This window comes from Dendropsophus ebraccatus, chromosome 5 (genome assembly GCF_027789765.1).
Source record: "Dendropsophus ebraccatus isolate aDenEbr1 chromosome 5, aDenEbr1.pat, whole genome shotgun sequence".
Classification (NCBI taxonomy): Eukaryota; Metazoa; Chordata; class Amphibia; order Anura; family Hylidae; genus Dendropsophus; species Dendropsophus ebraccatus.
In genome coordinates this window covers 162,273,996-162,533,898 of record NC_091458.1, presented here as the reverse complement: position 1 = coordinate 162,533,898, position 259,903 = coordinate 162,273,996, and the positions used below count along the sequence as shown (strand labels likewise).

The window sequence follows — 259,903 nt, the reverse complement described above, 5'->3', positions numbered from 1 at the left end:
ATACACACATACTGTACATACGCTATAGATTATATACACACATACTGTACATACACTATATATCATACACACTGTACATACACTATATATTATATACACACTGTACATACACACTGTACATACGCTATAGATTATATACACACACACTGTACATACACTATATATCATACACACTGTACATACACTATTATATACACATACTGTACATACACTATATATCATACACACATACTGTACATACACTATATATCATACACACACTACATACACTATATATTATATACACATACTGTACATACACTATATATTATATACACATACTGTACATACACTATATATTATATACACACTGTACATACACTATATATTATATACACACATACTGTACATACACTATATTATATACACACATACTGTACATACACTATATATTATATACACACACTGTACATACACTATATATTATACACACATACTGTACATACACTATATATTATATACACATACTGTACATACATTATATATTATATACACACATACTGTACATACACTATATATCATACACACTGTACATACACTATATATTATATACACACTGTACATACACTATATATTATATACACATACTGTACATACACTATATATTATATACACATACTGTACATACACTATATCATACACACATACTGTACATACACTATATATATATTATATACACACTGTACATACGCTATAGATTATATACACACTGTACATACGCTATAGATCATATACACACTGTACATACGCTATAGATTATATACACACACACTGTACATACGCTATAGATTATATACACACATACTGTACATACACTATATATTATACACACTGTACATACACTATATATTATATACACACTGTACATACACACTGTACATACGCTATAGATTATATACACACACACTGTACATACACTATATATCATACACACTGTACATACACTATTATATACACATACTGTACATACACTATATATCATACACACATACTGTACATACACTATATATCATACACACACTGTACATACACTATATATCATATACACATACTGTACATACAGTATATACTACACACATACTGTACATACACTATATATCATATACACATACTGTACATACACTATATATTATATACACATACTGTACATACATTATATATTATATACACACATACTGTACATACACTATATATTACACACTGTACATACACTATATATTATATACACACTGTGCATACACTATATATCATACACACATACTGTACATACACTATATATTTACACACTGTACATACACTATATTTACACACTGTACATACACTATATATTATATACACACTGTACATACACTATATATCATACACACATACTGTACATACACTATATATTATATACACACACTGTACATATACTATATATTATATACACACACTGTACATACACTATATATTATATACACACACTGTACATACATTATATATTATATACACACATACTGTACATACACTATATATCATACACACTGTACATACACTATATATTATATACACACATACTGTACATACACTATATATTATATACACACATACTTTACATACACTTTATATCATATACACACTACATACACTACAGTATTATATACATACTGTACATACACTTTATATATTATATACATACTGTACATACACTATATATTGTATACACACACTGTACATACACTATATGGGGTGCTGATTCTGAATATGCTATCAGTTTTGCCAGATTGGCTCAAGTTTTTTTTCATGTCTTGTTCATTTTTGAAGATTACTTTCTAAAACTAGTTAAAATAAACTAAAATCAACATTTACTTTGTAAAATTTATTGTATTTCATGACAATAGCAATAAAGTTAATGTAGCAAATTACGTCTTTTTTTTTTTTTTACACATTTCACAAAAATCCTCAAAAACTTGAGCCAATCTGGCAAAACTGATGACATATTCAGAATCAGCACCCCAAAGTTACCCTAAATTCGTTGAAATATCTTTGGCCCCAAAAATGCTGTTGACCTGTGTTATCGAAGCCAAAGCCAGGAAGAGACAATGAACAGAGAGCAGGTCATAAAGGAAAGACTGAGATTTCTCCTCTTCTCCAGTCTGTCAGATAATCTCGGTGTATTTGCCGCCTTACATCTCTTAAGTAAAACAAACATCCTATAGAATTCTACAGACAGAGCGGGATTATAGTGTGATCCTGTGGGTTCCCTACCTTCTTACGGTTGTCACCAGTCACAGTCACCTGTTTCATCTGCTTCAGACTTTAATTCTTCACAAGATGAAAATATGTTTTTAAAATATTTCACCAATCAGTATTTGTGACCACACCTGGGAGAGCGCACATTGTACACATACTGCCCTACATACTGGCTGCGGCCCGGGGCCATGGGGCGTCCCACCAACCTTTCATCTCACAGGGGCCTAGAGCCAAAATATTACAGTAACTGATGTCACAACACGTCAGCCCTGCGTCCGACAGCAGAAGACTTGTACCAAATAACATACGGAACATATAGAGATGTATACAAATATCTACAGAACATATAGAGAGATGTATACAAATATCACACGGAACATATAAAGATATATACACCAAATATCTACAGAACATATAGAGAGATGTATACAAATATCTACAGAACATATAGAGAGATGTATACAAATATCTACAGAACATATAGAGATATATACAAATATCTACAGAACATATAGAGAGATGTATACAAATATCATACGGAACATATAGAGATGTATACAAATATCTACAGAACATATAGAGAGATGTATACAAATATACAGAACATATAGAGAGATGTATACAAATAACATACGGAACATATAAAGATGTATACAAATATACAGAACATATAGAGAGATGTATACAAATAACATACGGAACATATAAAGATATATATACCAAATATCTACAGAACATATAAAGATATATACACCAAATATCTACAGAACATATAGAGATATATACAAATATCTACAGAACATATAGAGAGATGTATACAAATATCTACAGAACATATAGAGATATATACAAATAATGTACAGAACATATAGATATATACAAATAATGAACAGAACATATAGATATATACATATTATGTACAGAACATATGGAGAGATATATACCAAATATCTACAGAATGTACATAATATATACAGTGGTACAGGTGGCATAGACTACAGACCACCACTTACACACAGACTCTATAGACAGCCTCCAAATACTAGTGTGACACTGACCACCAGTAAATTTTCTGATTTCTGTATTTCTTACTCAAGGATATCCAAGCTCAGTAGTGATTGCACAGTGTAAGGGGGTGTCACAGAGTGTATAGCTGCAGCCTTCACCAGATTGTATACCACAGCCCCCCAAAACTAGTGTGACCACCAGTATAGTTTATGATTTCTGTATTTCTTACTCTGGGCATATCCAAGCTCACTGCTAATTGCCCTGTGTAAGAGGTGGCATACACCATATGGCTAGGTTCAGACTATGTAATTGTGCGGCGGTATTTTTGGTGGTTCATACGTACGCTGGAAAGTATACGATATACGGCTGCACAGTGCACACTATGTATGAATCTACGGCCCTATCGTAAACGGACCCGTAAAAAATGAACAAGACCATTGTTTGCGGCTGGAAATGCGGCCGTGGATTGACAGGCGGTCCGTACGGAGTACTTCAAAATAGCCGGCAATGATGCCGAATGCCGATGCCTCTAATAGTTAATATATTAAATTACTAAAACACATTTTCGTTGTAATAAAGTGTTATACCGGCTAACACTAGGCCCCAACTTAGTAATGGATTCCGTCTATTAGACAGCTTCCACTACTAAGTCTAAAAAGTAAAGAAATAAAGACAAGACACAAGTTAAAAAAAATTTTTATTCAAATAAAAACACCCCCACACCCCTCATTGACCATTTTATTAAAAAAAACATTAAAAAAACGCTGGTCATCGACGTAGTCCACGGAATCCGACGTAATCCCCAGGATACCGATATCTGAAAAACAAAAAGGGAGAAACACACAAAAAACACACAAACAGGAGCACAACACCCATCATTGTGAGCGGTGTTGTGCTCCTTACAGTATGCAGCATCTTTACAGATCGCTGCTTACAGTCTGGCCCCCAAGGGGTTAAGGGAGGATGTATTGCATCCCCCTTAACCCCCTGGGGGCCAGACTGATGTCAGACTGCACCCATCCCAGCAAGGAAGGGGTTAACTGACCACCCCTTCCATGCTGGGAGGGGTGCAGTGCTGGGGAGGGGGTGGGGAGAGCTCTATACTCACCCCGATGTTGTCTCTTCGCTGGTCCGCAGCACAATGAAGTCACTGTGCTGCGGACCCGCTAATTATATGAGCGCTGAGCCGATCAGCCAATCAACTGAGCTCACATATAATTCTAAATGTTTCTTCTAATAATGCTATTGTCATAACATAATTAGAAGAAACATTTCATGTTTTCATTAAAGTAAAGTGATGATTAGTACAGAAAGCTCTATTACCGGCAATATGAATTACCGGCTTATGGAGCTTCCTGTACTAATTAATATTTAATGAATAAAACACATTTTCGATTAAATAAATTCAGTTTCATTGGTCAATAATTTAATTCTAACGAATCCATCATTGTGCAATTAAATATACTGTCAAAAAATAAATATATAGATAAATATACATTTATTTATATATATATTTATTTTAACAGTATATTTAATGGCACAATGATGGATTCGTTAGAATTAAATTATTGAACAACGAAAGGGACTTTATTACTAAGAAAATGTGTTTTATTAATTCAATATATTAACCATGAGAGACATCGGCATTAGTGCAGAGGATCGCAAACCCCGGTAATAGCGATTCCTGTAAACTGTTTCCCTGCTTTCCCAGGTGCATCCAGAGGTGTTTCCATCACTTTCTAAAGATTTTATTTGTTATTTTTAGTTGAACCAGATTTCCAAGTAAATGACCGTATGTTTTCAGCCGCATGTCTATTTTTTCCCACGGCCGTAGTTTCATCCGCACATTTACAGCCGCATAAAAAATACAGCCGCACAGTTACATAGTCTGAACCTAGCCTATAGCTGCACTTACACACAGATTCTATACAGCTACCTCCAAAGTAGTCTGAGTAATATATTTTCTTGGCTTGCTGTGATCTGTAGTGCAGCTATCTCAGTCTTGACTTTACAGTGTCCATAAAATGGTGAACCGCCAGGGGTAAGGGTCGAGGGCGTGGGGTTCCAAGCGATGCCGTTGGCAGAGGTCGCGGTTCTGGGCAGGGTGACACAGCAGCACCTGTTGAGGAGGTAGCGGTGGCACAGTGGTCTCAAGGTAGACCACTATTGAAACTGCAGCAGTGTGAACAGGTGCTGGCGTGGATAGCGGATAATGTGTCCAGTAACTTATCCACCACCCAGTCTTCCACGCAGTCCACCCGCGCTACCCAAGGGAGTGGAACCCTTGCTCCAGCAGCTCAGCCTCCTCCCCCACAGCCTGGCCCCTCCAGGGAAAGAAGGGATTCATGACTAGGGGTACGGCAGATTACGGGGGTTTTCCTAAGATGATAACCTACCCCCCCCCTTTTCCCTCCTCCCAAGAATTCACCTCCTCCTTTACCTGAAATGATGACACGACACCTGCTAACATTGGAATAATGGCCACAGCAGCCTCTTTATTAAACAATAAATAACATGTCAAATATATATAAACAATACTATTTAACCCCGATAACTCCCACCCAACCTAACCAACATACCCATCAGGGAGGTCATGGATGGCCCAGCAGCAGTCCCCAGTCGCATCGTGCCAACTCAGGGCTTGCACATATGCCCAATACTGCTTCTCAGAGAATGATGAATCCCTCCGCCCAAGCACTAAGCACCACTAACCGTGCCCCACCTCCCTGCAATCTAAAGGAGAGGGGATTGTCACCTTCATCATATCACCTCCAACATCTCACACAGTGCCATCCATGACCACCCCTCCGCCACCACGAGCGAGCGCGACCCCTTGACCTCACGAGTCTCGCCACACACCAACCGCTCTTTCCAGCCCGTCCTGGATATCCGAAGACCACAGGTCCATTCCCACCCCATTAAGGTGCACCCCATCACTATCCATAAACCCCCAATCAGGGACTTACAACTCCCGGTGACAACCCCCGTTGCAAGCCACGAAACGAGACACCTCACGATTAACCTGCCCTTTCGCCCTATTCAACCTTTCCACCGAACGAGCGTATCTCCACACGAAACGGGCCACCATTTCAGACCACACCAAAATCACGCCGGGGAACAACGACCAAAGGCGCAACAGATCGCACTTGATATCCCTAATCAGATCCCTAGAAGATCTTATGCCCAAGTTGTTGCCCCTGACGTAAAGTACTAGAATATCAGGGGGCCTATCCAACCTCGAGTAGGAATGGACTTCAGGCAGCACTCCGCTCCACAGCATTCCACCTATCCCCATCCAACGGGCGTGAACTTCGGCCCGCGCGAAACCCAGCTGCCTTACCTCCGCCTGGATATCCGCACGGCACGCTCCTCTCCGAATAAACAAATGGCCGAGCATCCATACTAAGCATGTCGGGTCTAAAACAAAACACATAAGGCAATGACATTATGAAAACAACACCCCTAAAAAGCAAGCATGCCCCCCCTTAAAGCAACTCCAAACTTACATAAGACCGGAACCTGGCGGATTCCCACCTACCAATCTGACGCACCACTGATTCCTCCAACCCCCAGCGAATCGCCTCCATCACCGCCCCAATCCGAAACGATTAGGAGGCAAACTCCCGCGCCGGCAGGCCCAGTCTCGCCAGGCCCTTCCGGAACACCGGTACAAACTGAAAGTGCAAGAGCGCTCTCCCATCCCTATGAATCAAAAAGGACCCCCAGCACCCAGAGGCCGAACCACAGTAAACAACCGCACGCTCTCCACTAGACACACCACCGAACCTGGAACCACATACAACAGCACCCTCCTACCTTTGCCCGCCTGATCAGTCTTAGAGCGCAGCAACCAACAGGACACCTGGCCCTGCCCCAGCACCACAACCTCAAACTGCATCCCCTCATGCGCCTCACAAGACTGACTGACCAATTCCCCGATCCTGAACGCCCCAAAGAATGCAAACGAAAAGGCCACACTAAACAACGGGCGTTCATACACATCAAAGTCCAGTTCCCCCACCAAAACACCAAAGGACACCGGCCTTCTCCCATCCCTAGACACCCGCGACCACCGATATCCCCTCACCGCCTGTCGCACTACGAATTCCTTAGTCACATCACGCACACCCATCAACTTAAACCAATATGCTAAGCTGACAGTTTCCGAATCATCCCCGCGGCCGACACCCCAGGCCCGAACAAATCACCAATAAAACACAGTAACAACGGAAATAGCTGACCATGCACACCGTCCACACCCCACTGTCCACAAAAACTCAGCCACTCCTGCCACGCAGCCACATGGCTCCTCCACATGTTTCCAGATACGGTCTGCTGCATCAAACCAAACACTGTACGGATACCACCTCCCACAAGCACCTCGGAATGGGCTTTCCCTGTTGCTCCGCCTCCGGGACCAAAAAACGGAACTGATCACACTGCAAACGAGAGTGCATCGGCTATAGAATTAGCAGTCCCTGGCAGATGACGCGCCAACACCCAAGCATTCAGTTCCAGACCTCGTAACACCAAGCGAACTACCAGCAGGGAAGAAGCCGTCAGGTTATTGACAGCCTGCACCACTGCCATGTTGTCGCAACAAAGCGGACTCGCTTCTTACGAAACCTTTCACCCCACACTTCAAGCGTAGCCACAATTGGAAACAGTTCTAACAGAGCCAGGTTGCGAACCCACCCATTCTCTCGCCAACTAGCCGGTTACTCCCCCGAAAACCATTCACCACCCAGATACGTCCCGAAACCAACCGAACCAGACACATCAGTGAACAGCTCCATATCCACATTCTCAATCCACTCCTCCATCCACATAGACCGGCCATTAAAACTAACTAAGAACTGCGCCCATACCTGCAATTTCGCCCTATGATTCGCCATCAACCATATTGTGTGTATTGGCAAACGTACCCTGGCCGTGGCCTGTGCTAATCTGCGACAAAATATGCGCCCCATTGCCATGATACGGTAAGCGAAACTTAGCTTTCCCAGCAGTGATTGCAACTGCTGCAAACGTACCTTGCGCAATTCCAAGAAACAACCCACCAATCCCCGCAGTTCCACCAATTTGTCACATGGAAGTCGGCACTCCATTGCCACCAAATCAATCTCGATGCCCAAAAAATGGATGACCGTAGCTGGGCCTTCCGTTTTTTCCGGTGCCAATGGGATGCCGAACCTGCGAGCAACCTGCTCAACCGTATGCAAGAGAAGGGAGCAACAAGTGGACTGCGCCGGACCAATGCACAGTAAGTCCTCCAGGTAAAGCAACACCGACTGCACACCCGACTCACTGCGCACGACCCATTCCACAAAGGTGCTAAATGTCTTGAAATATGAACAAGAGATAAAGTACCCCATAGGAAGGCAGCAATCCACATAGTACGCCCCTTCCCACACACACCCCAGCAAATGTAAACAGTCTGGGTGCACCGGCAAGAGCCGAAAGGCAGCCTCAATGTCTGTTTTGGCCATGAGAGCCCCCGGCCCGCACCGCCGCACCCAGTCTACCGCCCGGTCAAGCGACACAAATGGTGAATTAACCGGAATTTATTGGGCTCCTTGGGAACCAAATCCAAAGGAGAAACCCGCAGGTGGGGCCACGGCGGGTCCACAAACAGACCCGCCATCCGCCCCAGGGCCACCTCCTTACTCAATTTTTCACCCACCACGTCGAAATTGGAGCCTCCCACGAGAACAGGTTACAAAAGCCAAACTGAAAACCGGCTAACAATAATTCCGCCGCCGCACGATCTGGATACTCATTTAGATACAGATGCATCGCCCTTAGGCTCCGGCATCCGCCCCTTACCGCTAGTCTCTCCGGTACGCCCCTTCTGCTTCTTGAAGCATCGAGATTGTGGGTGGTTCCCCGGGCAAGTTCCGCACTCGTGCTTGAACTTGCACGAGGAACCAAAACGACAGTACCCCTCGTTGTATTGCCTTCAACAACCCGGTCGCTGGCTGGGCAAGGATCCGGCGGTTGACGCCGAACCCCCGGCCCGAAACGGCTGCAATGGAGTGTGCGCTGCCATTATGAGCCGCATCCACAAGGCTATGTCCTTGTGATCCCACCTCAGGGATGGCCAAACCGCCTTGCGCTGTCTAAATTGCTAGTCATACCGGAGCCATGCTGTGCCACCATAAACCTGATACGCTTCGCCTATCGAGTCAAGGTAGCAAAACAGGGCTGAGCAGTGCTGAGGAGCCTTTTCACCTACTACGCTGGCCAGAATAGTGAAAGCCTGAAGCCAGTTAGAAAAAGTGCACGGTATCAGCCGATACCGCCGCTTCTCTTCCTCCTCTTTCTTGCTGCCATTAGGCTTTCCTTTATGGAAATTAAACTTCTCTAGGGGCAGCAGGGAGAATATTTCACATATTCATCCCGCCAAATCTTCTCCCGTACCTCCTGCTTGAGATGGGCCCCCAGGGGCCCCTCAAAGCAGACGTACACCTCCCCGCACGCAGCGTCGTCGGGCCTCACCGAAACCTCAGAAGCCGCGGACCCTCCAGCGGCCGCCACACCAGCACCCTGCGTACCCCCAGACACTCCAACCGTCACCGGCACCAATGCACCCCCCGCTGATCCAACAGATGAAGACGACCCAGGCGCAGCGCTACCGCCCAACCACACAGACACAGGGGACCCTATACCCCCCGGGCAGACGCACCCTGGGACAACATCTCACGCATACCTGCCAAGAACTGTGCCTCTACTTCACCCATACCAGCAAACGGACCCCTGACCCCCCAGCTACGCTCACAACCCCACCACTCACACCAAACGACACAGGCGACAAAGACGCAGGCAAAACAGACATGGACCGCAACTCACCAGGCTGACTCGGGACAGGTGCCGGAACAGCCGTGACAGAGGATGCCGGACGCATGGGTGGATCACTGGTGACTTCACCTTCTTCCAAGGCCTCACGGTCGTCCTCAGACGAAGAAGCCCTCCAGTCCAGGATGACGCTCTCACCCTGCCCCTGCGCCCGCACTGCATTAGGGCTGCCGCTGCTCAGGGTGTCGGCCGCTGGAGACACACCGCGGTAGGCCCCACAACGCCTGGACCGCCTGGCCTCCACCCGCACCTCAGCTGACGTTGTTGGCAGCGGCGTCCCCCCGGGATTCCCCCTCAGGCCGGCGCCGGGCCCAGTCGCTCGATTTCGCCCAACTCTTCTTGTGGGGCTTGTAGGTGGACTCACTCCGTCCCCTGGCTGCCCCCTGCATGCGACGGTGGGAGGGGCTAGCCGCGACAGCTCCTGAGGGAGAAGGTGGCACCGAGGAGGAAGAGGCTGCTGCACGTGCCTCACTCCTGGCACCGGAACCCCTCTGGCTCCGGGATTCCTCCCAGCAGCCCTGTCGGACTGGCATGGCGAGGATCGGTCAGCAGGGGCTGGAGGGTCCTGGATAGGGCTCCCTACAAGCAAGTCGGGGCTCAGCCGCTCTGGCGGGTGCAGGCGGCGTATGGGAAGGTGCGCACCCTGGGAACTTCCGCCCCCCCCCCCCCCACTCCCTCAAGTACCTGAAGCTGCACCTGCAGCCAGGCAGCCCCATGGCGAGCCGCGGCCTTCCTCAGGGAGGCAGAGAATGCTTCCTGGTCCATCTAAGCAGCAGGACAGCACGTTGCGCTTCCAGGTCCGGGACACGAGGAGCTGGTGAGTGGTGAGTTATACCCTCCTATCTGCAGCCCACCCCGACGCTGTCTCCTGCTCTTCTATTGGTCCCTTTAAGCGTCCCCACTCTTCCTGCTCTATCCCCCCTCCCTCAGCCTAACCATGCGCATATGAGTGCTAAACACCCCACTCAGGGGAACCAAGGCCGTTCAGTGACTGCAAGTCGCACCCCTGCTCCTTCCCCTGTGTCAGGTGCTGGCTCTGTCAGTCCCCCCCCCCCCCCAGGCCCCAGGCACGAGCGCCTCCCGCCCTACACGCACCCCTTCACCTCCACTATGCTCAAAGTCAGATTCCAGGCTGCTGCCTGGGACATTAAATACACATACAAATTTCAAAAGAACCCCTAAATTACTAATATTTTCCTGCGAGTGAAAATCACTGTTGAGAACTAATAACACCTATATTTTCCACCCTCAAAACCAAATAATGAAAAGCAACATACACAAGATAAATACTAAGTAGGTACCGGAATATACAGGGCAAATGGGGCAAAGTAATCAATGTAATAATATAATCAAATGTAGTATTAATTAATATTTTGCATAGATGGGGTCTACGGGAAAATAATTAAAATTGTAATATAAAAAATCTGTGCCACATAACCTGTAAAAGAGATTTATAGATAAACCCCAACTCAAATATCACCATATATCCACATTAATTTCTGTATCAATAAAGTGCAAATGCATGAGGTAGAACAATTGAATATATGGCAGTGATAGCTCATTGAAACATATAGAAAGTGCCAATACAATGAGGTAGATAGTGGTTTAAAGGACAAGTGCCATGAAAAACTTTTTCCCAGTAATTGAAGCACATTACAAATCTATATAACTGTGTAATATGCTTCAATCACCTATCTGCCTCCCTTCCCTGTCTTTTCCCCCCTCCTCCCCCCACCAGGAAGTGTCCTGACTCACACAGACCTGATTACTGTCGTCACCGTCACCAAGCTCTTCTCTCAGCTCCTTCTCCTGTTACACTAGCCTCCCCCCTCCCCTGCCTTGTCAGGTGACAGGCTTGCTCAGCTCCCATTGGCTGAACAACTGCAAGCCATCACTTGTCACATCTCACTTGTTTATCTTCCCTCAGACTGACTCCGGCACATAGGCAGCTCCCCCCTCCCCTCATACCCTCTCTCCCCCCTCCCCTCATACCCTCTCTCCCCCCTCCTCATACCCTCTCTCCCCCTCCCCTCATACCCTCTTTCCCCCTCCCCTCATACCCTCTCTCCCCCTCCCCTCATACCCTCTCCCCCCCTCCCCTCATACCCTCTCTCCCCCCTCCCCTCATACCCTCTCCCCCCCTCCCCTCATACCCTCTCTCCCCCCTCCTCATACCCTCTCTCCCCCTCCCCTCATACCCTCTCTCCCCCTCCCCTCATACCCTCTCTCCCCCTCCCCTCATACCCTCTCTCCCCCTCCCCTCATACTCTCTCTCCTGCTGCCGTGTACTCAGTGAAGGAGTCATGTCACTAGAGAAGATAAGCTGAGCAAGCAGAGTCACCTGACAAGGAGGGGGAGGGGGAGGCTGGTGTAACAGGAGCTAGAGCAGCCCTCCTGCTGATGACTCATCCTCACAAGAAGGAGCTGCCTGGTGACGGTGACGACAGTAATCAGGTCTGAGTCAGGACACTTCCTGGTGGGGGGTGGAGGGGGGAAAAGACAGGGAAGGGAGGCAGATAGGTGATTGAAGCACATTACAGAGTTATATAACTTTGTAATGTGCTTCAATTACTGGGAAAAAGTTTTTCATGGCACTTGTCCTTTAAATAGCAGTATACAGGTTAGGTAAAGCAAAGTCAGGCTCGCAGATATAAATCCCATATCAGCCCACATCATATGCCCTGTGCCAGACCAATGCCGCAAACCCCCATTACCATGTGCGCCTCGACGCACGTTTTGCTATTTGCTTTGTCAAGAGGCTAATGATTTTTACAACACTCCATAGCTTTATATTCCATCATATCCAATCAAAAAGTAGGCACATCCTAGCCACATCCCACCTGTGATGTAGGAGACATGTTCTCCTTCAGGTCCGCACATTAGAGATGAGCGAACCCGTTTGCCTGGTATGGGATCCGGTTTGGAGTCCGATCGGATTTTTTTTTCTTGCTTTCTAAAATGGCAGCCGCCATTCTAGAAAGCAGGAAGTGTTCCGGGTGGGAAAAGTGCTTTCCCATGATGCCCGGAACACATCCAATCAGCAGGGACCTTGTACTCGCCCACCCCCTGTGTGACGTCGGTATTGCTTTAAAAGGAGCGGTCACATGAGGGAGAGAGAGAGAGAAGAAGCAAGCTGCTGTTGTGTACTACATATATTGTGGGAAAGGAAAGATTTGGAAAGCGGAGAGGAGAAACATCTAGTGATTGAGAGAGAAATATAGAGAGGGCGAAAGATAGATAGATTAGGCATAGGACAGCAAAGGGTGCACGGAACAAAAATGTGCAGTACAGATATACAAGTCCTATATAGGGATGAGCGAACCGAACCGTTACGATCCAGATTCGTTACAAACTTTGCCAAAAGTTCGTTACAAATCTGTTAAAAATAACAACGATATTGTACTTTTTTCATAGAATACACCAGGATACAAGGGATTATTACTGCTATAATGCCTTGTAACCTGGTTTTCTGTGAAAATCAAGATGTGTGACGTCATTCCCCAGCACCAGGAAGTGCCTGAACGTGCCAGCAGCTTCTCATTGTGTTGCAGGACTTCAGAGAGAGAGGATCTCCACAGTAGATAGAGAGAAACGAGATACATAGATAGATAGCCAAACAACTAGATAGATACAGGGAGAGATAGAGAAGGAATCCAAAGTGTTGGGGAGAGAAGCAGGAGAGAGGAAGAGGAAAAAAATATAAAGATCCAGGGAAAGCTGAATATAGAAGATAAGCTGATACATAGGGAGAGAGACATTGAACCAGCTCCTGTCCCGTGACTGAAAGTGTAACCAGATGGCTTCATTTCAGAATATTAAAGTGTCTTATTGATGTAATGAGAAGGAATGTATTATATTAATGTCTTGTGTGTGTATATATATATATATATATATATTTGTATGGCTATGTGTGTAGAAGTCATTGTAGTTGTGTGTGTGTGTGTATATGTATATATAAATATAGATAGATAGATAGATAGATAGATAGATAGATAGATAGATACATATTAGTATGGCTGTGTGTAGAAGTCATTGTAGTTGTGGGGGTGTGTATGTATACTGTCACACCTATGTCACCTGTCCGGCCATATACCTGCACAATAGTGTGGACATTGGAGGATACAGTTGTTTGTTGCTATTGTTGTATGGCTGACAGAACCTTGTAGTTGTAGTTGTGAGACTGGGTCCCCATTGTGCTTGGTAAATATGTACAGGGCCGGGGAGACATCAGATAACTTCCATCCATGGTGATCAGTGGTCTACACAGACATAGAAGCCCATCACCCCCCACCCAAACTTACTATACAGGTCGGGGGTATGTAGCTTCTAGTCAGCCCCAGCTGGGACCATGGATGGAAGGTGCCCAGCACCCTGGAGGTCATCGAGGGAAATGGGTGTATATTAGACCATAATATACAATGGGGCTCCCCATCTCATTGTGGATGAAACATCTCTGCATCTGTCCCATCTGTAACTACAGCTAAGTATTGTTTTCTGTATTAAAATTAAATCTCTTATTTTTCTATAAATCTGTGTGGTTATAGCCTTCTCCGACTATTATCAAAAGCAACCGGTTACAGAAAGTACACGCTACACGTTGCTGCTCTGCTGGGTGCCGTCAACTTTGTTTAGCCGCACCAAAAAAAGTTTGTCTATCATAAGCTGTGAAGTAACGTATAGCAGCAAAAGTAATTGAAGCCCTCCATAAAGTGTGAGGCGAAGTCAGCAGACCACAAAACTTGTCCGTTTCTGCTTTGCTGGGTGCCGTCAAGCCACAAAGCATCAATGATTGAAACTTTGTGCCTTCCGGCCAATAACTCACTCTTAATTATTTTTTTTTAATTCTCATTTCATTTTTCACCAACCAAATCATTATGTCCAAGCGTCCAGCACTTCACAGGCAAGGACTGCCACAGCAGGCGGTGAGGGTAGGAGAAGTGGCAGCACCAGGCCCGGTGGCAGCCGTGGTAACAGTCGCGGCAGGAGGGTGCAGCTACCCCAGACGCCCACTGGTCATGTAAGAACCACACAGTCAGCGGTTCTAGATTGGCTTACCCAATCCTCAACTTCCACCGCCCGAAGCTCCCAAACGTGGAGTCAACCATTGGCTGGATCATCCGACACCACCCTTACATGGGACGGTCAGCGACAGTCCTCTGCCCCGTCTCCTGTTATTAATATGCCACTCACCTTTGAGGCACCTTGTGCCAGGGAACTCTTGGCAAACCTTGAGCTGCCCTTGGACCCTCTACCACTTTTTAGTGATGAGGAGGAGGAAGTCCCCAAAAGTCAGCAGGTGGATCATGCAGAGACTGCAGAGGAGGTGTTGGCTGTAAGCAGTCAACAAAGCCAGGGAGGGGCATCCAGTGCCACACCTGAGATCCTGTCCCAGCCCCTGGAGGAAATTAGCAGTGTTGAGGATGATGATGTAGCTGATCGGACATGGCGCCCTCAATCAGCATTATCATCGTCATCATCAGGGGAGGAAATAGAGGTGCAACCGACGCAGCAACATCCCACTGGTGCAAGGAAGCGAGACACAAGAGGGAGGGGTAGGAGACAACCTACCAGGCAGAGTCCATTACCTCCAAGCCTTGGTCCTGAGAGGGCACCCTCAGGCAGCAGTGGCAGTAAACAATCAGCAAGACCCCCCGTGGCTGTCAGCAAACCATGGTCCTCTGTTGTCTGGCAGTTCTTCCGCCTGAGGACAGATAAGCACATCGCTCTGTGGCTGCTGTGCAATGAGAGGGTCAGTCGTGGCAGGGGTGACAATCTTGGCACAACATCCATGAGGAAGCACATGGAAAGGCTACACCAACAGGCCTGGAAAAACCGTGACCCCAATACCCCCTCCTGTCAGGATGCACCATACACTGCAGATCCCATCATGCAGCATCCTGTCACTGCACGTCAGGCCTCGTCAGCCTCAGTTGCCAGCAGCAGCACAGTCTCACTGCCATGTACACCCCTAATGAGGCAGCAATCCCTGACCGAGTCCATGGGCAAACGTCAGGTGTACTGCAGCAGCCATCCCATGGCACAGAAACTGGCCGGACACCTGGTTAAGCTGCTGGTGCTTCAGTCCCTGCCATTTAATCTTGTGGACTCCCAGCCTTTCAGGGATTTCGTGGCGTGTGCGCACCCCAGATGGCAAGTCCCCAGCCGCCACTACATCTCTGGCAAAGCTGTCCTATCACTGCACAGTTATGTGAAGAGAAAGGTTGGCGACTCATTGGGACTCTCGGTGTCCAAGACCGTGCACCTAAGTGCTGATGTCTGGTCCTCTAATTATGGGCAAGGGCCGTACATGGCAGTTACTGCCCATTGGGTCAATATCCTCCCAGGAGACCATCAGAAAGTCGGCCCATTCTTGCCACTGTCACCTCCATGGTGCTTTAAGGGTCCAGAAGCGGGAAGCACAAGTTCTGCCTCCACCACCACTGCAGTCCAACCTGACCCAGTGTCTTACCACCGATGTCAGGCCCGCCGCTCTCAGGCTGTCCTCCATTTGGTGAGCCTGGGTCAACGGAGCCACAGTGGACAGGAGCTCCTCCGGACCATCAGGGAGGAGATAGCTGAATGGCTGACCCCATGTCGACTAACGGTGGGAAGTGTCGTAGCGGACAACGGGAGGAACATTGTCTCTGCAGTTCAGCGGGGAGGGCTGACTCATACACCTTGTATGGCACATGTGATCAACCTCATAGTGCAGAGGTTTCTCCGATTATTTCATGCACTACATGACCTTCTGAGGATGTCACGTAGTGTGTGCAAACATTTCAGCCACTCCTACGCTGCAAGGAACACCCTGCTTAGAATCCAGAGACAGCGCGGTATGCCCCAACATCGGCTAATCTGCGACATGCCAACCCGCTGCAATTCTGCCCTCCATATGCTCGACCGCCTGTACGAGCAAAGATTAGCCGTAACAGACTACCTCATGGGGCAATCAGGCAGCTTCACGCCACACTGTGACTTCCAAGTAACACACTGGCAGTTAATGCGGGAAGTCTGCCAATTGTTGATCCCTTTTGAAGACGCAACTCTCTTTGTGAGCAGGGAGGACCATGGGATCAACAACATCATCCCACTCCTCCATGTTCTGAAAAGTGCGCTGAGCAACATCATCAGCGAGGATTCCCAGGCCACAACTCCAAGGCTGAACATCGCCTTGAGCCCAGAGCTGGATGAAGTGCAGATGGAAGTTGAGGAGGAGGAAGATGTCTACGCCCAGTCATTCCGCACACCGCCACCTGGCTTCTCTGCCTCTCCATCACAGGAGGAGATAGAGAAAGAGGTGGTAGAGGAAGACCCCAGCAGACCCTGGAACTATACCGAGGACAGTGGAGAGGAGAGGCGCTCATTGTCCTTGGTGCAGATGGCAAGGTGTCTGCGGGAGTGCCTGCGGAATGATAGCCGCATTGTGGACATCCGCCAGAGGGAACAATACTGGCTGGCCACCCTGTTGGACCCTCGCTTCAGCAAAATAGCAGAATTCTTCCCGCCATCACAGAGGGAGGCGAAACTGGTGTACTACAGGGACATGCTCACCAGTCAGTTGGTCTCAACTTACCTGCGAGACCAGCCAGGTTCCCAGACAACATCCTCTGGGGGGGAACCAGCGCGCTCCACTCCCACCACCACTAGTGGAGGCATCAGAAGTCGCTACAGCCTCATGAGCGATTTCATGCAGCCAGCTGGTGAAGAATGGACACAGCACCGGACTCATGGTGTGGACCAGCATGAGCTCAGCCACCAGGTCACTGCCTACCTTGAATTTAGCCTGCCCCAAAGTGTCACCAACCCCTTGCAGTACTGGGCACAGAAAGTTGACATTTGGCCTCAACTGGCAGAGTTTGCCTTGGCTCTGCTGTCCTGCCCAGCCAGTAGTGTGGCGTCGGAAAGGGTATTTAGTGCGGCAGGTAACATCGTAACACCGCAAAGAACGGGGCTCTCTTGCCACAGTGTGGAGATGCTGACGTTTGTGAAGATGAATCGTGCCTGGATTACATCGGATTATACCACCCCCCTACCTGATGTGAATGACTTAGTCATCAGTCACCCGTCTTGCATGACAATCCGAGTGTCCAAGAAATTGACCTTAATATCCTAAATATGTGCCCAACGTAAAAATCCGTAATTTAACTTATTAAGTAATGTTCCCCCCCCTTAGATCCTAAATTTACAAAAAATCACCTTAAAAATTACCAACTTAATTCGGATGCATTTGAAAAAACAGATCCCCATTTCCAAATTTGATGCCCATGGTGTGTTGGCCATTTAACATCTCAACATTAGATTAATGCCTCACACCAGTGCACCGTCCAACCCATACCCCAAGAACAGTAGCAACCCTAAAATAATCCCCACGACTATGCTTCAAAAAGTGTGGATTTGGGGGGCGTGGCTTGCTGATGGAGGAGTGAGGACGCGTCTTGGCTCTGCTCCGCTCCAGCCCTCACCCTAACACCCCGCTAAGGCTGAACCACTTACCTTTTCTTATCCCATGAACCGCCCAAGGAAGAAGAGGAACTCTTCGGCTACCTCTGAGACTGATTCGGGCTCGATCCGGCATTTCTTTGACAAGAAAACGGGCAGAAGCTCTAAGACCCCCAGCACTTAGATGGCTGCCGCCACGCGCGCCACTGCCTCTGCCCGCCTACAAGAACATGGCGGGGTCTCCCCGACACCCTCGGGCCGCTCCCGAGGTACAGATATGGAGGAATCTGATGATGACCGGGACCTCAAGACATACATAAAAGCGCTACCCACGAAAGAGGACTTTGAACGCTGCGTCACACGGTTGGAGACCAGCTACAAGAAAGAGGTAGATGCCATTAGGGGGGAAATTAAGGACTTAGGCCACAGAGTGCTTGAGTTAACCAACAGGAGGCTATACAAGACAGGCTGCACTCTCACTCTGCCATTCTGCATGATCACTCGGCTAAAATACAGGATCTCCTCACTATGCAGGAGGACATTGAAAATCGCCATAGGCGTAATAATATCCGCCTGCGCGGCATCCCTGAGACTGCTGCCTCCTGACCTAGAGACTGCAGCCCAGCGTCTGTTTGCTACTCTCCTTGGCCCCAATCATACTGTTCCAATTGAACTGGACCGTATACATCAGTCCCTAGGCGCTAAACCTCCTGAAAATGCCCCACCGAGGGATGTGATCTGTTGGGTGCACTTTTATAAGGAAAAGGACAGGATCATGGCGGCGGCCAGAGGCAACGGCCCCTTCGATTTGGATGGCACACCTATAACTTTATTGCCTGACTTATCACGCCGCACCCTGCAGCTTCGCAGAGCCCTCAAACCCATCTTAGAGGAGCTGAGAGAGAAAGGTATACAGTACAAATGGGGGTGCGGGGCCTCTTTATGGGTCCTTTTGGTTTCCTGGGCTATCATTACCCCCAGTAGGGCTTGTAGCCAGCTGGCTGACTACGTTCATACTTGTATTCTGCATCTTTCTTTTTCGTTGGAGCACAGATTCATATTTAGTTATGTTTCGCACTTGTTTTTCTTATGGAAGACTTCTTCTTTCTTCTGTTTGTCTTCTATGTGGTTCTTTTGCATTCTGTCTCTTTTCTTTCTTTTTCTACCCTTTCCTGCTACCAAACCCCCTCCCTCCCTTCCCTCCCTTCTTCCCTCCCTTCCTCCCTTCGCTCCCTTTCTTGCCACCACCCTCCCTACCCCCTGACCCTTTCCCGCTTTCCCTTTAGGTGACCTCTTATGGATACTATTAAGGTATGTTCCTTTAAAGGGAACCATTCACCCCGTGGCCCCCATTAGAAACAGACATACAGTGACATAAAGGTCAATATACTTACCATATCGCTCCCGGTCCCGTCCCGGATCTCGTTGTTGACACGGAGAAATCGCTGATTCTTCTTCTCCCGCCCATTATGGTAATGAGCTGAGATGAGTCCAACGTCCATAGGAAACGACGGACGAGTCCAACTTATTCATGAGGTCCTCTTCTCGTCGCCGCCCATCCACGCCTCCTGGAACTTGATTGACGTCTTCAGTCTTCAGTCTTCTGCCGAATTCCCGCGCAGGCGCCGCTGCGATGGTCTCGTCACCTCTTCTGCGCCTGCGCGGTAAACAGGATGCGTGTTCGAGCCAATCGGCGCACGCGCAGTAAACAGTGGAGCTGCAGAGCGGCTTCAATTGTGAACTGCGCATGCGCCGAAAACGACCGTCACGGCGCCTGCGCGGGATCCGGCGAGAAGAAAGAAGACGAGGAGGAAGAAGACCCGGCGTCAATCAAGTGTCGGAGGCGGGGAGAAGGCTGGACTTCGGGCCGGCGGCGCTCATTACCATAATGGGCGCGAGAAGAAGAATCGGCGATTTCTCCGTGTCAACAACGAGATCCGGGACGGGACCGGGAGCGATGTGGTAAGTATATTGACCTTTATGTCACTGTATGTCTGTTTCTAACGGGGGCCACGGGGTGAATGGTTCCCTTTAATGTGAAAGGCATGAATGTGCCCCAAAAGCAAAGCCAAATTCTATATTACCTCCATAAGCGTAAGGTCTCTATAGCACTGTTTCAGGAAACGCACTTTCAGACGGCGTCTTGCTTTAAGCTCTCGTATAGAGATTATCCAACTTGGTATCATGCCACGAATGACGAGGCAAAATGTAAGGGAGTCCATATTGCCTTCCATCGTTCCTTTCAGCCGGACATTACCAATGTATTGAGAGACCCTTTGGGTCGTTACCTTTGCTAACAATTTTCATACGCCTCACAATTGTTCACTGTTGTCTCTGTTTATTTCCCAAACCAGGGCCAGGTCCAATTTGGACTAGATTTTCTTCATCATTTGGATGAGTTTGCAGGTTCCTCTAAGATCATCATGGGCGGGGACTTTAACTGGGTCTGGAACCCAGAACTAGACTCCTCAAGCGGTAAGTCTTCCCTTTTCTTTTGCAGCGCTGTGTAGACTGAGGAAAGAATTCCACTCCCGCCACCTTATAGACGCCTGGCGTGTATTGCACCCGACCACCAAAGATTATACTTTCTTCTCCTCTCCCCACTCTTCATATAGCCGCCTGGACATATTTGTCAGCCACCCGCTCTTATCATGCACACCTACGGCCTCTATTGATGCCATAGTCTGGTCTGATCATGCTCCAGTTCATTTGGGCCTGGAGTTCAATAAGCATAGCTATCGGCCTTTCTTATGGAGGCTCAATGATCATTTGTTACGGGACTCTGTGCCATTCTGAGGTACAAAATGTCATCACTACCTTCCTAGAAACTTATAGAACTGATCCTACAGACGCACCTATTAAATGGGAAGCCTTGAAGTGCACGGTTCGCGGTATCTTCATGGCCCATGGCGCACGGCTCTAAAAGGCGAACTCCCTAAAACTTCAGCAACTATTTGCCACTCTGGCTCAGGCTGAGACACAGAATAAGAGGGCCTTTTCTGTTGAACTCCAGGCCCAGATCTCCACAACCTGCCAACTGATTCTTTCAGCTCTGGATAAAAAATATCTCTGTATGCGTGAGAAATTGCACCGGGGCTACTATAAACATGCTGATAAGAGCGGCTCGTGGCTGGCAAGATCTCTGCATGCGAGAAAATCCTCCTCATAAGTCCTTTCCCTTAACTCTGCTTCCAAGGGGAAATTGCACACCACTTCTCAAATTTTGGAGGAATTTCGAACCAATTATGAATCCTTGTATCAACTGAAACCTAAATTCTCTCAACTTTCTCCCTCTTTACTTAAAGAGAAGATTCTCTTATATCTGCGTAAAAACAAACTTCCTACCATTCCGGAGGAGAGGTGGTTGGAATTGGAGGAACCCATGAGCCCTGAGGAACTGAGCGTGGCAATTAAGAATCTAAAAATTGGTAAGAGCCCGGGGCCCGATGGCTTCACTGCGCGTTTTTATAATGCGTTCAGTGGATCGGAATCAGTGCTGGAATCCTACAACTCCATCTTACAGGGTGCTTGTTTCCCGCCTCAGGCCCTCACCGCTCATATATCGGTTATCCCGAAGCCGGGGAGGGATAGGGAAGCTTGCTCTAATTATCGCCCTATATCTCTGATAAATTTAGATATTAAAATGTATTCTAAAATCCTTGCCGTGCGGCTGGGTCCCTTGCTTCCCTCCCTGGTTCACTATGACCAAGTTGGATTCGTGCCCGGGAGGGAGGCTAGGGACAACACCCTCATGACATCCTCTCTCATGGCTGCCGCCAGACAATATAAGATTCCCACTTGTTTACTTTCTATTGACGCCGAAAAGGCATTCGACAGAATAGGATGGGATTTCATGAAACTAGCCCTTGAGGAGATGGGCATGGGCCCTCACATGTTACAATTCATTCTCTCCCTTTACGAGGGTGCTCTTGCTTGTGTGAGGGTAAATGGGTCCCTGTCTTCTCCCTTTGCTATACGTAATGGGACAAGACAGGGATGTCCTCTGTCGCCCCTATTATATGCTCTCGTAGCTCTGGCTCTGAGACAGAACCCTTCTATCCCTGGCCTATCACATGCGGACAGACGCATAAATTCTCTCTTTATGCAGATGATCTGCTGCTATATCTTACCTCCCCATGAACATCCTTACCTGCTATTCTGGCGGAGTTTGAGGAATTTGGCTCCTTGAGTAATTACAAAGTCAATGCTCACAAATCTGAACTTCTGAACGTCTCTCTACCTTCAGGAGAGTTCGACTGGATAGCTACACAGTTCCCTTTTAAGGTTCTATCCAGACAATTAAAGTATCTTGGCGTAAATATTACAAGTGACTTGAATGACTTATTTGGAGCCGACTTCCCCCCACTTCTAAAGTCTATCGAGACAGACCTGAGAGTTTGGTCCTCGCTCACCTTGTCGTGGTTTGGTAAGATGGCAGCCCTAAAAATGGACATATTGCCTAAAATTATTTATCTGATGCAGGCCTTGCCATGTTCCATTCCAGGGACATACTTATCTAAACTTAGAACTCTGACGTCCTGTTTTTTATGGCACCCTGGTAATCCACGCATCTCTCATAAAATTCTCATTAGGTGGAGGGAGGGAGGAGGTGTGGGCCAACCAGACTTTAAATTTTATTACCGGGCGGCTGTCTGCACCCGGATTTTGGACTTATGCCATCATGGAACCACCAAGAGATGGGTGGCCTTTGAGACGGCACTTTCCCGGCCCACCCCTCTGCCCTCCCGTGGCTTCCACCTTCTGACCGCCCGGTGGGTACCTCTGTTCCTTATGTGACGAGGGTGATCCTCCCAATCTGGGATGGCTTCTTTCAAAACACAGGCCTTTCCTCTAGACCGGGGCCGTGGGATGTGCGGATGAAACTCCGGCCGTGGGAAAAAATAGACATGCGGCTCAAAACATACGGTCATTTACTTTGAAATCTGGTTCATTGTAATACAGGAGGCTGCATCGTAATACAAGAGGCTGCATCGTAATACAGGAGGCTGCATCGTAATACAGGAGGCTGCATTGTAACACAGGAGGCTGCATCGTAATACAGGAGGCTGCATTGTAACACAGGAGGCTGCATCGTAATACAGGAGGCTGCATCGTAATACAGGAGGCTGCATTGTAACACAGGAGGCTGCATCATAATACAGGAGGCTGCATCGTAATACAGGAGGCTGCATCGTAATACAGGAGGCTGCATCGTTACGCAGGAGGCTGCATCGTAATACAGGAGGCTGCATCGTAATACAGGAGGCTGCATCGTTACGCAGGAGGCTGCATCGTAATACAGGAGGCTGCATCGTAATACAGGAGGCTGCATTGTAACACAGGAGGCTGCATCATAATACAGGAGGCTGCATCGTAATACAGGAGGCTGCATCGTAATACAGGAGGCTGCATCGTAACACAGGAGGCTGCATCGTAATACAGGAGGCTGCATCGTAATACAGGAGGCTGCATCGTAATACAGGAGGCTGCATCGTAATACAGGAGGCTGCATTGTAACACAGGAGGCTGCATCGTAATACAGGAGGCTGCATCATAATACAGGAGGCTGCATCGTAATACAGGAGGCTGCATCGTAATACAGGAGGCTGCATCGTAACACAGGAGGCTGCATCGTAATACAGGAGGCTGCATCGTAATACAGGAGGCTGCATCGTAATACAGGAGGCTGCATTGTAAAACAGGAGGCTGCATTGTAACACAGGAGGCTGCATTGTAATACAGGAGGCTGCATCGTAATACAGGAGGCTGCATCGTAATACAGGAGGCTGCATTGTAATACAGGAGGCTGCATTGTAATACAGGAGGCTGCATCGTTACGCAGGAGGCTGCATCGTAATACAGGAGGCTGCATTGTAATACAGGAGGCTGCATTGTAATACAGGAGGCTGCATCGTAATACAGGAGGCTGCATCGTAATACAGGAGGCTGCATTGTAATACAGGAGGCTGCATCGTAATACAGGAGGCTGCATGGTAATACAGGAGGCTGCATGGTAATACAGGAGGCTGCATCGTAATACAGGAGGCTGCATCGTAATACAGAAGGCTGCATCGTAATACAGGAGGCTGCATCGTAATACAGAAGGCTGCATCGTTACGCAGGAGGCTGCATCGTAATACAGGAGGCTGCATCGTAATACAGGAGGCTGCATCGTAATACAGGAGGCTGCATCGTAATACAGGAGGCTGCATCGTTACGCAGGAGGCTGCATCGTAATACAGGAGGCTGCATCGTAATACAGGAGGCTGCATCGTAATACAGGAGGCTGCATCGTAATACAGGAGGCTGCATGGTAATACAGGAGGCTGCATCGTAATACAGGAGGCTGCATCGTAATACAGAAGGCTGCATCGTTACGCAGGAGGCTGCATCGTAATACAGGAGGCTGCATCGTAATACAGGAGGCTGCATCGTAATACAGGAGGCTGCATCGTAATACAGGAGGCTGCATCGTAATACAGGAGGCTGCATCGTTACGCAGGAGGCTGCATCGTAATACAGGAGGCTGCATCGTAATACAGGAGGCTGCATCGTAATACAGGAGGCTGCATCGTTACGCAGGAGGCTGCATCGTAATACAGGAGGCTGCATCGTAATACAGGAGGCTGCATCGTTACGCAGGAGGCTGCATCGTAATACAGGAGGCTGCATCGTAATACAGGAGGCTGCATCGTTACGCAGGAGGCTGCATCGTTACGCAGGAGGCTGCATCGTAATACAGGAGGCTGCATCGTTACGCAGGAGGCTGCATCGTAATACAGGAGGCTGCATCGTTACGCAGGAGGCTGCATCGTTATGCAGGAGGCTGCATCGTAATACAGGAGGCTGCATCGTAATACAGGAGGCTGCATCGTAATACAGGAGGCTGCATCGTTACGCAGGAGGCTGCATCGTAATACAGGAGGCTGCATCGTTACGCAGGAGGCTGCATCGTTATGCAGGAGGCTGCATCGTAATACAGGAGGCTGCATCGTAATACAGGAGGCTGCATCGTAATACAGGAGGCTGCATCGTTACGCAGGAGGCTGCATCGTAATACAGGAGGCTGCATCGTAATACAGGAGGCTGCATCGTTACGCAGGAGGCTGCATCGTAATACAGGAGGCTGCATCGTAATACAGGAGGCTGCATCGTAATACAGGAGGCTGCATCGTAATACAGGAGGCTGCATTGTAATACAGGAGGCTGCATTGTAATACAGGAGGCTGCATCGTAATACAGGAGGCTGCATCGTTACGCAGGAGGCTGCATCGTAATACAGGAGGCTGCATCGTAATACAGGAGGCTGCATCGTTACGTAGGAGGCTGCATCGTAATACAGGAGGCTGCATCGTTACGCAGGAGGCTGCATGGTAATACAGGAGGCTGCATGGTAATACAGGAGGCTGCATCGTAATACAGGAGGCTGCATCGTTACGTAGGAGGCTGCATCGTAATACAGGAGGCTGCATCGTTACGCAGGAGGCTATATTGTAATACAGGAGGCTGCATCGTAATACAGGAGGCTGCATCGTTACGTAGGAGGCTGCATCGTAATACAGGAGGCTGCATCGTAATACAGGAGGCTGCATCGTTACGCAGGAGGCTGCATCGTAATACAGGAGGCTGCATCGTAATACAGGAGGCTGCATCGTTACGTAGGAGGCTGCATCGTAATACAGGAGGCTGCATCGTTACGCAGGAGGCTATATTGTAAAGTCACCAACAGAACCTAAAAAAAGGATTATGGGTAAAAAATAATGACAATGAAAACTTCTGATCATCCTGCAGAAACATCATAAACTCCCAATCCGCCTCCTGATCCCTGAAGAAGAAGGAGGAATACCCAGTAATACACGCTGTAACCCGTGGCCTCTTACACCACAGTCACCAAGGGGTTAAGACCCTTAAGGCTCCTGAGGATTAAAGGTCACAGCAGACGTATGAGGCGAGAGCGACACAAGTCACCTAACCGGCCCGTCCTGACAGCGAAAGGCGTAAGAGAGCGGCAGCGGCAGCGGCACAGACGGAAGCAAAGAGAACCTGAAATGTAACATAATATCCGATACCGAAGCTTCAAATACTGACACTATATATATATATATACTCATCTATGTATATACTCTTCTATATATATACTCATCTATGTATATACTCTTCTATATATGTACCCATCTATGTATATACACATCTATATATATACTCATCTATGTATATACTCATCTATATGTACCCATCTATGTATATACACATCTATATATGTACCCATCTATGTATATACTCATCTATATATGTACCCATCTATGTATATACTCATCTATATATATACTCATCTATGTATATACTCATCTATATATATACTCATCTATGTATATACTCATCTATATATATACTCATCTATGTATATACTCTTCTATATATGTACCCATCTATGTATATACTCTTCTATATATGTACCCATCTATGTATATACACATCTATATATGTACCCATCTATGTATATACTCATCTATATATGTACCCATCTATGTATATACACATCTATATATGTACCCATCTATGTATATACTCATCTATATATGTACCCATCTATGTATATACTCATCTATATATATACTCATCTATGTATATACACATCTATATATATACTCATCTATGTATATACTCTTCTATATATGTACTCATCTATGTATATACACATCTATATGTACCCATCTATGTATATACCCATCTATATATGTACCCATCTATGTATATACACATCTATATATGTACCCATCTATGTATATACACATCTATATATGTACCCATCTATGTATATACTCATCTATATATGTACCCATCTATGTATATACTCATCTATATATATACTCATCTATGTATATACACATCTATATATGTACCCATCTATGTATATACTCATCTATATATATACTCATCTATGTATATACTCTTCTATATATGTACCCATCTATGTATATACACATCTATATATATACTCATCTATGTATATACTCTTCTATATATGTACCCATCTATGTATATACACATCTATATATGTACCCATCTATGTATATACTCATCTATATATGTACCCATCTATGTATATACTCATCTATATATGTACCCATCTATGTATATACACATCTATATATATACTCATCTATATATATACTCATCTATATATATATATACTCATCTATGTATATACTCATCTATATGTACCCATCTATGTATATACTCTTCTATATATATACTCATCTATGTATATACTCATCTATGTATATACTCATCTATATATGTACCCATCTATGTATATACTCATCTATATATATACTCATCTATGTATATACACATCTATATATGTACCCATCTATGTATATACTCATCTATATATATACTCATCTATGTATATACTCTTCTATATATGTACCCATCTATGTATATACACATCTATATATGTACCCATCTATGTATATACTCATCTATATATGTACCCATCTATGTATATACTCATCTATATATGTACCCATCTATGTATATACACATCTATATATATACTCATCTATATATATACTCATCTATATATATATATACTCATCTATGTATATACTCATCTATATGTACCCATCTATGTATATACTCTTCTATATATATACTCATCTATGTATATACTCATCTATGTATATACACATCTATATATGTACCCATCTATGTATATACCCATCTATATATGTACCCATCTATGTATATACACATCTATATGTCTGCCAGGTATTACATAGGGAGAGAGGAGCCTGCCCGCCAGGTATTACATAGGGAGAGAGGAGCCTGCCCCCCAGGTATTACATAGGGAGAGAGGAGCCTGCCCGCCAGGTATTACATAGGGAGAGAGGAGCCTGCCCGCCAGGTATTACATAGGGAGAGAGGAGCCTGCCCGCCAGGTATTACATAGGGAGAGAGGAGCCTGTCCGCCAGGTATTACATAGGGAGAGAGGAGCCTGCCCGCCAGGTATTACATAGGGAGAGAGGAGCCTGCCCTCCAGGTATTACATAGGGAGAGAGGAGCCTGCCCGCCAGGTATTACATAGGGAGAGAGGAGCCTGCCCGCCAGGTATTACATAGGGAGAGAGGAGCCTGCCCGCCAGGTATTACATAGGGAGAGAGGAGCCTGCCCCCCAGGTATTACATAGAGAGAGGAGCCTGCCCGCCAGGTATTACATAGGGAGAGAGGAGCCTGCCCGCCAGGTATTACATAGGGAGAGAGGAGCCTGCCCGCCAGGGATTACATAGGGAGAGAGGAGCCTGCCCGCCAGGTATTACATAGGGAGAGAGGAGCCTGCCCGCCAGGTATTACATAGAGAGAGGAGCCTGCCCGCCAGGTATTACATAGAGAGAGGAGCCTGCCCGCCAGGTATTACATAGGGAGAGAGGAGCCTGCCCGCCAGGTATTACATAGAGAGAGGAGCCTGCCCGCCAGGTATTACATAGGGAGAGAGGAGCCTGCCCCCCAGGTATTACATAGGGAGAGAGGAGCCTGCCCCCCAGGTATTACATAGGGAGAGAGGAGCCTGCCCACCAGGTATTACATAGGGAGAGAGGAGCCTGCCCGCCAGGGATTACATAGGGAGAGAGGAGCCTGCCCGCCAGGTATTACATAGGGAGAGAGGAGCCTGCCCGCCAGGTATTACATAGGGAGAGAGGAGCCTGCCCGCCAGATATTACATAGGGAGAGAGGAGCCTGCCCGCCAGGTATTACATAGGGAGAGAGGAGCCTGCCCGCCGGGTATTACATAGGGAGAGAGGAGCCTGCCCCCCAGGTATTACATAGGGAGAGAGGAGCCTGCCCACCAGGTATTACATAGGGAGAGAGGAGCCTGTCCGCCAGGTATTACATAGGGAGAGAGGAGCCTGCCCACCAGGTATTACATAGGGAGAGAGGAGCCTGCCCACCAGGCATTACATAGGGAGAGAGGAGCCTGCCCCCCAGGTATTACATAGGGAGAGAGGAGCCTGCCCGCCAGGTATTACATAGGGAGAGAGGAGCCTGCCCGCCAGGTATTACATAGAGAGAGGAGCCTGCCCGCCAGGTATTACATAGGGAGAGAGGAGCCTGCCCGCGAGGTATTACATAGGGAGAGAGGAGCCTGCCCGCCAGATATTACATAGGGAGAGAGGAGCCTGCCCGCCAGGTATTACATAGGGAGAGAGGAGCCTGCCCGCCAGGGATTACATAGGGAGAGAGGAGCCTGCCCGCCAGGTATTACATAGGGAGAGAGGAGCCTGCCCGCCAGGGATTACATAGGGAGAGAGGAGCCTGCCCGCCAGGTATTACATAGGGAGAGAGGAGCCTGCCCGCCAGGTATTACATAGGGAGAGAGGAGCCTGCCCGCCAGGTATTACATAGGGAGAGAGGAGCCTGCCCGCCAGGTATTACATAGGGAGAGAGGAGCCTGCCCGCCAGGTATTACATAGGGAGAGAGGAGCCTGCCCGCCAGGCATTACATAGGGAGAGAGGAGCCTGCCCGCCAGGTATTACATAGGGAGAGAGGAGCCTGCCTGCCAGGTATTACATAGGGAGAGAGGAGCCTGCCCGCCGGGTATTACATAGGGAGAGAGGAGCCTGTCCGCCAGGTATTACATAGGGAGAGAGGAGCCTGCCCGCCAGGTATTACATAGGGAGAGAGGAGCCTGCCCGCCAGGTATTACATAGGGAGAGAGGAGCCTGTCCGCCAGGCATTACATAGGGAGAGAGGAGCCTGCCCGCCAGGTATTACATAGGGAGAGAGGAGCCTGCCCGCCAGGTATTACATAGGGAGAGAGGAGCCTGCCCGCCAGGTATTACATAGGGAGAGAGGAGCCTGCCCGCCAGGTATTACATAGGGAGAGAGGAGCCTGCCCGCCGGGTATTACATAGGGAGAGAGGAGCCTGCCCGCCGGGTATTACATAGGGAGAGAGGAGCCTGCCCGCCGGGTATTACATAGGGAGAGAGGAGCCTGCCCGCCTGGTATTACATAGGGAGAGAGGAGCCTGCCCGCCAGGTATTACATAGGGAGAGAGGAGCCTGCCCGCCGGGTATTACATAGGGAGAGAGGAGCCTGCCCGCCGGGTATTACATAGGGAGAGAGGAGCCTGTCCGCCAGGTATTACATAGGGAGAGAGGAGCCTGCCCGCCAGGTATTACATAGGGAGAGAGGAGCCTGCCCGCCAGGTATTACATAGGGAGAGAGGAGCCTGTCCGCCAGGTATTACATAGGGAGAGAGGAGCCTGCCCGCCAGGTATTACATAGGGAGAGAGGAGCCTGCCCGCCAGGCATTACATAGGGAGAGAGGAGCCTGCCTGCCAGATATTACATAGGGAGAGAGGAGCCTGCCCGCCAGGTATTACATAGGGAGAGAGGAGCCTGCCCGCCAGGTATTACATAGGGAGAGAGGAGCCTGCCCGCCGGGTATTACATAGGGAGAGAGGAGCCTGCCCCCCAGGTATTACATAGGGAGAGAGGAGCCTGCCCACCAGGTATTACATAGGGAGAGAGGAGCCTGCCCGCCAGGTATTACATAGGGAGAGAGGAGCCTGCCCGCCAGGTATTACATAGGGAGAGAGGAGCCTGCCCACCAGGTATTACATAGGGAGAGAGGTATGAACAAGAGGGGAGCACTAAAGGAGGACATTAGAGGATGGAAGGTTGCTTGAGGGACGTTAGTGGGATATCAGCTCAGAGATATATGGAGGCGACAGGTTGTGGATGGCCTTATACGTCATGGTTAACTATTTAAAATATAAAAATTTTGTGATGTGTCCGAGGCCAAAAGTAAAGCTGGATAAGAGAATAGGATCTAGGATGAAGCCTTGGAGGACACCAAAAGTGAGGGGACGATGAGAGGAGGTGGTGTGGGAGGGGGAGCGAGGAGAGGAGGTGGTGTGGGAGGGGGAGCGAGGAGAGGAGGTGGTGTGGGAGGGGGAGCGAGGAGAGGAGGTGGTGTGGGAGGGGGAGCGAGGAGAGGAGGTGGTGTGGGAGGGGGAGCGAGTAGAGGAGGTGGTGTGGGAGGGGGAGCGAGGAGAGCAAGTGGTGTCGGAGGGGGAGCGAGGAGAGGAAGTGGTGTGGGAGGGGGAGCGAGTAGAGGAGGTGGTGTGGGAGGGGGAGCGAGGAGAGGAGGTGGTGTGGGAGGGGGAGTCACTAAAAGTGCAGTTGGAGAGGTTAGAGGAGATCCAGGAGAGGGATAAGCAAGTGACACCAAGAGATGAAAGAGGTTGCAGGAGGAGAGAATGGTCAACTGTGTGAAAGGCAGACGATAGGTCAAGGAGAAGGAGCACAGAGTATTGGCGTGAGGCTTTGGCGGTCAGGTTATTGGTCACTTGGGTGAGGGCAGTTTCTCTGGAGTGGTGGGGGGGACGGAAGCCGGATTGTAGGGGGCGAAGAGAGAGTTGGATGAAAAGTGGGAGGAAAGTTCATGGCAGACATGTTGCTCAAGGAGTTTTGAAGTAAAGCGGAGGAGCGAGATGGGGCGGTAGCTGGATAAGGAGGCAGGGCGGAGGGATGGCTGGGGTGGTGGCCCTCCAACTCGTTTCACACTTGAGAGAATTCCCAAGCTATTTAACCCCTTCATGACCCCCTGCCCATAATGGCCTGAATGACCCAGCGAACAATTAGAGTTTTTGCATTTTGGTATTTTCCTCTATAGAGCTATATCGCTGTTATTTCTCCATCTACACGGCCATGTGAGGGGACAAGTGTACTTAGTGATGGCGCCTTTTAATCCACCCCAAAATGTAGGATGGAACCCCAAAATATTAATTGTGGGGTGAAATTGGAAAAAAGCTGACCTAATATCTTTATTCTATACATCAGTCTGAACCCCACCATATGCAGCTTTATAGATTTTCTAATGTTTTACTATTTCTTTACAATAAAACTTTTTGCAAAAAAAATTCTGATTAAAATGGCCATATTGTGACTCTTATAACTGTATTAGTTTTTCACCTACTGGGGCAGCACACAGGGGTCTATATACTATTGGGGGCAGCACACATGGTCTATATACTACTGGGGGCAGCACACAGGGTCTATATACTACTGGGGGCAGCACACAGGGGTCTATATACTACTGGGGGCAGCACACAGGGTCTATATACTACTGGGGACAGCACACAGGGGTCTATATACTACTGGGGGCAGCACACAGGGGTCTATATACTACTGGGGGCAGCACACAGGGGTCTATATACTACTGGGGGCAGCACACAGGGGTCTATATACTACTGGGGGCAGCACACAGGGTCTATATACTATTGGGGGCAGCACACATGGTCTATATACTACTGGGGGCAGCACACAGGGTCTATATACTACTGGGGGCAGCACACATGGTCTATATACTACTGGGGGCAGCACACAGGGTCTATATACTACTGGGGACAGCACACAGGGGTCTATATACTACTGGGGGCAGCACACAGGGGTCTATATACTACTGGGGGCAGCACACAGGGGTCTATATACTACTGGGGGCAGCACACAGGGGTCTATATACTACTGGGGGCAGCACACAGGGGTCTATATACTACTGGGGGCAGCACACAGGGTCTATATACTACTGGGGGCAGCACACATGGTCTATATACTACTGGGGGCAGCACACATGGTCTATATACTACTGGGGGCAGCACACATGGTCTATATACTACTGGGGGCAGCACACAGGGGTCTATATACTACTGGGGGCAGCACACAGGGGTCTATATACTACTGGGGGCAGCACACATGGTCTATATACTACTGGGGGCAGCACACAGGGTCTATATACTACTGGGGGCAGCACACACGGTCTATATACTACTGGGGGCAGCACACATGGTCTATTTACTACTGGGGCAGCACACAGGGGTCTATATACTACTGGGGGCAGCACACACGGGTCTATATACTATTGGGGGAAGCACACAGGGGCCTATATACTACTGGGGCAGCACACAGGGGTCTATATACTACTGGGGGTAGCACACAGGGGCCTATATACTACTGGGGGCAGAACACAGGTCTATTTACTACTGGGGCAGCACACGGGTCTATATACTATTGGGGGAAGCACAGAGGGGTCTAAATACTACTGGGGCAGCACGTAGCAGTCTATACTATTGGGGGCAGTACACAGGGGGTCTATATACTACTGGGGCAGTGTACAAGGTGTATATACTATTGGGGACAGCACACAAGTCTATATACTACTGGGGGCAGGGCACAAGGGGTATATACTACTAGGGGCAGCGCACAAGGGGTATATACTACTGGGGGCAACACACAAGGGGTATATACTCAGGGTCGGACTGGGCCACCGGGGAAACCCTCGGTGGGCCCCTCCCCCTTTCTCCCCCCTGGTGGGCCCCTGAACAGGAGGCTCCCTGTTCAGCAGATCCAGGCCCAACATAAGCTTCTGCAGACTATGGCCCCTAGGACACTCCTGTCACCTCCTACCTATCCTGGCAGGGGCCCCACGTGTCCCCCTCTGAGAGGAGAAGCCCCCGCACTTCCTGCATACAGAGTGTCTATGGGCTTCCTCTGTGCAGGGGGCGTGTCTTAGGGCAGCAGGAGCTCTGGGTGCTGCATCTGTATGGACCAAGAAACAGAGAGCAGGAAGGCTCTGGGTGCTGCATCTGTATGGACCAAGAAACAGAGAGCAGGAAGGCTCTGGGTGCTGCATCTGTATGGACCAAGAAACAGTGCAAGGAGTGCCGACACAGGAGGTGAGAGGATGGGTAATGTCATCTAATGGCCTCCAGCCCTGTATATATCCTCCCTCCCTCCAGCCCTGTATACAGTATATCCTCCCTCCCTCCAGCCCTGTATATATCCTCCCTCCCCCCAGCCCTGTATATATCCTCCCTCCCTCCAGCCCTGTATATATCCTCCCTCCCTCCAGCCCTGTATATATCCCCCTCCCCCCCAGCCCTGTATATATCCCCCCCACCTCCAGCCCTGTATATATCCCCCCAGCCCTGTATATATCCTCCCTCCCCCCAGCCCTGTATATATCCTCCCTCCCTCCAGCCCTGTATACAGTATATCCTCCCTCCCTCCAGCCCTGTATATATCCTCCCTCCCCCCAGCCCTGTATATATCCTCCCTCCCCCCAGCCCTGTATATATCCTCCCCCCCCCAGCCCTGTATATATCCTCCCTCCCTCCAGCCCTGTATACAGTATATCCTCCCTCCCTCCAGCCCTGTATATATCCTCCCTCCCCCCAGCCCTGTATACAGTATATCCTCCCTCCCTCCAGCCCTGTATATATCCTCCCTCCCCCCAGCCCTGTATACAGTATATCCTCCCTCCCTCCAGCCCTGTATATATCCCCCTTCCTCCAGCCCTGTATATATCCCCCCTACCTCCAGCCCTGTATATATCCCTCCTCCCTCCAGCCCTGTATATATCCTCCCTCCCCCCAGCCCTGTATATATCCTCCCTCCCTCCAGCCCTGTATACAGTATATCCTCCCTCCCCCCAGCCCTGTATATATCCCCCCCTCCCCCAGCCCTGTATATATCCCCCCCTCCCCCAGCCCTGTATATATCCCCCCCTCCCCCAGCCCTGTATATATCCCCCCCCTCCCTCCAGCCCTGTATATATCCCCCCTACCTCCAGCCCTGTATATATCCCTCCTCCCTCCAGCCCTGTATATATCCTCCCTCCCCCCAGCCCTGTATATATCCTCCCTCCCTCCAGCCCTGTATACAGTATATCCTCCCTCCCCCCAGCCCTGTATATATCCCCCCTCCCTCCAGCCCTGTATATATCCCCCCCAGCCCTGTATATATCCCCCTCCCTCCAGCCCTGTATATATCCTCCCTCCCTCCAGCCCTGTATATATCCCCCCTACCTCCAGCCCTGTATATATCCCCCCTCCCCCAGCCCTGTATATATCCCCCCCCCCAGCCCTGTATATATCCCCCCTCCCTCCAGCCCTGTATATATCCTCCCTCCCTCCAGCCCTGTATATATCCTCCCTCCCTCCAGCCCTGTATATATCCCTCCTCCCCCCAGCCCTGTATATATCCCCCTCCCTCCAGCCCTGTATATATCCCCCCTCCCTCCAGCCCTGTATATATCCTCCCTCCCTCCAGCCCTGTATATATATCCCCCCCTCCCTCCAGCCCTGTATATATCCCCCCTCCCTCCAGCCCTGTATATATCCCCCCCTACCTCCAGCCCTGTATATATCCCCCCCTCCCTCCAGCCCTGTATATATCCCTCCTCCCTCCAGCCCTGTATATATCCCCTCCCTCCAGCCCTGTATATATCCCCTCTCCCTCCAGCCCTGTATATATCCTCCCTCCCTCCAGCCCTGTATATATCCCTCCTCCCTCCAGCCCTGTATATATCCCTCCTCCCTCCAGCCCTGTATATATCCCCCTTCCTCCAGCCTTGTATATATCCCCCCCCTCCCTCCAGCCCTGTATATATCCCTCCTCCCTCCAGCCCTGTATATATCCCCTCCCTCCAGCCCTGTATATATCCCCTCTCCCTCCAGCCCTGTATATATCCCCCTCCCTCCAGCCCTGTATATATCCCCCTCCCTCCAGCCCTGTATATATCCCTCCTCCCTCCAGCCCTGTATATATCCCCTCCCTCCAGCCCTGTATATATCCCCCCTCCCTCCAGCCCTGTATATATCCCCCCTCCCTCCAGCCCTGTATATATCCCCCTCCCCAGCCCTGTATATATCCCCCCCCTACACCCAGCCCTGTATATATCCCTCCTCCCTCCAGCCCTGTATATATCCCCCCTCCCTCCAGCCCTGTATATATCCCCCCTCCCTCCAGCCCTGTATATATCCCCCCTCCCTCCAGCCCTGTATATATCCCCCCCCCTCCCCCCAGCCCTGTATATATCCCCCCTCCCCCCCAGCCCTGTATATATCCCCCTCCCTCCAGCCCTGTATATATCCCCCCTCCCTCCAGCCCTGTATATATCCTTCCTCCCTCCAGCCCTGTATATATCCCCCCTCCCTCCAGCCCTGTATATATCCCCCTCCCTCCAGCCCTGTATATATCCCCCCTCCCTCCAGCCCTGTATATATCCCCCCTCCCTCCAGCCCTGTATATATCCCCCCTCCCTCCAGCCCTGTATATATCCCCTCCCTCCCCCCAGCCCTGTATATATCCTCCCTCCCCCCAGCCCTGTATATATCCCTCCTCCCTCCAGCCCTGTATATATCCCTCCTCCCTCCAGCCCTGTATATATCCCCCCCTCCCTCCAGCCCTGTATATATCCCTCCTCCCTCCAGCCCTGTATATATCCTCCCTCCCTCCAGCCCTGTATATATCCCCCCTCCCTCCAGCCCTGTATATATCCCCCCCTCCAGCCCTGTATATATCCCCCCCCTCCAGCCCTGTATATATCCTCCCTCCAGCCCTGTATATATCCTCCCTACCTCCAGCCCTGTATATATCCCCCCTACCCCCAGCCCTGTATATATCCCCCCTACCCCCAGCCCTGTATATATCCCTCCTCCCCCCAGCCCTGTATATATCCCCCCTCCTCCCTCCAGCCCTGTATATATCCCCCCCTCCAGCCCTGTATATATCCTCCCTCCAGCCCTGTATATATCCTCCCTACCTCCAGCCCTGTATATATCCCTCCTCCCTCCAGCCCTGTATATATCCCCCCTACCCCCAGCCCTGTATATATCCCCTCTCCCCCAGCCCTGTATATATCCCCCCCTCCAGCCCTGTATATATCCTCCCTACCTCCAGCCCTGTATATATCCCCCCTACCTCCAGCCCTGTATATATCCCCCTCCCCCCAGCCCTGTATATATCCCCCCCCTACACCCAGCCCTGTATATATCCCTCCTCCCTCCAGCCCTGTATATATCCCCCCTCCTCCCTCCAGTCCTGTATATATCCCCCCCTCCAGCCCTGTATATATCCCCCCTCCTCCCTCCAGTCCTGTATATATCCCCCCTACCCCCAGCCCTGTATATATCCCCCCTACCCCCAGCCCTGTATATATCCCTCTCCCCAGCCCTGTATATATCCCTCCTCCCTCCAGCCCTGTATATATCCCCCCTCCCCCCAGCCCTGTATATATCCTCCCTCCAGCCCTGTATATATCCTCCCTACCTCCAGCCCTGTATATATCCCCCCTACCCCCAGCCCTGTATATATCCCCCCTCCCTCCAGCCCTGTATATATCCCCCCTCCCTCCAGCCCTGTATATATCCCCCCCTCCCTCCAGCCCTGTATATATCCCCCCCTCCCTCCAGCCCTGTATATATCCCCCCTCCCTCCAGCCCTGTATATATCCCCCCTCCCTCCAGCCCTGTATATATCCCCCCTCCCTCCAGCCCTGTATATATCCCCCCCTCCCCCCAGCCCTGTATATATCCCCCCCCCCAGCCCTGTATATATCCCCCCTCCCTCCAGCCCTGTATATATCCCCCTCCCTCCAGCCCTGTATATATCCCCCTCCCTCCAGCCCTGTATATATCCTCCCTCCCTCCAGCCCTGTATATATCCCCCCCCCACCTCCAGCCCTGTATATATCCCCCTCCCCCCCAGCCCTGTATATATCCCCCCTCCCTCCAGCCCTGTATATATCCCCCCCTCCCTCCAGCCCTGTATATATCCCCCTCCCTCCAGCCCTGTATATATCCCCCTCCCTCCAGCCTTGTATATATCCCCCCTCCCTCCAGCCCTGTATATATCCCCCCCCCTCCAGCCCTGTATATATCCCCCTCCCCCCCAGCCCTGTATATATCCCCCCTCCCTCCAGCCCTGTATATATCCCCCCCTCCCTCCAGCCCTGTATATATCCCTCCTCCCCCCAGCCCTGTATATATCCCCCTCCCCCCCAGCCCTGTATATATCCCCCCTCCCTCCAGCCCTGTATATATCCCCCCCTCCCTCCAGCCCTGTATATATCCCCCCCTCCCCCAGCCCTGTATATATCCCCCCCCCCAGCCCTGTATATATCCCCCCTCCAGCCCTGTATATATCCCCCTCCCTCCAGCCCTGTATATATCCCCCCTCCCTCCAGCCCTGTATATATCCCCCCCCACCTCCAGCCCTGTATATATCCCCCCTCCCTCCAGCCCTGTATATATCCCCCCTCCCTCCAGCCCTGTATATATCCCCCTCCCTCCAGCCCTGTATATATCCCCCCTCCCTCCAGCCCTGTATATATCCCCCCTCCCTCCAGCCCTGTATATATCCCTCCTCCCTCCAGCCCTGTATATATCCCCCCCCTCCAGCCCTGTATATATCCTCCCTCCAGCCCTGTATATATCCCCCCCTCCCCCCAGCCCTGTATATATCCCCCTCCCTCCAGCCCTGTATATATCCCCTCTCCCCCAGCCCTGTATATATCCCCCCCCCTCCAGCCCTGTATATATCCCCTCTCCCCCAGCCCTGTATATATCCCCTCCCTCCAGCCCTGTATATATCCCCCCTCCCTCCAGCCCTGTATATATCCCTCCCTCCAGCCCTGTATATATCCTCCCTCCCTCCAGCCCTGTATATATCCTCCCTCCCTCCAGCCCTGTATATATCCCCCCTACCCCCAGCCCTGTATATATCCCCCCCTCCCTCCAGCCCTGTATATATCCCCTCCCTCCCTCCAGCCCTGTATATATCCCCTCCCTCCAGCCCTGTATATATCCCCCCTCCCTCCAGCCCTGTATATATCCCTCCCTCCAGCCCTGTATATATCCTCCCTCCCTCCAGCCCTGTATATATCCTCCCTCCCTCCAGCCCTGTATATATCCCCCCTACCCCCAGCCCTGTATATATCCCCCTCCCCCCAGCCCTGTATATATCCCTCCTCCCCCCAGCCCTGTATATATCCCCCTCCCCCCAGCCCTGTATATATCCTTCCCCCCCCCCCAGCCCTGTATACAGGGCCGGCCTTTGGGGTGTGCGAGCTGTGCGCTTGCATAGGGCGCCTCACTCCCGGCCAGCAGGGGGCGCTCCGGCATAGAGCTGCACTGCACAGCTCCCAGCCTCGGGTCTCTGTGTCAGGAGCTGCAGTGAGTGTCCTCCACCACAGGGGGGCAGTGTGTGGCAGCAGGCCGGGGGCGGCACCATGTCTCTCTCATCCTCCTGTGAGGAGGCAGGAGGAGGGGATCAGCGCTCCATACACACAGCCTGGGCTCTTAACAACGGACTACTGTGCCCAGCACTGCACAGCTCAGCACCAGGTACACCGTCCGCAGTGGGGGAGGAGCCTCGGGCCGGCAGGGGGCGCTACAGTCATGTTCTGGAGGGAGGAGATGGAGCTCACCCTGGTAGGGCTGCAGCATGAGGAAGCTGAGATACAGGCTGCTGCAGGCATGAGGAAGCTGAGATACAGGCTGCTGCAGGCATGAGGAAGCTGAGATACAGGCTGCTGCAGGCATGAGGAGGCTGAGATACAGGCTGCTGCAGCATGAGGAAGCTGAGATACAGGCTGCTGCAGGCATGAGGAAGCTGAGATACAGGCTGCTGCAGGAATGCTGAGATACAGGTTGCTGCAGGCATGAGGAAGCTGAGATACAGGCTGCTGCAGGTATGAGGAAGCTGAGATACAGGCTGCTGCATGAGGAAGCTGAGATACAGGCTGCTGCAGCATGAGGAAGCTGAGATACAGGCTGCTGCAGGCCTGAGGAGGCTGAGATACAGGCTGCTGCATGAGGAAGCTGAGATACAGGCTGCTGCAGGCCTGAGGAAGCTGAGATACAGGCTGCTGCATGAGGAAGCTGAGATACAGGCTGCTGCAGGTATGAGGAAGCTGAGATACAGGCTGCTGCATGAGGAAGCTGAGATACAGGCTGCTGCAGCATGAGGAAGCTGAGATACAGGCTGCTGCAGGCCTGAGGAGGCTGAGATACAGGCTGCTGCATGAGGAAGCTGAGATACAGGCTGCTGCAGGCCTGAGGAAGCTGAGATACAGGCTGCTGCACGAGGAAGCTGAGATACAGGCTGCTGCAGGCATGAGGAAGCTGAGATACAGGCTGCTGCAGGCATGAGGAGGCTGAGATACAGGCTGCTGCATGAGGAAGCTGAGATACAGGCTGCTGCAGGTATGAGGAAGCTGAGATACAGGCTGCTGCAGGTATGAGGAAGCTGAGATACAGGCTGCTGCATGAGGAAGCTGAGATACAGGCTGCTGCAGGCCTGAGGAAGCTGAGATACAGGCTGCTGCATGAGGAAGCTGAGATACAGGCTGCTGCAGGCATGAGGAAGCTGAGATACAGGCTGCTGCAGCATGAGGAAGCTGAGATACAGGCTGCTGCAGGCCTGAGGAAGCTGAGATACAGGCTGCTGCATGAGGAAGCTGAGATACAGGCTGCTGCAGGTATGAGGAAGCTGAGATACAGGCTGCTGCAGGCATGAGGAGGCTGAGATACAGGCTGCTGCAGGCCTGAGGAAGCTGAGATACAGGCTGCTGCAGGCATAAGGAAGCTGAGATGCAGGCCTGAGGAAGCTGAGATACAGGCTGCTGCAGGAATAAGGAAGCTGAGATACAGGCTGCTGCAGGAATAAGGAAGCTGAGATACAGGCTGCTGCAGGCATGAGGAAGCTGAGATACAGGCTGCTGCAGGCATGAGGAAGCTGAGATACAGGCTGCTGCAGGTATGAGGAGGCTGAGATACAGGCTGCAGGCCTGAGGAAGCTGAGATACAGGCTGCTGCAGGTATGAGGAAGCTGAGATACAGGCTGCTGCAGGCATGAGGAGGCTGAGATACAGGCTGCTGCAGGCATGAGGAAGCTGAGATACAGGCTGCTGCAGGAATGCTGAGATACAGGTTGCTGCAGGCATGAGGAAGCTGAGATACAGGCTGCTGCAGCATGAGGAAGCTGAGATACAGGCTGCTGCATGAGGAAGCTGAGATACAGGCTGCTGCAGGTATGAGGAAGCTGAGATACAGGCTGCTGCATGAGGAAGCTGAGATACAGGCTGCTGCAGGCCTGAGGAAGCTGAGATACAGGCTGCTGCATGAGGAAGCTGAGATACAGGCTGCTGCAGCATGAGGAAGCTGAGATACAGGCTGCTGCAGGCCTGAGGAGGCTGAGATACAGGCTGCTGCATGAGGAAGCTGAGATACAGGCTGCTGCAGGCCTGAGGAAGCTGAGATACAGGCTGCTGCATGAGGAAGCTGAGATACAGGCTGCTGCAGGCATGAGGAAGCTGAGATACAGGCTGCTGCAGCATGAGGAAGCTGAGATACAGGCTGCTGCAGGCCTGAGGAAGCTGAGATACAGGCTGCTGCATGAGGAAGCTGAGATACAGGCTGCTGCAGGCATGAGGAAGCTGAGATACAGGCTGCTGCAGGCCTGAGGAAGCTGAGATACAGGCTGCTGCAGGCATAAGGAAGCTGAGATGCAGGCCTGAGGAAGCTGAGATACAGGCTGCTGCAGGAATAAGGAAGCTGAGATACAGGCTGCTGCAGGCATGAGGAAGCTGAGATACAGGCTGCTGCAGGTATGAGGAGGCTGAGATACAGGCTGCTGCATGAGGAAGCTGAGATACAGGCTGCTGCAGGCCTGAGGAAGCTGAGATACAGGCTGCTGCAGGCATGAGGAGGCTGAGATACAGGCTGCTGCAGGCATGAGGAAGCTGAGATACAGGCTGCTGCAGGCATGAGGAGGCTGAGATACAGGCTGCTGCAGGCATGAGGAAGCTGAGATACAGGCTGCTGCAGGAATGCTGAGATATGAGAAGGAAATATGAAATCCATTGCTAGTAATTACTATACTATGTTTTCTCTTGGGTCTGCTGACCACTCCTGCCGGTCACCCAGCTTTCCTAGTGTTCTGTATGGCCATTCTGTTGTTCCTTTCTTACTAAACAACCAGGCAGAGTGTATATAGGAGGATATTGGCTGATCATTACCTGTCACCCAGCTTTCCCAGCCTCCTGAATGTGATGCAGCACTGCTCCCCTTACCCCCTGAGGAGGATGCTGGGGACAGTGTTATGTATGATGTGTGTGTGGACATCACTGGGATGGAGGGCGGCCATGATGTGTGTGATGTGACGTCCTCTCATAGAGGAGCAGAGCTGTGCCTGGCTGGATGGAGGGGGAGAGGCCCAGCAACAGGGTATGGGGAGGCCTGGGGCCTTATATACAAGCCTGGCCTCTACACACATCATGTATATACTGTATGGATGTGTATATACTGCGCGCGTGTGTGTATATATATATATATATATATATATATATATATATATACTGTGTGTATGTGTATACACCGTATGTATGTGTATATACACTGTGCGTATGTGTATATGCTGTATGTATGTGTATATACTGTGTGTATATATTTATTAGAGATGAGCGAATCGCTGGCGCAGCGCTCTGTTCATCAAGCCAATTGCCTACCAGCGCTGCTCCACTCCCCGATGCTTCATCCTGGGTGCCAGGGAAAAGCTGGATCCAATCCTAAAAAACTAAGAGAATTTTCCCAGGATTGGATCCAGCTTTTCCTGGGAGGGGTGGCCGGGAGCAGAGCAGGAGTGGCCGGGAGCAGAGCAGCGCTGACAGGCAAACGGCTTGATGAGCAGAGTGCTGAGCAAGAGAAGCACTTAGCTTTGTTGAGATGAGCGTCTCTCTCTGATATATTAAATGAAACCGCTGTACCAGCTGCACTGCACTGCTCTTACAGGGGTAGTCACCCAGCTTTCCTAGTCTGCACTGCTCTTACAGGGGTAGTCACCCAGCTTTCCTAGTCTGCACTGCTCCTACAGAGGTAGTCACCCAGCTTTCCTAGTCTGCACTGCTCCTACAGAGGTAGTCACCCAGCTTTCCTAGTCTGCACTGCTCCTACAGAGGTAGTCACCCAGCTTTCCTAGTCTGCACTGCTCCTACAGAGGTAGTCACCCAGCTTTCCTAGTCTGCACTGCTCCTACAGAGGTAGTCACTCAGCTTTCCTAGTCTGCACTGCTCTTACAGAGGTAGTCACTCAGCTTTCCTAGTCTGCACCGCTCCTACAGAGGTAGTCACCCAGCTTTCCTAGTCTGCACTGCTCCTACAGAGGTAGTCACCCAGCTTTCCTAGTCTGCACTGCTCTTACAGAGGTAGTCACTCAGCTTTCCTAGTCTGTACTGCTCCTACAGAGGTAGTCACCCAGCTTTCCTAGTCTGCACTGCTCCTACAGAGGTAGTCACCCAGCTTTCCTAGTCTGCACTGCTCCTACAGAGGTTGTCACTCAGCTTTTCTAGTCTGCACTGCTCCTACAGGGGTTGTCACCCAGCTTTCTTAGTCTGCACTGCTCTTACAGGGGTAGTCACCCAGCTTTCCTAGTCTGCACTGCTCTTACAGGGGTAGTCACCCAGCTTTCCTAGTCTGCACTGCTCCTACAGAGGTAGTCACCCAGCTTTCCTAGTCTGCACTGCTCCTACAGAGGTAGTCACCCAGCTTTCCTACTATATACTGCTCCTACAGAGGTAGTCACCCAGCTTTCCTAGTCTGCACCGCTCCTACAGAGGTAGTCACCCAGCTTTCCTAGTCTGCACTGCTCCTACAGAGGTAGTCACTCAGCTTTCCTAGTCTGCACTGCTCTTACAGAGGTAGTCACTCAGCTTTCCTAGTCTGCACCGCTCCTACAGAGGTAGTCACCCAGCTTTCCTAGTCTGCACTGCTCCTACAGAGGTAGTCACCCATCTTTCCTAGTCTGCACTGCTCTTACAGAGGTAGTCACTCAGCTTTCCTAGTCTGCACTGCTCCTACAGAGGTAGTCACCCAGCTTTCCTACTATATACTGCTCCTACAGAGGTAGTCACCCAGCTTTCCTAGTCTGCACTGCTCCTACAGAGGTAGTCACCCAGCTTTCCTAGTCTGCACTGCTCCTACAGAGGTAGTCACTCAGCTTTCCTAGTCTGCACTGCTCCTACAGAGGTTGTCACCCAGCTTTCCTAGTCTGCACTGCTCCTACAGGGGTTGTCACCCAGCTTTCCTAGTCTGCACTGCTCCTACAGAGGTAGTCACCCAGCTTTCCTAGTCTGCACTGCTCTTACAGAGGTAGTCACTCAGCTTTCCTAGTCTGCACTGCTCCTACAGGGGTAGTCACCCAGCTTTCCTAGTCTGCACTGCTCTTACAGAGGTAGTCACCCAGCTTTCCTAGTCTGCACTGCTCCTACAGAGGTAGTCACCCAGCTTTCCTAGTCTGCACTGCTCCTACAGAGGTAGTCACCCAGCTTTCCTAGTCTGCACTGCTCCTACAGGGGATGTCACCCAGCTTTCCTAGTCTGCACTGCTCCTACAGAGGTAGTCACCCAGCTTTCCTAGTCTGCACTGCTCCTACAGCTGTAGGGTGTACATGGGTGTATACATGTAAATACTCGTCTTGTAGTGTGTACAATACAGGATGTGTACATATACGTATACAGCTATGTACACACTACAGGACTTGTATGTAGAGGTATACAGCTATGTACTGCATAACTGTATCACGTCCTGTAGTGGCTGTATACCTGTATATACATGTCCTGTAGTGGCTGTATACCTGTATAACATGTCCTGTAGTGGCTGTATACCTGTATATACATGTCCTGTAGTGGCTGTATACCTGTATATACATGTCCTGTAGTGGCTGTATACCTGTATATACATGTCCTGTAGTGGCTGTATACCTGTATATACACTCCTGTAGTGGCTGTATACCTGTATATACACGTCCTGTAGTGGCTGTATACCTGTATATACATGTCCTGTAGTGGCTGTATACCTGTATATACATGTCCTGTAGTGGCTGTATACCTGTATATACACGTCCTGTAGTGGATGTATACCTGTATATACATGTCCTGTAGTGGCTGTATACCTGTATATACACGTCCTGTAGTGGCTGTATACCTGTATATACATGTCCTGTAGTGGCTGTATACCTGTATATACACGTCCTGTAGTGGATGTATACCTGTATATACACTCCTGTAGTGGCTGTATACCTGTATATACATGTCCTGTAGTGGCTGTATACCTGTATATACATGTACTGTAGTGGCTGTATACCTGTATATACATGTACTGTAGTGGCTGTATACCTGTATATACATGTCCTGTAGTGGCTGTATACCTGTATATACATGTCCTGTAGTGGCTGTATACCTGTATATACACGTCCTGTAGTGGCTGTATACCTGTATATACATGTCCTGTAGTGGCTGTATACCTGTATATACACTCCTGTAGTGACTGTATACCTGTATATACATGTCCTGTAGTGGCTGTATACCTGTATATACATGTCCTGTAGTGGCTGTATTCCTGTATATACATGTCCTGTAGTGGCTGTATACCTGTATATACATGTCCTGTAGTGGCTGTATACCTGTATATACATGTCCTGTAGTGGCTGTATACCTGTATATACATGTCCTGTAGTGGATGTATACCTGTATATACATGTCCTGTAGTGGCTGTATACCTGTATATACATGTCCTGTAGTGGATGTATACCTGTATATACATGTCCTGTAGTGGCTGTATACCTGTATCTACACGTCCTGTAGTGGCTGTATACCTGTATATACACTCCTGTAGTGGCTGTATTCCTGTATCTACACGTCCTGTAGTGGCTGTATACCTGTATATACACTCCTGTAGTGGCTGTATACCTGTATATACACTCCTGTAGTGGCTGTATACCTGTATATACACTCCTGTAGTGGCTGTATACCTGTATATACACGTCCTGTAGTGGCTGTATACCTGTATATACACTCCTGTAGTGGCTGTATTCCTGTATATACACGTCCTGTAGTGGCTGTATACCTGTATATACACGTCCTGTAGTGGCTGTATACCTGTATATATAGTACATGTCCTGTAGTGGCTGTATACCTGTATATACACTCCTGTAGTGGCTGTATACCTGTATATACACGTCCTGTAGTGGCTGTATACCTGTATATACATGTCCTGTAGTGGCTGTATACCTGTATATACATGTCCTGTAGTGGCTGTATACCTGTATATACATGTCCTGTAGTGGCTGTATACCTGTATATACATGTCCTGTAGTGGCTGTATACCTGTATATACAATGTCCTGTAGTGGCTGTATACCTGTATATACATGTCCTGTAGTGGCTGTATACCTGTATATACATGTCCTGTAGTGGCTGTATACCTGTATATACATGTCCTGTAGTGGCTGTAATACCTGTATATACACTCCTGTAGTGCTGTATACCTGTATATACTCCTGTAGTGGCTGTATACCTGTATATACTCCTGTAGTGGCTGTATACCTGTATATACACGTCCTGTAGTGTGAGCATAGCTGTATACCTGTATATACATGTCCTGTAGTGGCTGTATACCTGTATATACATGTCCTGTAGTGGCTGTATACCTGTATATACATGTCCTGTAGTGGCTGTATACCTGTATATACACTCCTGTAGTGGCTGTATACCTGTATATACTCCTGTAGTGGCTGTATACCTGTATATACATGTCCTGTAGTGGCTGTATACCTGTATATACATGTCCTGTAGTGGCTGTATACCTGTATATACATGTCCTGTAGTGGCTGTATACCTGTATATACATGTCCTGTAGTGGCTGTATACCTGTATACATGTCCTGTAGTGGCTGTATACCTGTATATACACTCCTGTAGTGGCTGTATACCTGTATATACTCCTGTAGTGGCTGTATACCTGTATATACTCCTGTAGTGGCTGTATACCTGTATATACACGTCCTGTAGTGTGAGCATAGCTGTATACCTGTATATACATGTCCTGTAGTGGCTGTATACCTGTATATACATGTCCTGTAGTGGCTGTATACCTGTATATACATGTCCTGTAGTGGCTGTATACCTGTATATACACTCCTGTAGTGGCTGTATACCTGTATATACTCCTGTAGTGGCTGTATACCTGTATATACATGTCCTGTAGTGGCTGTATACCTGTATATACATGTCCTGTAGTGGCTGTATACCTGTATATACACTCCTGTAGTGTGAGCATAGCTGTATACCTGTGTATATATTCCTCCAGGTCTCTGCTGAGACCCCCTAATAATAACCAATAATAATAATAATGACTATAGACTGAATGGCGCGGCCTTGTTGTGTTGATGCTCAGTGAGTTCCTTTTTGGCCAAGTGGATGTGGCTTGCAAAAAAGGGTGTGGCTTGTAAAAGGGGCGTGTCATAATTATCGTTACCGTTATGTTAGTTGTTTGGGGGGGCTGGGGGTGGTAGATGTGTGAATTGGCGGGGGGGGGGGGGGGGGGGGGGGGGGGGGAGGAGGCTGAAGGAGCTTTATGTTACATTAAGGGGGGGGGGGGGGGGCGCCGAAAAAAGGTTTTGCACAGGGCGTCATTTACCCTAAGGCCGGCCCTGGCTGTATATATCCCTCCTCCCTCCAGCCCTGTATATATCCCTCCTCCCTCCAGCCCTGCCTGTATATATCCCTCCTCCCTCCAGCCCTGTATATATCCCCCCCCTACCTCCAGCCCTGTATATATCCTCCCCCCCCCCAGCCCTGTATATATCCCCCCCTCCCTCCAGCCCTGTATATATCCCTCCTCCCTCCAGCCCTGTATATATCCCCCCCCTACCTCCAGCCCTGTATATATCCTCCCCCCCCCCCAGCCCTGTATATATCCTCCCCCCCCCCAGCCCTGTATATATCCCCCTCCCTCCAGCCCTGTATATATCCCCCCTCCCTCCAGCCCTGTATATATCCCCCCTCCCCCCAGCCCTGTATATATCCCCCTCCCTCCAGCCCTGTATATATCCCCCCCCCTACCTCCAGCCCAGTATATATCCCCCTCCCTCCAGCCCTGTATATATCCCCCCCTCCCTCCAGCCCTGTATATATCCTCCCCCCCCCCCCAGCCCTGTATATATCCCCCCCCCCCCCCCCCTGTATATCCCCCCCCTCCCTCCAGCCCTGTATATATCCCCCTCCCTCCAGCCCTGTATATATCCCCCTCCCTCCAGCCCTGTATATATCCCCCCCTACCTCCAGCCCTGTATATATCCCCCCTCCCTCCAGCCCTGTATATATCCCCCTCCCTCCAGCCCTGTATATATCCCCCCCTCCCTCCAGCCCTGTATATATCCCCCCTCCCTCCAGCCCTGTATATATCCCCCCCTCCCTCCAGCCCTGTATATATCCCCCCTCCCTCCAGCCCTGTATATCCCCCCTCCCTCCAGCCCTGTATATATCCCCCTCCCTCCAGCCCTGTATATATCCCCCTCCCTCCAGCCCTGTATATATCCCTCCTCCCTCCAGCCCTGTATATATCCCCCCTCCCTCCAGCCCTGTATATATCCCCCCTCCCTCCAGCCCTGTATATATCCTTCCCCCCCAGCCCTGTATATATCCTCCCTCCCTCCAGCCCTGTATATATCCTCCCTCCCCCCAGCCCTGTATATATCCCCCTCCCTCCAGCCCTGTATATATCCCCCCTCCCTCCAGCCCTGTATATATCCCCCTCCCCCCAGCCCTGTATATATCCCCCCCTACACCCAGCCCTGTATATATCCCTCCCTCCAGCCCTGTATATATCCTCCTCCCTCCAGCCCTGTATATATCCCCCTCCCTCCAGCCCTGTATATCCCCCCTCCCTCCAGCCCTGTATATATCCCCCCTCCCTCCAGCCCTGTATATATCCCCCCTCCCTCCAGCCCTGTATATATCCCCCTCCCTCCAGCCCTGTATATATCCCCTCTCCCTCCAGCCCTGTATATATCCCCCCTACCTCCAGCCCTGTATATCCCCCCCCCTCCAGCCCTGTATATATCCCTCTCCCCAGCCCTGTATATATCCCCCCTCCCTCCAGCCCTGTATATATCCCTCCTCTCCTCCAGCCCTGTATATATCCCCCCTCCCTCCAGCCCTGTATATATCCCCCCCTCCCTCTAGCCCTGTATATATCCCTCCCTCCAGCCCTGTATATATCCCCCCTCCCCCAGCCCTGTATATATCCCCCTCCCTCCAGCCCTGTATATATCCCTCCTCCCTCCAGCCCTGTATATATCCCCTCTCCTCCCTCCAGCCCTGTATATATCCCCCTCCCCAGCCCTGTATATATCCCCCCTCCCTCCAGCCCTGTATATATCCCCCCCTACCTCCAGCCCTGTATATATCCCCTCTCCTCCCTCCAGCCCTGTATATATCCCCCCCCCTCCAGCCCTGTATATATCCCCTCTCCCCCAGCCCTGTATATATCCCCTCTCCCTCCAGCCCTGTATATATCCCCTCTCCCTCCAGCCCTGTATATATCCCCCCCAGCCCTGTATATATCCCCCTCCCCCCAGCCCTGTATATATCCCTCCTCCCTCCAGCCCTGTATATATCCCCCCTCCCTCCAGCCCTGTATATATCCCTCCTCCCTCCAGCCCTGTATATATATCCCCCCCCCCACCTCCAGCCCTGTATATATCCCCCTCCAGCCCTGTATATATCCCCCCCTCCCTCCAGCCCTGTATATATCCCCCCCCTCCCTCCAGCCCTGTATATATCCCCCTCCCTCCTGCCCTGTATATATCCCCCTCCCCCCAGCCCTGTATATATCCCCCTCCCTCCAGCCCTGTATATATCCCCTCTCCCTCCAGCCCTGTATATATCCCCTCTCCCTCCAGCCCTGTATATATCCCCCTCCCTCCAACCCTGTATATATATCCCCCCCTCCCTCCAGCCCTGTATATATCCTTCCTCCCTCCAGCCCTGTATATATCCCTCCTCCCTCCAGCCCTGTATATATCCCCCCTCCCTCCAGCCCTGTATATATCCCCTCTCCCTCCAGCCCTGTATATATCCCCCCTCCCTCCAGCCCTGTATATATCCCCCCTCCCTCCAGCCCTGTATATATCCCCTCTCCCTCCAGCCCTGTATATATCCCTCCTCCCTCCAGCCCTGTATATATCCCCCCCCCTCCCTCCAGCCCTGTATATATCCCCCCTCCCTCCTGCCCTGTATATATCCCCCCCCAGCCCTGTATATATCCCCCTCCCTCCAGCCCTGTATATATCCCCCTCCCTCCAGCCCTGTATATATCCCCCCCTCCCTCCAGCCCTGTATATATCCTCCCTCCCCCCAGCCCTGTATATATCCCTCCTCCCTCCAGCCCTGTATATATCCCCCTCCCTCCAGCCCTGTATATATCCCCCCTCCCTCCAGCCCTGTATATATCCCCCTCCCTCCAGCCCTGTATATATCCCCCTCCCTCCAGCCCTGTATATATCCCCCTCCCTCCAGCCCTGTATATATCCCCCTCCCTCCAGCCCTGTATATATCCCCCCCAGCCCTGTATATATCCCCCCTCCCCCCAGCCCTGTATATATCCCCCCTCCCCCCCAGCCCTGTATATATATCCCCCCTACCTCCAGCCCTGTATATATCCCCCCCTCCCTCCAGCCCTGTATATATCCCCCTCCCTCCAGCCCTGTATATATCCCCCCCCTACCTCCAGCCCTGTATATATCCCCCCCCTCCAGCCCTGTATATATCCCCCCTCCCTCCAGCCCTGTATATATCCCCCCTCCCTCCAGCCCTGTATATATCCCCCCCCCTCCCTCCAGCCCTGTATATATCCCCCCTCCCCCCAGCCCTGTATATATCCCCCCTCCCCCCAGCCCTGTATATATCCCCCCCCCTCCCTCCAGCCCTGTATATATCCCTCCTCCCTCCAGCCCTGTATATATCCCCCTCCTCCAGCCCTGTATATATCCCCCCCCCTCCCTCCAGCCCTGTATATATCCCCCTCCCCCCAGCCCTGTATATATCCCCCCTCCCCCCAGCCCTGTATATATCCCCCCCCTCCCTCCAGCCCTGTATATATCCCCCCCTCCCTCCAGCCCTGTATATATCCTCCCTCCCTCCAGCCCTGTATATATCCCTCCTCCCTCCAGCCCTGTATATATCCCCCTCCCTCCAGCCCTGTATATATCCCTCCTCCCTCCAGCCCTGTATATATCCCTCCTCCCTCCAGCCCTGTATATATCCCCCTCACCCCCAGCCCTGTATATATATCCCCCCTACCTCCAGCCCTGTATATATCCCCCCCTCCCTCCAGCCCTGTATATATCCCCCTCCCTCCAGCCCTGTATATATCCCCCCCCTCCCCCCAGCCCTGTATATATCCCCCCCCCCCCCCCCAGCCCTGTATATATCCCCCCTCCCTCCAGCCCTGTATATATCCCCCCTCCCTCCAGCCCTGTATATATCCCCCCCCTCCCTCCAGCCCTGTATATATCCCCCCCCTCCCTCCAGCCCTGTATATATCCCTCCTCCCTCCAGCCCTGTATATATATCCCTCCTCCCTCCAGCCCTGTATATATCCTCCCTCCCCCCAGCCCTGTATATATCCCTCCTCCCTCCAGCCCTGTATATATCCCCCCTCCCTCCAGCCCTGTATATATCCCCCCTCCCTCCAGCCCTGTATATATCCCCCCCCTCCCTCCAGCCCTGTATATATCCCCCCTCCCTCCAGCCCTGTATATATCCTCCCTCCAGCCCTGTATATATCCTCCCTCCCTCCAGCCCTGTATATATCCCCCCCTCTCCCCCAGCCCTGTATATATCCCCCCTCCCTCCAGCCCTGTATATATCCCCCTCCCTCCAGCCCTGTATATATCCCCCCTCCCTCCAGCCCTGTATATATCCCCCCTCCCCCCAGCCCTGTATATATCCCCCCTCCCTCCAGCCCTGTATATATCCCCCTCCCTCCAGCCCTGTATATATCCCCCTCCCTCCAGCCCTGTATATATCCCCCCCCCCAGCCCTGTATATATCCCCCTCCCTCCAGCCCTGTATATATTCCCCTCCCTCCAGCCCTGTATATATCCTCCCTCCCTCCAGCCCTGTATATATCCCCCCTCTCCTCCAGCCCTGTATATATCCCTCCTCCCTCCAGCCCTGTATATATCCTCCTCCCCCCCAGCCTTGTATATATCCCCCCCCTCCCTCCAGCCCTGTATATATTCCCCTCCCTCCAGCCCTGTATATATCCCCCTCCCTCCAGCCCTGTATATATCCCCCCCCTCCCTCCAGCCCTGTATATATCCCCCCTCCCCCCAGCCCTGTATATATCCCCCCTCCCTCCAGCCCTGTATATATCCCCCCTCCCTCCAGCCCTGTATATATCCCCCCCCTCCCTCCAGCCCTGTATATATCCCCCCTCCCCCAGCCCTGTATATATCCCCCCTCCCCCCAGCCCTGTATATATCCCCCCCCCTCCCTCCAGCCCTGTATATATCCCTCCTCCCTCCAGCCCTGTATATATCCCCCTCCCTCCAGCCCTGTATATATCCCCCCCCCTCCCTCCAGCCCTGTATATATCCCCCTCCCTCCAGCCCTGTATATATCCCCCCTCCCTCCAGCCCTGTATATATCCCCCCCTCCCTCCAGCCCTGTATATATCCTCCCTCCCTCCAGCCCTGTATATATCCCTCCTCCCTCCAGCCCTGTATATATCCCCCTCCCTCCAGCCCTGTATATATCCCTCCTCCCTCCAGCCCTGTATATATCCCTCCTCCCTCCAGCCCTGTATATATCCCCCCCCCTCCCTCCAGCCCTGTATATATCCCTCCTCCCTCCAGCCCTGTATATATATCCCTCCTCCCTCCAGCCCTGTATATATCCTCCCCCCCCCCAGCCCTGTATATATCCCTCCTCCCTCCAGCCCTGTATATATCCCCCTCCCTCCAGCCCTGTATATATCCCCCCTCCCTCCAGCCCTGTATATATCCCCCCCCTCCCTCCAGCCCTGTATATATCCCCCCTCCCTCCAGCCCTGTATATATCCTCCCTCCAGCCCTGTATATATCCTCCCTCCCTCCAGCCCTGTATATATCCCCCCCTACCCCCAGCCCTGTATATATCCCCCCCCTCCCTCCAGCCCTGTATATATCCCCCCCCTCCAGCCCTGTATATATCCTCCCTCCAGCCCTGTATATATCCTCCCTCCCTCCAGCCCTGTATATATCCCCCCCTCTCCCCCAGCCCTGTATATATCCCCCCTCCCTCCAGCCCTGTATATATCCCCCTCCCTCCAGCCCTGTATATATCCCCCTCCCTCCAGCCCTGTATATATCCCCCCCCCAGCCCTGTATATATCCCCCTCCCTCCAGCCCTGTATATATTCCCCTCCCTCCAGCCCTGTATATATCCTCCCTCCCTCCAGCCCTGTATATATCCCCCCTCTCCTCCAGCCCTGTATATATCCCTCCTCCCTCCAGCCCTGTATATATCCTCCTCCCCCCCAGCCTTGTATATATCCCCCCCCCTCCCTCCAGCCCTGTATATATTCCCCTCCCTCCAGCCCTGTATATATCCCCCCTCCCTCCAGCCCTGTATATATCCCCCCCCTCCCTCCAGCCCTGTATATATCCCCCCTCCCCCCAGCCCTGTATATATCCCCCCTCCCTCCAGCCCTGTATATATCCCCCCTCCCTCCAGCCCTGTATATATCCCCCCCCTCCCTCCAGCCCTGTATATATCCCCCCTCCCCCCAGCCCTGTATATATCCCCCCTCCCCCCAGCCCTGTATATATCCCCCCCCCTCCCTCCAGCCCTGTATATATCCCTCCTCCCTCCAGCCCTGTATATATCCCCCTCCCTCCAGCCCTGTATATATCCCCCCCCCTCCCTCCAGCCCTGTATATATCCCCTCTCCCTCCAGCCCTGTATATATCCCCCTCCCTCCAGCCCTGTATATATCCCTCCTCCCTCCAGCCCTGTATATATCCCCCTCCCTCCAGCCCTGTATATATCCCTCCTCCCTCCAGCCCTGTATATATCCCTCCTCCCTCCAGCCCTGTATATATCCCCCTCACCCCCAGCCCTGTATATATATCCCCCCTACCTCCAGCCCTGTATATATCCCCCCCTCCCTCCAGCCCTGTATATATCCCCCTCCCTCCAGCCCTGTATATATCCCCCCCCTCCCCCCAGCCCTGTATATATCCCCCCCCTCCCCCCCAGCCCTGTATATATCCCCCCTCCCTCCAGCCCTGTATATATCCCCCCTCCCTCCAGCCCTGTATATATCCCCCCCCTCCCTCCAGCCCTGTATATATCCCCCCCCTCCCTCCAGCCCTGTATATATATCCCTCCTCCCTCCAGCCCTGTATATATCCTCCCTCCCCCCAGCCCTGTATATATCCCTCCTCCCTCCAGCCCTGTATATATCCCCCTCCCTCCAGCCCTGTATATATCCCCCCTCCCTCCAGCCCTGTATATATCCCCCCCCTCCCTCCAGCCCTGTATATATCCCCCCTCCCTCCAGCCCTGTATATATCCTCCCTCCAGCCCTGTATATATCCTCCCTCCCTCCAGCCCTGTATATATCCCCCCCTACCCCCAGCCCTGTATATATCCCCCCCCTCCCTCCAGCCCTGTATATATCCCCCCCCTCCAGCCCTGTATATATCCTCCCTCCAGCCCTGTATATATCCTCCCTCCCTCCAGCCCTGTATATATCCCCCCCCCTCCCTCCAGCCCTGTATATATCCCCCCCCTCCAGCCCTGTATATATCCTCCCTCCAGCCCTGTATATATCCCCCCCCCCCCCCAGCCCTGTATATATCCCCCCCCCTCCCTCCAGCCCTGTATATATCCCTCCTCCCTCCAGCCCTGTATATATCCCCCTCCCTCCAGCCCTGTATATATCCCCCCTCCCTCCAGCCCTGTATATATCCCCCCTCCCTCCAGCCCTGTATATATCCCTCCTCCCTCCAGCCCTGTATATATCCCCCTCCCTCCAGCCCTGTATATATCCCCCTCCCTCCAGCCCTGTATATATCCCCCCCCAGCCCTGTATATATCCCCCTCCCTCCAGCCCTGTATATATCCCCCTCCCTCCAGCCCTGTATATATCCCCCCCCCCCAGCCCTGTATATATCCCCCTCCCTCCAGCCCTGTATATATTCCCCTCCCTCCAGCCTTGTATATATCCCCCCTACCTCCAGCCCTGTATATATCCCCCTCCCCAGCCCTGTATATATCCCCTCTCCCCCAGCCCTGTATATATCCCCCTCCCCCAGCCCTGTATATATCCCTCCTCCCTCCAGCCCTGTATATATCCCCCCTCCCTCCAGCCCTGTATATATCCCCTCCCTCCAGCCCTGTATATATCCCTCCTCCCTCCAGCCCTGTATATATCCCCCCCTCCCTCCAGCCCTGTATATATCCCCTCCCTCCAGCCCTGTATATATCCCCCCTCCCCCAGCCCTGTATATATCCCCCCTCCCTCCAGCCCTGTATATATCCCCCCCTCCCTCCAGCCCTGTATATATCCCTCCTCCCTCCAGCCCTGTATATATCCCCCCCTCCCTCCAGCCCTGTATATATATCCCCCTCCCTCCAGCCCTGTATATATCCCCCCTACCTCCAGCCCTGTATATATCCCCCCTACCTCCAGCCCTGTATATATCCCCCCTCCCTCCAGCCCTGTATATATCCCCCCCCCTACCTCCAGCCCTGTATATATCCCCCTCCCCCCAGCCCTGTATATATCCCCCTACCCCCAGCCCTGTATATATCCCCCTCCCTCCAGCCCTGTATATATCCCTCCCTCCAGCCCTGTATATATCCCCCCCCCTCCAGCCCTGTATATATCCCCCCCCCCAGCCCTGTATATATCCCTCCCTCCAGCCCTGTATATATCCCCCCCCCCCAGCCCTGTATATATCCCTCCCTCCAGCCCTGTATATATCCCCCCTCCCTCCAGCCCTGTATATATCCCCCTCCCTCCAGCCCTGTATATATCCCCCTCCCTCCAGCCCTGTATATATCCTTCCTCCCTCCAGCCCTGTATATATCCCCCCTCCCTCCAGCCCTGTATATATCCCCCCTCCCTCCAGCCCTGTATATATCCCCCCTCCCTCCAGCCCTGTATATATCCCCCCTACCTCCAGCCCTGTATATATCCCCCTCCCCAGCCCTGTATATATCCCCTCTCCCCCAGCCCTGTATATATCCCCCTCCCCCCAGCCCTGTATATATCCCTCCTCCCTCCAGCCCTGTATATATCCCTCCTCCCTCCAGCCCTGTATATATCCCCCCCTCCCTCCAGCCCTGTATATATCCCTCCTACCTCCAGCCCTGTATATATCCCCTCCCTCCAGCCCTGTATATATCCCCCCTCCCTCCAGCCCTGTATATATCCCCCCTACCTCCAGCCCTGTATATATCCCCCCCACCTCCAGCCCTGTATATATCCCCCCCCTCCCTCCAGCCCTGTATATATCCCCCTCCCTCCAGCCCTGTATATATCCCCTCTCCCTCCAGCCCTGTATATATCCCCCCCCCTCCAGCCCTGTATATATCCCCCCTCCCTCCAGCCCTGTATATATCCCCCCTCCCTCCAGCCCTGTATATATCCCCCCTCCCTCCAGCCCTGTATATATCCCCCCTCCCTCCAGCCCTGTATATATCCCCCCCCCTCCAGCCCTGTATATATCCCCTCTCCCCCCCCAGCACTGTATATAACCTCTCCCCCAGCCCTGCATATATATCCTCCTGTTATCGCTTAACTCATGGTGTATACTGTATATAGTGTTACCGCTTATCACTGGTCTCATGGTGTATACTGTACATATTGTTACTGGTTATCACTAATCCCATGCTGTATATAGTGTTACCAGTTATCACTGATCTCATAGTATATACTGTGCTGATGGCTGGATCATTAGTCCGTCTGTTATGTTGTAAGTAATGGGCTCAATACATTATAATGGAACCTATCAACTTCAATGGGTGCTGAGCCCGTCACTTACAATATGACAGGTGAGCAATGATCCAGCCATTGTTGGGGGTCTCAGCACTGAAACCCTGGCTGATCAAACTTTTTACATGTCAGTCTGACAATGTTTTAATGACCACTCTATGCCTTTCATGGTGGACATTAGGCCTCACTCTCGCTTAAAGCCGCTGTACTAATGTAAAAGGTTTGGCGCTGGTTAAATCCGTCTATGTAGGGTGGGCCCCTAGAGTCAGTTTCCTTGGTGGGCCCAAGGTACCCCAGTCCGACACTGTATATACTACTGGGGGCAGCACATAGCGGTTTATACTACAGGGGGCAGTGCACAAGGTATATATACTACTGGGGGCAGCACACAAGGGGTATATACTACTGGGACAGCACATAGCGGTTTATACTACAGGGGGCAGTGCACAAGGTATATATACTACTGGGGGCAGCACACAAGGGGTATATACTACTGGGGGCAGCACATAGCGGTTTATACTACAGGGGGCAGTGCACAAGGTATATATACTACTGGGGGCAGCACACAAGGGGTATATACTACTGGGGCAGCACATAGCGGTCTATACTGCTGGAGGCAGCATACAGGGCTCTATACTAAATTCAGGCTGCACAGAGGGGCCTGATACTACATGGGGACTGCACAGAGGGGCCTATATTTTAAAGGGACCTTACTACTATACTGGGGCACAGAGCATACCTAATTATTATCTTGCTGTTGCGGTGAGCTGTTGCATTTTTTTGTGTTTTTGTGTGTTTGCAATTGCAGCCATGCTCCTGCCTAGTGTGAACAATGTTCTAGGAGAGCTGACCAATTTTTTCTTTTTTTTCTAATTATTATGTGGGGGCACAGAGGGGTGTAACTACTACATAGGGTAGAGGGGACCTAACTACTGTATGTGTTAGGAGCCTAAAATATTTCTCTGGCAGATTCTGGAGCCCCCTGTGAGTCACTGGATGTAACTGCACTGTGCTATAGGGTTGTAGTGATAGTGGTCATGGTGTGGCGGTATTATGTAATAGTATCATTGGTGAGAGCTTTCTGCTTTGTTCAGAGCAGTTATGTAATCACTGTATGGTGGTAGGAGTGTACTAAGATAGCTACTGTATGTATTGGGGCTCTTAATACCGTGTGGGGGGCACTTTCAGGGCATTATACTGTGTGTGGAGCTCCGATTCGGATAACACTGGGGGGGTACTCTTGTGGGCTTTGCACCGGGCCCACCAGTGTATAAAAACGACTCTAGTTTTATTAGTACCGTATTTGTGGAGATCAGATGTATTGATCACTTTTTATTTTTTTTATATATATAAAATGTAATAAAAAATCACCTTGCGGGAACAATATTGTTTCATTTTAATAGATTGGACAATTACGCACGCTATGGGATATAATGTTTATTTATTTTATTATTTTTATGTGTTTTATTTATAAAATGAGAAAGGGGGTGCTTATATAGACGAGGGACAACTATGAGGAACCCTCGATAGGGATTGGCTCTCAGCTGGTGGCAAAAACAAGGACAGTTCATGACTTTAACATATACATTTAACTCTTTAACTCTTTTCTCTCAGCTGTGCCAGGCAATAGTGAGAGATACTGAGACATCTAGTGGTGGGGGTACAATACTACACCTTCAGCCCAGAATACGTATTTGTTAGGACCAACCGACTTAAAGCAAATCTACCACTAGGTACATCGCTTTGTGTTTTTTAAATGAAAAGACAGGCACCAGCATGGAGAGGCCGGTTGTGCAGTTCTTTGTTTTTTTTTTAGCCTGGTGGTACATTCATTTTAAGAATACAGGACATCAATGGCATATCTGTTCTGAGACATTGCAGACTCACTGCGCTATAGAACTGGATTGGCTTAGGGCCCCATCACGGAGCACAGGCTAAGTGCCCACTAGGTCTTCATCCCCTACCCTGTTCAAGGAAGATTTCAGCAACTGGAGGACACCTTCACAAGTGTGGTCTTTCAGGCACAGGATCAGGGCAGGTGGCTTCAGGTGCTGGTCAGACAGTCCGAGCTGGCCCACGGGAGAGGCAAATGGTACAGAAGCTGTCCGGAAGGAAAGCGAAACAGGTGCAGGTCAGGATACTGACAACACTCAGGCAAGGAGGGACAAGCAGAGCAACTCTAATTAGGTGCAGGTGGAACAGGATTGGTGGAGGCAAAAATAGGCTCTTTCCGGCAAATTTATAGAGAATGGATGGTGCTGCAGGTCACACGCTGACCCACTGGTTCCATTCAAAACAAAGGAGCTGGGGCATCTCTATGGGGAGCACAAAGGTTGGACCCCTCACAATCTCATGCTTGTCCTCTATAAAAATAAATTGTTCTTTCCACTGTTCATTCTTTGGGCAGCTAAAGGAATCCGCCTGTGCATAGAATGGAGTCTATGACACAGGCGGAGACACATGCGCCCGCCGCAGTCCGCAAGCGGACGGAAGATTTTCCATCACATGTCCTCAGTGTGCACATACCCTTACTTGGGAATTCTGTTGAGGACAAACAACTTGAGGAAAGATATGAATATTATCAGGAATCCAAAGAGAAGGTGGTAGTTGGAGTTTGTAAGACCTGGGGTTCCTCTTCAGGATGACAAAGGAGCGAAGAAACCGAGAAGCGAACTTGCAACTCTCATATTCCACATGGAGGGTCAGACCTGGGCAGAACCTTCACTTGAGATCTGCATTCTTTTTTATATGGGCCATTGCTTGCTGGAGGGATGTTGTAGAAAGTTCCTGAATCAGGAATTGGTGGCTGGAACCTCAGTAGACACCAAGACTGGATGTAGAAAGGTGAAGCTTTCTCTGTATGGTTATTGTAACGTAACTCTGCCCAGGAAAAAAGTTGCACCCAGTTATCATGATAATTGCAGACAAAATGCTGCCAGAGATTCCCTAGAGTCTGGTTCACTTGGTTTACTTAGCCTTCGGTCTGCTAATTGTAGCCAGAGGAGTAGCTTAAGTTTGGCTATTCACTACACAACTTTATCTTCCTCTACTACAGCCGGTTGTGTCTGTGCTGTCTATTTCTAAATAGCTTTTTCCGATGCTACACCCGCTGCTCGCTCTTGCTGGCATGTGGTATAGCAGATGTATAGGCCATTTAGAAAAAGTAACCAGGGCCCAGGGAGCACTCTGCTGTTGTGTATGGACAGAACAGGCACTTTAGAATTGGGAACCAGGCAAATGGAACCAGATTCTCTGATAAAGTATATTTTAAAAAGTGTTAAAATTTTAAAATTGTTTGATTTTTTTTTTTTTTTAAATAGACCTAAATATTTATACTCTGGGAAAAAAGAAGGGTAGTCCTGAATATTACCACACACAATACTGGGAGATGTAGTCCTGTATATTACCACACAAACCATGCTGGGTTGCTTTATTTCTTAGTGCAGCCATATACAAGCTCGCTACTAATTGCCCTGTGTAAGAGGGTGGCATACACCATATAGCAGCACTTACCCACAGACTTTACGACAACCTCCAAAAACTAGTGTGACCAGTATTTTTCCTCATCTGCAGCCAATCAGCAGAGTTGCTTTATTTCTTAGTGCAGCCATATCCAAGCTCACTGCTTATTGTCCTGTGTAACAGGTGGCATACACCATATAGCACCACTTACACACAGACTCTATACGACTACCTCCAAAAGTAGTCTGAGTAATATATTTTCTTGGCTTGCTGTGATCTGTAGTGCAGCTGTTTTAGTCTTGACTGTGCAGTGTCCATAAAATGGTGAACCCCAGGGGTAAGGGCCGAGGGTGTGGGGTTCCAAGCGATGCAGTGGGCCGAGTCTGTGGTTCTGGGCAGGGTGACACAGCAGCACCTGTTGAGGAGGTAGCGGGGGCACACCGCAGACATCCACTCCCTAGCTGCTTCTCGCAACTTACGGGGTCTCAGGGTACACCGCTATTGAAACCGCAGCAGTGTGAACAGGAGATCACGTGGATAGCGGATAATGTGTCCAGTAACCTATCCACCACCCAGTCTTCCACGCAGTTCACCCACGCTACCCAAGGGAGTGGAACGAAGGGATTCAGATCCACCATGCTCCAAGGAACTCTTTTCTGGACCCTTCCCTGAGTCTGAGCAACTGGAGCAGTTGATCTGTCCCAAGGTGACTGACCCGAACTGGGTGGATAAGCCTAGTGTAGACAGTGCTTCTGAGGGGGAGGCAAGTACAGCCACAGAACTGGTTAAAGGGGAAGAGGGGTGGGCAGAGGTAGAAGCAGGGCCAGGGCAAGTAAATCAGCAACTGTTTCATGGAGTCAAACTCCCGTGGCCAGGCCTAGATGTTCGCAAGTCTGGAGGTTCTTTAAAGAAACTGTGAATTACTGACGGACTTCTGAGCCTGGAGTTGCTGCCCTATCGGCTGGTAGAGACAGAGGCTTTTAGGAACCTCATGGCAGTGGCTGTCCTTCGGTACACTGTCCCCAGCCTCCACTATTTTCCACAGTGTGCTGTCCCAGCCCTACACCAGCACGTGTCAGATCACGTGTCAGAACATCATCCGTGCCCTGACCAACTCGGTCAGTGACAAGGTTCACCTAACCACAGACACGTGACCAAGTGCTGGCAGGAAGGGACACTATATCTCCCTGACGGCACATTGGGTCAACTTGGTGGAGGCTGGGACAGAGTCTGACCCTGGTTCCGCTCATGTGCTGCCCACAACGAGGTTTGCGGGGCCTACCTTAGTTGCGGTCTTATCTTTTCCTCCAAAACCTCTTTCTCCCCCTTCTCTTCTTCCTACTCCTCTCTATTACCCTCCATGAGCACGTTGCCTCCATTTGGTAGCGCTAGGTGCATCAGCACTGCGGTGGGTAAGCGCCAACAGGCGGTGTTGAAACTGCTGAGCTTAGGCGACGAGAGGCACACCACCCAGGAGCTGTTGCAGGGCATCACGGCGCAGACCAATCTTTGGCTGGCTCCACTGAGCCTCAAACCAGGCATGGTGGTGTGTAACAACAGAACCTGGTGGTGGCTCTGCAACTCGGAAGCCTAAAAACCTACCCCAATTTGGCTGACTTGCGCATTTCCGCAAGTCAACAACAGATGCTGGCCCTGTTAGGGCAGTGCAAAGGGGGTACCCATGCTCAATCCTTAGCTGTTGAGCATGTATGGCCTAAAGAGGAGGAATTGGTGGAGGAGGAAATTGAGAGTCAGTCTATTGAGGAGAGGGAATTCTTGCATGTTGGGACCCTGGTGCACATGGCTGACTTTATGTTAGGATGTCTTTCCCGTGACCCTCAGGTTAAAATAATTTTGACAACGACTTCTGGCTGTTCACCCTCCTGTACCCTCGGTACAAACAGAACTTTTCCACTCTCATTCCTGCCGTGGAACGCAGTATGAGAGTGAATCAATATCAAAAGGTGCTGGTGCAGCTGCTAAAAATTTACTTCCCATCTGATACCACTAGCGCCAGAGGACGTAGTTCTGTGGGCCAAAAAGCGGGGGAGAGGAGAGGTGGAGCAGTCAGCTTGTCAAGGGGCAGGGGAACACTCTCCAAGGCCTTTGACAGTTTCATGGCACCCCAGCAAGACTATGTCACCCGTACCCAGTCTAGACAGTAGTAGGGGAGTAGGGGGAGGCCTTCAGGAAGATGGTGAGGGAGTACCTTGCTTACCATACCAACATCCTTTACTCTGCTATATACAACTACTGGGTTGCAAAGCTGGATACGTGGCCCGAACTGGCGTTTTACGCCTTGGAGGTGCTGGCCTGCCCTGCCGCTAGCGTGTTGTCAGAGCGGGTCTTCAGTGCACCTGGTGGGATCATCACTGATAAGCGTACCCGCCTGTCAACTGACAGCGCTGACAGGCTGGCATTTATAAAAATGAACAAAGCCTGAATTTCACCTGAATTCAACTGTCCACCCGGGGAAAGCAGCTCAACATTTTTTGTATATTCTCTCCTCCTCCTCTTCCTCCTCCTCCTTTAATTCTCAGTGAACAGCCAATTCTTCTTCCACCATGCTGTTTCTTGCATAACATTTGGGAGGCTCACCTGCTCCCGTTTCTACCTTGGTCACTCTGTCTTCACTGCTATGCTGTGTCAGGCATAGTTTTTGGAAGGCTCACTTGCTACCGCTTCTACCTTGGTCACTCTGTCATCTCCGCCATGTTGTGTCTGGCATAACTTTTGGGAGGCTCATCTGCTACCCCTTCTACCTTGGTCACTCTGTCCTCACTGCCATGCTGTGTCTGGCATAATTCTTGGGACGCTCACCTGCTACCGCTTCTACCTTGATCACTCTGTCCTCACTGCCATGCTGTGTCAGGCATAATTTTTGAAAGGCTCACTTGCTACCTCACTTTTAATGGTTCCCTGTGTGCTCACTGCCATGCTGTGTTGGGCATAATTTTTGAGAGACTCACTTGCTGACTCACTTTCAATGGCTCCCTGTGTCCTCACTGCCATGCTGTGTCTGGCATAATTTTTGGGAGGCTCACCTGCTACCGCTTCTACCTTGGTCACCCTGTCCTCACTGCCATAATTTTTGAAAGGCTCACTTGCTACCTCACTTTTAATGGTTCCCTGTGTCCTCATTGCCATGCTGTGTCAGGCATAATTTTTGGAAGGCTTACTTGCTACCTCACTTTTAATGGTTCCCTGTGTCCTCACTGCCATGCTGTGTTGGGCATAATTTTTGGGAGGCTCACTTGCTACTGCTTCTACCTTGGTCACTTTGTCCTCACTGCCATGATTTTGGAAGGCTCACTTGCTACCTCACTTTTAATGGTTCCCTGTGTCCTTACTGCCATGCTGTGTCGGGCATAATTTTTGGGAGGCTCACCTGCTACCGCTTCTACCTTGGTCACCCTGTCCTCACTGCCATAATTTTTGAAAGGCTCACTTGCTACCTCACTTTTAATGGTTCCCTGTGTCCTTACTGCCATGCTGTGTCTGGCATAATTTTTGGGAGGCTCACTTGCTACCTCACTTTTAATGGTTCCCTGTGTCCTCATTGCCATGCTGTGTCAGGCATAATTTTTGGAAGGCTTACTTGCTACCTCACTTTTAATGGTTCCCTGTGTCCTCACTGCCATGCTGTGTTGGGCATAATTTTTGGGAGGCTCACTTGCTACTGCTTCTACCTTGGTCACTTTGTCCTCACTGCCATGATTTTGTAAGGCTCACTTGCTACCTCACTTTTAATGGTTCCCTGTGTCCTTACTGCCATGCTGTGTCGGGCATAATTTTTGGGAGGCTCACCTGCTACCGCTTCTACCTTGGTCACCCTGTCCTCACTGCCATAATTTTTGAAAGGCTCACTTGCTACCTCACTTTTAATGGTTCCCTGTGTCCTTACTGCCATGCTGTGTCTGGCATAATTTTTGGGAGGCTCACTTGCTACCTCACTTTTAATGGTTCCCTGTGTCCTCATTGCCATGCTGTGTCAGGCATAATTTTTGGAAGGCTTACTTGCTACCTCACGTTTAATGGTTCCCTGTGTCCTCACTGCCATGCTGTGTTGGGCATAATTTTTGGGAGGCTCACTTGCTACTGCTTCTACCTTGGTCACTTTGTCCTCACTGCCATGATTTTGGAAGGCTCACTTGCTACCTCACTTTTAATGGTTCCCTGTGTCCTTATTGCCATGCTGTGTCTGGCATAATTTTTGGGAGGCTCACTTGCTACCTCACTTTTAATGGTTCCCTGTGTCCTCATTGCCATGCTGTGTCAGGCATAATTTTTGGAAGGCTTACTTGCTACCTCACGTTTAATGGTTCCCTGTGTCCTCACTGCCATGCTGTGTTGGGCATAATTTTTGGGAGGCTCACTTGCTACTGCTTCTACCTTGGTCACTTTGTCCTCACTGCCATGATTTTGGAAGGCTCACTTGCTACCTCACTTTTAATGGTTCCCTGTGTCCTCACTGCCATGCTGTTTCGGGCATAATTTTTGAGAGGCTCTCCTGCTACCGCTTCTACCTTGGTCATTCTGTCCTCACTGCCATAATTTTTGGAAGGCTCACTTGCTACCTCAGTTTAAATGGTTCCCTGTGTTGTCACTGCCATGCTGTGTCAGGCTAAATTTTGGGGTGGTTCATATGCTACATCTGTTTTAATGGTTCCCTGTGTTCTCATTGCGATGCTGTGTCAGGCTTAAATTTTGGGTGGTTCATATGCTACCCTTCTTTTAATGGTTCACTGTGTTCTCACTGCCATGCTGTGTGAGGCTAAATTTTGGGGTAGTTCATATGCTACCTCTGTTTTAATGGTTCACGGTTTTCTCACTGCCATGCTGTTTCAGGCTAAATTTTGGGGTAGTTCATGTGCTACCTCTGTTTTAATGGTTCCCTGTGTTCTTAATGCCATGCTGTGTCAGGCTAAATTTTGGGGTTGTTCATATGCTACCTCTGTTTTATTGGTTCACGGTATTCTCACTGCCATGCTGTTGCCCAGAATTTGGTTTAATGGTGCCAGCCTCAGAGGCATCCAGGCATGCTGCCCCGGCTGTTTCCTGTCCATTTCTGTGCTGTTTCCATCATTTTCTGAAGTTGACAGGTTTTCACAAACTTCCCTGTACAGAGCTTGGGTCCCCTGCAAAAATGCTTGAGTTTCCCATTGACTTCAATGGGGTTCGTTACTCGAAACGAGCACCAGAGTATCTGGAAATATTTGTCTCGAGTAACGAGCACCCGATCATTTTTAGTACCGGCTTATCACTACTAGTAACACCTTAAGTATGCCACCAGTCAAGTACCACAGATATGCCGTCATGAACAGGATTTGAGCCTTGTTGCTGCCTATTTTTGCATAATTGTGTAAGTTGCATTTTTTGGGTGCATTTTTAAGAACTGTGTAATTTCTCCCGCCAAAGTGAATTACAACTGTGAACACCCAAACCAGTATTCCCAGAAAATAAGTTCCCCAAATATAACTATCTTAACTCAGGAGCCATCTTTATTAAACTGGGATTGTATCCTGTGTTTTCTAACTACACCATCACTTTCAAATAGACCACCCCCACAAGCACGGGAAAGCCAAGTAAAAGACAGCCAATTTTGCAGCACTGCCCCAAGGCGGAACCCAAAGTGCACACCAGTGTTCCCAGGCGGAACAAAAGAAAGCACGGACCACAACCAGAAGTTTCAGAACCACCATCTTGCTACTCCTTTAGTACTCCTGTTGCCCAGTGACGCACCACAAGTTGCAGAAGAACCCAAAGTTTTCTGACATCATAGCGGAGCTCCTATTTCATCTTCTCCATCACTCTTCTGGTGTTTAGGGGACGATGTATTCACTAGATTCCAATACCCAGCCTAATGTCAGCGCTCCCACTGCAGCCTCTGTCTCTCCGGATCTACCAGCGTTCTCTGGTGCAGTCGCTCCATCCCAACCGGCCATGGCTGTTCACCCAGCTTCCATCTTCCTACACCCGTCTAAGGTTCGTACCTGGGCACCTGCTCACAAGACCAGCCTTGATGCCATCCTGAACAAGCTGTAGAAAGAATTTGAGATCCAGTCAACCTCTGAAGTAAGGCTCATATTCTATGACGTCAGAAGCCAGGTGAGACCCTCAGAGACTATGCACTCGAACTACACGCTGCCTTCAGAGCTGTACTCCAGCGGGACACCATCACACCTGCAGATGCAGAGCACATCATCATGGACAGATTCATAGAGGGGGTAGATTCCAGATCCACACAAGATCGACTCCGGGACTTAGCCAAGCAGAACCCTGGCATGCCACTCACTGAATTTAAAAGTCTGGTGCTCAAGTCTCTCAGTCTTCCAGTTGCTAGTGATACACGCAAAGAGACAGTCTACTTCTAGCCCATTTCTGACTAGTGCACCTGTCCCTCCAGTGCTCCCAGATATTCCACCCAGTCAGACACTACAAGCTGCCGCCACTCCTGTTAACCCCTTACAGGAACAAGAAGAGACAATGGCAGAGACTCTCAAAACTGAATGTCAGGCACTAAAAGACTTAAAAATTCAACTTGCATCTAATTCCGAAGAGTCTTCCCGCAGTAGACCACGCTCCCCTGATTCACACATCCACCTTGCTAGTCCTGATCGACACCCACCAAGGAGAGGGCCCCCTTCCGAAAGACCCTATTGTACCTTCTGTAAGAGAAATGGCCATTACAGGAGGGAGTGCTTCCAGTCAAATGGGATGCCCCCCAGGGGAAGAGACAAACCCTCGGGTGGAAAACCCTCAAGGTTTAAGAAGGCGTCCAAATGGGAATCAAGGTTTCTATCGTCCTGCCGACATGTAACTGTCAGTGGTGTTCCCCTAGATGCTCTAATAGACACTGGCTCTCAAGTCACTATCATTGATCATCAGGTGTTCAAAAAACACTTTGACCGCTCTCAACTGTTTTGCAAATTTCCAGGAGGTCTGTCACTTGTTGCAAGTAATGGTACACCCAGATTGGCTACTGGGAAGCTACTATTCAGTTAGGTAGAGATAGGATACCAGGTTAAGGTATTATTGTGACTGAAACATCTGGTGGTACTAGTTCTGATACGGTACTAGGCATGAATGCAATCCGGCACTGTTTTGATGATGTTTTTGAAGCCTTGCATGCCTCTCTTTCCTCTGTTTCTTCCTCTAACAGACACTCAGTCCCGAAAGCCATCAGCAGGCTCAACACCCAATAGAAGTTTTCCAGTTCACAGGGAGAGATTTGCAGAGTCAGAATTGAAGACCCACGTCCAATATACCTCTCGGGCAATAGTGAGACGGTGATCTGGTGCAGGGCATGACCTGGTATAAGGAATGAGGACTACCAAGCCAGCTTGGACTCCATCAATGTGGATAGCCATCCATTGATCAAAGCAGCACGAAGCCTTGTCACAGTTTCCAACGGGCAAGTACCAGTCCACCTTGTCAACCTCAGTGATGTTACTACTCGGCTACCCAAGTACCATGCAGTGGCTCAGCTACACCAACTTCATCCAGAAGTTGTTCTTGCGAAGAACCCCGAAGCCAAACAGAGGTAAGTCAATTGGCATCCTGCGTCCACACTTGCCGCCCCTTGGTGGTCTGAAGGATGCCAAACTCATCCAAGACAGCCAAAGTCCTTGGGCAGCACCCATTGTCCTGGTAAAAAACAAAGATGGCGTTAACAGAAGTGTTGACTACAGAAAACTCTACACCATCACCCACAAAGATGCCTATCCTCTCCCCTGGATAGAGGAATCACTGGCAGCATTGTGGTCAGCATCCTACTTCTTTGTAGCTCCAGAAGACTGGGAGAAAACTGCCTTCACTACTCCCATGGGACTTCATGAATTCGCTGGGATGCCATTCACCCTATGCAATGCTCCTGCAACCTTCTAGTGACTAATGGAAAGATGTCTTGGCCATGTCAATTTCCAAAGTGTTCTGCTGTACCTGGGTGACGTCATTGTATACTCCAGTTCTTACCAAGACCACCTGCAGCACATAACCGAAGTCTTCCAAGTTCTCATCCGTCACGGCTTACAAATCAAGTGTCATTTGTTGAAACCCGTGTCAAATACCTGGGCCATGTTGTCAGTTCCACAGGCATCCAGCCTGACCCAGAAAAGACAGCTGCAGTAAAGAATTGGGCGACCCCCAAGACTTAAAGACGTGAGAAGCTTCCTGGGATTTGCAGGATATTACAGGCGCTTCATTCCACACTTTGCACAAATTGCTGCTCCCCTCACAGAGCTGTTGTGTGGCTGCTCAAAAGATGTTCCTGGCAAAAGACTTTCCATCAACTGGCAACAAGAACAAGAAAAAGCCTTCCAGGCGCTAAAGCCTCTTATCTCATCATCCAATTCTGGCCACTCAGATTACAGCCAGCCATTCCAGCTATACACAGACGCCAGCTATCAAGGCCTAGGAGCTGTCCTCTCACAAGTCCAAACAAAGAGCGCGTTATCGCCTGTGCGTGTAGAAGCCTCCCAGAAAGTGAGAATGACCAGAACTATAGCTCCTTCAAGTTAAAACTCCTAGCCTTAGTCTGGGCTGTAACTGAAAAATTCTAAGACTATCTGGCGGCCCCTGGTTTCACTGTGTACCCAGAAAACAAACCTCTGGCGCACCTCAACACTGCTAAACCTGGTGAGATGGGCCTCACGTCCGGCAAACATCAACTTCACCATCAAGTACCGCAGCGGCAAGGCCAATGTGAACGCTGATGCCTTATCCCCAGGGCTGAGGGGTCGGTAAGCTGCAGCTCTGACTCCGATTCCTGAATTTTATCAGGACCGACTCGGACTCGGACTCCTGCTCCTTGATAAATGGCCGGTCATATACCAGGGGAGATATCTATCACACCGGCTCAGCAGCTTCTCCCTAATGTCCTACATGATCTGAGGGAATATATACTGTATATACAGCAGCTTCTCCTGTGTGTGCAGTGGGTGCAGCCAGTCTCCAGCCTCCATGTCCTGAACTACTCACAACTAGACTAGAGGGAGCAGGTGGTCGTTTCCTGCTGACATCTTCTATGTTTCTAACTAAATATTCACCACAGAAACACTAACACTGCCCGATCCCTGTAATATAGAGGTCACACATAGTGATATACAGGGGGTCACACATAGTGATATACAGGGGTCACACATAGTGATATAGGGAGAGGGGTCACACATAGTGATATAGAGAGAGGTCACACATAGTGATATAGAGGGGGGGGTCACACATAGTGATATAGAGGGGGGGGGTCACACATAGTGATATAGAGAGGGGTCACACATAGTGATATAGAGAAGGGTCACACATAGTGATATAGAGAGGGGTCACACATAGTGATATAGAGGGGTCACACATAGTGATATAGAGGGGTCACACATAGTGATATAGAGAGGTCACACATAGTGATATAGAGAGGGGTCACACATAGTGATATAGAGAGGGGTCACACATAGTGATATAGAGAGGGGTCACACATAGTGATATAGAGAGGTCACACATAGTGATATAGAGAGGGGTCACACATAGTGATATAGAGAGAGAGGTCACACATAGTGATATAGAGAGGGGTCACACATAGTGATATAGAGAGGGTCACACATAGTGATATAGAGAGGGGTCACACATAGTGATATAGAGAGGGGTCACACATAGTGATATAGAGAGGGGTCACACATAGTGATATAGAGAGAGGTCACACATAGTGATATAGAGGGGTCACACACAGTGATATAGAGGGGTCACACATAGTGATATAGAGAGGGGTCACACATAGTGATATAGAGGGGTCACACATAGTGATATAGAGGGGTCACACATAGTGATATAGAGAGGTCACACATAGTGATATAGAGAGGGGTCACACATAGTGATATAGAGAGGGGGGGTCACATAGTGATATAGAGGGGTCTCTGTGGGTGCGGGGGCACGCCATAACACACACACACACACACACAGCTGCAGCCATAGAAGACTGAAGAAAACCCAGCCCTGAGGACAGAGGTTACAGCTACACTCCTTATGTCTCCTCCTCCTCCTCTATATTACACAGGATATCTCCATATTACACTGCTGCTCATATACAGTCATCCAGCATCCAGGGAGAGACCAGCACAGATCTCCCCCCGCACAATGGACTCTTCCAGCTCAGAAACAACCTGCCAAATAGTCACCGACAACCTCTCCCCGACCACCCAGTGTCCTATTACTGATATATCCCCGACCACCCTTATGTAATAGGGCCAGTGTCCTATTACTGATATATTCCCCGACCACCCTTATGTAATAGGGCCAGTGTCCTATTACTGATATATTCCCCGACCACCCTTATGTAATAGGGCCAGTGTCCTATTACTGATATATCCCCCGACCACCCTTATGTAATAGGGACAGTGTCCTATTACTGATATATTCCCCGACCACCCTTATGTAATAGGGCCAGTGTCCTATTACTGATATATTCCCCGACCACCCTTATGTAATAGGGCTAGTGTCCTATTGCTGATATATATCCCCGACCACTCTTATGTAATAGGGCCAGTGTCCTATTACTGATATATTCCCCGACCACCCTTATATAATAGGGCCAGTGTCCTATCACTGATATATTCCCCGACCCCCTTATGTAATAGCCAGTGACCTATTACTGATATATTCCCCGACCACCCTTATGTAATAGGATCGGTGCTGTATTACTGATATATTCCCCGACCACCCTTATGTAATAGGGCCAGTGCTGTATTACTGATATATTCCCCGACCACCCTTATGTAATAGGGCCAGTGCTGTATTACTGATATATTCCCCGACCACCCTTATGTAATAGGGCCAGTGTCCTATTACTGATATATATCCCCGACCACCCTTATATAATAGGGCCAGTGTCCTATTACTGATATATTCCCCGACCACCCTTATGTAATAGGGCCAGTGTCCTATTACTGATATATTCACCGACCACCCTTATGTAATGGGGCCAGTGTCCTATTAGAATGTTGCTCATAATATATATTGATGAGCAAAACTTATAAAATTCATATCAAAACTTAATTTTAAATTGTTCTAAGTTTTTTTTTAAAGCAGAACTCGGAGTTGGTACATTTTTTTCCGACTCCAGACAAAACTAGTTCCGACTCCACTTGTGAAGATAAGTGGGGAGATGTTGAGATGCCACCCTTCTATAACCAGTTTGCCCATCAGAAAGTGATGATGGTGGCCAAACAAGATGAAGACAGTCCCAAGACTGACCCTTGCCAAGACCTGTTTAAATGGAAGTTACTCCAGTCGAAAAGTGGTGTCCTTGGGGAGCTCCAAAAAAACCTGCTTATCGTCAAGGTACCCCTCAGGCTACGCAAAGCTCCCCTAGATATAGACCTAGACTCTGGCTCCAACAAAAACGTCTCTTTCTGCAGAGAGGCCTAGTCCTCAGAAATTCCCTAGACCCTTTCACAGGTGAAAGAGTCCGGCAGATCCTAATCCCCAGGCGAGATGCCAAAATGATCCTGGATGCTTACCATGATCAATCCGGCCACTTCGGAGTGCTTAAAACAGAAGTAACAATCCGAAGAAGATTCTAATGGGTCGGTATGAAAACTGACATTGAAGGATGGTGCCAAAATTGCTCAGATTGCAACCTTGCCAAAAGAGGGAAATCAGAAGCCCGTGCACCCTTGCACCTTATCAGCACCTCCAGATCAGGAGAACTTGTGACCTTAGATCATGTAAAACTGGCCCCTACAAGATCCGGCTACAGTTATGTCCTCACCACAATTGACCACTACAGCAAGTGGGCAGTACTAGTTCCAGTGAAAGCCTTGATCGCCAAAACCACAGCCATCATGCTGGATCACCACTATGTCAAACACTATGGCTGCCCAGAAGCCATCCTCTCAGACCAAGGTCTAGCATTTGAATCCCAACTCTTTCAAAATGTATGTCAGCACCATGAGTGCAGGAAGCTAAGAGGCATAGCGGGTCACCCACCAGGAAATGTGTGAGCGCATCACCAAGTAGTCATCAACATGCTGAGATTAGCTGCTGTTTCCAAACCAAGCGAATGGCCTGAACTCCTTGGAGAACTGGTAGAAATCTACATCAACACTGCTACACTCCATTTTACCTCATGTTCGGGCAACAAGGCCAACAACCTAAGGACATGGCCTTAGGTATCCAAGTCTCAGATTCTGATAACTCGCTACCAAAAACAGACTGGGTACAAGAGCACCAGCGGAGAATCCAAGAAGCGCAACAGATAGTAAACAGCAGGATGAAAGAAGCCCATCATCGCAAAGAGGAAGATTATACCCAGCGTGCCAAGGCCCAACTTTTTAAAATTGGTGGCATAGTCTGGCTCAGTCGGGCATCATTCAGAGAAACTTGATCCACTGTGGGAAGAGGAGCCTCTCATTGTAATTTCCATCCCGCATGAAGCTGCTGGCGTTTAACAGGTTCAGAAGACTGGAAAAGTACCTGTAAAAGTCCACTGTAACTGGCTGAAACTCTGTATCAACAGAGACCTAACTCCACGTCTATCAGCCACTAAAAGCCACAAGATCCATTTTTCTCCTTAATGCAGAACCTCTCTACCTACCCTACGGCTCAACTACTAACCCAGTTCCAGTAGAGGTTCCCTATAACCCACCAAGAAGCTCAGATCACTTATCTCCCTACCAACCGGCGGACAACCGCTCCCCTGACTTTGCTGTCCTCCCAGAAGAATTTGCCCTCAGAAGATCAACCAGGCCCAACAAAGGTCAACCACAAGCTCGCTACCATGAGATTTGTTTTTTGCCCCTCGATTGTTTAGTTTGCCCCTCGATTTATTATTCCCTCAATTGTTTGTATATATGTTAGAGTACTTGGATTAGTTAGGAACTTTATGCCAAAAGCCAGGGACTAATAGACTTCAACAAATGTATATACAGTATGTTGCTCTCAAAGACTTTTGATGAAAAGTTTACCAATTTATTTGCACTATGGATGATTTAATTATTGCCTCCTGAACAGTTATAATGTTTTTTATACTGTTGCAACTGTTATTTATTATGTTGCCAAGTTATAACCCTTGCGGTGCCTTAACGAAGCATTTTCTAGTTTCACCACTAGGTGTCAGTGGTATTTATAAACTTTGTGTGTTGCACAGCTGAAGTAAGCCAAGGGTTACCGTTATTACTGTACCATGTGGTCTGTGCTGACTTATAGAGGATACTCTCTCTTCTTCTACCTATCCCTGCTCTCCACACACACACACACACACACACACACACACACACACAGTCCCTGGGGAAGTAACCTGTGTGGACAGGAAGTTTAGTTTAGCCTAGTGTAGACAGTGTGAAGTGAGGTAGTGAGACACACGAGTCAAAGCAGCCAGAGACAGTTTCTCCAGTCTATCCATTATAGTTACTATGCAGTGCTAGACACCACAAAGGGAGAAAGTCAGGGATAAACCCAGTCCAGGACGAGAACCACCCTACAAAGTGAGGGACAGTATCCTGAAACAAGAGGAAGTAGCCTGGATAGAACAAAGATACCAGAAGGTCTACGTATTCTATCTTGCAGTGCAAGTGACACGGGGACACCCTTGGACACTTAGCTTTACCCAGGTAACCACAGCTGGGTCTTGTATCACCCTGGTAGGACAAGTAGCTCAAAACTGTAGGGCAGAAGGTGGTCAGACATTAGTCTAAACACGTGTACAAGTATCTCTCACTCTCAAGTATCTCTCCAAAGTTCTGGCAGAGCACAGTAATACTTTGGGTTGGGACTCCCTTGGCAAACTTCTCTCCTCTATGCTGCTCCACTCTACTCTAAACTCTCAACTATACAAGCACAGCTACAACTACCTTTCTGCCAAAGTGTTTAGGTTGTTCAGAGACTGTACAGTAAAGCTGTTCCTTTTATTTCACTGGGACTCAGTCTTCCTTACAACAGCACTTATACACCTCCTCCACACACCGTTGGTCATTTCCCCTCCCTTTCTGTGGGTGGTGGTACCGATAGTCCGGGTGCGTCAATTGCCACTCAGGACTATCGTGACAAGAGCCCAAGGGACCCATCATAGCCCTGCAGGCAAAGGCGGAACTACCGCCGTACGGGGGAATTTACATGGGATTGCCTACATGGGGCGGTTAACTATCAGGATTACCTACACGGGAGAGAGGGGGTTAACTTACATGGGATTGCTTGCATGGGGGGGTTAACTAACGGGATTGCCTACACGGGAGAGAGGGGGTTAACTTACATGGGATTGCTTACATGGGTGGTTAACTAACAGGCTTGCCTACATGGAAGAGAGGGGGTTAACTTACATGGGATTGCTTGCATGGGGGGGTTGACTAACAGGATTACCTACATGGGAGAGCAGAGGTTACTTTACATGGGATTGCCTACATTGGAAGGGGGGGGGGGCAATTAGCATGCATGGGTTTGCCCACATGGGGGGAGGGGGGTTACTTACACAGGATTGCTTACATTTGGGGGGGGGGGGGTTACTTACATGAAATTACCCACATGGGGGGGGGGGGGTAACTTGCAGGTGGAAGCCTGTATGAGGGAAATGGTTAACCAAGTGACATGACTACATGGGAAGGATGGAGCATAACTACCAGGGGAGATGCCTACAGGAGGGGGCTAACTATCCAAGATCCAAGGAAATGGCTACATAGGGGGAGATTAACTTCCAGGGGGGTTAAATTACAGGGGGATGCCTACCTACCAGGGACACTAACTATGGGAGAAATAGCTACATGGGGATACTACCTACTAAGGGGGCTACCTGCACAGAGAGGCCTAACTACTATACAGATGCACAGCGGGGTACGACTACTATATAGGGGCACAGACGGCCCTAACTACTATATGGGGGGTAGAGAAGGGTCTAACTACTTAATAAGGGACACCGTGGTCTAACTACTTTATGGATACAGAGGGGACTACTATATGAGGGAACCGATGGAGCAAATAAATGTGTAGGATGATGAGTGAGGAACCTAAACTGTTTGTCTGGCAGATCCTAAAGATCCATGGTGGCCCAGGCTGGACGGAGAAGAAGGGAAAAAGTGAGCAACTCCAATTGGAGAAGACGACTCCTGTGATGCACTCAAAGAACACGTCCCCTGTGAGTTATTGGCTGTAACTGCACTGTAATCACTTATGGTGTGTAGAGCTTATACAGGCCACTATATGGCCACTGGTGATATTGGACTGTGGTTTTTATTCCGTAGCAGTGGTAGCATTATTCAGTATGTAGTGATAATAGTGAGAGGTGGTAATATTTGTCCCATGTAAACTGGTACTGTTTGTATTATTCATCTTAAAGTGACAGTACCACCAGGCCCAGGCTGACCCACCCCCAGTGGGAGGAAACCCCCGCCCCTCTATGATAGGGTTCCATTGATTCTAATGGAGTCACGTCATGGAGGGGCTGGGGTTTCTTCCCACTAGGGGTGGGTCGGCCGCCTCCAGTGCTTCAGCCTGGGCCTGGTGGTACTGTCACTTTAACATACTTGATTTGGTTGGTAACAGTATAGTGGTAATGGCAGTGGTCATGGTGCTGTAATGCTTTTCCTAATACTATATATACATATTGCTCTCTCTTCACTGCTTAGTGGTCAGTTGTTGGGGGGGGGGGGGGCAATCAAAAGTTTGCTATGGGGCTAGTTCTAGTTACGCCCCTGCCTGCAGGTCTTTGACCATTTGGGGAACGCAGCCAGCCACAACAAAAAGCAGGTACCAACATCCCACCTGAGTGCTGGACTAGCACTGGCGTCGTGACGATACTATCCCTGGCTGAGCTGTACAACACAACCGGTCAACCACCACAGAGGTGGCATCACTAATAACACCTTAAGTACGTCACCGGTCGAGTACCACAGAGGGTAAGGGTAAGATAGGGTATGGGTAATATAGGGTTAGGGTAAGGTAAAGATAGGGTTAGGGTAAGATAAACATAGGGTATAGGTAAGGTAAAGATAGAGTAGAGGAAAGGGCATGTAAGGAAACACTCGGTAAATGCTTTTTGCCTTCACTGTCTTTATTTACATTGTATAAAGTTACATGTTGAGAAATATATATATATATATGTTATTTATTACATTCAATTACATAGTTTTTCTAGATTCCCAGGGTTCTAGTTGGTCCACACTGACCAGCTACAGAGCATTGTGGGTATCTCACACCATGCCACCAACTGATTAATAAATTAAGTGACTGTAATAGGATAAGTAGATTTACTGGGATAATAAGCAAAGGTCAGCTTTCTGTCATCCTTGCCGATTATAATGTGAGGTTGGAAATCGTATCGGGTCTAATCCATATTTTACTTCTGAGAAGGTTTTAAGGCAAGTAGGTGACAACCACCTCCTCCGTGGTTATGGTTGTTTTTGTAGTAGTGCTTGTTACATTTGCCGTATCGACTGTGAAGGTCTCCGATAAGGTTTTGGTTTGAACTGGCTGATTGATATACAATGTAGGCTGGAAAGGTTGCTGGTTTAGGGCAACAGTCACATTGCCAGAATTTTGAGGTGCCGGTCTGTCACTGAATGGCACAAGAAGACCAGAGCCGACAGTTATCCTGGAGTAAAATGGAGTGACTGAGCTGTTGGTGCTGGTTGTAACGGTGGTGGGAGTGATGGTCTTCACTTCATAATAGACAGTTGTGATCTCATTCAGCTCTAAAGTTGTCATCTCTGTGCCGTTCACCAGTTGCCATAAGGAGGTGACAGTAAGTACGCTGCTGCTCCTCAGCGTGGTCACAGTTATGTTTTTTTGTGGCTGAGGGGAAGTTTGCTGCATTGTTGTTGGCATTGCTGGAGGTGCTGTAGCATTTAGGGGGGGATTTTGGACAGTGATGTTAGGATTTGTTGTATTTGGAGAGTTGAAAAGGGTTATGGCAGCTGGAGGAGTAGGAATAGGGATGGTAGTGTTTGGGGCTGCTGTAGTGGGGACGGGAGTGTTTGGGGCTGCTGTAGTGGGGACGGGAGTGTTTGGGGCTGCTGTAGTGGGGACGGGAGTGTTTGGGGCTGCTGTAGTGGGGACGGGAGTGTTTGGGGCTGCTGTAGTGGGGACGGGAGTGTTTGGGGCTGCAGTAGTGGGGACGGGAGAGTTTGGGGCTGCTGTAGTGGGGACGGGAGTGTTTGGGGCTGCTGTAGTGGGGACGGGAGTGTTTGGGGCTGCAGTAGTGGGGACGGGAGTGTTTGGGGCTGCAGTAGTGGGGACGGGAGTGTTTGGGGCTGCAGTAGTGGGGGCGGGAGTGTTTGGGGCTGCAGTAGTGGGGACGGGAGTGTTTGGGGCTGCCGTCGTGGGGACGGGAGTGTTTGGGGCTGCAGTAGTGGGGACGGGAGTGTTTGGGGCTGCAGTAGTGGGGACGGGAGTGTTTGGGGCTGCAGTAGTGGGGACGGGAGTGTTTGGGGCTGCAGTAGTGGGGGCGGGAGTGTTTGGGGCTGCAGTAGTGGGGACGGGAGTGTTTGGGGCTGCAGTAGTGGGGGCAGGAGTGTTTGATGAAGTAAGTTGAGTTGGATCAAAAAAGAAAACAAATCATTAAATCGTCAATAATAACAGTAAACAACATTATAATATATACCATAAAAATCTGTCAGCTTTTAGTAAAATTTGTCACACCTTTACAAATGGAAATTCGCATGATAAGGGTAAGGATAAGGAACCATGGGACAGACATACTGCATACATACAGAGATTAGGATCCTTAACATCATTACATGTGATAGTGACACATGGCTACGTGTAATAGTGATACATGGAGATGTGTAATAGTGATACATGGCTACGAGTAATAGTGATACATGGCTCCGTGTAATAGTGACACATGGCTCCGTGTAATAGTGATACATGGCTACGTGTAATAGTGATACATGGCTCCGTGTAATAGTGATACATGGCTACGTGTAATAGTGACACATGGCTACGTGTAATAGTGACACATGGCTCCGTGTAATAGTGATACATGGCTCCGTGTAATAGTGATACATGGCTCCGTGTAATAGTGATACATGGCTATGTGTAATAGTGACACATGGCTACGTGTAATAGTGATACATGGCTACGTGTAATAGTGACACATGGCTACGTGTAATAGTGACACATGGCTCTGTGTAATAGTGATACATGGCTCCGTGTAATAGTGACACATGGCTCCGTGTAATAGTGATACATGGCTCCGTGTAATAGTTATACATGGCTACGTGTAATAGTGATACATGGCTACGTGTAATAGTGACACATGGCTCCGTGTAATAGTGACACATGGCTCCGTGTAATAGTGATACATGGCTCCGTGTAATAGTGATACATGGAGATGTGTAATAGTGATACATGGCTACGTGTAATAGTGATACATGGAGATGTGTAATAGTGATACATGGCTACGAGTAATAGTGATACATGGCTACGTGTAATAGTGACACATGGCTACGTGTAATAGTGATACATGGCTAGGTGTAATAGTGATACATGGCTACGTGCAATAGTGATACATGGCTCCGTGTAATAGTGATACATGGCTACGTGTAATAGTGATACATGGCTACGTGTAATAGTGATACATCTATGTGTAAAAGTGATACATGGCTCTGTGTAATAGTGACACATGGCTTCTTGTAATAGGGACACATGGCTACGTGTAATAGTGATACATGGCTACGTGTAATAGTGATACATGGTTATGTGTAATAGTGATACATGGCTCCGTGTAATAGTGATACATGGCTCCGTGTAATAGTGATACATGGCTACGCGTAATAGTGATACATGGCTACGTGTAATAGTGATACATGGCTACGTGTAATAGTGATACATGGCTACGTGTAATAGTGATACATGGCTACGTGTAATAGTGATACATGGCTACGTGTAATAGTGATACATGGTTATGTGTAATAGTGATACATGGCTACGTGTAATAGTGATACATGGCTACGTGTAATAGTGATACTACGTGTAATAGTGATACATGGCTACGTGTAATAGTGATACATGGCTACGTGTAATAGTGACACATGGCTCCGTGTAATAGTGATACATGGCTACGTGTAATAGTGACACATGGCTACGTGTAATAGTGATACATGGCTAGGTGTAATAGTGACACATGGCTACGTGTAATAGTGACACATGGCTACGTGTAATAGTGACACATGGCTACGTGTAATAGTGATACATGGCTACGTGTAATAGTGATACATGGCTACGTGTAATAGTGATACATGGCTCCGTGTAATAGTGATACATGGCTAGGTGTAATAGTGATACATGGCTACGTGTAATAGTGACACATGGCTACGTGTAATAGTGACACATGGCTACGTGTAATAGTGACACATGGCTACGTGTAATAGTGATACATGGCTACGTGTAATAGTGACACATGGCTACGTGTAATAGTGACACATGGCTACGTGTAATAGTGATACATGGCTACGTGTAATAGTGATACATGGCTACGTGTAATAGTGATACATGGCTCCGTGTAATAGTGATACATGGCTACGTGTAATAGTGATACATGGCTACGTGTAATAGTGATACATGGCTCCGTGTAATAGTGATACTACGTGTAATAGTGATACATGGCTACGTGTAATAGTGACACATGGCTACGTGTAATAGTGATACATGGCTACGTGTAATAGTGATACATGGCTACGTGTAATAGTGATACATGGCTACGTGTAATAGTGATACATGGCTCCGTGTAATAGTGATACTACGTGTAATAGTGATACATGGCTACGTGTAATAGTGACACATGGCTACGTGTAATAGTGACACATGGCTACGTGTAATAGTGACACATGGCTACGTGTAATAGTGACACATGGCTACGTGTAATAGTGACACATGGCTACGTGTAATAGTGATACATGGCTACGTGTAATAGTGATACATGGCTACGTGTAATAGTGATACATGGCTACGTGTAATAGTGACACATGGCTACGTGTAATAGTGACACATGGCTACGTGTAATAGTGATACATGGCTACGTGTAATAGTGATACATGGCTACGTGTAATAGTGACACATGGCTCCGTGTAATAGTCACACATGGCTACGTGTAAGTGATACATGGCTACGTGTAATAGTGATACTACGTGTAATAGTGATACATGGCTACGTGTAATAGTGATACATGGCTCCGTGTAATAGTGATACATGGCTGCGTGTAATAGTGACACATGGCTACGTGTAATAGTGACACATGGTTACGTGTAATAGTGATACATGGCTACGTGTAAGTGATACATGGCTACGTGTAATAGTGATACATGGCTACGTGTAATAGTGACACATGGCTCCGTGTAATAGTGATACATGGAGATGTGTAATAGCGATACATGGCTACGTGTAATAGTGATACATGGCTACGTGTAATAGTGATACATAGCTACGTGTAATAGTGATACATGGCTGCGTGTAATAGTGATACTATGTGTAATAGTGATACATGGCTACGTGTAATAGTGATACATGGAGATGTGTAATAGCGATACATGGCTACGTGTAATAGTGATACATGGCTACGTGTAATAGTGACACATGGCTACGTGTAATAGTGATACATGGCTACGTGTAATAGTGATACATGGCTACGTGTAATAGTGATACATGGCTATGTGTAATAGTGATACTACGTGTAATAGTGATACATGGCTACTTGTAATAGTGACACATGGCTACGTGTAATAGTGACACATGGCTGCGTGTAATAGTGATACATAGCTACGTGTAATAGTGATACATGGCTCCGTGTAATAGTGATACTACGTGTAATAGTGATACATGGCTACTTGTAATAGTGACACGTCTATGAAATAGTGATACATGGTTACGTGTAATAGTGACACATGACTACGTGTAATAGTGATACATGGCTACGTGTAATAGTGATACATGGCTACGTGTAATAGTGATACATGGCTACGTGTAATAGTGATACATGGCTACGTGTAATAGTGACACATGGCTACGTGTAATAGTGATACATGGCTCCGTGTAATAGTGATACATGGCTACGTGTAATAGTGATACATGGCTACGTGTAATAGTGACACATGGCTACGTGTAATAGTGATACATGGCTACGTGTAATAGTGACATGGCTACGTGTAATAGTGATACATGGCTACGTGTAATAGTGACACATGGCTACGTGTAATAGTGACACATGGCTACGTGTAATAGTGATACATGGCTACGTGTAATAGTGATACATGGCTCTGTGTAATAGTGACATATGGCTACGTGTAATAGTGACACATGGCTACGTGTAATAGTGATACATGGCTATGTGTAATAGTGATACTACGTGTAATAGTGACACATGGCTACGTGTAATAGTGATACATGGCTCCGTGTAATAGTGATACATGGCTACGTGTAATAGTGATACATGGCTACGTGTAATAGTGACATGGCTACGTGTAATAGTGATACATGGCTGCGTGTAATAGTGATACTACGTGTAATAGTGATACATGGCTACGTGTAATAGTGACACATGGCTACTTGTATTAGTGATACATGGCTACGTGTAATAGTGATACATGGCTACGTGTAATAGTGATACATGGCTGCGTGTAATAGTGATACATGGCTATGTGTAATAGTGACACGTCTATATGAAATAGTGATACATGGCTCCGTCACGGCTGGTCACTCACCTGTGCAGTACACCTCAGACTTCAGACTTCCAGAGAATTTATAGACATAGAACCCCCCGGGGCAGGCTTTCACAGGGATGGTCCCTGCAGCCGTGCAGCCGCCCACAGTGTTGGCGATCAGATTCAGTAGGACGATGCCCTGGCCGTCGGTCGGGTGACTGCTGTTCAGGCTAAAGGGTTCAGCTGATCCACATTTCACAGGACCAATACAACCTTCTTGCATCTTCAGCCCTGACCCGCTATAGCGGAACCAACCAAACAAGTATCGGTCAGTGGTGAAGACGTCAGTGGAGTTGATGGTGGATAATCTGGCGGTTCCGTTCAGCAGCTGGTAGTTGGAGCAGGGGTCGGCACACTGGACACCACTGGCCGTTTTCAGACAGTCCTGGTCAAATGCACAAGTTGCTGTAGTGCATGCAACGTTCCTGTTGTTGCCACAGAGATAGATGCCATTCCTGTTGACACATGTGGATGAGGGGTAGCAGCCGTTGAGGGTGGCGTCGGTACATTCATTGATATCGGTGCAGATTTTATAGCCTGCCCTGTTATCCCAGTAATAACCTTGAGAGCAGCAGGTCTGTGTGGTGCAGGATGCAATAGGGGTGCAAGTAATTCCATCCCCCACAAAGCCAGAGGTGCAGCTGCATGTCACATAGCCGGTTTTCTGGGTGCAGACCCCCGCAATGGCATTGCAAGAGGCGCAAGTCTTTGCATCTGTGTTACATAAAAGCACATATATATCTAGTTACTAAAAAATACAATGTAACCGAGTACAGATACCAGGGCCTGGCACATAGTGTTACACCGGGGACATATGGTGATGTATGATGGGGTGTAGTGGGGTACGGTGATGTATGGTGAAGTGTAGTGGGGTACGGTGATGTGTGGTGGGGTGTGGTGATGTATGGTGATGTATGGTGGGGTGTAGTGGGGTACGTTGATGTGTGGTGGGGTGTGGTGATGTATGGTGGGGTGTAGTGGGGTACGGTGATGTGTGGTGGGGTGTGGTGATGTATGGTGGGGTGTAGTGGGGTACGGTGATGTATGGTGGGGTGTATTGGGGTACGGTGATGTATGGTGGGGTGTAGTTGGGTACGGTGATGTGTGGTGGGGTGTGGTGATGTGTAGTGGGGTACGGTGATGTGTGGTGGGGTGTGGTGATGTATGGTGGGGTGTAGTGGGGTACGGTGATGGATGGTGGGGTACGGTGATGTATGGTGGGGTGTAGTGGGGTGTGGTGATGTATGGTGCGGTGTGGTTGGGTAAGGTGATGTATGTGTATGGTGGGGTACAGTGGGGTGTGGTTGGGTATGGTGGGGTGTGATAATGTATGGTTGGGTACAGTGGGGTGTGGGGATGTATAGTGGGGTATGGTTGGGTACAGTTGGGCGTAGTTGGGTACAGTGATGTATGGTGGGATACAGTGATGTATGATGGGGTACAGTGGGGTGTGGTTGGGTATGGTGGGGTGTGGTGATGTATGATGTATGGTGGGGTACAGTGGGGTATGGTGATGTGTGGTGGGGTGTGGTGATGTAAGATGGGGTATGGTTGGGTACAGTGGGGTATGGTGGGGTGTGGTTATGTGTTGTGGGGTATGGTTGGGTACGGTGATGTATGGTGGGGTACAGTGGGGTATGGTTGGGTACAGTGGGTGTGGTGATGTGTGGTGGGGTGTGGTGATGTAAGGTGGGGTATGGTTGGGTACAGTAGGGTATGGTGGGGTGTGGTTATGTGTTGTGGGGTATGGTTGGGTACGGTGATGTATGGTGGGGTACAGTGGGGTATGGTTTTGTACAGTGGGTGTGGTGATGTATGATGATGTATGGTTGGGTACAGTGGGGTGTGGTTGGGTCTCCATACTACAGACTTCTACATAAGCTGTTACATCCCGGTGTCTCTGTTATCAGTAACAACCTTGTTATAGTAAATTATTTAGTGTATGAGAGATGTTCTATAACCTGATATATCACACAGCTTATGGCCCCTGTCTATAACCTATCATCTAGTTTCTGCTATTTATCATCCTGGCGACTTCTTACAGTCTGTGACGGGGGGTTGGGTTCCGGGAGGCTGCATTCACACGTTCTGTACCTGTACCGAGATAAACCAACAACCATAACGTGTGACCGCTGCAACTGTACCGAGATAAACCAACAACCATAACGTGGGACCGCTGCAACTGTACCGAGATAAACCAACAACCATAATGTGTGACTGCTGCAACTGTACCGAGATAAACCAACAACCATAACGTGGGACCGCTGCAACTGTACCGAGATAAACCAACAACCATAACGTGGGACCGCTGCAACTGTACCGAGATAAACCAACAACCATAATGTGTGACCGCTGCAACTGTACCGAGATAAACCAACAACCATAATGTGTGACTGCTGCAACTGTATCGGGATAAACGAACAACCATAATGTGTGACTGCTGCAACTGTACCGAGATAAACGAACAACCATAATGTGTGACTGCTGCAACTGTACCGAGATAAACCAACAACCACAACGTGTGACTGCTGCAACTGTATTGGGATAAACCAAAAGTCGCAATGTGTGTCCGCTGCAACTGTATGGGAGTAAGGGGGCTGGAGAAACATGGTCTGACATTATGGTATGCCACTGACAGCACCATGTGGGGTCCGGAGAGGGAGAAGGGTCCATCTCCGTAATGTGCTGGACATCACTATAGTGCAGGGTAACAGCTGATCATCATAAGAAACAGAACAGAGGAGCAGGACCTGCCAGAATCCTGCACACAGAGAAAAGGGATGAAGGACCTGAATCACATGACCTGCAGGTCCTCAATATTACCATGTGGAGAGATCACATGACCTGCAGGTCCTCAATACAATCTGTGGAGATCACATGACCTGCAAGTCCTCAATACTACCTGAGATCACATGACCTGCAGGTCCTCAATACTACCTGAGGAGATCACATGACCTTAAGTTCCTAAATACTACCTGTGGAGATCAGCAGACTGCAAGAGGAAGAGGGGAAGGACTGATAGTTGTAAGTGCTGTGTGTGTGTGTGTGTGTGTGTGTGTGTGTGTGTGTATGTATGTATCATATCTGCTTATATATGTATGTACTCTATCTGTGTATATATGTATACATATCATCTATCATGTCTATGTCAATGTAAATGTATGTATGTACTGTATCTGTGTGTATATATATATGTATACATGTATGTCTGTGTATGTACTCTTATCTGTGTATATATGTAATTGTATGTATGCACTCTCTGTGTATTTATGTATATGTCAGTGTATGTACTCTTATGTGTTTATATATTTGTATACGTCAGTGTAAGTATGCACGATATCCGTGTATATATGTATATGTCAGTGTATGTATGCACTCTGTGTATATATGTATATGTCAGTGTATGTATGCACTCTATGTATATATGTATATGTCAGTGTATGTATGCACTCTATCTCTGTATATATGTATATGTCGGTGTATGTATTCACTATATCTGTGTATATATGTATATGTCAGTGTATGTATTCACTATATCTGTGTATATATGTATATGTCAGTGTATGTATGCACTCTATCTGTGTATATATGTATATGTCAGTGTATGTATGCACTATATCTGTGTATATATGTATATGTCAGTGTATGTATGCACTCTATCTCTGTATATATGTATATGTCAGTGTATGTATTCACTATATCTGTGTATATATGTATATGTCAGTGTATGTATGCACTCTATCTCTGTATATATGTATATGTCAGTGTATGTATGCACTCTATCTCTGTATATATGTATATGTCAGTGTATGTATTCACTATATCTGTGTATATATGTATATGTCAGTGTATGTATGCACTCTATCTGTGTATATATGTATATGTCAGTGTATGTATGCACTCTATCTATGTATATATGTATGTCAGTGTAAGTATGCACGATATCTGTGTATATATGTATATGTCAGTGTATGTATGCACTCTATGTATATATGTATATGTCAGTGTATGTATGCACTCTATCTGTGTATATATGTATATGTCAGTGTATGTATGCACTCTATCTATGTATATATGTATATGTCAGTGTATGTATGCACTATATCTGTGTATATATGTATATGTCGGTGTATGTATTCACTATATCTGTGTATATATGTATATGTCAGTGTATGTATGCACTCTATCTCTGTATATATGTATATGTCAGTGTATGTATGCACTCTATCTCTGTATATATGTATATGTCAGTGTATGTATTCACTATATCTGTGTATATATGTATATGTCAGTGTATGTATTCACTATATCTGTGTATATATGTATATGTCAGTGTATGTATTCACTATATCTGTGTATATATGTATATGTCAGTGTATGTATGCACTCTATCTATGTATTTATGTATATGCCAGCGTGCGTATCTTTGCATGTATCTTTGTGTGCATGTGTATGTCAGTAATGTCTGTGACAGTGGTGGGTGTATGTATGTGTGTTTGTATGTCAGGGGTGTTTCAAGGGATTGATAGGTTTGTTCCCAAAGATGTTCTGCAGCAGCTTCTATTAATGCTCTAATAGGAGAAGCCACCGCTAAAAGAACATGCATATACTGTCTCTCATTCTAACAATCTGGTGATTGACATATCATGTAAGCCCCCTGTGTGATACTAGTGTATGTAAGCTCCCCCCCCCCCCCCCAGTGTCAATAGGTACATGGACCTATTGACTTCTATGTCTATGCCTCAGGTATAAGCACCTGTCCTTGTGTGGCTATGGTGGCGTGCCCCATGGGAATCTACAGTTTCTATACCGTCTGCATACGGATAGACATCTGGGCTCGCCTGTAGGAATCCTTAGGGCACAATTTTTTAAGCAGTTTTTTTGAAGACAAAACCAGGACTGGATTCCATCATGTCCTCCAGCTCACAATACATGGTAAAGATCTGGGCTTCCCGTTTCTGGTACGGAAATCATTTGTAAACTTTTGATTTCTGGACAAATAATTGTTACTCACTTTGGGAATTAGCGGCTCCAAAACAGAGAGAGAAGAGAGCGATCCAGAGCATCATCTTCATGGTCCGTCCTATGGGAGATGGAGGATCAGCTGGAAAGAACAGAAAACATTTACAGCATTGCAGCCGGAAGCATCGGTCACATTGTAGCCGGAAGCATCGGTCACATTGTAGCCGGAAGCATCGGTCACGTTGTAGCCGGAAGCATCGGTCACGTTGTAGCCGGAAGCATCGGTCACGTTGTAGCCGGAAGCATCGGTCACATTGTAGCCGGAAGCATCGGTCACGTTGTAGCCGGAAGCATCGGTCACATTGTAGCCGGAAGCATCGGTCACATTGTAGCCGGAAGCATCGGTCACATTGTAGCCGGAAGCATCGGTCACATTGTAGCCAGAAGCATCGGTCACATTGTAGCCAGAAGCATCAGTCACATTGTAGCCGGAAGCATCGGTCACATTGTAGCCAGAAGCATCAGTCACATTGTAGCTGGAAGCATCGGTCACATTGTAGCCGGAAGCATCGGTCACATTGTAGCCGGAAGCATCGGTCACATTGTAGCTAGAAGCATCAGTCACATTGTAGCCGGAAGCATCAGTCATATTGTAGCCGGAAGCATCAGTCACATTGTAGCCGGAAGCATCAGTCACATTGTAGCCGGAAGCATCAGTCATATTGTAGCCGGAAGCATCAGTCACATTGTAGCCGGACGCATCGGTCACATTGTAGCCGGACGCATCGGTCACATTGTAGTCGGAAGCATCGGTCACATTGTAGTCGGACGCATCGGTCACATTGTAGCCGGAAGCATCGGTCACATTGTAGCCGGAAGCATCGGTAACGTTGTAGCCGGAAGCATCGGTAACGTTGTAGCCGGAAGCATCGGTAACGTTTTAGCCGGAAGCATCGGTAACATTGTAGCCGGACGCATCGGTCACATTGTAGCCGGAAGCATCGGTAACGTAGCCGGAAGCATCGGTAACGTTGTAGCCGGAAGCATCGGTCACATTGTAGCCGGAAGCATCGGTAACTTTGTAGCCGGAAGCGTGGGTAACGTTGTAGCCGGAAGCATCGGTCATATTGTAGCCGGAAGCATCGGTAACGTAGCCGGAAGCATCGGTCACATTGTAGTCGGACGCATCGGTCACATTGTAGCCGGACGCATCGGTCACATTGTAGCCGGAAGCATCGGTCACATTGTAGCCGGAAGCATCGGTAACGTTGTAGCCGGAAGCATCGGTAACGTTGTAGCCGGAAGCATCGGTAACTTTGTAGCCGGAAGCATCGGTCATATTGTATCCCGCAGCTGTGATCAGAATCCATGAGTAACCTTATGTATCAGTATAATATATAATCCGTAACGTTGAGGTCTAACGTTACATATGGATTCCGATCCAGTAAATGTGCTGACAGTCCGGAAGGTTCCGCATCTCTAGTAAATATATTTGTATAAAACATGCGATTTGTCCGGAGATGGGATGTGTGGCGTCTCTTACCTTCTCGCTCTAATTCTGATCCTTCTTCCTCTGATCTCATTCGCTCCCAGACTTTGGAATTAAACCTTTCTGGTTACAACAGATCCTCTGAATCGGCCAATCAGAACGCAGGGGCCGGCTTACACACAAAAGCCGTATTCTGAGAAGCGATGGCAGATTGGTGGAAAGGTTAGATACCATCTGTATTCAGCCGGGACAATGGATAAGAACACATAAACCCATCGTGTTTTCTTTTCCACATAGTTTTGTCTTTTATCTTTTATGACCGTGAAATATAACTTCACACCCACAGCCTGGAATCTGATCTCCACTCCTCACCGTCATCATCATCCTCCTCATCACTCAATGGACTGAGGTCACCAATGGCCTTTACATCTGTCAGCAATCATTTATAGAGGAATGACAGGAGCTTTCCTACGTTATAGAACGTCCCTACCCGGGAGACGCAAGTCAGGGGATTGCTTCATATTGAGGGGAGGAGGCCAGTAATAGGGAGAGCGCCCTCTGCAGGGTCAGGATGGTGACATATCAACCAGGAAAATGGCGGCATGGGGCCGCTGAAATGTTGCATCTTAACCTCTTGTTTGCTGTGCTGTACAGGTTTGTACTTTCTATGAAATAAACGTCACCATAAAAGTGCCGAGAAACAGTCATTGATCTGTAATCTATTATATAATTGGTCTGGACATTATCTACTTGCACCTGTTCACTTTAGTAGTGCTGCTCATAGATAGATAGATAGATAGATAGGAGATAGATAGATAGATAGATAGATAGATAGATAGATAGATAGATAGGAGATAGATAGATAGGAGATAGATAGATAGATAGGAGATAGATAGGAGATAGATAGATAGGAGATAGATAGATAGGAGATAGATAGATAGATAGATAGGAGATAGATAGATAGATAGATAGATAGATAGATAGATAGATAGGAGATAGATAGGAGATAGATAGGAGATAGATAGGAGATAGATAGGAGATAGATAGGAGATAGATAGGAGATAGATAGGAGATAGATAGGAGATAGATAGGAGATAGATAGGAGATAGATAGGAGATAGATAGGAGATAGATAGGAGATAGATAGGAGATAGATAGATAGATAGATAGATAGATAGATAGATAGATAGGAGATAGATAGATAGATAGATAGATAGATAGATAGATAGATAGATAGATAGATAGATAGATAGATAGGAGATAGATAGGAGATAGGATATAGATGATAGATAGATAGGAGATAGATAGATAGATAGGAGATAGATAGATAGATAGATAGGAGATAGATAGATAGGAGATAGATAGATAGATAGATAGGAGATAGATAGATAGGAGATAGATAGATAGATAGATAGATAGATAGATAGGAGATAGATAGATAGGAGATAGATAGATAGATAGATAGATAGGAGATAGATGATAGGAGATAGGAGATAGATAGATAGATAGGAGATAGATAGGAGATAGATAGATAGATAGGAGATAGATAGATAGATAGATAGATAGGAGATAGATAGATAGATAGATAGATAGGAGATAGATAGATAGGAGATAGATAGATAGGAGATAGATAGATAGGAGATAGATAGATAGGAGATAGATAGATAGGAGATAGATAGATAGGAGATAGATAGGAGATAGATAGGTAGATAGATAGATAGGAGATAGATAGATAGATATATAGATAGATAGGAGATAGATAGATAGGAGATAGATAGATAGATAGATAGGAGATAGATAGATAGATAGGAGACAGATAGGAGATAGATAGATAGATAGATAGATAGATAGATAGATAGATAGATAGATAGGAGATAGATAGATAGATAGGAGATAGATAGATAGATAGATAGGAGATAGATAGATAGGAGATAGATAGATAGATAGATAGATAGATAGGAGATAGATAGATAGGAGATAGATAGATAGATAGATAGATAGGAGATAGATGATAGGAGATAGGAGATAGATAGATAGATAGGAGATAGATAGGAGATAGATAGATAGATAGGAGATAGATAGATAGATAGATAGATAGATAGATAGGAGATAGATAGATAGATAGATAGGAGATAGATAGATAGGAGATAGATAGATAGGAGATAGATAGATAGGAGATAGATAGATAGGAGATAGATAGATAGGAGATAGATAGATAGGAGATAGATAGGAGATAGATAGGTAGATAGATAGATAGGAGATAGATAGATAGATATATAGATAGATAGGAGATAGATAGATAGGAGATAGATAGATAGATAGATAGGAGATAGATAGATAGATAGGAGACAGATAGGAGATAGATAGATAGATAGATAGATAGATAGATAGATAGATAGATAGATAGGAGATAGATAGATAGATAGGAGATAGATAGATAGGAGATAGATAGATCAGGGCTCCAGACTAAAAAATTTACCTAGGAGCCATTGGCTCCTAACCTGAAAAATTTAGGCGCCAAATAGAATATTTGGTCGCCAACATTTTAAACCATGTAAAATTAATGTTATGTTAAATGGGACTTACTGTGTGCAGAGGCCACGGCAGCCTCCTCCTCCTCCTCCTTTAGATCCTTTCTTTTCTTAGTTTGAAAACGTTCAACATGGAAACTTGCAACTTGACAACCATATACAGTCTGACAACCATATACAGTCTGACAACCATATACAGTCTGACTCAGTACTTCAGCTTTTAATGAGGCTTACTCTTCTGAACTTGAACTTAAAGGGAACCTGTTGACCCCCGTGCCAGGGTGACAGGCTCCCAACCCCCCGTTAGAGCCCCCTATACTCACCTCATCGCGCCGGGTCCCGCTTCTGAAGATGGTCGGGTCACGGAGATCTCAGCCGCTGCAGCCCGGCGTGCGCTGAGAGATGAGTCCAACGCTCATAGAGAATGACGGGAGAGTCCAGCGCTCCGTCATTCTCTATGAGAGTTGGACTCATCTCTCAGTGTGCGCGCCGGGCTGCAGCGGCTGAGATCTCCGTGACCCGACCATCTTCAGAAGCGGGACCCGGCGCGATGAGGTGAGTATAGGGGGCTCTAACGGGGGGTTGGGAGCCTGTCACCCCGTCACCGGGGGTGACAGGTTCCCTTTAAAAGCTTGCAACAGTCTATACATACTGAGCTAGACTTATGACTGCAGCCATAGTGACCCCCCACAAGATGTGTATATAGATAGATATATCTCTCACCTAGTGACTAATGCAAGTGACCCCCTACAATACAGACACCTGAGGGGCCCTGATAATAATAATTGTGCATCTATCTATCTCCCAGTGTCTGCAGCCAGTTTGCCCTACACTTATAGATGGCCCCCTCCCCTTATAGATGACCCCCTCCTTTTATAGATGGCCCCCTCCTTTTATAGATGCCCCCTCTTCTCCCCCCATTATAGATGCCCCCTCCTCCCCCCATTATAGATGCCCCCTCTCCCCCCCATTATAGATGCCCCCTCTTCTCCCCCCATTATAGATGCCCCCTCCTCCCCCCATTATAGATGCCCCCTCTACCCCCATTATAGATGCCCCCTCCTCCCCCCCATTATAGATGCCCCCTCTTCTCCCCCCATTATAGATGACCCCTCCTCCCCCCATTATAGATGCCCCCTTCTCCCCCCCATTATAGATGCCCCCTTCTCCCCCCCATTATAGATGCCCCCTTCTCCCCCCCATTATAGATGCCCCCTCTTCTTCCCCCATTATAGATGCCCCCTCCTCCCCCATTATAGATGCCCCCTCCTCCCCCCATTATAGATGCCCCCTCCCCCCCCCCCCATTATAGATGCCCCCTCTTCTCCCCCCCCTTATAGATACCCCCTCCCCTTATAGATGGCCCCCTCTCCCCCCATTATAGATGCCCCCCCTTCTCTTCCCCCCATTATAGATGCCCCCTCCCCCCCCCCCATTATAGATGCCCCCTCTTCTCCCCCCCCTTATAGATACCCCCTCCCCTTATAGATGGCCCCCTCTCCCCCCATTATAGATGCCCCCCCTTCTCTTCCCCCCATTATAGATGCCCCCTCCCCCCCCCCCCCATTATAGATGCCCCCTCTTCTCCCCCCCCTTATAGATACCCCCTCCCCTTATAGATGGCCCCCTCTCCCCCCATTATAGATGCCCCCCCTTCTCTTCCCCCCATTATAGATGCCCCCCCCTTTCCTCTATGCTAAGCAGTATTTAAAAAAAACAAACACACAAACTCACCTGACAACCCGCTCCCCCCGGCGATCCTCTTCTTCTTCGGACGCTGTCCCCGGCTGATGCGCGGCTGCCGGGGGTGTCCCGTCCTATCCCCGGCAGCGCGGCGCATCAGTGAGCTCCCTGTACGCCGGGGCTGTGACTTCTGACACAGGAAGCGTCTCTGACGTGCGCTTCCTGTGCCGGAAGTCAGGGCCCCAGGCAGCTCACTGATGCGCCGCGCTGCCGGGGATAGGATGGGACACCCCTGGCAGCCGCGCATCAGCCGCGCATCAGCCAGGGATACTTAAAGAGACAGCGCGCCGCCGCCGGGGCCAGTCGCAAATGGCGCCCAGATTAATACATCTGGGCGCCATTTGCAAAATGTCAGTCGCATTGGCGACCATTTTGGTCGCCATCTGGAGCCTTGTAGATAGATAGATAGGAGATAGATAGATAGCAGATAGATAGATAGATAGGAGATAGATAGGAGATAGATAGATAGGAGATAGATAGATAGGAGATAGATAGATAGGAGATAGATAGGAGATAGACAGATAGATAGATAGATAGATAGATAGATAGGAGATAGATAGATAGATAGATAGATAGATAGATAGATAGATAGATACATAGATAGATAGATAGATACATAGATAGATAGATAAATAGATAGGAGATAGATAGGAGATAGATAGATAGGAGATAGATAGGAGATAGATAGATAGATAGGAGATAGATAGGAGATAGATAGATAGGAGATAGATAGATAGGAGATAGATAGATAGGAGATAGATAGATAGGAGATAGATAGATAGGAGATAGATAGATAGATAGATAGATAGATAGGAGATAGATGATAGATAGATAGATAGGAGATAGATAGATAGATAGGAGATAGATAGGAGATAGATAGATAGGAGATAGATAGGAGATAGATAGATAGATAGGAGATAGATAGATAGGAGATAGATAGATAGGAGATAGATAGATAGGAGATAGATAGATAGGAGATAGATAGATAGATAGATAGGAGATAGATAGATAGGAGATAGATGATAGATAGATAGATAGGAGATAGATAGGAGATAGATAGATAGATAGATAGATAGATAGATAGATAGATAGATAGATAAATAGATAGATAAGGAGATAGATAAGGAGATAGATAGGAGATAGATAGGAGATAGATAGGAGATAGATAGGAGATAGATAGGAGATAGATAGGAGATAGATAGGAGATAGATAGGAGATAGATAGGAGATAGATAGATAGGAGATAGATAGATAGATAGATAGATAGGAGATAGATAGATAGATAGGAGATAGATAGGAGATAGATAGATAGGAGATAGATAGATAGGAGATAGATAGATATATAGATAGATAGGAGATAGATAGATAGGAGATAGATAGATAGGAGATAGATAGGAGATAGGAGATAGATAGGAGATAGGAGATAGATAGGAGATAGGAGATAGATAGGAGATAGGAGATAGATAGGAGATAGGAGATAGATAGGAGATAGATAGGAGATAGGAGATAGATAGGAGATAGGAGATAGATAGGAGATAGGAGATAGATAGGAGATAGGAGATAGATAGGAGATAGGAGATAGATAGGAGATAGGAGATAGATAGGAGATAGGAGATAGATAGGAGATAGGAGATAGATAGGAGATAGATAGATAGATAGATAGATAGATAGATAGGAGATGGATAGATAGATAGGAGATAGATAGGAGATAGATAGATAGGAGATAGATAGGAGATAGATAGGAGATAGATAGATAGATAGATAGATAGATAGGAGATAGATAGATAGATAGATAGATAGATAGGAGATAGATAGATAGATAGATAGGAGATAGATAGATAGATAGGAGATAGATACTGTAGATATGAGAGAAATAGATAGATAGATAGATAGATAGATAGGAGATAGATAGGAGATAGGAGATAGATAGATAGATAGGAGATAGATAGATAGATAGGAGATAGATAGATAGATAGATAGATAGATAGATAGATAGATAGATAGGAGATAGATAGGAGATAGATAGATAGATAGATAGATAGGAGATAGATACTGTAGATATGAGAGAAATAGATAGATAGATAGATAGATAGATAGATAGATAGATAGATAGATAGATAGGGAAATGTCACCAACAACCCAAACACCTCAAGCATCATGTGCTACACCACAAACTGGAAACATGGCCCCATACCCCAAATCAGACCACCAAAGGCAACAACCGTGGAGGAAACCACCTGCCTCACACCGAGAAATAAAGAGCAGAGACCTAGACGAGATAAAGACCCTGCTCAGAACCCTTAGTAGGATACTCATGTGACTGGACAACACAAGCCTTGTCTACCATGCCAGAACCAGTCAGACCCAGAATAAATCAAAAAATAGTAGGAACAAACTGGAGAGAATTCCCCATGTGCTATAAAGGGTATCCAAAGACGCATTCCCCCACCAGAGACGCATTCCCCCACCAGAGACGCATTCCGCCACCAGAGACGCATTCCCCCCCCCCCCCCCCCCCCCCCCCCCCCCCCCCCCCCGGCTTCCTCAGGGATGTGAGTGGTGGTAGTAGTATAGCATATTTATAGCATACTTATGTGGACGTGTATATATATATATATATATATATATACAGTATATGTGTGTGTGGTCGAGATATATGTCTAATGTGTTAAGTATCAGTACATACTATATTTATGTATGAGAGGCAGGACATTAGCATTTGGCAAATACCATCTAAAGATTGGGCATATCAGGTATATGGCACTATTCATACTGTTCATGGATATTAAGTGGTTAATGTGCAATTCGGCGTGTTGGGCGTAATGTTTTTGTAATCTGAGACTCTGGGGTCCACAGATTACGTACGTACGTATTATACTAATAGAATACACTGGCATGTAATTGGATCCGTTGTGTTACACTATAATTGGAAGGAGAGTGATGATATATCCTCATTACAATTTATGCCATTCTAAATATCTAGTACCTAGTATGCGCCATACTTCTGAAGTTCGCACAATTGCCTCTAGTATTTGGAGACTGTTGCGTACGCATTATACCAATAGGACACATTGGGAAGCAACTGAGATACTGTGTTACACGACTATTGTTGTAACTTTGCAGGTATATGTGCGCCATCTTTGTGTAGACCACATGACATCCCCTAGTGCTTGGATATGTGTGCGCATGCGCTGTATTAGCAAGATGGGGCCGATGTGTTGTTTGGAGACGCCGCTTTCCTCTGCACATGGTATGTTGTTTAGTTTTTATTAATATCCCACTTTGTCCAAATAATTATGCTATACTACTAGCACCACTCACATCCCTGAGGCACCGAGGACGGCCAATTGCATGGGCTGCTCCCACCTGACCTTTCCTATACTCTGGGCAGCACTTTTCTTTCTGATTTGTTCTTACTATTTTTTAATTTATCCTCTTACTGTATTACTCCTTTTCTTGCATGGGTTATGGGTAGTGATGAGCGAGCATGCTGGTCCGAGCTTGGTACTCGATGGAGTGTTAGGGTACGATGGTATTCGTGCCTCGGACGAGCATCTCGCGATACTCGAGAAAATCTCATCATCCGTTTCCTGTAAGTTTGGGCGCTATTTCTCAGCCAATAAACATGCAGGAGACTCTTTGGTACATCCTGCGAGGACGTGGGACCCATCCATGTTGATAGCAGCGATTGGTTGGCCAGATCAGATGACCCTGCCATATAAAACACGGCGCCGGCAGTGCTGGCTTCAGACGCATGCTGTGAGAGATCAGGGACAGAGCTGCTGCTTGTTAGGGAGAGCATTAGGGAGGGAATTAGCCTTCGTGTAGGCAGGGATACTATAGAAAGAACCCAACAGCCCTTGTAAGGGCTTAAAATCTTAATTTTTTTGTATTACTCCAGACTGCTGGCTTGGACTTGCAGTGCAGCTACCACGATTTTAGCAGCACACTGTGGTGACCGGCTGCTGGCAGAAAGGGGGCATTAGGTGTTGTATACAGACCCCATAGAAGTCCTCAGTACTATTATATTTTTTTGTGGCTGGTGTTGCTGCTGTTGTTCATTATATTGCTGTAATTTGTAGTACACCTGCATAGAACTTCACTGCTCATTGTCCTGTGTAACAGGTGGCATACACCATATACCACCACTTACACAGAGACTATACAACAACCTCCAAAAACTAGTGTGACCAGTATATTTTGTTATTTCTTTATTTCTTCGTGCAGTCACATCCAAGCTCACTGCTAATTGCCCTGTATAAGAGGGTGTCATACAGTATAAGGCTATGTTCACACTACGTAAGTTTCCGTCCGTAGCGCGCTCTGTAAATAAGCTGCCGGAGATTTACGTAGTTTGCGTACAATGGAAAGTATACGATCTACGGCTGCACAGTTCACACTACGTAAGAACTTACGCCCGGATCGTATGTGGCGCCGTAAAAAATGAACCAGACCATTGTTTCGGGACGGAAATGCTGTAACTTACGCCCGTAGCGTAACATGCGGTACGTAGTGGTGATATCTTCATTTTTACACTTTAATTTTAAGGTTAATTTAAGGTTCTGTGGGGTGTAGGGGCTAGCCGAAGATATCCAAGTAAAAGACCGCTGTCAGATCGCTACGTACGCCGCTCGGGAAGGGTACGTAGCTTACGGGCTTAAGTTTGTGGACTGTACGTAGCTGGCCGCAACTTGCGTAAATCCCGGCCGGAGTTTTACACGTATATGTCCGGCCGCAAAAAATATGCGGCCGGACATATACAGTACGTAGTGTGAACATAGCCCAAAGCTGCAGTTACCCACAGATTTTATAATACAACCTCCAAAAACTAGTGTGACCACCAGTAATTTTTTTTTTTTTAAATAATATATAATTTTTATTTTTCCAGTCAGTTAAAAATACAATGCATATTAGATCAATCAGAGAGGAAGAACAGTATGAGAGTATGTGAGAGCAATAGCAGGAATTATAATAGTTACTACCATAACATTATCGCAACCCTAAAACCACCCCAAACAGGGGCGTAGCTAGGATTTGTGGGGCCCCATAGCAAAAACAGTATGGGCCCCCCCTCCCCTACACACTATACCATATATATATATATATATATATATATATATATATATATACTCGGTAATGTGGCCAAAAAAAAATCTCTTGTGGCCAGAGGCAGAATCCTGTGTGCAGCCACAACAGTGACTGGCAGAGCAGAGAGCCCATATCTACTTGTTCTGTCCATCCACTGTATTTAACTATAACAGCCTATTGGGAGCCTCATGGTTATATACATAGGTGCAGGAGCAGACTACCTTCTGCTTAACCCCTCATGTACTGCAGTGTGTAAGCGACCCAGTGTTCTCTTACATGCTGCAACACAAAAAAAGGGTTAATAAGCTAAAGACAATAAGCTCTCTCCTTCACTACTCCTGCACTGATATCCCTGACTTCTGCAGGAGCTCAGAGGTCAGAGGTTATCAGGGCAGAGAGGCAGAGAGCTAATTGTCTATAGCTTATTAACCCTTTTTTGTGTTGCAGCATGTAAGAGAACACTGGGTCACTTACACAATGCAGCACATAAGGGGTTAAGCATAAGGACACAGGAGGCTCTTATCCTCCCTGTGCATCCCCGGGCCCCCCTCCTCCCAAGGGCCCCATAGCAACTGCCTTCCCTGCCTCTATAGCTACGCCATTGACCCCAACCCTTCCCATCATCTCTCCCATCCCCAAGAGTGAGAGGAAAAAATAAAAAATAAATAAAAAAATTTTTCAATAGTTAACAGTCCCTAGATAGATCTTATTCAGTTAGTCCCAATGTCCAATATACATCACTAAAGCTCTATTACCTTGTTATTAGAGTCCTGCAGTTTCCATTTCACACCGCCACGTAGTTATGAACCTTTTCCCCCGTTTATGGTTATTACCACCGTGTATCTTTTCCATAGTTTGGATCCTGGCTATAGAGTTCTCTTTAGTGGGTGGCGCTTTCCTCAGCCAGCCCTTCAGAATTAATAATCTAGCCAAAAACAGTCATTTAGCAACTATCTCCATTTGAAGTGTTAAGTTTGTTTATACCTCTTCCTATCCAAACCGTGTGATTTTCAATTTTTTGAAATTCAGGTAGTTTGTGATTACACCATATAGGTGTAACAATAGTGCTACCCTTAACATTAAGAATTGGCTTAGTGTAGCCCCAAACTCTTTCCCATAATCTCACTTTAGCTATTCCTGAGTGTTTCCCTAACATCCTATCCTAAAGGATCTAGTGACTTACATCCATCACCCTCCATCACAAACCTTCCAAGGGGAGAGTTTTTATTCTTCAAATTCGATGAAGAATTATAGAGAAAAAATAGATTTTAAAATTGGGTAAAGCAAACCCGCCCTTATCCTTCGAAGAACGTACTAAACTTAGCGCTAGGTTTTTTCCCTGCCCATAGAAGTTTATTCAGGAGTCTCTCTAACTGACTGATGAAACCGCTTGGTATCCAATTAGGTGTAGCACGTAGAAAATTTGAGGCTCCACAGGCTCTTCTTTTGCATATTCATGTTTCCCAGGGGGCAATGCACCTAGGACTTCACTGCATTGAGATCTTTCACTAGCAGCCGGCAGTGTTGTCGTTTGGCTGTTCTCCCTGAGATCAGTGATCTGTTTCTCTTATGGCTCTACTAGGCATTGCTCCCACCTAGCCAGAATCCTGCTCCACACTGATGAGGAGCAACACCCCGAAACAGCTGTATGTGGATGGTTACCTAGCCTTGGTTTATCCCTTGTCATTACATTGACTTATAGGGCCACTTAATATTATTAATCCAATTAATAATATGCTGACCAAAATTCAAAAGAGCGTAAGGTTTTGCATAGGGATCCCCACTCCACCCTGTTGAAGGCCTTTACAGCATCAATCGACAGGATGGAGCGGGGAACCCCCCATCCAGCTGAATATTCCCCATTGCCCACTCAAGGTTAAAGAAAATCGACTTCCCAGGGACGAACCCATTTTGGTCTTTACTTATAACTACCGGGGCTACCTCCTTCAATCTGTGTGCAATGTGCAATTAATTTAGCAAAGAGCTTGGCATCGGCATTTAATAAGAATATTGGGCGGTAAGAGCCAATATCCAGGGGGTCCTTATTTTTTTGGGGTATCAGTATTATGTTGGCTTCTCCTATAGAAGGGGGTAGAAACCATTCTCACAGCATTCATTAATTAGCTCGTGGAATATTGGAATGAGCACATTTCTGATATTTCTCGTAAAACTTAAAAGGAAGGCCGTCATGCCCTGAGCCATTAGGTAAGGAACACAGGATCTAGTTCTTCTCTAGTAAAGGGCAGGTCGAGATCAACTTTCTGTTCTTCCGAGATCCCCCTCCAATCTATATACAAAAGCATTTTCTATATTTGGTATCTTCCCTTCTTTATTGGTAATGGCCTTAATCTCTTTCTCTCAGTCTGTGCTTTGACCACTGCCGCCAACACCCCCCTGGAAATGTTTCTTCTGGGCCTGAAATAAGGTCTTATTATGCGTTTTTTGTATCAAGAACTGTGAGTGTTGCTCCTGTGCTTGTTTGAGTTACAGAAATTCTCTTCCAGACCCTTTTCTCCAAACCTTCCCTCCCAATATCTCCCGTTATGCTCCAAACCCCCCTCTTCCTGCCGCAATTTCTTCTTACAGTTTGAGCACTCCTCTTACAAGTGCCTTGAGGGAATCCCCAACTATTTGTGTGGTAGCCGTACCTTTATTGCGTTGCCAAAACTCTTTCATTTCACCCCCTATTTTGTTTTGCTTATCTATAAGTGTCAACTAATGAGCGTTTAATCTAAAGACATTGCCATTCCTTGTATAGTTCCGATGTCCATTACATATCACCTCCAAAAGCACAGGCGTATGGTCTGATATAGTCTAAGCCTAACCTTTGCAAGTCTGAGAGTGTCACAGAACGTTATATCTATACGCGAGGCAGAGGTGTAAGTGGCACTAAAACACCAAAAGGTTTGCGTCTGTGGTTGGAGTCGACGCCACACATCCTCCCATCCGACCTCCCAGGGGGGAAGGGTAGGAGGAGGCCCAGTGCCTCGCCAGTCTATCTTGGGGTCCATTACTGTATTAAAGTCTCCCATAAGGAATAATGGTATACCAGGCTTATTTTTAACAAAATCTAGTAATTTTACCAAGACCTCTTGGGTAAATAGGGGGGATATAGACGGCCGCCATTATCATCTCCTCCCCCATCAGCTTACCGTAAAGAAAAACGTGTCTCCCTCTATCGTCCAGTTGTTTCTCCAGCTCTAAAAAATCGAGTTTATGATGGATTAATAAGGACACACCAGCAGCATAGTTAGAAAAATTGGCATGATATTCCCATCCAACCCATTGGTTTTTAAGTCTGTAGATTGTTTCATTAGTTGTATGTGTCTCTAGGAGACCGCTGGGAGATGCCTCCTTATTAAGTCGAACATAGCCAACCTTTTGATTCTATCGGCATTCCCCCTCACATTCCAGGTCAAAAACCTAAGAACCTCAGTCATTTACAAAAAAAAGAAAAAAGGAAAAAAAACTAAACGAAAACACCCTCTCTCGCTCCCCCCTCCCTCTCCTCCCCCCCAACCATCCCATCCCATCCCCCCACCCTTTCATCCTCCCACCCAACTTGGCTCGGTGCTCCGTCAAGTCTCTCCACACGCCACTAACGTAGGGTACAATGATATTTTTTCCCCATTGAATCTCATGTCCTGTTTAGTCCTTGCAAACTGCAGGATGGTGTCCCTATCTTTAGATAGCGAGGTCTTGAATAGTAAAGTCCTTCAGCTCGCCCCTGGCAGTGGTTTCTTAACCCCTTAGCGACCCATGACATATCTGATACGTCATGGTGCAGCAGGGGGTGTTCAGAGAGGGGTCCCGCCAGGACCGGCTCTGATCCCGGCTGATATATACAGCCGGGGAGCGCCTCTATTATCCGGCGCGGGTCCCGTTGCCGCAACGGCTAATTAAGCATCTAAATGCAGCTGTCAAACCTGACAGCTGCACTTAGATGCTTAGATCCACATTTCCCTGGTGTCTAGTGGGACGGATCTTCCCCCCTGTGATGCGATCGTGGGGGGGAGATCCGTTCTTCTTCTCATGCTGATCCTGGCTCGGCAATAGATTGCTATGGCCTGCAGCAGGCCATAGCAATCTATCACTGATCTGATGGATCTTTGCTGTGTATATACACAGCATTGATCTCTATGAGAGATCAGTGCTATGTATATAGGAGACCCCAGGGGGATCAGTGCTGTGTATATAGGAGACCCAAGGGAGACAGTTACAGGAAAAATAAAAGTAAAAAATTTTTTATTAATAAAAACCCTCCCCTAATAAAAGTCCAAATCACCCCCCTTTTCCCATTTAATAAATATAAATAAATGAATAAACAAATAAATAAATAAACATGTTTGCTATCGCCGCGTTCGTAATCGCCTGAACTATTAATATCACATTCCTGATCTCGCACGGTAAACGGCGTCAGCGCAAAAAAATCCCAAAGTGCAAAATTGCACATTTTGGTCGCATCAAATCCAGAAAAAATGTAATAAGAGATCAAAAAGTCGCATATGCGCAACCAAGGTACCGATAGAAAGAACGCATCATGGCGCAAAAAATGACACCTGACACAGCCCCATAGACCAAAGGATGAAAGCGCTATAAGCCTGGGAATGGAGCGATTTTAAGGAACGTATATTTGGTAACAATGGTGTGAATTTTTTACAGGGCACCAGATATAATATAAGTTATACATGTTATATATCATAGTAATCGTAACGACTTGAGGAACATATATAACAAGACAGTTTTACCCCAGGGCGAATGGCGTAAATGCAAAACTCCCTGAAATCAAAACAAATTCCTTTTTTTTTTCAATTTGACAGCGCAAATGATTTTTTTCCGGTTTCGCAGCATATGTTAACGGGAATAAAGCCTGTCATTGCAAAGTACAATTGGTTTCGCCAAAAATAAGCGCTCATATAAGTCTCTAGGTGAAAAAATGCAAGCGCTATGGACTTTTAAACATAAAGTGGGAAAAGCAAAAGTGCAAAAACGCAAATTGGCTTTGACCTTAAGGGGTTAAAGGGGACCCTATGCGCATTTTCAATGTCAAAATTAGCAGAGAGTGCAGCAGTTCCCACAGTTTCCTTAATCCATTGACCACAGAATGTTAAAGGGCAGTCCTCTTCAGACCCCTCTGGAAGACCACCCATCCGTATGTTTGACCTGGACCGATCCTCTAATTCAGTAACTTTGCTTTCTGACCAACAGCAGACCTTTGCACGGAAGCACAAATACACGGCCACTCACCCGCATGCACAAGCCCTAAATGTGCACATAGGCAAACTGCTGAGCCTGGAGATGCTGCCCTATCGGCTGGTAGAGACAGAGGCTTTTAGGAACCTCATGGCGGTGGCTGCCCCTCGGTACCCTGCTGTGTCAGGCCTAATTTTTGGGAGGTTCCACAGCTGCCTCATCTAAAGGCCGGTAACGGACACTTTATGGTCTTTTTTTAATGTACAATTGAAATTTTCGAAGCACACCGCAGTCATTCGCTCCCTAGCTTCTTGTCACAACTTATGGGGCCTCAGAGTACACCGCTATTGAAACCGCAGCAGTGGGATCATGTGATCACGTGGAGAGAATATACAAACTGCATGCAGATGTTGTCCTTGGTGGGATTTGAACCCTGGACCCAGCGCTGCAAGGTTACACTGCTAACCAATGGGCCGCTCAAATCCAAAATCAAATCAGCGGTGTGGAGAAGTGGTGACATTCTAACACTCAGATCCAGGACCGTTATATAGAAACTCTATGGAGCATTAAGCTTTAAGCATTTGGTTGGTAACTTCAGCCTTTAGATTTATTATTTCCTTTACTTTAAGCCCTTAGATTTATTATTTCCTTTACTTTAAGCCCTTAGATTTATTATTTCACTGACTATAATTCATCTTCCTTGCTTTTTCCTTTTATTTGTGGTGGCAATTTTTGCCTGATACACTGTGGGCTATTTTCCCTTAACCAAGATGGCGTTCTGTGTCGGGGTGGGGGCATGGACACCCTCCGCTGTCCGGGCTCCCACAATGCGCATGCGCAGGCTGAGATTCACTAATGGTCACGTGTCACATGAGCGGAGGAAGTGATCACATGATGTGTCTCTCATCCTGACGGGCGCGGCGTGTGATGCCTGGCGGTGGGGGACGCCGGCGCCATCTACTGACGTCACCAAGTTCCCGATACCTGTTTCATGTATGTATTAACCCTGGTGGTCTGTGTTTGTTTATGTCCGTTTATTATGATTATTAGATACACATGCGGCACTGGGTTCATCATTATTCATTTGTTTGGCCAGAATCGGCACTTTGTATCACACAACTATTGTGCTGAACACTTATATTAAGTATGTCACTGTTGTTTGTATGATATGAATACCTTCTATTTACTGTAATTCACTATGATATATGAAATTGATTGTTAATTGATTCATTGCTTGCATCACTGACCCCATATATACTGAGCTGATTCACTGTGTTTCTGTCACTGCTTGAGAAAGGCTGTAAATTGCCGAAACGTTGCATTGGTGTGAATAAACTCCTCACTTTTTCTTGAGGTGCTGTCTCCTGCATACTTTTTCTTGGGATTTGTTACTTACCCTGGTCCGGTAAGCTGAGGCGTGCACCTACTGCATATTTAATGCTCCACCTAGTCTGATTTTTATATATCTGTGCTGCTGGACAATTTTCTTTTATAATACAGGGAAAGTTACCCCAACTGCTAATGTAGTCAGGGGGTGTCACGCCCCTGCCCTGGTCAGTAAAAAGACAAGTTATTAAGGGGGGAAGGGAGCAGTCAGCTTGTCAGGCACTGGCAGGGGAACACTCTCCAAGGCCTTTGACCTTCAAAGTGACCTTCAGGCCTTTGACCTTGGTCACATGTGCCTTGTCCATCCATCTTGGTCTGGGTCAGCACTATTGAGGTATTCAGGTTGACCACCACGCTGTTGCCCAGAATTTGGCATAATGGAGCAATTAGGCAGCCTCAGAGGCATCCATGCATGCTGCTGTCTCCTGTCCATTTCCGTGGTGTTAGGCTGAGTTTTTGGCTGGTTCATGATATGCTCCCTCTGTTTTGATTGTTTCCTGTGTTCTCACTGCCATGCTGTGTTAGGCTGAGTTTTTGGCTGGTTCATGATAAGCTACCTCTGTTTTGATGGTTCCCTGTGTTCTCACTGCCATGCTGTGTCAGGCTGAGTTTTTGGGTGGTCCCTATGCCTACCTCTGTTTTGATGGTTCCCTGTGTTCTCACTGCCATGCTGTGTCAGGCTGAGTTTTTGGGTGGTCCCTATGCCTACCTCTGTTTTAACCAGGCTGTTGCACAGAATTAGGCATAATGGTGCCATTAGGCAGCCTCTGAGGCATGCATACATGCTGCCCCTGCTGTTTCCTGTCCATTTCCATCAATTTCTGAAGTTGACAGGTTTTCACACGACCTTCCCTTTACCCGAGCATTTTAGTACTCGCTCATAACTATTGGCTACATAAAACTTATCAGATGGAAAATGCCCAAAAAGCCAAGCATAACACCCATGTACAGTATATGTGTATATGTGAGCAAGTGACCCAAAACAACAAAATTCATCGCAATGCACGCTGCACCACCAATTTTGTTTTATTTATGGGGTGCGGGGAATTATGATATTTTGTGAGGGCTGAAAGGAGGCTTTGTATGACAGGGCTGCTTTCTAGGCCCAGCCTGGCCCTGTCTCCCTCCCTATTCAGTTGTATCAGCAATTGCTAATACAGCTGACTGTACTGCTGGCAGGAGCCCCAGGCTTCCTCTCCTGCCTTGGGGACTTCTACTCAGTGTAATAAGGAGAAGAGTGATTAGCCCCATACTCAGGAGCCAGACCAGAGAAGGCCAGAGCCCCAGAGAAAAGCAGGAACCTGGACAGGTGACATTATCCCTAGAACTATATCTCCCATCATTACCTGCTAACAGTTCATGATGGGAGTTGTAGTTTTGCAGCCTGTGGCTCTCCAGATTGCAGAACTACAACACCCATCATGTCCGGCTGTCAGCTCATGATGAGTGTTATAGTGTTGCAGTCTGTGTATCTCCCGGTTGTAGCACTACAACCTCCATCATGTCCTGCTGTCAGTTCATGATAGAATTTTTTAAGCTAGTGAGTCAAAGATTGGGAAACTGTTATTAGAGAATGACATAGTACAGTACAGTGGAGGCAGTAGCACGGTACATGAGGGAACACAGCGACAGTTCGTTAGGACACATGGGCACCTTAGAGTAATTGGAAATAATGTTTTTGGCCTCTGACTGCGTTAGGATGGTAGGGGGGACCCAAGCTAAAATTTAGCATCAGGGCCCATCAGCATATGGAAACATGAATATGCAATATATGCATATGAGGCTCCACAGGCTCTTCTTTTGCATATCTGCTTGTTATCCGGACAAAAGACCTTTGCTACAAAATATTCCATAACAGGACACTCTAGCCACATCATGCCAGCTTGTGGGGCCCACCGCCATAGGCAGGAGACCTCCAATCATCAGCACGTTGCCGGTCTTGTTCAGAGGGACGACTCCAGGTCCAGTGCGGAAAGTATGAAAAAACGCAGCATGTGAATTCCGGCTTGGAGGTAAGTTCAGTTTGAGCAGTAGTTGAGTCTAAAAACACACAAAGATGATAGAAGTTGGTCACAGCGTCCTCGACTGGATGTGGTGGGATCTTCATCCATAGAATCTAAGAAGGTAGACAAGGTAAGAAAATTAATCATCTCAAAAAATATAAAAATATTCTACAATAATATATGCCAGTAATGCAAACAAGCTATGGGCAAGTGTGATAAGGTTTATCCTAATGCGTCAAGGTTGTGAATCCACTTTAATTCACTTTTTTTTTTAAACATTTCAATGGTCGCCTCCAAATTTAAAGGGGGGGGGGGGGGATTCTGTCAATAACCATCAGTTTTTAATCTTTCTCAGAATGTCCCATCTCCGCACAATGTTTGGAGACTGACTGGTCAAGTCGCAGTCTCCGTACTGAATACCGATGTTGTCCAAATCTTGTATTTATGTCAGTGGTTTCTCCTATATAGATTTTATTATAGGGACACCGTATAATGGAAAGTATCCAGTCAGAGGAACAAGCAAGTGTTTTTTGTATGTGGATGTATAAAGTCTGTTCCTTGATATTGGACTGGCCTATCGGTATTGTGTGGACCATGTGCAATGTTGTCAAAATATATCAATAACATTAACGTGTAGGAGATAGTTATTCCTCAATACTGACCCAATGCTTGAGTCACAGACACCATTCTCAGGCTCAACCAATTAACATGGACACTACTCAACGTCACCAGCGTAACCCAAAGGTGTCGGCAGAGCTGGTGCCATAAGGGGTACCTCACGACACTCCGAATGGGATGACTGTGGTCCCCGCTCGTGCCCCGACCATGGAGGCTAAAGTATTCAAACAAAAAGACATACACCCTGCCGATTCCTAGAGTCAGAAGGCATGGTCTGAACAATCACCTATGGCCAAAAGTACAGAAATCAGGATTTGCTTGAAGTATGATGATCTACAAAGAAAAAGTCTACTTACATATATGTCCATGTATTTTCTTAGTTCCAGTATTCCAAGAGAAGAGGCATACAGAAACCCACTGACCCGGGACCCACCAAAGTTACTGTACATATCTCAGAAGCATTTTGAAGTCCACATTAACCCCTTCCCGACCCCGCTCTGAACCGCCGCGATCCTGGGTGCCGCATGTAGCCCAGGGCCACGGCTATTAGCGGGCACGGTCCGATCGCCGTGCCCGCTAATTAAGTCTTCAGATGCAGCTGTCAAAGTTGACAGCTGCATCTGAAGACTTCATTGCAGCTTTTCCCTGGTGTCTTGTGGGGAGATTGCTCCCCCGTTACGTTGTCACAGACGAGCGATCTCCGTGTCTGGTGCCGGCCGGGGTCTGCGCCGTAATGGTGCTGATCCCGGCTCGGCATTCTATTGCTTTTGGCTGCAGCAGCCAAAAGCAATAGAACACTAATCTCATCGATCTATGCTGTATAACTATACAGCATAGATGTTAATGAGAGATCAGAGTGCTTATACTAGAAGTCTCCCAGGTGGAAAAACCCTAACCCCAGGGGGAAATAACCCTAACCCCAGGGGGGGGATTACCCCAACCCCAGAAGGAATAACCCTAACTCCAGGGGGAATAACCCTAACCCCAGGAAGGGGGAATAACCCTAACCCCAGGGGGAATAACCCTAACCCCAGGGGGGGAATAACCCTAACCCCAGGGGGGGAATAACCCTAACCCCAGGGGGGAAATAACCCTAACCCCAGGGGGGGAATAACCCTAACCCTAGGGGGGGGATTACCCCAACCCCAGAAGGAATAACCCTAACTCCAGGGGGAATAACCCTAACCCCAGGAAGGGGGAATAACCCTAACCCCAGGAAGGGGGAATAACCCTAACCCCAGGGGGGGACTAACCCTAACCCCAGGGGGGGACTAACCCTAACCCCAGGGGGGGACTAACCCTAACCCCAGGGGGGGACTAACCCTAACCCCAGGGGGGGACTAACCCTAACCCCAGGGGGCTTCTAGTATAAGTGTAAAAGAAAAATAAAGTGTTATTAGTAAAAAGCCCCCTCCCCTAATAAAAGTTTTAATCACCCCCCTTTTCCCAGGTTATAAATAAACAAACATGTTTGGTATTGCAGCGTTCATAATCGCCCAAACTATTAATTAATCACATTTCTGGTCTCGCATGGTAAATGGCGTAAGCGCCAAAAAATCCCAAAGTGCAAAATTGCGCATTTTTGATCACATCAAATCCAGAAAAATTGTAATAAAAAGTGATCAAAAAGTCGCTATGTATCTCGATATGTGTGTTTGGGACACACAGACAAACGCCTCCTCAAGATTGGCAACATACAAATTTGCAAAAAATGGGGCCACATTGGACCCCATCGCGGTACCACGGCGCTGCAAAAAAAAAAAATGTTATAAAAAGATTCCACTTCACAATTAATTCTAGAAGTGACAACAAGAATAGTTTGCATTCTGGAGAGAATTCTGACCTCTGACATTCGGGGTGTTGTGGGGTACCCCTTAGTAGTGTCCATGGTAATTGGTTGAGCCTGAGAATGGTATGCGTGACTAAAGCTTGTCAGTATTGCCGAATAATCTCCTACACGTTAACGTTATTGATATATTTTGACAACATTGTACATGGTCCACACAATACCGATATGCCATTCCAATAGCAATAATGGCTTAGACATCATCCTATTATTTTGCGCCATATCATGTATTATGTCCGCAGTGGACGGTGATTGGCTATCCAGACGGACACGTGCAGTCATGTTCTGAGAACGCTGTACAGAACACCGACATTGTATATCGGCTTACATGACATTACTCATGTGGTTTGGACATCTATCACCCCGGTGCATGATCCCCATAGACTTGCACAGGTGTCATGCATGAGACTTACATCTAATTACTAGAGATGAGCGAATATGATTCGATCAAGATGATATTCGATGGAATATTGCGGTGTTTTGAAGATTCAAATTCAATCGAGTAGTGTGACAAATATGCGGGAAATATTCGGAAGCCCTCCCATCGCACTTTAATCCATTTACCATGCAGGGAGGCCGTGAGGGACCCTGGGAGTACGCACGCAGCGCCAAAACGGCGCCTACCCTCATTGGATGGCTGAACCACATGACCTTGAATATTTAATAATTGACTTTCACCTCTCGACCGCAGATGCGCTTTCAGCCTAGTCAGGGAGAGATCTTGGAGCAGGGAGAGATGGGTGTTAGTAGGTTTGGTCAGGCAGGATTACTACACAACCCAGAAGTCCTTTTCAGGGCGAAGATCCAGCGAGAAAGTCATCTCTGCATCCAAAGCTTCTCAGGGCTAAGAAATAGATGATATAACAGCAGCAGCATCAGGTGTATTCATCCCAGGACCCTGTCAGGACAGGCAAGCACAGACAGGACAGAGACAGTGGGCCCTGGATCTGAACCCACCCACTGACCCTACCTAATTGCCTTGGTCGACCCTAAACGGTCGCGGACAACCACAAAGGCGTTCCCTATGCTGCGTAACTGAAACACAGAACAAGACGGACAGACAAAACACAATAAGGAATGGTAGAACAATCCGGGTGAAACCACACGGGCAACGCAGTACAGAATCAGTAACACAATAGTCAATAGTCAGGCGGAGGTCAGAACACAGGTACGTCAGGCAGGAAAGGAGTTAGGACGGGGTTCGCAGGAATAGGACAAGGGGAGCTGGGATCAGAGTGAACCTAATAGCCAGCGATTTCATACTGGCAATGATAGACTTTATACTGGACCAGGAGCCCGGACCAAAGGCTGATTGATCCGGTCTCCAGAGTCCAGTCTGTCACTCAGCCTGAGTGTAAGACACTGCAGCTGCGTGCCGGCCGGCTGACAGTCACATGAGACCACGGCGTCCCCGGTTTCTAGGGACGCCCGAGCCGACCGCTGGAGCCGAGCTGGAAGGAGACACCGCTGGAGCCCGGGAAGGATCAGTGCTGTGTATATACAAGTCCCCCAGGGGGATCAGTGCCGTGTGTATATACAAGTCCCCCAGGGGGATCAGTGCTGTGTATATACAAGTCCCCCAGGAGGATCAGTGCTGTATATATAGGAGACCCCAGGGGGATCAGTGCTGTATATATAGGAGACCCCAGGGGGATCAGTGCTGTGTATATACAAGTCCCCCAGGGGGATCAGTGCTGTGTATATACAAGTCCCCCAGGGGGATCAGTGCTGTGTATATAGGAGACCCCAGGGGGACTTCTAGTTAAAGTAAAAATAAAAGTAAAAATGTTTTTTAATAAAAATCCCCTCCCCCATTAAAGTCCAAATCCCCCCCCTTTTCCCATTTTATAAATATAAATAAATAAATAAACATGTTTGGTATCGCCGCGTGAGTAATCGCCCGAACTATTAATTAATCACATTCCTGATCTCGCACGGTAAACGGCGTCAGCGCCAAAAAATTCCAGAGTGCAAAATTGCGCATTTTTGGTCGCATCAAATCCAGAAAAAATTTAATAAAAAGTGATCAAAAAGTTGCATATGCGCAATGAAGGTACCGATAGAAAGTAAACATCATGGCGCAAAGAATGACACCTGACACAGCGCCATAGACCAAAGGATGAAAGCACTATAAGCCGGGAATAGAGCGATTGTAAGGAACATATTTTCGGTAACAATGGTTTGAATTTTTTACAGGCCATCAGATACAATATAAGTTATACATGTTATATATTGTTGTAATCATAACGACTTGAGGAACATGAGGAACAAGTTTTACCATAGGACGGACGGCGTAAATGCAAAACTCCCCAAAATCAAAACAAATTCCTTTTTTTTTTCCATTTGACAGCGCAAATGATTTTTTTCCAGTTCGCAGCATATGTTATGGAGAAATAATGCATAATGTCATTGCAAAGTACAATTGGTTTTGCAAAAAATAAGCGCTCATGTGGGTCTCTAGGTGAAAAAATATAAGCGCTATGGACTTTTAAATATAAAGTGGAAAAAGCAAAAGTGCAAAAATGCTAATTGGCTTTGACCTTAAGGGGTTAAAGATGGTTCCTGTTCTAGCAAAATTGTCAAACTTTTCCATGGCTTGATGCGATAAGTGTGCCAAAATAGGTCCATGAGCGTCAGAGTGAATCAGGCTTCAAAGCCCCTAAGGCCAAACTCCCATCATTCTGCCTTGTGAGGTTAGAAGCCCCATAATGAGCAGAAATAGATGCGGCCAAAGTAACATAATACAAATGTGCGAGGGCACGATCCATCACTTGTGGCGTAGAAAGATACAAAGTTTGAGAGTTCAAAGGTCAACAAACAAAATGCCGCAAGGGAAAAAAAAAAAGAAAGGTATGACCATGGGCTCCTATAAACAACTTTGGATAGATACAACCTTCTCAACCAAGTTCTGCCATTTCAATGAAACTCAAACACTTCCTTCAGCCGCCTTTGTATTTCTTGGAGATTTTTCCCTTTCCACTGAATAGCGAGCAATTCCATTGACCCTTGGTGTAATAGGTTATTGCAGCGACTGGAATCGGCAGAGGAATATCTTACTGGCCGAAAAGAGAGAGAACATAAATACTAATCAGCCATTTTATACAAGTTGTAATGTTGTCATCCAGGTTGCACAACTACAAATGCCAGCATGCCCTGCAGCGCAGATGCCCACAGACAGCACTAGTACAACTCTTACCATGACCTGTCAGGCAGGGGAAAGAAGGGTTGTAAAGCGGATGGACACAGCGCAGAGGTACAACGACCCTCATGAGCTGTCACCTGGACATGGCAGTATTTGTACTTCTGCCTGCTGTCAACATCCATTTTGCAGAACTACATCTCCCATCATGTCCTTTTGTCAGGTCATACTGAAGGTAGCCAATAAGCTATAAAATAAGCCATGAGGGTGTCAGGGTATCAGGGCACAGTACACACGGGGAAGGCGGTGGCAGGGCACATGTGGGCGAGATGATGACGGTTCACATGAGGGGAATACGCTGGCACTGCAGCGCTGGGGGGACTTGTCATGTAGGTGGTTTTTGTTGACCTTTTTTTAAAAACTTCTTTTTTTAAAAAAAATCAGATAGTTTTTATTTGGTTTTTTAACAAAACAATTTTTAACACAGATATAAAAAGGGAAAGACATAAAAAAAATGAAATAAAAGAAGGATATCTGCAATCAAGTAATTACATCGTATAACATTGGGAAGCGACTTAACAAGCCCTTGTGCCAGATACAATTAGAGTCCCAATTATAGGTGATATGAAGAAAGGAAAAAGAGAAGAACCAGATCAGTCATTAGCAGAAACCTTAACTAAAGAAAAAACAGTGAAGAAACATACCTGTGTATCGTAGCACCGAGGAGATCATACTATAAAAAGTTCCATAGACACATCTAAGCCCTGTACTAGATCATATAGTGCGAAAAATAGGATACGCGTATCCGTTTGATATCTTGCATTAATGGCTACTTGCCACTGAGTTGAGCATGACCTGTATAGGGTTTCTACAACAGTCCCATAAGGACCCCGAGGGTGGTCCCGCCGTGTCTATCCAACGCCCCCATATTTTTTCGAATTTATGCGTGCATTTCCTCCTAATGTAAACACCTCTTTCCAGTCTGATGGTGAGGTTCATTTTGGTGATAAATTCTTGTATTGTAGGGGGGTCTGTCTGAATCCACCTGGATGCGATTACTTTCCGTGCCTGATAAAGCATTCTTTGAATTGCGACCATGTCAGTATCTTCTATATTTGGGAACTCTATAATCCCCAGTATACAAGTTTTTGGTTCCATAGGTAGAGAGAGGCCGTATATTTTAGTGACTATATCCAGTATTCCCTTCCAGAAGGCCTCTAGCTGGCTACACGCCCATATCATGTGCAATAAGGAGGCATTCTCTGAGTGGCACCATGGACAGTCTGCAGTCGGCCAAGCACCAATATTATGTAGAAGTATGGGTGTCTTATAGACTCTATGTAATAAGAATATCTGCGAGAGCCGCTGAGATTCACTAAGAGAAACCATGGTGGTAAGTTCAAGAACGTCGTTCCAGTTTTCATCAGACAGACTCCCCACATCCGCCTCCCATTTCTCACGTATCGTTAATGGGAATTGACTAAAGTGCTCTGGGAGGAGCTGATTGTATAAGCTTGATATCAGGCCCTTAGTAGAGTCCCCTTTAGATATATAACTAAACAAGTCATGCGAAGTGATACTCAAGTCAGTCTGTCTTTTTTGTGCCTCGTAAGCATGCCGAATTTGTAAGTATTGGTAGAACCTGGTGTGTGGAAGGTCAAAGGTCGTGCGAATATATTCGAAGGTGGCTATTCCGTCCTCCTGAATGATGTGTTGCAGGAATAGAATACCCTTGTCCTCCCATGGAGAAAACCCCTCCAGTTAAAAAAATTCTGGTAGTAGGGGATTACCCCACAGGGGAGTAAAGGTGGTAAAACTACCAATACGAAGCAAAGATTTTACCTTGGCCCAAACCTTGGTCATCGAGCTAATGTCGGGAGAACCCTTCCCTCCCATTTGGTGTCTCCAGTCTCTAAAGCCATAATGGGTAGTTTATGTCCACTCAGCCAATTAACCAATTTACCAGTCTGACTCATAGCTTCCTGACAGCCCCAACCACGTAAATGCTGTAGCTGGGAGGCCAGGAAGTAGATATAGGGGTCGGAAGGGCTAATCCCCCCGCAGTCTTATGTCTCTGTAACGTTTCTAGTTTGATACGTGGTGTACCTTTGCGCCAGACTAGATCACAGAATATACCCTGGATCTTATGAAGAAAGCGGAGTGGTATCCACACAGGGGAGTTGTGGATAACATAAAGCAGTTGGGGCATCAGAATCATCTTTAGGAGATTGCCTCTCCCTATGGCAGAGAGTGGGAGGCGGCGCCAGGTGTCCACTTTAATCATGAATTTAGACAGTAACGGCTGAAGGTTTTTGGCAATAAAATCTCTAATGTTTGGGGTTATTATTATTCCTAGATATTTGAATTCAGTGACAATTTGCAAATTAGTGGAGACTAGAGCGCCCTCAGGCAGCGGTTTGAGGGGGAGGATAACTGATTTAGTCCAATTTATGGACAGTCCAGAGCTTACTCCATATTCTTCTATAATAGACATAATATTAGGGAGAGATGTAAGGATATTACCGACGTACAGAAGCATGTCATCAGCATATAACGACACACGTTCCTCTCTGACACCCCTGGGGAAGCCCTGAAATGCTGAAGACGTGCGCAAAAGGCAAGCCAGTGGCTCTATAGTAATCGCAAAAAGAAGGGGCGACAGGGGGCAACCCTGTCTTGTGCCCCTTCCCAACGCGAATCCCTCTGAGAGACCTCCGTTAGCCCGGATTCTAGCCCTTGGTTGTTTATACAGTAACTGTACCCATTTGAGAAATTGGGGCCCAAATCCCATCCGCCTCATGACAGCCCATAGGAAGGCCCACTCGACGCTATCGAAGGCCTTCGCAGCGTCGAGTGAGACCACCGCCGGGGACTCCGCCTCCCCTGCCCCCAATTGTATGTTCATGTGGAGCCTACGTAAATTAAGGGCAGTGGACCGTTCTGGCATAAAGCCCGATTGATCACTGTGGATCAGGGAAGTTATTACTTGTGTCAATCTGTTTGCCAAAGCCCGGGCCAAGAGCTTGACATCATTTGTTGGCAGAGATATGGGCCGGTAAGAGCCTGGCTCCTTAGGGTCCTTGCCTGGCTTTCTAATGACTACTATTGTAGCCTCCCTCATTGAATCCCTTCTTGCAAAGAGTCACGGTAGACCTCTAACAGATGAGGAAGTAAGACATTCTGGTGTTTTTTATAAAATTCGTCAGGAAGACCGTCACATCCTGGAGCCCTCTCATTAGAGAGGGACAGGAGTGCGTCTTCCAATTCCTCAACCGCTAGAGGCCCTTCCAGCAAATCCCTCTGCTCAGGAGTCAGGCTGGGTAAGTCAATAGAATGTAAGTATTGGTCCAGCTCCGCGTCTGATTTTGTCAGAGTGGAAGTATATATATCTGTATAGTAGCTAAGCAGTACCTCTAGTATGCCCTTATCCGTATTTACTATCTGTCCTCCCATGTCAGCTAATTCCACAATATGATTCGGGCCCTCCTGTGTTTTTACAATAGTGGCCAATAAGTGACCAGCACTCTCCCCCTCTTGGAAGAAGCGTTTGTCCTCAGTAATTTTCAATAGGTGATCACTATAAAGTTTTTGTGCCTCCTCCCATCTGGTCTTATTCAATGTGGAAGGATCTGTGACCATAGTGCATTCTGTCCGTTGCACCTGATCTCTAAGAGCGATAGTTAACTGTATCGCTCTCGTTTTATGGGTATTTATTTTCTGGATGTAGATCCCTCTAACGAAGGCCTTCATGGTCTCCCACACCCATAGGGACGAGGCAGACCCAGTATTTATATGAAAAAATACAGCTATGGACTTATCGATAGAGGGACTGTCATCCACCAGTTGCATCCAAAATGGATGGGGTCTCCAGGGCACTGGGTTTTCCCGCCTCCCAGTCCCCATATTTAGACAGACCTTAATTGGCGAGTGGTCAGAAACACTTCTGGGTAGATACTCTATATCAGTAATGTAAGAAAGCAACGATGGTGTACCAATTGCCATGTCTATCCTGGATAGAGTGTGGTGCGAGCCAGAATAACAAGAGTACTGTTGGCTATGAGGATGACGTAATCTCCATAAATCGCTCAGACCACACTCCTCCAGCAGACGCGACAAGGCCGTGTGCTGTATACCTGAGTGCGGCACACCCGCAGAGAAACGGTCTAGTTGTGGAGACAAGACATTATTAAAATCTCCAATTATAAGTACAGGCACAGGCGGCATGGAAGTAATATAGGTAATGACACACTTAAGTACTTCAACATTATATGGGGGTGGGATATACACAGCCACCAGGATTATCGAGATACCATATATATCACAGTGTAAGCATATAAAGCGGCCCTCACTATCAATTTTGGAAGAATGGTATACAAACGGATGACTCCGAGCCCTTTACAGACCCAACAGGGTGTATATGCATAGTGTCTGTACTCGCCCCCTCCCGCACTCAGTACTGAATAGTGAGGATAATGTCCCCCGTGACAAATTCTTAACCTTAGAGGTTAGGCACACATCTTGAACGTAATGAAGCCGGATCAAAAGATAGAAAGCCCAGCCAGCAACCATCTGGAGAACAAAGCGAGACAACACTGATCAGGCATCCTTTTGTAGATTATGCTCGTTGTTCTCTAGCCATTGCAACGCTGCTTTAGGTGTCTCAAAAAAGTGGGTGGTCCCCAGGGCAACTACCCGGAGCTTCGCAGGGTAGATGGTAGAATAAGGGACTTGTAGAGCTCTCAGGCGCTTGCGAATATCCACAAACTGTGCCCTTTTCTTTTGGACTTCGGCAGAGAAGTCGGGATAAATAGATATTGTAGTTCCATCAATGGTTAAATCATCATGTTTTCTAGCCAGGTGAAGTATTGTATCTCTGTCCCCAAAATGAAGAATGCGCATCAGGACAGGTCTGGGAGGGGCCCCTGGTGGCGGTGCTCTAAACAGCACTCTGTGTGCTCTTTCAATGACGAAAATGTGGGCCAGATTATCCACCCCCATTTTATCCCTGAGCCAGGATTCGAAAAAGGCAACTGCGTCCTTCCCTTCAACTTTTTCTGCGCATCATCCGATTTTCCATATCATCAGATTTATTAATCAGCAGGGATACATTATGTGCCACACGTTTTAAATCACGTTTCATAGGGGAGGATTGATCTTCCAGCTCGCTGACACGGCCCTCCACCTCACTTATGCGCTTTTCTCATGTCCTCTTTCAGGCCTCCAATATGTGAGTGCAGGGAAGCACTGACCTGTGTGAGCGCAGCGTATACCTCCTTAATGGTGGGGTTTTGGCCGGAGGAGGGAGCTGTGTTGGTAACATGGCGGCTCCCGCATGTGAGGCAATTTTACTCACAGTCTGTGACCTTTGTGGCTCCGGAGCATCCTCCTCTGGACCGCAGTGCTCAGCACCCGCATCTTGTACGGAGAAGTCTGAATCCTCCTCATGTGATTCTGCTTCAGCCCACTCCAAGCGCCTGGCATATTTCTGCAGCCAGACCGCGGTCTCTTTACTGTGCTGGCCTCCCGCGGCGCCATGTTGGCCGCGCGACGTAACAGACCCGCTGGCTTTTGCCTCCGCTCCTCTCCTCTGTCTGCGCCTCATTTGGCTGCCAAGTCGGTGTGGAGGGTCCCTGGCACCCACTCTCTCCTCCGCATCACAGCTCACCGGTAAATAGTCGCGGGGAATGTAATAAACAGGATACTGTGTGCGGGGGCTCAGCGTTCGTGCTGCTGCCTACATCGCGCTCAGGCCACGCCCTTAAAAACTTCTTTTACTTTAGAGCGGAAAATTCAAAAGGTGTTTCCTAAAAGTTTCCTAGAAATAGCTGATAACCATCATGAAATCCGCATGTTTTTTAAATGTCATTTTGGATTTCATGACAATTTCTGAAGGGGCCTTATAGTTTTCCACTTGCCTACAGTTTGGGTCCTGCTCACTTGAATCTGCCGCATCCACTTGGGTAACGACTATAAAAGAATTGCAAAAAATTGTATATTTTAAGCTCATACACACGACTACATTGACCATAAACAAAAGTCTTCAAAACTCACAAATATCGTCCATGACCTCCGCATCCAAAACAATTGGAACGTCGTCGGCCCCTGCTGCGGTGTCTGAAAAATTAAACAGACGTTCACACCAGGAAAAAAAAAAGTAGATATCTATAAATCGGTAAATATATCTATATAGTTATCAAAATATATACTAATATATCTATATAACTTAAAATACATACTAATATGTATATATGTCTAAATACACACACACACACACATATATATATATATATATATACACTGCAGAAGTGCAAACTGATTAACTGAATCTATATAATTGTTACACATATATATATATATATATATATATATATATATATATATATATATACATACAGTGGTGCCTTGGATTAGGAGTATAATCCGTTCCGCTTGTAATCAAAATTCACTCTTAAACCAAAGCAAATTTTCCCATAAAAAAATTATAGAAATCCAGACAATTGGTTCCACACCACAAAAAAAAGGATTTATTATTCTTAACAACATGTAAAACAAATGAAACAAACATTCAGAAACAGCAGAATCTGTGATATTATAAGTGACTGTACAGTAATGGAGAGGAGGGAAACACAAGGGCGGACAGAGACTGCAGGGAGCATGAAGGAATGAGCAGGACAGATGTGGGCACATACATGCAGCACTCTCTGTCCGGGGAGAGAGAGGTTACAGCTATGGAGAGATTACCTCCACAGTCCTGTCCTCTGATGTAAGCCCCAGCCTGAAGTGGATCTGCTATGATTTGGAAGGTGAGGGAGACTTCCTGGGTCAGAGTACAGGGCTGTAGACCCCGCTATGCAGACCATGCACCTCCCCCGCCAACCCAGTACAGGGAGCTCTTAGACCAAAGCAATGCTCTTACACCAAGACACAATTTTGAAAAACTGTGATCTCTTCTTGCAAAGTGCTCTCAATTCAAGTTATTCTTAACCTGAGGTACAGTATATACACTACTGTTCCTCCTTTTGCAGCAATTCCAGCATTGCCCACCTTTGGCATTCTAGCTATTAATCTGTTGGGGTAAGCTGGAGAAATTGCCCCCCACGCTTCTAGAAGCAGCTCCCACAAGTTGGATTGGTTGGATGGGCACTTCTGGCGTACCATACGGTCCAGCTGCTCCCACAATGGGCTGGTGATCTGGTGACTGCGCTGGCCACTCCATTCCCTATGATAGACTACCAGCTACTGCTTCTGCTGGAAATAGTTCTTGCACAATTTGGAGGTGTTTAGGGTCATTGTCCTGTTGTAGGATGAAATTGGCTCCAACCAAGCGCTGCCCACTGGGTATGGCATGGCGGTGCAGAGTGATCGCCTTCCTTATTCACAATCCCTTTTACCCTGTACAAATCTCCCACCTTACCAGCACCAACCCCAGACCATCACATGACCTCCACCATGTATAACAGATGGCGTCAGGCATTCTTCCAGCATCTTCTCATTTCTTCTGCGTCTCACAAACCTTCTTCTTTGTGATCCAAACACCTCAAACTTGGATTCATCCATCGTCCACAACACTTTTTTCCCGTCTTCCTCTGCCCAATGTCTGGGTTCTTTTGCCCATCTTAATCTTTTTCTTTTATTGGCCAGTCTCAGATACGGCTTTTTCTTTGCCACTCTGCCCTGAAGGCCAAAATCCGGCAGCCGCCTCTTCACTGTAGATGGTGACCCTGGTGTTTTGCGGGTACTATGTAATGAAGATGCCAGTTGGGGACCTGTGAGGCGTCTGTTTCTCACACTAGAGACTCTAATGTGCTTATCTTCTTGCTTAGTTGTGCAACGCGGCCTCCCACTTCTTTTTCTACTCTGGTTAGAGCCTGTTTGTGCTGTCCTCTGAAGGGAGTAGTACACACCGTTGTAGGAAATCTTCAATTTCTTAGCAATTTCTGGCATGGAATAGCCTTCATTTCTAAGAACAAGAATAGACTGTCCAGTTTCAGATGAAAGTTCTCTTTTTCTGGACATTTTGAACGTTTAATTGACCCCACAAATGTGATGCTCCAGAAACACAATCTGCTCAAAGGAAGGTCAGTTTTGTAGCTTCTGTAACGAGCTAGACTGTTTTCAGATGTGTGAACATGATTGCACAAGGGTTTTCTAATCATCAATTATCCTTCTGAGCCAATGAGCAAACACATTGTACCATTAGGCCCCGTTCCCACTGAGCAAAGCTAGCGGAATTCCGCGACGGAATTGTCCGCCGCGGAATGCCGTTAGCCTCCCGCTCATAATGGGACTCTATGGGAGGCGCGCGCTGCTGCTCTGTACGCGCTGAAGAATGAACATGTTCATTCTTCAGCGCGGACAGGGCAGGAGCGCGCGCCTTCCATAGAGTCCCATTATGAGCGGGAGGCTAACGGCATTCCGCGGCGGACAATTCCGTCGCGGAATTCCGCTAGCTTTGCTCAGTGGGAACGGGGCCTTAGAAGACTGGAGTGATAGTTGCTGGAAATGGGCCTCTATACACCCATGTAGATATTGCACCAAAAACCAGACACTTGCAGCTAGAATAGTCAGTTACCACATTAGCAATGTATAGAGGGGATTGGTTTAAAGTTAGGACTAGTTTAAAGTTATCTTCATTGAAAAGTACAGTGTTTTTCCTTCAAAAATAAGGACATTTCAATGTGACCCCAAACTTTTCAACGGTAGTGTATAATGTACTATATATATTATGGTGTGTGTGTGTGTGTATATATATATATATATATATATATATATATATATATATATATATATATATATATATATATAGCAAAGTGGAGAAAATTTTTTTTTCAATTTCCGATATATAATGCAATACACATATGTTAATATAACAGCAAAATTTTATACTTATAATGACACAAATATATATAAAATGCTTCATACAAGAAACATCAAAAAATAATAATACATGACAACTGTAATCGTATATATTAACTCAAAAGGGGTAAAAATAACATACCTTGTAGCCCAATTATCCAATGATAAATCGATGTGATCCAAGAAAAGGCGAATCAATTACAAACGAATCGACGTGAGCGAAGGCACGGTGAAATGAAATGGAGGCGAAGAAATGCACGGTACAAACTGGTCGTGTCCTTGTTTTAACGAACGAATAGAAACCATTTCAAGCCTGGGACGTATCAATAGAACACGCCTCGAAAATACGAACAATACTCCACGTGGTATGAGCCCGCGCTACTTCAATTGTTCAAACGAACGAATAAAATTTGTTGAGGTAATTGATAATTAGAATACAACACACCTACTTTTTTAACACTTTTTGTAAACGAATTAACGATTTTTTAATTCAACAAAACGATTAGAAAATTAACGTTGAAAGACAAACGATTTTTTTTCGTAATGTTTAAAAACATTTGAGAATGACTCAACGACGATCGTTTGCAAGTGGTCGTTTGAGCGAGTTTATGAACGACAAACGTTCCGTGGAATAGGGCTATAATACTGGGGTGTGTAATATACTGGGGAGTCCCATAGAGATAAACATGCAGCAAGGAGGATGATAAAAAGGAATGCAAAAAATAAAGACAAACACTTCATACACAAACAACATTTTTTTTATTAACAATAAAATAAGAATTTTTAAGAAAAGAAAAAAAACTTAACTCTGCCTTTTGCATTGCTTTGCCAGCATTGCCTGCATTTCGGCAAGCTCAAGTTGCAGGCCTCTCAGCAGGTAACTCGCTGCATAAAGGCGGTTGGGGACCTCATACTGGGGTGTACAATATGCTGGGGACCTCATCCTGGGTTGTGTAATATGCTGGGCATCACCTCCTGGGGTGTGTAAAGTGGCGGATTATAATGTGGGTGGTTTGGGCGGCTGCCCGAGGCTCCGGGGGGGCCCATGCCGCTGCCCATATTATTAGTATGCAGCACACGGCAGCACGTCACTTTCCAGGGCCCAGCTGACCCTGGAGTCTGCCGCAGTTTTATTCGGGGGTCATGCCCCGAATAAAATGCCTCCTGCCCCGGTCTTGCGAGCCAGATGCAGCTTTTTTGATGGCCGCATCTGGCTCGCAGATCGTCGCTGCTGCCCTTCCGCCTGCCTCACCTACTGCCCCCCCACGTGCTGCTCCAATCCAATCAGCGGAGACCGGGCCGTGGCGCACGCAATGATAGGATGCGTACACCACGCTCCCAATCTCCGCTGATTGGATCAGCACGTCCGGCGGGAACTACAGGCTGTACCTGAAGCTCGATGGAGGTGAGGAGGCTTGGGGGAGAGAAGCACGGGGGGAGAGAAGTATGGAGGAGGAGAAGCAGGAAAGGAGAAGTATGGAGGAGGAGAAGCAGGAAAGGAGAAGTATGGGGGAGAGAAGCTGGGAGGTGAAGTATGGGGGAGAGAAGCTGGGAGAAAAAGTATGCGGGAAAAGCATGGGGGGGGGGGGGAAGCCGGGAGGAGAAGTATGGGGGAGAGAAGCTGGGAGGAGAAGTATGGTGGAGAGGAGCAGGGGGGAGAAGTATGGGAGGATAAGTATGGGGGAGAGAAGCAGGGGAGAGAAGCATGTGAGGAGATGTATGGGGGAGAGAAGCATAGGGGAGGAGAAGCAATGGGGGAGAGAAACAGGAGAGAGAAGTTTGGGGGAGGAAAGCATGGGGGAGAGAATCACAGGGATGGGGGAGAGAAGCATGGGAGGAGAAGTATGGGGAGGAAGTATGGGGGGAGAAGCATGAGGAGGAGAGAAGCATGGGAGGAGAAGTAAGGGGGAGAAGTATGGGGAGGAGAAGCACAGGGCTGGCAGTGGGACCAGCTGCAAGGGGGGCAGGTGGCAATATGTTTATGGGGGGGGTTAGGGCAACAGCCAGGGACCAGGTGGCAATATGTTTATGGGAGGGGGTAGGGGCCCACGTTGGGTGGACAGCCCGGGGCCCAGGGTACATTTAATCTGCCACTGGGTGTGTAATATGCTGGGGACCTCATACACGGGTGTGCAATATGCTGGGGACCTCATACTGGGGTGTGTAATATGCTGAGGAACTCATTCTGGGGTGTGTAATATGCCGAGGGCCTCATATCAGGGTGTGTAATATGCCGGGGACCTCATACCCGGGTGTGCAATATGCTGGGGACCTCATACTGGGGTGTGTAAAATGCTGGGGACCTCATACTGGGGTGTGTAATATGCTGGGTTCCTCATACTGGGGTGTGTATTATGCTGGGTTCCTCATACCAGGGTGTGTAATATGCTGGGGACCTCATACCGGGGCGTGTAATATGCTGGGTTCCTCATACCGGGGTGTGTAATATGCTAAGGACCTCATACTGGGGTGTGTAATATGCTGGGTTCCTCATACCGGGGTGTGTAATATGCTGGGGACCTCATACTGGGGCGTGTAATATGCTGGGGACCTCATACTGGGGTGTGTAATATGCTGGGGACCTCATATCATATTGGGGTGTGTAATATGCTGGGGACCTCATACTGGGGTGTGTAATATGCTGGGGACCTCATACTGGGGTGTGTAATATGCTGGGGACCTCATATCATATCGGGGTGTATAATATGCTGGGGACCTCATACTGGGGTGTATAATATGCTGGTGACCTCATATCGGGGTGTGTAATATGCTGGGGACCTCATATCATATCGGGGTGTGTAATATGCTGGGGACCTTATACCGGGGTGTATAATATGCTGGGGACCTCATACCGGGGTGTATAATATGCTGGGGACCTCATACCGGGGTGTGTAATATGCTGGGGACCTCATATCGGGGTGTATAATATGCTGGGGACCTCATACCGGGGTGTATAATATGCTGGGGACCTCATACCGGGGTGTGTAATATGCTGGGGACCTCATACTGGGGTGTGTAATATGCTGGGGACCTCATACCGGGGTGTGTAATATGCTGGGGACCTCATACTGGGGTGTGTAATATGCTGGGGACCTCATATCGGGGTTTGTAATATGCTGGGGACCTCATATCATATCAGGGTGTGTAATATGCTGGGGACTTCATATCAGGGTGTATAATATGCTGGGGACCTCATACCGGGGTGTGTAATATGCTGGGGACCTCATACTGGGGTGTGTAATATGCTGGGGACCTCATATCATATCGGGGTGTGTAATATGCTGGGGACCTCATACTGGGGTGTGTAATATGCTGGGGACCTCATATCGGGGTGTATAATATGCTGGGGACCTCATACCGGGGTGTGTAATATGCTGGGGACCTCATACCGGGGTGTGTAATATGCTGGGGACCTCATACCGGGGTGTGTAATATGCTGGGGACCTCATACCGGGGTGTATAATATGCTGGGGACCTCATACCGGGGTGTGTAATATGCTGGGGACCTCATACTGGGGTGTGTAATATGCTGGGGACCTCATATCGGGGTGTATAATATGCTGGGGACCTTATATTGGGGTGTATAATATGCTGGGGACCTCATACCGGGGTGTATAATATGCTGGGGACCTTATATTGGGGTGTATAATATGCTGGGGACCTCATACCGGGGTGTGTAATAAAACAGCTTCTGACATGTGGGTGCTGATTTATTTTGTAGAGCGACGCCAACAATGCAGGCAGCGTCCAGGACAGGCGCATCCTCTGCCACGACCTTCTAGTAAGTGTAAAGATATTTATATTTAACCCCTAATGAGCAGTTTTAAAATGGCCTTAAAGGAGCGGTGCGCCAAAACGGACAACGCAGTACAAAATCAGAAAGTGAGCGGATAGTCGGAGGTCAGAACCCGGGCAGAGCAATAGCAAGGGGATTAGGACAGGGGAATGCTGGGAAAGGAGCAGGGAGCTGGGACTAGTAACAACTAATAGCCAGCAGGGAAGTGAGGAGCTGGCTGCTTATTATCCAGGATCAGAGATCAGGTCCGGCATTGGAGCAGCCCTGATCCCGGCACCAAGCTCAGCTGGACAGACCGAGACGTGCAGTAACCCCTGCACCGCCAGAAGTCTGACAGGCAAGGCGGGTGTGGCTGAGAAGTAAGACACAATTCAGACAATATAAGTGCAAACAACAGACATACTCAGCGCTTCCTCGGCCGCCCGGCACGGACTGAGGAGCCCAAAGTCTCATTCCTAACAATAGATGCTCATTTCTTATTCTTCAGCTCCAACCGTCATGGAGTCTCCGGGGGACTCGTCACCTGGGCCGTTATCTGTGTCCAGTATGAACAAACCCCTAATCCTACAATCTTATATATGTCCAAGCACCAGGGATCATTGACACATTCATTCACATACGGACAATCTAAGCTGAAGGTGTCCGTCCTCATCAGATCGCATACTGCCAAAGGGCGTCCAGAACGCAGCACAGTGAGGGTTATAGGAGATGGTCATGTGATTTTAGCAGCCAATGAGACCCCTACACCTCAGCAATGACATTTCTGACACTTCTATGTTCTCTGCACCGATTGGCCGGCAGAAAGACGCTCGAACGCAAACTCAAACAAACAGTAAAATGTTCGTTTCTTCAGACTTTTCTTGGACAGTTCGATCTCCACTAATCCTGAGAGGCCGCGGACGGATCGGAGGGGAATATCAGGCTGCAGGTGGAAGGTCGGGTCTCTGTGGCAATGGACACACATGAGGCCACAATGAGAGCAGCCTCTATTCTGATGGGGCCGCACACAACGCTCTCCTCCATGTCAATTACCATGGAGACCCGAACGTCCACCGGCAGCGTGGAAATAACTGCTGATCTGGCAGCGGCCCCTTATGACACGTACACTTTGAAGGGGATATCCTGGGTAGCTACTGTTTCCAAAACCGCGCCATACCTCTCTTCAGGTTGTGTGTGGTATTACAACTCTGCTCCATTCATTCGAATGAATTTGTGAGCTGCAATACCACAAACAAACTGAGGACAAGAGTGGCAGTGTTTCTGGAGGAAAGCGGCTATGTCTTTTTAAATCTTGGATAATCCTGTTAAGGAGGAGCATTACTCTCCTAATACTTACCTTTCTTGCTGGTAGCCAAAAGATGTTTACTGGCAAGATGGTTGGTCCCTGAGATTCCCACCATGGACCATAAAAGATATCTGACCATGGACCAATTAGATGCCGAACCCAACGAGAAAGCACGGCCAAACCATTCCTTAAAATGGAAATGGAAACTCCCTTCAGTGGTAACACCGTTCCGGAACCCTGAGTGGTATCTCGAGGCGGCTGTAAGGGATTCCATAGGAGCGTCTCCTGGATTAGGAACACACATGGAAGACATGGAGGTTAAAGGTCGTAACCCCACTCCGCAGGGAGGGAAGGAATAATGGGGGGGGATTTGTGGACGACCCAGTAAACTTTTGGCAGTCAGAATCGTAAATTGTTTTCCTTAGATTCTAGGGGCCCATATAGAACTTTGCAGCATGGAAACAGATAACGATAACGTTTTTATTTTCCTTTTTGCCCATACGACATATATAACGTTTCCGTTTTGGTGCAACATCCTACATTTTATATTATTACATTTATTGTCAGCTGATCATTTTTGGGGACATTTGGTACTTTGATTTACGCTGTGAATGTATTAGCATGGCCGTTGTATCGGCCGTTGACTCCATCGAACCTCTCATAAAGAGAATGATTTGGACTGGTTGTGTTTACTGGTTTTACCTTCTTCCCTTCAGATTCCAAATCCCTTATTCGACCTGGCAGGAATAACATGGACATTTCCTTGTGCCCTTCTGGACGTTCTTTGGAGCCACGCTAATTGGAAAAGCAATAATTAAAGTGCACATCCAGGTAAGTCCCGTACGCTCACAGGACGCCGATGTCCGAAAGTCACTTGTGAAACCAGTTAAGACCCCCCCCCCCTCGCGGGAGATCAACTGATTTACCTGATAGGAGAATAAAAGCACATATGTTATAATGGTATATAGCAGATATATGGTATATAGCTGTTATCTAGCATCGGCCCCGCACTGGATGTGTATCCACCCATAAAGCCATATATTGGAGAGGTGACGGCGCATGTACTGAGCCCCCCTCACTGACGTCTATGGGGGTGACAGAGAGCACAGGCATGGCCGCCTCTTCTTGGTGAGTTATAGGTATAGAATGTTATATCGCGTCCTATGTTCTTAAGTCCAGGTGTAACGTCCATTGCTCTCGATATCGCCCTGAAGATTATATCGTCTTTCTGTAATAATCCAGAAGGTCCGTGCTCTGTTGACCTCGCAGCCTGGTGTGAATGGCGCTGGCGGGTCACTTTGAATATACAGGTGACATTCATCCATTCTGCATTATGTAGAGTCTTTTAGGACTTTGTTCTTGACACGACTCTTTGTGTCACATGTTTAGGGTCTTTATTGGACTCTTTGTGTATGACCAACCTGATGACATTCAGCAAAGCCGTCCTTTGAGCACATGGTGTGCACCTAATGCCTGATATTTGCTGCACCCTTCCTGCGCACTCAAAACATTTTAGAAATGTTTCGACTCAACACAAAATGCCTTCCCAGCTCTTTTGTTGTCTTCTAAAATAGTCGAAGCTCCTAGAGCTATTACTTGACTTGAGCAAATAGCACACACCGCTATATACAAACACGCTTTGAAGAGAAACACTCCTGAATGGTGACGTTAGTCTGAACTTTGCCTGCAGCGAGCCTGGACTAAGTATGTCGCCCTCTCACCACCCAAAACCACAGCATGCCTCTCTATTATGGCCCTACCCTGCTGACGGCCCTCACCGTCCCACCCTGTGTATATTTAGCAGAAGGATTGAGAACTAGAAGATTCTGACATCTTAAAAAAATATCAAGACTGTCACTAGTCGTCAATATTTACATTAAAGTTTATTTCCTTCTATTTAGTATGTGGACAAGGAGATGCGTAGAAGACATAGACAGGGGGACAAGACACATAGAAGACAGACGGGGAGACAAGAGGCGTAGAGGACACAGACGGGGGACAAGACGCGTAGAAGACACAGACGGGGGACAAGACACAGAGAAGACACAGACGGGGGACAAGACGCGTAGAGGACACAGACGGGGGACAAGACGCGTAGAAGACACAGACGGGAGGCAAGACGCATAGAAGACAGATGGGGAGACAAGAGGCGTAGAGGTCACAGACGGGGGACAAGACGCAGAGAAGACACAGACGGGGGACAAGACGCAGAGAAGACACAGACGGGAGGCAAGACAAGTAGAAGACACAGACGGGGGGACAAGACGCATAGAAGACAGACGAGGAGACAAGAGGCGTAGAGGACACAGACGGGGGACAAGACGCGTAGAAGACAGAGACAGGGAGGCAAGACGCGTAGAAGACAGACGGGGAGACAAGAGGCGTAGAGGACACAGACGGGGGACAAGACGCGTAGAAGACACAGACGGGGGGACAAGACGCATAGAAGACAGACGGGGAGACAAGAGGCGTAGAGGACACAGACGGGGGACAAGACGCGTAGAAGACACAGACGGGGGACAAGACGCGTAGAAGACACAGACGGGGGGACAAGACGCATAGAAGACAGACGGGGAGACAAGAGGCGTAGAGGACACAGACGGGGGACAAGACGCGTAGAAGACACAGACGGGGGACAAGACGCAGAGAAGACACAGACGGGGGACAAGACGCGTAGAAGACAGAGACAGGGAGGCAAGACGCGTAGAAGACAGACGGGGAGACAAGAGGCGTAGAGGAGACAAGAGGCGTAGAGGACACAGACGGGGGACAAGACGCATAGAAGACAGACGGGGAGACAAGAGGCGTAGAGGTCACAGACGGGGGACAAGACGTGTAGAAGACAGAGACAGGGAGGCAAGAGGCGTAGAAGACACAGACGGGGGACAAGACGCAGAGAAGACAGAGACAGGGAGGCAAGACGCGTAGAAGACACAGACGGGGGGACAAGACGCGTAGAAGACACAGACGGGGAGACAAGATGCGTAGAAGACACAGACGGGGGGAGAAGATGCGTAGAAGACACAGACAGGGGGACAAGATGCGTAGAAGACACAGAAAGGGAAGCAAGACGCATAGAAGACACAGACGGGGAGGCAAGACGCATAGAAGACACAGAAAGGGAAGCAAGACGCGTAGAAGACACAGACGGGGAGACAAGACGCGTAGAAGACACAGACGGGGAGGCAAGACACATACTGTAAATATCAAACCAAACACCTAAAGGGGCTAACAAAAAAAAAATAGTGATAAATTCAGATTTCTGTGCTCTCTCGGTATTGTCAGTCGTACGTTTCAAGCTTAAAGTGTCACTGTCGTTTCTAAAAACTTTTCACGTTAGAGAGAGACGTCAAAAGTTTTGATTGGTCCGGGTCTGATTGTTCACGAGCCGGGAGAAGACCATGAGAAGACCATGCTCAGTGCAGTCCTCTTCCAACTCTGCGTCACATGATAAGTCGGGCTTCTTATGTAAGGTTGGAATTACACTGGATGTTTTTTTTTTTATTGATAAACGATTATTGACATACGATCTCGAACGACCGCTATGACAAAGAATCTTAAATAGTTCACCCTATTACACAGGACGATGATCGTTACTTACTGTCTTTCTTGCGCTCGTCCTGTCCTGGCTGACTAGGGAACAACGAAAAACCTTGAACGATTTGTGAACGTTCAACGATGAAAATAGGTCCAGATTCTATCAAACAATCAACGATTTCTCGCTGTTCATTTAATCGTTGCCTGCTACAAATCTGAACAATATAACGATTTTTTGAACAATAATCGTCCAGTGTAATGCGGCCCTAATTCTATGGCAGGAGTAGGAAACCTTTGCTCCCCATCCCTGGTCTATGGAGCTCACCTCTTTCACTGACAGAGTGGGGAGCTACAGCACGGCCTTTTCCCAGCTTGTTATCATAATAGGTGCAGGTGTGAACACTCAGACCCAGACAGATCATAATTTTCGACATGTCTCTCTGATATATCAAAAGTTTTTTTAAAACAACAGTGACTGTTTAAAGAAGTAGCTGTCAACCATACGATTATATAAAGAATTAAGCAAGTTATAATTGAAGAAAATATCCATTATCCAGTATTACCATAATGGGTTAATAGTGGACAATCTAGATCCCGTACAAGAGCCTGGATACTCCGATGGATCACCAGAATGGGTTAATAGTGGGTGAGATCCCGTACAAGAGCCTGGATACTCCGATAGATCACCAGAATGGGTTAATAGTGGGCGAGATCATGCACAGGAGCCTGGATACTCCGATAGATGGCCAGAATGGGTTAATAGTGGGCGAGATCCCTTACAGGAGCCTGGATACTCCGATGGATCACCAGAATGGGTTAATAGTGGGTGAGATCCCGTACAGGAGCCTGGATACTCCGATAGATGGCCAGAATGGGTTAATAGTGGGCGAGATCCCTTACAGGAGCCTGGATACTCCGATGGATCACCAGAATGGGTTAATAGTGGGTGAGATCCCGTACAGGAGCCTGGATACTCCGATAGATCACCAGAATGGGTTAATAGTGGGCCAGATCCCTTACAGGAGCCTGGATACTCCGATGGATCACCAGAATGGGTTAATAGTGGGCGAGATCCTGCACAGGAGCCTGGATACTCCGATAGATGGCCAGAATGGGTTAATAGTGGGCGAGATCCTGCACAGGAGCCTGGATACTCCGATAGATCACCAGAATGGGTTAATAGTGGGTGAGATCCCGTACAGGAGCCTGGATACTCCGATAGATGGCCAGAATGGATTCTATATAAAGTTGTTTCCGACATGTTTCCCTGTGGTAGATAAATAAGAATTCATCAGGGTAAGATATTGGCCCAGATTTATTCATCTGTCTGAAAGAATCAGACACCTAGCAGCCAATCCCAGCTCAGCTTTCATGTTGCAGAATGGGCAGTCTATGGTTGTTATCTGTCTTATTGGCCAACGTGTCGATGCGGTGTACAAAAAGCCCACTGGTAAGAATAAAGACTAGTGATAATGGCGGCCGGAGGCGTGCAGTCACTTATACTGATGTATACAGCGTGCAGACAGGACGGTTAATGGGCTGAGCCCTCTTACTCTGTTAGTTTGATGTTTTCTGGCCTGGTTATGAGAAGGAGAGCCGACTGACTGATCCTACTCTGGATAGTAACTGATCAGAGAGAACTGTGACCTATGACACCACAAAAGTCCAACAACGTCCAGACATGTGCAATTCTCCAAGTGGTTTAGCAGCCGAGTACAGAACAGCAACGTCTCGCCCCAGCAGGGTGTCGCTGTGACAGTCCCAACTTAGCCTAAAGATATAACATGCGCTTCTGCTGGGGCTGTAGGCACACCTCCCAAGTGTCCCCCTTTTGCAGGGACAGTCCCTACTTTTGACCCACGTCCCTCTTTTTGACCTAGAAATGAGATTTGCATTAATAAACGTTGTACAGTGTCTGGTTTCTTCCTGTATAATAGACCCAAACCTGCATATTATTCCATCATGTGGTGCACGCTGGATCCTAAACATTGTTATATTCCCATGAGTCATGTGACATTATGGCCGTTGTCACACATGCAGACTCATTGAGTTCTATGGCCCCATACACACATCTGTAGGTGTCACAGATCCTGTAGATCCTGTATGTGTGGACGGATCCTCGAATTAAAAAGTATAGAAATGTCTGTAAAATGTTTCTAGACTGAACAGCAAGTGTCCCAATTTGGCCGTTCTAAAAGTTGGGAGGTCTGGTGTAGGGGATATAACGGTGCGGCATACTTACCTGTCCCGCTTCCCGGGCTGCACCCTGTCCGACACTCTCATCATTTTGCCAACTTTCTGTTCCCACAGGAAATTGGCGCTCAGCGTATACAGCACTATACGGTATTATACACTGACTGATTGCAGGAGACCAGATCCATAGACTTAGATAGAGCCAGATGAAGCGGTAAGTCAGGACCTGAGACCCCGAAACGTTTGTGTCATGTCATAAGTGTTGGGTGAACGGACTAAGAATCTACGGCCGGATCCAGATAGAACGCTGTATATACAGAATGGCGCAGAAATCTGTTCCAGGAGCTTCTATCGGGATAAAACAGACATTTTGGACCCATGTTTTCTAATAGAAATCTATGTATCAGGCCGTGTATGGGGGGGGGGTCCATGACGGCCCATCAGGGGGGGGGGGGGTCCATGACGGCCCATCAGGCTCTGGTGTGACCTATCAGAATATGATGAGAACCTTGTGCAGACATGGCGCATGCAGGAACCTTGTGTAAGCCATCTGCTCTGTACCTCAGGGTGTAAGGGCGTTCAGATCGTTCATGGCTTCACATAGTTATGTCTGGAATCTCGGCCAGTAGTTGGGCCTCACCCGCAGGATACTCATGCTGATCGTTCAGACCATTGTGACCTTAGAGTTGCTGCAATGTCACTGTTAGGCCTTGGGGTAGGATACTTCTCCCTCAGTCTGGTCTATTCTGTGCAATGTTTTACAGATTTGTTTCTGCCAAATATATGTAATTTCTCTATCCTTGTATGAAATATTCCGTGATTCATTGCTGACTGGTATTGTGCCGAGGGACTGGCGTAAGGCAAATGGATATAGTATCTTCAAAAAGGGCTCTAGGACTTCCCCAGGTAACTACAGACCTGTAAGCCTAACGTCCATTGTGGGGAAACTATTTCAGGGGCTTATAAGGGACTACATCCAGGAATATATATGGGGTAATAGTATATAAGGGACTACATCCAGGAATATGTAGGGGTAATAGTATATAAGGGACTACATCCAGGAATATATAGGGGTAATAGTATATAAGAGACTACATCCAGGAATATATAGGAGGTAATAGTATATAAGGGACTACATCCAGGAATATATAGGGGTAATAGTATATAAGAGACTACATCCAGGAATATATAGGGGGTAATAGTATATAAGGGACTACATCCAGGAATATATAGGGGGTAATAGTATATAAGAGACTACATCCAGGAATATATAGGGGGTAATAGTATATAAGAGACTACATCCAGGAATATATAGGGGGTAATAGTATATAAGAGACTACATCCAGGAATATATAGGGGTAATAGTATATAAGGGACTACATCCAGGAATATATAGGGGGTAATAGTATATAAGGGACTACATCCAGTAATATATAGGGGTAATAGTATATAAGGGACTACATCCAGGAATATGTAGTGGTAATAATATATAGGGGACTACATCCAGGAATATGTAGGGGTAATAGTATATAAGGGACTACATCCAGGAATATATAGGGGGTAATAGTATATAGGGGACTACATCCAGGAATATATAGGGGGTAATAGTATATAAGGGACTACATCCAGGAATATATAGGGGGTAATAGTATATAAGGGACTACATCCAGGAATATATAGGGGTAATAGTATATAAGGGACTACATCCAGGAATATATAGGGGGTAATAGTATATAAGGGACTACATCCAGGAATATATAGGGGGTAATAGTATATAAGGGACTACATCCAGGAATATATAGGGGGTAATAGTATATAAGGGACTACATCCAGGAATATATAGGGGTAATAGTATATAAGGGACTACATCCAGGAATATGTAGGGGTAATAGTATATAAGGGACTACATCCAGGAATATATAGGGGGTAATAGTATATAAGGGACTACATCCAGGAATATATAGGGGTAATAGTATATAAGGGACTACATCCAGGAATATATAGGGAGTAATAGTATATAAGGGACTACATCCAGGAATATATAGGAGGTAATAGTATATAAGGGACTACATCCAGGAATATATAGGGGGTAATAGTATATAAGAGACTACATCCAGGAATATATAGGAGGTAATAGTATATAAGGGACTACATCCAGGAATATATAGGGAGTAATAGTATATAAGGGACTACATCCAGGAATATATAGGGGGTAATAGTATATAAGGGACTACATCCAGGAATATATAGGGGGTAATAGTATATAAGGGACTACATCCAGGAATATATAGGGGGTAATAGTATATAAGGGACTACATCCAGGAATATATAGGGGTAATAGTATATAAGGGACTACATCCAGGAATATATAGGGGTAATAGTATATAAGGGACTACATCCAGGAATATATAGGGGGTAATAGTATATAAGGGACTACATCCAGGAATATATAGGGGTAATAGTATATAAGAGACTACATCCAGGAATATATAGGAGGTAATAGTATATAAGGGACTACATCCAGGAATATATAGGGGGTAATAGTATATAAGGGACTACATCCAGGAATATATAGGGGTAATAGTATATAAGAGACTACATCCAGGAATATACAGGGGGTAATAGTATATAGGGGACTACATCCAGGAATATATAGGGGTAATAGTATATAAGGGACTACATCCAGGAATATATAGGGGTAATAGTATATAAGGGACTACATCCAGGAATATATAGGGGGTAATAGTATATAAGAGACTACATCCAGGAATATATAGGGGTAATAGTATATAAGGGACTACATCCAGGAATATATAGGGGGTAATAGTATATAAGGGACTACATCCAGGAATATATAGGGGGTAATAGTATATAAGGGACTACATCCAGGAATATATAGGGGTAATAATATATAAGAGACTACATCCAGGAATATACAGGGGGTAATAGTATATAGGGGACTACATCCAGGAATATATAGGGGGGTAATAGTATATAAGGGACTACATCCAGGAATATATAGGGTAATAGTATATAGGGGACTACATCCAGGAATATATAGGGGGTAATAGTATATAAGGGACTACATCCAGGAATATATAGGGGTAATAGTATATAAGGGACTACATCCAGGAATATATAGGGGGTAATAGTATATAAGGGACTACATCCAGGAATATATAGGGGTAATAGTATATAAGGGACTACATCCAGGAATATATAGGGGGTAATAGTATATAAGGGACTACATCCAGGAATATATAGGGGTAATAGTATATAAGAGACTACATCCAGGAATATATAGGGGGTAATAGTATATAAGGGACTACATCCAGGAATATATAGGGGGTAATAGTATATAAGGGACTACATCCAGGAATATATAGGGGTAATAGTATATAAGAGACTACATCCACGAATATACAGGGGGTAATAGTATATAGGGGACTACATCCAGGAATATATAGGGGTAATAGTATATAAGGGACTACATCCAGGAATATATAGGGGTAATAGTATATAAGGGACTACATCCAGGAATATATAGGGGGTAATAGTATATAAGGGACTACATCCAGGAATATATAGGGGGTAATAGTATATAAGGGACTACATCCAGGAATATATAGGGGGTAATAGTATATAAGGGACTACATCCAGGAATATATAGGGGTAATAGTATATAAGGGACTACATCCAGGAATATGTAGGGGTAATAGTATATAAGGGACTACATCCAGGAATATATAGGGGGTAATAGTATATAAGGGACTACATCCAGGAATATATAGGGGTAATAGTATATAAGGGACTACATACAGAAATATATAGGGAGTAATAGTATATAAGGGACTACATCAAGGAATATATAGGGGGTAATAGTATATAAGGGACTACATCCAGGAATATATAGGGGGTAATAGTATATAAGAGACTATATTCAGGAATATATAGGGGGTAATAGTATATAAGGGACTACATCCAGGAATATATAGGGAGTAATAGTATATAAGGGACTACATCCAGGAATATATAGGGGGTAATAGTATATAAGGGACTACATTCAGGAATATATAGGGGGTAATAGTATATAAGGGACTACATCCAGGAATATATAGGGGGTAATAGTATATAAGGGACTACATCCAGGAATATATAGGGGTAATAGTATATAAGGGACTACATCCAGGAATATATAGGGGTAATAGTATATAAGGGACTACATCCAGGAATATATAGGGGGTAATAGTATATAAGGGACTACATCCAGGAATATATAGGGGTAATAGTATATAAGAGACTACATCCAGGAATATATAGGAGGTAATAGTATATAAGGGACTACATCCAGGAATATATAGGGGGTAATAGTATATAAGGGACTACATCCAGGAATATATAGGGGTAATAGTATATAAGAGACTACATCCAGGAATATACAGGGGGTAATAGTATATAGGGGACTACATCCAGGAATATATAGGGGTAATAGTATATAAGGGACTACATCCAGGAATATATAGGGGGTAATAGTATATAAGAGACTACATCCAGGAATATATAGGGGTAATAGTATATAAGGGACTACATCCAGGAATATATAGGGGGTAATAGTATATAAGGGACTACATCCAGGAATATATAGGGGGTAATAGTATATAAGGGACTACATCCAGGAATATATAGGGGTAATAGTATATAAGAGACTACATCCAGGAATATACAGGGGGTAATAGTATATAGGGGACTACATCCAGGAATATATAGGGGGGTAATAGTATATAAGGGACTACATCCAGGAATATATAGGGTAATAGTATATAGGGGACTACATCCAGGAATATATAGGGGGTAATAGTATGTAAGGGACTATATCCAGGAATATATAGGGTAATAGTATATAAGGACTACATCCAGGAATATATAGGGGATAATAGTATATAAGGGACTACATTCAGGAATATATAGGGGGTAATAGTATATAAGGGACTACATCCAGGAATATATAGGGGGTAATAGTATATAAGGGACTACATCCAGGAATATATAGGGGGTAATAGTATATAAGGGACTACATCCAGGAATATATAGGGGGTAATAGTATATAAGGGACTACATCCAGGAATATATAGGAGGTAATAGTATATAAGGGACTACATCCAGGAATGTATAGGGGTAATAGTATATAAGAGACTACATCCAGGAATATATAGGGGGTAATAGTATATAAGAGACTACATCCAGGAATATATAGGGGGTAATAGTATATAAGAGACTACATCCAGGAATATATAGGGGGTAATAGTATATAAGGGACTACATCCAGGAATATGTAGGGGTAATAGTATATAAGGGACTACATCCAGGAATATATAGAGGTAATAGTATATAAGGGACTACATCCAGGAATATATAGGGGTAATAGTATATAAGGGACTACATCCAGGAATATATAGGGGGTAATAGTATATAAGGGACTACATCCAGTAATATATAGGGGTAATAGTATATAAGGGACTACATCCAGGAATATGTAGTGGTAATAATATATAGGGGACTACATCCAGGAATATGTAGGGGTAATAGTATATAAGGGACTACATCCAGGAATATATAGGGGGTAATAGTATATAGGGGACTACATCCAGGAATATATAGGGTGTAATAGTATATAAGGGACTACATCCAGGAATATATAGGGGGTAATAGTATATAAGGGACTACATCCAGGAATATGTAGTGGTAATAGTATATAAGAGACTACATCCAGGAATATATAGGGGTAATAGTATATAAGAGACTACATCCAGGAATATATAGGGATAATAGTATATAAGGGACTACATCCAGGAATATATAGGGGGTAATAGTATATAAGGGACTACATCCAGGAATATATAGGGGGTAATAGTATATAAGGGACTACATCCAGGAATATATAGGGGGTAATAGTATATAAGAGACTACATCCAGGAATATATAGGGGGTAATAGTATATAAGGGACTACATCCAGGAATATATAGGGGGTAATAGTATATAAGAGACTACATCCAGGAATATATAGGGGGTAATAGTATATAAGAGACTACATCCAGGAATATATAGGGGGTAATAGTATATAAGAGACTACATCCAGGAATATATAGGGGTAATAGTATATAAGAGACTACATCCAGGAATATATAGGGGTAATAGTATATAAGAGACTACATCCAGGAATATATAGGAGGTAATAGTATATAAGGGACTACATCCAGGAATATATAGGGGTAATAGTATATAAGAGACTACATCCAGGAATATATAGGGGGTAATAGTATATAAGGGACTACATCCAGGAATATATAGGGGTAATAGTATATAAGGGACTACATCCAGGAATATATAGGGGTAATAGTATATAAGGGACTACATCCAGGAATATATAGGGATAATAGTATATAAGGGACTACATCCAGGAATATATAGGGGGTAATAGTATATAAGAGACTACATCCAGGAATATATAGGGGTAATAGTATATAAGAGACTACATCCAGGAATATATAGGAGGTAATAGTATATAAGGGACTACATCCAGGAATATATAGGGGGGTAATAGTATATAAGAGACTACATCCAGGAATATATAGGGGGTAATAGTATATAAGAGACTACATCCAGGAATATATAGGGGGTAATAGTATATAAGAGACTACATCCAGGAATATATAGGGGGTAATAGTATATAAGAGACTACATCCAGGAATATATAGGGGTAATAGTATATAAGAGACTACATCCAGGAATATATAGGGGGTAATAGTATATAAGGGACTACATCCAGGAATATATAGGGGTAATAGTATATAAGGGACTACATCCAGGAATATATAGGGATAATAGTATATAAGGGACTACATCCAGGAATATATAGGGATAATAGTATATAAGAGACTACATCCAGGAATATATAGGGGGTAATAGTATATAAGGGACTACATCCAGGAATATATAGGGGGTAATAGTATATAAGAGACTACATCCAGGAATATATAGGGGGTAATAGTATATAAGAGACTACATCCAGGAATATATAGGGGGTAATAGTATATAAGAGACTACATCCAGGAATATATAGGGGGTAATAGTATATAAGGGACTACATCCAGGAATATATAGGGGTAATAGTATATAAGGGACTACATCCAGGAATATATAGGGATAATAGTATATAAGGGACTACATCCAGGAATATATAGGGGGTAATAGTATATAAGAGACTACATCCAGGAATATATAGGGGGTAATAGTATATAAGGGACTACATCCAGGAATATATAGGGGGTAATAGTATATAAGAGACTACATCCAGGAATATATAGGGGGTAATAGTATATAAGGGACTACATCCAGGAATATATAGGGGGTAATAGTATATAAGAGACTACATCCAGGAATATATAGGGGGTAATAGTATATAAGAGACTACATCCAGGAATATATAGGGGTAATAGTATATACGGGACTACATCCAGGAATATATAGGGGGTAATAGTATATAAGGGACTACATCCAGGAATATATAGGGGGTAATAGTATATAAGGGACTACATCCAGGAATATATAGGGGGTAATACTATATAGGGGACTACATCCAGGAATATATAGGGGTAATAGTATATAAGGGACTACATCCAGGAATATATAGGGGGTAATAGTATATAAGGGACTACATCCAGGAATATATAGGGGGTAATAGTATATAGGGGACTACATCCAGGAATATATAGGGGTAATAGTATATAAGGGACTACATCCAGGAATATATAGGGGTAATAGTATATAAGGGACTACATCCAGGAATATATAGGGGGTAATAGTATATAAGAGACTACATCCAGGAATATATAGGGGATAATAGTATATAAGGGACTACATCCAGGAATATATAGGGGTAATAGTATATAGGGGACTACATCCAGGAATATATAGGGGGTAATAGTATATAAGGGACTACATCCAGGAATATATAGGGGTAATAGTATATAAGGGACTACATCCAGAAATATATGGGGGTAATAGTATTATAAGTGATAACCAGCAGGGTGTTACTAAGGACAGAAGCTGTCAAACCAACCTGATATGTTTCTATGAAGAGGTAAGTAGAAGCCTGGATGGCGGCGCGGCTGTGGATATCGTGTACCTGGATTTTGCAGAAGCGTGTGACACAGTTCCTCATGGACGTCTGATGGGTAAGTTAAAGTCTATCAGTTTGGAAAGTTTAATGTGTAACTGGATTGAAAACTGGCTTAATAATGGTCCCCAGAGAGTGGTGGTCAATGATTCCTACTCCGAATGGTCCCCGGTAATAAGTGGTGTACCCCAAGGGTCAGTACTGGGCCCTCTTCTGTTTAACTTGTTTATTAATGATATTGAGAATGGAATTAACAGCAATGTTTCTATCTTTGCAGATGACACCAAGCTTTGTAGTACAGTACAGTCTATGGAGGATAGGCAGATGTTACAGGCTTTGTAGTACAGTACAGTCTATGGAGGATGTGCAGATGTTACAGGCTTTGTAGTACAGTACAGCCTATGGAGGATGTGCAGATGTTACAGGCTTTGTAGTACAGTACAGTCTATGGAGGATGTGCAGATGTTACAGGCTGTGTAGTACAGTACAGTCTATGGAGGATGTGCAGATGTTACAGGCTTTGTAGTACAGTACAGTCTATGGAGGATGTGCAGATGTTACAGGCTTTGTAGTACAGTACAGTCTATGGAGGATGTGCAGATGTTACAGGCTTTGTAGTACAGTACAGCCTATGGAGGATGTGCAGATGTTACAGGCTTTGTAGTACAGTACAGTCTATGGAGGATGTGCAGATGTTACAGGCTGTGTAGTACAGTACAGTCTATGCAGGATGTGCAGATGTTACAGGCTGTGTAGTACAGTCTATGGAGGATGTGCAGATGTTACAGGCTTTGTAGTACAGTACAGTCTATGGAGGATGGGCAGATGTTACAGGCTTTGTAGTACAGTACAGTCTATGGAGGATGGGCAGATGTTACAGGCTGTGTAGTACAGTACAGTCTATGGAGGATGTGCAGATGTTACAGGCTTTGTAGTACAGTACAGTCTATGGAAGATGTGCAGATGTTACAGGCTTTGTAGTACAGTACAGTCTACGGAAGATGTGCAGATGTACAGTACAGTCTATGGAAGATGTGCAGATGTTACAGGCTTTGTAGTACATTACAGTCTATGGAGGATGTGCAGATGTTACAGGCTTTGTAGTACAGTACAGTCTATGGAGGATGTGCAGATGTTACAGGATGTGTAGTACAGTACAGTCTATGGAGGATGTGCAGATGTTACAGGCTTTGTAGTACAGTACAGTCTATGGAGGATGTGCAGATGTTACAGGCTTTGTAGTACAGTACAGTCTATGGAGGATGTGCAGATGTTACAGGATGTGTAGTACAGTACAGTCTATGGAGGATGTGCAGATGTTACAGGCTTTGTAGTACAGTACAGTCTATGGAGGATGTGCAGATGTTACAGGATGTGTAGTACAGTACAGTCTATGGAGGATGTGCAGATGTTACAGGCTTTGTAGTACAGTACAGTCTATGGAAGATGTGCAGATGTTACAGGCTTTGTAGTACAGTACAGTCTATGGAAGATGTGCAGATGTAACAGGCTTTGTAGTACAGTACAGTCTATGGAGGATGTGCAGATGTTACAGGCTTTGTAGTACAGTACAGTCTATGGAGGATTTGCAGATGTTACAGGCTTTGTAGTACAGTCTATGGAGGATGTGCAGATGTTACAGGCTTTGTAGTACAGTCTATGGAGGATGTGCAGATGTTACAGGCTTTGTAGTACAGTACAGTCTATGGAGGATGTGCAGATGTTATAGGCTTTGTAGTACAGTACAGTCTATGGAGGATGTGCAGGTGTTACAGGCTTTGTAGTACATTACAGTCTATGGAGGATGTGCAGATGTTACAGGCTTTGTAGTACAGTACAGTCTATGGAAGATGTGCAGATGTTACAGGCTTTGTAGTACAGTACAGTCTATGGAAGATGTGCAGATGTTACAGGCTTTGTAGTACAGTCTATGGAGGATGTGCAGATGTTACAGGCTTTGTAGTACAGTCTATGGAGGATGTGCAGATGTTACAGGCTTTGTAGTACAGTCTATGGAGGATGTGCAGATGTTACAGGCTTTGTAGTACAGTACAGTCTATGGAGGATGTGCAGATGTTACAGGCTTTGTAGTACAGTACAGTCTATGGAGGATGTGCAGATGTTACAGGCTTTGTAGTACAGTACAGTCTATGGAGGATGTGCAGATGTTACAGGCTTTGTAGTACAGTCTATGGAGGATGTGCAGATGTTACAGGCTTTGTAGTACAGTCTATGGAGGATGTGCAGATGTTACAGGCTGTGTAGTACAGTACAGTCTATGGAGGATGTGCAGATGTTACAGGCTGTGTAGTACAGTACAGTCTATGGAGGATGTGCAGATGTTACAGGCTGTGTAGTTCAGTACAGTACAGGGAATGGAACATCTTAGTTATGAGGAGAGTTTATAGAATTACATGTGTTTAGTCTGGAGAAGAGACGGATAAGGGGAGATATGATTAATTTATTTATATGTATAGAACTTATCATCGCCCCTCCCCCTTCCCTGTATGTATAGTACTATCACCCCTCCCCCTTCCCTGTATGTATAGAGCCCATCACCCCTTCCCCTTCCCTGTATGTATAGTACTATCACCCCTCCCCCTTCCCTGTATGTATAGTACTATCACCCCTCCCCCTTCCCTGTATGTATAGTACTATCACCCCTCCCCCTTCCCTGTATGTATAGAACCTATCACCCCTCCCCCTTCCCTGTATGTATAGTACTATCACCCCTCCCCCTTCCCTGTATGTATAGTACTATCACCCCTCCCCCTTCCTGTATGTATAGTACTATCACCCCTCCCCCTTCCTGTATGTATAGTACTATCACCCCTCCCCCTTCCTGTATGTATAGTACTATCACCCCTCCCCCTTCCCTGTATGTATAGAGCCCATCACCCCTCCCCCTTCCCTGTATGTATAGTACTATCACCCCTCCCCCTTCCCTGTATGTATAGAGCCCATCACCCCTCCCCCTTCCCTGTATGTATAGTACTATCACCCCTCCCCCTTCCCTGTATGTATAGTACTATCACCCCTCCCCCTTCCCTGTATGTATAGAGCCCATCACCCCTCCCCCTTCTCTGTATGTATAGTACTATCACCCCTCCCCCTTCCCTGTATGTATAGTACTATCACCCCCTCCCCCTTCCTGTATGTATAGTACTATCACCCTGCCCCCTTCCCTGTATGTATAGTACTATCACCCCTCCCCCTTCCCTGTATGTATAGTACTATCACCCCTCCCCCTCCCCTGTATGTATAGTACTATCACCCCTCCCCCTCCCCTGTATGTATAGTACTATCACCCCTCCCCCTCCCCTGTATGTATAGTACTATCACCCCTTCCCTGTATGTATCGAGCCCATCACCCCTCCCCCTTCCTGTATGTATAGTACTATCACCCCTCCCCCTTCCCTGTATGTATAGAGCCCATCACCCCTCCCCCTTCCCTGTATGTATAGTACTATCACCCCTCCCCCTTCCCTGTATGTATAGTACTATCACCCCTCCCCCGTCACTGTATGTATAGACCCTATCACCCCTCCCCCTTCCCTGTATGTATAGTACTATCACCCCTCCCCCTTCCCTGTATGTATAGAGCCCATCACCCCTCCCCCTTCCCTGTATGTATAGTACTATCACCCCTCCCCCTTCCCTGTATGTATAGTACTATCACCCCTCCCCCTTCCCTGTATGTATAGAACTATCACCCCTCCCCCTTCCCTGTATGTATAGAGCCCATCACCCCTCCCCCTTCCCTGTATGTATAGTACTATCACCCCTCCCCCTTCCCTGTATGTATAGAGCCCATCACCCCTCCCCCTTCTCTGTATGTATAGTACTATCACCCCTCCCCCTTCCCTGTATGTATAGTACTATCACCCCTCCCCCTTCCCTGTATGTATAGTACTATCACCCCTCCCCCTCCCCTGTATGTATAGTACTATCACCCCTCCCCCTCCCCTGTATGTATAGTACTATCACCCCTCCCCCTTCCCGGTATGTATAGTACTATCACCCCTCCCCCTTCCCTGTATGTATAGTACTATCACCCCTCCCCCTTCCCTGTATGTATAGTACTATCACCCCTCCCCCTCCCCTGTATGTATAGAGCCTATCACCCCTCCCCCTCCCCTGTATGTATAGAGCCTATCACCCCTCCCCCTTCCTGTATGTATAGAGCCTATCACCCCTCCCCCTCCCTGTATGTATAGTACTATCACCCCTCCCCCTTCCTGTATGTATAGTACTATCACCCCTCCCCCTCCCTGTATGTATAGTACTATCACCCCTCCCCCTTACCTGTATGTATAGTACTATCACCCCTCCCCCTTCCCTGTATGTATAGTACTATCACCCCTCCCCCTTCCCTGTATGTATAGAGCCTATCACCCCTCCCCCTTCCCTGTATGTATAGTACTATCACCCCTCCCCTTTCCCTGTATGTATAGTACTATCACCCCTCCCCCTCCCCTGTATGTATAGAGCCTATCACCCCTCCCCTTTCCCTGTATGTATAGTACTATCACCCCTCCCCCTCCCCTGTATGTATAGTACTATCACCCCTCCCCCTCCCCTGTATGTATAGTACTATCACCCCTTCCCTGTATGTATCGAGCCCATCACCCCTCCCCCTTCCCTGTATGTATAGTACTATCACCCCTCCCCTGTATGTATAGTACTATCACCCCTCCCCCTTACCTGTATGTATAGTACTATCACCCCTCCCCCTTCCCTGTATGTATAGTACTATCACCCCTCCCCCTTCCCTGTATGTATAGTACTATCACCCCTCCCCCTCCCCTGTATGTATAGTACTATCACCCCTCCCCCTTCCCTGTATGTATAGTACTATCACCCCTCCCCTTTCCCTGTATGTATAGTACTATCACCCCTCCCCCTTCCCTGTATGTATAGTACTATCACCCCTCCCCCTTCCCTGTATGTATAGTACTATCACCCCTCCCCCTCCCCTGTATGTATAGTACTATCACCCCTCCCCCTTCCTGTATGTATAGTACTATCACCCCTCCCCCTTCCCTGTATGTATAGTACTATCACCCCTCCCCCTTCCCTGTATGTATAGTACTATCACCCCTCCCCTTTCCCTGTATGTATAGTACTATCACCCCTCCCCTTTCCCTGTATGTATAGTACTATCACCCCTCCCCCTTCCCTGTATGTATAGTACTATCACCCCTCCCCCTTCCCTGTATGTATAGTACTATCACCCCTCCCCTTTCCCTGTATGTATAGAGCCTATCACCCCTCCCCCTCCCCTGTATGTATAGTACTATCACCCCTCCCCCTTCCCTGTATGTATAGTACTATCACCCCTCCCCCTTCCCTGTATGTATAGTACTATCACCCCTCCCCCTTCCCTGTATGTATAGTACTATCACCCCTCCCCCTTCCTCTATGTATAGTACTATCACCCCTCCCCCTTCCCTGTATGTATAGTACTATCACCCCTCCCCCTTCCCTGTATGTATAGTACTATCACCCCTCCCCTGTATGTATAGTACTATCACCCCTCCCCCTTCTCTGTATGTATAGTACTATCACCCCTCCCCCTTCCCTGTATGTATAGTACTATCACCCCTCCCCCTTCCCTGTATGTATAGAGCCTATCACCCCTCCCCCTCCCCTGTATGTATAGTACTATCACCCCTCCCCCTTCCCTGTATGTATAGCGCCCATCACCCCTCCCCCTCCCCTGTATGTATAGTACTATCACCCCTCCCCCTTCCCTGTATGTATAGTACTATCACCCCTCCCCCTTCCTGTATGTATTGTACTATCACCCCTCCCCCTTCCCTATCACCCCTCCCCCTTCCCTATCACCCCTCCCCCTTCCCTGTATGTATAGTACTATCACCCCTCCCCCTTCCTGTATGTATTGTACTATCACCCCTCCCCCTTCCCTATCACCCCTCCCCCTTCCCTATCACCCCTCCCCCTTCCCTGTATGTATTGTACTATCACCCCTCCCCCTTCCCTATCACCCCTCCCCCTTCCCTATCACCCCTCCCCCTTCCCTGTATGTATTGTACTATCACCCCTCCCCCTTCCCTATCACCCCTCCCCCTTCCCTATCACCCCTCCCCCTTCCCTGTATGTATAGTACTATCACCCCTCCCCCTCCTTGGTTGAACTTGATGGACATGCGTTTTTTTTCATCCGTATTAACTATATAATAATTTGCTTGGGAAAATCTCTGGTTACATAAGAAAGCTGTAATACAAAGACTGTCCATAAGATGGCAGCACAGCTCTAGCTGCCACCGGCTTGTGTAACCTGAAAGATGTCATCTATCATTGGACGTAGGTGTCTTCATGGTCTCCGGAAGAAAACAAAGGAGGAGGCTGGCAGCGCTGACCCTGGCGGGTAGTGAACCTTACAAGGAGGCGCCTACAGGAGGCGCTATAAGACAGTGTTCTTGCTTCTGGTGGAGGGCGGATTCATACTGGGCCCATTTGCCACATCGGACCGCTCTCGCTTTATGTCGTTATACACTTTGTGCTGCTTTAACCAATTGCTTCTGAGATTGTTATTTCCTGAAACGTTGTACATTATGTAAGTGATGAATATTGGTCAGAGAAGCGACTACTAAAATGCTTGTTACCCGACTATTCTCCAATGCTCGATTCAAGTAACAAACTCCATTAAAGTCAATGGGAGAGTCAAGCATTTTCTCCGGGGCCTCCTATTCGGCAAAGGGGGGATGTCTAGTGAAGCCGAAAACCTCCGAAAGTGATGGAAACCCCACAGCAATGGAACTGACCCAGTATGGGGAGCAGCAGGGGTGGTCCAAGCCCGACCCATGCGGGAGATGGAGAAGTGGTCGGGTGTGAGACGCTCTAAATGAAAGACAACAATGACATATATTTATTGAATAATGCGTCCGGTGCACATGTAGGGCGGGAGGCGCACATTAATGCGTCCGGTGCACATGTAGGGCGGGAGGCACATTAATGCGTCCGGTGCACATGTAGGGCGGGAGGCACATTAATGCGTCCGGTGCACATGTAGGGCGGGAGGCACATTAATGCGTCCGGTGCACATGTAGGGCGGGAGGCACATTAATGCGTCCGGTGCACATGTAGGGCGGGAGGCACATTAATGCGTCCGGTGCACATGTAGGGTGGGAGGTGCACATTAATGCGTCCGGTGCACATGTAGGGCGGGAGGCACATTAATGCGTCCGGTGCACATGTAGGGCGGGAGGCACATTAATGCGTCCGGTGCACATGTAGGGCGGGAGGCACATTAATGCGTCCGGTGCACATGTAGGGCGGGAGGCACATTAATGCGTCCGGTGCACATGTAGGGCGGGAGGCGCACATTAATGCGTCCGGTGCACATGTAGGGCGGGAGGCACATTAATGCGTCCGGTGCACATGTAGGGCGGGAGGCACATTAATGCGTCCGGTGCACATGTAGGGCGGGAGGCGCACATTAATGCGTCCGGTGCACATGTAGGGCGGGAGGGCACATTAATGCGTCCGGTGCACATGTAGGGCGGGAGGCACATTAATGCGTCCGGTGCACATGTAGGGCGGGAGGCACATTAATGCGTCCGGTGCACATGTAGGGCGGGAGGCACATTAATGCGTCCGGTGCACATGTAGGGCGGGAGGCACATTAATGCGTCCGGTGCACATGTAGGGCGGGAGGCACATTAATGCGTCCGGTGCACATGTAGGGTGGGAGGTGCACATTAATGCGTCCGGTGCACATGTAGGGCGGGAGGCACATTAATGCGTCCGGTGCACATGTAGGGCGGGAGGCACATTAATGCGTCCGGTGCACATGTAGGGCGGGAGGCACATTAATGCGTCCGGTGCACATGTAGGGCGGGAGGCACATTAATGCGTCCGGTGCACATGTAGGGCGGGAGGCGCACATTAATGCGTCCGGTGCACATGTAGGGCGGGAGGCACATTAATGCGTCCGGTGCACATGTAGGGCGGGAGGCACATTAATGCGTCCGGTGCACATGTAGGGCGGGAGGCGCACATTAATGCGTCCGGTGCACATGTAGGGCGGGAGGCACATTAATGCGTCCGGTGCACATGTAGGGCGGGGAGGCACATTAATGCGTCCGGTGCACATGTAGGGCGGGAGGCACATTAATGCGTCCGGTGCACATGTAGGGCGGGAGGCACATTAATGCGTCCGGTGCACATGTAGGGCGGGAGGCGCACATTAATGCGTCCGGTGCACATGTAGGGCGGGAGGCACATTAATGCGTCCGGTGCACATGTAGGGCGGGAGGCACATTAATGCGTCCGGTGCACATGAAGGGCGGGAGGCACATTAATGCGTCCGGTGCACATGTAGGGCGGGAGGCACATTAATGCGTCCGGTGCACATGTAGGGCGGGAGGCGCACATTAATGCGTCCGGTGCACATGTAGGGCGGGAGGCACATTAATGCGTCCGGTGCACATGTAGGGCGGGAGGCACATTAATGCGTCCGGTGCACATGTAGGGCGGGAGGCACATTAATGCGTCCGGTGCACATGTAGGGCGGGAGGCGCACATTAATGCGTTCCGGTGCACATGTAGGGCGGGAGGCACATTAATGCGTCCGGTGCACATGTAGGGCGGGAGGCACATTAATGCGTCCGGTGCACATGAAGGGCGGGAGGCGCACATTAATGCGTCCGGTGCACATGAAGGGCGGGAGGCACATTAATGCGTCCGGTGCACATGTAGGGCGGGAGGCACATTAATGCGTCCGGTGCACATGTAGGGCGGGAGGCACATTAATGCGTCCGGTGCACATGTAGGGCGGGAGGCACATTAATGCGTCCGGTGCACATGTAGGGCGGGAGGCACATTAATGCGTCCGGTGCACATGTAGGGCGGGAGGCACATTAATGCGTCCGGTGCACATGTAGGGCGGGAGGCACATTAATGCGTCCGGTGCACATGTAGGGCGGGAGGCACATTAATGCGTTCGGTGCACATGTAGGGCGGGAGGCGCACATTAATGCGTCCGGTGCACATGTAGGGCGGGAGGCACATTAATGCGTCCGGTGCACATGTAGGGCGGGAGGCACATTAATGCGTCCGGTGCACATGTAGGGCGGGAGGCACATTAATGCGTCCGGTGCACATGTAGGGCGGGAGGCGCACATTAATGCGTCCGGTGCACATGAAGGGCGGGAGGCGCACATTAATGCGTCCGGTGCACATGTAGGGCGGGAGGCGCACATTAATGCGTCCGGTGCACATGTAGGGCGGGAGGCACATTAATGCGTCCGGTGCACATGTAGGGCGGGAGGCACATTAAAGCGTCCAGTGCACATGTAGGGCGGGAGGCGCACATTAATGCGTCCGGTGCACATGTAGGGCGGGAGGCGCACATTAATGCGTCCGGTGCACATGTAGGGCGGGAGGCACATTAATGCGTCCGGTGCACATGTAGGGCGGGAGGCACATTAATGCGTCCGGTGCACATGTAGGGCGGGAGGCGCACATTAATGCGTCCGGTGCACATGTAGGGCGGGAGGCGCACATTAATGCGTCCGGTGCACATGTAGGGCGGGAGGCGCACATGTAGGGCGGGAGGCGCACATGTAGGACGGGAGGTGCACATTAATGCGTCCGGTGCACATGTAGGGCGGGAGGCACATTAATGCGTCCGGTGCACATGTAGGGCGGGAGGCACATTAATGCGTCCGGTGCACATGTAGGACGGGAGGTGCACATTAATGCGTCCGGTGCACATGTAGGGCGGGAGGCACATTAATGCGTCCGGTGCACATGTAGGGCGGGAGGCACATTAATGCGTCCGGTGCACATGTAGGGCGGGAGGCACATTAATGCGTCCGGTGCACATGAAGGGCGGGAGGCACATTAATGCGTCCGGTGCACATGTAGGGCGGGTGGCACATTAATGCGTCCGGTGCACATGAAGGGCGGGAGGCACATTAATGCGTCCGGTGCACATGTAGGGCGGGTGGCACATTAATGCGTCCGGTGCACATGAAGGGCGGGAGGCACATTAATGCGTCCGGTGCACATGTAGGGCAGGAGGCGCACATTAATGCGTCCGGTGCACATGTAGGGCGGGAGGCGCACATTAATGCGTCCGGTGCACATGTAGGGCGGGAGGCGCACATTAATGCGTCCGGTGCACATGTAGGGCGGGAGGCGCACATTAATGCGTCCGGTGCACATGTAGGGCGGGAGGCGCACATTAATGCGTCCAGTGCACATGTAGGGCGGGAGGCGCACATTAATGCGTCCGATGCACATGTAGGGCGGGAGGCACATTAATGCGTCCGGTGCACATGTAGGGCGGGAGGCACATTAATGCGTCCGGTGCACATGTAGGGCGGGAGGCGCACATTAATGCGTCCGGTGCACATGTAGGGTGGGAGGCACATTAATGCGTCCGGTGCACATGTAGGGCAGGAGGCGCACATTAATGCGTCCGGTGCACATGTAGGGCGGGAGGCGCACATTAATGCGTCCGGTGCACATGTAGGGCAGGAGGCGCACATTAATGCGTCCGGTGCACATGTAGGGCGGGAGGCGCACATTAATGCGTCCGGTGCACATGTAGGGCGGGAGGCGCACATTAATGCGTCCAGTGCACATGTAGGGCGGGAGGCGCACATTAATGCGTCCGGTGCACATGTAGGGCGGGAGGCACATTAATGCGTCCGGTGCACATGTAGGGCGGGAGGCGCACATTAATGCGTCCGGTGCACATGTAGGGCGGGAGGCACATTAATGCGTCCGGTGCACATGTAGGGCGGGAGGCGCACATTAATGCGTCCGGTGCACATGTAGGGCGGGAGGCGCACAAATTATCACTCCCAATTAAGTGGAGCAGTGATAATAAATAATAATACAGTATTCTTAAGAGGCCATGGAATTTGGTGATGGTCCTCCTAAACATTGTGACCCCCATGAGTCCGGTGTGCTGCTTTACACTGGTGGAGAAGTCTAGTGAAATCCACACCTTAATAATCTTGTTAAACGTCAGCCTGTCGGCTTATTGGTGATGATACCCACCGCCCCGCAGCACTAAAAACCATCTGTGACAAGATGTTAGCTGCAGAGCAAGCCAGCACCTCCAAGGAGTAGAGCGCCAGTTCATGCCACGCGTCCACTCAATAGTGATCTGGGAGGACAGTGCTGCAGTCCACGATATACTCTCCCACCATCTTATCCCTCTGTGACATCCTAAGATGTGTACTGATGACTTTATCCTACTTGGGTACAATAAGTCCAAGTCCTCTGCTGCTAGAGTTGTCAGATAGGAAGATTTTGAGCAATTTATCCACCAGGACCTTGTTGTATACCTGGACTTGCGTACTCCTCTAGGGGAAGGAAATATATGAACAACTCCATTTACTTAGGGTCAAGAAAGGGGAACAGCCACCAATCCTAGCTGGCAAAAATCACAGTAACGCAAGGGTTGCGGGTAAGGAAGCCTAACATTACTTCTGCCATGTGCGCCAGACTGCAAACAAGCAACAATTCGCTGTCCTCACCCGGAGGATGACTCTCCATCTCATCAGGCCATCTGTGCCAAACAGATACCTGGATTTTTTTTTCATTACCTTGTTGGCGACGGCGTTAAGGTCCCAGAGATGCGATCTATTATTCACAATGCTGCCAGGTTCCCATGCTCACACTGGCGGATTATAATGTGGGCAGTTTGGGCAGCCGCCCGAGGCTCCGGGGGGGCCCATGCCACGCCACCCACATTATAATGCACTCTTGTGACCGCAAGCATTGTGTCGCTTGTGGTCACAAGAGTCTCCAGCTGCCTCCGGCTGATGCGCGACTGCCGGGGGTGTCCCGTCCTCTCCTCAGCAGCGCGCGCATCACACAGCTCCTAGTGCCGCCTGGGGCCCTGACTTCCGGTACTGAGAGCGCACGTACCAGAAGTCAGGGCCCAGGCGGCACTAGGAGCTGTGTGATGCGCGCGCTGCCGGGGAGAAGACCGGACACCCCTGGCAGCCACGCATCAGCCGGAGACTGCAGAAGGAGAGAGGATCGACGGGGGAACGCAGGGTAGGTGAGTTGTATTTTGTTATTTTTGTGTTATTTACTGACTGGGGGGCATCTATAAGGGGAGAAGAGGGGGGACCATCTATAAGGGGGGGGGGGGAGAGGGGGAGCATCTATAAGGGAGGGGGGAAGAGGGGGACCATCTATAAGGGAGGGGGGAAGAGGGGGACCATCTATAAGGGAGGGGGAAGAGGGGGACCATCTATAAGGAAGGGGGGAGAGGGGGACCATCTATAAGGGGGGGGAGAGGGGGACCATCTATAAGGGGGGGGAGGGGGACCATCTATAAGGGGGGGGGAGAGGGGGACCATCTATAAGGGAGGGGGAGAGGGGGACCATCTATAAGGGAGGGGGAGAGGGGGACCATCTATAAGGGAGGGGGGGGGAGAGGGGGACCATCTATAGAGGGGAAAGAGGGGGACCATCTATAAGGGGTGAAAGAGGGAGACCATCTATAAGGGGGGGGGGAGGGGGACCATCTATAAGGGGGGGGAGAGAGGGACCATCTATAAGGGGGGGGGGAAGAGGGGGACCATCTATAAGGGGGGGGGAAAGAGGGGGACCATCTATAAAGGGGGAAAGAGGGGGACCATCTATAAGGGGGGCGGGAAGAGGGGGACCATCTATAAGGGGGGAAGAGGGGGACCATCTATAAGGGGGGAAGAGGGGGACCATCTATAAGGGGGGGGGAGAGAGGGACCATCTATAAGGGGGGAGAGAGGGGGACCATCTATAAGGGGGGGAAGAGAGGGACCATCTATAAGGGAGGGGGGAGAGGGGGACCATCTATAGAGGGGAAAGAGAGGGACCATCTATAAGGGGGGGGAGGGGGACCATCTATAAGGGGGGGGGAGGGGGACCATCTATAAGGGGGGGGAGGGGGGACCATCTATAAGGGGGGGGGAGGGGGACCATCTATAAGGGGGGGGAGGGGGACCATCTATAAGGAAGGGGGGAGAGGGGGACCATCTATAAGGGGGGGGAAGAGGGGGACCATCTATAAGGGGGGGGGAGAGGGGGACCATCTATAAGGGAGGGGGAGAGGGGGACCATCTATAAGGGAGGGGGAGAGGGGGACCATCAATAAGGGAGGGGGAGAGGGGGACCATCTATAAGGGAGGGGGGGGAAGAGGGGGACCATCTATAGAGGGGAAAGAGGGGGACCATCTATAAGGGGTGAAAGAGGGAGACCATCTATAAGGGGGGGGGAGGGGGACCATCTATAAGGGGGGGGGAGAGGGGGACCATCTATAAGGGGGGGGAGAGGGGGACCATCTATAAGGGGGGGGAGAGGGGGACCATCTATAAGGGGGGGGAGAGGGGGACCATCTATAAGGGGGGGGAGAGGGGGACCATCTATAAGGGGGGGGGAAGAGGGGGGACTATCTATAAGGGGGGGGAGAGGGGGACCATCTATAAGGGGGGGGGAGAGGGGGACCATCTATAAGGGGGGGGAGAGGGGGATCATCTATAAGGGGGGGGGAGGGGGACCATCTATAAAGGGGGAAAGAGGGGGACCATCTATAAAGGGGGAAAGAGGGGGACCATCTATAAGGGGGGGGGAGGGGGACATCTATAAGGAAGGGGGGGAGAGGAGGACATCTATAAGGAAGGGGGGAGAGAGGGACTATCTATAAGGGGGGGGAGAGAGGGACCATCTATAAGGGGGGGGGAGGGGGACCATCTATAAGGGGGGGGGAAGAGGGGGACCAGCTATAAAGGGGGAAGAGGGGGACCATCTATAAGGGGGGGGGGGAAAGAGGGGGACCATCTATAAAGGGGGGGCAGAGGGGGACCATCTATAAGGGAGGGGGGAGAGAGGGACCATCTATAAGGGGGGAGAGAGGGGGACCATCTATAAGGGGGGGAAGAGAGGGACCATCTATAAGGGGGGAGAGGGGGACCATCTATAAGGGAGGGGGGAGGGGGGAGAGGGGGAGCATCTATAGAGGGGAAAGAGGGGGACCATCTATAAGGGGGGGGAGGGGGACCATCTATAAGGGGGGGGGGAGGGGGACCATCTATAAGGGGGGGGGGAGAGGGGGACCATCTATAAGGGGGGGGAGAGGGGGACCATCTATAAAGGGGGAGGAGGGGGACCATCTATAAAGGGGGAAAGAGGGGGACCATCTATAAAGGGGAAAAGAGGGGGACCATCTATAAGGGAGGGGAAGGAGGGGGACCATCTATAAAGGGGAAAGAGGGGGACCATCTATAAGGGGGGAAAGAGGGGGACCATCTATAAGGGGGGAAAGAGGGGGGACCAGCTATAAAGGGGGACCATCTCCTATAGGATCAGCACCCTCCTCTCCTGACATCCTCTGTGCTGCTGTGAACTCTCCTATAAGATCAGCACCCTCCTCTCCTGACATCCTCTGTGCTGCTGTGACCTCTCCTATAAGATCATCACCCTCCTCTCCTGACATCCTCTGTGCTGCTGTGACCTTGGGGCAACATCAGGGGACCAGGTGAGGTGGCAATATGTTTATTGGGGGCAGTGGAGGTGGGGTGGGCAATGCTTACTGGGGGTAGCAGCAAGGGACCAAACATTATGTTTATTGGGGCCAGCAGGGAGGGGAGGCAGGCAGTGGGGGGGGGGGGGGGGGGGCGCAGTAGCAGATTATAATGTGGGCGAATTGACTAAGGGGGGGGGGGGCAGGTTGGGTGGACAGCCCGGGGCCCAGGGTACATTTAATCCGCCACTGCGTGCGCAGCACTGTTTTGTTCATATGCAGCAGGGAGGCTGACTGGCAGACTGACGGACATGTTGCAGCTGGTACTTCCTGTCGGCTCTCTGCTGCACACAAACCCTGACCAACCCAATGTGGAGTTCCAGTGCACTGCCACAAGTCATAGAGCTGGCAAACCAAAGCGCTGCTGCAGTGTCCTCGGGCCGACCAATCGGGGGGGATCTTGTTTTTCGAAAACGCTGAACCACAAGGTTGAAGATGTGAGCCAGGCATGGCACTTGTCTGAGGTTACTGAACTGACGAGATGCCACAAGGTAACGGCCATTGTCACACACAACCATTCCGAATTCTAAAATAAGCCGCGAGAACCACAGATCAGTCTGCTGCTCGATATATTCTACAGGTCTGCAGCAGTCTGCTGCTCGATATATTCTACAGGTCTGCAGCAGTCTGCTGCTCGATATATTCTACAGGTCTGCAGCAGTCTGCTGCTCGATATATTCTACAGGTCTGCAGCAGTCTGCTGCTCGATATATTCTACAGGTCTGCAGCAGTCTGCTGCTCGATATATTCTACAGGTCTGCAGCAGTCTGCTGTTTTCTACCTCGTCTGAGCAGTTGCAGCAGTTTGATGCCACTTCCCTGCAGCAGTGCTCACAGATGATGATTGGGAAATGGAAGGGTGGGTGGAGAGGTTGGTGAAAGGGAAACAATCTGCTGGGGAAAACATGACCAAGGGAGGGTCCGCAATCCTCGGGGTTGGTAGGACGTGTGCTGACCCTGGGTCCAAATCTGTCCGTGCTGTCACCACAATCAGAGTGCAACCCTGGGATTTGTCTACCAGAAAGGGATATCACTAGTCAGAAAAAGAACTGTTCACAACTTTTGGTTATTGGTGCGTATACTACTGTCAGAAAAAAGTGTCGCACAGTATACAGCGGCATATACTCAGTCCCCACCACTAGACTTGCACTATGACCCTGGTTAGACTGTATAATATTAGTACTATAGTGTACAGCAGATTATTATTATTTTTTTATAGTTGTAAATAATTGACTAGTACTAGCTATATACCCATATACTATACTACTTGTAGGTATACACCTGGTACTCAACCCAAAATCTTTCCTATTAGAAACCTCTGACTTCCTGACATGTCGACGTCTATCCATGCCACCTGAAAGCATATTGGACACCATGGATGTGAACAGCCTCTACCCATCCATTGTACATAACCGAGGCCTTCATGGCACCCAGCTACTCCAGGGGAACTCGACCTCACGTTCCACACAACAGAAACAATTCTGCATGGATCTAATAGCATGGCTCTGCGATCGCCTTCTAAAATGTGGCTGCAGTTTTTTGCATTGATGCATAAAGTTGCTCTTATCGGAGCCATTTCGGTGCACTCTCAGATGTTGCCCAGTAGGCATGCCCGCTTTAAGGGTCCTTGGATGAAAGCTGCGCCAATAGACTCGATTATTTGTTGCTGTATCTTTGCGGTATGTATTTGTCTGGATATTATTGGCTTCATCGATTTATAGATCCAGGAAATATTTCTTCCTCCAATGTGAAGAACATAACTATCTGGTAACTGTTCAAGTGAGAGACAAATTGTATTAAAAAAGCTGATTTCTGATTCCCAGAAAATCAGAATGTCGTCAATGTAATGACCCAGGAGTTATCATCAGTGAAAACTATTCGGTCCTCCCACCGCCCTAACAAAAGATTTGTGAATGAGGGTGCAGAAATCGTGCCCATGGCGGTACCTTTCATTTGCCTGTAGATGGTACGGCTGAAAAGGAAGAAATTGTGTGTGAAAATAAACTGAAGTGATAGGATGAAAATATTGTCATTGTGATTGCGACCCTGGTGCTCAGAAAGTGGCCGACAGCTTCAATCCCCGAGTCGTGCTGAATCTTACTGAACAACGCTTCCACATCCACACTAACCAGTCTTTAGTGAGTGAACTGTGTCCGTTGTGTCTCTGAGGTAGGAGGACCTCCACAAACGCTTATAGAACTTCATCCATGTAATGGCTGCTTTCTTGGGTGAGATTATTGTTCCCTGATACAATAGGGCATCCCGGTCCCATCCACAGTCTTGTGGACCTTGGGTAAAGGGTAGAAAGTAGCAAGGGTCGGGTTAGAGTTCTTCATCTGTGATTAATTTTGTGTGTTTAGACTTCAACTCGGAGAAAAGTGGGTGTATCGCCAAGAATTTTTGGGGTCATATTTAGGCAAGTGGTCTTGTCCATAAGAACAATGTTGTCCCCTTTGTCTGAGGCCTTTATTATGACATCACTGTTATTCATCAGGTTCTCCAATACTACCCAAGCATCTTTCCATAAATTCTGCGGTATCCTTTGTCTTCTTTTACGTTTTCCCAGTTCAGTCAGATCAAGACTCCTCATATTCACAAATGTCTCTACATGGTGAGAGATACGGGGTACTGGCTCTTAGGTTTCACACTGGAGAATGGGGCCATTTTTGCATTGGGACCTGTTATATTTTCTTGTTCAAGTGACTCAGAGATCTATCGGTTTACGTCATTTATCCTGAGCACGCTGCCCATGGAGCAAAACTAGCCGCTAGATGCCTCCTGCATGCTCTTAAATCTGCCTATTGACTGCCTATTCAAGGGACGATACGGCCTGACGCCATATACCAATTAGCCTCCTGGCTGACTGCATTTAGCCTCTATATGTCATACAAGTTACTTTCTCTTGTTGCACAGCACCACCTAGTGGCCGTATTTTTTACTTTTTTGGTGCTACCACTTTTTTTTGCTTCTTTTTATGGTTATATTAAAAGTTATATTCTACTTCATCTATCTAAGCCGAGAGGGTCGGAAGAGGGGATTTTTTGATGCGCTTTTCAGGGGTCAGTATATACAGCGAGTACACAGGGAGCTGCAGTCGGTATATACAGTGAGTACACAGGGAGCCGCTGTCAGTATATACAGCGAGTACACAGGGAGCTGCTGTCGGTATATACAGCGAGTACACGGAGCCGCCGTCGGTATATACAGTGAGTACAGGGAGCCGCTGTCAGTATATACAGTGAGTACACAGGGGGCTGCTGTCAGTATATACAGTGAGTACACAGGGAGCTGCTGTCAGTATATACAGTGAGTACACAGGGAGCTGCTGTCGGTATATACAGTGAGTACACAGGGAGCTGCTGTCGGTTTATACAGTGAGTACAGGGAGCTGCTGTCGGTATATACAGTGAGTACACGGAGCCGCCGTCGGTATATACAGCGAGTACACAGGGAGCCGCCGTCGGTATATACAGCGAGCACACAGGGAGCCGCCGTCGGTATATACAGCGAGTACACAGGGAGCCGCCGTCGGTATATACAGCGAGTACACAGGGAGCTGCAGTCGGTATATACAGCGAGTACACAGGGAGCTTCTGTCAGTATATACATTGAGTACACAGGGAGCTGCTGTCAGTATATACAGTGAGTACACAGGGAGCTGCTGTCGGTATATACAGTGAGTACACAGGGAGCTGCTGTCAGTATATACAGTGAGTACAGGGAGCTGCTGTCAGTATATACAGTGAGTACAATATATAACGTAGGCAGCAAACATGGAGACCTGGGGCGAGCAGTGTTATTTGGCTCAGTTACACAATGCGCTCGCTAGCCCAGAGGTCACGTCATGGGAAAGAGGCGCGACTGACAGCCACAGCATTTTAAGCTTACCTGATACCGGCCTCTAACAGAACTAAAAAGTAAATAGAGCATGTACCTATGCTGTATGGGATGGTATTGTATTTTATGGTACAGTATGTATTGTATGGTTCTGTTCTGTATGGTATTGTCTTGTATGGTATTGTATTGTCTTGTATGGTTCTGTTCTGTATGGTATGGTATTGTTCTGTATGGTATTGTTCTGTATGGTATGGTATGGTATTGTTCTTTATGGTATTGTTCTGTATGGTTTGGTATGGTATTGTTCTGTATGGTATGGTATGGTATTGTTCTGTATGGTATGGTATTGTTCTGTATGGTATTGTTCTGTATGGTATGGATCTGTATGGTATGGTATGGTTTTGATTGGTTTGGATCTGTATTGTATGGTTCTGTATGGTTTTGTATTGTATGGTTTGGTTCTGTATGGTATGGCATGGATCTGTATGGTATGGTTTTGTAGTTTGGTTCTGTATGGTATTGTATTGTATGGTATGGTTCTGTATGGTATGGTTTTGTATTGTATGGTATGGTGCTGTATGGTATGGTGCTGTATTATATGGTATGGTGCTGTATTATATGGTATGGTGCTGTATTATATGGTATGGTGCTGTATTATATGGTATGGTTCTGTATTGTATGGTATGGTGCTGTATTATATGGTATGGTTCTGTATTGTATGGTATGGTGCTGTATTGTATGGTATGGTGCTGTATTGTATGGTATGGTTCTGTATTGTATGGTTCTGTATTGTATGGTATGGTTCTGTATTGTATGGTATGGTTCTGTATTATATGGTATGGTTCTGTATTATATGGTATGGTGCTGTATTGTATGGTATGGTGCTGTATTGTATGGTGCTGTATGGTATTGTATGGTTTTGTATTGTATGGTATGGTTCTGTATGGTATGGTGCTGTATGGTATTGTATGGTTTTGTATTGTATGGTATGGTTCTGTATGGTATGGTGCTGTATTGTATGGTATGGTTCTGTATGGTATGGTGCTGTATGGTATTGTATGGTTTTGTATTGTATGGTATGATTCTGTATGGTATGGTGCTGTATTATATGGTATGCTTCTGTATTGTATGGTTTGGTGCTGTATGGTATGGTTCTGTATTGTATGGTATTGTATTGTATGGTTTGGTGCTGTATGGTATGGTTCTGTATTGTATGGTATTGTATTGTATGGTTTGGTGCTGTATTGTATGGTTCTGTATTGTATGGTATTGTATGGTTCTGTATGGTATTGTATTGTATGGTATGGTTCTGTATTGTATGGTATGGTGCTGTATTGTATGGTGCTGTATGGTATTGTATGGTTTTGTATTGTATGGTATGGTATGGTGCTGTATTATATGGTATGCTTCTGTATTGTATGGTTTGGTGCTGTATGGTATGGTTCTGTATTGTATTGTATGGTTTGGTGCTGTATTGTATGGTTCTGTATTGTATGGTATTGTATGGTTCTGTATGGTATTGTATTGTATGGTATGGTATGGTTCTGTATGGTATGGTTTTGTATTGTATGGTTCTGTATGGTATTTTATGGTTCTGTATGGTATTTTATGGTTCTGTATGGTATTGTATTGTATGGTTCTGTATGGTATTGTATTGTATGGTTGTGTATGGTATGGTTTTGTAGTTTGGTGCTGTATGGTTTTGTATTGTATGGTATGGTGTTGTATTATATGGTATGGTTTTGTATTGTATGGTTCTGTATGGTTTTGTATTGTTTGGTTTTGCTCTGTATGGTTTTGTATTGTATGGTTCTGTATTGTATGGTTCTGTATGGTTTTGTATTGTATGGTTCTGTATGGTTTTGTATTGTATGGTTCTGTATGGTATTGTATTGTATGGTTCTGTATGGTATTGTATTGTATGGTTCTGTATGGTATTGTATTGTATGGTGCTGTATGGTATGGTTCTGTATGGTATTGTATTGTATGGTTCTGTATGGTATTGTATTGTATGGTTCTGTATGGTATTGTATTGTATGGTTCTGTATTGTATGGTTCTGTATGGTATTGTATTGTATGGTTCTGTATGGTATTGTATTGTATGGTGCTGTATGGTATGGTTCTGTATGGTTTTGTATTGTATGGTATGGTTCTGTATTGTATGGTTCTGTATGGTATTGTATGGTTCTGTAGGGTATTGTGTGCATACACAGGTATTTGTGGACATTAAACACATTAACATCTAAATAAAAGACACCCAATAACGTATGTAAAAATGTATTTATAGGTATTTTAAATATATTCATGTTCAGAATTTCTCTGAAACTTTTCAATGTTACAGGGATCGTCCCACAAAGCTGGTAAATTCTATCCCATCCACGTAAGTGAAATAACCAACATGGTTGTACAGTATCTCTCCCCCATGGATTCAGCACTTAGGACTGTCACCACTTTCCCACAATCCCCTTTGCTTATATCTAGACTAACTACCTATAATAATGGGACAACCCATAAGTGCCCAAAGGCGGGATGTAACCGAGGGCAAGGGGTTATAACAACAAAGCCTGCCCATGGGGGAGAAGGAGGGGCCTCTGGTATCACGTGTACATAAGGCACTGCTTTATATGCTGGGGACGACCCACGTACATAAGGCACTGCTTTATAGGCTGGGGACGAACCATGTAGATAAGGCACTGCTTTATATGCTGGGGACGAACCATGTAGATAAGGCACTGCTTTATACGCTGGGGACGACCCATGTAGATAAGGCACTGCTTTATATGCTGGGGACGACCCATGTAGATAAGGCACTGCTTTATATGCTGAGCACGACCCATGTAGATAAGGCACTGCTTTATATGCTGGGGACGACCCATGTAGATAAGGCACTGCTTTATATGCTGAGCATGACCCATGTAGATAAGGCACTGCTTTATATGCTGGGGACGACCCATGTAGATAAGGCACTGCTTTATATGCTGAGCACGACCCATGTAGATAAGGCACTGCTTTATAGGCTGGGGACGACCCACGTACATAAGGCACTGCTTTATATGCTGGGGACGACCCATGTAGATAAGGCACTGCTTTATATGCTGGGGACGACCCATGTAGATAAGGCACTGCTTTATAGGCTGGGGACGACCCACGTACATAAGGCACTGCTTTATATGCTGGGGACGACCCATGTAGATAAGGCACTGCTTTATATGCTGGGGACGACCCATGTAGATAAGGCACTGCTTTATAGGCTGGGGTGACCCATGTAGATAAGGCACTGCTTTATACGCTGGGGACGACCCATGTAGATAAGGCACTGCTTTATACGCTGGGGACGACCCATGTAGATAAGGCACTGCTTTATACGCTGGGGACGACCCACGTACATAAGGCACTGCTTTATACGCTGGGGACGACCCTTGTAGATAAGGCACTTCTTTATAGGCTGGGGTGACCCATGTAGATAAGGCACTGCTTTATAGGCTGGGGTGACCCATGTAGATAAGGCACTGCTTTATAGGCTGGGGTGACCCATGTAGATAAGGCACTGCTTTATATGCTGGGGACGACCCTTGTAGATAAGGCACTGCTTTATATGCTGGGGACGACCCATGTACATAAGGAAAAGAAAAAAAAATATTAAAATCAAATTCTACGAAGATAAAGAAAACACTGACTACATTTGCTCAATAACCGTAAAACCAGCCAATTTCTTGCAGTTCTCATTCTCACCACTGGGGCTAAAACTAAGCTCAGACTTCCTGTTGTTCTGCAGTAAAGTGATCTCTCCAGCATTGCAGCATCATGTGACACCAGTAGATAGCGGAGACAATAGCAGCTCCCTGAGGAATGACCTCTTCACAGGTCACAGAGCGCGCTCAGTAATGTCTCAAATTCATCTCAAGGGGACTGAGTATGTCTATTGTCGTTTATGTCCATGAGTCTTGCTGTAAAGCATGTCACTAATTGCTGTTAAAAACCGCCAAGGCAATATGGCCGCCCCCATAAAAATGTACAAAAAGTGAAAAAAAATTACAGTCAGAAAATAGAAACAGGGAGGGCGGCCTCGCTCCTCAGCAGCCAGGCGCACACAGAGGGGGAGGGCGGCCTCGCTCCTCAGCAGCCGGGGGCACACAGAGGGAGGAGGGCGGCCTCGCTCCTCAGCAGCCGGGGGCACACAGAGGGAGGGCAGCCTTGCTCCTCAGCAGCCGGGGGCACACAGAGGGAGGGCAGCCTTGCTCCTCAGCAGCCAGGCGCACACAGAGGGGGAGGGCGGCCTCGCTCCTCAGCAGCCGGGGGCACACAGAGGGAGGAGGGCGGCCTCGCTCCTCAGCAGCCGGGGGCACACAGAGGGAGGGCAGCCTTGCTCCTCAGCAGCCGGGGGCACACAGAGGGAGGGCGGCCTTGCTCCTCAGCAGCCAGGGGCACACAGAGGGAGGGCGGCCTCGCTCCTCAGCAGCCGGGGGGCACACAGAGGGAGGGCGGCCTCGCTCCTCAGCAGCCGGGGGGCACACAGAGGGAGGGCAGCCTTGCTCCTCAGCAGCCGGGGGCACACAGAGGGAGGGCAGCCTTGCTCCTCAGCAGCCAGGGGCACACAGAGGGAGGGCGGCCTCGCTCCTCAGCAGCCAGGCGCACACAGAGGGAGGGCGGCCTCGCTCCTCAGCAGCCGGGGGGCACACAGAGGAAGGGCGGGCAGCCTTGCTCCTTAGCAGCCGGGGGCACACAGAGGGAGGGCGGGCGGCCTTGCTCCTTAGCAGCCAGGCGCACACAGAGAGAGGGCGGCCTCGCTCCTTAGCAGCCAGGCGCACACAGAGGGAGGGCGGCCTCGCTCCTCAGCAGCCAGGGGCACACAGAGGGAGGGAGGGCGGCCTCGCTCCTCAGCAGCCGGGGGCACACAGAGGGAGGGCGGCCTCGCTCCTCAGCAGCCAGGCGCACACAGAGGGAGGGCGGCCTCGCTCCTCAGCAGCCGGGGGGCACACAGAGGAAGGGCGGGCGGCCTTGCTCCTTAGCAGCCGGGGGCACACAGAGGGAGGGCGGGCGGCCTTGCTCCTTAGCAGCCAGGCGCACACAGAGGGAGGGCGGCCTCGCTCCTTAGCAGCCAGGCGCACACAGAGGGAGGGCGGCCTCGCTCCTCAGCAGCCAGGGGCACACAGAGGGAGGGAGGGCGGCCTCGCTCCTCAGCAGCCAGGGGCACACAGAGGGAGGGAGGGTGGCCTTGCTCCTTAGCAGTCGGGGGCACACAGAGGGAGGGCGGCCTCACTCCTCAGCAGCCGGGGGCACACAGAGGGAGGGCGGCCTTGCTCCTCAGCAGCCAGGCGCACACAGAGGGAGGGAGGGCGGCCTCGCTCCTCAGCAGCCGGGCGCACACAGAGGGAGGGAGGGTGGCCTCGCTCCTCAGCAGCCGGGGGCACACAGAGGGAGGGCGGCCTTGCTCCTCAGCAGCCAGGGGCACACAGAGGGAGGGCGGCCTCGCTCCTCAGCAGCCGGGGGGCACACAGAGGGAGGGCGGCCTCGCTCCTCAGCAGCCGGGGGGCACACAGAGGGAGGGCAGCCTTGCTCCTCAGCAGCCGGGGGCACACAGAGGGAGGGCAGCCTTGCTCCTCAGCAGCCAGGGGCACACAGAGGGAGGGCGGCCTCGCTCCTCAGCAGCCAGGCGCACACAGAGGGAGGGCGGCCTCGCTCCTCAGCAGCCGGGGGGCACACAGAGGAAGGGCGGGCGGCCTTGCTCCTTAGCAGCCGGGGGCACACAGAGGGAGGGCGGGCGGCCTTGCTCCTTAGCAGCCAGGCGCACACAGAGGGAGGGCGGCCTTGCTCCTCAGCAGCCAGGGGCACACAGAGGGAGGGAGGGCGGCCTCGCTCCTCAGCAGCCAGGGGCACACAGAGGGAGGGAGGGTGGCCTTGCTCCTTAGCAGTCGGGGGGCACACAGAGGGAGGGCGGCCTCACTCCTCAGCAGCCGGGGGCACACAGAGGGAGGGCGGCCTTGCTCCTCAGCAGCCAGGCGCACACAGAGGGAGGGAGGGTGGCCTTGCTCCTTAGCAGTCAGGGGCACACAGAGGGAGGGCGGCCTCACTCCTCAGCAGCCGGGGGCACACAGAGGGAGGGCGGCCTTGCTCCTCAGCAGCCGGGGGCACACAGAGGGAGGGAGGGCGGCCTCGCTCCTCAGCAGCCGGGCGCACACAGAGGGAGGGAGGGCGGCCTCGCTCCTCAGCAGCCGGGGGGCACACAGAGGAAGGGAGGGTGGCCTCGCTCCTCAGCAGCCGGGGGCACACAGAGGGAGGAGGGCGGCCTTGCTCCTTAGCAGTCGGGGGGCACACAGAGGGAGGGCGGCCTCGCTCCTCAGCAGCCAGTGGCACACAGAGGGAGGGCGGCCTCGCTCCTCAGCAGCCGGGGGCACACAGAGGGAGGGCGGCCTCGCTCCTCAGCAGCCAGGCGCACACAGAGGGAGGGCGGCCTCGCTCCTCAGCAGCCGGGGGGCACACAGAGGAAGGGCGGGCGGCCTTGCTCCTTAGCAGCCGGGGGCACACAGAGGGAGGGCGGGCGGCCTTGCTCCTTAGCAGCCGGGGGCACACAGAGGGAGGGCGGCCTCGCTCCTTAGCAGCCGGGGGCACACAGAGGGAGGGCGGCCTGGGGTAGATGGCACTGGCAGGGTAACTCTCGATGCTTCTGATGTACTGGCACCTTCTTTTAGGTTCCCCTTTAACTGAACTGTCAGATAAGAAGGAGATTATAGAATATAACATACAGCACCTATAAAATAACTACATATCCCATAGTGGCTGATAACAGAGAGAAGTAACATAGCAAGTAAAATTACAGGAGGAGCGAGATTAGAGAGCAGAGCACGCGCCTTCCTAGACCATCAGAGGTCCCACCCAGGACCCCCCTGCCCCATCAGAGGTCCCACCCAGGACCCCCCTCCCCCATCAGAGGTCCCACCCAGGACCCCCCTCCCCCATCAGAGGTCCCACCCAGGACCCCCCTCCCCCATCAGAGGTCCCACCCAGGACCCCCGCACCCCCTGCCCCATCAGAGGTCCCACCCAGGACCCCCGCACCCCCTGCCCCATCAGAGGTCCCACCCAGGACCCCCCTCCCCCATCAGAGGTCCCACCCAGGACCCCCGCTCCCCCTGCCCCATCAGAGATCCCACCCAGGCCCCCCCCCCAGTCAGAGGTCCCATCCCCCCAGAGGTCGCCCTCAGTCACTCTCTTCACTTTCTCTGCTGTGCCGCGGACTTCTATCATTCTTCTTTTCCGGACAGGTGTTACTGGCAGCCGCTCTCTGTGCTGGAGGACTCATTCCCAGACTACCATAGAGATGTTCATGCTCAGACTTCCATCTCTGAAATAAATTGGAGTTTAGGCCGGGATTATCCAGGATTTGGTCCAGAGATTGGAGCTCCAAAAGCTTTGCCTGGGGAAACAGAATAAGGATAAAGTGTATATACGGAGGCAGGGCTGTGTATATATACGGAGGCAGGGCTGTGTGTATATACGGAGGCAGGGCTGTGTATATATACGGAGGCAGGGCTGTGTATATATACGGAGGCAGGGCTGTGTATATATACGGAGGCAGGGCTGTGTGTATATACGGAGGCAGGGCTGTGTGTATATACGGAGGCAGGGCTGTGTGTATATACGGAGGCAGGGCTGTGTGTATATACGGAGGCAGGGCTGTGTGTATATACGGAGGCAGGGCTGTGTGTATATACGGAGGCAGGGCTGTGTGTATATACGGAGGCAGGGCTGTGTGTATATACGGAGGCAGGGCTGTGTGTATATACGGAGGCAGGGCTGTGTATATATACGGAGGCAGGGCTGTGTATATATACGGAGGCAGGGCTGTGTATATATACGGAGGCAGGGCTGTGTATACATACGGAGGCAGGGCTGTGTATACGGAGGCAGGGCTGTGTATATACGGAGGCAGGGCTGTGTGTATATACGGAGGCAGGGCTGTGTATATACGGAGGCAGGGCTGTGTATATACGGAGGCAGGGCTGTGTATATACGGAGGCAGGGCTGTGTATACATACGGAGGCAGGGTTGTGTGTATATACGGAGGCAGGGCTGTGTGTATATACGGAGGCAGGGCTGTGTGTATATACGGAGGCAGGGCTGTGTATATACGGAGGCAGGGCTGTGTGTATATACGGAGGCAGGGCTGTGTGTATATACGGAGGCAGGGCTGTGTATATACGGAGGCAGGGCTGTGTATACATACGGAGGCAGGGCTGTGTATACATACGGAGGCAGGGCTGTGTATATACGGAGGCAGGGCTGTGTATATATACGGAGGCAGGGCTGTGTATATATACGGAGGCAGGGCTGTGTATATATACGGAGGCAGGGCTGTGTATACATACGGAGGCAGGGCTGTGTATATATACGGAGGCAGGGCTGTGTATACGGAGGCAGGGCAGTGTATATATACGGAGGCAGGGCTGTGTATACATACGGAGGCAGGGCTGTGTATATATACGGAGGCAGGGCTGTGTATATATACGGAGGCAGGGCAGTGTATACGGAGGCAGGGCAGTGTATATACGGAGGCAGGGCTGTGTATACGGAGGCAGGGCAGTGTATATATACGGAGGCAGGGCTGTGTATATATACGGAGGCAGGGCTGTGTATACATACGGAGGCAGGGCTGTGTATACATACGGAGGCAGGGCTGTGTATACATACGGAGGCAGGGCTGTGTGTATATACGGAGGCAGGGCTGTGTGTATATACGGAGGCAGGGCTGTATATATATACGGAGGCAGGGCTGTGTGTATATACGGAGGCAGGGCTGTGTGTATATACGGAGGCAGGGCTGTGTATATATACGGAGGCAGGGTTTAAAACATTACTAGCATTTATGACATGATAATAACATGTAGAAGGTCGGTGTCTGGGTGTTCGGCGCTGTCAGTGGCAGAACAAGCGGCAGACAGAGGATGTCTCCAATGACTGAGGAATCTGCCGAGACCGACATCTGCAGCTCAGTCACTGATCGGCCCCCACACTGCACAGTATGTAGTATCACCGTGTGTCATCATGGCATGCTGTATCTGCAGCTCAGTCACTGATCGGCCCCCACACTGCACAGTATGTAGTATCACCGTGTTGTCATGGCATGCTGTATCTACAGCTCAGTGACTGATCAGTGCCCACACCGTGTAGTCATGGCCCGCTGTATCTGAAGCTCAGCTACTGTTCTTCTGAATTCACTCCTCCATTCACTGTGTAGTGTGGGCGCCGATCAGCACCTCCAATCAGTGTGGAGAGCTCATCTGTCCATTTTGGCTGGAAAACCCCTTTAAGCAGTTGGACAGTGTTACAGAAACTCTGCTCATCTAGTAAGGAGCGATGATGCCAGCAGCCGGATGTCTATGTATATGTTGTGTCTAGTCCAAGCTACTGGAGGCTGTCAGCAAGGAGGGAGATGTGTAACACCTTCACAGTAAGTTACCTGGCACCAGGGTCACACAGAACATGTGACATCTAAGAGCAGCCCAGACCATAGACTTGTATGGTAGGGGTGTGGCTGACTGCACTCACCTTCACAGACCTGGCACCAGGGTCACACAGAACATGTGACATCTAAGAGCAACCCAGACCATAGACTTGTATGGTAGGGGTGTGGCTGACTGCACTCACCTTCAGCGTGCTCTGGAGAACACGTAACGTGTGCGCCTTCTGGTTTATATCCGGATTCTTATTGCGGCGTATGAAGGATTTCCGATACTCATCCCGGGTCATTGCCGTCTTCTTCCCAATAAGAGAAACACCTCCTTGTTTCAGACAAGTCATCATCAGTTTCAGATCATCATCAACAACTGCAAAAACGGTGGAAAGTCGAGTCACACGTCGCTAAAACGGTCACAGAAAAATCCTGAGACTCTAGATTAGGGCTATCCCATAAAACCCTCTGCAGTACAGCACACGGCTACTCTAACAAGCTGCCCTCCAGGCTACCCCATGGCTGTGCAGGAGTCCCCTCACCTGCCGATACGTGGGAGGAGTCCCCTCACCTGCCAATACGTGGGAGGAGTCCCCTCACCTGCCGATACGTGGGAGGAGTCCCCTCACCTGCCGATACGTGGGAGGAGTCCCCTCACCTGCCGATACGTGGGAGGAGTCCCCTCACCTGCCGATACGTGGGAGGAGTCCCCTCACCTGCCGATACGTGGGAGGAGTCCCGTCACCTGCCGATACGTGGGAGGAGTCCCGTCACCTGCCGATACGTGGGAGGAGTCCCCTCACCTGCCGATACGTGGGAGGAGTCCCCTCACCTGCCGATACGTGGGAGGAGTCCCCTCACCTGCCGATACGTGGGAGGAGTCCTCTCACCTGCTGATACGTGAAGGAGTCCTCTCACCTGCCGATACGTGGAGGAGTCCTCTCACCTGCTGATACGCCCCTATAGAGCACAGGCCGGAGGATGCAGATACGTTCTTTACCTTGATTTTGTTGTGAACTTTGTTGTTTGAACCATATGCTAATGAAATTGCTTAGTGCCCTGGGGGCGGGGTTACCACCCTCAGTGTATGGATCCTCCCTGGTAAGCCCGCCCCTTCTAATGAACATTCATCCGATGCTCTGAACCCCGGGGTGACAGCTCTGCTAAGTGCCCCCCAACTATTCACTAGAGAGGCCAGCTGGGGCAGATTGGTGCACGGAGAGTGATAGCCCCGCCCCCAGGGCACATAGCAGACTGTGCAAGGAGAAGGTAAGAAAGGTAGATGCTCCTCAGCTGCCCATAGTTACCCCGTAACCCCGGCACATGGGAAGTTTTATCAGCAACACAAATAATTCTACAACAAACCAAAAAAGACAAAAGATTCAGGAGATGAAAAACACAAAAACCCCTGGCGGTTACTGGGCTGTGGTGAGTGTCCGCCTTCTGCCTGTAGTGGGAGGTGTCCGCCATCCGCTCCCTCCGGGGACGGCCCCACCTTTGGTACAGGGGCAATCCTGCTAGGAGACTGGATCAGCGGCTTCTTCACCTAAAGGAAAAAATTCAGGGTCAAAAATTACTTCTTTACCAGTTTTTATTCTTATTTGTCTATATGAGGGGGTGGAGCCTTACCGCATCATGTGACCGGACGTCATCGTCCTCAGCTTCTGTCTCACTGTAACAATCTGTGGATATCAGTCAGGATAATAAGTATATAATACACTGCTGTATACCTACACAGAATGGGGGGATATATATACACACTCATACAGGAGGAGGATAATAAGTATATAATACACTGCTGTATACCTACACAGAATGGGGGGATATATATACACACTCATACAGGAGGATAATAAGTATATAATACACTGCTGTATACCTACACAGAATGGGGTTATATATACACACTCATACAGGGGGATAATAAGTATATAATACACTGCTGTATACCTACACAGAATGGAGATATATATACACACTCATACAGGAGGATAATAAGTATATAATACACTGCTGTATACCTGCACAGAATGGGGAGATATATACACACTCATACAGGAGGATAATAAGTATATAATACACTGCTGTATACCTACACAGAATGGGGGGATATATATACACACTCATACAGGGGGATAATAAGTATATAATACACTGCTGTATACCTGCACAGAATGGGGATATATACACAGTCATACAGGAGGATAATAAGTATATAATACACTGCTGTATACCTACACAGAATGGAGAGATATATACACAGTCATAGAGGAGGATAATAAGTATATAGTACACTGCTGTATACCTACACAGAATGGAGATATTATCCCTCCTGTATGAGTGTATATATAAGTATATAATACACTGCTGTATACCTACACAGAATGAGGAGATATATATACACTCATACTGGAGGATAATAAGTATATAATACACTGCTGTATACCTACACAGAATGGAGAGATATATACACACTAATACAGGAGGATAATATGTATATAATACACTGCTGTATACCTACACAGAATGGGGATATATACACAGTCATACAGGAGGATAATAAGTATATAATACACTGCTGTATACCTACACAGAATGGAGAGATATATACACAGTCATACAGGAGGATAATAAGTATATAGTACACTGCTGTATACCTACACAGAATGGAGATATATACACACTCATACAGGAGGATAATAAGTATATAATACACTGCTGTATACCTATACAGAATGGATAGATATATACACACTCATACTGGAGGATAATAAGTATATAATACACTGCTGTATACCTACACAGAATGGAGATATATACACACTCATATAGGAGGGGGATAATAAGTATATAATACACTGCTGTATACCTACACAGAATGGAGAGATATATATACACACTCATACAGGAGGATAATAAGTATATAATACACTGCTGTATACCTACACAGAATGGAGATATATATACACTCATACTGGAGGATAATAAGTATATAATACACTGCTGTATACCTGCACAGAATGGGGAGATATATATACACACTCATACAGGAGGAGGATAATAAGTATATAATACACTGCTGTATACCTACACAGACTGGAGAGATATATACACACTCATACAGGGGGATAATAAGTATATAATACACTGCTGTATACCTACACAGAATGGATAGATATATACACACTCATACTGGAGGATAATAAGTATATAATACACTGCTGTATACCTACACAGAATGGAGATATATACACACTCATATAGGAGGGGGATAATAAGTATATAATACACTGCTGTATACCTACACAGAATGGAGAGATATATATACACACTCATACAGGAGGATAATAAGTATATAATACACTGCTGTATACCTACACAGAATGGAGATATATATACACTCATACTGGAGGATAATAAGTATATAATACACTGCTGTATACCTGCACAGAATGGGGAGATATATATACACACTCATACAGGAGGAGGATAATAAGTATATAATACACTGCTGTATACCTACACAGACTGGAGAGATATATACACACTCATACAGGAGGATATTAAGTATATAATACACTGCTGTATACCTACACAGAATGGAGAGATATATACACAGTCATACAGGAGGATAATAAGTATATAATACACTGCTGTATACCTACACAGAATGGGGAGATGTATACACACTCATACAGGAGGATAATAAGTATATAATACACTGCTGTATACCTACACAGAATGGAGAGATATATACACACTCATACAGGAGGATAATAAGTATATAATACACTGCTGTATACCTACACAGAACGGGGAGATATATATACACTCATACAGGAGGATAATAAGTATATAATACAATGGAATATTGTACAATAATGATAGAATTACGTGTATACAATACATATTACACACATATATATACCTTCCTCCTGGGAGTGGCCGGTACTTGGCGGAGCCTTGTATTTTTGCAGAGCTTTTAAGAGAAAAGTCACCCACCTGCAGAAGAAGAGAGAAAGGTAAAGAAACAGGTCGGGTGACAAGGAGGGAGATCAGAGCTTCTATGTACTGGGACCTAATGGAAAAGACACCTGGTCCTTAGGGGGTCCTGCAGCGTACCTGTCGTGTAAACAGTACAAGCCATTAAAAGAAACTCTGCAATAGGTTTTATTAAGCAAAAAGCTTCCTTCTCTACTGAAAAAGCTGTTTTTCTACTCCCCCCCCTTCCCCACACTTCATAATGGACACAGAAATTCTTCTCATCTATGGAGAGGGGAGGGGGAGAGGGGGGTGAGTGAGCACGGAGAGGAGAAAAGGCCGCCCTGCACAGCACATCATCCGGCAATCTTATCTCACCAAGATCCCCAGACCAGCACTGACCTTTCTGACCCGTGAATCCAGCGTTATGTGCCTAGACAGTCTACAAACTGTACAGCTGCTTTCCTGCTCACTCATCCCCCCCTCCCCTCCATAGGTTATAATGGACTCAGCAAACCCATTAGCACTTTGCTTCTTTGTAGACGACTTTGCCTGGTAATGAGCAGAAATGGGGGGGGGGGGGTCTGAGCACAGAAAGAGGGTTTTTGCCTAATAAAATCTACTACAGAGTTCCCTGAAATCATTTGTACTATGGACTTCTGCAAAATTATTTTAAATGACAAACACTTCGGTCAGCAGCGGGGGTCACAAGGCCAAAGAAGACCGACCTCAGCGGTCAGCAGCGGGGGTCACAAGGCCAAGGAAGACCGACCTCAGTGGTCAGCAGCGGGGGTCACAAGGCCAAAGAAGACCGACCTCAGCGGTCAGCAGCGGGGGTCACAAGGCCAAAGAAGACCGACCTCAGCGGTCAGCAGCGGGGGTCACAAGGCCAAGGAAGACCGACCTCAGTGGTCAGCAGCGGGGGTCACAAGGCCAAAGAAGACCGACCTCAGCGCTCAGCAGCGGGGGTCACAAGGCCAAAGAAGACCGACCTCAGCGGTCAGCAGCGGGGGTCACCAGGCCAAAGAAGACCGACCTCAGCGCTCAGCAGCGGGGGTCACAAGGCCAAAGAAGACCGACCTCAGCGCTCAGCAGCGGGGGTCACAAGGCCAAAGAAGACCGACCTCAGCGCTCAGCAGCGGGGGTCACAAGGCCAAAGAAGACCGACCTCAGCGCTCAGCAGCGGGGGTCACAAGACCGACCTCAGTGGTCAGCAGCGGGGGTCACAAGGCCAAAGAAGACCGACCTCAGCGGTCAGCAGCGGGGGTCACAAGGCCAAAGAAGACCGACCTCAGCGCTCAGCAGCGGGGGTCACAAGGCCAAAAAAGACCGACCTCAGCGGTCAGCAGCGGGGGTCACAAGGCCAAAGACCACCGACCTCAGCGCTCAGCAGCGGGGGTCACAAGGCCAAAGAAGACCGATCTCAGCGCTCAGCAGCGGGGTCACAAGGCCAAAGAAGACCGACCTCAGCGGTCAGCAGCGGGGGTCACAAGGCCAAAGAAGACCGACCTCAGTGGTCACCAGCGGGGGTCACAAGGCCAAAGAAGACCGACCTCAGCGGTCAGCAGCGGGGGTCACAAGGCCAAAGAAGACCGACCTCAGCGCTCAGCAGCGGGGGTCACAAGGCCAAGGAAGACCGACCTCAGCGCTCAGCAGCGGGGGTCACAAGGCCAAGGAAGACCGACCTCAGCGGTCAGCAGCGGGCCAAATAAGACCGACCTCAGCGGTCAGCAGCGGGGGTCACAAGGCCAAGGAAGACCAACCTCAGGGGTCAGCAGCCAGGGTCACAAGGCACAGATAAGTCTATAGATATATACACACTGATACACCCCCAAACGGTCAGACAGTGGAAACCTCAGATAAAACGCCCCTAAAAAGTCTATGTAGGAGGCCTTCAAGGGGTTTCACGTAGCAGTTTCTGGAAAAACACCAAAGCAGGACGTGGATCCCACAGGTAGCGCTGCCTGTGCACCAGGATGGGGGTGTGAGACAGGAGGCGCTGCCCGTGCACCAGGATGGGGGTGTGATAGACAGGAGGCGCTGCCCGTGCACCAGGAGGGGGGTGTGATAGACAGGAGGCGCTGCCAGTGCACCAGGATGGGGGTGTGATAGACAGGAGGCGCTGCCGTGCACCAGGAGGGGGGTGTGATAGACAGGAGGCGCTGCCCGTGCACCAGGACCGGGGGTGTGATAGACAGGAGGCGCTGCCCGTGCACCAGGATGGGGGTGTGATAGACAGGAGGCGCTGCCCGTGCACCAGGACCGGGGGTGTGATAGACAGGAGGCGCTGCCCGTGCACCAGGACCGGGGGTGTGATAGACAGGAGGCGCTGCCCGTGCACCAGGACCGGGGGTGTGATAGACAGGAGGCGCTGCCCGTGCACCAGGACCGGGGGTGTGATAGACAGGAGGCGCTGCCCGTGCACCAGGACCGGGGGTGTGATAGACAGGAGGCGCTGCCCGTGCACTAGGACGGGGGTGTGATAGACAGGAGGCGCTGCCCGTGCACTAGGACGGGGGTGTGATAGACAGGAGGCGCTGCCCGTGCACTAGGACGGGGGTGTGATAGACAGGAGGCGCTGCCCGTGCACCAGGAGGGGGGTGTGATAGACAGGAGGCGCTGCCCGTGCACCAGGAGGGGGGTGTGATAGACAGGAGGCGCTGCCCGTGCACCAGGACCGGGGGTGTGATAGACAGGAGGCGCTGCCCGTGCACCAGGACCGGGGGGTGTGATAGACAGGAGGCGCTGCCCGTGCACCAGGACCGGGGGTGTGATAGAAAGGAGGCGCTGCCCATGCACCAGGACCGGGGGTGTGATAGCCAGGAGGCGCTGCCCGTGCACCAGGAGGGGGGTGTGATAGACAGGAGGCGCTGCCCGTGCACCAGGAGGGGGGTGTGATAGACAGGAGGCGCTGCCCGTGCACCAGGACCGGGGGGTGTAATAGACAGGAGGCGCTGCCCGTGCACCAGGATGGGGGTGTGATAGACAGGAGGCGCTGCCCGTGCACCAGGACCGGGGGGTGTAATAGACAGGAGGCGCTGCCCGTGCACCAGGATGGGGGTGTGATAGACAGGAGGCGCTGCCCGTGCACCAGGAGGGGGGTGTGATAGACAGGAGGCGCTGCCCGTGCACCAGGAGGGGGGTGTGATAGACAGGAGGCGCTGCCCGTGCACAAGGACCGGGGTGTGATAGACAGGAGGCGCTGCCCGGGCAGATAGACCATAGTTAGTGCACTCACTTCTGCATGTCACTCAGATTGTCGGCAGCAAACACGAAGGGCTTGTATGTCGGATGGGAGAGCTGGAACTCACTGAAAGACAAAAATATAAAAGCTGCGGCATCCGTCCCTCCCGACACACGGCACATTGAGGAGATTGTACGACTACTTACTACTTCTTTTTAGGTTTCGCCTCCAGAGGACTCTCCAGACTATATGAGGAAATATTCAGCAGCCCCAGCGCCTTCTCGTCCTACAGAGAACCATTTATATTAATCGATATAAGAGGATTCTACTAGTGAGAATCACAGCTGCACTACACACCCTCCAGCCACCACACTGCACACCCTCACTACACACCCTCCAGCCACCACACTGCACACCCTCACTACACACCCTCCAGCCACCACACTGCACACCCTCACTACACACCCTCCAGCCACCACACTGCACACCCTCACTACACACCCTCCAGCCACCACACTGCACACCCTCACTACATACCCTCCAGCCACCACACTGCACACCCTCACTACATACCCTCCAGCCACCACACTGCACACCCTCACTACACACCCTCCAGCCACCACACTGCACACCCTCACTACATACCCTCCAGCCACCACTGCACACCCTCACTACATACCCTCCAGCCACCACACTGCACACCCTCACTACATACCCTCCAGCCACCACACTGCACACCCTCACTACACACCCTCCAGCCACCACACTGCACACCCTCACTACACACCCTCCAGCCACCACACTGCACACCCTCACTACATACCCTCCAGCCACCACACTACACACCCTCCAGCCACCACACTGCACACCCTCACTACATACCCTCCAGCCACCACACTACACACCCTCCAGCCACCACACTGCACACCCTCACTACACACCCTCCAGCCACCACTGCACACTCTCACTACATACCCTCCAGCCACCACACTGCACACCCTCACTACATACCCTCCAGCCACCACACTGCACACCCTCACTACACACCCTCCAGCCACCACACTGCACACCCTCACTACATACCCTCCAGCCACCACACTACACACCCTCCAGCCACCACACTGCACACCCTCACTACATACCCTCCAGCCACCACACTACATACCCTCCAGCCACCACACTGCACACCCTCACTACACACCCTCCAGCCACCACTGCACACCCTCACTACATACCCTCCAGCCACCACACTGCACACCCTCACTACATACCCTCCAGCCACCACACTGCACACCCTCACTACACACCCTCCAGCCACCACACTGCACACCCTCACTACATACCCTCCAGCCACCACACTGCACACCCTCACTACACACCCTCCAGCCACCACACTGCACACCATCACTACACACCCTCCAGCCACCACACTGCACACCATCACTACACACCCTCCAGCCACCACACTGCACACCCTCACTACACACCCTCCAGCCACCACACTGCACACCCTCACTACACACCCTCCAGCCACCACACTGCACACCCTCCAGCCACCACACTGCACACCCTCACTACATACCCTCCAGCCACCACACTACACACCCTCCAGCCACCACACTGCACACCCTCACTACACACCCTCCAGCCACCACACTGCACACCCTCACTACATACCCTCCAGCCACCACACTGCACACCCTCACTACACACCCTCCAGCCACCACACTGCACACCCTCACTACACACTGCACACCCTCACTACACACCTTCCAGCCACCACACTGCACACCCTCACTACACACCCTCCAGCCACCACACTGCACACCCTCACTACACACCCTACAGCCACCACACTGCACACCCTCACTACACACCCTACAGCCACCACACTGCACACCCTCCAGCCACCACACTGCACACCCTCACTACACACCCTCCAGCCACCACACTGCACACCCTCACTACACACCCTCCAGCCACCACACTGCACACCCTCACTACACACCCTCCAGCCACCACACTGCACACCCTCACTACACACCCTCCAGCCACCACACTGCACACCCTCACTACACACCCTCCAGCCACCACACTACACACCCTCCAGCCACCACACTGCACACCCTCACTACACACCCTCCAGCCACCACACTACACACCCTCACTACACACCCTCCAGCCACCACACTACACACCCTCACTACACACCCTCCATCCACCACACTGCACACCCTCCAGCCACCACACTGCACACCCTCACTACACACCCTCCAGCCACCACACTGCACACCCTCACTACACACCCTCCAGCAACCACACTGCACACCCTCACTACACACCCTCCAGCCACCACACTGCACACCCTCACTACACACCCTCCAGCCACCACACTGCACACCCTCACTACACACCCTCCAGCCACCACACTGCACACCCTCACTACACACCCTCCAGCCACCACACTACACACCCTCCAGCCACCACACTGCACACCCTCACTACACACCCTCCAGCCACCACACTACACACCCTCCAGCCACCACACTGCACACCCTCACTACATACCCTCCAGCCACCACACTACACACCCTCCAGCCACCACACTGCACACCCTCACTACACACCCTCCAGCCACCACTGCACACCCTCACTACATACCCTCCAGCCACCACACTGCACACCCTCACTACACACCCTCCAGCCACCACTGCACACCCTCACTACATACCCTCCAGCCACCACACTGCACACCCTCACTACACACCCTCCAGCCACCACACTGCACACCCTCACTACATACCCTCCAGCCACCACACTACACACCCTCACTACATACCCTCCAGCCACCACACTGCACACCCTCACTACACACCCTCCAGCCACCACACTGCACACCCTCACTACACACCCTTCAGCCACCACACTGCACACCCTCACTACACACCCTCCAGCCACCACACTGCACACCCTCACTACACACCCTCCAGCCACCACACTGCACACCCTCACTACACACCCTCCAGCCACAACACTGCACAAACTCACTACACACCCTCCAGCCACCACACTGCACACCCTCACTGCACACCCTCCAGCCACCACACTGCACACCCTCACTACACACCCTCCAGCCACAACACTGCACAAACTCACTACACACCCTCCAGCCACCACTGCACACCCTCGCTACACACCCTCCAGCCACCACACTGCACACCCTCACTACACACCCTCCAGCCACCACATGCCCTCACAGCCGCACTACACACCCTCCAGCCACCACACTGCACACCCTCACTACATACCCTCCAGCCACCACACTGCACACCCTCACTACACACCCTCCAGCCACCACACTACACACCCTCACTACACACCCTCCAGCCACCACACTGCACACCCTCACTACACACCCTCCAGCCACCACACTACACACCCTCCAGCCACCACACTACACACCCTCCAGCCACCACACTGCACACCCTCACTAAACACCCTCCATCCACCACACTGCACACCCTCACTACACACCCTCCAGCCACCACACTGCACACCCTCCAGCCACCCCACTGCACACCCTCCATCCACCACACTGCACACCCTCACTACACACCCTCCAGCCACCACACTGCACACCCTCCAGCCACCACACACCCTCCAGCCACCACACTGCACACCCTCCAGCCACCACACACCCTCCAGCCACCACACTGCACACCCCACTACACACCCTCCAGCCACCACACTGCACACCCTCACTACACACCCTCCAGCCACCACACTGCACACCCTCACTACACACCCTCCAGCCACCACACTGCACACCCTCACTACACACCCTCCAGCCACCACACTGCACACCCTCCAGCCACCACACTGCACACCCTCACTACACACTACACACCCTCACTACACACCCTCCAGCCACCACACTGCACACCCTCACTACACACCCTCCAGCCACCACACACCCTCCAGCCACCACACTACACACCCTCCAGCCACCACACTACACACCCTCACTACACACCCTCCAGCCACCACACTACACACCCTCCAGCCACCACACTACACACCCTCCAGCCACCACACTGCACACCCTCACTACACACCCTCCAGCCACCACACTACACACCCTCCAGCCACCACACTACACACCCTCACTACACACCCTCCAGCCACCACACTACACACCCTCCAGCCACCCCACTGCACACCCTCTAGCCACCACACTGCACACCCTCACTAAACACCCTCCATCCACCACACTGCACACCCTCCAGCCACCACACTGCACACCCTTCAGCCACCACACTGCACACCCTTCAGCCACCACACTGCACACCCTCCAGCCACCACACTGCACACCCTCCAGCCACCACACTGCACACTCTCAGTCCACCACACTGCACACCCTCACTACACACCCTCCGTCCACCACACTGCACACCCTCACTACACACCCTCCAGCCACCACACTGCACACCCTCACTACACACCCTCCAGCCACCACACTGCACACCCTCACTACACACCCTCCAGCCACCACACTACACACCCTCCAGCCACCAGACTGCACACCCTCACTACACACCCTCCAGCAACCACACTACACACCCTCACTACACACCCTCCAGCCACCACACTGCACACCCTCACTACACACCCTCCAGCAACAACACTGCACAAACTCACTACACACCCTCCAGCCACCACTGCACACCCTCGCTACACACCCTCCAGCCACCACACTGCACACCCTCAATACACACTGCACACCCTCCAGCCACCACACTGCACACCCTCACTACACACCCTCCAGCCACCACACTGCACACCCTCACTACACACCCTCCAGCCACCACACTGCACACCCTCACTACACACCCTCCAGCCACCACACTGCACACCCTCACTACACACCCTCCAGCCACCACACTGCACACCCTCACTACACACCCTCCAGCCACCACACTGCACACCCTCACTACACACCCTCCAGCCACCACACTACACACCCTCCAGCCACCACACTACACACCCTCCAGCCACCACACTGCACACCCTCACTACACACCCTCCATCCACCACACTGCACACCCTCACTACACACCCTCCAGCCACCACACTGCACACCCTCTAGCCAGCACACTGCACACCCTCACTACACACCCTCCAGCCACCACACTGCACACCCTCACTGCACACCCTCCAGCCACCACACTGCACACCCTCACTACACACCCTCCAGCCACAACACTGCACAAACTCACTACACACCCTCCAGCCACCACTGCACACCCTGGCTACACACCCTCCAGCCACCACACTGCACACCCTCACTACACACCCTCCAGCCACCACATGCCCTCACAGCCGCACTACACACCCTCCAGCCACCACACTGCACACCCTCACTACATACCCTCCAGCCACCACACTGCACACCCTCCAGCCACCACACTGCACACCCTCACTACACACCCTCACTACACACCCTCCAGCCACCACACTGCACACCCTCCAGCCACCACACTGCACACCCTCACTACACACTGCACACCCTCACTACACACCCTCCAGCCACCACACTGCACACCCTCACTACACACCCTCCAGCCACCACACTGCACACCCTCACTACACACCCTCCAGCCACCACACTGCACACCCTCACTACACACCCTCCAGCCACCACACTACACACCCTCCAGCCACCACACTACACACCCTCCAGCCACCACACTACACACCCTCCAGCCACCACACCCTCCATCCACCACACTGCACACCCTCACTACACACCCTCCAGCCACCACACTGCACACCCTCACTACACACCCTCCAGCCACCACACTGCACACCCTCACTACACACCCTCCAGCCACCACACTGCACACCCTCACTACACACCCTCCAGCCACCACACTGCACACCCTCACTACATACCCTCCAGCCACCACACTACACACCCTCCAGCCACCACAATACACACCCTCCATCCACCACACTGCACACCCTCACTACACACCCTCCAGCCACCACACTGCACACCCTCACTACATACCCTCCAGCTACCACACTACACACCCTCCATCCACCACACTGCACACCCTCACTACACACCCTCCAGCCACCACACTGCACACCCTCACTACATACCCTCCATCTACCACACTACACACCCTCCAGCCACCACACTGCACACCCTCACTACACACCCTCCATCCACCACACTGCACACCCTCACTACACACCCTCCAGCCACCACACTGCACACCCTCCAGCCCCCACACTGCACACCCTCACTACACACCCTCCAGCCACCACACTGCACACCCTCACTACACACCCTCCAGCCACACACTACACACCCTCCAGCCACCACACTACACACCCTCCAGCCACCACACTACACACCCTCCAGCCACCACACTGCACACCCTCACTACACACCCTCCAGCCACAACACTTCACAAACTCACTACACACCCTCCAGCCACCACACTGCACACCCTCACTACACACCCTCCAGCCACCACACTGCACACCCTCACTACACACCCTCCAGCCACAACACTGCACAAACTCACTACACACCCTCCAGCCACCACTGCACACCCTCGCTACACACCCTCCAGCCACCACACTGCACACCCTCACTACACACCCTCCAGCCACCACACGCCCTCACAGCCGCACTACACACCCTCCAGCCACCACACTGCACACCCTCACTACACACCCTCCAGCCACCACACTGCACACCTCACTACACACCCTCCAGCCACCACACTGCACACCCTCACTAAACTACACACCCTCCAGCCACCACACTACACACCCTCCAGCCACCACACTACACACCCTCCAGCCACCACACCCTCCATCCACCACACTGCACACCCTCACTACACACCCTCCAGCCACCACACTGCACACCCTCACTACACACCCTCCAGCCACCACACTGCACACCCTCACTACATACCCTCCAGCCACCACACTACACACCCTCCAGCCACCACACTGCACACCCTCACTACACACCCTCCAGCCACCACACTGCACACCCTCACTACACACCCTCCAGCCACCACACTGCACACCCTCACTACACACCCTCCAGCCACCACACTGCACACCCTCACTACACACCCTCCAGCCACAACACTGCACAAACTCACTACACACCCTCCAGCCACCACACTGCACACCCTCACTACACACCCTCCAGCCACCACACTGCACACCCTCACTACACACCCTCCAGCCAAAACACTGCACAAACTCACTACACACCCTCCAGCCACCACTGCACACCCTCGCTACACACCCTCCAGCCACCACACTGCACACCCTCACTACACACCCTCCAGCCACCACACGCCCTCACAGCCGCACTACACACCCTCCAGCCACCACACTGCACACCCTCACTACATACCCTCCAGCCACCACACTGCACACCCTCACTACACACCCTCCAGCCACCACACTGCACACCCTCCAGCCACCACACTGCACACCCTCACTACACACTGCACACCCTCACTACACACCCTCCAGCCACCACACTGCACACCCTCACTACACACCCTCCAGCCACCACACTGCACACCCTCACTACACACCCTCCAGCCACCACACTACACACCCTCCAGCCACCACACTACACACCCTCCAGCCACCACACTACACACCCTCCAGCCACCACACTGCACACCCTCACTACACACCCTCCATCCACCACACTGCACACCCTCCAGCCACCACACTGCACACCCTCACTACACACCCTCCAGCCACCACACTGCACACCCTCACTACACACCCTCCAGCCACCACACTGCACACCCTCACTACATACCCTCCAGCCACCACACTACACACCCTCCAGCCACCACACTGCACACCCTCCAGCCACCACACTACACACCCTCACTACACACCCTCCAGCCACCACACTACACACCCTCCAGCCACCACACTGCACACCCTCACTAAACACCCTCCATCCACCACACTGCACACCCTCACTACACACCCTCCAGCCACCACACTGCACACCCTCCAGCCACCACACTGCACACCCTCACTAAACACCCTCCATCCACCACACTGCACACCCTCACTACACACCCTCCAGCCACCACACTGCACACCCTCCAGCCACCACACTGCACACCCTCCAGCCACCACACTGCACACCCTCACTAAACCACCCTCCAGCCACCACACTGCACACCCTCACTACACACCCTCCAGCCACCACACTGCACACCCTCACTACACACCCTACAGCCACCACACTGCACACCCTCCAGCCACCACACTGCACACCCTCACTACACACCCTTCAGCCACCACACTGCACACCCTTCAGCCACCACACTGCACACCCTTCAGCCACCACACTGCACACCCTCACTACACACCCTCCAGCCACCACACTGCACACCCTCACTACACACCCTCCAGCCACCACACTGCACACCCTGACTACACACCCTCTAGCCACCACACTACACACCCTCCAGCCACCACACTGCACACCCTCACTACACACCCTCCAGCCGCCACACTACACACCCTCACTACACACCCTCCAGCCACCACACTGCACACCCTCCAGCCACCACACTACACCCCCCCTCACTACACACCCTCCAGCCACCTCACTAAACACCCTCCATCCACCACACTGCACACCCTCCAGCCACCACACTGCACACCCTCACTACACACCCTCCAGCCACCACACTGCACACCCTCACTACACACCCTCCAGCCACCACACTGCACACCCTCACTACACACCCTCCAGCCACCACACTGCACACCCTCACTACACACCCTCCAGCCACCACACTACACACCCTCCAGCCACCACACTACACACCCTCCAGCCACCACACTGCACACCCTCCAGCCACCACACTGCACACCCTCCAGCCATCACACTGCACACCCTCCAGCCACCACACTGCACATCCTCACTACACACCCTCCAGCCACCACACTGCACACCCTCACTACACACCCTCCAGCCACAACACTGCACAAACTCACTACACACCCTTCAGCCACAACACTGCACAAACTCACTACACACCCTCCAGCCACCACACTGCACACCCTCACTGCACACCCTCCAGCCACCACACTGCACACCCTCACTACACACCCTCCAGCCACCACACTGCACACCCTCCAGCCACCACACTGCACACCCTCACTACACACCCTCCAGCCACCACACTGCACACCCTCACTACACACCCTCCAGCCACCACACTGCACACCCTCACTACACACCCTCCAGCCACAACACTGCACAAACTCACTACACACCCTCCAGCCACCACTGCACACCCTCACTACACACCCTCCAGCCACCACACTGCACACCCTCACTACACACCCTCCAGCCACCACACGCCCTCACAGCCGCACTACACACCCTCCAGCCACACACGCCCTCACAGCTGCACTACGCACCCTCCAACAACCATGCCACAAGTCCTCACAGCCGCACTACACACCCTCCATCACCACGCCACCAGCTACACCACACACAACCCCAGCTGCGCTTCACGCCTCTAATCGCCACACACCATTCAACCGCCAGACACCCCCAGTCACAGCACACAACCCTAGGCGCCACACGTCACCAGCCTTGCCCAACACAAACACAGCCACGCCCCCAGCTACACAACACACCCTCCAACCACAACAAACACACACAGCCGCCAGACACCCCAGCCTCACACACCCCCACCATACCCTACACACAGCCACACTATATGTCCTTCAACCGCCACCCCCCCAGCTAGCCACACACAAAGCCACGCTACATGCCCTTCAACTGCCACCCACACAGCTTCCACACACACACAGCTTCCACACAGCCCCCCCACACACACACACACAGCTTCCACACACACACACACAGCCCCCCCACACACACACAGCTTCCACACAGCTTCCCCCCCACACACACAGCTTCCACACACACACACACACACACACACACAGCTTCCACACAGCCCCCCCACACACACACACAGCTGCCACAAACACACACACAGCTGCCACTCAAGCCCCAAGCTACCACACACACACAAAAACTGATAAATACTCCTGCCATTGCCAGTCGGCAGGGACAGTACATATGGCCGGTCGGCAGGGACAGTACATATGGCCGGTCGGCAGGGACAGTACATATGGCCGGTCGGCAGGGACAGTACATATGGCCGGTCGGCAGGGACAGTACATATGGCCGGTCGGCAGGGACAGTACATATGGCCGGTCGGCAGGGACAGTACATATGGCCGGTCGGCAGGGACAGTACATATGGCCGGTCGGCAGGGACAGTACATATGGCCGGTCTGCAGGGACAGTACATATGGCCGGTCGGCAGGGACAGTACATATGGCCGGTCGGCAGGGACAGTACATATTGCAGGTCGGCAGGGACAGTACATATTGCAGGTCGGCAGGGACAGTACATATTGCAGGTCGGCAGGGACAGTACATAAGGCCGGTCGGCAGGGACAGTACATATGGCCGGTCGGCAGGGACAGCACATATGGCCGGTCGGCAGGGACAGTACATATGGCCGGTCGGCAGGGACAGTACATATTGCAGGTCGGCAGGGACAGTACATATTGCCAGTCGGCAGGGACAGTACATATGGCAGGTCGGCAGGGACAGTACATAAGGCCGGTCGGCAGGGACAGTACATATGGCCGGTTGGCAGGGACAGTACATATGGCCGGTCGGCAGGGACAGTACATATGGCCGGTCTGCAGGGACAGTACATATGGCCGGTCGGCAGGGACAGTACATATGGCCGGTCGGCAGGGACAGTACATATTGCAGGTCGGCAGGGACAGTACATATGGCCGGTCGGCAGGGACAGTACATATTGCAGGTCGGCAGGGACAGTACATAAGGCCGGTCGGCAGGGACAGTACATATGGCCGGTCGGCAGGGACAGCACATATGGCCGGTCGGCAGGGACAGTACATATGGCCGGTCGGCAGGGACAGTACATATTGCAGGTCGGCAGGGACAGTACATATTGCCAGTCGGCAGGGACAGTACATATGGCAGGTCGGCAGGGACAGTACATAAGGCCGGTCGGCAGGGACAGTACATATTACCTGTGCTGAGCTGTACCAGTACAATCGATCCTTCTTAAGGACACACCAGCAACGCTTCCATCTTTGTGACATGAAGCCGACATTTTCCTTTCTCTTCCACAGCCATCCATCACAATCAGGACGACCCAGATCCTTACAGGACACCCGTCTACGGCTGAGCTTGGTTACACTACCTGCGGGTGATCACATGCACAGGAAAGCAGCCGCTTACTATACAGGAAAGCATAGGACTGCTGGAGAGCCGGACAGATGGCGAGTGAGAGTATGGGACATATCCGGCAATACACTCTATATCACACCCCATCCTGACAATAACACTTACCATATAGTGAGGACCAGTGATATATTATATACAGTGAGGACCAGTGATATATTATATACAGTGAGGACCAGTGATATATTATATACAGTGAGGACCGGTGATATATTATATACAGTGAGGACCAGTGATATATATTATATATAGTGAGGACCAGTGATATATATTATATATAGTGAGGACCAGTGATATATATTATATACAGTGAGGACCAGTGATATATATTATATATAGTGAGGACCGGTGATATATTATATACAGTGAGGACCAGTGATATATATTATATACAGTGAGGACCAGTGATATATATTATATACAGTGAGGACCAGTGATATATATTATATATAGTGAGGACCAGTGATATAAATTATATATAGTGAGGACCAGTGATATATTATATATAGTGAGGACCAGTGATATATTATATATAGTGAGGACCAGTGATATATTATATATAGTGAGGACCAGTGATATATTATATATAGTGAGGACCAGTGATATATTATATATAGTGAGGACCAGTGATATATTATATATAGTGAGGACCAGTGATATATATTATATACAGTGAGGACCAGTGATATAAATTATATATAGTGAGGACCAGTGATATATTATATATAGTGAGGACCAGTGATATATATAGTGAGGACCAGTGATATATATAGTGAGGACCAGTGATATATATTATATATAGTGAGGACCAGTGATATATTATATATAGTGAGGACCAGTGATATATATTATATATAGTGAGGACCAGTGATATATATAGTGAGGACCAGTGATATATATTATATACAGTGAGGACCAGTGATATATATTATATATAGTGAGGACCAGTGATATATATTATATATATAGTGAGGACCAGTGATATATATATTATATATATAGTGAGGACCAGTGATATATATTATATATATAGTGAGGACCAGTGATATATATTATATATATAGTGAGGACCAGTGATATATATTATATACTAGAAAATGTACCCGGCGCTGCGTGGGTATAAAGTGTCAGTGTGTATAGAGGGTCCTGTATACCTGTAGTATAGAGTTGGTGGAGGTGCTGTATACCTGTAGTATAGAGTTGGTGGAGGTCTTGTATACCTGAAGTATATAGTTCAGGGGTCCTGTATACCTGTAGTGTATAGTTTGGGGTTCTGTATTCCTGTAGTATAGAGTTGGTGGAGGTGCTGTGGCAGTGTTATCCAGTCACAGTATGGCGGTATTGGTCAGGTCTAGTATGGCAGTATTATCCAGTCACAGTATGGTGGTATTGGTCAGGTCTGGTATAGTGGTGTTATCCAGTCACAGTATGGCAGTGTTATCCAGTCACAGTATGGCGGTATTGGTCAGGTCTGGAATGGCGGTGTTATCCAGTCACAGTATGGCGATATTGGTCAGGTCTGGTATAGCAGTGTTATCCAGTCCCAGTGTGGCCGTATTGGTCAGGTCTGGTATGGCGGTGTTATCAAGTCACAGTATGGCGGTATTGGTCAGCTCTGGTGTGGCGGTGTTATCCAATCACAGTATGGCGGTATTGGTCAGGTCTGGTATGACAGTGTTATCCAGTCACAGTATGGCGGTATTGGTCAGGTCTGGTGTAGTGGTTTTGGTCAGGTCTGGTGTGGCAGTGTTAAATGTGACGTGTGGAGCTATTACCTACCAGTCCTGATGCTAATTGGTGAGTGAAGATGGGGCATCCTCAGGTTTAGTGCTTAGGGCAGCAGTAGATGGTAATACTGCCCTATATACCTGTATAGATGGAGTAGGGGGTCCTGTATATACATGTACTGTATAGATGGAGTAGGGGGTCCTGTATATACATGTACTGTATAGATGGAGTAGGGGGTCCTGTATATACATGTACTGTATAGATGGAGTAGGGGGTCCTGTATACATGTACTGTATAGATGGAGTAGGGGGTTCTGTATATACATGTACTGTATAGATGGAGTAGGGGGTCCTGTATACATGTACTGTATAGTTGGAGTAGGGGGCCCTGTATATACATGTACTGTATAGATGGAGTAGGGGGCCCTGTATACATGTACTGTATAGATGGAGTAGGGGGTCCTGTATATACATGTACTGTATAGATGGAGTAGGGGGTTCTGTATATACATGTACTGTATAGATGGAGTAGGGGGTCCTGTATACATGTACTGTATAGATGGAGTAGGGGGGTCCTGTATATACATGTACTGTATAGATGGAGTAGGGGGTCCTGTATACATGTACTGTATAGATGGAGTAGGGGGTCCTGTATATACATGTACTGTATAGATGGAGTAGGGGGTCCTGTATACATGTACTGTATAGATGGAGTAGGGGGTCCTGTATACATGTACTGTATAGATGGAGTAGGGGGTCCTGTATACATGTACTGTATAGATGGAGTAGGGGGTCCTGTATATATGTACTGTATAGATGGAGTAGGGGGTCCTGTATACATGTACTGTATAGATGGAGTAGGGGGTCCTGTATACCTGTTCTGTATAGATGGAGTAGGGGGTCCTGTATACATGTACTGTATAGATGGAGTAGGGGGTCCTGTATATACATGTACTGTATAGATGGAGTAGGGGGTCCTGTATACCTGTACTGTATAGATGGAGTAGGGGGTCCTGTATACATGTACTGTATAGATGGAGTAGGGGGTCTACCAGTTATTACTGTGGATGTTGTGAGGCAGCTTCCCTAGCAACCATTGCTCCCTGTGAAAATGAAAGCAGTAATCCTATTGGTTGCTAAGGCTCCAACTGCCGTGTCTGCTGCAGCTAATTATATCACCTGTGTGTGCAGTGAGGAGATTTTCCCATTCATCTCTATGGGGCGCCTCTCTTTCCCCTCCCCCTCCCCTCCTGTACATCTGGCGGGGACGGGACCTTCGCAATAACCTTCCCGGGCACCCAATGTATCTGTGGGCCAAATTTGGGCAGCCTTAGCAACCAATAGGATTACTGCTTTCATTTTCACAGGGAGTTGTGGTTGCTAGGGAAGCTGCCTCACAACATCCACAGTAATAACTGGTAGATCCCCTACTCCATCTATACAGTACATGTATACAGGACCCCCTACTCCATCTATACAGTACATGTATATACAGGACCCCCTACTCCATCTATACAGTAAATGTATACAGGACCCCCTACTCCATCTATACAGTACATGTATATACAGGACCCCCTACTCCATCTATACAGTAAATGTATACAGGACCCCCTACTCCATCTATACAGTACATGTATACAGGACCCCCTACTCCATCTATACAGTACATGTATACAGGCCCCCCTACTCCATCTATACAATACATGTATACAGGGCCCCCTACTCCATCTATACAGTACATGTATACAGGACCCCCTACTCCATCTATACAGTACATGTATATACAGGACCCCCTACTCCATCTATACAGTACATGTATATACAGGGCCCACTACTCCATCTATACAGTACATGTATACAAGACCCCCTACTCCATCTATACAGTACATGTATACAAGACCCCCTACTCCATCTATACAGTACATGTATACTGGACCCCCTACTCCATCTCTACAGTACATGTATACAGGACCCCCTACTCCATCTATACAGGTATACAGGGCAGAATTACCAGCTGCTGCTGCCCTAAGCACTAAACCTGAGGATGCACCATCCTCACTCACCAATTAGCATCAGGACTGGTAGGTAATAGCTCCACAGGTCACATTTAACACCGCCACACCAGACCTGACCAAAACCACCACACCAGACCTGACCAATACCGCCATACTGTGACTGGATAACACTGCCATACCAGACCTGACCAATACCACCATACTGTGACTGGATAACACTGCCACACCAGACCTGACCGATACCGCCATACTGTGAATGTATAACACCACCACACCAGACCGGACCAATACGGCCATACTGTGAATGGATAACACCACCACACCAGACTGGACCAATACCGCCATACCAGACCTGACCAATACCACCAAACTGTGACTGGATAACTCTGCCATACCAGACCTGACCAATACCGCCACTGGGACTGGATAACACTGCCATACCAGAACTGACCAATACCGCCATACTGTGACTGGATAATACTGTCATACCAGACCTGACCAATACCGCCATACTGTGACTGGATAATACTGTCATACCAGACCTGACCAATACCGCCATACTGTGACTGGATAACTGCCACAGCACCTCCACCAACTCTATACTACAGGTATACAGAACCCCAAACTATACACTACAGGTATACAAGACCCCCGAACTATATACTTCAGGTATACAAGACCTCCACCAACTCTATACTACAGGTATACAGCACCTCCACCAACTCTATACTACAGGTATACAGGACCCTCTATACACACTGACACTTTATACCCAGGCAGCGCCGGGTACATTTTCTAGTATTATATATAGTGAGGACCAGTGAGACATTATATATAGTGAGGACCAGTGAGACATTATATATAGTGAGGACCAGTCATATATTATATATAGTGAGGACCCGTGATATATATTATATATAGTGAGGACCAGTGATATATATTATATATAGTGAGGACCAGTGATATATATTATATATAGTGAGGACCAGTGATATATATTATATATAGTGAGGACCAGTGATATATATTATATATAGTGAGGACCAGTGATATATATTATATATAGTGAGGACCAGTGATATATATTATATATAGTGAGGACCAGTGATATATATTATATATAGTGAGGACCAGTGATATATATTATATATAGTGAGGACCAGTGATATATATTATATATAGTGAGGACCAGTGATATATATTATATATAGTGAGGACCAGTGATATATATTATATATAGTGAGGACCAGTGATAGATGGATATATATATATATATATATATATATATATATATATATATATATATATATATATGACCAGTAATAATGTTATTACCTTTATGACTGTGTGTGGCGCCTCCTACAGCCTATAAAGAGGAAGAATATAAGATTAGGAATATAGAACGCAGTACACATTACTCCAAATGACTATGTGGAAGAAGCCGCCGTTATGATAACAGAAGATAAATAAAGTGGCGGATATTTTGGCGCCTCGTACCCGTCTCTCGGTGCTCGGTGGGGTCGTCCCCGGGGATTTCTGCAGCTTCTTATCTTGTTGATTTACTGCTGCGGCCTCTGAAACCCAATGAGAAGAATGTTAGGTGTGTGCAGCCGCCCTGTCCCCGGACGGAGGTCAGAGAGTCAGAGAGTGAGGTCGGTGTAACCATCAACAGCCACCCCCAGGACCTCAGACGTCGGGCCCTACAACCATCCCCAGCCACCCCCAGGACCTCAGCCATCGGGCCCTACAACCACCGCCGGCCACCCCCAGGACCTCAGCCATCGGGCCCTACAACCATCCCCAGCCACCCCCATGGCCTCAGCCATCGGGCCCTACAACCATCCCCAGCCACCCCCAGGACCTCAGCCATCGGGCCCTACAACCATCCCCAGCCACCCCCAGGACCTCAGCCATCGGGCCCTACAACCATCCCCAGCCACCCCCAGGACCTCAGCCATCGGGCCCTACAACCATCCCCAGCCACCCCCAGGACCTCAGCCATCGGGCCCTACAACCATCCCCAGCCACCCCCAGGACCTCAGCCATCGGGCCCTACAACCATCGCCAGGACCTCAGCCATCGGGCCCTACAACCACCGCCGGCCACCCCCAGGACCTCAGCCATCGGGCCCTACAACCATCCCCAGCCACCCCCAGGACCTCAGCCATCGGGCCCTACAACCACCGCCGGCCACCCCCAGGACCTCAGCCATCGGGCCCTACAACCATCCCCAGCCACCCCCAGGACCTCAGCCATCGGGCCCTACAACCATCGCCAGGACCTCAGCCATCGGGCCCTACAACCATCGCCAGGACCTCCGCCATCGGGCCCTACAACCATCCCCAGCCACCACCAGGACCTTAGCCATCGGGCCCTACAACCATCCCCAGCCACCCCCATGGCCTCAGCCATCGGGCCCTACAACCATCCCCAGCCACCCCCAGGACCTCAGCCATCGGGCCCTACAACCACCGCCAGCCACCCCCAGGACCTCAGCCATCAGGCCCTACAACCATCCCCAGCCACCCCCAGGACCTCAGCCATCGGGCCCTACAACCATCCCCAGCCACCCCCAGGACCTCAGCCATCGGGCCCTACAACCATCCCCAGCCACCCCCAGGGCCTCAGCCATCGGGCCCTACAACCACCACCAGCCACCCCCTGGACCTCAGCCATTGGGCCCTACAACCATCCCTAGCCACCCCCAGGACCTCAGCCATCGGGCCCTACAACCATCGCCAGGACCACAGCCATCGGGCCCTACAACCATCCCCAGCCACCCCCAGGGCCTCAGCCATCGGGCCCTACAACCACCACCAGCCACCCCCTGGACCTCAGCCATTGGGCCCTACAACCATCCCCAGCCACCCCCAGGACCTCAGCCATCGGGCCCTACAACCATCGCCAGGACCACAGCCATCGGGCCCTACAACCATCCCCAGCCACCCCCAGGGCCTCAGCCATCGGGCCCTACAACCACCACCAGCCACCCCCTGGACCTCAGCCATTGGGCCCTACAACCATCCCTAGCCACCCTCAGGACCTCAGTAATCGGCCAACAAGCACCCCCTCACACCTCAGCCATCAGACACCACAGCCATCCGCAACCACCACACCCACCTATCACCGGACCCGAGCCATCGGCCAATGAAGCCCCCCACACACCCCCTCAGCCATCGGCCACCCCCGCACCTGAGCACTTTGCTGGGAAAAGTCGTTTCTCAGCAGTTATCAGTAATATGACTGCAGAGCGGGCATCGCTCCCCACCTTACCCATCGCCTGTTCCATATGAGGAACTACAACTCCCAGCATAGTGCCCAGCTGGATACAGGCAGTGCTGAGGAACTACAACTCCCAGCAGAGTCGGCTAGCTCCACACCTGTGCTGCAGCTCTGTAGATCACCAAGTGCTGTTAGAGAACTGCATCATCAGCAGCTCTGCTACATCATGGACCAATCAGGGAGGTGCAATGCATGCTGGGAGATGTAGTCCCTGGCCAGCACAACTCAGGAACGGCAGCAGCTAGAAAGACGGGAGACGGCTCAGTTACTCGGGGGACTTGGTGAGTAGGACCAGCTAGGCTTGGGAGCAATTCTTTTTTTTACCACTTGGGTGGAAAACCCCTGGGGGCTGCGTTCACACTACGTATATTTCAGTCAGTATTGTGGTCCTCATATTGCAACCAAAACCAGGAGTGGATAAAAAACACAGAAAGGCTCTGTTCACACAATGGTGAAATTGAGTGGACGGCCGTCATATAACAGTAAATAACGGCCATTATTTCAATATAACAGCCGTTGTTCTAAAATAACAGCAAATATTTCCCACTATATGGCGGCCATCCACTCAATTTCACCATTGTGTGAACAGATCCTTTCTGTGTTTTTTATCCACTCCTGGTTTTGGTTGCAATATGAGGACCACAATACTGACTGAAATATACGTAGTGTGAACACAGCCTCAAGGGAAAAACTTAAATTAGACCCAGCCTTACTGTAATGGCGACCGCTCGGCCTCCCAAACTATCACAGTTCATGTTTGCAGCTGATTTTAAAGGAGACCTGTCACCACCACCCCCAACCCCCCCCCCCCCCCCCGCGAGCCCCCCCCCCCCCAACGCGAATACCCCCCCCCCCCAACGAATACCCCCCCACCCCCACCCCGCAACCCCCCCCCCCGCGCGCGTCAGCTTCTGACCGGGATATCTCCGTCCTTGGACCGGCTCCGGCAGCGAGACTCGGCGGGATGAGGTACATATAAGGGGATCAAACTGGGGGTCGGGAGCCTGTCACCCCGGAACGGGGGGGGGGGGTGACAGGTCCTCTTTAAAGGGTTTGTCTATAATGGCGGTATTCTCTTAAAGGGGTATTCTCCCCCCCTAAACCTTTATAAGTGACACCTCACCTTCCTGTCCCGGTGATTTATCAGGAACCACGGTGGGATTTATGAGATTACTCTCAGACACTGAAGACCTCAGGACCCCGGGAGATAAAGGAAGGGACAGGTGGCTGCAGAAAAAAAACAGAAGCAAAAGTAACACAAACATCACGGCTATGAACGGCCGATACGGCTATGTGTAAAACGGCTATGAGCGGCAGATACGGCTATGTGTGATACGGCTATGTGTGATACGGCTATGTGTGATACGGCTATGTGTGATACGGCTATGTGTGATACGGCTATGAACGGCCGATACGGCTATGTGTGATACGGCTATGAGCGGCCGATACGTCTATGTGTGATACGGCTATGAGCGGCCGATACGGCTATGTGTTATACGGCTATGTGTTATACGGCTATGAGCGGCCGATACGGCTATGTGTGATACGGCTATGAGCGGCCGATACGGCTATGTGTGATACGTCTATGAGCGGCCGATACGGCTATGTGTGATACGGCTATGAGCGGCCGATACGGCTATGTGTGATACGTCTATGAGCGGCCGATACGGCTATGTGTGATACGGCTATGAGCGGCCGATACGTCTATGTGTGATACGGCTATGAGCGGCCGATACGGCTATGTGTGATACGGCTATGAGCGGCCGATACGGCTATGTGTAATACGGCTATGAGCGGCCGATACATCTATGTGTGATACGGCTATGAGCGGCCGATACGTCTATGTGCGATACGGCTATGAGCGGCCGATACGTCTATGTGCGATACGGCTATGAACGGCCGATACGGCTATGTGTGATACGGCTATGTGTGATACGGCTATGAGCGGCCGATACGGCTATGTGTGATACGGCTATGAACGGCCGATACGGCTATGTGTAATACGGCTATGTGCGATACGGCTATGAGCGGCCGATACGGCTATGTGTAATACGGCTATGAGCGGCCGATACGTCTATGTGTGATACGGCTATGAGCGGCCGATACGTCTATGTGCGATACGGCTATGAGCGGCCGATACGTCTATGTGCGATACGGCTATGAGCGGCCGATACGTCTATGTGTGATACGGCTATGAACGGCCGATACGGCTATGTGTGATACGGCTATGTGTGATACGGCTATGAGCGGCCGATACGGCTATGTGTGATACGGCTATGAACGGCCGATACGGCTATGTGTAATACGGCTATGTGCGATACGGCTATGAGCGGCCGATACGGCTATGAGCGGCCGATACGTCTATGTGTGATACGGCTATGAGCGGCCGATACGTCTATGTGCGATACGGCTATGAGCGGCCGATACGTCTATGTGCGATACGGCTATGAGCGGCCGATACGTCTATGTGTGATACGGCTATGAACGGCCGATACGGCTATGTGTGATACGGCTATGTGTGATACGGCTATGAGCGGCCGATACGGCTATGTGTGATACGGCTATGAACGGCCGATACGGCTATGTGTAATACGGCTATGTGCGATACGGCTATGAGCGGCCGATACGGCTATGAGCGGCCGATACGGCTATGAGCGGCCGATACAGCTATGAGCAATACGGCTATGAGCGATACGGCTATGAGCGATACGGCTGTATGAGCCCCGGTACAGCACAGCTCTCCACCACCAATAGAGATGCTACACAATCCTATGTTGCAGATACAGCCAGCCAGAGACTTGTTTACATCAGTCGCCTCAGAAGGGAGAGGGGAGACAGAGAAAAACACTCACACACAGATCTTTGTGTCTTTAGCAGAAAGCAGCAGCTGAGAACTGGGGGAAGGAGACTGGCTAGATAATAAGTATGGCAGAAATTGTTAGTCTCATGACAGGTAGCAGACAACCAGAAGTTATGTATCAGTGGAATACCCCTTTAAGGGTAAACAGACAAATCTAACTAGCCAATATCTACCTATAGCACACGGCTTTCTACCCAGCTAGTAGGGTGATTCTGCACACTGGGGGCGGGGCTACTACTCCCAGTGCACCAATCTGGTCGTCCCACTCTGCTGATATACATGAGAGGGGGCGGGGCTACTGCCCCCCAGTGCACGAATCTGCCCCTACTAATGTACATACAGATAGGTGGACTTAGATTGTGAGCCTTAATGGGGACAGGGAGCAATAATTGGCAGAACTATGTAAAGTGCTGCGGAATCTGTGTGCGCTATACACATAACAGCAGTATTATTATTATTACATCAGCAGAGTGGGCCGACCAGATCGGTGCCGCAGTAGTAGCCCCGCCCCCAGTGCGAATAACCACCTTACACGCTTACGGGTTTATCTATATACCTTCATAAGGATGAAGGTGAGAAACATACCGCTACCTGTGCCTGGTGCACTACAGGGCGATATCAGCAGGTTAGATTCTCACACACACACGTCGTACCCCAGGGTGGATTTTGCGCTAGAGTCTGACCCACTCCTTGGACGGGACCGGTCCTAAAAGGAAAAAAGAAAAAAACACAAGATGTGAAGAGAAAACGGACACCACAAATCATAAGAACGGTCTATTATGGAGAAGGAGGGGGAAGGCAGCATGAGTATATATATATATATATATATATATTGTAGGGATCTTCCCGGGGGATGGTGTGTTTGGACACAGTTCACAGCAGACTTGGACTTGTAAAATAACAGCTTGGCGTTTATTTGCAGCATAAACAGTCCATAACAGAAATATAGCAACACTGCTTTAAGAACAAAACAAAAAGGTCTTGCCCGTCTGGGCGCTAACTAACACAGCAGGTTACCTCTCTGACACTTCAGTCGGCAGTATTGCGGGGTGTGAACAGGCCCCAGCAGCGACTGTCTTCCCAGCTCTCACCAAACAGCATGCAGGCTGTTCACTCCTGTCTGAGAGCAAGGACCTGTACACTGAGCCCACCTTTTGCCTTCTCAGGCTGATTGGGATCAGAGCTCACCTGATCCCAAAACCCACACTGGATCGAGGGGGAGGGAATGGCAAGTCCCACTACCAAAACCTACCTGCCATTCCATGTAAGTCCAGGCCCGGCAATAATAAATAATAGCTCAGCAGCATAACACTGCTGAGCACAGATGCCTCCTGGACTCACCATCTCACACTATGTATCAACCTGGGTGAGATGTACACCCCCTCGAGCACTTTACCAGTGACATGTCCACATATCCCCCCCCTCTTCTTCAGACCGGAGGGCTGAGCGTTTTGTCCCCACAGGCAGTGTACCCTAGATAGGGCGTCAGCATTTGCCTGTAATTTCCCCGGCCTGTGTTCCACAGTGAAATTGAAGTTTTGTAGGGACAGAAACCACCTAGTCACCCTCGCATTCTTCTCCTTGTTTATTTTCATCCATGTTAGGGGGGCATGGTCTGTCACTAACTTAAATCTCCTGCCTAGTAAGTAGTACCTCAGGGATTCTAGGGCCCACTTCACTGCCAGACATTCTCGCTCAACTATGGCGTAGTTTTTCTCGGCCGGGGATAGCTTCCTACTTAAGTACATCACCGGGTGCTCCTCGCCATTCACGACCTGTGAGAGGACGGCACCTAACCCTGTGTTAGAGGCATCTGTCTGTACTAGAAACTCTCGCCTAAAGTCAGGGGTAACTAGCACAGGCTGTTGGCACAGGGCAGACTTAAGGCTTTGAAAAGCCTTCTCGGCCTCTGGAGTCCATGTCACCATTGCGGACTTTGCACCCTTTGTCAAGTCAGTTAGTGGGGCTGCAACTGAGGCAAAATTTGGCACAAACCTACGGTAATAGCCCGTAATACCCAGGAAAGCTCTGACCTGTTTCTTTGTGAGGGGTTGAGGCCAATTCTGTATTGCCTCAATTTTATTTAGTTGTGGTTTCACTAACCCCCTCCCAATAATGTAGCCCAAGTATTTGGCCTCCTCTAAGGCTAATGCACACTTCTCTGCATTGATGGTTAACCCTGCATCACTTATGGCATCTAACACCGCCTGGACCTTACAGAGGTGACTTTCCCAATCTGGGCTAAAAATGACCACATCATCGAGGTAGGCAGCAGAGTAATCCCGATGTGGTCGCAGAATCAAGTCCATCAACCTCTGAAAAGTGGCAGGGGCTCCATGTAACCCGAATGGCATCACTACATATTGGAAGAGCCCATCAGGGGTGGAGAATGCAGTCTTCTCTCTAGCCTCAGGAGTGAGTGGGATCTGCCAGTAGCCCTTAGTGAGATCGAGAGTAGTTATGTACCTGGCATTACCCATCCTTTCTATCAACTCATCTACCCTGGGCATGGGGTAGGCATCGAACTTGGAGATCTCATTTAACTTTCTAAAATCATTACAGAACCTCCAAGTTCCATTGGGCTTTGGGATTAACACAATCGGGCTGGACCACTCGCTCTGGGACACCTCAATGACTCCTAGGTCAAGCATACGTTTTACCTCGGATGATACCGCCTCCCTCCGTGCTTCTGGTATCCTATAGGGCTTAAGGTTTACTCGGCTTCTAGGCTCAGTTTCAACATGATGACTAATGAGATGCGTACGCCCTGGTAGATCAGAAACTTGTCTTTATTTCTCTGCAGGAACTCCTTAGCTTCCTGCTTCTGGGACACTGATAGGGTGTCACCAATCCTGACCGGAGGGATTGGTGGTGACAGATGACCAACAGGCTTTGTCGCCACCAAGGATTCCCTGTCTTTCCAGGGCTTGATCAAGTTTATGTGATAAACTTGGAAAGGCTTCCTTCTACCTGGTTGGTGTACCTTGTAGTTGACCTCACTGATCTTCTCTACAATTTCATAGGGACCCTGCCACTTGGCTAAGAATTTGCTTTCTACCGTGGGAACAAGTATGAGTACCCGGTCACCTGGGCTAAATGTCCTGATTCTTGCAGAACGATTGTAAATTCTGCTTTGGCCCTCTTGCGCCCTCTGGAGGTGTTCCCTTACTAGGGGCATTACAGTGGCTATACGGTCCTGCATTTGTGCTACATGCTCTATAACACTCTTGTATGGGGTGGACTCACTTTCCCATGTCTCTTTCGCTATATCCAACAAACCCCTAGGGTGACGACCATAGACTAATTCGAAGGGAGAGAACCCTGTGGACGCTTGGGGTACTTCCCTAATAGAAAACATCAGGTAAGGTAGTAAGTGATCCCAATCACGACCATCCTTTTCCACCACTTTTTTTAACATATGTTTCAGGGTTTTATTAAACCTCTCCACTAACCCGTCTGTCTGTGGGTGATATACAGAGGTACGTAGGTGTGAGATTTTAAACAGTTTGCATAGCTCTTTCATCACCTTTGACACAAATGGTGTACCTTGGTCAGTCAAGATTTCTTTGGGGATCCCCACCCTGGAAAACATATAAAACAATTCCCGTGCAATTGTTTTAGAGGCAGTGTTTCTTAGGGGTACAGCCTCAGGATAGCGGGTCGCGTAGTCTAACACAACTAGAATGTACTGGTGACCCCTAGCTGACTTTACAATGGGACCCACCAAGTCCATTGCGATCCGGTCAAAAGGTACCTCTATGATGGGGAGTGGGACCAAAGGACTGCGAAAATGCGACACTGGAGCGCTAAGCTGACATGTGGGGCACGACTCACAGTATTTTTTATGTCAGCATAAATCGCAGGCCAATAAAACCTCTGGAGGACTCTCTCCTGCGTTTTATCTGTCCCCAAGTGGCCCCCAAGGACATGATTATGGGCCATGTCGAGTACCTGACGCCGGTACGACTTAGGTACCAGAAGCTGTTCCACCACCTCGTCACTAATCTTAGTGACTCTATATAAGAGATCATTAGTCATAGAAAAATGTGGAAATTTTTTCTCAGCTTCTGGTTCCTGAGGTACCCCATTCATAACAGTGACCTGCTCTCTCACATTTTTGAGAGTGGGGTCCTGTAATTGTGCAGTACCAAAATTATCCCTAGACACCTCTAAGTCTGGAACATTCTGCGCAGTGGGAGGAGCCTCTTCCTCACCTGCCAGGACCTGCAAAGGAAAAGCATCATTTTCATCCTGTACATTTTTATCATTTACCGTGGGTAATGCCATAGACTTAGGGGTCTCCTCACTTCTTTCAGGGGATTGTTGTTCTCCCCATAGAGCCCAGAACAAAGGAAAATCACGTCCCAATATCACATTATGCATAAGGTTTTAACCACACCCACTTCATATTGTACCGTGCCTAGTTCAGTCCCGACATTAGCCAGTACTATAGGGTAAACCTTTGTATCACCATGTATGCATACCACACTCATATGTCTTTTTGGCACAAAGTCCCCAGTCACCAGGCTGGCATGCACCAGGGTGACAAGGCTTCCTGAGTCCAGCAACGCCTTAACAGGGAAGTCATTTACAGTAATGTTGCAGACTTGTGGTTCAGTCTCTAGTCCAGTGACTGCAACAAAAGACGGCTCCGCAAATAGCGACTGACGCCGGCTAGCGTCACACTCCATGGGCTCAGAGGTAAGAGGGCAATGGGCAGACATATGTCCCGTCTCATGGCATCTCCAGCACTGGATAGGGCCTGGTCTCCTTGGCAGGGAGTCCTTTTTAGGGCCACTTAGCCACCGGGGACCACCACCAGTCTTTGCCCCTGAGACACCTCCTGAGCGCTCTTCCCTCTATCAGCACCCCTCCACACTCCCCCAATAGATGGAAGTCTCTTACCAGCTGACGGCACAGGTCTGGCACTCCGGGGAGGTGACGGTGCTGCAGGAACATCACGGAGGTAGTCCTCAGTCGCCTGGAACCTCTCCACAAGGCTGACAAGTTCGTCGGCACTCTTAGGGTCGCCTTGTCCCACCAAGCGTTGCAGATCAGCAGGAAGTGCGCGGAGGTAGCGATCCATCACGACCCTCTCTAGGATCTGTGCAGGAGTAGAGGTGTCTGGCTCCAACCACTTTCTGGCCAAATGAATCAGGTCGTACATCTGGGACCTCGCTGACTTGTCCAGACTGTAGCTCCAGTTACGGACCCTCCGGGCACGGACAGCAGCCGTAACTCCTAGTCGGGCGAGTATCTCTGCTCTTAGCCGAGGATAGTCCTTGACCTCTTGCTCACTGAGGTCATAGTAGGCCTTTTGAGGTTCGCCTGTTAAATAGGGAGCAATGACCTCTGCCCACTCAGTGGAGGGTAACTTTTCTCGCTCAGCCACACGCTCAAAAACAGTTAGATAGGCCTCAACATCGTCATCAGCAGTCATCTTTTGCAGCGCACGCTGCACAGCTCTTCTTACAGACAAAGTCTCTGGCGCGGCTGCTGCCACCAGCTGGGGATTAGCACCTGCAGACGCCTCTTGCTTTGCTATCAGGTGCTCAATAAATCTCTGTTGTTGAGCCATCGCTTGTTCGTGACGCAGATTAGCATCTGCCAGAGCCTGTTCATGGCGCAGATTAGCATCTGCCTGAGCCTGTTGTTGCTGCCGATTAGCCTGCTGGTGTGCGACCAAGGCCTGTTCATGGCGCAGATTGGCGTCTGTCAGAGCCTGTTGTTGCTGCCGATTAGCCTGTTGTTGTGCGGCCAATGCTTGCTCATGGCGTAGGTTAGCGTCTGTCAGAGCTTGTTGCTGTTGCAGACTCACTTGCATTAACTGCTTCATCATCTCCTCCATGTTGCTTGTCTGTTTTTGGAGTGAAGCCGCAGCCTTCACCCAGGACATAAGCAGCTGTAGCCAAGTTGATGCACACCGTTGCCCTAGCAACCGTTTTGCCCGCTCCGCAGCACCAATTGTAGGGATCTTCCCGGGGGATGGTGTGTTTGGACACAGTTCACAGCAGACTTGGACTTGTAAAATAACAGCTTGGCGTTTATTTGCAGCATAAACAGTCCATAACAGAAATATAGCAACACTGCTTTAAGAACAAAACAAAAAGGTCTTGCCCGTCTGGGCGCTAACTAACACAGCAGGTTACCTCTCTGACACTTCAGTCGGCAGTATTGCGGGGTGTGAACAGGCCCCAGCAGCGACTGTCTTCCCAGCTCTCACCAAACAGCATGCAGGCTGTTCACTCCTGTCTGAGAGCAAGGACCTGTACACTGAGCCCACCTTTTGCCTTCTCAGGCTGATTGGGATCAGAGCTCACCTGATCCCAAAACCCACACTGGATCGAGGGGGAGGGAATGGCAAGTCCCACTACCAAAACCTACCTGCCATTCCATGTAAGTCCAGGCCCGGCAATAATAAATAATAGCTCAGCAGCATAACACTGCTGAGCACAGATGCCTCCTGGACTCACCATCTCACACTATGTATCAACCTGGGTGAGATGTACACCCCCTCGAGCACTTTACCAGTGACATGTCCACAATATATATATAAATATATATATATATATGTATATATACACGCACACACACACACACACACACATATATATACACACACACATATATACACACACACACACATATATACACACACATGAGCTGTGCACCAGTGTCATCTGCATCGGACACTGACACATGTGACATGGTGCCTACTAGGACCAGATGAGCCCTTTCCCATAGTGAGGTATTGTACAAGGAGAGAGATGACACGTCACACAGTGCCCCCCCCCCCCCCCCGGACTCCTCCGCAATTAATCCTCCTCCATCAATCCTCCTCCTCCTCCACCATCATCAATCCTCATCCTCCTCCTCCACCACCATCAATCCTCCTCCTCCTCCTCCTCCACCACCATCAATCCTCCTCCTCCTCTACCACCATCAATCCTCCTCCTCCACCACCACCATCAATCCTCCTCCTCCTCCACCACCACCATCAATCCTCCTCCTCCCCCTCCACCACCATCAATCCTCCTCCTCCTCCACCACCATCAATCCTCCTCCTCCTCCACCACCATCAATCCTCCTCCTCCTCCACCACCACCATCAATCCTCCTCCTCCTCCTCCACCACCATCAATCCTCATCCTCCTCCTCCACCACCATCAATCCTCCTCCTCCCCCTCCACCACCATCAATCCTCCTCCTCCTCCACCACCATCAATCCTCCTCCTCCACCACCACCATCAATCCTCCTCCTCCTCTACCACCATCAATCCTCCTCCTCCACCACCACCATCAATCCTCCTCCTCCTCCTCCACCACCACCACCATCAATCCTCCTCCTCCTCCTCCACCACCACCACCATCATCAATCCTCCTCCTCCACCACCACCATCAATCCTCCTCCTCCTCCTCCTCCACCACCACCACCATCAATCCTCCTCCTCCTCCACCACCACCACCATCAATCCTCCTCCTCCTCCACCACCACCATCAATCCTCCTCCTCCTCCTCCTCCTCCTCCTCCACCACCACCACCACCACCACCATCAATCCTCCTCCACCAAGTTTCCAGTATGTGAATGTAATCAGCAGAGACACATCTGGGCCATTCATTCCCTTCCGGATCATTCTGGGGCGCCCGATTCGGACAGGAGGAGGATGAGGAGGAGGAGGATGAGGAGGATGAGGAGAAATGTCCCATGACAAAAACCTCCAAACACCAGAAATATTAACCTGGGAAAATACATGAAGATCCACAGCTGCTCCGAAAACTTAAAGGGGCACTCCGGCAGGGTAGGACATAGAACGCTAAATCACAGACGTCACAGCTGGGAATTCTTTCCGTAGGCTGGGGGGGGAGGGGGGCATGGCGCAAAGGTCTTTCTAACACAAATACTGGACCGGGCAGAGGGGTATAGAGGCAGACCAACCCCAGGGGTATAGAGGCAGAACAGCCATAGGGGTATAGAGGCAGACCAGCCCCAGGGGCAGAGGGGTATAGAGACAGACCAGCCCCAGGGGCAGAGGGGTATAGAGACAGACCAGCCCCAGGGGCAGAGGGGTATAGAGGCAGACCAACCCCAGGGGCAGAGGGGTATAGAGACAGACCAGCCCCAGGGGCAGAGGGGTATAGAGGCAGATCAGCCCAAGGGGCAGAGGGGTATAGAGACAGACGAGCCCCAGGGGTATAGAGGCAGAGCAGGCACAGGGGTATAGGGTATAGAGGCAGACCAGGCACAGGGGCAGTGGGGTATAGGGGTATAAAGGCAGACCAGCCCCAGGGGTATAGAGGCACACTGGGCACAGGGGCAGAGGGGTATAGAGGCAGACCAGGCACAGGAGTGGAGGGGTATAGAGGCAGACCAGGCAGAGGGGTATAGAGGCAGACCAAGCACAGGGGCTGAGGGGTATAGGGGTATAAAGGCAGACCAGCCCCAGGGGTATAGAGGCACACTGGGCACAGGGGCAGAGGGGTATAGAGGCAGACCAGGCACAGGAGTGGAGGGGTATAGAGGCAGACCAGGCAGAGGGGTATAGAGGCAGACCAGGCACAGGAGTGGAGGGGTATAGAGGCAGACCAGGCAGAGGGGTATAGAGGCAGACCAAGCACAGGGGCTGAGGGGTATAGAGGCAGACCAGGCACAGGGGTATAGAGGCAGACCAGGCACAGGGGTATAGAGGCAGACCAGGCACAGGGGTATAGAGGCAGACCAGGCACAGGGGTATAGAGGAAGACCAGGCACAGGGGTATAGAGGCAGACCAGGCATAGGGGTATAGAGGCAGACCAGGCACAGGAGTGGAGGGGTATAGAGGCAGACCAGGCACAGGGGTATAGAGGCAGACCAGGCACAGGAGTGGAGGGGTATAGAGGCAGACCAGGCACAGGGGTATAGAGGCAGACCAAGCACAGGGGCTGAGGGGTATAGAGGCAGACCAGGCACAGGGGTATAGAGGCAGACCAGGCATAGGGGTATAGAGGCAGACCAGGCACAGGGGTATAGAGGCAGACCAGGCACAGGGGTATAGAGGCAGACCAGGCACAGGGTTGGAGGGGTATAGAGGCAGACCAGGCACAGGGGCAGGCTATGCTCTGCAGTCGGCTTCATACTGTATCCCGTCCCCTGCGTGGATGAGCCAGCAGTTAGTAACTAATAGCTCAGGGGTTTGCACGTGGGGCGTATTATAACCGATCACCCCAGGTCTCTGCTTCTCCATGTTGGCAGGGGGGGCACCACAGGGTGGGCAGTGTGAATTCGGAGATAGAAGTTCTGTATCACCAAGCTGCAGCAGTGTGATATATATATCCATCCCGGAGACGTCAGAGGTGTATGGAAAATGTAGGGTGCAGAAACTGTAAAATGGTGGACAACCAGTCTATGGCACTCAGCACATAGAAGCACCATTCTTATCACGCGGCTATACCGCCATCATACCCAGGAGGACACGCCGGAGTGCGGCTATACCGCCATCATACCCAGGAGGACACGCCGGAGTGCGGCTATACCGCCATCATACTTGGAGGACATACTTGCCGGAGTGCGGCTATACCGCCATCATACTCGGAGGACACGCCGGAGCGCGGCTATACCACCATCATACTCGGAGGACATACTTGCCGGAGTGCGGCTATACCGCCATCATACTCGGAGGACACGCCGGAGCGCGGCTATACCACCATCATACCCAGGAGGACACGCCGGAGTGCGGCTATACCGCCATCATACCCAGGAGGACACGCCGGAGTGCGGCTATACCGCCATCATACTCGGAGGACATACTTGCCGGAGCGCGGCTTCTTATGAAACAGGAAGAGAAAAACTTCTATCGTTTACCTTTAATTCTTGAGGATTCAATTGAGGAGAAAGTTGTGACACTGGAGTCAGAGTTCTGGCAAATATGGCCGACGCCATTGTATCCGGGAGGCTGGGCAGCTCAGCCGGTGGAGGAGGAGCGGCTGCAGTGAAGAGGATGGAGGCCGGCGGTTTACCAGGTGACGGGGGGACAGAACTCGGCCAGCTATGAGGAGACTGGGGGAACAGCTGACTGGACGGACGTTGTGCCGCTGATGTAGTAGCGTCTGGTTGTGGAGATAAGGGGGGGTGACCAGTCAGTACACTGGGGGCGCTGTGTGCCGGCAGGAGGACTCTGTGTGTAGTCAGAGAGACCCCAGGAGAGGGAGGGATATCGGTCAGAGATGGTAGGCGGGGGGCACTATGGGACGCTGACAACTTGGGTTTTCCATGAACTTTCTTCTGGACTGGAGAGCGGGGAGACATGGACTGGGAGATGACGACTTTCTTTAGAACGATATCCACACAGTCCGATCTCTCCTGGAGTTTCTGCACCAGATTCTTCTGCGTCCATCCAACCTAAGCAAAGAGAAGTTACCTAAGGTGAGGCTTCCTGTAACAATCCGGAAGGAGGTGGTGCTGGAGATACAACAGGGGGGGGGTGTTCTGGGATGGGGTGGGCGGAGCTAAGAGCCTCGGGTAACACAGCTGCCGCCGTAAACCCATCTACTCCGCTGACCAGACGACACATAACGGACACATCTCTTATACGCTGCAACACCACGAAGATCACCACTTACCACCACTTGGTCATTCACTCTAATGATCTCATCTCCGGGAAAGATGTGACCACAGCGATGTGCCGGAGACTGCGGAGAAAGGGAGAAGAAAGTATCATCTGCAGGAACCGGAGGAGGATGAGGACGAGGGAGGAGGACGAGGGCAGATGGGACAAGAAGATGTGACCACAGCGATGTACCGGAGACTGCAGAGAAAGGGAGAAGAAGGATGAGGAGGAGGACGAAGCCGGAGGACGAGGACGGGGGCAGATGGGACAAGAAGATGTGACCACAGCGATGTGCCGGAGACTGCGGAGAAAGGGAGAAGAAGGATGAGGAGGAGGACGAAGCCGGAGGACGAGGACGGGGGCAGATGGGACAAGAAGATGTGACCACAGCGATGTGCCGGAGACTGCGGAGAAAGGGAGTAGAAAGTATCATCTGCAGGAACCGGGAGGAGGAGGAAGAGGACGAGGAGGGGGAAGAGGAAGAGGAGGGGGAAGAGGAAGAGGAAGAGGAGGGGGAGGGGGAGGAGGAAGAGGAAGAGGGAGGGGGAGGAGAAAGAGGAGGGGGAGGAGGAAGAGGAGGGGGAGGAGGAAGAGGAGGGGGGAGGAAGAGGAAGAGGAAGAGGAGGGGGAGGAGGAAGAGGAGGGGGAGGAGGAAGAGGAGGGGGAGGAGGAAGAGGAGGGGGAGGGGGAGGAGGGGGAGGAGGAAGAGGAAGAGGAGGGGGAGGAGGAAGAGGAGGGGGAGGAGGAAGAGGAAGAGGAGGGGGAGGAGGAAGAGGAGGGGGAGGAGGAAGAGGAGGGGGAGGAGGAAGAGGAGGGGGAGGAGGAAGAGGAGGGGGAGGAGGAAGAGGAGGGGGAGGGGGAAGAGGAGGGGGAGGGGGAAGAGGAAGAGGAGAGGGAGGAGGAAGAGGAAGAGGAGGGGGAGGAGGAACAGGAAGAGGAGGGGGAAGAGGAGGGGGAGGGGGAAGAGGAAGAGGAGGGGGAGGGGGAAGAGGAGGGGGAAGAGGAAGAGGAGGGGGAGGAGGAAGAGGAAGAGGAGGGGGAGGAGGAAGAGGAGGGGGAGGAGGAGGAGGAAGAGGAGGGGGAGGAGGAAGAGGAGGGGGAGGAGGGGGAGGGGGAGGAGGAAGAGGAGGGGGAAGAGGAAGAGGAGGGGGAGGAGGAAGAGGGGGAGGAAGAGGAGGGGGAGGAGGAAGAGGAAGAGGAGGGGGAGGAGGAAGAGGAGGGGGAGGAGGAAGAGGAAGAGGAGGGGGAGGAGGAAGAGGAGGGGGAGGAGGAAGAGGAAGAGGAGGGGGAGGAGGAAGAGGAAGAGGAGGGGGAGGAGGAAGAGGAGGGGGAGGGGGAAGAGGAAGAGGAGGGGGAGGAGGAAGAGGAAGAGGAGGGGGAGGAGGAAGAGGAAGAGGAGGGGGAGGAGGAAGAGGAAGAGGAGGGGGAGGAGGAAGAGGAGGGGGAGGAGGAAGAGGAGGGGGAGGAGGAAGAGGAGGGGGAGGAGGAAGAGGAAGAGGAGGGGGAGGAGGAAGAGGAAGAGGAGGGGGAGGAGGAAGAGGAGGGGGAGGAGGAAGAGGAGGGGGAGGGGGAAGAGGAAGAGGAGGGGGAGGAGGAAGAGGAGGGGGAGGGGGAAGAGGAGGGGGAAGAGGAGGGGGAGGAGGAAGAGGAAGAGGAAGAGGAGGGGGAGGAGGAAGAGGAGGGGGAGGAGGAAGAGGAGGGGGAGGAGGGGGAGGAGGAAGAGGAGGGGGAGGAGGAAGAGGAGGGGGAGGAGGAAGAGGAGGGGGAGGAGGAAGAGGAAGAGGAGAGGGAGGAGGAAGAGGAGGGGGAGGAGGAAGAGGAGGGGGAAGAGGAAGAGGAGGGGGAGGGGGAAGAGGAAAGAGGAGGGGGAGGGGGAAGAGGAGGGGGAAGAGGAAGAGGAGGGGGAGGAGGAAGAGGAGGGGGAGGGGGAGGAGGAAGAGGAGGGGGAGGAAGAGGAGGGGGAGGAAGAGGAGGGGGAGGAAGAGGAGGGGGAGGAGGAAGAGGAGGGGGAGGAGGAAAGATGGAGGGGGGAGGAGGAGGAAGAGGAAGAGGAGGGGGAGGAGGAAGAGGAGGGGGAGGAGGAGGAGGAAGAGGAGGGGAGGAAGAGGAAGAGGAGGGGGAGGAGGAAGAGGAAGAGGAGGGGAGAGGAGGGGGGGAATAGGAGGGGGATGGAGGAAGAGGAGGCGGAGTGGGGAGGAGAAGGAAGAGGCGGGGGAAGAGGAACGAGGCGGGGAGGAGGAGGGGGAGGAGGAAGAGGGTGAGGAGGAAGAGGGGGAGGAGGAAGAGGGGGAGGGAGGCAGAGGGGGAGGAGGAAGAGGGGGAGAGGAAGAGGAGGGGGCGGGTAAGAGGAGGGGGAGGAGGAAGAGGAAGAGGAGGGGGAGGAGGAAGAGGAGGGGGGAGGAGGAAGAGGAAGAGGAGGGGGAGGAGAAGAGGAGGAGGAGGGGGAGGAGGAAGATGACGAGGAGGGGGAGGAGGAAGAGGAGGGGGAGGAGGAAGAGGTAAGCGGAGGGGGATGGAGGAAGAGGAAGAGGAAGGGGAGGAGGAGGAAGAGGGAGGGGGAGGAGGAAGAGGATGGGGAGGAGGAAGAGGAGGGGAGGATGAGGAAGAGGCGGGGAGGAGGAATAGGAAGGGAGGAGGAAGAGGAGGAGGCAGGATGGGGAGGAGGAAGAGGAGGGGGAGGAGGAAGAGGAGGGGGAGGAGGCAACGAGGAGGGGGAGGAGGAAGAGGAGGGGGAGGGGAAGAGGAGAGGGGGAGGAGGACTATGAGGGCGGAGGAGGAAAGAGGAAGAGGAGGGGGAGGAGGAAGAGGTAGGGGGAGGAGGAAGAGGAAGAGGAAGGGAGGGGAGGAGGAAGAGAAAGAGGAGGGGGAGGAGGAAGAGGAGGGGGAGGAGGAAGAGGAGGGGGAGGAGGAAGAGGAGGGGGAGGAGGAAGATGAGGGGGAGGAGGAAGAGGAGGGGGAGGAGGGGAGGAGGAAGAGGAGGGGGGAGGAAGAGGAAGAGGAGGGGGAGAGAAGAGGAAGAGGAGGGAGCATGGGAGGAGGGAGAGGAAGAGGAGGGAGCATGGGAGGAGGGAGAGGAAGAGGAGGGAGCATGGGAGGAGGGAGAGGAAGAGGAGGGAGCATGGGAGGAGGAAGAGGAGAGGGAGGAGGAAGAGGAGGGGGAGGGGGAAGAGGAGGGAGGAGGGGAGAAGATGAGGGGGAGGAGGAAGAGGAGGGGGGAAGAGGAAGAGGAGGGTTGAGGAGAGAAGAGGAAGAGGAGGGGAGGAGGAATGAGAAACGAGAGAGGGGAGGAGGAAGAGGAAGAGGAGGGGTGGAGGAGGAGGGGAGGAGGAAGAGGAGGGGGAGGAGGGAAGGAGGAAGAGGAGGGGAGGAGGAAGAGGAGGGGGGAGGAGGAAGAGGAGGGGAGGAGGAAGAGGAAGCGGAGGGGGAGGAGGAAGAGGAGGGGATGAGGAAGGGAGAGGGGAGGAGGAAGGGGAGGGGGAGGAGGACGGGGAGGGGAGGAGGAGGGGGCGGAGGAGGAAGAGGAGATGGAGGAGGAGGAAGAGGTGGAGGAGGAAGAGGAGGGGCGAGGAGGAGAAGGAGGGGGAGGAGGAGGCAGAGGAGAGGGAGGAGGAGGGAAGAGGGGAGGAGGAAGAGAAGGGGAGGAGGAGGAAGAGAAGGGGAGGAGGAGGAAGAGGAGGAGGAGGGGGAGCAGGAGGAAGAGGATGGGGCAGACGGGACAAGAAGGTGTGGCCACAGCGATGTGGCGGAGACTGCGGAGAAAGGGTGAAGAAAGTATCATCTGCAGGAACCGGGAGGAGGAGGAGGAGGAAGAGGACAAGGAGGAAGAGGACAAGGAGGGGGAGGAGGAAGAGGACAAGGAGGGGGAGGAGGAAGAGGTCTGTGCTTCCAGACTGCTGACACTGTTATATAGAGGTCAGGAGACACATGGGACCTGTCATGTAACAGTGTCAGAAGTCTGGAAGCACAGACAGATATATGACAGGTCCCATGTGTCTCCTGACCTCTATATAACAGTGTCAGCAGTCTGGAAGCACAGACAGATATGTGACAGGTATCATGTGTCTCCTGACCTCTATATAACAGTGTCAGCAGTCTGGAAGCACAGACAGATATATGACAGGTCCCATGTGTCTCCTGACCTCTATATAACAGGGTCAGCAGTCTGGAAGCGCAGACAGATATATGACAGGTCCCATGTGTCTCCTGACCTCTATATAACATGTCCCATAATACAGAAAGGACACAAGACCCCCAGTATAGTTTTATCTTTGTATTCCTGGTGGAGAAGAGGTATGAGGGAGCTGTAATAAATAACACGGCCAGACACACAGACCGGGGCTAATACGGCCATACCAACCGACAGGGGTGATAGGGGTAATACGGCCATAATAACTGATAGGGGTAATACGGCCATAATAACCGATAGGGGTAATACGGCCATAATAACTGATAGGGGTAATACGGCCATAATAACCGACAGGGGTAATACGGCCATAATAACCGACAGGGGTAATACGGCCATAATAACCGACAGGGGTAATACGGCCATAATAACCGACAGGGGTAATACGGCCATAATAACCGACAGGGGTAATACGGCCATAATAACCGACAGGGGTAATACGGCCATAATAACCGACAGGGGTAATACGGCCATAATAACCGATAGGGGTAATACGGCCATAATAACCGATAGGGGTAATACGGCCATAATAACCGACAGGGGTAATACGGCCATAATAACCGACAGGGGTAATACGGCCATAATAACCGATAGGGGTAATACAGCCATAATAACCGATAGGGGTAGTACGGCCATAATAACCGATAGGGGTAGTACGGCCATAATAACCGATAGGGGTAGTACGGCCATAATAACCGATAGGGGTAATACGGCCATAATAACCGATAGGGGTAATACGGCCATAATAACCGATAGGGGTAATACGGCCATAATAACCGATAGGGGTAATACGGCCATAATAACCGATAGGGTAATACGGCCATAATAAACCGATAGGGGTAATACGGCCATAATAACCGATAGGGTAATACGGCATAATAACCGATAGGGGTAATACGGCCATAATAACCGATAGGGGTAATACGGCCATAATAACCGATAGGGGTAATACGGCCATAATAACCGATAGGGGTAATACGGCCATAATAACCGATAGGGGTAATACGGCCATAATAACCAATAGGGGTAATACGGCCATAATAACCGATAGGGGTAATACGGCCATAATAACCGATAGGGGTAATACGGCCATAATAACCGATAGGGATAATACGGCCATAATAACCGATAGGGGTAATACGGCCATAATAACCGATAGGGGTAATACGGCCATAATAACCGATAGGGGTAGTACGGCCATAATAACCGATAGGGGTAGTACGGCCATAATAACCGATAGGGGTAGTACGGCCATAATAACTGATAGGGGTAGTACAACAAAAGAAGAGGTGCCAGGGAAGTAACGTGTGGCCGATACTGACCTCAGGGGTGACCCCGCAGACAAAGTGCTGGCCGGAGGAGGTGGATTTAAATTCTATACCCTAGGGGAAAGAAAAGAGAAAAGACAATTTAAAAGGAGACGTCCGCTACTGTAAAAAAACAAGAGGGAGGAAAGGTAATACCCATCAGTACTGGCTCCCCGGGAGCCCCCCAGTGCCCAATCACCGGGAACATCTCAGCCCACACCACCACCGGCTGACGGACAGTCCCATCGGCCAGTCACTGACCAGGGCAGGACGCCAGTGCAGTCACCAATCAGCTGAGCCGGCTGTCCATCAACAGGGTTGGCATACTCCCACACAGAATTAAGATACACCCCCACAATAAAGATGTGACCCCCCCCCCACAAATGAACTGAAGCCAGAGAAGGCATAGGTCAGACAAGGTGGTCACAGGATATTGGCCATCTGCAAGACTCAGTAGGAAACAGTCCTTGTCCGGTCGTGTCTATGAGTGAGGTGCAGCGCCTGTCTCGATGAGTGAGGTGCAGCGCCTGTCTCGATGAGTGAGGTGCAGCGCCTGTCTCGATGAGTGAGGTGCAGCGCCTGTCTCGATGAGTGAGGTGCAGCGCCTGTCTCGATGAGTGAGGTGCAGCGCCTGTCTCGATGAGTGAGGTGCAGCGCCTGTCTCGATGAGTGAGGTGCAGCGCCCTGTCTCTAGAGTGAGGTGCAGCGCCTGTCTCGATGAGGAGGTGCAGCGCCCTGTCTCGATGAGTGAGGTGCAGCGCCTGTCTCGATGAGTGAGGTGCAGCGCCTGTCTCGATGAGTGAGGTGCAGCGCCTGTCTCGATGAGTGAGGTGCAGCGCCTGTCTCGATGAGATGAGGTGCAGCGCCTGTCTCGATGAGTGAGGTGCAGCGCCTGTCTCGATGAGTGAGGTGCAGCGCCTGTCTCGATGAGTGAGGTTGCAGCGCCTGTCTCGATGAGTGAGGTGCAGCGCCCTGTCTCGATGAGTGAGGGCAGCGCCTGTCTCGATGAGTGAGGTGCAGCGCCTGTCTCGATGAGTGAGGTGCAGCGCCTGTCTCGATGAGTGAGGGTGCAGCGCCTGTCTCGATGAGTGAGGTGCAGCGCCTGTCTCGATGAGTGAGGTGCAGCGCCTGTCTCGATGAGTGAGGTGCAGCGCCTGTCTCGATGAGTGAGGTGCAGCGCCTGTCTCGATGAGTGAGGTGCAGCGCCTGTCTCGATGAGTGAGGTGCAGCGCCTGTCTCGATGAGTGAGGTGCAGCGCCTGTCTCGATGAGTGAGGTGCAGCGCCTGTCTCGATGAGTGAGGTGCAGCGCCTGTCTCGATGAGTGAGGTGCAGCGCCTGTCTCGATGAGTGAGGTGCAGCGCCTGTCTCGATGAGTGAGGTTGCAGCGCCTGTCTCGATGAGTGAGGTGCAGCGCCTGTCTCGATGAGTGAGGTGCAGCGCCTGTCTCGATGAGTGAGGTGCAGCGCTCTGTCTCGATGAGTGAGGTGCAGCGGCCTGTCTCGATGAGTGAGGTGCAGCGCCTGTCTCGATGAGTGAGGTGCAGCGCCTGTCTCGATGAGTGAGGTGCAGCGCCTGTCTCGATGAGTGAGGTGCAGCGCCTGTCTCGATGAGTGAGGTGCAGCGCCCTGTCTCGATGAGTGAGGTGCAGCGCCTGTCTCGATGAGTGAGGTGCAGCGCCTGTTCTCGATGAGTGAGGTGCAGCGCCTGTCTCGCTCCTCCTTTTTTTCCATTCCCTTTCTCCTCCTCTCCCTTCCCCTTTTCCCCTTGATTGAGTGAGGTGGCAGCGGCCGGTCTCGATGAGTGAGGTGCAGCGCCTGTCTCGATGAGTAGAAGGTGCAGCGGCACTGTCTCGATGAGTTAGTGCAGAGCCTTCTGTCTATTTTCTCTTTCTTTCCCCTGTCCTTTCCCATGATGATTGTGATGTGCAGCGCCTTGTCTCGATGAGTTGAGGTGCAGCGCCTGTGTCTCGATGAGTGAGGATGCAGACGCCTGTCTCGATGAGTGAGGTGCAGCGCCCTGTCTCGATGAGTGAGTGCAGCGCCCTGTCTCGATGAGTGAGGTGCAGCGCCTGTCTCGATGAGTGAGGTGCAGCGCCTGTCTCGATGAGTGAGGTGCAGCGCCTGTCTCGATGAGTGAGGTGCAGCGCCTGTCTCGATGAGTGAGGTGCAGCGCCTGTCTCGATGAGTGAGGTGCAGCGCCTGTCTGTTATATTTCATAGAGTATACAGGACCCCCAGCTTACCGCATTGTATACAGGACACCCAGCTTACCGCATAGTATAGAGGACACCCAGCTTACCGCATAGTATACAGGACACCCAGCTTACCGCATAGTATACAGGACCCCCAGCTTACCGCATAGTATAGAGGACACCCAGCTTACCGCATAGTATACAGGACACCCAGCTTACTGCATAATATACAGGACACCCAGCTTACCGCAAAGTATACAGGACACCCAGCTTACCGCATAGTATACAGGACACCCAGCTTACCGCATAGTATACAGGACACCCAGCTTACCGCATAGTATACAGGACCCCCAGCTTACCGCATAGTATAGAGGACACCCAGCTTACTGCATAATATACAGGACACCCAGCTTACCGCAAAGTATACAGGACACCCAGCTTACCGCATAGTATACAGGACACCCAGCTTACCGCATAGTATACAGGACACCCAGCTTACCGCATAGTATACAGGACACCCAGCTTACTGCATAATATACAGGACCCCCAGCTTACCGCATTGTATACAGGACACCCAGCTTACTGCATAGTATAGAGGACCCCCAGCTTACCGCATAGTGTACAGGACACCCAGCTTACCGCATAGTATACAGGCCACCCAGCTTACCCCATAGTGTACAGGACACCCAGCTTACCGCATTGTATACAGGACACCCAGCTTACCGCATAGTATACAGGACACCCAGCTTACCGCATAATATACAGGACCCCCAGCTTACCGCATAGTATACAGGACACCCAGCTTACCTCATAGTATACAGGACACCCAGCTTACCGCATAGTATACAGGACACCCAGCTTACCGCATAGTATACAGGACTCCCAGCTTACCGCATAGTATAGAGGACACCCATCTTACCGCATAGTATACAGGACTCCCAGCTTACTGCATAGTATAGAGGACACCCAGCTTACTGCATAGTATAGAGGACACCCAGCTTACTGCATAATATACAGGACACCCAGCTTACCACATTGTATACAGGACACCCAGCTTACTGCATAGTATACAGGACACCCAGCTTACCGCATTGTATACAGGACTCCCAGCTTACTGCATAATATACAGGACACCCAGCTTACCGCATAGTATACAGGACTCCCAGCTTACTGCATAGTATACAGGACCCCCAGCTTACCGCATAGTATAGAGGACCCCCAGCTTACCGCATAGTATACAGGACTCCCAGCTTACTGCATAGTATACAGGACCCCCAGCTTACCGCATAGTATAGAGGACCCCCAGCTTACTGCATAGTATACAGGACCCCCAGCTTACCGCCCTGCTCAGGGCTCACAGACCGCCCAACCCCAGGAGCCTCTGCAGGACAATGCCACCGCTGCCAGACCTTATTGCTCACATTCGTTTTCTCCATGTGATGGAGAAATTACTGAATGCCACAAGGAGACCTGACACTTTGCCCGGCAGGTTCCGGAATCTCTTTCTTCTCGCTCGTGTCATTGGGGGACACAGACACAGTGGGTATAGGCTGGTGCCACTAGGAGGCGACACTAAGCAAAGGAAAAAGTGTTGGCTCCTCCCACCAGGCTATACCCCGCCTGCAGGCACTGAGCTAACCAGTCTTAGCTTACTGTCCGTAGGAGGCTGCAGTTACTGCAGGTTTCTGCTCTTTATTATTCTAGTTTATTATTTTACTTCTTTCTCCTATTTAGGTGGGATACATAGACTGTCATGTCTCCCTGTTTCCCCAACAAGCAGGGCGAGCAGCAGAGCGCTGCCAGCACCCCTAGCTCCATGAAGACAAGTGGTATCATGAGTCCGGAGCGGGCTCCTCTGTCCCACCAGCCCAAGGGTCACCCGGACTACTGGAAGAGCTCCCCCCTGTACCAGCAAACCCCTCCTGGTGAGCGGAACGCTGAAGGGGTGACCCTGCTGGAGAGAAGAGGAGCAAGAGGGTGACTATATGGGAGGGTGAGTATATGGAAGGGTGAGTATATGGAAGGGTGAGTATATGGAAGGGTGAGTATATGGGACCTGGTAAGTATTTCCCCTCTCCCATTCCCTGGGGCCCCTTCCTCTTCTATCCAAGCTACCACACAACCTTCCCGCCATGCCAGACACCCCCACCCCCAGCGATCACCCTCCTCTTTATTCCCCCTAAGGGACAGTTTGCCAGGGGAGGATCCCTGTACAGTAGCGGTGAGGGACAGGTGGATATAGTTGTAGCATTTCACCTCTTCTTCTCCTCTTCTCTCCCTGGTGGGCGCCCTGCTCTACAAACACACCTGCAGCGTGTCTCCACCCCCCCACCCCTGCTGACCGGCCACTGCTACAGTAACAGCCGCCCAGCCAACCACCCACCCACCCAGCGTGCGCCACCACCGCCCCCACCCCGCCCCTGCTGACCGGCCACTGCTACAGTAACAGCCGCCCAGCCAACCACCCACCCAGCGTGCGCCACCACTGCCCCCACCCCGCCCCTGCTGACCGGCCACTGCTACAGTAACAGCCGCCCAGACAACCACCCACCCAGCGTGCGCCACCACCGCCCCCACCCCGCCCCTGCTGACCGGCCACTGCTACAGTAACAGCCCGCCCAGCCAACCACCCACCCACCCAGCGTGCGCCACCACCGCCCCCACCCCACCCCTGCTGACCGGCCACTGCTACAGTAACAGCCCGCCCAGCCAACCACCCACCCAGCGTGCGCCACCACCGCCCCCACCCCGCCCCTGCTGACCGGCCACTGCTACAGTAACAGCCCGCCCAGCCAACCACCCACCCAGCGTGCGCCACCACCGCCCCCACCCCGCCCCTGCTGACCGGCCACTGCTACAGTAACAGCCGCCCCAGCCAACCACCCACCCACCCAGCGTGCGCCACCACCGCCCCCACCCCGCCCCTGCTGACCGGCCACTGCTACAGTAACAGCCGCCCAGCCAACCACCCACCCAGCGTGCGCCACCACTGCCCCCACCCCGCCCCTGCTGACCGGCCACTGCTACAGTAACAGCCGCCCAGCCAACCACCCACCCAGCGTGCGCCACCACCACCCCCACCCCGCCCCCTGCTGACCGGCCCACTGCTACAGTAACAGCCCGCCCAGCCAACCACCCACCCAGCGTGCGCCACCACCGCCCCCACCCCGCCCCTGCTGACCGGCCACTGCTACAGTAACAGCCGCCCAGCCAACCACCCACCCAGCGTGCGCCACCACTGCCCCCCACCCCGCCCCTGCTGACCGGCCACTGCTACAGTAACAGCCGCCCAGCCAACCACCCACCCAGCGTGCGCCACCACTGCCCCCACCCCGCCCCTGCTGACCGGCCACTGCTACAGTAACAGCCGCCCAGCCAACCACCCACCCAGCTGTGCGCCACCACCGCCCCCACCCCGCCCCTGCTGACCGGCCACTGCTACAGTAACAGCCGCCCAGCCAACCACCCACCCAGCGTGCGCCACCACCGCCCCCACCCCGCCCCTGCTGACCGGCCACTGCTACAGTAACAGCCGCCCAGCCAACCACCCACCCAGCGTGCGCCACCACCGCCCCCACCCCGCCCCTGCTGACCGGCCACTGCTACAGTAACAGCCGCCCAGCCAACCACCCACCCCAGCGTGCGCCACCACTGCCCCCACCCCGCCCCCTGCTGACCGGCCACTGCTACAGTAACAGCCGCCCAGCCAACCACCCACCCAGCGTGCGCCACCCACCGCCCCCCACCCCGCCCCTTGCTGACCGGCCACTGCTACAGTAACAGCCCGCCCAGCCAACCACCCACCCAGCGTGCGCCACCACCGCCCCCACCCCGCCCCTGCTGACCGGCCACTGCTACAGTAACAGCCGCCCCAGCCAACCACCCACCCAGCGTGCGCCACCACCGCCCCCACCCCGCCCCTGCTGACCGGCCACTGCTACAGTAACAGCCGCCCCAGCCAACCACCCACCCAGCGTGCGCCACCACTGCCCCCACCCCGCCCCTGCTGACCGGCCACTGCCTACAGTAACAGCCGCCCAGCCAACCACCCACCCAGCGTGCGCCACCACCGCCCCCACCCCGCCCCTGCTGACCGGCCACTGCTACAGTAACAGCCGCCCAGCCAACCACCCCACCCAGCGTGCGCCACCACCGCCCCCACCCCGCCCCTGCTGACCGGCCACTGCCTACAGTAACAGCCGCCCAGCCAACCACCCACCCAGCGTGCGCCACCACCGCCCCCACCCGCCCCTGCTGACCGGCCACTGCTACAGTAACAGCCGCCCAGCCAACCACCCACCCAGCGTGCGCCACCACTGCCCCCACCCCGCCCCTGCTGACCGGCCACTGCTACAGTAACAGCCGCCCAGCCAACCACCCACCCAGCGTGCGCCACCCACCGCCCCACCCCACCCCTGCTGACCGGCCACTGCTACAGTAACAGCCCGCCCAGCCAACCACCCACCCACCCAGCGTGCGCCACCACCGCCCCCACCCCACCCCTGCTGACCGGCCACTGCTACAGTAACAGCCCGCCCAGCCAACCACCCACCCAGCGTGCGCCACCACCAAACCCCCGCCGCCTGAGTCATCCTACCAAAGCGCAGCCTCCAGCACACCAGGGGACGGGACTCCATCTCTGCCGCCCGTTCTGCCACACGGCCGGTTGATTCTCTTTCCGGGTCAGGTTAGGCAGCCGCGTCCCGGCCATACTCTTTAATTTAGGCCCCGGCTTCTGGCCTTACTAGGCCTCTCCTCCAGGGGGATGTGAACTACTTACAGCAGCCAATGGCAGAGCAGCGCGCATTTTCCACTGCCTGCTATTGGCTCTGTGATCTCTATTGTATTTCTCCCCGCACGGGCTGCAGTGATTCAATGCAGCCTGCTCGGAACGGCATGCGCCCCCTGCTGACCATTACGATGTATGTCAGCTTCTGTCACACTATGGTGTAGTACTTGTATAGTACTCTGGCGCCATCTAGTGGTTCCTAAGATTATTACAGTTGCCATATTCCTATATGAACAGTTTTCTATGGAAGGAAGAGTTTTTATTTTCATCCTCTTTGCCCTCACACTCGGAATAGCGAAGGGGGTTTGTTATCTGAATGTCTCAGACCTCAGACTTTTTACAAAATGCAGTTGCAGCAGAGGGTTTCCTGGCTCTCGCTGCAGACGTACTTTTCTGATTCTTGTATGTTGCCAGTCATATTACTGCTATGGCCACACCGGCAGTCACATGGCACTGGCTATCGCCACACCGGCAGTCACATGGCACAGGCTATCACCACACCGGCAGTCACATGGCACTGGCTTTAGCCACACCGGCAGTCACATGGCACTGGCTATTGCCACACCGGCAGTCACATGGCACTGGCTTTAGCCACACTGGCAGTCACATGGCACTGGCTATCGCCACACCGGCAGTCACATGGCACAGGCTATCGCCACACCGGCAGTCACATGGCACTGGCTATTGCCACACCGGCAGTCACATGGCACTGGCTATCGCCACACCGGCAGTCACATGGCACTGGCTTTAGCCACACTGGCAGTCACATGGCACTGGCTATCGCCACTACAGCAGTCACATGGTACTGGCTATCGCCACACCGGCAGTCACATGGCACTGGCTATTGCCACACCGGCAGTCACATGGCACTGGCTATCGCCACTACAGCAGTCACATGGCTCTGGCTATCACCACACTGGCAGTCACATGGCACTGGCTATTGCCACACCGGCAGTCACATGGCACTGGCGATTGCCACACCGGCAGTCACATGGCACTGGCTATTGCCACACCGGCAGTCACATGGCCCTGGCTATCACCACACCGGCAGTCACATGGCACTGGCTATCACCACACTGGCAGTCACATGGCACTGGCTATCACCACACTGGCAGTCACATGGCACTGGCTATCACCACACTGGCAGTCACATGGCACTGGCTATTGCCACACTGGCAGTCACATGGCACTGGCTATCGCCACTACAGCAGTCACATGGCACTGGCTATCGCCACTACAGCAGTCACATGGCACTGGCTATCACCACACTGGCAGTCACATGGCACTGGCTATCGCCACTACAGCAGTCACATGGCACTGGCTATTGCCACACTGGCAGTCACATGGCACTGGCTATCGCCACTACAGCAGTCACATGGCACTGGCTATCACCACTACAGCAGTCACATGGCACTGAATATTGCTACCTAATTACTCCTTTCACAGGTGAAGTAGTTGTGGCGCAGCGATACCATCCTGCCTTTCGCTTGCCAGTGGCTATCGCCACATCAGCAGTCCTTTTGCTCCCTTTCACAGGTGATGTACTTATGCCACACTGTCCAGACTACCGCTACAATAACAGTCATATTGCTCCCTTTTGCAAGTGATGTAATTTAACTACAAGGCCTTTCTGCTTATCACATAACTGACTATTGCTTCATCCTTAGTCCTGATTTTTCCTTACACAGGTAATGTAATTGGGCCACAGTGATACCACATGTTGCGGTGACATGATCCTGCCGGTCTTATGCCAAGGCCATTGCTATGTCAGCTCTCTTTCTAGTGGAACAATCATGGCGTTCTCCTCCACAGATTAATCAGTTGTGCTACATCGGTACTATTCTACCTGTCATGTGGCACTGTGAATTGCCACAACAGCAGTCACGTCAGTCCCTTTCACACGTACGATATTCGTGCTACAGTGGTACCTTTGTGGTTTTGAGGAAGACCATTTACCACCAGGTCACAGTCATATTATTCCCTTCCTAGAGGTGAAGTGCTTCGGCTACAGCGTTACCCTTCCCTGTAGCACCACCTGCTGCTATGTCAGACATTATATTGCCCTCATCCAAGGAGGAGAAATTGTGGGATACAGAGGTACCGCCTGTCATTTACACAGTACATTTTTACCATTTTGTTGGCTGTCATCTCTCTCCCTTCTGTAGGCAGAGGTATGGTGTTAGGGCCCTATTCCACCGGACGATTATCTTTCGCATAATCGATTAACGATCTCAAACGACCGCTATTGCGAAAGACCTGAAAACATTCACTCATTTCCATGGAACGATAATCGTTACTTATGATTGTATTTGCGATTGTTTTTTCTTCGCTATTGTGTTCGTATCTACTGCGAACGACCGAACAATGTCTTATTCAATGCGAACGATTTGCAAACGAGCAACGCTAAAAATAGGTCCAGGACTTATAAAGCGATCAACAATTTCTTGTTCAGTCGTTAATCGTTAACTGCATTTCATCCGAACGATTATCGTTTAGATTCGAACGATTTAACGATAATCGTCCGGTGGAATAGGGCCCTTAGAGTCTCAACTTCCGGTCCGCTTTGGCTATGCCAGCGGTCACTTCCCTCCTCCTGTAGCAGTGCTTTGTTTTCAGAGATATCCTTCTGCTCTTTATCCAGTACCTGCCAGCCACCTTTACTCCCCCTTGTAGACAGGTTGAAGGGGCTGCACAGAGGGTTCTTCCTGTACCCTGCAGCTGTTCTCGCAACACCATTAACCTCAATGCACCACTCCTAGGGTGGTACTTTGAGGCGTATTATAGATTCCTTCCCTCTCACAGGTATTGCTTCAGGTACTTCATCGATGGCTGCAGGTGATATCATTTTCCTGTATGAAGGTTCTTTCCTCCATCACACCTAGTCCCTGTTATGGTTCCACTGGTTGTCACATTATCCTCTTCCATAGGTGGAATAAATGTGTTACCTTGCAGCACTGTCTTCTTCATCAGATGCCTATGAGAACCATTCCAGAACCCTGTCCCCCTCTTTATGCGGGATGCCTAAGGGCAGCCGACCATGCTATCCACTTCCACAGGTAGTGTACGGGTGAGTACAGCCTTCTTGCAGGGTTGGCAGATGGATCTCTGGGGGTCTACATTTACCCCTTATGCTGTACAGCCTACCTATTTTTCCTCCTTTCTATGCCAGGTCATTGGTATGTCCAGGTGCATCATAGGTCACATTGGAAGCGGACAAGGATCAGGCTTTGCCTTCTGCAGCTTCCTCTCCTTTGTGGATAGTCCTATTGTTTGCTGCACTACAAGCTCAGACCTAAACTGTGGACGTCAGCTAGTTCTTCCACAGCCACAGGGCTACTTTGTATCTCAGGCCTTATTGGCCTGTCCCTATGGATGCCGACTATCCTCTGGTCCTCCTATAATTAAGCTGCACCCTGTTAGGAGCAGCCTTCGTTTTACAGAGGACGGTTCTCTCTCAAGGTGGCTTGTAGACTGATTTTTGATTCCCTGTCCTCTAGTGGAAGCCTCAGCTGGCTTGCAGTCGACCTGATCATGTGCATCTAGTGCCCATTCAGGGAATCTTTCAGGGCAGACACCTTTTGTTTTTTGGGCTCTACTTCGATTCAAGTCCCTGGACAGTGCAAATATTGCTCTGTGATTTCCTGGAGTGCTACTTACTGTAGTTTTTCCTGCTTTTCCTGACACCAGTGTCAGCCCCTATTTGATCTTTCTCTGCTAGAGGTGAGACATCTCATTTTGAAGCGAACATCTGCTGTGGAACCCCTTCTTTGAGTCCTTTTATCCTAACTGAATATGTTGGAGGGGTTATTGCCTGTCTGCCCTACTGCAGACATCAGACCTTGCATCTCAATGCACCTGCCCTTTCGGTGCTTCTCCCACGCCCCGGTAATGCTTGTTCGATAAGACCACCGTCGGTGGGTCAGGCCTTTTTCTGCTCCATATCGACTTTGGCTTGCCTGAGCCATGACATGGCATTGGGAAGCCTAGACCAGGGTGTTGTCATCTAGATCAGTCCTGATTTTAATACAGGCTCTTATGTCACCCTAGTTCCTCCCGAAGCTGCTTTTTTCTGGCCTACAGTCTTTGCCATCCCATCTCCATGATGGCCATCTTTGTGTTCTCGGTTCTCTTCATCTGGTTCTAGGTGATTCATCTTCCTGCTAAGTCCAGTCTCCATGTCATTTGGCTTACAACAGGGCCTTTTCTCATTGGCCATGCTTGTTAGTTTCCCTGGACTCTCCAGGGATTATTGGTATCTGCCCTATAACCCTGCCTGGCAGCACCACCTCAGCTGCCTGCCCAGACTCATTGGTGTTCCATCAGCCAGTCAGGAGGGTGCAGGTTGATAGACAGTTTACTCTTTCATCTCTGGACTGAGGGGTAGTACAGATCTCTGGGATAACCAATCTCCTCAGCTGGAGTCATTGGTTTTTGGACATGTCTGTCTTGGTCTGGTTTGTCCAGTGGTAGTCTCTTAGGCCCTTAATTGTTTCCAGGTTTCTGCCAGACCCTCACTCGCCCTCGGTGTTCTCCTCTCCTCCTTATTGGTCTCTGGGTACATTGACGCAGTCCTTACAAGCACTCTTGATGGCTTCCTCCTGTTCCTGGCAGGTGTGACCTGCCACTTTGTAGTTCTTCTCCTTTCATCCTGCCATGTTCCCTTTGACCCCAGACTAGGTCTGGTCAGGCTGGCTTCCTTTCCATAAGCCTTTCTCTCTGGCTTTTTGGACACAGAAGTCCATTTGTTGTCTCCTTTCTTCAGTGGTGGTACATTTTCCCTAATGTTCTCATCTGATGTCTGTCCTTTGTCCATTCGCATCCTTCCCATTCTGGCAATGTTCTCTTCATCATTTGACCGTAGTCAGGCCTTCTTTGCCCACCTGGTGTGCATTCATGATTACCATTCCTTCCTCAGGACAGCTGTCTGCTCAGCTTATCACGTCCCGGACAGCTGGAGCTCACCACTCACTCACCCCAGTCATGGGGATCTCATGACCAATGTTTCATAGGTTCTCTACTGCCTAGGTGCTCCCAACTGCTTCCTGATCTCTGCACCTCTTACATTTATTGTAAGGTGCAGTCATTCCGTCAGTACTGGCTTCCTGATCGCCATTCTCTGCAGGTTGCAGTATATTAGTCGGTTGGTTGCGTTAGGTCTTTTTGTTCCCACCCTTGGGGACTGCTTTAGGACGTCCCACTGTGTCTGTGTCCCCAAATGACACGAGCGAGAAAATGGGATTTTGTGAGTGCTCACCGTAAAATCCTTTTCTCGTTGATGTTCATTGGGGGACACAGCTCCCACCCTGTATCTTTTTTTCTGGGCCTTCGGCATTTAATGGTTCTGCTAGTTGGTTTTCTTACTCTCCAGTTGCGCTCCATCAGCAGTTCTATTTTCTAGATTTATCTTATATCTTCTGTTGACTGCTGGCTGCTCTTACTGCTTGTGCACAAACTGGTTAGCTCAGTGCCTGCAGGCGGGGTATAGCCTGGTGGGAGGAGCCAACACTTTCCTTTGCTTAGTGTCGCCTCCTAGTGGGACCAGCCTATACCCACTGTGTCTGTGTCCCCCAAAGAACATAGACGAGAAACGGATTTTACTCACAAAATCCCTTTTGCGGATGTGTTGGCAGCTACAGCGGCTCACAGATGGGAATCCCCTGACCAAAGCTCAGAGATAGCAGTGTCTTGTATAAGTGGGGCTTCCCTGTCAAAGTGGTTGTGATGTATAATGGCGCCGAGCACGTGGCCTCCTCCCCTGGAGACTTGCACAAGCTCTGCACTTCGTGGAACCTCTTGCCGCAGACAATATGACGCGACTCCTAACAAGATTCCTGAAGTCACTTACAAAAAGAAGAGCTGTGTGATGGGACTTAGTGAGTTCTTCTTGATGACCCCCGGCCTCCGGCGTCACCTCGGCTCCTCTCTGGGCCCTGACACAGCACTCTCCTCCTTGTTTTATATACATATACAATCTCTGCAGACTCCGACCCCTTCTTCCTTATAGGCGGGAGATGGAGCCGTTGTCTTACGTGCTGTGGCGTCCTTGATATCAGCCTCCTGTAATAGCCACCATGGCGATTAGCTTTATATCCATTAATGTCAGGGGTCTGAACTCCCCCTTTAAGCGGTCCATGCTCGGGAGGGAAGCCTGGCTACAGCAGGCGGATATAGTGGGTATCCCTGAAACTCCAACACGAAGATGTGGTTAGGCGTAAACATTGACGATACCCTGTGCAGCTGTGAGGTGATACTTGCCTTTATGCAACTTTTTGGTCACTTATTACAATTTTTCTGGATTTATTGCGACCAAAAATGCACAATTTTGCACTATGGAATTTTTTGTGCTTACACCATTTATCGTGCAAGATCAGGAATAGGATCATATAATTCCGTCGATTACGCACGCGGTGATACCAAATATGTTTATTTTTATCACTTTTTTTTTTTTACACTAACATTAATTTGAAGTCAACCTGGGGGCCTCCTATATACACAGTACTGATCTCTCACATATAATATATATATATATATATATATATATATATATATATATATATATATATACATACATACATACACACACATACACACTCTACCTCCAAACCCATAGTTAGGGGCCATATCATAAACTATAAGAGAAACAGATCGCTGATCTCAGGGAGACCAGCCAAAAGACAACACTGCCGGCTGCTAGTGAAAGCGCTCAATGCAGTGAAGTCCTAGGTGCATTGCCCCCTGGGAAACATGAATATGAAAAAGAAGAGCCCGTGGAGCCTCATTGAAGAGTCTCAAAACACAGGACTAGCCAGATATCCCTCCGGGAAGGACCCAGCCAAGGGGCAGCTCCTGTTAGGAAACCACCATATTAAGTGGCCCTATAAGTCAATGTAATGACAAGGGATAAACCAAGGCCAGGTAACCATCCACATACAGCTGTTTCGGGGTGTTGCCCCTCATCAGTGTGGAGCAGGATTCTGGCTAGGTGGGAGCAATGCCTAGTAGAGCCATAAGAGAAACACATCACTGATCTCAGGGAGACCAGCCAAACGACAACACTGCCGGCTGCTAGTAAAAGCACTCAATGCAGTGAAGTCCTAGGTGCATTGCCCCCTGGGAAAAATTAATATGCAAAAGAAGAGCCTGTGGAGCCTCATTGAAGAGTCTCAAAACACAGCCAGAATCCTGCTCCACACTGATGAGGGGCAACACCTCGAAACTGCTGTATGTGGATGGTTACCTAGCCTTGATTTATCCCTTGTCATTACATTGACTTATAGGGCCGATTAATATGGTGGTTTCCCTACAGGAGCTGCCCCTTGACTGGGTCCCTTCCGGAGGGATATCTGGCTAGTCCTGTGTTTTGAGACTCTTCAATGAGGCTCCACGGGCTCTTCTTTTGCATATTCATATCATAAACTATATCTCCCTAAAACACAAACAGGCACATCAGAAATTTCAGTCCCTGTACAACACGTTGCTGCAGGCTCAACAGATGCAGGCGCAGCACCCATCCCCACTCACTAAAAAATTGACAACGGAGGCACAACAAAACTTAGATGCGTTCATTCAGGGACAGGCGGTTTGGCTGGTGAGGACCGAACAAAACAAATACTTTAGGCAGGCAAACAAACCTGGGCGCCTGCTAGCCTGCCTCTCCTCCCCCAAAAATAAGTTTACACCTATCTCCTCCCTGCGTGACCCCGGCACGAACGCCCTTTTGACCAAGACCAAAGACATAAGTGCTGTCCTGTATGACTTTTTTGAGGACCTGTAATCATTCTTGGACACTATTGCCCTTCCTGCCCTGGCGGATGACCAACAAGCGATGCTTAATGCTGTAATAACAGAAACAGAGGTGACGGCTGCCATCAAATCCTCCCCCAGTAATAAAACCCCGGGCCCTGATGGCTTTGGCAGCGAATATTACAAAATGCTCCAACTTGACGTGATCCCGATACTCACTCGTTTATATAACGATGTATTTATCCGCAACCCTCCGGTGGATCTCTTCTTGGACTCTAGAACAATATTGCTGCCAAAGCCAGGAAAAGACCCCCAACTCCCCCAGTCCTACCGCCCCATCACTCTGCTAAACAGCGACTATAAATTCCTAGCTAAAATTCTGGCAACCCGCCTACAACAAATCCTTCCGTCTCTCATACACCCCTCCCAACGGGGCTTCATTCAGCATAGACAAGCCGTTCGCAACATCAGAACCGCGCTCTCCTGTATCGTGGAGGCTCAGGAACCTTCTTCCCCCCTGACTATGATACTCAGTTTGGAAGCGGAAAAGGCCTTTGATAAGGTCTCCTGGCCCTTTCTCCATTCCACCATCCAACACAGACAATTAGGCCTTACATTCTCTAACTTCTTGACGTACACCCAATTAGACGCTTGCTCTAAATTGACTATTAACGGACTTAATACATTACCATTTGATATCTTCACAGGTACCAGGCAGGGCTGCCCCCTCTCTCCTCTCCTTTTCAACCTCTCCCTGGACCCTCTACTATATTACCTATCCCCAACTACACCTTCTGACACCTCCCCGCCGTGTCACGGCAACATCACTATGACTGCGTTCGCGGACGACATCCTCCTTGTAATTAAAAACCCCTAATCCACACTATCCCCTTTACTGGACGACCTCCAGGCTCTGGGTAAACTCTCAGGCTATATAATTAACCTAGACAAATCGGAGGCTTTGTTGCTTCGAGGCCCTCCACGCCCACGCTGGACTTACGCATACCCTTTTCATTGGCGCTCCTCTGAGGTTACATATCTGGGCATTACCTTACCAAAACAAATCTCCCTTCTCTATAAAACTAATATTAGGCCCTATATTTCCTCCCTAGAAGCCACTGTGTCAAACTGGCGTAACTTACCGCTATCCTACGTGGGCAGAGCATACCTCTTGAAAATGGCGGAGTTCCCTCGTCTCCTTTATATCCTCCACTCCATCCCCATTTATTTGCGTCCCAAAGACGAAAAGAAAATCAATTACCTATTCCGCTCCTTTATTTGGAGGGGCGGCAGATCCAGGATCCTGTTCCATCTCCTAAAACAACCCAAATTTAATGGGGGCTGAACTTTCCGGAAGTCCGGGCATACAATATAGCGACTCTCATGCGTGTGGCGATGGACTGGCTGTATCACACCTCTCACTTCACCGATCCTAAACGAGACCAACAATTCCTTCCCCGCCTTTCCCTGGCCAACTTCCTTCATCAGCCCTTTCGAAACATCCCTGAAACCTGTAGATTAAACCCTCTGTTGATGGCAACATGGCGGGCATGGCAAAAAAATGAGGCGGACCAAGTGCCTACATCCATATTATTCGCCATTCCTCACCCTCATACATAATCCCGACTTTCAAGATGGCTCACCCCATGGTGAGTTTATCCGTTGTCACAAAGCTGGACTTAGTTACGTGTCACAGTTTTTACACCCTGACACACATGCGGTTCTTTCTTTACCTCTCTAGAAAATAACATACCTTTCTTTTCCTACTTACAGGCACATAGCTATGTCTCCAAGGTGCTGGCAACAATACATCCGCTGGAATAGTCCTTAGAAATCAAAAAAGCTCTTAGACACCCTCCCAACATGCGGGGCCACACCTCCTATTACTATAGCTTTATACACTCCCCCTTGGACCTCGCTCAATCCCCGGCTGCAATGACCAAATGGTCGCAAGACATTCCGGAAATGACAACCTCTATCCTTCTAAAAGCTCATATAAGAGGCCTTAGATACCTACCCTCTAGCCGGTACCTAGAGATGCAGCTACAACTGCTTCATAGGTCGCATCTCTCACCGGTTAGAGGTTACAAAATGGGTCTCTACCAGTCGGATTCCTGTTTCAGATGTCGTAAGGGAGGGGCGGGCATATACCACTGCTTATGGGGGTGTCCTGTCGTCCGCTCTTTCTGGGACCGGGTCACCACATTTGCTACCACACATTTGGTTAACTACATTCCCTCGGGCCCAATATGGGCTCTTTTTGGTTATATAGACACACAGGAGTTTCCCTGTTCAGCGGGTGTCAGAAAACTCATATACATGCTCTCTGCTGCGGGCGTGGAAACCATACTGCACACATGGAATCGCCCCACTGCCCCCCCATTCCGGTTGTTTCTAGAAAAACGGATCTTTCATTATGAAAATGGACTGGGTGGAAGCTTCGCAGAGAAGGGAGACTCATGTGGAAAGATTTTTTGACTGTTGAGAGAGTTACATCGCTTTGCTGCCCACACAGGTGCAGCGCTCTATCAAAGAGTGTTTTTGTATATCTACGTGGTATCAGAAGAGGATCTTGGCCGAGGACCCACCTATAGATCTGGGGTGAGCCGGAATATCCCAGGCACTTAGATTCGGAGGTCCACATTGGGCTTCCCATGAGAGCTTCAGTTGTTTTATAGTTTTAAATGCACATTGACGATGTTTTGGTTCTTTTGTAATTTTCTCTGCTACTGCAGGTATCTCACTTGCACCAGGTTAGCTTATGACCCAAATGCTATACATTACCTGCTCATTTCAGAAGTGAAATTTGTTTGTTTAATGTTGGAAAATTAATAAAAACATTTAAATATATATGTATGTATTTATACTGCATTGATCTCTCACATATACATATATACTGCACTGATCTCTCACATATATATACTGCACTGATCTCTCACATATACATATATACTGCACTGATCTCCCATAGAGATACATATATACTGCACTGATCTCTCACATACATACATACATACTGCACTGATCTCTCATAGATATACATATATACTGCACTGATCTCTCACATATATATACTGCACTGATCTCTCACATAGATATATATACTGTACTGATCTCTCACACACACACACACACATTATATATAATATATATATATATACACACTGCACTGATCTCTCACATATACATATATACTGCACTGATCTCCCATAGAGATACATATATACTGCACTGATCCCTCACATAGATACATATATACTGCACTGATCTCCCATAGAGATACATATATACTGCACTGTTCTCTTACATAGATACATGAATACTGCGATGATCACCCTGGGGGCCTCCTATACACACAGTAATGATCTCTCACATAGATACATACAGTATATACTGCACTAATCTCTCACATAGATAAATATATACGGCACTGATCACCCTGGGGGCCTCCTATATACACAGTACTGGTCTCTCACAAAGATACATATATACTGCACTAATATCTCCCATAGAGATACATATATACTGCACTGATCTCCCATAGAGATACATTTATACTGCACTGATCTCTCACATAGAAACATACAGTATATACTGCACTGATCACTTTGGGGGCCTCCTATATACACAGCACTCCTGCAGCCCAGATCTGTAGATTACCAAGCCAGGATCAGCGGATTCCGACACTAAGGGTACTATTACACGGAGCGATAATCGGCCGAATCGGGCCAATTCGGCCGATTATCGCTCCGTGTAATAAATGCACATCGGCTGATCGTTGATATAGGTTAGACCCCATTTTCAGGGGGGGGGGGGGGAGGTATCCGTCCACTAGACCACCAATGATGGGGATTACAAGCCATTTAAAAGCAGCGGTCATGTTTCATAGACGGCCTACGATAAAGATCCTGTGCCGTCCATAGCCCATCCTTCTCTCGGCTATATTGGCTTTGTATACGGCTCCTTCAGCCGCGGTGTGCACCACCAGTGGGACGAGACGGGGCCCTGTGTCCTTTGATCTTTGTGTTGGCAATGGAGCCCTCTGCTTATCAGATCTTCATCTCCCCTCTGGGCTTTCCCGATTGGTCCTGTTGATCATAAGATCGGCCTCTCTGCGGACGTTGTAATTATTTTTCTCTCCCCCCACAGAATCGCTAGGCCCAGTTACGGACATAACCGAGTGTTTTCGCTCTGCTAGAGACTTAATGTTACCAGTATAGTAACTGGTGTCCCCTCAGGACCATCCTCCCTCCAATGGTCTCTCCATAGCGCACCATACCTGGAATCACTCTCACCGCTTCTCCTCTGCCATTGGCCAGGGTTAGCTATAAAGCATGGATTATTAGGGAGTACTCCTCCTTTCCTGCCCGGGGTACTGCAGCGGCAAAGATGCTGCTTCTTCCCAAGATCTTACACCTTTTCGGTAATCTCCCTATGGCTCCTGCCTTGCGGGGGGCTCTGCTGATAACCGGGGGCTCCTTAGAGACGGTACACCAGTACTCTTCTGTGACCCACCTCCTCCTGCCTGCTCCATTCTTTACAGTTTTACTGTCCTATTGGCTGGCTAGCTTTAGGAAGTGAATGGTTTCCTTTCCAGGCTGAAAAAAACCTACAGAAAAGGTTTTAACACCAGAAAGAGATTCTTTCCTGTAAGAGCAGTGACACTATGGAACTCCCTATATTCTTTCCTGTAAGAGCAGTGACACTATGGAACTCCCTATATTCTTTTCTGTAAGAGCAGTAAGACTATGGAACTCTCTATATTCTTTACTGTAAGAGCAGTGACACTATGGAACGCTCTATATTCTTTGCTGTAAGAGCAGTAAGACTATGGAACTCCCTATATTCTTTCCTGTAAAAGCAGTAAGACTATGGAACCCTCTATATTCTTTATTGTAAGAGCAGTGAGACTATGGAACTCTCTATATTCTTTCCTGTAAGAGCAGTGAGACTATGGACCTCTCAGCCACATGATGGTGTCATGGCTGATTGAATATATAAGTACATGGGAGGCCTGGATGCGTCTCTATAAATCTAATACCACAAGTTCTGGGCACTGGACTACATGTGATAGGAACGCCGATCCCGGGATTATTCTGATCGCCATTAGAGACGGGTTTTTGCCTTCGGGACAGTAGGTTTCTGTAGGTTAAACTTGGACTTTTGTCTTTTCTCAACCTTATTAAGTCTGTAACAATGAAGGAATAACCGCAGGGCGCCCTCACCCACCTGAACCTGAGGACTTGTGGCCCTTCTTTAGGGTGATACAGTATATACTCCTGACCGCGGCTGCTGCATGCTCAGCAGATTAGGAAGCTGAGAGCCTATGGAGGGAAGGCGGATGTCATAGAGGAGAAGAGCCGCTATAGCCGCCACTGATGCCTGGTCGTGGTATAGCAGAGAGGAGTATGTGATGTGTGGGAAGACTGGAAGACAGCCCCGGGCTGGAGAATAGATGGGCACCACACAGGGGACCGAGGGGTTAACCAAAGAGCAACAGTAAAGAGAAAACTGCTTTCTATTCAGATCTCCGCACTTATCTTCAGGCCAAATGTCAATGTCTACGAACCTCTCACCTTAAAGAGAAGTTAGGCTAGCCCAAAACGGCCCATGGTGGCCACCTCATAACTATTTGTGACCTTTGGCCTGAATTACCCCCTGCTGATGGCCAGCTCCGAGCTGAGGTACAGTGCCGCTTATTAAATCTGACAAGACAAGCGGTAGTGGAGAGTGTCCTGAGGTTGGCGTGTCATCCACCAGTCTTCATAAACCCCTAACCTCCCCCCCCCCTAACCTCCCCCCCCCAACCTCCCCCCCCCAACCTCCTAACCTGCCCCCCCCAACCTCCTAACCTGCCCCTCCTAAGCCTCCTAACCTGCCCCCCCCCAACCTCCTAACCTGACCCCCCCAACCTCCTAACCTGACCCCCCCAACCTCCTAACCTGACCCCCCCCCACCTCCCCCCCCCCCAACCTCCTAACCTAACCCCCCCCAACCTCCCCCCCCCCCAACCTCCTAACCTGACCCCCCCCAACCTCCCCCCCCCCCAACCTCCTAACCTGACCCCCCCCAACCTCCCCCCCCAACCTCCTAACCTGACCCCCCCAGCCTCCTAACCTGCCCCCCCCAACCTCCTAACCTGCCCCCTCCTAAGCCTCCTAACCTGCCCCCCCAACCTCCTAACCTGCCCCCCCCAACCTCCTAACCTGCCCCCTCCAACCTCCTAACCTGCCCCCTCCTAAGCCTCCTAACCTGCCCCCCCAACCTCCTAACCTGCCCCCCCCAACCTCCTAACCTGCCCCCCCTCCTAACCTGCCCCCCCCTAAGCCTCCTAACCTGCCCCCAACCTCCTAACCTGCCCCCCCAGCCTCCTAACCTGCACCCCCCAGCCTCCTAACCTGACCCCCCCAACCTCCCCCCCAGCCTCCTAACCTGCCCCCCCAACCTCCTAACCTGACCCCCCCCAACCTCCTAACCTGCCCCCCCCCAGCCTCCTAACCTGCCCCCCCCCCAACCTCCTAACCTGCCCCCTCCTAAGCCTCCTAACCTGCCCCCTCCTAAGCCTCCTAACCTGCCCCCCCAACCTCCTAACCTGCCCCCCCAGCCTCCTAACCTGCACCCCCCAGCCTCCTAACCTGCCCCCCCGGCCTCCTAACCTGCCCCCCCAACCTCCTAACCTGCCCCCCCTAAGCCTCCTAACCTGCCCCCCCTAAGCCTCCTAACCTGCCCCCCCCCCCAAGCCTCCTAACCTGCCCCCCCCTAAGCCTCCTAACCTACCCCCCCAACCTCCTAACCTGCCCCTCACCAAGCTGCTGCAGGGCTGAGGATAGACGTGCACCAGCTGCAGGGTGGCGGTCTGGCTCAGGAGACTCTCGGGGCTGCAGTGCAGGATACTCCTACAGATTCCACAGATATTTTCACACTAAAATAAAATAAAAAATATATATATATAGTGATGAGAATATAAAAGAGCCGAGATGTGATGGGGAGAGAGAAGCTCCCAGGTAAGAGGGGGACGGACGGTCAGCAGAGAAAGCAGCATAGCCAGGGAGGGCCAGATCACCGCCAATCATCACTGGGACATGGACGGCGGGATGGCGGGACACAGCGCTCAGGCATATCAGAGATATAGAGATATATATATACACACACACACAGCGCTCAGGCATATCAGAGATATAGAGATATATATATATATACACACACACACATACACATACATACACAGCGCTCAGACATATCAGAGATATAGATATATATACACACACACACAGCGCTCAGGCATATCAGAGATATAGATATATATATACATACACACACACACACACACACACACATACACACACAGCGCTCAGGCATATCAGAGATATAGATATATATATACATACACACACACACACACACACACATACACAACGCTCAGGCATATCAGAGATATAGAGATAAATATATATATACACACACACATACACACACACAGCGCTCAGGCATATCAGAGATATAGATATATATATACATACACACACACACACATACACAACGCTCAGGCATATCAGAGATATAGATATATATATATATATACATACACATACACACACACACACATACACAACGCTCAGGCATATCAGAGATATAGATATATATATACACACACACACACACACACACACACACACACACACACACAACCCCCCTAATGTCCAACATCTGGAGTAGGCATGAGGTAACTTACAATTGCTAGAATCCGGTCCTCAATCAGTGGATCTGACCAGTCCTAGGAGAGAAGATGGAGATGAGTGAGCGCACAGCGGGGTTACAGCCCCCCACATCTACACCCCGCACCAACTGGACAGAATATAAGATTATATGTATCTAGAATAATAATAATAATTCTTATTGCTATAGCGCCAGCAGATTCCGCAGCACCGTGAGCAGGTGACTACTGTAGGAAGTTCTCCGATGAGCGACAGTCTGACCTGATGCTACAAGATCCCATTACCCACAATACTCATCCGAGACTAAATACCCACAATACCCAGCAACGCTTAAAGGGAATCTCTCACTAGCTTTGTGTTGCCTTAAATGAGAGCGGCAAAAACTAGTGACATAAACGCTGATCTGTGTATTACTCCCATCAGCAGCAGGTGGGCGAGTTTTCTGCTTCTCATAAATATCCAGGACTACTGAGCACATGCACATAATGGAGAGGACTACTTATTGTTCATGTTATACAGGAGGAGATCTCTGGTCATACATCATTTTGTCCCCCCTTACTCTATGTGCTGTTCTCTACAAAATCCACTTTATCGGTGGACAGTGTCACCTAGGCGGGGCTTCACAGCAGCTGGGTCCCCTCTCCTATATGGACAGTGTCACCTAGGCGGGGCTTCACAGCAGCTGGGTCCCCTCTCCTATATGGACAGTGTCACCTAGGCGGGGATTCACAGCAGCTGGGTCCCCTCTAATATATGGACAGTGTCACCTAGGCGGGGCTTCACAGCAGCTGGGTCCCCTCTCCTATATGGACAGTGTCACCTAGGCGGGGCTTCACAGCAGCTGGGTCCCCTCTCCTATATGGACAGTGTCACCTAGGCGGGGCTTCACAGCAGCTGGGTCCCCACTACTACATGGACAGTGTCACCTAGGTGGGGCTTCATGGCAGTTGGGTCCCCACTACTACATGGACAGTGTCACCTAGGCGGGGCTTCACAGCAGCTGGGTCCCCTCTCCTACATGGACAGTGTCACCTAGGCGGGGCTTCATGGCACTTGGGCACTCTACCCACCGAGAAGATGGAGCCCAACCGCCATGAAGCCCCGCCTAGGTGACACTGTCAATGTAGTAGTGAGGACCCAACTGCCATGAAGCCCCGCCTAGGTGACACTGTCCATATAGTAGTGGGGACCCAACTGCCGTGAAGCCCCGCCTAGGTGACGCTGTCCATATAGTAGTGGGGACCCAACTGCCGTGAAGCCCCCCCTAGGTGACACTGTCCATATAGTAGTGGGGACCCAACTGCCGTGAAGCCCCGCCTAGGTGACGCTGTCCATATAGTAGTGGGGACCCAACTGCCGTGAAGCCCCGCCTAGGTGACGCTGTCCATATAGTAGTGGGGACCCAACTGCCGTGAAGCCCCGCCTAGGTGACGCTGTCCATATAGTAGTGGGGACCCAACTGCCGTGAAGCCCCGCCTAGGTGACGCTGTCCATATAGTAGTGGGGACCCAACTGCCGTGAAGCCCCGCCTAGGTGACGCTGTCCATATAGTAGTGGGGACCCAACTGCCGTGAAGCCCCGCCTAGGTGACACTGTCCACTGATAAAATTAAGCAATTTTAGAGCAGAAAGAAGACACAGACAAGTGTTATACAGGTGTATATAACATGTACAGCATCTAAGCTTGTGAATGGTGCGGAGAACCTCACATAGTAAGGGGCAGGGACAGGATCACTAACTGTCCACAGTGCCCGGCAAAGCCCAAACGCCCACAGTGCCCGGCAAAGCCCAAACGCCCACAGTGCCCGGCAAAGCCCAAACGCCCACAGTGCCCGGCAAAGCCCAAACGCCCACAGTGCCCGGCAAAGCCCAAACGCCCACAGTGCCCGGCAAAGCCCAAACGCCCACAGTGCCCGGCAAAGCCCAAACGCCCACAGTGCCCGGCAAAGCCCAAACGCCCACAGTGCCCGGCAAAGCCCAAACGCCCACAGTGCCCGGCAAAGCCCAAACGCCCACAGTGCCCGGCAAAGCCCAAACGTCCACAGTGCCCGGCAAAGCCCAAACGCCCACAGTGCCCGGCAAAGCCCAAACGCCCACAGTGCCCGGCAAAGCCCAAACGTCCACAGTGCCCGGCAAAGCCCAAACGTCCACAGTGCCCGGCAAAGCCCAAACGCCCACAGTGCCCGGCAAAGCCCAAACGCCCACAGTGCCCGGCAAAGCCCAAACGCCCACAGTGCCCGGCAAAGCCCAAACGTCCACAGTGCCCGGCAAAGCCCAAACGTCCACAGTGCCCGGCAAAGCCCAAACGCCCACAGTGCCCGGCAAAGCCCAAACGCCCACAGTGCCCGGCAAAGCCCAAACGTCCACAGTGCCCGGCAAAGCCCAAACGTCCACAGTGCCCGGCAAAGACCAAACGCTCACAGTGCCCGGCAAAGACCAAACGTCCACAGTGCCCGGCAAAGACCAAACGTCCACAGTGCCCGGCAAAGACCAAACGCCCACAGTGCCCGGCAAAGCCCAAACGTCCACAGTGCCCGGCAAAGCCCAAACGCTCACAGTGCCCGGCAAAGACCAAACGTCCACAGTGCCCGGAAAAGACCAATCGCCCACAGTGCCCGGCAAAACCCAAACGCTCACAGTGCCCGGCAAAGCCCAAACGCCCACAGTGCCCGGCAAAGACCAAACGCCCACAGTGCCCGGCAAAACCCAAACGCTCACAGTGCTCGGCAAAGACCAAACGCCCACAGTGCCCGGCAAAGACCAAACGCCCACAGTGCCCGGCAAAGCCCAAACGCTCACAGTACCCGGCAAAGACCAAACGTCCACAGTGCCCGGCAAAGCCCAAACGCCCACAGTGCCCGGCAAAGCCCAAACGCTCACAGTACCCGGCATCTCACCTACACAAGAGGCACAGGGAACACGGCCGATACGACCCGCCGGCTGCTTTAGCTCACAGATTATTTTTGCTGATGTTGTTTTGTGTAATTGGACCCAGTGATAAAAATAACCCGTCCTCCCACCCTGTGCACACGCGTCATGGAGGAACACCGCACTCCTGATGGAAGTCACTGCTGTACACACATCATGGAGGAACACCGCACTCCTGATGGAAGTCACTGCTGTACACGCGTCATGGAGGAACACCGCACTCCTGATGGAAGTCACTGCTGTACACGCGTCATGGAGGAACACCGCACTCCTGATGGAAGTCACTGCTGTACACACATCATGGAGGAACACCGCACTCCTGATGGAAGTCACTGCTGTACACACATCATGGAGGAACACCGCACTCCTGATGGAAGTCACTGCTGTACACACATCATGGAGGAACACCGCACTCCTGATGGAAGTCACTGCTGTACACGCGTCATGGAGGAACACCGCACTCCTGATGGAAGTCACTGCTGTACACACATCATGGAGGAACACCGCACTCCTGATGGAAGTCACTGCTGTACACACATCATGGAGGAACACCGCACTCCTGATGGAAGTCACTGCTGTACACACATCATGGAGGAACACCGCACTCCTGATGGAAGTCACTGCTGTACACACATCATGGAGGAACACCGCACTCCTGATGGAAGTCACTGCACACACACATCATGGAGGAACACCGCACTCCTGATGGAAGTCACTGCACACACACATCATGGAGGAACACCGCACTCCTGATGGAAGTCACTGCTGTACACACATCATGGAGGAACACCGCACTCCTGATGGAAGTCACTGCTGTACACACATCATGGAGGAACACCGCACTCCTGATGGAAGTCACTGCACACACACGCGTCATGGAGGAACACCGCACTCCTGATGGAAGTCACTGCTGTACACACATCATGGAGGAACACCGCACTCCTGATGGAAGTCACTGCACACACACGCGTCATGGAGGAACACCGCACTCCTGATGGAAGTCACTGCTGTACACGCGTCATGGAGGAACACCGCACTCCTGATGGAAGTCACTGCTGTACACACGTCATGGAGGAACACCGCACTCCTGATGGAAGTCACTGCTGTACACATCATGGAGGAACACCGCACTCCTGATGGAAGTCACTGCACACACACATCATGGAGGAACACCGCACTCCTGATGGAAGTCACTGCTGTACACATCATGGAGGAACACCGCACTCCTGATGGAAGTCACTGCTGTGCACACATCATGGAGGAACACCGCACTCCTGATGGAAGTCACTGTACACACATCATGAAGGAACACCGCACTTCTGATGGAAGTCACTGCTGTACACACATCATGGAGGAACACCGCACCCCTGATGGAAGTCACTGCACACACACATCATGGAGGAACACCGCACTCCTGATGGAAGTCACTGAACACATCATGGAGGAACACCGCACTCCTGATGGAAGTCACTGTACACATCATGGAGGAACACCGCACTCCTGATGGAAGTCACTGCTGTACACATCATGGAGGAACACCGCACCCCTGATGGAAGTCACTGCTGTACACATCATGGAGGAACACCGCACTCCTGATGGAAGTCACTGCTGTGCACACATCATGGAGGAACACCGCACTCCTGATGGAAGTCACTGCTGTACACATCATGGAGGAACACCGCACTCCTGATGGAAGTCACTGTACACACATCATGGAGGAACACCGCACTTCTGATGGAAGTCACTGCTGTACACACATCATGGAGGAACACCGCACTCCTGATGGAAGTCACTGCTGTACACACATCATGGAGGAACACCGCACTCCTGATGGAAGTCACTGCACACACATCATGGAGGAACACCGCACTCCTGATGGAAGTCACTGCTGTACACGCGTCATGGAGGAACACCGCACTCCTGATGGAAGTCACTGCTGTACACACATCATGGAGGAACACCGCACTCCTGATGGAAGTCACTGAACACATCATGGAGGAACACCGCACTCCTGATGGAAGTCACTGTACACATCATGGAGGAACACCGCACTCCTGATGGAAGTCACTGCTGTACACATCATGGAGGAACACCGCACCCCTGATGGAAGTCACTGCTGTACACATCATGGAGGAACACCGCACCCCTGATGGAAGTCACTGCTGTACACACATCATGGAGGAACACCGCACTCCTGATGGAAGTCACTGCACACACACATCATGGAGGAACACCGCACTCCTGATGGAAGTCACTGCTGTACACATCATGGAGGAACACCGCACTCCTGATGGAAGTCACTGCTGTACACGCGTCATGGAGGAACACCGCACTCCTGATGGAAGTCACTGCTGTACACACATCATGGAGGAACACCGCACTCCTGATGGAAGTCACTGCTGTACACACATCATGGAGGAACACCGCACTCCTGATGGAAGTCACTGTACACATCATGGAGGAACACCGCACTCCTGATGGAAGTCACTGTACACATCATGGAGGAACACCGCACTCCTGATGGAAGTCACTGCTGTACACATCATGGAGGAACACCGCACTCCTGATGGAAGTCACTGCTGTACACACATCATGGAGGAACACCGCACTCCTGATGGAAGTCACTGCTGTACACACATCATGGAGGAACACCGCACTCCTGATGGAAGTCACTGCTGTACACACATCATGGAGGAACACCGCACTCCTGATGGAAGTCACTGCTGTACACGCGTCATGGAGGAACACCGCACTCCTGATGGAAGTCACTGCACTCACTATTACTCCCAGTACACCATGAGGGCCAATACCTATACATAAATATAGATGATGGGGGGGGTGCCTGGTTTTGGGGCTCTCCGCGGCCGTTACCTTATGCAGCACCTCTGCCAGCTCCACACACAGGGCGATGACATCGCGGCTAGCGGAGTAATCATTCAGCCGGGTGAACAGATACCTGTGGACGCAACATACAGACATTTATATAGAAAGATATACGGCAAGTGGATTGTATCACTGTGACTATCCCTTAAAGGGAACCTCTAACTGTATATCACATCCGAGTGTCGGGGGGACGTCACTGCAAACCGACTACATATCTAATAAACTGCAAAGTTCATGTGCGCTATAGGGACATATCAGCAGGGTAGATGCTTCTCATAGATTCCCCTTTAAGTGACTCTGTACCTCTCCATCCCTCCTCACCATTAGGAACACCCCAGGCAGGATTTCTCCTAATCATCTGTAATCTGAACACGGCCTTAACCATCCAGCTCATGTGTTGTGTTCAGACAAGTGATGATTAGGAGAAATCCTGCCTGGGGCCTTCCTACTGATGAGGAGGGCGGGGATGAGGGACGGAGGGGGGGGGGTGCAGGCCTGGGGCATCCATACTGATGAGGAGGGCGGGGATGAGGGACGGAGGGGGGGGGGGGTGCAGGTCTGGGGCATCCCTACTGATGAGGAGGGAAGGAGAGGGGGTGAAGGCCTGGGGCATCCCTACTGATGAGGAGGGACGGAGAGGGGGTGCAGGCCTGGGGCATCCCTACTGATGAGGAGGGACGGAGAGGGGGTGCAGGCCTGAGGCATCCCTACTGATGAGGAGAGACGGAGGGGGGGGTGCAGGCCTGGGGCTTTCCTACTGATGAGGAGGGACGGAGGGGGGGGTGCAGGCCTGGGGCATCCCTACTGATGAGGAGGGCGGGGAGGAGGGACGTGGGGGGGGGAGGGTGCAGGCCTGGGGCATCCCTACTGATGAGGAGGGACGGAGAGGGGGCGCAGGCCGAGGGCATCCCTACTGATGAGGAGGGACGGAGAGGGGGTGCAGGCCGAGGGCATCCCTACTGATGAGGACGGAGAGGGGGCGCAGGCCGAGGGCGCATACACTCCAGGCCAGTATGACACAGGGCTGCAAGTTTAAAAGTAGTTTTTTAGGACAATAGCTGCATCACCTGCTGAGCGACCCCAGGACAGATCTTGCATTAAAAGCAGCTATGTGACGGTACAAGGTGGGGGCAGATTGTGGGCACAGAGTCGCTTAAAGGACACATGACCTACCTGTACAGCAAGTGACCGCTACTGGGATTCAGAGAAGGGTCGCGGCCTGGCTCTGTATCCCACCACCCCCAGCTGCATCTGAGAAACGCGGCTATTGTTAATCGGGGAAGCCTGATTCCCGTTATCTGTAAGGCCGAGACTCCGCATCGCAGTGACACTGATCCCGGCTGCACAACAACCAATTCAATGTAATGTAACGTATATACTGCAGGGAAATGATGGAATATAATGCTGTCATTTCCCCTGCAACCTATCTCCTGCTCCCCGCCTGCTGTGTGATGATGCCTCCTGCTCCCCTATGCTGTGTGATGCTGCTGTCTCCTGCTCCCCGCCTGCTGTGTGATGCTGCTGTCTCCTGCTCCCCGCCTGCTGTGTGATGCTGCTGTCTCCTGCTCCCCTGTGCTGTGTGATGCTGCTGTCTCCTGCTCCCCGCCTGCTGTGTGATGCTGCTGTCTCCTGCTCCCCGCCTGCTGTGTGATGATGCCTCCTGCTCCCCGCCTGCTGTGTGATGATGCCTCCTGCTCCCCGCCTGCTGTGTGATGATGCCTGTGTGATGCTGCTGTCTCCTGCTCCCCGCCTGCTGTGTGATGCTGCTGTCTCCTGCTCCCCGCCTGCTGTGTGATGATGCCTCCTCCGGTCCCCTGTGCTGTGTGATGATGCCTCCTCCGGTCCCCTGTGCTGTGTGATGATGCCTCCTGCTCCCCTGTGCTGTGTGATGATGCCTCCTGCTCCCCGACTGCTGTGTGATGATGCCTCCTGCTCCCCGCCTGCTGTGTGATGATGCCTCCTGCTCCCCGGTCCCCTGTGCTGTGTGATGATGCCTCCTCTGGTCCCCTGTGCTGTGTGATGATGCCTCCTGCTCCCCTATGCTGTGTGATGATGCCTCCTGCTCCCCGGTCCCCCGTGCTGTGTGATGATGCCTCCTCCGGTCCCCCGTGCTGTGTGATGATGCCTCCTCCGGTCCCCCGTGCTGTGTGATGATGCCTCCTGCTCCCCTGTGCTGTGTGATGATGCCTCCTCCGGTCCCCTGTGCTGTGTGATGATGCCTCCTGCTCCCCTGTGCTGTGTGATGATGCCTCCTGCTCCCCGGTCCCCTGTGCTGTGTGATGATGCCTCCTCCGGTCCCCTGTGCTGTGTGATGATGCCTCCTCCGGTCCCCCGTGCTGTGTGATGATGCCTCCTCCGGTCCCCCGTGCTGTGTGATGATGCCTCCTTCGGTCCCCCGTGCTGTGTGATGATGCCTCCTCCGGTCCCCCGTGCTGTGTGATGATGCCTCCTCCGGTCCCCTGTGCTGTGTGATGATGCCTCCTCCGGTCCCCTGTGCTGTGTGATGATGCCTCCTCCTGCTCCCCTGTGCTGTGTGATGATGCCTCCTCCTGCTCCCCCGTGCTGTGTGATGATGCCTCCTGCTCCCCTGTGCTGTGTGATGATGCCTCCTCCGGTCCCCTGTGCTGTGTGATGATGCCTCCTCCGGTCCCCTGTGCTGTGTGATGATGCCTCCTCCGGTCCCCTGTGCTGTGTGATGATGCCTCCTCCGGTCCCCTGTGCTGTGTGATGATGCCTCCTCCGGTCCCCTGTGCTGTGTGATGATGCCTCCTCCGGTCCCCTGTGCTGTGTGATGATGCCTCCTCCGGTCCCCTGTGCTGTGTGATGATGCCTCCTCCGGTCCCCTGTGCTGTGTGATGATGCCTCCTGCTCCCCTGTGCTGTGTGATGATGCCTCCTGCTCCCCGGTCCCCTGTGCTGTGTGATGATGCCTCCTCCGGTCCCCTGTGCTGTGTGATGATGCCTCCTCCGGTCCCCCGTGCTGTGTGATGATGCCTCCTTCGGTCCCCGTGCTGTGTGATGATTGCCTCCTCCGGTCCCCCGTGCTGTGTGATGATGCCTCCTCCGGTCCCCTGTGCTGTGTGATGATGCCTCCTCCGGTCCCCTGTGCTGTGTGATGATTCCTCCTCCGGTCCCCTGTGCTGTGTGATGATGCTCCTCCGGTCCCCTGTGCTGTGTGATGATGCCTCCTCCGGTCCCCTGTGCTGTGTGATGATGCCTCCTCCGGTCCCCTGTGCTGTGTGATGATGCCTCCTGCTCCCCTGTGCTGTGTGATGATGCCTCCTGCTCCCCGGTCCCCTGTGCTGTGTGATGATGCCTCCTCCGGTCCCCTGTGCTGTGTGATGATGCCTCCTCCGGTCCCCCGTGCTGTGTGATGATGCCTCCTTCGGTCCCCCGTGCTGTGTGATGATGCCTCCTCCGGTCCCCCGTGCTGTGTGATGATGCCTCCTCCGGTCCCCTGTGCTGTGTGATGATGCCTCCTCCGGTCCCCTGTGCTGTGTGATGATGCCTCCTCCGGTCCCCTGTGCTGTGTGATGATGCCTCCTCCGGTCCCCTGTGCTGTGTGATGATGCCTCCTCCTGCTCCCCTGTGCTGTGTGATGATGCCTCCTCCTGCTCCCCTGTGCTGTGTGATGATGCCTCCTGCTCCCCTGTGCTGTGTGATGATGCCTCCTCCGGTCCCCTGTGCTGTGTGATGATGCCTCCTCCGGTCCCCTGTGCTGTGTGATGATGCCTCCTCCGGTCCCCTGTGCTGTGTGATGATGCCGCCTCCTCTTCCTGGCTCACCCCTTTGTTAATTAGCTTCGAATAAATAATTCTCGTTTCAATGATGATTGTCGTGTTACTTTATAAATATATAGAGCCGGGCGACTCCTGACTCTAAGTTCCATCACATCCCTGAAAGGGGTCGGGGATTTGATTAAGGGTAGCTTCACATGTACCGTATCGCTGCGTGTTTTACATGCGCGTTTTGATTTTCACGTGAAAATGTAAAAAAACGCAGCAAAAACGCAGCGATACGGTACGTGTGAAGCTACCCTAAATCCCTGGATTCTATCATTTCACTGCAACATATATATAATACATAATAATCCTATGGTGCCCCCTAGTGGAGCAAAAAGAGTAACGTAGTGTTTAAAAAAAGTCTTTCATAAAAAGCCCCATCCCGTATTACACCCTTCCCACACCTGCAGCGATCAGACATTGTGTGAGGGGAACGTGGGGAACATGGAATCGCCAGAAGTGGTCACCAAATAACAGAAGGTTTCAGACATTTTACTGCTCCTTCAACAATCCCTTTAAGCAGCTAGGACAGGAAACTGGTGGGTTACTGTCAATAGGAGGCCTAGCCCTAACAGCGCTCTATGTAGGATGTGTGATGGAGAACATGTGCACACTGCTAGCACTACTACTGCTGTGTACTGGGGAGATGGGAGCAGCCATTATACCAGAGGGGACCATGCGGGGGGAGCCGGGGGGACCATGCGGGGGGAGCCGAAGGGGGCCATGCGGGGGGAGCCGAAGGGGGCCATGCGGGGGGAGCCGAAGGGGGCCATGCGGGGGGAGCCGAAGGGGGCCATGCGGGGGGAGCCGAAGGGGGCCATGCGGGGGGAGCCGAAGGGGGCCATGCGGGGGGAGCCGAAGGGGGCCATGCGGGGGGAGCCGAAGGGGGCCATGCGGGGGGAGCCGAAGGGGGCCATGCGGGGGGAGCCGAAGGGGGCCATGCGGGGGGAGCCGAAGGGGGCCATGCGGGGGGAGCCGAAGGGGGCCATGCGGGGGGAGCCGAAGGGGGCCATGCGGGGGGAGCCGAAGGGGGCCATGCGGGGGGAGCCGAAGGGGGCCATGCGGGGGGAGCCGAAGGGGGCCATGCGGGGGGAGCCGAAGGGGGCCATGCGGGGGGAGCCGAAGGGGCCATGCGGGGGGAGCCGAAGGGGGCCATGCGGGGGGAGCCGAAGGGGGCCATGCGGGGGGAGCCGAAGGGGGCCATGCGGGGGAGCCGAAGGGGGCCATGCGGGGGGAGCCGAAGGGGCCATGCGGGGGGAGCCGAAGGGGGCCATGCGGGGGGAGCCGAAGGGGGCCATGCGGGGGGAGCCGAAGGGGGCCATGCGGGGGGAGCCGAAGGGGGCCATGCGGGGGGAGCCGAAGGGGGCCATGCGGGGGGAGCCGAAGGGGGCCATGCGGGGGGAGCCGAAGGGGGCCATGCGGGGGGAGCCGAAGGGGGCCATGCGGGGGGAGCCGAAGGGGGCCATGCGGGGGGAGCCGAAGGGGGCCATGCGGGGGGAGCCGAAGGGGGCCATGCGGGGGGAGCCGAAGGGGGCCATGCGGGGGGAGCCGAAGGGGGCCATGCGGGGGGAGCCGAAGGGGGCCATGCGGGGGGAGCCGAAGGGGGCCATGCGGGGGGAGCCGAAGGGGACCATGCGGGGGGAGCCGAAGGGGACCATGCGGGGGGAGCCGAAGGGGACCATGCGGGGGGAGCCGAAGGGGACCATGCGGGGGGAGCCGAAGGGGACCATGCGGGGGGAGCCGAAGGGGACCATGCGGGGGGAGCCGAAGGGGACCATGCGGGGGGAGCCGAAGGGGACCATGCGGGGGAGCCGAAGGGGACCATGCGGGGGGAGCCGAAGGGGACCATGCGGGGGGAGCCGAAGGGGACCATGCGGGGGGAGCCGAAGGGGACCATGCGGGGGGAGCCGAAGGGGACCATGCGGGGGGAGCCGAAGGGGACCATGCGGGGGGAGCTGAAGGGGACCATGCGGGGGGAGCTGAGGGGACCATGCGGGGGGAGCTGGGGGGAGCTGAAGGGGACCATGCGGGGGGAGCTGGGGGGAGCTGAAGGGGACCATGCGGGGGGAGCTGAAGGGGACCATGCGGGGGGAGCTGAAGGGGACCATGCGGGGGGAGCTGAGGGGACCATGCGGGGGGAGCTGGGGGGAGCTGAAGGGGACCATGCGGGGGGAGCTGAAGGGGACCATGCGGGGGGAGCTGAAGGGGACCATGCGGGGGGAGCGGGGGGCTTACATGGCTGCATTGCTTCGGTTTCTACCTAAAGGGTTATCTAGGATACGCCATTACCCTTCTACAGGCGGCCTGCTGAATGGGGATAATCTGAAGAACTGAACACGAGCAAATATTGGACCAATTCATTGTCAGGATCAGCAACGTCCCTCAGTGTAACCCGTCTATGGAGCAGATACCTGTTAAGCCAGGAGAAGAGGCCTCGTGCGGAACATACAATATCTATGATGGCGGCCAGCTGCTTCTGAGTGGGACACAGAGACTGCGAGACGGAGGAGGCCTTCCTGAGGGAGCGGATGTGCGAGCATAACGTCTGCGACACTCCATGCAGCTTATCAGTCAGAGACCGCAGCGTTTCACTGTGTAGCTCATAGTGCTGAAAGAGAGAAAATCACAATATACAAAACATTACCGGGCTGCCCAGGGGGTCAGAGGATCACCGGAAGGGGCCAACGTTCCAAGCCGGCGGAAGAGCGGAGAGGCAGGAAGCGGCAGTGGCAGGTGTGCCCCTGCACCTGATCGCCCCCCTAGTGTCACAGCCCCGCCCCCGGCACCTGATCGCCCCCCCCCCCGACACCTGATCGCGCCCCCCCCCCCCGGTGTCACAACCCCGCCCCTGCACCTGATCTCCCCCCCCCCCTGGTGTCACAACCCCGCCCCTGCACCTGATCTCCCCCCCCCCCCCTGGTGTCACAACCCGCCCCTGCACCTGATCTCCCCCCCCCCCGGTGTCACAGCCCCGCCCCCGCACCTGATCCCCCCCCAGTGTCACAGCCCCGCCCCCCCGCCCCTGATCAACCCCCCTAGTGTCACAGCCCCGCCCCCGGCACCTGATCGCCCCCCCCAGTGTCACAGGCCCCGCCCCTGCACCTGATCGCCCCCCCCCCTGGCGTCACAGCCCCCGCCCCTGCACCTGATCGCCCCCCCCTGGCATCACAGCCCCCCCCCAGTGTCACAAGCCCCGCCCCTGCACCTGATCGCCCCCCCCAGTGTCACAGCCTCGCCCTTGCACCTGATCGCCCCCCCCCCCAGTGTCACAGCCCCGCCCCTGATCAACCCCCCTAGTGTCACAGCCCCGCCCCCGCACCTGATCGCCCCCCCTGGTGTCACAGCCCCGCCCCCGCACCTGATCGCCCCCCCCTGGTGTCACAGCCCCGCCCCAGCACCTGATCACCCCCCCCCCCGGTGTCACAGCCCCGCCCCCGCACCAGATCGCCCCGCCCCACAGTGTCACAGCCCCGCCCCTGCACCTGATCCCCCCCCAGTGTCACAGCCCCGCCCCTGCACCTGATCCCCCCCAGTGTCACAGCCCCGCCCCTGCACCTGATCCCCCCCCAGTGTCACAGCCCCGTCCCTGCACCTGATCCACCCCCCCAGTGTCACAGCCCCGCCCCTGATCGCCCCCCTAGTGTCACAGCCCCGCCCCCGAACCTGATCCCTGCCCAGTGTCACAGCCCCGTCCCTGCACCTGATCGACCCCCCCCCCAGTGTCACGGGCCCCTGATCGCCACCCTAGTGTCACAGCCCCGCCCCCGCACCTGATCCCCCCCCAGTGTCACAGCCCCGCCCCCGCACCTGATCCCCCCCAGTGTCACAGCCCCGTCCCTGCACCTGATCGACCCCCCGTGTCACAGCCCCGCCCCTGATCGCCCCCCTAGTGTCACAGCCCCGCCCCCGCACCTGATCCCCCCCCAGTGTCACAGCCCCGTCCCCGCACCTGATCGAACCCCCCAGTGTCACAGCCCCGCCCCTGATCGCCCCCCATAGTGTCACAGCCCCGCCCCCGCACCTGATCACCCCCCTGGTGTCACAGCCCCGCCCCCGATCACCCCCCGTGTCACAGCCCCGCCCCCGATCACCCCCCCGTGTCACAGCCCGCCCACCGATCACCCCCGCCCCCCCCAAGTATCACAGCCCCGCCCCCGCACCTGATCGCCCCCCCCTGGTGTCACAGCCCGGCCCCCGCACCTGATCTCCCCCCCCAGTGTCACAGGCCCCGCCCCTGCACCTGATCGCCCCCCCCCAGTGTCACAGCCCCGCCCCTGATCGCCCCCCTAGTGTCACAGCCCCGCCCCCGCACCTGATCGCCCCCCTAGTGTCCACAGCCCCGCCCCCGCACCTGATCGCCCCCCCAGTGTCACAGCCCCGCCCCCCGCACCTGATCGCCCCCCCCCAGTGTCACAGCCCCGCCCCCGCCCCCGATCACCCCCCAGTGTCACAGCCCCACCCCCGATCAACCCCCCAGTGTCACAGCCCCACCCCCGATCACCCCCCCAGTATCACAGCCCCACCCCCGATCAACCCCCCCCCCCAGTACCCAGCCCCACCCCCGATCGCCCCCCATGATGAATGAGAAGCAGGGGTCCTCCGCTCTTCTCCTCTGCACATGTGACAACCCTAACGGCCCAAACACTAAAGTCAGGGCAGTGTACGTGTGCTGGATCTGAGCGACGATCCCTGCTGGTTCCCCACAGTGGGAGGTGGCAGCACAGGCATCCTTAGTGTCACAGCCCCGCCCCTGTGACTCCTCCCTATATGATCAGCAGGAAATCAGGCGGCTCGCCTCCCTCCCTGCAACGCTTCTCCGGCTGTCCTAATGGATACAACATAAATCATTTCAATTATTAATTTGCAGCAGACACGTAACATGAACCGGCGGCCTACAGATATTTTAAGATCCTGCTGTGCGTTCCTTCCCAGTGCATGCTGGTACTAGTGGTGCCCAGTGAGGAGTCACGGAAGCTCCAGGAGAAGGTTGGGGTCTATCTGGATGTCGTAGTTTCGTCATTTCTCGCAGCATCCGGCACTCGTGTAAAACAGCCGCCATATAAAAGTCCAGGACATAAACACTATGGCCAAGACGCTCCTCAGCAGTAACACGTCCGGGACCGATCCACCAAAGTCACATGGTTCAGAGGGTTCAAAGTCCATCAAGTCCGACCTATAACCCCACTGTGCTGATCCAGAGGCGGCAACAACTCCCATGAGGCAGATGACAATTGCCCCATCACAGGGAGAAATATTCCTTCCCGACTCCAATGGTGATCAGATTATTCCCCGGATCAGCGTCCGATCACACCTCATCCAGGGCCCAGAACCTGTAATACTGAGAAGCTTCCGGGCCTCCCCTGTACTTATATATGTGGCAGATTATTCCCTGATCAGCGTCCGATCACCTCATCCAGGGCCCAGAACCTGTAATACTAAGAAGCTTCCGGGCCTCCCCTGTACTTATATATGTGGCAGATTATTCCCTGATCAGCGTCCGATCACCTCATCCAGGGCCCAGAACCTGTAATACTAAGAAGCTTCCGGGCCTCCCCTGTACTTATATATGTGGCAGATTATTCCCCGGATCAGCGTCCGATCACACGTCATCCAGGGCCCAGAACCTGTAATACTAAGAAGCTTCCGGGCCTCCCCTGTACTTATATATGTGGCAGATTATTCCCTGATCAGCGTCCGATCACACCTCATCCAGGGCCCAGAACCTGTAATACTAAGAAGCTTCCGGGCCTCCCCTGTACTTATATATGTGGCAGATTATTCCCTGATCAGCGTCCGATCACACCTCATCCAGGGCCCAGAACCTGTAATACTAGAAGCTTCCGGGCCTCCCCTGTACTTATATATGTGGCAGAATATTCCCTGATCAGCGTCCGATCACCTCATCCAGGGCCCAGAACCTGTAATACTAAGAAGCTTCCGGGCCTCCCCTGTACTTATATATGTGGCAGATTATTCCCTGATCAGCGTCCGATCACACCTCATCCAGGGCCCAGAACCTGTAATACTAAGAAGCTTCCGGGCCTCCCCTGTACTTATATATGTGGCAGATTATTCCCCGGATCAGCGTCCGATCACCTCATCCAGGGCCCAGAACCTGTAATACTAAGAAGCTTCCGGGCCTCCCCTGTACTTATATATGTGGCAGATTATTCCCCGGATCAGCGTCCGATCACCTCATCCAGGGCCCAGAACCTGTAATACTAAGAAGCTTCCGGGCCTCCCCTGTACTTATATATGTGGCAGATTATTCCCTGATCAGCGTCCGATCACCTCATCCAGGCCCAACCTGTATACTAGAAGCTTCCGGGCCTCCCCTGTACTTATATATTTGCAGATTATTCCCTGATCAGCGTCCGATCACAACCTTATCCCGGGCCCAGAACCTGTATCTAAGAAGCTTCCGGGCCTCCCCCTGTACTTATATATGTGACAGATTATTCCCTGATCAGCGTCCGATCACACCTTATCCAGGGCCCAGAACCTGTAATACTAGAATCTTCCGGCCTCCCCTGTACTTATATATGTGGCAGATTATTCCCTGATCAGCGTCCGATCACACCTCATCCAGGCCCAGAACCTGTAATACTAAGAGAAGCTTCCGGCCTCCCCTGTACTCATATATGTGGCAGAATATTCCCTGATCACAGCGTCCGATCACCTCCTCCCCAGGGCCCAGAACCTGTAATACTAAGAATCTTCCGGGCCTCCCCTGTACTTATATATGTGGCAGATTATTCCCATGATCAGCCGTCCGATCACACCTCATCCAGGCCGCAAACCTTAAATCTAAGAAAGCTTCCGGGCCTCCCTGTACTTTATGTGCAGATATATTCCTGATCAAGCGTCCGATCACCCTCATCCAGGGCCCAGAACCTGTAATACTAAGAAGCTTCCGGGCCTCCCCTGTACTTATATATGTGGCAGATTATCCCCGGATCAGCGTCCGATCACACCTCATCCAGGGCCCAGAACCTGTAATACTAAGAAGCTTCCGGGCCTCCCCTGTACTTATATATGTGGCAGATTATTCCCCTGATCAGCGTCCGATCACCTCATCCAGGGCCCAGAACCTGTAATACTAAGAAGCTTCCGGGCCTCCCTGTACTTATATATGTGGCAGATTATTCCTGATCACGTCCATCACACCTCATCCAGGGCCCAGAACCTGTAATACTAAGAAGCTTCCGGGCTCTCCCTGTACTTATATATGTGGCAGATTATTCCCTGATCAGCGTCCTATCACACCTCATCCAGGCCCGAACCTGTAATACTAAGAAGCTTCCTCCGGGCCTCCCCTGTACTTATATTATGTGGCAGATTATTCCCTGATCAGCGTCCGATCACCTCATCCAGGGCCCCAGACCTGTAATACTAAGAAGCTTTCCGGCCTCCCCTGTACTATATATGTGGCAGAATATTCCCCTGATCAGCGTCCGATCACCTCATCCAGGGCCCAGAACCTGTAATACTAAGAAGCTTCCGGGCCTCCCCTGTACTTATATATGTGACAGATTATTCCCTGATCAGCGTCCGATCACACCTTATCCAGGGCCCAGAACCTGTAATACTAAGAAGCTTCCGGGCCTCCCCTGTACTTATATATGTGGCAGATTATTCCCTGATCAGCGTCCGATCACCTCATCCAGGCCAAACCTGTAATACTAAGAAGCTTCCGGGCCTCCCCTGTACTTATATATGTGGCAGAATATTCCCTGATCAGCTCCCGTCACCTCATCCAGGCCCGAACTGTAACTAGAAGCTTCCGGGCCTCCCCTGTACTTATATATGTGGCAGATTATTCCCTGATCAGCGTCCGATCACCTCATCCAGGGCCCAGAACCTGTAATACTAAGAAGCTTCCGGGCCTCCCCTGTACTTATATATGTGGCAGATTATTCCCCGGATCAGCGTCCGATCACACCTCATCCAGGGCCCAGAACCTGTAATACTGAGAAGCTTCCGGGCCTCCCCTGTACTTATATATGTGGCAGATTATTCCCCGGATCAGAGTAGCATATAATAGTGACAGAGAAGCTGAGCAGGATGATGGATCACTTACACTGATCTGTGCAGCTGATCCAGAGATCCCCTCCTGTATAACATGGATATAGTCCTCTCCATTATGTGTGTGAGCTCAGTAGTCCTGGATATTCATGAGAAGTAAAAAAAACTCCGCCCACCAGCTGCAGATTGGCAGTTATCTATCCACGCTGTGTATAAGCAGTCACCTGTCAATCAGCAGCTGGAGGGCGGGGGGAGGGGTGAAGCATGAATCCTATTCTCCTGCATACTAGGAGAACGGCTGCACAGAATGATGGGAGTAATACACGGATCAGCATTTCTGTGGAATAAACCTAGTGACAGATTCTCTTTGAAGGGAAACCATCAGCAGGTCAGATGCATCTTAGCACAGGGTGCTGAGGATGAAGGCAAGTTTCTCATCTTGCTCCTCAGCTCCATTTTCAAGAAATTTGTTGTTGTATATTAGGCAGTTTGATGCCCTGGGGGTGGGGCTACAACCTCAAATTGCCCGCCCCTCATCATGGATATTGGGTTGGCACGCTGGCATCACCGAAGAGCAGTGGACGGATATTAATGGGGCGGGATGAATCGGTGGTAGCCCCACCCCCAGCAGGTTAGCAGCTTCTGGTCCCTCCTGTAACATTTACTACAAGGTCCCCTGCCTCTTATCTGTACCCACCCCCATTGGGGTGCCCGCCGTCCACCCCCCACCCCCTGCTGGGATGGCCACCGCTTGTACCCCCCTGTTGAATTGTAGGGCAGAGTTGCCCCTTCGGGTACCAGGATGTGCAGTTTTTCCCCCAGCACATTAGTCGCTATAGATGCTGTACCTAGAAGGGCGCCCCCCTCTGGCAGGTCACTTCTCCTCAGTCTTACCAGGGCGCACAGCTGCTCCACTGCCTCCAAGAAGACCTCCTGGTGCCCAATGCTCCTCACTCCGAGGGCATCAAGGTGCTGGGGGCTCAGGTCCAGCAGATCCTGCCCTGTGATCCTCCAGCCCTGGAAGGGGTAGTGCTGTACTGAGGGCTCCAGACCTGGGGGAGACACAGCGCATGAGACCCCATACACACTGGACTCCTCCCCCAACCCCCCCATGCACAGAGCACAGAGACCTCCCCCTCCCCCCCCCATACACAGATCACACAGAGACCTCCCCCTCCCCCCCCATACACACAGCACAGGAGACCTCCCCCCCCCACCATACACACAGCACAGGAGACCTCCCCCCCCCCCCCATACACACAGCCGGAGACCTCCCCCCCCCCCCCAATAACACCAGGCAACGGAGACCTCCCCCCCCCCCCATACACACAGCACAGGAGACCTTCCCCCCCCCCATACACACAGCACAGGAGAACCTCCCCCCCCCCCCATACACACAGCACAGGAGACCTCCCCCCCCCCCCCCATACACACAGCACAGGAGACCTCCCCCCCCCATACACACAGCACAGGAGAACCTCCCCCCCCCCCCATACACAGAGCACAGGAGACCTCCCCCCATACACACAGCACAGGAGACCTCCCTCCCCCCCCCATACACACAGCAACAGGAGACCTCCCCCCCCCCCATACACACAGCAACAGGAGACCCCCCCCCCCCATACACACAGCACAGGAGACCCGCCCCCCCCATACACACAGCACAGGAGAACCCCCCCCCCATACACACAGCACAGGAGACCCCCCCCCCATACACACAGCACAGGAGACCCCCCCCCCCCATACACACAGCACAGGAGACCTCCCCCCCCCCCCATACACACAGCACTAGGAGACCTCCCCCCCCCCCCCATACACAAGCACAGGAGACCTCCCCCCCCCCCCCATACACACGAGCACAGGAGACCTCCCCCCCCATACACACAGCACAGGAGACCTCCCCCCCCCCCATACACACAGCACAGGAGACCTCCCTCCCCCCCCCCCCCCCCATACACACAGCACAGGAGACCTCCCCCCCATACACACAGCACAGGAGACCTCCCCCCATACACACAGCACAGGAGACCCCCCCCCCCAGAGACCCCCCCCCCCATACACACAGCACAGGAGACCTCCCCCCCCCCCCCATACACACAGCACAGGAGACCTCCCCCCCCCATACACACAGCACAGGAGACCTCCCCCCCCCCCATACACACAGCACAGGAGACCCCCCCCCCCCATACACACAGCACAGGAGACCTCCCCCCCCCCCATACACACAGCACAGGAGACCTCCCCCCCCCCCATACACACAGCACAGGAGACCTCCCCCCCCCCCCCATACACACAGCACAGGAGACCTCCCCCCCCCCCATACACACAGCACAGGAGACCCCCCCCCCCCCAGCATGTCACGTGTCACTAGCCGCCCCCCCGCCCCACCCAACTATAACGCTGCATTTCCGACTCTGTGCCGTCCACTAAGTTATAAAGTGCAGGTGTGTCCGTGTAGACGGAGGTCGCGGGCCCCGGCACGGACTCACCCTCTAAGTATCCCCTCACAGTGTCCGGAGACCACGAAGAGATGAGCTCCATACCCTGCACTTCCTGCCGGACCACCCTGCTGACGTCACACAGGTGAGCGCGCTCCTGGCAGGGGGAGGAGCCTGCGGCCCCGCCCCCTCCGCACTCCCAGCTTTACTTTCCTCACAGAGAACAACTGTAGCTGCGACATTTCTGCGCCCGGGCTGTGTATACCGGGGGTCCCACCTATAATCACCTCATATATATATATATACCGGGGGTCCCACCTATAATCACCTCATATATATATATATATATATACCGGGGGTCCCACCTATAATCATGTCATATATATATATACCGGGGGTCCCACCAATAATCACCTCATATATATATATATATATACCGGGGGTCCCACCTATAATCACCTCATATATATATATATAACGGGGGTCCCACCTATAATCACCTCATATATATATATATACCGGGGGTCCCACCTATAATCACCTCATATATATATATATACCGGGGGTCCCACCTATAATCACCTCATATATATATATATATATATACCGGGGGTCCCACCAATAATCACCTCATATATATATATATACCGGGGGTCCCACCTATAATCACCTCATATATATATATATATACATATACCGGGGGTCCCACCAATAATCACCTCATATATATATATATATATATATACCGGGGGTCCCACCTATAATCACCTCATATATATATATATATATACCGGGGGTCCCACCAATAATCACCTCATATATATATATATATACCGGGGGTCCCACCTATAATCACCTCATATATATATATATATATACCGGGGGTCCCACCAATAATCACCTCATATATATATACCGGGGGTCCCACCTATAATCACCTCATATATATATATATATATATATATATATACCGGGGGTCCCACCTATAATCACCTCATATATATATATATACCGGGGGTCCCACCTATAATCACCTCATATATATATATATATATATACCGGGGGTCCCACCTATAATCATGTCATATATATATATACCGGGGGTCCCACCAATAATCACCTCATATATATATATATATATACCGGGGGTCCCACCTATAATCACCTCATATATATATATATCTATACGGGGGTCCCACCAATAATCACCTCATATATATATATATATATACCGGGGGTCCCACCTATAATCACCTCATATATATATATATATATACCGGGGGTCCCACCAATAATCACCTCATATATATATATATATATATATACCGGGGGTCCCACCTATAATCACCTCATATATATATATATATATATATATACCGGGGGTCCCACCAATAATCACCTCATATATATATATATATACCGGGGGTCCCACCTATAATCACCTCATATATATATATATATATATACCGGGGGTCCCACCTATAATCACCTCATATATATATATATCTATACGGGGGTCCCACCAATAATCACCTCATATATATATATATATATATATACCGGGGGTCCCACCTATAATCACCTCATATATATATATATATATACCGGGGGTCCCACCAATAATCACCTCATATATATATATATATATATACCGGGGGTCCCACCTATAATCACCTCATATATATATATATATACCGGGGGTCCCACCTATAATCACCTCTTATCTATACCGGGGGTCCCACCTATAATCACCTCATATATATATACCGGGGGTCCCGCCAATAATCACCTCATATATATATACCGGGGGTCCCACCTATAATCACCTCATATATATATATATCTATACGGGGGTCCCACCAATAATCACCTCATATATATATATATATATATACCGGGGGTCCCACCTATAATCACCTCATATATATATATACATATACCGGGGGTCCCACCAATAATCACCTCATATATATATATATATACCGGGGGTCCCACCTATAATCACCTCATATATATATATATATATACCGGGGGTCCCACCAATAATCACCTCATATATATATATATACCGGGGGTCCCACCTATAATCACCTCATATATATATATATATATACCGGGGGGTCCCACCATAATCACCTCATATATATATATATATATACCGGGGGTCCCACCTATAATCACCTCATATATATATATATACCGGGGGTCCCACCTATAATCACCTCATATATATATATATACCGGGGGTCCCACCCATAATCACCTCATATATATATATATATACCGGGGGTCCCACCTATAATCACCTCATATATATATATATATATATACCGGGGGTCCCACCAATAATCACCTCATATATATATATATACCGGGGGTCCCACCTATAATCACCTCATATATATATATATATATACCGGGGGTCCCACCAATAATCACCTCATATATATATATATACCGGGGGTCCCACCTATAATCACCTCATATATATATATATATATATATACCGGGGTCCCACCAATAATCACCTCATATATATATATATACCGGGGGTCCCACCTATAATCACCTCATATATATATATATACCGGGGGTCCCACCTATAATCACCTCATATATATATATATACCGGGGGTCCCACCTATAATCACCTCATATATATATATATATATACCGGGGGTCCCACCTATAATCACCTCATATATATATATATATATATACCGGGGGTCCCACCTATAATCACCTCATATATATATATACCGGGGGTCCCACCTATAATCACCTCATATATATATATATACCGGGGGTCCCACCTATAATCACCTCATATATATATATATATATACCGGGGGTCCCACCTATAATCACCTCATATATATATATATACCGGGGGTCCCACCTATAATCACCTCATATATATATATATACCGGGGGTCCCACCTATAATCACCTCATATATATATATATATACCAGGGGTCCCACAATAATCACCTCATATATATATATATACCGGGGGTCCCACAATAATCACCTCATATATATATATATATATATATATATATATATATATACCGGGGGTCCCACCAATAATCACCTCATATATATATATATATACCGGGGGTCCCACAATAATCACCTCATATATATATATATATATATATATATATATATACCGGGGGTCCCACCTATAATCACCTCATATATATATATATACCGGGGGTCCCACCTATAATCACCTCATATATATATATATATATATATACCAGGGGTCCCACAATAATCACCTCATATATATATATATATATATACCAGGGGTCCCACAATAATCACCTCATATATATATATATACCGGGGGTCCCACAATAATCACCTCATATATATATATATATATATATATATATATATATATACCGGGGGTCCCACAATAATCACCTCATATATATATATATATATATATATATATATATATATATATATATATATATACCGGGGGTCCCACCAATAATCACCTCATATATATACCGGAGGTCCCGCCAATAATCACCTCATATATATACCGGGGGTCCCACCTATAATCACCTCATATATATATATATACCGGAGGTCCCGCCAATAATCACCTCATATATATATATATATATATATATATATATATATATATATATATATACCGGGGGTCCCACCTATAATCACCTCATATATATATACCGGGGGGTCCCACCTATAATCACCTCATATATATATATATACCGGGGGTCCCACCTATAATCACCTCATATATATATATACCGGGGGTCCCACTATAATCACCTCATATATATATATATACCGGGGGGTCCCACCTATAATCACCTTCATATATATATATATCTATACGGGGGTCCCACCTATAATCACCTCATATATATATATATATACCGGGGGGTCCCACCTATAATCACCTCATATATATTATAACCGGGGGTCCCACCTATAATCACCTCATATATATATATATATATACCAGGGGTCCCACAATAATCACCTCATATATATATATATACCGGGGGTCCCACCAATAATCACCTCATATATATATATATACCGGGGGTCCCACCTATAATCACCTCATTATATATATATATATACCGGGGGTCCCACCAATAATCACCTCATATATATATATATATACCGGGGGTCCCACCTATAATCACCTCATATATATATATATATATACCGGGGGTCCCACCTATAATCACCTCATATATATATATATATACCGGGGGTCCCACCTATAATCACCTCATATATATATATATATACCGGGGGTCCCACCAATAATCACCTCATATATATATATATATATATACCGGGGGTCCCACCAATAATCACCTCATATATATATATATATATATACCGGGGGTCCCACCTATAATCACCTCATATATATATATACCGGGGGTCCCACCTATAATCACCTCATATATATATATATATATATATATATATATATACCGGGGGTCCCACCTATAATCACCTCATATATATATATATATATATATATATATATATATATATATACCGGGGGGTCCCACCTATAATCACCTCATATATATATCTATATATATATATATATATATATACCGGGGGTCCCACCTATAATCACCTCATATATATATACCGGGGGTCCCACCTATAATCACCTCATATATATATATATATATACCGGGGGTCCCACCTATAATCACCTCATATATATATATATATATATACCGGGGGTCCCACCTATAATCACCTCATATATATATACCGGGGGTCCCACCAATAATCACCTCATATATATATATACCGGGGGTCCCACCTATAATC

The 259,903-nt window shown here is 50.1% G+C and overlaps 1 protein-coding gene and 1 long non-coding RNA gene across 6 annotated transcripts; one reads left to right on the top strand and one right to left on the bottom strand.

The window, feature by feature from the left end:
• The first annotated feature begins 39,679 nt into the window (after positions 1-39,679).
• On the top strand, positions 39,680-156,757 carry LOC138793960 (uncharacterized). Of its 2 annotated transcripts, none has more exons than XR_011363378.1 (5): positions 39,680-39,767; positions 124,952-125,011; positions 127,028-127,142; positions 132,159-132,255; positions 156,084-156,757. It is a non-coding gene; the product is annotated as an uncharacterized lncRNA (long non-coding RNA). The 2 variants fall into 2 exon arrangements; XR_011363379.1 differs by lacking the exon at positions 39,680-39,767 and adding an exon at positions 75,720-75,819.
• A 9,019-nt stretch (positions 156,758-165,776) lies between these two features.
• On the bottom strand, positions 165,777-255,206 carry CNKSR1 (connector enhancer of kinase suppressor of Ras 1). 4 transcript variants are annotated; one of them, XM_069971814.1, is made up of 21 exons: positions 255,106-255,206; positions 253,511-253,668; positions 247,003-247,199; positions 240,799-240,883; positions 235,018-235,059; positions 234,091-234,207; positions 212,578-212,637; positions 207,086-207,154; positions 206,328-206,864; positions 197,142-197,194; positions 194,752-194,855; positions 191,844-191,920; positions 191,682-191,712; positions 186,391-186,563; positions 175,427-175,506; positions 175,275-175,346; positions 171,984-172,057; positions 169,685-169,737; positions 169,475-169,601; positions 168,253-168,431; positions 165,777-166,021 (listed from the first exon to the last, which is right to left on the bottom strand). In XM_069971814.1, the coding sequence occupies exons 1-21, from the start codon at positions 255,155-255,157 to the stop codon at positions 165,806-165,808; spliced, it is 2,556 nt and encodes an 851-aa protein (XP_069827915.1). In that variant the 5' UTR covers positions 255,158-255,206; the 3' UTR covers positions 165,777-165,805. The 4 variants fall into 4 exon arrangements, with proteins under 4 accessions (XP_069827915.1, XP_069827916.1, XP_069827917.1 ...); XM_069971815.1 differs by lacking the exon at positions 234,091-234,207; XM_069971816.1 differs by lacking the exons at positions 206,328-206,864; positions 207,086-207,154.
• Positions 255,207-259,903: the final 4,697 nt, after the last annotated feature.

Coding starts and splice junctions, on each gene's coding strand:
- CNKSR1 (XM_069971814.1), bottom strand. CDS start 255,157: ATGGAGCTCATCTCTTCGTGGTCTCCGGACACTGTGAGGGGATACTTA. Junction 206,865..207,085: donor GAGTGAATGACCAAGTGGTG/GTAAGTGGTGAT, acceptor CTCTTTGCTTAG/GTTGGATGGACGCAGAAGAA. Junction 175,507..186,390: donor ACTGGTACAGCTCAGCACAG/GTAATATGTACT, acceptor GGTTCTCTGTAG/GACGAGAAGGCGCTGGGGCT.